Raw genomic sequence first — 243,793 nt, forward strand, 5'->3', positions numbered from 1 at the left:
CAGATTCCTCCACATCTCCTGTCCCACGTCACAAAATGAGACAAAATTCCAGGGGGAATGCATTTCCCATATTGAAATCATCACAGGTGTTCTTTCTCCAGAGTGCGTGAGTTAGACCTTGATGTGACATAGGAATAAGTACATACTTGTAATAGGCTCCTTGAGTCCTGCCTTGGTATGCAATGTTTTTGAAAACTTTTATCTCCTGAATCGACCAGTAGCAGTGTATAGTAATTTAAAAAGGAAGGCATCTTTGGTTGTCTGGTGTCCTGGGGTACAGCTGATCCTGGGCAGTAGACCTCTGCTGTGGTCAGAAATTTGGATATATGATTAGTTAGGGGTTTCCCTTTGTATTTCGATTGTTGTTGATTAGTCCCTAAGTCGTGTCGCATTCTTTTGTGATCCCATGGACTGTACCCACCAGGTTTCTCTGTCCATGGGATTTCCAAGGCCAGAATACTGGAGTGGGTTGCCATTTCCTTTTCCATGGGCTCTTCATGACCCAGGGATCAAACCCCAGTCTCCTGCATTAGCAGGTGGATTCTTTACCACTGAGCCACCAGGGAAGCCCTTATATTTCCAATACTATTGCCTTATATTTGACACACCTCTATTGGGTGTATTACATACGTCTATGCGCCTGTGTGTTAGGGTTGCTTTGCTTGTTTGTTTTGTCAGAAACAGAAAAGTGAAGTGGCATTGCTTGCTTAAGTCTCTCAGGGAACCAGCAACAGTAAAAATATTAAAAAAAAAAAAAAAAAAGTATTTCCATGTCTTAAGGAAATGAATTTCCACAACTCCCTGTGAAAGGGGCTTAGTCTCCTGCCTAGAATGTACTGATATTGAATGAACTCTTTTCATGAGTGGTCATTTTAGGAAGGAAGTGGTTCTGCTGTTTTTAATTGAATATTGGCTACATTTAAAATTATGCTTGAGATTGTGTGAAATAGGTAAGTAAAACTACAGATCCCAGTGATCCATTTTCTTTACCCTGCATGTGGGTGCAGTAGAAACTCAGTGTAAACCATCAGTTTCGGTAGAGCCAACATGCCCTGCACGGACATTTTGTTTATAAAGTGGACAGACTGGATGTGCTAACAGGAAATCTATACTTTGTTCAGGAGATTATTTATCTAATAAAGGAGGACCTAGAGTCAAGGGAATGTGTAACGTGGTGATTGTGAGCTAAAATAGGTGACAACATTGAGAGGGTGGCATTATCAACAGTGCAGAAACCTTCACATTTGAACCCACACAGATGAAAAATGGTCAGGACCACTACCAAGCAGTGTGACCTTGAGTAAGATGCTCACCCTCTCTGATCCTCGGTTCCCAGGTCTGCAAGTGGGGACAATAATATTCTATGTTATCCCACCCCCAGGAGAAGCCCATTCCTGACCCTCTGATCCCAGCCTCTGCTGGCTCCTGAGGCCAAGGCTCTCATCACACTTGTTTCACCATTGTCTTCAGTCTGGCTCCCTGCCCACCCCATGGTGAGCTCCTTGAGGACCCTCTTGCTGCCTGCAACGCTCTTGTGCCCACAAAATCTGGAAAGCACCGGTCTGGGAGTCTGGTGCCCCACAGGTGCTCAGAACACGTTCACCGTCTTATGAATGATGTTAAGGTGAGGTACACAGAGCAGTGCAGCTGTTGATACGTTGTCAATTTGTTCGCTGCAAACCACATACGCGAAAAAAGTGGCTAGAGCAAACCTCTTGGCTCAGTTTTTATAGGTCCAGGGCTGTGTCTGTCTTTTAATCCCACATTGTCCAGAACCTTATTGTACCAGAGTAGCACTCGCCTTTCTTCTTCCTACTGCATCACCATTATAGCAGCTGTTTCTCAACTGAATTGCCAGTGAGTGAACCCTGAAAATTCTAGGCTCACATTTCTGTTCCTTTGAGCGGGTGATGGGCATCCTGTCTTCGATCCCCACTCAGACAGGAGTGTCTAGTGTTCGTCCCTTCCCACTTGGCTTCCCATTTATTCTATATCTTGGACAATCTGTTACCTCCTGAGACTGAGTTCTGTCCTAGGCTATGGCTGCTTTCGGCACTGTGCTGAGGGCATCGATGACCAGGTGGGTGCTGGGGGGATACTTGTTGGATGAATACAGCTCGGAGAGCCGGGCTACTTTATTTCAGGGATGAGAGTTGTAACTTCCACGCAGACTGCCATCAGCAGGATGGAAGGTTTGAACCTGCTGATCAGTGTCCTGGGCAAATCCACAGGAGCCCTGTCACTCTGCTGTCCTCAGCTTCCTCTTGCTCCCATGGCTCCTTCTACTCTTACCCTCCCCCGTGCCCTCCATTCTTCTCCCACTGCTCTCCGTGTACATGGACACTGTGCTTGAGCCCATCCATTCCCCTGATTTCATGTTGTGTGATTGTCAGTTACCTTTCTGATTAGGTTCTTTGAGGAGTTTTCTCTTTACTCACAGTCCAACATGGATGCCGCAATACAGTAAGCATCATGGGTCTCCTTTTATTCTTTTTCCTTCATTTTCTCCTTTTTTTCTTCCTTTTTCCCCTTTTATGAGGAAACAATACAGTGTGTGGGTACGGACACTAGCTCTGATTCTAGACAGCCTTCCTTGCACCCAGTTCTCCCACTTGTTATCATCACATCTTGAGAAATTAAATTGGCTCACTGTGCCATAGCAGCCCACCTGAAAATGGGTGAATTATTCTGAATAATGCCATGGACTGAGCAGGTGGTTTTTGTGAGTATGGAATGAGGTTCGTAGGAATGTGTTGGCACGTTCCCTGTTGTAACAAATACTGAGCTGCAGCGGGGCAGGTTTCAGGTCAGGCCTTACCCTCAAGCTTCATGAAGCACTTCAAGGTCACGTTAGACATCTGTGTCCAGCCCTAGAGGCTCCTTCCTTCTCAGCCACAGTTCTCGAGCTTTTCCCTCACAGCTAGACGAACCCTCACCAGGAGGCTGGCTTTTCTGTTACACCTCTCCCACCTGGGCACCACTCACAGACTTCATCTTCTGTTGCATGCATGATGTTGTTCCTGGTAATTTTGGCTTCAGATGGATTGGGGCTGCTCCTATTGCAAGGGGATACCCAGGACTGATAACAAGGGTGTGATGTTTCCTGGCGCCCCCATGGCACGGAAACTCTCTGGGACGTGTGCCCAAACTCGTCTCCCCATGTCATCTCCCTCCATCCCACAGTTCACAGTCTACACTCAAGCTGGGTTCCAGTGCAGGCCCTACCAGCCCAGGCACTCTGCTTCAGCCTCAAATTCCTTATCTGTAAAGTGGCAATAACTCTACCTGTTGGTGAGGTTTATTGGGAGACCTAGTGGGGATAACAGATGTAAAACACCTAGCGCCCATGTCCTGGCAGGTGGAAGGCACTAAATAAATGGCTGTGTCCTCTATCAGCTCCTGTAATGCACAGCATCTGGTGTGGGATAATACAGTGACTCAGTTAATGTCTTTGGATTGGATTGAGAAAGATGTGACATATTGAGTGTGTATTAGGCTTCTCTGGAGAAACACAGCCAATAGTGAGAGTTACTTTAGGGAATTGGATCATGGGTTCATGTGTGCTGACAGTTCTGATATTCTTAGGCAGGTCAGCTGGCTGGAAATCCAGGTGGTAGTCCAGAGGCCCAAATGTGCAGAGCAGCCCAGCAACTTTGAGTCTCATGCAAGTTTCTCAGGCTGTAGTCTTGAGGCTAAACTGTTTCATGCTCAGGAAGGCTCAGTCCCTGCTCTTAAGCTTTTTCAACTGATTGGATGAAGAAACTGCCCCACCCCCACCTCCGTTATGCCAGGTAATACAATTCCCTTAAAGTCTACTGGGAGAAAAGTTACGACCAACCTAGATAGCATATTAAAAAGCAGAGACATTACTTTTCCAACAAAGGCCTGTGAAGTCAAAGCTATGTTTTTTCCAGTAGTCAAGTACAGACATGATAAAGAAAGCTGAGCGCCGAAGTATTGATGCTTTAGGATCGTGGTGTTGGAGAAGACTCTTGAGAGTCCCTTGGACAGTAAGGAGATCGAACTAGTCCATCCTAAAGGAATTCAGCCCTGAATATTCATTGGAAGGACTGATGCTGAAACTGAAACTGCAATACTTTGAACGTCTGATGTGAAGAACTGACTCATTGGAAAAGACCCCTTGCTGGGAAAGATTGAAGGTGGGAGGAGAAGGGGACAACAGAGGATGAGATGGTTGGGTGGTATCACCGACTCAATGGACATGAGTTTGAGTAAGCTCCGGGAGGTGGTGATGCACAGGGCGGCCTGGCGTGCTGCAGTCCATGGGGTCACAAAGAGTTGGACACGACTGAGCAACTGAACTGAACTGAAAGTCTACTGATTACAATGTGAATCAAGTATCCAAGTACCTTTCTAGCCCGCCATCTAGTGGCTACCATCTGAAAAACCGGGCACCACAGCCAAGCCAAGATGACTTTTACTTTATTCATTCATCACATTGGGCAGGCAGTACACTGAGAGACATCACCTCCCAAACAGAATTTCTAGCCAATGGACTGTCTGTCTAGCTTTACTCATCTCAAGTAAAATCTGTTTCCTGGCCTCAGAAGCCACGTGAAATAACGTAGAAAACTTGAGGCAGTGGTGATTTAAGGAGAGATTTGGTGCAAAATCTTTATTCATTTGGGCCAAGTGACAGCAGGGGATGAAATGGGGTGGGGTGGTGAAGGAAAGGAGATGTTGAATGTATTGCCCCAGCCACCTCCTTGCCCCCAGGTAGCCGACTTCAATAGGTCTGACTGGTATTAATGCCTTTGTGTGTAGGCTCACTATTAACACCACGTGTGTGGTACGAGAAACTTGGTGGGCAAAGCAGACAGCATGGCCAAATATTCAGTTCTCAGAGTGGATGGAGGGGAAAGAAGAAGAGTCAAGAATGATGAACCACAGGTTAGTTGTGAGTCAGTTTCTAAAATCTCAGTACTTCTTCACAAGGTGTGTGTGTGAATTCTTTTCTTTATCTGAGAATTGGCTTTCTCTCTGAAGAAACATCATTGTGAGAGACTCCTTGTGACATGTGAAAAGTGGTTGGGAGTGAATTGGGTTAAGGTCATTTTCCAAATGTTTCACACCAAGTGTTTGTTTAAGGGGACAGCAGTGGCCCTAAAGAACTGAACTAAGTGGTTGAAATACAGGATCAGTTACTGAAATGTGAAGAGACTCTTTCTGGGATGTGTGTTAATCCTAGCCTGCTGTCACAGGATTTGAACCGTCTTCCTAATGTCATTTGTTTCCTGCCCTTCAATGCGCTGGAGGCCGCAGTTCTGGTTACTAAAGTTTCGAAGTAAGTTCTCTGAGAAAAGTAGCTCTCTAGAAAAGAGCAGTGCCTGGGAAGCCGATCTAAAGTTTTAACATAGCCTAGACTGAGCGACTTCATTTTCACTTTTCACTTTCATGCGTTGGAGAAGGAAATGGCAACCCACTCCAGTGTTCTTGCCTGGAGAATCCCAGGGACGGGGGAGCCTGGTGGGCTGCCGTCTATGGGGACACACAGACTCGGACACGACTGAAGCGATGCAGCAGCAGCAGCAGCTAAAGTTTTAACATAGCCTAGTTTTAACAATACATATATGTAAATTTTGTTAGCTTCACCCAAGATATGATTATTCAAAGAATATAGAGATGCACCTACTTTAGTATCTACCACTGGATTTTTCAAATGAACATACAGTAAGATTGGCCTGGTTTTCTTATTTATTTCTTTATTGTGGCTGCACTGAGTCTTTGTTGCTGCATGAGGGCTTTCTCTAGCTGTGGAGAAGGAGCACTACTCTCTAGCGGTGGTGCGCGGGCTTCTCATTGCAGAGACTGCTCTTGTTGCAGAGCATGAGCTCTAGGCTCGTGGCTCCAGTAGTTGGAGAAGGCAGGTTCAGGAGTTGTGACACACAGTCTTAGCTGCTCTGTGGCACGTGGAAACTGCCTGGACCAGGGACTGAACACCTGTCCATTTCATTGGCAGGTGGATTCTTCTTCTTTTTTTTTAATCATTAATTTATTTTAATTGGAGAATAATTCTTTACAATATTCTGACGGTTGTTTTTTTTTTTTTTTTTTTTTTACCATATATCAACATGAATTGGCCACAGTTATATATGTGTCCCCCCATTCCTGAACTGGGGGTCCCACCTCCCTCCCCACCCTATCCCTCAGGGTTGTCCCAGAGCACCAGCTTTGGGTGCCCTGCTTCATGCATTGAACTTGTGCTGGTCATCTGTTTTACATATGGTAATGTATATGTTTCAATGCTATTCACTCAAATCACCCCACCCTCCTCTTTCCCCACCGAGTTGAAAAGTCTGTTGTATAGGTCTCTGTCTTCTTTGCTACCCTGCATGTAGAATCGTTGCTACTGCCTTTCTAAATTCCATATATGTGCATTCCATATATATTTGTCTTTCTGTTTCTGACTTACTTCTCTCTGTATAACAGGATCCAGGTTCATCCACCTCATTTGCACTGATTCAAATGTATTCCTTTTTAATAGCAGAGTAATATTCCATTGTGTATATGTACCACTACGTCTTTATCCATTCATCTGCTCATAGACATCTAGGTTGCTTCAATGTCCTGACTATTGTAAATAGTGCTGCGGTGAACATAGGGGTATATGTGTGTCTTTCAAATCTGGTTTCCTCGAGGTGTATGCCCAGCAGTGGGTCGTAGAGCAGTTCTATTCCCATTTTTTAAAGGAATCTGCACACGGTTTTCCATAGTGGCTATACCAGTTTGCATTCCCACCAACTGTGGAAGAAGGTTCCCTTTTCTCCCTACCCTCTCCAGCATTATGGTTTGTAGACATTTTGATGATGGCCATTCTGACCTGTGTGAGATGATACCTCATTGTGGTTTTGATTTGCATTTTTCTAATAATCTGTGATACTGAGCATCTTTTCATGTGTTTATTAGCCATCTGTTTGTCTTTGGAGAAATGTCTGCTTAGGTCACTTGCCTACTTTTTATTGGGTTGTTCATTTTTTTGGTATTGAGCCACATGAGCTGCTTGTAAATTTTGGAGATTCCTTCTTTGTCAGTTGTTTCATTTGCTCTTATTTTCTCCTGCTCTGAGCGCTGTCTTTTCACCTTGTGTATAGTTTCCTTCGTTGTTCAAAAGCTTTTAAGTTTAATTAGGTCCCATTTGTTTATTTTTGTTTTTATTTCCATTACTCTGGGAGGTGGATCCTAGAGGATTTTGCTGTGATTTATGTCACAGAGTGTTTTCCTGTTTTCCTCTTAAGAGTTTTGTGGTTTCTGGTCTTACACTTAGGTCTTTAATCCATTTTGAGTTTATTTTTGCATATGGTGTTGGAAAGTGTTCCAGTTTCATTCTGTTATACGTAGTTGAGCAGTTTTCCCAGCACCACGGGTTGAAGAGACTGTGTTTTGTCTATTGTATATTTGTGCCTCCTTTGTCAAAGATAAGGTGTTCATAGGTGCAGGGATTTATCATTGAACTTTCTGTTTTGTTTCATTGATCTAGATTTCTGTCTTTGTGCCAGTACCATACCATCTTGATGACTCTGGCTTTGTAGTATAATCTGAGTCAAGAAGGTTGATTCCTGCAGTTTCATTCTTCTCCCTCAAAATTGCTTTGGGAATTTGGGGTCTTTGGTATTTCCATACAAACTGTGAAATTATTTCTTCTACTTCTTTGAAAAATACCATTGGTTGTTCGGGATTGTGACGAATCTATAGACTGCTTTTGGTAGTAGAGTCATTTTCACTGTATTGATTCTTTAATCCAAGAATATTGTACATTTCTTCATCTATTTGTGTTATCTTTGATTTCTTTCATCAGTTTTTTTTTAAACAGATTTCTGTATACAGGACTTTTGTTTCTTCAGGTAAATTTAGTCCTAAGTATTTTATTATTTTTTTTGCAATGGTAAATGGGATTGTTTCCTTAATTTCTCTGATTTTTCATTGTTAGTGTATAGGAATGCAAGGGATTTCTGTGTATTAATTTTATATGGCAGGGTGATTCTTAACCACTGGACCACCAGGAAAGTCCTGGCTTGCTTGTCTTTGGGTCTGAAGCTCTCTGAGCTCTGACACATGGCAAATTCCAGTGATCACCAGCATGACCAGGAACAGGCCAAGTCCATCACCCTGAAAATGCCCAGGTGCTGCCTCCTTCTGGTTTCTCCTTCCACATCTGAATCCCTGGCACAAGCATCTGTCCTCCTTCACTCCGTTTTGTCCTTTGCAATTTTAAAATTTCTTATGTATTCTGAATATAAAACCTTTGCCATAGCTATGATTCACAAACATCTTTCCACTAATAACAAATAGCTTCCCTTTTCATTACAGGAGACATGAGTGATGAAATCTACTTTTCCTCCCCACACTTAGAGCCCAATGTTGTATACCAAGCAAGTGCCCATGAGATTCTTCAGAAGTGAAAATGAATTCTGCTGTCTGTCTATCTGTGCTCTCAGGTAGTCCCCAGAGCTATATTTCTCATCTCTGATCCCCTACCTGAATGGGAAATATAATAGAACTGTCTAAGGACAGGTGCTGTATCTTTTGCTGTGTTTTTCCTCACACTAGTATTTGCATTATCAACCAAGAAATGACCAGCAGTCTATTCTCAATATAAATCTGGTCACATGTAGACCAAATGAAAAGTACCTGGTTGTCCCCGGTGCTTTGCTTTATAATTGTGTTGTGTCATGATATTGAGGGAGAAGGCAATGGCACCCCACTCCAGTACTCTTGCCTGGAAAATCCCATGGACTGAGGAGCCTGGTAGGCTGCAGTCCATGGGGTCGCTAAGAGTCGGACACGACTGAGCGACGTTACTTTCACTTTTCACGCATAGGAGAAGGAAATGGCAACCCAGTCCAGTGTTCTTGCCTGGAGAATCCCAGGGACAGGGGAGCCTGGTGGGCTGCCCTCTATGGGGTCGCATAGAGTCGGACAGGACTGAAGCAACTTAGCAGCAGGAGGAGCATGATACTGATACAGTGGATGAATCGTTTTCTATGCGGCACCCTCCCTTTTCATTTAGCATCTTATTCTTATAACTATGTTATTATACATTTTTAAAAGTTTCGCAGGCTATTTTGCATTCATTTGGACTTCCCTGGAGGCTCAAATGGTAAAGAATCTGCCAGCAATGCGGGAGACCACAGTGCAATCCCTGTAAGACCCAGGGTCAATCCCTGGGTCGGGAAGATCCGCTGGAGAAGGGAATGGCAACCAACTCCAATATTCTCTCTTGGAGAATCCCCATGGACAGAGGAGCCTGGTGGGCTACAGTTCAGGGGATCTCAAAGAGTCAGATAGGGCTGAACGACCAACACTTTCACTTTACCCTCATTCCCATTATTTTATTTCATTCTTCTACTGGGGATAGGAAAGCATCCTGCAAACCAGTGTGCAAACTACAATCTGACAGACTTGAGACCTGAACGGAGGGACACTCTTGGAGGAACCCGGGGAACCTGGACAGCTGATTCTTCCTCTGTGTGCCACAGTTCTCAAAGGCAAAAATGAGGGCAGTAACACCACCTGCTTCCTGGGTGGTGTCCAGCATCTAGCCAGCAGGATCTTAGCTTGGCCCTTGTCCCTGTCATGTCATTATTGTAGGTGGCTCGGATGGTAAGGAGTCAGCCTGCAATGCAGGAGGCCCAGGTTCGGTCCCTGGGTGAGGAAGATCCGCTGCAGAAGGAAATGGCAACCCACTCCAATATTCTTGAATGGAGAATCCCATGCGCAGAGGAGCCTGGCAGCCTACACAGTCCAAGGGATCTTAAAGAATCTGACAGGACTGAGCAACTTTCATTTCCTTTCACATAAACATTTTCAAGTCAAAACTCACTGTCATAATAAAGTTCTCTTTAAATACAGCATTTCCTCCAGGATCGGAAGCAAGACAAGGGAGCTCATTCCCTCCATTATTCAATATATCAGCTTATATTATTTTATTGTAATTTTAAGTGTCAATGGGTTTGTTCAAAGTTTTCACAAAGGGCTCTCTGAAGGGCTCAGATGCAGTTTGAACCAGCCAAGGGGCACAAGCAGAGAAAACTATCTTCCACTTCTTGTGGCAAAAGGCTTCGTCGCTTTTTTTCCAACGGCAAAGGGCGGGGGAGAAACGGAATGGCGATACTTGGAGCAACACTGCCACCTGCAGACCACAGAAACTAAAACGCCACAAGCCCGGAAGAAAATCTATCGTTTCTGTTGGGTTTTCGCGCAGAGGATTCGACAGCGTGGATGCGGAAGTTAAGGAGAATGCCCATGAGTACCAGAGAAAGGAAGGGATCCTCTCGAAGGGGCCCGGGCAAACCACCCGTGGATCCCGCGTTCCTCTGCGGCGGCCCGCGGAACCAAGGCAACACGGGCAGGAAGTAATGGAATCCGGGAAATCCGGAACTTGGAGGGCGGGGCTGCGCTCCGATTGGCTGGTTCTGGGCCTGCGCGCAGGAACCCAGTGAGACCCGCGCCAGTCTCCTGGCCTGGGTCGGTTGGGAGTTTTATCCTGGACCCTGTTTCAAAGTCTTCATTCACTGAGGAACTTGACCGGGTATGTCCGGGTCCTGTCGCCCTCTGCCGAAGCCCCCATAGTGCGGGACCGGTACAAGTCCCCTGTATTTCTCCTCCCGCCCACCCCAGGCCTGTGAACGCGTTCCTCCCGTGGTACACTCACCGTTCTCTCAGCCCTCACTATTCTGATCCGTCCTCAGTGCCCACGAGGCTCACCCGGTCATCCTGGAGACTCTCCGTCCTCTTCGATGTTCCCCTCCTCCCCACCCGAGCATCCCCCTGCCCATGGTCCCGCCCCGGGCATCAGGAAAGACCGCGCCCCTCATGGTGTCCTTTTTCTAGCCTTCCTCCCTCTCATCACCCTCAACATGATGTCCTGTCCTCCAGCTCCCTCGCTCTAGTGCCAATGCACTGATACCAGAACCTCCTGGAAACCTCCACCTCACCTACCACACGTCCTTCAACACTACCCTCCAGGCCCCTCCTGGATCGGCTGAGCCAGGGCTGGAAGCTATCCCCGCAAACACGCCTATTGTGCTCCTTGCACCCTCCTGCCTACCCACGCCCTGCCTGTGTCTGAGCACCGGAGCGTTGAGGAGCAAACTAAACAACTTTACAGAAGTGTTTTATCTTAAATCCGTGGCCAGAGTAGAACTGCTGTTCATTTCCACTCTCACCTACCTACACTACTACACTACACAGTAGTAACGTTCCTCCATCCTATGACCACCAGCCCCACCCGGCAATAATTCCTGGAGAAGAAACCTTCCTCCATCCTAATGACCACCAACCCCACAGGCCAATAATTCGTGGAGAAGGAAGAAGCAATCTCGTGGATTTCTCAAGTTTCCCAATCCCAAACTCCATGTTTCTGCCCTGGCAGTCAGCTGCCCCTCTGCATGTGTGCTCCTGACTACACCAGCCCCTCACCTCTGCTCGGGATCCCATGCCTTGCACCTTCCCAGGGACTTTGCACCTGCAGTTATCACTCCTCTGTCCTGAACCAGAACCCCTCTTCATCGCAGCATTCCACAGCACAGGGGGAAACCCACCGTCTTCCACCACCCTATTCTGCAGCTATTGGCACATTACCAGCTGCCCTTCAAAGCAAAACTGCTTCAAATTCTGCTGAGATATTGTCTCCTCAGCCCCCTTCCGTGGAGCTTTTGTCCCAGTCACTCCCCTGTAACTGGTCTGGTCATGGCCATCGTTAATATCCATACTTCCTGATCCCACAGACACTCTTCAGTGCTCATCTAAACCAACATCCCAGGAATCTTTGGCATATTTGACTCTTGTGTTCTTTATCCCTCTGTTTTCATATTTCAGGGGTGTGGGACTTATGTGACACCAAATATCCTAACTGTACTCCACAAGGTACACATTCTACACTATGCCCCCTTTGACCTGGATATTGTATGGGAAGTCTTGGGTCAAGTGAAAGACAAGCCAAAGAAAAGAGCATCCCAGTCACAGTGGGGAATGGCCCACAGAGGCAGTAGCAGGCAGAGGTGAGAGAGCTCAGACAAGGGAGGTGTGACAAGAAATGAACACCAGGGACAGGCAGATTCCACCCTATTCACACTTGGGACTCCAGGGGCACACTGTACAATGACCCAATGGAGTCTTTGGCAGAAGGGTGGTTGCAGTTTAGGAATTTTGTTTTCAGGAGCTGATCTTGGTTCCTGCTTTGCTGCAGGTGAGGTCCAAGGGAAGGATCTGCATCACTTTAGGGCGAAATGTGGAAAGGAACTAAATCCAGATGAAGACAAAGCAGGCAATGGGCTAGGAGACCTTGAGGCTGAAGCTGAGGAGTGGACATCCCTGCCTGGGGATCAGCTGGATGATCAGTCCCAGATTCAGAGGGGTCTGCAGATGCCAGCAGGGTGGCTGAGGCTCAGTCAGCCAGGGAGCACTGGGTCCACAGCAAGAGGAGGGAGACAAAAATGCAAGTTTCACCACCCCCACCCATGGGCGGTACAGGTCAGCATCAACAGCTGGAGCCAGGAGAGGACAGTCATTTTTCCCTCAGGGAACACTGAGGCCTCTGTGAGGAACAAACGTATGCCATGTTATAGACTCCCTCTCCCACATGACTGCGAGCCTTGTAAGTGACGTATACCCCTGCTCCATCGCTGAAAGAAGTAGAGAGCATTTTCACCAGAATAGACTGAGCATTTGTATCTGTGGATATTCAGTTGGTTGCATGCAACCACATTTTCCAAGTCAGAAGCAACCTCAGTGGGGGTCTTCCTGTTACTAACCAGTATGAAGGGTGAACACTCATGAGGAAGATCAGGTCATCCAGGGAGAACAAATACACTAAAGTGTCCGTGGAGTCTGAGGAGCATACATTGAGACTGTGATCTCAGCAACCCAAGTCCCCCACCACCATCCTGGCTCTTCCTGTGACCATGGATTGCAGAGGCAGAGTGGGGCCCAGAGGGAGAGGAAGGAGGTCTTCCTGGAACTCCACTGCTGCTTTGAAAATACCACACTCCCTTCTCCTCAACATGAATACTCACCTGTGAAGATCATTCCAATTTTCCACTCTGTCTTCTAGTCAACAGTCCTGACGATTCTTTTCGAACTGGCATCCTGGTCCCTTTGGTTTGGGGAATAGAAAATAGCATACCCTGCAAGCACACAGGACTCTACTTCCAATACCCTGAGTCTTTGATTCCCTTCCAGCCATACTTCTTGAAGGCATAGACTCCAGGAGCATCCTTATCTGGTTACCTCTTGATTCCTCCTCTGAGTGCATATCCACAGAACATCCCCTTGCTAACGTATCCCAAGAGCTCCATGGGCCAAAGTGTAGTACCCAGTGCTGTATTGGCCACAGACACATTCCGTCTTCAAAAACACTTTCCTTGGTCAGAGTCTGTGACAGCAGCCCATCCGGGCTTTCCTCCTCCCTCTCAGTTCATTACTTCTTAGATTCCTTGCCTGTCCATTTACTTTGATCCCCTCCTAAATCTTGATTTTGCTTTCCTCTGGTTTCCAACCTGTGCCCTGTGCTCTTCCATTCTATACATGATCCTTGGGTGACCATGTCACCCCCCAGAGCTTTTACCCATATGACTTGTTTTCATTAGTATCCCTCTATGCTGATGGCTTTTCCTATCACCAGGTCTACCTAAGATGACTCAACTGGCCCCCACTTCCCCCACAGGCTGAGACATATGGGCCATCTGCACTCAGATGTCCCATAAGCACTGCAGACCTGCTAGTAGCCCCAGGCCAACATTCCCTGGGGTGTCTCATGGATGGGCACCACCATCCACCCAGTTCCTTAAACCACAATCCAGGGCATGCTGCTGGATATGATCTTCACCCAGCCATGACTCCCCTGGAGCTGCTCTGGAAAAGGCTGACCCGAGATCTTCCTGTTGCCGCAGGTGGGGATCCGTTCCTCTCAGAGGCCCTGTTCCTACAGACACACTCTGAAGGTGTCCTGAGCACAGGTCATCACCCTCTTTTGGATGTCTGAGGGAACCTGGCCACTGTAATACACCTGAGAGGTTGAAAGCCTTGTCTTTAACAGGACAGTGAGTCAGGATACAGCAGGGTAAGCCTGTCATTGGGGAACATGCCAAAGAATATCCAGAAGAGATCCCTAAAGTAGAACGTTTCAAGAGGTGAGTCTTCATGGGTGTGCAACAAACAAGGGATTCCTTAACTGTTTTTTTCCCAGTAAACATCCTGTTCTTATTTGGTCTTCATCTGAGCATGGGAGTTAATTTGATAACACAGGAAACAGTTTAAAACGGCAGCTGAGCACAGGCAGGAGATACATTGACAGCCGATTCTTCTACATCAACATCAACACCTACAATTCTCAGCCATCTTTGATCTTTAAAGCACTATTCTGATCTGTCGAATGAAGTTATCTCCACAGTGTTTTAGAAATGTATTCAACTAGGCACAAGGGGTCCTGACAAGAACTAAAACGTACTGAGTTTCACTGACAACAGCAGGGTTTTAACTGTAAAACTTCGGATTCAGGAACACGCAGCAGAGCAAGCAAGCACAAGGTCAGTTTTCAAACTAGTATTAATTTGGGCAAGTCGTCCCTTTCCTCAGCCTAAGATAGCTGTAACGTAAGTATGATGGGTCATAATGAATGCCTGCTTTGCTTGTAGTGAGGAGTCGCAAGTTTTTGATGTTGGATTTCTTCCTGTAAGAATGGATTTTGTTTCCACAGCTGCAAGCTCGGCTTTCATAAGAGAACTTTTTCAGATAATGCTGAGGCCAGGGCCGCATTCCAGACCTACTACTTCAGAATCTCTAGGGCTGTCCTGCCAGCCTCAGCTCTCCTAAATCCTCTCCAGGGGAGATTTGATGCACAGTTAAGATTGAGAGGCACAATCGCATGATGCTTCAATCGTCCTGGTTTTAAACGGATTCCTGAAGTGAAGAGCCATGTTTGCTACTAATGAAATTTCAAAAAATTTGTAATTATGTGTCTTCCTTCTCAGAGGAATTTTGACATATTTATTCACAGCCATATTTAGAACAATTTCAATGACTCCGTGCTGTGTTATGCCCCTAAGTTCCTTTCCTTACCATACAGTCAGGCAGATGGAAGGGAGGGAACACACCTCAGTCCTGTCAGCAGAGGAGGATGGATGGAGTTCCGTTGTCCTGGTTACTGCTCTGCTGAGCATCCCTCCTGGGTTGCTGAACTCAGGCAGTGGTCCTCACACCAGGGTACAGGTATTTCTGTGACCAGAGGTTGGAGCTAAGGGCTGAGATCCATTATTGAATCTGGGAAACTGAAGCTGGGTCCACGTGATTTGAGAAGAATGGGAAAACAACTAAGTAGAATTTCAGATGCAGGGTGGCTTCTAGGAGCCTGTCCAGAGCCACTGACTTGTGGTCACACAATGGGCGCCTGTGCGTAAACACAGAGACACACTAGACGTGTGCTCACTGGGGACTCTGTCCTGACGTGCACAGCGACTGTCTCTGGAGGGAGCATCTAGCACATGTGGAGGAGGCCGGACCCAGGAAGTGGAAGGAGCAGGGGCAGTCCTCGTTGTTACAAAAGCAATGGCATATCTTTTCCCACATGTCTCACTTGGACATCTGCATTACCTTCCTAAACTGCTTCACTGAGGTATAGTTACACACCACAAATCACAGCAATTCAATGCATCCAGTGCAGTGTCTTTTAGTAACTTCACACAGTGGTGCAGCCACCACCACAGTGCAGTTGTGGAACACTGCCAGCACCACTAAAAGGTTCCGTGTACCCATCAGCAGTCGATCCCCAACAGGACCTGCAGGCCCAGGCATCCTCTCATCTAATTTCTGTCTCTGTAGATTTGCCGTTTGTGGGCATTTCATATCAACGGACTCCTTCAGGAAGTGGCCTTTTGTGTCTGGGTTCTTTCACTGAGCATAATGCTTTGGAGGCTCACCCATGTGACAGCAGAAAGCAAAAGTTCATCACTTTTCATCCATCTATGATATTCCACTGAATGGCTACAGATTACTCTTTACCACTCTGCTCTGACAGACTTTTAGGCTGCTCCACTATTTGGAGAATACAGACGGTGCTGCTGTGAAAGACATGTAAGGACAAGTATTTGTGTGGACATAGGTTTCATTTCTTTCTTTCTTATTATTCCACAATTTCATTTTTGTTTTGCCCCTTGCACAGGCTAGACCCTTCAGTCCAAAGACATCGACTGAGTCACAGTATTATCCCACACCAGATGCTGTGCATTACAGGAGCTGATAGAGGACACAGCCGTTTATTTAGTGCCTTCCACCTGCCAGGTCATGGGCGCTAGGTGTTTTACATCTGTTATCCCCACTAGGTCTCCCAATAAACCTCACCAACAGATAGAGTTATTGCCATTTTACAGATAAGGAATTTAAGGCTGAAGCAGAGAGCCTGGGCTGGTAAGGCCTGCACTAGAACCCAGCTTGAGTGTAAACTGTGAACTCTGGTATGGAGGGAGACGACATGGAAAGATGAGTTTGGGTACAGGTCATGGGGCATAAATAGTCAGACACGACTGAGCAACTGAACAACCACCACCACCTCCCCCTTACCTTTGAGCTTCCCTAAGCTGCCAGAGCCCCACTCTCAGCAGGGCGAAGAAGCTTTCTGTGTCTCTCAGTGGTAAAGGCTGAGACTTCTGTCTTCACACACTCAGTGCCCCCTGCTTAGGTGATGATGGGTCCTTAGAATGCTCATCACTCCCTCCCAGAGCTCAGACCAGGGAGCCTTCTCATGACAGTAATGGAGCACCTACCCTGGTACAGAAATGGGAGTTGGAGCTGTTTACCCCCTCTCAATGTGTTTTCTCCCTTTATATTCATTTGCACATTTCTTCTTGAGTCACCGAATCCAACTCCGCTCATCCCCATCTGGTAACTGTAACAAGCTGCACCTGCATCTCTATCAGGGCGGGTGCACGTACCCCCTGCATTCTCTATTTTCTTTCTCTCCCTTCAGAATCTCTAGACTCCCAGACACCACCCTCAAAAGGGGCAGTGATGCAGGGGAGGTTGTGACTCTCATCCACAGCCTGGGTCAAAGCACAGCTGTGTTATATATAACCTCTTTCACTCTTAGAATGAACCTTATCTTCTAGCTTTCCTCCTGTTTCTTGGCCACCCTGCTCACCGTTTTGCTTTGCTTTTCCCTTAGGTCCATTCCCTGTGTTTCTCCTTTGCACTTCTTTTCTGTTTATGTGTCTGTCTGGTCCACCAGTGTGATATTCCCATCATCCACCACACATCACTGGTCTTGTTATTTCAAGCACTGCAGACACGTCCTGAGACATGCTAGTAATCAATATGTGTGTACCTAATGAAGGAATATTTTTGATGACTGACAGGAAAAGCATCTCCTCCATATAGGAGTCAGTATATAGGTATCATATTTGTTGCACCATACCTAGTCTTGTGTCTTGTTCCAGACACTGTAGGAGTGTGACTCTGTCTTGGTGCCCTGGTGCCCTTGCATGTCCCCACTTAGGCTACGTAGGCAAGGCTAAACTGCAGGCTGACTTGAATCTTGTCAGAGAACCCCCTGATTGCTCTTGCAGCAAGGGGAGATAAGCAGCCTGATGAAGAGCTGCTGTGAGGCCATTTCTCACCTGCCTCCTCATCCAGCTGGAGGTGACACAAAGTTGCTACTCATCCACCTCTCGTTTCAGTTGAACATAGGATGGTCTCCCTAGCCCCAGCTGAGATAGAGCTGTGGACTACAGAGCTGCTCAGTGCCATAGGGCACAACTGCAGGCTCCTTCCTGGCAGAGACCCACCACCTGTAGTGCCTGTTACTGAGGCCTTCCAATTCAGTATCAAACCGCAGGACTAGGGCAAGGTAACTGACACCAGGGTCATATTGCTTCTGCACTGTCTGTAAGGTAGAATCTGAATCCATTCGGGTTCATTGTCTCTTTACTGGCCAAGCCCGTAGAAGGTGACAAGCCAAACTAACAACTGCAGTGGTGCCCTGAGGCCCTGTAGCTCCTGCGCTGTGACTTAGGGACTGGCTGCCTGACTACGTGACACAGTCTGGTGTTGAGTTTGTGATGTTGCGTGACCAGAATACTGGCTTATTTTCTTTGTCATCACACACAGCAAGGAGCACAGTTTTCACTACATATTATGACTTAGGGTAGCCTTGTCAATCCTCATTAACAAACCAACCTTAGAATGGATGCCATGTCTGATACCAGCTATTGAATCTGCTATTGAATCAATATATTTATTTAGACAAAATATGTTTCTGAAGTCAAATTCATTTTAAAAGTTAACCTTATAGTCTACTTGAAATTCAAAATCTGTATCACTTGAGAAAATTCTAATTGTAAAGGTAAATGAAATTAAAAATTTTGGAAGTTTAAATGAAAAATTGGAGTAGAATAAGCCAAATCCATTTGCAATGTAATGCCTACTTCACATGTTATCTTGTTTATTCTTCATAACAAATATTTAGTGTAAACCTGGAATTTCCATTTCAGAAATGGGGAAACAGATCCAAAGGATGTAAATACCTTTCTCACCTTCACACAGTATGTGGCAGAGCCAGTACTGATACTCTAAGTTATGTCACGTGCTGTGCTTAGTCACTCAGTCATGTCTGACTCTTTGCAACCCCATGGACTGTAGTCCGTCAGGCACCTCTATCCATGGGGATTCTTCAGGCAAGAATACTGGAGTGGGTTGCCCTGGCCTCCTCCAGGAGATCTTCCCAACACAGGGATCGAACTCAGGTCTCCAGCACTGCAGGCGGATTCTTTACCGACTGAGCCACCAGGGAAGCCCAGTTATGTCATGTCATAGCCAATAAGGAGACAGAGCAGATAAGACTCAAGTCATTTTGGCTCATGAAGTTCCCTTCATTCCTTTCCCTTTTCTTCTAGCTAGGATCTATTCTTGTCAGGCAGCTCCATGACCTAGGGGCTTTTTCACACAGTTTTTGGTAAGATGGGACACTCTAACTTAAGTCTCGTGGTAGATTTGAACCTCCCATTTTCAGTCCTTTTGGACCTGGGTTTTCATACCTCTGTAAGGGCACAACAGCTGCTGTTTATAATCCCCTGTTATTCCCTAAGCAGAGTTCATTCTGAATAGATCCTTTGTTGCAGAAATATTTTTTTTGGTGCATGAGGATGCAGTTGGGGGCTCAGAGATGTAAGCGTTTTGTTACTATGTAATAATAAGGATATAAGGGAGGAATCAGACAGCTGGAGGACTTCCCTGTAGCTCGAACGGTAAAGAATCTGCCTGTGATGCAGGAGACCAGGGTTCGATCCCTGGGTTGGGAAGATCCTCTAGAGAAGGGAATGACAATCCACTCCAGTATTCTTGCCTGAAGAATTCCATGGACAGAGAAGCCTGGCAGGCTACAGTTTGTGGGGTCGCAAAGAGTCGGACATGACTGCGTGACTAACACACACACACGCACAGCTGGAGGGCTTCTGAGATCTGGTGATTATCAAGCCAATGGAGGATGTCACGGAGAAGAAAAGATGTTTGTGGCTGCTCTCTCCCTGTACCCAAAAAACTTGGAAGGCAAGTCAGAAGTGTGTGAAAGATACCCTGTGGCATTTGCCATGGAATTTGACAGCAGTTTTTTCCTCTGTCTCTCTAGAACCTTTAACAATGACTTTGGCATTTCATTTCTCTATAGGACAATACAAATATATTAAGTTTTAAAAAATGTTTCCCTGTCAATGATTTCATCAGGGACCATATGAGACTTGGGTGGCACATTTTGTAAACCCACATATTCAAGAGAAGACCAAAGGCTTTTATGACTTTTTATGTGTGGGTATATATATGTACATATATGTATTAACATTTGATTACACATAAAGAATATGTTATGACCAAATTTTTAACCCTAGAAGTGCAAGGGTGGTTTACATGTATAAGGTTACCAATGCAATTCACCACATTAATAGAAAAATGGAGGGAAAACAATTCTATCACCATCACAATTGATGCAGTATAAGTGTTTGATGAAAATTAATCTATATTTAAGACAGCAAACTAGGAATAGAATGGAACTTACTCTGATAAAGTATATCTACAAAAAAAAAAAAAAACTTAAACAGGTTGAAATGGAGTAGATTTTTCATTTCCTATCGGGAAAAAATGCTGATTATCACCTGTTTTAGTCAAGACTGTTCTGGCTAGGTTTGTTCAATGCTGCAAAATGAGGAAAGGTTTAAGATTTAAGCCAGTAGAAACTGTTGATATTCAAATATAATAGTATATTTTGAAAAGCAAAAACAATCTAGATCTAAAGTTTTGGAATTAATATGTATATTTAAAGGAACTGTTGGACAGAAAGTCTATATACAAACATTCTATCTCTACATACATCCTCAACTAGACGATAAAAATCGCAAACCATGAATTTTCAATAAATACCCAGGGATAAATTTAACAAAACATGTGCAAGTAGAAAATGAAACTTTACTGACAGAACTTTAACAGTCAAATATACAGCATAAGAACAGCAGAGATGGCTTCAGTTTATCTTCTTTCAAGCAAATGGTTGCCCTTCACCTGTAATATAAACATTAAAACATTGAAGTTACTTAGCAGAACTTTATTTCGATGACAGGAGAGGTATACAAAGTTCACTGCAGTTGTAGTTTTATAAAATGGACTAAAGCAGGAACACTAAGGGCGACCCTTTGGCTTACCTTCAGTTAATCCTCTATATTTTATAGACTTTTCAGGCACATTACCAGTATTTTTAAAAACACACTACTCTTCCTAGTTATACAAGAAAACAAGGACACTGAGTTCAGAACAAATGAAATCAATGGAACCTATCAGAAGGTAGTTTTCAGTAGAAGGCAAAACTGTGTACACATTCAGTAAAATATCTAACAACAAAAAGCACCCTAAGAAAAAGAAAATGCACAAAAAAATGAAACAAAAAATCCCAAAAAAGTATCATTTAAATGTATTGATTTGAAATAATATTCTGAATATAGGATAGCTAAACAGTTGTTCTCTCTGTTACTGCTTAAGTGAAGTAAATAAAAAGGCTGGTATTACATTTGTTTCTTCTCTACTGTGGAAAAGTGTAGAAGTTTTCATTTGTTTTAGTTTATCCCTGATACGGTTGTTTTACGTTGGTTCAGCATTTGTCCCCTTTTTACTTGTGGCCCTCATGTAATTCTAAACGTTTCTTTTCACCCTGGAAAGCATTCCAGTTGGTATAATACATTATATGGTGACACTAATTTTAAGTCATTACTATCACTGGCGACATCAACATGTGAAGAAGAAATAGGACTGTTTCTCACAGCCACACCAAAAAAAAAATAAAGAAAAAAAGGAGAGAAAAGAAGAAAAGGGAGAGCAAGAGGGCATATAAGTGAGACAGAAAAGCAAGTAGGAAGACAGAAAGAAAGTCTGGAAAAGCAGATATTTTCTTTGCTTCTAAATGATAATGGCTTTTGAGAGACAACTCTGACTAATTTCAAAAGTTCATCCACGGTATCTGTGATGTTTAGTTATTTAGTTACCGTGGGGTATGTTAAACAGTATTTGTTTTTCTATCCTATTAGCCATTTCATCAATATTCTGAAAATATCTGAGTTCCAGATTATACTGTTTTAATTCTGTAATATACTAACTGTTAGTGTCTTGTTCTGGAGAAGGAAATGGCAACCCACTCCAGTGTTCGTGCCTTGAGAATCCCAGGGACGGGGGAGCCTGGTGGGCTGCCGTCCATGGGGTCGCACAGAGTCGGACACGACTGAAGCGACTTAGCAGCAGCAGCAGCAACAGTGTCTTGTTCATATTTCCTATTATGTGTACTTGGGCTTTGTCCATTTTCTTCACAATTATGTAAACTGAGAGGAATGGACTGGGAATTTGGGGTTGACAGATACAAACTATTACACTCAGAGTGGATAAACAACAAGGTCCTACTATGCCGCACAGGGAACTAGGTCCAATGTCCTGTGAAAAATCACAGTGGAAAAGAATATTTAAAAAATGTATATATGTGTGTTAAAAAATTATGTAAACTAGTGCATTGTCTTTATTTATTAGTTGAATTTATTTTCCTCTTCCTAACAATTCATACCTGTCTTTTATTAAGTATCTTTTTCTCTTTCCCGTAGGTTTATTCTGTTGCTCTTTTTCTTACCTTTTATATTGTATGTAGGATTTTATATTTATGTGCTTTGTAATTTATGTATTGTTCTTTTTAGGTACCACACATATTTAGGGCTAAGAGTTTTCTATGAGAACCTTTTAATCATGTTCTGTAGTTACTTGAAAGTAGACTGGAAGTGGTATTTTCGTCTAAATGTTCTAATGGAATGGAACAAAAACGTAAAGTGAAAATATTTAGAAGGCTAATAAACAGTAAATTCTTCCCTAACCATGAAGTTCTTCCTTTAAAATCAGAACCATGCAATTCATTGTCAGCAATTTGGAAAACACCTATGTGAAAGATACTAATTTGATTACGCAGGAAGAACTAGAGTTACAGGCTTTGACCTTCAAAACTTTTTAAACTGATGTATCAAAGAGGAAAAATAACATATTTGATATGGTTAGAGACGATTATATCATGAGGCTCAGATTTTTATTAGTTCTTTAAGAGTGACAGTTCTTTACGAGTGGGATGTATGGCAAAAACCACCATCAAAAACCATCATAGTATTGCAAAGTAATTATCCTCCAATTAAAATAAGCAAAAATCCCCCCAAAACTCAGACCAAACGTGGGGGCAGGTAGTGTGCATAGCATGTGTATCTTACTCACACCTGCCTTGAACATCACTGACTACATGCACTCTCTCAACTTCATCAGCCACAGACACAGGAAACTAGACTATCTTTTGCCATTTCATTGTTCAGTCATTTCATGCTTCATTGGGGAAAGGATTTAAAATGCAACTTTTTAAGAGCTAGAGAATTCAGAATTTGAGAGAATTTAACAAACATCAAGCAGAATGTTGGCTCATTTTTTTAAAGTTTATATATTTATTTAAATTGGAGGCTAATTACTTTACAATACTGTGGTGGTTTTTGCCATACATCGACATGAATCAGCCACAGGTGTACATGTGTTCCCCATCAGAAAATGAAATCTCAATTCCCCTGTTATAATTTGACTCAAGATGCTATTTTATGATAAATAAATCACAAAAAAACAGAGAATTCTTGTATGCATTCCATCGAAGAGAACCAGAGAATGCAAAAATTAGCATTGGAAAATTAGCATTTTAGTATACCTGTTCTGAATTCACAACTTATATGAGTAAAGTTGAGTTTAGAAGTTAAGGGATTTTGCAGAATCACACACATTATGTTAAAGCTGGTACTAGAACCAGTTGAATGCCTGAGCATATTTCATATAAACTGATATTTATTACAAATGCATTACATATTTGTTACAAGCACAAATTATAAGAGAACCTGAAAATTATTAGCTGTTGCTTAAAGTACTTATACTCAAGAGAAGAAAACGGTTTCATATTTTCAATTCGATATGGCATTGATGCTGTCTGTTTCTTTATTTGAAAGTCTGTAAGTCAGGCACTCAGGCATCTAGGGTCTGAACTATCTTTCAAAAAATATGTGAACTCTGTTATTAAAGTAATAGTAATGTTCCCTCCCCAATCAGTAATACTGAAGAAGCTGAAGTTGAACGGTTCTATGAAGACCTACAAGACCTTTTAGAACTAACACCCAAAAAAGATGTCCTTTTCATTATAGGGGACTGGAATGCAAAAGTAGGAAGTCAAGAAACACCTGGAGTAACAGGCAAATTTGGCCTTGGAATACAGAATGAAGCAGGGCAAAGGCTAATACAGTTTTGCAAGAAAATGCACTGGTCATAGCAAACACCCTCTTCCAAAAACACAAGAGAAGACTCTACACATGGACATCACCAGATGGTCAACACCAAAATCAGATTGATTGTATTCTTTGCAGCCAAAGATGGAGAAGCTCTATACAGTCAACAAAAACAAGACCAGGAGCTGACTGTGGCTCAGACCATGAACTCCTTATTGCCAAATTCAGATTGAAATTGAAGAAAGTAGGGAAAACCACTAGACCATTTGGGTATGACCTAAATCAAATCCCTTATGATTATACAGTGGAAGTGAGGAATAGGTTTAAGTGACTAGATCTGATAGATAGAGTGCCTGATGAACTACGGAGTGAGGTTCGTGACATTGTACAGGAGACAGGGATCAAGACCATCCCCATGGAAAAGAAATGCAAAAAAGCAAAATGGCTGTCTGCAGAAGGCTTACAAATAGCTGTGAAAAGAAGAGAAGCAGAAAGCAAAGGAGAAAAGGAAAGATATAAACATCTGAATGCAGAGTTCCAAAGAATAGCAAGAAGAGAGAAGAAAGCCTTCCTCAGCGATCAATGCAAAGAAATAGAGGAAAACAACAGAATCGGAAAGACTAGAGATCTCTTCAAGAAAATTAGAGATATCAGGGGAACATTTCATGCAAAGATGGGCTCGATAAAGGACTGAAATGGTATGGACCTAACAGAAGCAGAAGATATTAAGAAGAGGTGGCAAGAATACACAGAAGAACTCTACAAAAAAGATCTTCATGACCCAAATAATCACGATGGTGTGATCACTCACCTAGAGCCAGATATCCTGGAATGTGAAGTCAAGTGGGCCTTAGAAAGCATCACTACGAACAAAGCTAGTGGAGGTGATGGAATTCCAATTGAGCTATTTCAAATCCTGAAAGATGATGCTGTGAAAGTGCTGCACTCAATATGCCAGCAAATTTGGAAAACTCAGCAGTGGCCACAGGACTGGAAAAGGTCAGTTTTCATTCCAATCCCAAAGAAAGGCAATGCCAAAGACTGCTCAAACTACTGCACAATTGCACTCATCTCACACGCTAGTAAAGTAATGCTCAAAATTCTCCAAGCCAGGCTTCAGAAATACGTGAACCACAAACATCCAGATTGTTAAGCAGGGTTTACAAAAGGCAGAGGAACCAGAGATCAAATTGTCAACATCTGCTGGATCATGGAAAAAGCAAGATAGTTCCAGAAAAACATCTATTTCTGCTTTATTGACTATGCCAAAGCCTTTGACTGTGTGGATCACAATAAACCACGGAAAATTCTGAAAGAGATGGGAATACCAGACCACCTGACATGCCTCTTGAGAAATCTGTATGCAGGTCAGGAAGCAACAGTTAGAACTGGACATGGAACAACAGATTGGTTCCAAATAGGAAAAGGAGTATGTCAAGGCTGTATATTGTTACCCTACTTATTTAACTTATTAGCAGAGTACATCATGAGAAATGCTGGGCTGGATGAAGCACAAGCTGGAATCAGGATTGTTGGGAGAAATATCAGTAACCTCAGATATGCAAATGACACCACCCTTGTGGCAGAAAGTGAAGAACTAAAGAGCCTCTTAATGAAAGTGAAAGAGGAGAGTGAAAATATTGGCTTAAAGCTCAACATTCAGAAAACAAAGATCATGGAATCTGGGCGAATCACTTCATGGCAAATAGATGGGGAAACAGTGGAAACAGTGGTTGACACTATTTTTCTTGGCTCCAAAATCACTGCAGATGGTGATTGCAGCCATGAAATTAAAAGATGCTTACTCCTTGGAAGAAAAGTTATGACCAACCTAGACAGCATATTAAAAAGCAGAGACATTACTTTGCCAACAGAGGTCTGCCTAGTCAAGGGATAGTTTTTCCAGTGGTCATGTATGGATGTGAGAGTTGGACTATAAAGAAAGCTGAGCACTGAAGAATTGATGCTTTTGAACTGTGGTGTTGGAGCAGACTCTTGAGAGTCCCTTGGACAGCAAGGAGATCCGACCAGTCCATCCTAAAGGAGATCAGTCCTGGGTGTTCATTGGAAGGACTGATGCTGAAGCTGAAACTCCAATACTTTGGCCACCTGTTGCGAAGAGCTGACTCATTGGAAAAGACCCTGATGCTGGGAAAGACTGAAGGCAGGAGGAGAAGGGACGACAAAGGATGAGATGGTTGGATGACATCACAGACTCAATGGACATGTGTTTGGGTGGACTCTGGGAGTTTGGTAATGGATAGCAAGCCCTGGTGTGGTGCAGTTCATGGGATATCAAAGTGTCAGACATGACTGAGCAACTGGACTGAAGCACTTCTAGGGTGCCATCTCACTTCTTCCTCACTAGGCCCCTTGAAGAAAACCCTGTCACCCCTGTGTGTCCTTCAGTCAAGCTCTTTCTCTCACAGACCCTCTCCCTTTCCCCCTAGCCCTGAGGGACGTGCCCTGGACTCCTGGTCTGGGTCTGGATTTTCTCTGGATCCTGGAGAGATTTTCAGTTTGGCTCTTTCAGGGACTTTATGACAGATCCCTGTGTGTGGGCAGGAAAGAGGTGTCCTGCAGAATGTAGGGAGTAGGCAGGGTCCTGAGGGGATCCTCTGAGGCAGCACCGGTCCTGGGTGAGGCCACAAAAGGGCTGAGGGTGTAAATGAGGCCTGGGAGTAGGGCTGGGGGAAGGGCTAAAGAGGCCCCTGGGTGGGAGGGGAGGCCTGGTGGAAGATGAGGGGAGAGGTGGGGATTTGGGGAGAGAGAGGACTTGTGGCAGCTGTTATCAGGAGAGGGCCTTTGGAAAACGACAGATGATTAGAGGGATGTAAGGGAGTTGTCATAGCCACAGTGAGGGGAAGACTTCTCCTAGCTCCAGAATTCAGGATCCCACAGTGGATGCTGAGAGATGACAGAGAGGACAAGGTCCTCAGGGCTTGTTCTGTGGATCTGGTATTCACTCTAAACCTCCCATTGGGCAGGGTACAAAGTCACCACGACAAGAGGTTACTAGAGTGTGTTAGGTCCATTCTCAGGACCCAGACATGGGAAATCAATTTCAGAACCCCTCAGCTCTAAGGCAATCCCCACCCCTGGAATGAACTTGCATTCCTCAGGATGACATGCCGGTGAATGCAGATTGCAGGGACTTCAAGAGGGGACGCCTCACTCTCTTGGGGTTGACTGAACAGAAACCCACTGCCACTGCCCACACAGAAGCCCAGCGGCGAAGATTTGGGGCTCTGTGTCCCAGGGTGCAGCCTGTGGATGGTGGGGGAGAAGTGTGAAGCCTCAGAGCTAATGGGGTGCTGTTAGCTAGAGTAATGTCCACTTAAAGAAAAGCATACAACAGAAGAGTTGTGAGTTTGAGTTGAATTCAGGGTCTTCTGGGGACTATAGCCTGGGACAAAATTACTCTGTTAGCTCTGAGGAAACTGCTCTGAGGAGGTAGCAGAGAAGTCGATATGATTTTTGGCTATGAAATACATGCAGTCAAGCATGGATATTGGTAAAAAATTACTATGAAACACAGAGATCGGATATCACACGTAAATCATTTTCATGCTTTTCTGTGTGTGGGAAGATGCAAGAATCTGGGGTCACTGAACCTTTTCCTGAGGTAGGCGTGTAACTAAATAAAGGCCAGCTTGTCCAAAGCACAGAGTGCCTCATCCTGTTTTTCGTCCTGAATCCCTCAGGATGCACTGTCATTCAGCAACCACAGAGCTTACAATTTAACCCTGTAGAACTGGCTGTGAGCAACGCTGTTTGTCTTAGGGATCCTAATTTTTCTGAGTCTACAGTTGGAATTTCTGAGCTGGCTGGGTTCTGTGTCCTCAGGTGTGATCTATTAAAGCTGTTTTGAGTGGGAGTCTAGGATGAGCAGTCTCTGAAGTGATTCCAGATATCTGTCCCAGGGCATGAAGTCTCTGAACTATTTAGGGGGTCTTTGTCAAGAGGGTTGGGCCTCTGAGCTGTTCATGCATCTGCATATGACAATGGTCTTAAGATCCTCTTAAAACTTAAGGCTGGATGGACCCCACTGTCACGGGTCTTAGAAGTAGACCTGTGATTTCACATTTGCTATGATTTCTACCATGCCTCCCTACAGAGATAAAAGCTTGGGGTGCCATCCTCAGAAAGGGTAAGTCATGTGCAGTTCACAGGAGCCCATGGTAATAATCCTGTTAAGAACAATACCTGCTGACATAAGTACCACCCATGATAGGGGTCCTGTGACAAAAACTGTGTACACACACCCACTCAGTGAATCTGCCCAACTCACAACAAGGAGGGCAGCATTTGCAGAAGGGAGCTCAAGGCCTGGTGCAGATGGAAGGTCTCAGTTCATGATGATGGGAGGAACCAGATGTAAGCTTGGGCTCCTTGGCAGAGCCAGGGAAGACTCAGCATGACCCTGGCCACGTAGAGGGTAGGGGGGCATTTGCACAGGGCCATAAGGACCCTGTGACTGACTCACTGTCAGGATATGTCTCTGTGTCTCCCCATCACATACACACAACTTCTTACCTGGTGTATGGAATGCAATCTTAATATTCCCCGGAGAGGTGGTGCTAAAAGTCACAGAGGTGAGCCTCCAAGTAGCTGGGGAGAAACCTCACATTCGCCAGTTTGCACAAGGCTTCCACCACAAATGCAGAGATCCCTGCCTCTCTTCCCCCATCAAAGCAGTAATTGGCACTGAGGTCAGCAGGAGGGAAGGCTGGGCTGGACAAACTGTGAGGGACCCTATATACAGATGAGCCTCGCTATGACTGGTACATGTCCTTATCATGATAGGCAGAGGCCCCGGATGTGTGTTAAGGGAGCATGATTAAAGCCCAGGCCATGGGCAACTGAGTCATTCCCTAGAGACAGTCCCTGGGGAGGGGCTTTTATTCTCCTATAGAGAAAATGTACTGTACATCATCCAGTAGCAGGGCTGGGGGCCTGTAGGTGGGTGCTAACTAAGTGGGGACAGGTTGCTGCCAGAAGTAGACTCTTCATCCCTGTCTAATGCTCTATATTTGTCTTTTTCTCTGCCATCTCTGTGCTTGTTATATCATCCCTCTTTGCCTTTGCAAGACTCAGTGTGACCTCCCTCACACCAAGAGGTTCCTTGGCTTTGTCTCTCCTGAGGGTATCTTCAATTGACACGGATGTTCACTGGGAGCAGTAGGGGGGATTCTCCTTGAGTGTAGGGGATTCCAGGAAAGGCGTGTTCAATTGCAGATGGCCTGTGGCTTTTCTGGGGTAAATCAAGAGCTCCTCAAAAATCATTGTGTGATATGGGTCTCTGAGAGAAGCCTAGGGGTTCCTCTGGTAAGAAACCTCCTGTGGCTCAAGTCAAAGTCCTCCCTATGGCCAGAAAGCCCTATGGGACCTGACCTTCATTACCCCTCTTATCAGATCTCCTGGCTCTCCCTCCATTATGCTGTGACAGTCACATAGGCCTCCTCACTCGTTTCATACACACTACACTGAGTTCCTGGAGAAGGAAATGGCAACCCACTCCGGTATTCTTGCCTAGAGAATCCCGTGGACAGAGGAGTCTGCTGGGCTGCTGTCCATGGGGTCGCACAGAGTCAGACATGACTAAAGTGACTTAGCATGCATGCATGCATCGGAGAAGGAAATGGCAACCCACTCCAGTATTCTTGCCTGGAGAATCCCAGGGACAGAGGAGCCTGGTAGGCTGCCATCTATGGGGTCACACAGAGTCAGACACGATTAAAGCGATTTTGCAGCAGCAGCAGCAGCACACTGAGTTCCACGCCCCACTTTCTCAACTGGCCTTATCTCTGTCTGGGATACTTTTCTCCCAGATAGGCATCTCCTCTAGGCTTTTACTCAAATGTCACAATCTTAGAAAGAACTTCCCTGACCACTCTTTCTAGGTATCATCCCCCCTATTTCACTATCCCGGTTTAATGTTAATCACAGCAGTTATGAACACCTGAAAATTACTTATCTTTTGGGGCTGTATGACCCCAACACAATATGTTTCATGAAGCCAAAGTTGATTTTCTCTTTCCTAACACACATAGTTGTGCTTGACACAAACTGTGGAGAGAATGAAAGAATGACGGAATGAATAAACAAATTTGAACTTGTTGAGAGAGGCATAGCTAGACAGGCTGAGGATTCTGCCAGGGAACATATTCAGGGATGACAAGATGGTGATAAAGCTGTGGTCTTTATTTTATCTGCACGGTATCCTTGTGTCCCCTTGGAGACGACCCCTTTCCTAACAGAATGGAATGTCCTGTTGTCTTTTTCAGTATTACTCGCAGTCAACGACAGAGGCCTTCCCCATGCCAGGCCTTCAGATCCCAGTCGGAAGCTTTCTCCGGACTGTGGCTGGCTTTCCCGATGAAACCGGTTCTGTACTAAACAGGAAAACACAAACAACCACAGAGAAAATGTTTTCAATGCTTCCTGTTACGATAGTGGCCCCTACAGAGAAGTAATCTTCAGTTTACGAAGACTTTTTTCTGGGTCCAAGATAGCAGCAATCGGTGGGGCTTTCATCCTAACTTTGCCTTTCCACCCTTGGAGGAGGATCGTCCTCTAATGGTCCACCGACATCTAGATCGGCTGTTCCTCAGTCTCACCACCAAGGGGCGCGCGAGATGAAACACTTTCGTCCTGGAATGTACCACTGAGGGGTAGCGGTAAGACCACCCACTCTGGAAGGTACCATCGGGAGAGGGCGTGTGACAGCGCAGAGAGCCCCTTTACACCGCGTCGGGGATCGGCCACACTTCCCAGCGGAGGCACTCGTGGCGCCATGGGTCCATACCCATTCGCTCCATTCCGTCTTCCCGTGGCATTCGAGTCTGAGTGGACACCGGTATTAAGCTGCAACTTTCTTCGTCTCTTTTCCATCTTCACCCCTTCGTTTCTACATGGTTACATCCAAGGGGGACGGCTGCGGAGCGAGATAGGCTGCCAGTTGGGTCTGTGGCGTCAGGAAGCGCTCTGGGCATTGATTGGTCACCGCGTGCTTGCCGGAATTAGCTCTTATGGGGCGCGAATAGGCGCCGGAAATCCCGCGACTCCCGCTTTCCTTGATCGGCCCTCTTCGATTTGGCTGGCTGGCTGGTACAGGCACTGGGATCGCAGAGCTGGAACTGAGGGCCACAGGCCTGTGTGTACGCGTGCGCCTGCGTTGCCGTGCGCGGCTTTTGAGAGCATACAATTTTTCTCTGAGTTTTATTGCTTTTCCCGAAGGGGTCGAATAGCTGCCCTGGTTAGTGGCGGGGTTTGGCGCTGTCGCTAGAGGAGCATGCTGACGGCGTTTCAGTCTTGTTTAGCTCTCGTTCAGTCTGTATCGTGTGGACACGCACGGCCATTTGCTCAAATGAATGCAATTCTTGTCCAGGGAGAGGTCTCTGAGTTTGGTGTCTCTCCCTGGAGAGTAAACTGTATCTGGCAGCTTGGGATTGTGTATTGCTACGTGTGACAACACAGGTGCTGTTTGGGTACATTTGATCTCCTTGACCCTTTGGGCGGGATTGTGAGTGATGGAATATTTGATCTGAGTGGATTTTGTGGGCCATAGTACAAAGCCTCTAGGATGTGTGTGCCTGTATTCCGGGGTGTGCATTTTTGGAGCTTTCTGGCATTTCAGTCCCTGGGTGTGAAATCTCTGTGTAGGCGTGTGCACCCCAGATTGTGAGATCTCTGAGTTTTTGATTCAGGGTCCCAAGTTGTGATGTCTCTGAGCTGCTTTAAGGATGGGTTTGTCTAAAGGTGTAAACTATGAGCTGCTTGGGGATCTGGGCACAGGGTGCAGGTTCTCCATCTGGGGACTTTATCTAAAGGTTATATGATATTCTTGAGATATTAAAAGTTCTGTCTTTCTGTTTAGGGTTTTTGTATTAGATTGCTAAGTGTCGAGTGGTTTGGGAGTCAGTCTCCATGATGTGAGGTATCTGTGCAGTTTTCATTTGTTTCCGTCTTGAAGACTTTGGTCTGTTTGGAGGGTCTTTGTCACAGTGTGTATGGTTATGGTCTCAGTTGTGTTTGAAGGTCTGAGACGAGTTATGTGCTCTCTGTGCAGAGATTCAGTGAGCTCTTTTTGGTGTCTCTGGGTATCTATCTGAGCTGCTTGGAGTCTTTGTGTCAGAAATAAAACTCTTATGTTCTTCGCTGTGAGGTCTCTATCCAGGAACTGAGGGTTTGGAAGCTGGTAGACAAGATTCCGAGGCCTTGAACCTCACATGGTGACTGTGTGTTGTTGAGCGTATCATTTGTCTCCTGGAATCTCAGTATGTATCATACTAATACAGTGCGGCCAGTGCACGTCTTGCAGGGTACCTGTGCATGTTCGCAGTGTGTGTTGCCTGGCTCCAGACTGTCCTTCCGCAAATGTTTCTGAGCACCTGCCATATACCTGAGCACTATTGGAGGAGTTTGTGACAGGACAGAACTGACCAAGTCTCTCCTTTCATAGACTTGGTGGTCAGTAAATAAATCAAGGGTCCAGGCGCTATGAAGAAAGATAATGCTAGATCAGGGGAAAGGGTATATGTAGGTATGATGTTGTTATTTTATTCAAGGTAATGAGGGAAAGTCTCCCTGAAAGATGGCAATTAAGCAGAGATCTGGAGGAAGTGAGGGAGCAGGCCATGGGGTTATCTAAGGGAAGAGCATTCCAGGCAGAAGGAGTAACAAATGCAACTGTCCTGGCATGGAAATCTACTTGGCGTGCTCCTGAATATCAAGGAGTCCTGTGATGCACGGGGTTTGGCATGTAGCACTCATTGAAAGGGGTCTGGTTGCTGCTGTCTCTGTTTCTCCCACAATTTGTGATCATCTGCATTTCACAGGTGAAGGACTGAAGGCTCCAACATGTGCCCTGCACCTTCTCTCCTACCTATCCCTGAAATTAGGAGTGAAGCCTTCTGGTCCATCATGAGAGAGAGTTTGAGTGTCCTAGCTGAAGGGATGTCACGCTGAATGTCAGCCAAGCAGCAGAGATCAGTTATAATGTGGGAATCATGCCTCATAACATTGGTACTCTCGATGGGGGGCAGGACTTAAGAAGAAAAAGGAACTGGGGCAAAGGACAGAGGCAGGAAGGGAAGATGGAGGACAATGAGGGGAAAAAAAAAAACACGGCTGGCTTCATCACATTGCTTGGGTTTGGCCCAGTTCACGTTGATTGGCTGACTGTATTAGGACATATTCACCTTTTCCTGTCCCTACCCTTTCTTTCCCTTCCCTTTTTTGTGCCTGAGCAAGTCAGTCCTAAAGCCATGAGGTGTTGCCAGGCAAGGCATGTGTGTGTGTAAAGGGGCATCCCTGCCTGGAGAGTCAGAGCCCAAGGTGGAAAGAAGGATATCCCTGGGGGTTGGGTGGGAAGGAGGCTAACTGCTTCATGGATTCAAGCTTGAGTGAGGTGTGGAAGTCAAGGGCCAGGGATGGTTCTGCATAGATTGTGAGGAGGACCTTTTTGTGGAGGAAGGATCACTTACATGCACTGGCATTCATCAACTTGGCAAATACATAAGAATGCTGAGAGCCACGTCTGTCAATTTTGGAAAAGGGAATTTCCAGTATGGAAAGGAAGTAAACTAGAACAAATTGTGAGGAATTCTACTGGAATTAAAGGTCTCCGTGCAAACTTCTTGTGTTCGATAGGTATGTATATGTGGCTAGACTGATATATAACTATAGATGTGTGTGTTTGTGTGTGTGATTGTGTACACACATGTATTCCCAAGTTACTGGAAACAGCAACATTCCAATGGCAATAATTACACCAGTCCCCAGATCCTAGCTTCTGAACACCTTTCTCCACTAAATGATGGGTTCCTAGGCTGAGGAAGGAAAGGTTAAATGAGCCTGGTTCACCTTGTCAGTAATAAGGGAAAGTTCAAGAATGATGGGGAGATGGCAGAGGGCTACAGAATATACCTTGAGGGCTCTCCCGCCAGAAACACTCAGGACTCTCTTATTTTTTCCACCCTTCTTGAGGTATAATTGACATATATCCTGTAAGTTTAAGATGCCAATGTGATGATTTGAAACACACATATTTGGCAAAACGATTACCATGGCAGGGTTGGCACTCTATCGCCTCACATAATCCTTTTTAAAAATTGTTGAGGAAATAACATCTCAGAGCTACCCTCTTAGCTTTCACTGTATTACACAGTTTTGTTAATTATACTCACCACGCTATACATTGGATCCGCGTAACTTATTCATCTCATACCTGTAAGTTTGTACCCTGTATTCAACATTTTCTCCAGGCCCTTGAAACCTTAGAAATTTCTGTAAGTTTGACTTTTTTAGATTCTGCATATAAGTGAGAAGATACAATATATGTCTTTCTCTTTCACCTTTTTCACTTAGCATAAAGCCTTTGAAGTCCATTCATGTTGTTGCAAAAGGCAGAATTTTCTTCTTTGTGACTGAATAATAAATATTCCATTGTATATATCGCCACATTTCCTCCTTTTTATTTATTTTAATTGGAGGGTAATTACTTTACAATATTGTGATGTTTTTGTTATACATCAACATGAATCGGCCATAGGGATTCGCGTGTCCCCCCATCCTGAACCCTGCTCCCACCTCCCTCCCTACCCTATCCCTCGGGGTTGTCCCAGAGTACCGGCTTTGGGTGCCCTGCGTCATGCATGGAACTTAACACTGGTCATCTATTTTACATATGGTGATGTACATGTTTCAGTGCTATTCTCTCAAATCATCCCACCCTCTCCTCCCACTGAGTCCCAGAGTCTTTGCTTTATGTCTGTGTCTCCTTTGCTGCCCTGCATGTACAGTCGTTGGTACTGTCTTTCTAAATTCCATATATATGCGTTAATATACAGTATTTCTCTTTTTCTGACTTACTTCACTCTGTATAACAGGCTCCAGGTTCATCCACCTCATTGGAACTGACTCAAGTGCGTTCCTTTTAATACTTGAGTAATATTCCATTGTATATGTACCACAACTTCCTTATCTGTTCGTCTGCCAATGGACATCCAGCTTGCTTCCATGTCCTAGCTATTGTAAACAGTGCTGCAGTGAACGTTGGGGTACATGTGTCTGTTTCACTTCTGGTTTCCTCGGGGTGTCTGCCCAGCAGTGGGATTGCTGGGCCACATGGCAGTTCTAGTCCCAGTTTTTAAAGGAATCCCACACTGTTCTCCACAGTGGCTATAGTGGTTTGCGTTCCCATCAACTGAGTGAGAGCGTTCCCCTTCCTCCACACCCTATCCAGCATTTGTCGTTTGTAGACTTTTTGATGGTGGCCGTTCTGACCGGTGTCACCACGTTTTCTATATCCATTCATCCCTTCATAGACACTTAGTTGCTTACAACTTTTGGTTGAAGGTACAAAGTAAATTTCAGGTTAGTGTTAATCCTCAAACGTTGTTTTTCAGAATAATTTGGCTATTCTAGTTCGTTTGCCTTAGCACAGAAATTTTATCATCAGTTAGTCTATATGTACAAAAAAGTCCTGCTGAAATTTCTGACAGGAATTGTATGAAACTGATGGATCTGTATGCGGACTACTGACATCCTAATTATATTGAATTTCTCATCCCGTGAACACACCGTGTGCCCCCATTGTGTTAGGTCTTATTTAAGGAACCACGTTGCATTACCTTTTCTGCCATTGTTTTATCAAGTCTAATTCTCGTATATCAAAAGCTGAAGATCTGAATCTGATGAAGATATGAAAATATTAGTAGTCAGACTTTCATCAGTAATGCCTTATTTCTTGTGTAGTTTTAACATTGCCCGTTTATTGTGTTTCTTATCTTTTCTGCTAATATTCATGATTGTTTAATCCAAGGATGATGGTATGGGTATTTTCTGGGGTAAATCGTGAGGAGATGTTCAGCTGTGTTTTGGGATGGAGAGTCTGAGGACAGGGGCACAGGGGAGAGAGAGCAGAGTGGGGGTGGGGGAGGTGAAAGTGTGGCGGCAGGGACAGGGGGCTACTAGTACAAGCGGAAACAGAAGTGAAGAGACACAAGAAGAAGAGCTCCCCTCTGGACCGTGCTTAGCTCTCTGTACGTATACACATAATGAAGTCTTTGAGTACTCATAGCAACACTGTGACGTAAGCATTTTTAATGCTATCCTCCCTTTCGGCAGCTGAGGAGCAGAGACACAGAGACGTTAATGGGTGAATGAATCTGCACAAAGTCACCTAGCTGGTGACTAGATTGTGAGTCAGATTGGTGCCCAGGCCAGAGAGAAACAGCCAGGTGTGGTATCTCACCCCCAATCTGGAATACAGTGCAGTGTCTGGTGTACTCTGGATCAAAAGGCAGATCAACCTCTCTATCCGCATGAAACATTACTATGGTCGGTGTATAGATTGAACGCAGTGTCTCCTAGGTGTGTGAAAGGCCATGGGGTGTCATGTCAACGTGCACACATCACAGAGAACAGTTCCTGGTCCATACCGAGGTCTAAACAGTGTTTCCTCTCACCGATGTTAGTGGAGCACGCTCATCATTATGGAAAGTAGCATAACCATAGTGATAAACAGAGAGAACCACAGATACAATATGATGAAGAAATTACCTCCCCCATCTCGTAATTTTCTTAAATGCAGAGAACAAAACCTGGAAAGCAATAGACCACATATTAAGTTTTTTTCTCTTAAGGGTGACATTCTAGATAATTTCCAAGTAACATTTTATTAGTATTTTAATGTGTTGTATCTTCATTATTACACAGGCCGTTTTTCAATTATAATTGAAAAATGGACTTTCTGAAGACTCATTCTCCTCAGGTATCTTGAGGTTTCAGCATAAAAAAGTTGTGTTGGTATCCCTGCCAGGTGAAAACCCAATCAGCGCACTGAAGTCAGAAGTAATATCTTTGGTACAGTAGGTGGGGGGGCTGTGGGGAGTAGAGAGTTCCTGATGGAAGGCTGGCTAAACCTGCAAGCGTTGTGAAAAAGGTCACTGACGGTATAGGCCCAAACCAAACAACAGCTCACAGGTCCCAGGGAAGACACTGGTGTTCTATGCACGGAAATGTCTGTGTTAGGACTTTCAGACCTTTGCTCTTTTGGCTCCCATGATGCAGTGGGGCAGCTTGTGGCGCTTATAACACAGTCCTGCTTTGACCCAGGCTGTGGATGAGAGTCACAGCCTCCCCTGCAGCACTGCCCCCTTTGTGGGCGATCTGGAGCCCTTTTTGTGATGTCTGGGAGTCAACAGATTCCGAAGAGAAAGGAGAAAGAAGATACATAGCGCAGGGGGTACATGCACCCACCCTGTGCATGTGGTGCTAGAGATGGGCTAGAGATGCAGGTGCAGCTTGTTACAGGAACCCGTTGGGGATGAGTGGAGTTGGATTCAGTGACTCAAGGAAGAAATGTGGAAGTGAATGTAAAGGGAGAAAACACATTGAGAGGGTAAACAGCTCCAACTCCCAATTCTGTACCAGGGTAGGGTGCTCCATTACTGTTGTGAGAAGGCTCCCTGGTCTGAGCTTGGGGAGGGAGTGATGAGCGTTCTAAGGACCCGCCATCAACCCTAAGCAGGGGTGCTGAGAGTGTGAAGACATTGAGTCTCAGCCTTTAACACTGACAGACACAGAAAGCTTCTTAGCCCTGCTGAGAGTGGGACTGTGGCACCTTAGGGAAGCTCAAAGGTAGGGTGGTGGTGGTGGTGGTTCAGTCACTCAGTCGTGTCCGACTATTAACGAGCCCATGGACTGCAACACGCCAGGTTCCTCTGTCCTACACTATCTCCCTGAGTTTGATCAAATTAATGTCCATTGTGTTGGTGATGCTATCTAACCATCTCACCCTCTGTCGCCCCCTTCTCCTCCTGCCTTCAATCTTTTCCAGCATTAGGGTGTTTTCCAATGAGTCAGCTATTTGCATCAGGTGGCCAAAGTATTGCAGCTTCAGCATCAGTCCTTCCAGTCAGTATTCAGAGTATTCAGTATTCATTTCCTTTAGGATTGGCCGGGTTGTTCTCCTTACAGTCTGAGGGATTCTAAAGGGTCATCTCTAGCACCACAATTCGAAAGCATCACTCAGCCTTCTTAATGATCCAACTCACACATCTGTACACGACTATTGGAAAAACCATAGTTTTGACTCTGCAGACCTTTGTCAGCAAAGTGATGTCTCTGCTTTTTAATATGCTATCTAGGTTCATCATGGGTTTCCCGGGGGCTCAGCGGTAGATAATCTGTCTGCAGTGCAGGGGAATTAGGACACCTGGGTTCAATCCCTGGGTCAGGAAGGTTCCCTCGAGGAGGACATGGCAGCCCACTCCAGTATTCTTGCCTGGAGAATCCCCTGGACAGAGGAGCCTTGGTCCATGGGGTCGAAAAGAGTACACTGAGAGACGTCACCTCCCAAACAGAGTCTCTGGCCAATGGGTTGTCTCTCTAGCTTTACTCTTCTCAAGTAAAATCTGTTCCCTGGCCTCAGAAGCCATGTGAGATAACAAAGGAAACTTGAGGCGGTGGTGCTTTAAGCACTGATTTGGTGCGAGATCGTTATTCGTTTGGGCCAAGTGACTGCAGGGAATGAAATGGGGTAGGGTGATGAAAGAAATGAGATGATGAATTTATTGCCCCGGCCACCTCCCTGCCCCCAGGTAGCCGACTTCAGTAGGGCTGGCTGGTGTCAATGCCTTGTGTGTAGGCTCACTTGAAACAACATCCTGTGTGTGGTATGAGCAGTTAACTTGGTGGGCAAATCAGACAGCATGGCCAAATATTCCTTTCTCAGAGTGGATGGAGGGAGAAGAGAGAAAAGAGTGATGAACCATGGGCTAGTTGGGAGTCACTTTCTAAAATCTCAGTATTTCTTCACAAGGTGTGTGTGTGAATTCTTTTCTTTATCTGAGAATTGGCTTTCTAGGTGAGGAAATATCGTGAGAGACTCCTTGTGACATGTGAAAAGAGGTTGGGAGTGAATTGGATTAAGGTCATTTTCCAAGTGTTTCACACCAAGTGTTTGTTTAAGGGCACAGCAGTGGCCTGAAGGAACTGAACTGAGTGGCTGAAATACAGGTTTCAGTTACTGAAATGTGAAGAGACTCTTTCTGGGATGTGTGGTCATCCTAGGCTGTGGTCACAGGCAACTCATAAACTCATAGGATTTGAACCGTGTCTTCCTAATGTCTTTTTGCTTTCTGCCCTGGAATGTGGTGGAGGCCTCAGTTCCGGTGACTAAAGTTCCTAGGTAACAGTTCTCTGAGAAAAGTAGCTCTCTAGAAAAGAGCAGTGCCTGGGAAGCTGATCTAAAGTTTTAACATAGCCTGTGATGTAATTTTTGTTAGCTTCACCCAACATATGATCATTCAAAGGATATAGAGAGATGCACCTGCTTCGGTATCTACCATTGGATTTTTCAAAGAAACATACAGTAAGATTGGCCTGGTTTTCTTTCTTCTTATTTATTTATTCATTGTTGGCTGCACTGCGTCTTTGTTGCTGCACGAGGGCTTTCTCTAGTTGTGGAGGAGGAGGAGTCCTCTCTAGTGGCGGTGCATGCGCTTCTCATTTCCACGACTTCTCTTGTTGCGGAGCATGGCCTCTAGGCTCGGGGGCTTCCGTAGTCGGAGCAGGTGGGTTCAGTGGTTGTGACACACAGTCTTAGTTGCCCTGCGGCACGTGGAGTCTTCCTGGTCTAGGGATTGAACGCCTGCCTCTTGCATTGGCAGGTGGATTCTTTTTTTTTTTTTAATCATCAATTCATTTTAATTGGAGAATAGTTACTATACGATATTGTGATAGGTTTTGCCATATATCAACACGAATCGGCCGCAGGTATACGTGTGTCCTCACCTCCTGAACCCCCATCCCACCTCCCTCCCCACCCTATCCCTCTGGCTTATCCTGGAGCACCGGCTTTGGGTGCCCTGCTTCATGCATCGAACTTGCACTGGTCATCTGTTTTACATATGGTAATGTATATGTTTCACTGCTATTCTCTCAAATCATCCTTCCCTCACCTTCTTTCACTGAGTTGAAAAGTATGTTCTGTACATCTCTGTCTCCTTTGCTTCCTTGCATGTAGAATCGTTGCTACCTGCTTTCTAAATTCCATATATAGGCATTAATATAAGTATTTGTCTTTCTCTTTCTGACTTACTTCTCTCTGTATAACAGGCTCCAGGTTCATCCACCTCATTAGCACTGATTCAAATGCATTCCTTTTTATAGCTGAGTAATATTCCATTGTGTATATGCACCACAACTTCCTTATCCATTCATCTGCTGATGGACATCTAAGTTCCTTCCCTGTCCTAGCTATTGTAAATAGTGGTGCTGTGAACATTGAGGGGACATGTGTCTATTTCGCTTCTGGTTTCCTCGAGGTGTATGCCCAGCAGTGGGATTGCTGGGTCTTGTGGCAGTTCTATTCCCAGTTTTTTAAGGAATCTCTACTCTCTTCTCCATAGTGGCTGTACCAGTTTGCATTCCCACCAACGGTGGAAGAAGGTTCCCTTTTCTCCACACCATCTCCAGCATTTATTGTTTGTAGACTTTTTGATGATGGCCATTCTGACCTGTGTGAGATGATACCTCATTGTGGTGTTGATTTGCAGTTTTCTAATAATGAATGATGTTGAGCATCTCTTCATGTGTTTGGTAGCCATCTGTATGTCTTTGGAGAAATGTCTGTTCAGGTCTCTTGTCCACTTTTTATGGGGTTGTTAATTTTTCTGGTATTGAGCCGCATGAGCTGCTTGTATATTTTGGAGATTCATTCTTTGACAGTTGTTTCATTTGCTATTATTTCCTCCCGTTCTGAGGGCTGTCTTTTCACCTTGCTTATAGTTTCCTTCATTGTGCAATAGCATTTAAGTTAAATTTGGTCCCTTTTGTTTATTTGTGTTTTTATTTCCATTACTCTGGGAGGTGAGTCATAGAGGATCTTGCTGTGATTTATGTCAGAGAGTGTTCTGCCTATGGTTTCCTCTTAAGAGTTTTATAGTTTTTGGTCTTACATTTAGATCTTTAATCCATTTTGAGTTTATTTTTGTGTTTGATGTTAGAAAGTGTTCCAGTTTCATTCTCTTACACATAGTTGAGCATTTTCCCCAGCATCACGTGTTGAAGAGATTTTGTTTACGCCATTGTATATTTGTGCCTCCTTTGTCAAAGATAACGTGTGCATAGGTGTGTGGATTTATCTCTGGGTTCTCTATTTTGTTCCATTGATCTGTATTTCTGTCTTTGTGCCAGTACCATTACTGTCTTGATGACTGTAACTTTGTAGTATAGTCTGAAGTCAGGAAGGTTGATTCCTTCAGTTCCATTCTTCTTTCTCAAGATTGCTTTGGGTATTCGGACTCTTTAGTGTTTCCATACAAACTGTGAAATTATTTGTTCTAGTTCTGTGAAAAATACCTTTGGTAGTTTAATTGGGATTGTGAGGAATCTACAGATTGCTTTGGGTAGTAGAGTCATTTTCACTATACTGATTCTTCCAATCCAAGAATGTGGTACATTTCTCCATCTATTTGTGTCATTGTTGATTTCTTTTGTCAGTTTTTTTTTTATAGCTTTCTGTATACAGGTCTTTTGTTTCTTTATGTAAATTTATTCCTAAGTATTTTATTCTTTTCATTGCAGTGGTGAATGGGATTGTTTCCTTAATTACTCTTTCTGATTTTTCCTTATTAGTATATAGGAATGCAAGGGATTTCTGTGTATTAATTTTATATGGCAGGCACATTCTGAACCACTGGACCACCAGGGAATTCCTGGCCAGCTTGTCCTTGGGTGTGCAGCTCTCTGAGCTCTGACACACGGAGAGATTCCAGTGATCACCACCACGACCAGGACACAGGCCACGTCCATCACCCTAAAAACGCCCAGGTGCTGCCCCTTTCTGGTTTCCCCTCCCACACCCCAATCCCTGGCACAAGGATCTGTCCTCTTTTGCTACATTTTGTCCTTTGCAATTTTAAAATTCCTTATGTATTCTGAATAGAAGACCTTTCTCAGATCTGTGCTTCACAAACATCTTTGCCCTAATAACAAATAGCTTCCCTTTTCATTACAGGAGACATGAGTGATGAAATGTACTTTTCCTCCCCACACTCAGAGCCCAGTGTTGTGTAGCCAGCAAGTGCCTGTGAGATTCTTCAGAAGTGAAAATGAATTCTGCTGTGTGTCAGTCTGTGCTCTCAGCTAGTCCCCAGAGCTGTATTTCTGCAGAAATCCACGAGTCTTCTGCAGACAGAGGCGCTTGAGAACAGGTATATTTACTGGAGTATGAACTTGTGATCTCATCAGAGAGCTTCAGAGCTCAGCCCATCTTGCAGGACTTGTCTCCCAAGGGAGCTTTTCTTCTTGAAACTCAGAGGCATGCGTTTAGTCTGTGTGGGCACGTTTAGCAGGGCTAACATGGCATTTCAAGGTTGTTCATCCTTTACCAGGTATCAGACCACATTCAAATATTTCTTTCTGTCACCTTAGTTACTCCTCCTTCAAAGACCCATCAGTTTGGAAGATTTCAATCCTAATTGATGAGGTGAGAAACCAGAGGACAGAGAAGTTAGGGGAATTGCTCAGAGTCACATAGGCCACCAGAGGAAAAGTGACCCACAAACTTCGGCATCCTCCATTCAGAGCCCCCGCTCTTTATTTCTTCAGTAAAGTTGTCATGTGTGTGTGCATGCTAAGTCACATCAGCCATGTCCAACTCTTTGTGACCACGTGACTGTAGCCCGCCAGGCTCCTCTGTCCATGGGATTCTCCAGGCAAGAGTACTGGAGTGGGTTGCCATGCCCTCCTCCAACCCACGCCTCCTGCAGCTCCAGCATTGCAGGAGGATGCTTTACCGCTGAGCCACTGCGGAGGCCCAAATTTCACATATGATATTATATTTGTTTCAAGTGCACAACAGAGTGATTCCATAGTTTTAAACATTATGAAATGAATTGCTAGGATAAGTTTGGTTACCATGTGTCACCACAGAGATTTCTTACAAGATTATTGACTATATTCCCTGTATGTACATTCCATTCTCATGACTTATTTTATAACTGGAAGTTTGTAGCTCCTAATCCCTTCCCTGTTTTACACATCTCCCTACTCCCTCCTCCTCTGGTAACCACCAGTTTGTTCTCTGTGTCTCTGAGTCTATTTCTGTCTTGTTTCCCGTGTTCTCTTATTTTATTTCTGAGGTTCCACATGTAAATAAAACTGTGTGGTATTTGTCCTTCTCTGTGTGCCTAGTTTTTCTTGGCATAACACCCTCTAGGTCCATCCATGTTGTCGACAATGACAAGATTTCATTTTTTTTTTATTGCTGAGTAATATTCCACTGTGTGTGTGTGTGTGTGTGTGTGTACCATTTCTTCCTTTTTGACTCATCTATTGATGGGCACTTCCATATCTTGGCTCCCCTTGGCTGTAAATAACGCTGCAGTGAACAGAGGAGCACGTATATCTTTTGTGACTAGTGTTTCTTCTATTCTTGAGAAAAATACCGAGAAGTGGAACTGCTGGATCATATGGTAGTTCTTGTTTTCAGTTTTTGAGGAAACCCTCATTGTCTCCATAGTGGCTGCACCGATATACATTTCCACCAACACCTGAGGAGGGTTTCCTTTTCTCTACATCCTCCCCAACATTTCTTACTTGACAGGTATGAGGAAGTACTTCAACTGTGGTCTTGATTTTCTAATCCCTGATGAGGAGAAGTTCAGCATCTTTTCATATGTCTATTAGACATCTGTATCTCTTCTTTGCAGAAATGTCTATTCAGTGCTTTGCCCCATTTTAAAATCAGAGTTTGGGTGTTTTTCCCAATACATTCTATGAGTCCTTTAGCTATTTTGGATGTGTACCACTTTTGGGATGTGTATCACTTGCTCATATCTTCTCCCACTCAGCAGGTTGCCTTTTTCTTTTGTTGACGGTTTCCCTTGATGTGTAAAAGCTTTTTAGTTTGATGAACTCCCATTTGTTTATTTTTGCTTTTGTTGCTGTTGCCTAAGGAGACGTGTCAAAAAAACTAATGCTAAGACCTATGTCAAAGAGCATATTGCCTATGTCTTCTTCTAGGAGCTTTATGGTTTAAGGTCTAACAATTTCGCCTTTAATCTTCTCTTGTTGTTGTTTATTTTTGAATGTTGTGTAAGAAAGGGGTCCAGTTTTCCATAACCATTTATTGAAGAGACAGCATTTTCCGTGATGGATGTTCTTGGCTCCTTTGTCATAGACTAATAGGCCATATGAGCACAGGTCTATTTCTGACAGAGCATCCCCAACTGTACCCTCCGTAAAGGCTGGGGTGAAGTAAGAAGACCCGGTGACTCCAGTGTCCGTCCACAGCTGGTGGCACACCAAGTCTGGATAAGGTACGTCACTGATGCTAGCCACAGTGCACTGGGGCAGGGATGGTCATCCCCGCCTGGCACAAGTTCCCCAGGGTGGGATGCGATGGGCTCACTCCAGCAGCCAACCCAGGTCAATCCTGGCATCCCCAGTCCCTCATTTAGCCAATCATGAAGGTTTTCACTGTATATGTTACATCCCCTCCATGCTGTGTCACACTGGCTGTTGAGACGGGGAGGTGAGGAGGAATTGCATGGCCAGTCCCTGCCCTCGAGAGTTGACTCATTGAGCAGAGAGGAGATCTGACACCCTTAGATGTGGTGGCGAGTGTGTCACTGATCCCCTGTGAGGCTGCGTTGCTAGGAGATGAGAGGACTGACAAGGATCAGGGTAGATGAAGTGGACGTGGCCGGGGAGGGGACAGGGTATTCTGGGTCCTTGCTGTGCCAGTCCCAACTGCAGAATTACCTACAGCCTGCACGAGGTCGCCCGGAGGATGGATGGGTGGCTGTAAATGAGGATATCAGCAGTGGAACCCCCTCCCCACCTCAAAGTCTGTATCCCCAACCTGCGTATTGGGTGTTGGTGATCTGGGGGTCACTTCTGAGACAGCATACTCTCCCCAGTTACAGACTAGGAGCCAGAATCCTGTGATGTGTAGAGATGACCAGCACGTCAAATTCTAGACCAGAGACCGAGTCATAGGAACCAACAGGCCAGAGAACACTGGTTGGGAGTTGGGTTAAAGGCAGTGGCCAAATAACAAATCTGAATGTACCTATAGCAAGCAACGATATTGAACCATTCATTTAAAGACCTTCCCACAGAGGGAAATCCTGGGCCTCCTGGTTTCACCAGTGAAATCTATCAAAGGTTTAAAGAAGAAATAGCACCCATCCTTCACAGACTCTTCCTGAATAGACAGGAGGGAGGAGGGAACATTTCCTAATTCATCCTATAAGCACAGTATTACCCCAGTACCAAAGCCAGACTTGCCATCACCAGAAAGCTACAGACCCATATCTATCATGAATAGCGATGCATACACCCTCAACACAGTACCTGCAAACCAAATCGAGAAACATTTCGCAAAGGGCTGTGCGAGATCTTTCCCAGGACGGCAGTATTGGACCAACACTCAACTTCAGTTACGGGAAACAGCGTATTGATGTAATGAAGGACGGAAACCACCTGCCATCTTGACAGACAAAGAAAAAGCATTTGACACAGTTCAAGACCCGTTCATGACAAATAAGTAAATAACTATATCAATAAACACGGTCAACTGCCGGGAGCAGGAGCTCTGCCCCTGGCAAAGGTCATGAGGAAGGAGGCTCGGCATACACAAAGGCAGGATCGAGCCGCAGGAGTCCCTCTGGAAATTCTCGAGCATCTACCCCCAAAACCAGAGTCTGCCTACTTTCTGCTTTGTGCTCTCACCTACACCTCTGATTTTACGGGGGGCTGTCCCCCACTACATCTCTCTGGAAAAAAAAAAAAGAGTTAACTTACAGCTCCAGTTAATAAAGTTCCTGGGTATGGTAGTGTTTCAACCTGCAAACTCCTTTGGAAGTCCTTTAGCCTGCCCCTGAATAGGTTTTTCTGGCCACATGTGATTGCTCAGAGCCTCCCAACTGTGAGAGGCATGAGATGTTTTAAACTGTCTAAATACAGATTCCTTTGAGCAGTTAAAAGATTGATTAGAAATTGTATTGGTGAAGGGTTTTTCACTTGTTGGGCCAATGTTTGCTGCTAAGTCTCCATGTCCCTTACCTGCTGTGTCCCTGGCAGTGTATTGATTAATATAATTGGTGTAATTAGTAGCTTTAATGTTTGTAACCTTGGACCCTTGAGTTAATTCTTTTTCTTGTTATAGCCCACCACACCTTTGCCCTATAGGAATGCAACTTTAATGCTTTTGGAGGGTGGCGCCTGACTAATGACCTTTAGAGAAAAATAAGTTTTCTGAAGAAAGGGTCTTAAAATGTTAACAGGCCTCCGGGCCAGAAGATGATGCAAATCACCTAAACTTTTGCATATGATAGGTCTGCAGGAAGAAAGCCTGGCTTACTGCATGAGTCTACCCCTTCCCCCATTATCCTCTATGCATAATTTAAGGTATAAAAACTACTTTAGAAAATAAAGTGTGGGCCTTGTTCTCTGAAACTTGGTCTCCCCATGTCATTCTTTCTTTCTCCTTCTGGCTGAATTTTTCCTCTGAGGTGGGGAAGCTCGTCAAGCCTACTAATTTTGCCTGGGCTTCTAAGACGTGACCGGGGAGGCCTTAGTGTCTCCTCTCCTTCGGGAGAACTGGAGGACACCTGCGGCCTTCGTAGGTGACGTAAATTCCCTGCTTTGGAACTTTATTCAGCCTCTTTTCTTCACTGAATTTCTTCGCTGAGCTATCCTTATTTCACCATGCTTTATATCCTTAATTAACGTTTTATTAAGCAGTTGTTTCCTGATCCTCGCTGACGCCGTCCCCGCTTCGAATTCCCTGGATCCACCAGGGCTGGACCCCGGCAGTCAACCATCTCTGGATAGAAGGGATCGTCGTTGCCGTGCTGAAGAACATCCCTGAGAAACATCCAGCTCTCGTCACTTCACATCTAGTAGAGTCTGAGTGAATGCTTGCCTCCTGAGATCCAGACCAGGACAGGAGGTCTGCTTCAACCACCTCTATTCCACACTGACTGAAGGGTCTAGCCTGTGCACCGTGCAAAGAAGAAATGAAATCATGGAGAAATGAGAAATGAAACCCATGTCCACACAAATACTTGTCCTTCGATGTCTTTCAGAGCAGCACTGTCTGTAATCTCCAAATAGTGGAGCAGCCTAAAAGTCTGTCAGCTGCAGAGTGGTAAACAGAGTATTTATTCTGTAGCCATGCAGTGGAACAGCACAGATGGATGAAAAGTGATGAACTTCTGCTTTCTGCTGCCACATGGGTCAGCCTCCAAAGCACTTCGCTAAGTGAAAGAACCCAGACAAAAAAGGCCACTTCCTGCAGGAGTCCGTTGATGTGAATGCACACAAAGGGCAAATCTAGAGAGACAGAAATTAGATGAGAGGATGCCTGGGCCTGCAGGTCCTGTTGGGGATCGACTGCTGATGGGTACACGGAACCTTTTAGTGGTGCTGGCAGTGTTCCACAACTGCACTGTGGAGGTGATTGCACCACTGTGTGAAGTTACTAAAAGTCAGTGCCCTGGAAGTGATGGCTGTGATTTGTGGTGTGTAACTATACCTCAGTACAGCAGTTTAGGAAGGTACTGCAGATGTCCAAGTGAGACATGTGGGAAAAGATATGCCATTGCTTTTTTTGTCAATGAGGAGCCCCTGCTCCTTCCACGTTCTGGGTCCGGCCTCCTCCACATGTGCTAGATGCTCCCTCTAGAGACAGTCGCTGTGCACGTCAGGATGGAATCCCCAGTGAGCACACACGTCTAGTGTGTCTCTGTGTTTACGCACAGACGCCCATTGTGTGCCCACAAGTCAATGGCTCTGGACAGGCTCCCAGAACCCACCCTGCATCTAAAATTCTACTTAGTTGTTCTCCCAGTCTTCTCAAATCACGTGGACCCAACTTCCGTTTCCCAGATTCAGTAACGGATCTTGGCCCTTAGCTCCAACCTCTGGTCACAGGAATACCTGTTAACCTGGTGCGAGGGCCCCTGCCTGACTTCAGCAACCCAGGAGGGATGCTCAGCAGAGCAGTAAGCAAGACAATGGAACTCCATCCATCCTCCTTCTGCCTCCAGGACTGAGGTGCGTTTCCCTCCCCTCCATCTGCCTGAGTGTCTGGTAAGGAACGGGACTTGGGGGCATAACACACCACTGAGTCATTGAAATTGTTCTACATATGGCTGTGAATAAATATGTAAAAATACCGTTCAGAAGGGAAGATACATAATTAAAAAAATATTTTAACGTCTTTAGTAGCAAACATGGCTCTTCAGTTCAGTATTCTATTTAAAAGCAGGACGAGTGAAGCATCATGAGATTGTGTTTCTCAACCTAAACTGTGCATCAAATCTCCCCTGGAGAGGCTTTAGAAGAGCTGATGCTGGCAGGACATCCCCAGAGAGTCTGAAGTAGTAGGTGTGTTGCCCTGGCGTGAGCATTATCTCAAAAAGTTCTCTTATGAAAGCCGAGCTTGCAGCTGTGGAAACAGAACCCATTCTTCCAGGAGGAAATGGAAGATCGAAAATTGGCAACTCCTCTCTACAGCGAAAGCATGGTTCCATCATGACCCGCTAGGCTAGACAGATATCTTAGGCTGAGGAAAGGGACAACTTGCCCAAATTAATACTACTTTGAAAACTGACCTTGTGCTTGCTCTGCTGCATGTTCCTGAATCCAAAGTTTTACAGTTGAAACCCTGCTGTTGTTAGTGAAACTTACTACATTTTAGTTCTTGTCAGGATCCCTTGTGCCTAGTTAGTTGAATACATTTCTAAAACACTGTGGAGATAACTTCATTCGACAGATCAGAATAGTGCATCAAAGATTAAAGATGGCTGAGAATTGTAGCTGCTGATGTTGATGTAGCAGGATTGGCTGTCAGCATATCTGCTGCCTGTGCTCAGTTGCCGTTTTAACCTGTTTCCTGTGTTATCAAATTAACTCCCGTGCTCAGATGAAGACCAAATTGGAACGGAATGCTTATTGGGAAAAATACAGTTAAGCAATCCCTTGTTTGGTGCACACCCATGAAGACCCACCTCCCTAAACGTTCTTTAGGGATCTCTTCCGGATATTCTTTGGCACATTCCCCAGCGATGGACTTGCACTGCTGTGTCCTGACTCATCGTCTTGTTAAAGACAGGGCTTTCAACCTCTCAGGTGCATTACAGCACCCGGGTTCTCTCAGAGATCCAAAAGAGGGTGAAGGCCCGAGCTCAGGACACCTTCAGAGCGTGTCTGCAGGAACAGGGCCTCTCAGAGGAACCCATCCCCACCTGTGGCAATAGGAAGATCTCGGGTGAGCCTTTTCCAGAGCAGCTCCAGGGGAGTCATGGCACAGTGAAGATCACAGCCAGCAGCATGCCTGGGATTGTGGTTTAAGGAACTGGGTGGATGGCAGTGCCCATCCATGAGACAGGAAACGTTGGCCTGGGGCTACTAGCAGGCCTGCAGGGCTTATGGGACATCTGAGTGCAGATGCCCCATACGTCTCGGCCTGTGGGGAAAATGGGGCCCAGCTGAGATCTCCTAGGTAGATTTAGTGATAGGAAAAGCCAACAGCATACAGGGGGATACTGATGAAAACAAGTCAGATGGGTAAAAGCTCTGGGGGGTGACATGGTCACCCAAGTATCATGTGTGGAGTGGAAGAGCACAGGGCAGAGGTTGGAAACCAGAGGAAAACAAAGCCCAAGATTTAGGAGGGGATCAAAGTAAGTGGACAGACAAGGATACTTAGAAGTAATGGACTGAGAGGTAGGGGGAAAGCCAGGGTGGGCTGCTGTCACATCACAGACTCTGACCAAGGAAAAGTGGTGTTGAAAACGGAATGTGTCTGTGGCCAATACAGCACTGGGTACTATGGTTTGGCCCACGGAGCTCTTGGGAGAAGTTAGCAAGGGGATGTTCTGTGGATGGGCACATGGCGGAGGAATCGAGAGGTAACCAGATAAGGATGATCCTGGTGTCTGTACTTTCAAGAAGCATGGCTTGAAAGGAACCAAAGACGCATGGTATTGGAAGTAGCAGGCTGTGTGTTTGCAGGGTGTGATCTCCTCTCCTGGCTCCCCCTGGTGATGCTGACCTGCACCGCCCGTGGGTGGGATGGTGAAACTTGCATTTTTGTCTCCCTCCTCTTGCTGTGGGCCCGGTCCTCCCCGGCTGACTGAGCCTCAGCCACCCTGCTGGCATGTGCAGACCCCTCTGAATCTGGGTCTGATCGTCCAGCCCATCCCCCGGCAGGGACGTCCACTCCTCAGTCTCAGCCGCAAGGTCCCCTAGCCCATTGCCTGCTTAGGCTTCATCTAGATTCAGTCCCTTTCTACATTTCTCCCTCAGGTGATGCAGAGCCCTCCCTTGGATTTCACCTGCACCGCAGCAGGAACCAAGATCAGCTCCAGAAAATGAAATTCCTAAACTGCAGCCACCCTTCTGCCCAAAGACTCCATTGGGTCATTGTACAGTGTGCCCCCTGTGAGTCCCAAGTGTGAATGGGGTGCAACCCTCCTTTCCCTGGTGTTCCTCTTCATTTCATGTCACACCTCCCTTGTCTGAGCTCTCTCACCTCTGCCTGCCACTGCCTCTGTGGGCCGTTCCCCCGCAGTGACTGGGACGCTCTTTTCTTTGGCTTGTCTTTCATTTGACCCAAGACTTCCCAAACAATATCCAGGTGTAGAATGTGTACCTTGTCGAGTACATCTAGGAGACACTGTTGTCACATAAGCCCCACGCCCCTGAACTATATTAAAAAACAGAGGGATAAAGAACACAAGAGTCAAATATGCCAAAGATGCCTGGGATGTTGGTTTAGATGAGCACTGAAGAGTGTCTGTGGGATCAGGAAGTATGGATATTAATGATGGCCATGACGAGACCAGTTACAGCGGAGTGACTGGGACAAAAGCTCCACGGAAGGGGGCTGAGGAGACAATATCTCAGCAGAATTTGAAGCAGTTTTGCTTTGAAGGGCAATCGGTAATGTGCCAGGAGCTGCAGAATAGGGTGGAAGACGGTGGGTTTCCCCCTGTGCTGTGGAATGCTGGGATGAAGAGGGAGCAAGTGCTGGTTCAGGAGAGAGGAATGATAACTGCAGGTGCAAAGTCCCTGAGAAGGTTCAAGGCATGGGATCCTGGGCAGAGGTGAGGGGCTGGGTGCAGTCAGGAGCAGGCGTGGAGCGGGGCAGCAGAGTGCCAGGGCAAAAGCATGCAGATCGGGACTGGGAAACTTGAGAAATCGCACGGGGTTGCTTCGGTATTCTCCACGAATTATTAGTGGGTGGGGCTGGTGGTCATTAGCATGGAAGAAGGTTACTAGTGTGTAGTCTAGGAGTGTAGCTAGGTGACCATGAAACTGAACAGCGGTCTACTCCCGCCATGGATTCAAGATAAAACACTTCTGTAAAGTTTTCTCCTCGATGCTCAGGTACTCAGACACAGGCAGGGAGTGGGCAGGCAGGAGGGTGCAAGGAGCCCAACAGGTGTGTTTGTCGGGGAGAGGTGTGTTTGCGGGGGAAAGCTTCCAGCCCTGGCTCAGCCGATCCAGGAGGGGCCTGGTGCATGCTGGGAAAGGACGCGTGGCCGGTGAGCTGGAGGTGTCCAGGAGGTTGTGGTATCAGTGCACTGGCAGTAGTGCGAAGGAGCTGGAGGACAGGACGTCATGTTGAGGGTGATGCCAGGGAGGAAGGCTGGAAACAGGACAGCATGAGGGGCGCGGTCTTTCTTGATGCCCGGGGCGGGACGGTGGGCAGAGGGATGCTCGGGTAGGGAGGAAGGGAACATCGCTAAGGACAAAAAGTCTCCCGGGGTGACCGGGTGTGCCTCGTGGGCACTGAGGAGGGATCAGAAGAGTGAGGCCTGAGAGAACAGCGAGTGTACCACGGGAGGAACGCGTTCACAGGCCGGGGGTGGGAGGGAGGAGAATGGACAGGGGACTTGTAACGTCCCCGCACGTGGGGGGCTTCGGCAGTGGGCGACAGGACCCGGACGTCACGACCGGTCAGGTTCTTCAGTGGAGAGTTCCAAACAAGTTCCCAGACAAAACTCCCAGCCGACCAGGGCCAAGAGACTGGCACGGGCCTCACTGGGTGGCTGCGCGCATGCCCAGAGCCAGCCAATCGGAGTGCAGCCCCGCCCACCAAGCTCCGGATCTTCCCGGACACCCTAACTTCCTGCCCGTGTTGCTATGGTTCCGCGGACTGCTCGCTGTCCAGGGGTGGTTTGGCCGGACCCCGTCGAGAGATTCTCTTCCTTTCTCTGGTCCTTACGGGCATCCCCCTTAACTTTCGCGTCCACGCTGTCCAGTCCTCTGCGGGAAAACCCAGCAGAAACGATGAATTTTCTTCCGGGCTTGCGGCGTTTTGGTTTCTGTAGCCTGCAGGTGGCAGTGTTGCTCCACAGTGTCGCCGGGCCGGTTTTTTCCTCCGCCCTCGCGCTTTAATAAAATAACAGGAAGCTTTTGGCCACAAGAAACAGCTGGTTTGGTTTTATTTTGTTTTCCTCCGCTTGTGCCGGTTGGCTGATTCAGACTGCGTCTGAGCCCTTCAGAGAGCCCGTTGTGAGAACTTTCGCCGGACGCACTGACACTTAAAAATCCAACAACATAATATAAGCTGACATAGTGAATGTAGTGGAAGGAGTGGTTACCCTTGTCTTGCTTCCCATCGTTGAGGAATTCCTGTATGTTTAAAGAGAACTTTATTATGACAGTGAGTTTTGACTTCAAAATCATTACGTGAAGTGGAAGTGAAAGTGGCTCAGAAGTGTCTGATTCTTTAAGACCCCTTGGACTGTAGCCTGCCAGGCTCCTCTGCCCATGGGATTCTCCAGGCAAGAATAATGGAGTGGGTTGCCATTTCCTTCTCCAGAGGATCTTCCCAACCCAGCCATTGAATCTGGCTATCCTGCACTGCAGGCTGACTCCTTACCATCTGAGCCACCTACAATAATAACATGATGGGGACAAGTGCCAAGCTAAGATCCTGCTGGGTAGTTGATGCTGGACACCACCCAAGAAGCAGATGCTATTACTGCCCTCATATGCCTTTGGGACCTTGGGCACACAGAGGAAGAGTCAGCTCTCCGGGTTCTCAGGGTTCCTCAGAGAGTGTCCCTATGTTCAGGTCTCAAGGCTGTCAGATTGTAGCTTGCACACTGGTTTGCAGGATACATTCTCCTCCCCAGTGGAAGAGTGAAAGAAAATGCTCACTGGGATCGAGAGTAAGACAGCCTGCCATGCTGCGGAAGACTGACTGCAGGAGAAGGGGATGACAGAGGACAAGATGGTTGGATGGCATCACTGACTCAATGGGCAGGAGTCTGAGCAAGCTCTGGGAGATGGTGAAGGACAGGGAAACCTCCTGACGTGCTGCATGCAGTCCATGGGGTCGCAAAGAGTCGGACACGGCCAACGGACTGAAAAGCAACAATAACGTATTTATTACAATGAGATACTAAATGAAAGGGGGCGGGGAGGGAAACTATATAGAAAATGACTCATCCACGCCATCAAGATTATGACATGATAACACATTTATAATGCAAAGCACCTGGAAGTAATCAGCTGTTAAGGAGTACAAGTTGCTCATCTCACTGCAAGGTGGGTACGGAAGGGACTTTAATCCAGAGTCGACTGACAGAGAAGAGGGCAGAGTCGACTGACAGAGAAGAGGTCAGGGTAGTGACCCAAAATAACCATCTTGTTGGGGCCAGGTTGGACAGGACCCGAACATCACGAATCAGGTCCCGCAGTGGAGAGTTCTAAGCAGTTTCGGGGAGAAATCTCCCAGCGGACGCAGGCTGGGAAACTGGCACTGACCTCAATGCTCCCCAGGGCAGGCCCAGAACCAGCCCTCAGCAACTCCGGATCTTCCTGGACGTCCTGACTTCTTGCCCGCCTCGCTGTGGTTCTGTGGGCGGGTCGAGCGGAACTCGCGCGGTCCAGGGGCGGTTGGCCCGGGCCCCTTCGAGATGTTCCCTTTCTTTCTTTGGTCCTCAAGGGCATTCCCCATAAGTCCTTTGCCCGAAAACCCAGCGGGAAGGATCGATTTTCTTCCGGGCTTGCTGGCATTTTGGTTTCTGTGGTCTGCAGGGGGCAGTGTTGCTCCGCGGAGCCGCTTGCCCGTTTCTCCCCCGCCCGTCCAGGTTGAAGTAAAGGTCTCAAAGCCTTTTGTGGTAATCAGCGGCGGATTTTCTTTCTGTGCTTGTGCCGGTTGGCTGGCTGGAAGTGCTGAGGAAAATGCTGAGACATATATTAAGCAAACTGAAAAATGAACAACAGAGAGAAAATATTAAGCAGGTCAAGGGAAAAGTAGCAAATAACATAGGAGGGAATCCTCATAAGATTATGAGCTGATTTCTCAGCAGAAACTCTGCAGGCCAGAAAGGAGTGGCATGATAGATTTAAAGTGGTGAAAGGGAAAAATCTAGAACCAAACATACTCTACCAAGCAAGGCTCTTTCAGATTCAACAGAGTAATCAAAAGACAGGCAAAGGCTCATGAAATTAGAATACTTCCTAACACCACGGGGGGGGGAAAAACTCAAAATCAATTAAAGACCAAATGTAAGGCCAGATACTATAAAATTCTTAGAGGAACACATAGGAAAATATAGGAAAGGCTCAGAGAATTCAGTTTGGTGTGGTACTGTGTAAAAGAGTTAGACTCGACTAACCGACTGAACTGAACTTGCTGTGTAAAATACATGAAAAGAGGATATTGCTAATTTTTTTGTTAGAGTGTTCTGCCCATTTGTTCCCCTAAGAGTTTTATAGTATCTGGCCTTACATTTGGTCTTTAATTGATTTTGAGTCCCACCCCCCCCAGCCCCCACCGTGGTGTTAGGAAGTATTCTAATTTCACTCTTAGGGGAACAAATGGGCAGAACACTCTAACAAAAAATTTAGCAATATCCTCTTTCCATTAATTGAAATAAAATAAAAATAAAGAAATGGGACCTAATTATACTTACACTATTCACACAAGTTACTAATTTTCACAGCACCACTTATTGAAGATGCTGTCTTTTCTCCATTGTACATTCTTACCTCCTTGGGTATAGATGAAGTTCCCCATAGGTGCATGGGTCTATTTCTGGGCTTCCTATTGTGTTCCATTGGTCTTTCTTTTTGTTCTTGCCTAGAGATGTTACATGAGTCTTTGTTGTAAAGCTGGTGTGGTACTGTTGAATTCTCTGAGCCTTTGCCTGTCTTTTGATTACTCTGTTGAATCTGAAACAAGAGCCTTGCTTGGTAGAATATTTTTGGTTGTAGGTTTTCCCTTTCACCACTTTAAATATATCATGCCACTCCCTTCTGGCCTGCAGAGTTTCTGCTGAGAAATCAGCTGATAATCTTATGGGGTTTCCCTCTTATGTTATTAGCTACTTTTCCCTTGACCTGCTTAATATTTTCTCTTTGTTGTTAATTTTTCAGTTTCTTAATATGTGTCTCAGCATTTTCCTCAGCACTTGGAACCAGCCAACCGGCGCAAGCACAGGAAAAATATCCGTCGCTGATTACCGCAAAAAGCTTTGAAATATTTTTTCAACCCGGACGGGTACAGGAGGAACGGGCAAGCGGCTCCGCGGAGCAACACTGCCCCCTGCAGACCACAGAAACCAAAATGCCAGCAAGCCCGGAAGAAAATCGATCCTTCCTGCTCGGTTTCCAGCAGAGGACTTAATGGGGGATGCCCTTGCGGACCAGACAAAGAAAGGGAACATCTCGAAGGGGCCTGGGCCAACCACCCCTGAACCGCGCGAGTTCCGCTCGACCCACCCACAGAACCACAGCGAGGCGGGCAAGAAGTCAGGACGTCCAGGAAGATCCGGAGTTGCTGAGGGCTGGTTCTGGGCCTGCCCTGGGGAGCACTGAGGTCAGTGCCAGTTTCGCAGCCTGCCTATGCTGGGAGATTTCTCCCCGAAACTGCTTAGAACTCTCCACTGCGGGACCTGATTCGTGATGTTCGGGTCCTGTCCAACCTGGCCCCCACAAGATGGTTATTTTGGGTCACTACCCTGCCCTCTTCTCTATCGACTCTGGATTAAAGTCCCTTCCTGATTCACCTCGCAGTGAGCTGAGCAACTTGTACTCCTTAACAGCTGATTACTTCCAGGTGCTTTGCATTATAAATGTGTTATGTCATAATCTTGATGGCGTGGATGAGTCGTTTTCTATATAGTTTCCCTCCCCGCCCCCTTTCATTTAGTATCTCATTGTAATAAATACGTTATTGTTGGTTTTCAGTCCGTTGGTCGTGTCCGACTCTTTGCGACCCCATGGACTGCATGCAGCACGTCAGGAGGTTTCCCTGTCCTTCACCATCTCCCAGAGCTTGCTCAGACTCCTGCCCATTGAGTCAGTGATGCCATCCAACCATCTTGTCCTCTGTCATCCCCTTCTCCTGTAGTCAGTCTTCCGCAGCATTGCAGGCTGTCTTACCCTCGATCCCAGTGAGCATTTTCTTTCACTCTTCCACTGGGGAGGAGAATGTATCCTGCAAACCAGTGTGCAAGCTACAATCTGACAGCCTTGAGACCTGAACATAGGGACACTCTCTGAGGAACCCTGAGAACCCGGAGAGCTGACTCTTCCTCTGTGTGCCCAAGGTCCCAAAGGCATATGAGGGCAGTAATAGCATCTGCTTCTTGGGTGGTGTCCAGCATCAACTACCCAGCAGGATCTTAGCTTGGCACTTGTCCCCATCATGTTATTATTGTAGGTGGCTCAGATGGTAAGGAGTCAGCCTGCAGTGCAGGATAGCCAGATTCAATGGCTGGGTTGGGAAGATCCTCTGGAGAAGGAAATGGCAACCCACTCCATTATTCTTGCCTGGAGAATCCCATGGGCAGAGGAGCCTGGCAGGCTACAGTCCAAGGGGTCTTAAAGAATCAGACACGTCTGAGCCACTTTCACTTCCACTTCACGTAATGATTTTGAAGTCAAAACTCACTGTCATAATAAAGTTCTCTTTAAACATACAGGAATTCCTCAACGATGGGAAGCAAGACAAGGGTAACCACTCCCTCCACTACATTCACTATGTCAGCTTATATTATGTTGTTGGATTTTTAAGTGTCAGTGCGTCCGGCGAAAGTTCTCACAACGGGCTCTCTGAAGGGCTCAGATGCAGTTTGAATCAGCCAACCGGCACTAGCGGAGGAAAAGAAAACAAAACCAAACCAGCTGCTTCTTGAGGCAAAAGGCTCCCTGTTATTTTATTAAAGCGCCATAGCGGAGGAAAAACCGGCCCGGCGACACTGTGGAGCAACACTGCCACCTGCAGGCTACAGAAACCCAAACGCCGCAAGCCCGGAAGAAAATTCATCGTTTCTGCTGGGTTTCCGCGCAGAGGACTGGACAGCGTGGATACGAAAGTTAAGTAGAAAGCCCGTAAGGACCAGAGAAAGGAAGGGAATCTCTCGACGGGGTCCGGCCAAACCACCCCTGGACAGCGAGCAGTCCGCGGAACCATAGCAACACGGGCAGGAAGTCAGCGAGTCCAGGAAGATCCGGAGCTTGGTGGGCGGGGCTGCACTCCGATTGGCTGGCTCTGGGCCTGCGCGCAGCCACCCAGTGAGGCCCGTGCCAGTCTCTTGGCCCTGGTCGGCTGGGAGTTTTGTTCGGGACCTTCTTTGGAACTCTAGAGACAAACTAGATGTGTGTGCTCACTGGGGATTTTGTCCTAACGTGCACAGCGACTGTCTCTGGAGGGAGCATCTAGCACATGTGGAGGAGGCCGGACCCAGAACGTGGAAGGAGCAGGGGCACTCCTTGTTGTTACAAAAGCAATGGCATATCTTTTCCCACATGTCTCACTTGGACATCTGCAGTACCTTCCTAAACTGCTTTACTGAGGTACAGTTACACACCACAAATCACACCCATCACTTCCAGGGCAGTAACTTTTAGTAACTTCACACAGTGGTGCAGCCACCACCACAGTGCAGTTGTGGAACACTGCCAGCACCACTAAAAGGTTCCGTGTACCCATCAGCAGTCGATCCGCAACAGTATCTGCAGGTCCCGGCATCCTCTCATCTAATTTCTGTCTCTGTTGATTTGCCCTTTGTGGGCATTCACATCAACGGACTCCTGCAGGAAGTGGCCTTTTGTGTCTGGGTTCTTTCACTTAGCACAGTTCTTCAGAGGCTGACCCATGTGGCAGCAGAAAGCAGAAGTTCACCACTTTTCATCCATCTGTGCTGTTTCACTGCATGGCTACAGAATAAATACTCTGTTTACCACTCTCCAGCTGACAGACTTTTAGGCTGCTCCACTACTTGGAGATTACAGACAGTGCTGCTGTGAAAGACATCGAAGGACAAGTATTTGTGTGGATATGGGTTTCATTTCTCATTTCTCCAAGATTTCATTTCTTCTTTTGCATGGTGCACAGGCTAGACCCTTCAGTCAGTGTGGAATAGAGGTGGTTGAAGCAGACCTCCTATCTTGGTCTGGATCTCAAGAGGCAAGCATTCACTCAGACTCTACTAGATGTGATGTGACGAGAGCTGGATGTTTCTCAGGGATGTTCTTCAGCACGGCAATGACGATCCCTTCTATCCTGAGATGGTTGACCGTGTTTATTGATTTAGTTATTTACTTATTTGTCATGAATGGGTCTTGAACTGTGTCAAATGCTTTTTATTTGTCTGTCAAGATGGCAGGTGGTTTCCGTCCTTCATTATATCAATACGCTGTTTCCCATAACTGAAGTTGAGTGTTGGTCCAATACTGCAATCCTGGGAAAGATCTCACACAGATCAGATCATTCGCTCAGTCGTGTCCGACTCTTTGCAACCCCATGAATCGCAGCACGCCAGGCCTCCCTGTCCACCACCAACTCCTGGAGTTCACCCAGACTCATGTCCATCGAGTCAGTGATGCCATCCAGCCATCTCATCCTCTGTCGTCCCCCTCTCCTCTTGCCCCCAATCCCTCCCAGCATCAGAGTCTATTCCAATGAGTCAACTCTTCGCATGAGGTGGCCAAAGTACTGGAATTTCAGCTTTAGCATCATTCCTTCCAAAGAAATCCCAGGGCTGATCTCCTTCAGAATGGACAAAGTAGGGAAAACCACTAGAACATTCAGGTATGACCTAAATCAAATCCCTTATGATTATACAGTGGAAGTGAGAAATAGATTTAAGGGCCTAGATCTGATAGATAGAGTGCCTGATGAAATATGGAATGAGGTTCATGACTTTGTACAGGGGACAGGGATCAAGACCATCCCCATGGAAAAGAAATGCAAAAAAGCAAAATGGCTGTCTGGGGAGGCCTTACAAATAGCTGTGAAAAGAAGAGAAGTGAAAAGCAAAGGGGAAAAGGAAAGATATAAACATCTGAATGCAGAGTTCCAAAGAATAGCAAGAAGAGAGAAGACAGCATTCTTCAGTGATCAATGCAAAGAAATTGAGGAAAACAACAGAATGGGAAAAACTAGGGATCTCTTCAAGAAAATCAGAGATACCAAAGGAACATTTCATGCAAAGATGGGCTCGATAAAGGACACAAATGGTATGGACCTAAGAAAAGCAGAAGATATTAAGAAGAGATGGCAAGAATACACAGAAGAATTGTACAAAAAAGATCTTCATGACCCAGATAATCACTATGGTGTCATCATTGACCTAGAGCCAGACATCCTGGAATGTGAAGTCAAGTGGGCCTTAGAAAGCATCACTACGAACAAAGCTAGTGGAGGCGATAGAATTCCAGTTGAGCTATTCCAAATCCTGAAAGATGATGCTGTGAAAGTGCTGCACTCAATATGACACAAAATTTGGCAAACTCAACAGTGGCCACAGGACTGGAAAAGGTCAGTTTTCATTCCAATCCCAAAGAAAGATCTCGCAGAGCCCTTGGCAAAATGTTTCTCGATTTGGTTTGCTGATACTGTGTTGAGGGTGTATGCATGACTATTCATGATAGATATGGATCTGTAGCTTTCTGGTGATGTCAAGTCTGGCTTTGGTAATTGGGTAATACTGTGCTTATACGATGAATTAGGAAATGTTTCCTCCTCCCTCCTGTCTATTCAGGAAGAATCTGTGAAGGATGGGTGCTATTTCTTCTTTAAACCTTTGATAGAATTCACTGATGAAACCAGGAGGCCCAGGACTTCCCTCTTTGGGAAGGTCTTTAAATGAATGGTTCAATATCATTGCTTGCTACAGGTACATTCAGATTTGTTATTTGGCCACTGCCTTTAAGCCAACTCCCATCCAGTATTCTCTGGCCTGTTGGTTCCTATGGCTTGGTCTCTGGTCTAGGATTTGATGTGCTGGTCATCTCTGTACATCACAGGATTCTGGCTCCTAGTCTGTAACTGGGGAGAGTATGCTGTCTCAGAAGTGACCCCCAGATCACCAACACCCAATACGCAGGTTGGGGATACAGACTTTGAGGTGGGGAGGGGGTTCCACTGCTGATATCCTCATTTACAGCCACCCATCCATCCTCCGGGCGCCCTCATGCAGGCTGTGGGTAATTCTGCAGTTGGGACTGGCACAGCAAGGACCCAGAGTACCCTGTCCCCTCCCCGGCCACGTCCACTTCATCTACCCTGATCCTTGTCAGTCCTCTCATCTCCTAGCAACGCAGCCTCACAGGGGATCAGTGACACACTCGCCACCACATCTAAGGGTGTCAGATCTCCTCTCTGCTCAATGAGTCAACTCTCGAGGGCAGGGACTGGCCACGCATGTCCTCCTCACCTCCCCGTCTCAACAGCCAGCCTGGCACGGCATGGAGGGGATGTAACATATACAGTGAAAACCTTCATGATTGGCTAAATGAGGGACTGGGGATGCCAGGATCGACCTGGGTTGGCTGCTGGAGTGAGCCCATCGCATCCCACCCTGGGGAACTTGTGCCAGGAGGGGATGACCATCCCTGCCCCAGTGCACTGTGGCTAGCATCAGTGACGTACCTTATCCAGACTTGGTGTGCCACCAGCTGTGGACAGACACTGGAGTCACCGGGTCTTCTTACTTCACCCCAGCCTTTACGGAGGGTACAGTTGGGGATGCTCTGTCAGCAATAAACCTGCACTCATATGGCCTATTAGTCTATGACAAAGGAGCCAAGAACATCCATCACGGAAAATGCTGTCTCTTCAATAAATGGTTATGGAAACCTGGACCCCTTTCTTACACAACATTCAAAAATAAACCACAACAACAGAAGATTAAAGATGAAATTGTTAGACCTTAAACCATAAAGCTCCTAGAAGAAGACGTAGGCAGTATGCTCTTTGACATAGGTCTTAGAATTAGTTTTTTTGACATGTCTCCTCAGGCAAGAGCAACAAAAGCAAAAATAAACAAATGGGAGTTCATCAAACTAAAAAGCTTTTACACATCAAGGGAAACCGTCAACAAAAGAAAAAGGCAACCTGCTGAGTGGGAGAAGATATGAGCAAGTGATACACATCCCAAAAGTGGTACACATCCAAAATAGCTAAAGGACTCATAGAATGTATTGGGAAAAACACCCAAAACCCGATTTTAAAATGGGGTAAAGCACTGAATGGACATTTCTGCAAAGAAGAGATACAGATGGCTAATAGACATATGAAAAGATGCTCAACATCTTCTCCTCAGGGATTAGAAAATCAAGACCACAGTTGAAGTACTTCCTCATACCTGTCAAGTAAGAAATGTTGGGGAGGATGTAGAGAAAAGGAAACCCTCCTCAGGTGTTGGTGGAAACGTATATCGGTGCAGCCACTATGGAGACAATGAGGGTTTCCTCAAAAACTGAAAACAAGAACTACCATATGATCCAGCAGTTCCACTTCTCGGTATTTTTCTCAAGAATAGAAGAAACACTAGTCACAAAAGATATACGTGCTCCTCTGTTCACCGCAGCGTTATTTACAGCCAAGGGGAGCCAAGATATGGAAGTGCCCATCAATAGATGAGTCAAAAAGGAAGAAATGGTACACACACACACACACACACACACACACACACACACACAGTGGAATATTACTCAGCAATAAAAAAAAAACAATGAAATCTTGTCATTGTCGACAACGTGGATGGACCTAGAGGGTGTTATGCCAAGTAAAACTAGGCACACAGAGAAAGACAAATAACACACAGTTTTATTTACGTGTGTAACCTCAGAAATAAAATAAGAGAACACGGGAAACAAGACAGAAATAGATTCAGAGACATAGAGAACAAACATGGTTACCAGAGGAGGAGGGAGTAGGGAGATGTGTAAAACAGGGAAGGCATTAGGAGATACAAACTTCCAGTTATAAAATAAGTCATGGGAATGGAATGTACATACAGGAAATATAGTCAATAATCTTGTAAGAAATCTCTGTGGTGACACATAGTAACCAAACTTATCCTAGCAATTCATTTCATAATGTTTAAAAATATGGAATCACTCTGTTGTGCACTTGAAAGAAATATAATATCATACATCAACTTTGGGCCTCCGCAGTGGCTCAGCGGTAAAGCATCCTCCTGCAATGCTGGAGCTGCAGGAGGCGTGGGCTGGACTCCTGGGTCGGGAAGATGACCTGGAGGAAGGCATGGCAACCCACTCCAGTACTCTTGCCTGGAGAATCCCATGGACAGAGGACCCTGGTGGGCTACCATCATGTGGTCGAAAAGAGTTGGACATGACTGATGTGACTTAGCATGCATGCACGCATGGCAACTTTACTGAAGAAATAAAGACTGGGGGCTCTGAATGGAGGATGCTGAAGTTTGTGGGTCACTTTTCCTCTGGCGGCCTATGTGACTCTGAGCAATCCCCCTAACTTCTCTGTCCTCTGGTTTCTCACCTCATCAATTAGGATTGAAATCTTCCAAAATGATGGGTCTTTGAAGGAGGAGTAACTAAAGTGACAGAAAGAAATATATTGAATGTGGTCTGATACCTGGTAAAGGATGAACAACCTTGAAATGCCATGTTAGCCCTGCTAAACGTGCTCACACGGACTAAATTCATGCCTCTGAGTTTCAAGAAGAAAAGCTCCCTTGGGAGACAAGTCCTGCAAGATGGGCTGAGCTCTGAAGCTCTCTGATGAGATCACAAGTTCATACTCCAGTAAATATACCTGTTCTCAAGCACCCCTTTCTGCAGAAGACTCATGGATTTCTGCAGAAATACAGCTCTGGGGACTAGCTGAGAGCACAGACTGACACACAGCAGAATTCATTTTCACTTCTGAAGAATCTCACAGGCACTTGCTGGCTAAACAACACTGGGCTCTGAGTGTGGGGAGGAAAAGTACATTTCATCACTCATGTCTCCTGTAATGAAAAGGGAAGCTAGTTGTTATTAGGGGAAAGATGTTTGTGAAGCACAGATCTGAGAAAGGTCTTCTATTCAGAATACATAAGGAATTTTAAAATTGCAAAGGACAAAATGTAGCGAAAGAGAACAGATTCTTGTGCCAGGGATTGGGGTGTGGGAGGGGAAACTAGAAACGGGCAGCACCTGGGCGTTTTTAGGGTGATGGATGTGGCCTGTGTCCTGGTCGTGGTGGTGATCACAGGAATCTCTCCGTGTGTCAGAGCTCAGAGAGCTGCACACCCAAGGACAAGCAGGCCAGGAGTTCCCTGCTGGTCCAGTGCTTCAGAATATGCCTGCCATATAAAATTAATACACAGAAATCCCTTGCATTCCTATATACTAATAAGGAAAAATCAGAAAGAGTAATTAAGGAAACAATCACATACACCACTGCAATGAAAAGAATAAAATACTTAAGAATAAATTTACATAAAGAAACAAAAGACCTGTATACAGAAAGCTAAAAAAAAAAAAAAAAACCTGACGAAAGAAATCAACAATGACACAAATGGATGGAGAAATGTACCACGTTCTTGGATTGGAAAAATCAGTATAGTGAAAATGACTCTACTACCCAAAGCAATCTGTAGATTTATCACAATCCCGATCAAACTACCAAAGGTATTTTTTACAGAACTAGAACAAATAATTTCACAGTTTGTATGGAAACACTAAAGACTCTGAATACCCAAAGCAATCTTGAGAAAGAAGAATGGAACTGAAGGAATCAACCTTCCTGACTTCAGACTATACTACAAAGCTACAGTCATCAAGACAGTATGGTAGTGGCACAAAGCCAGAAGTAAGAAGAGATTGGGAGGAGAGGGTGGGATGATTTGAGAGAATAGCACTGAAACATGTACATCACGTATGTAAATAGATGACGCAGTGTTAAGTTCCATGCATGACGCAGGGCACCCAAAGCGGTACTCTGGGACAACCCCGAGGGATAGGGTAGGGAGGGAGGTGGGAGCAGGGTTCAGGATGGGGGGACACGCGAATCCCTATGGCCGATTCATGTTGATGTATAACAAAAACATCACAATATTGTAAAGTAATTACCCTCCAATTAAAATAAATAAAAAGGAGGAAATGTGGCGATATATACAATGGAATATTTATTATTCAGTCACAAAGAAGAAAATTCTGCCTTTTGCAACAACATGAATGGACTTCAAAGGCTTTATGCTAAGTGAAAAAGGTGAAAGAGAAAGACATATATTGTATCTTCTCACTTATATGCAGAATCTAAAAAAGTCAAACTTACAGAAATTTCTAAGGTTTCAAGGGCCTGGAGAAAATGTTGAATACAGGGTACAAACTTACAGGTATGAGATGAATAAGTTACGCGGATCCAATGTATAGCGTGGTGAGTATAATTAACAAAACTGTGTAATACAGTGAAAGCTAAGAGGGTAGCTCTGAGATGTTATTTCCTCAACAATTTTTAAAAAGGATTATGTGAGGCGATAGAGTGCCAACCCTGCCATGGTAATCGTTTTGCCAAATATGTGTGTTTCAAATCATCACATTGGCATCTTAAACTTACAGGATATATGTCAATTATACCTCAAGAAGGGTGGAAAAAATAAGAGAGTCCTGAGTGTTTCTGGCGGGAGAGCCCTCAAGGTATATTCTGTAGCCCTCTGCCATCTCCCCATCATTCTTGAACTTTCCCTTATTACTGACAAGGTGAACCAGGCTCATTTAACCTTTCCTTCCTCAGCCTAGGAACCCATCATTTAGTGGAGAAAGGTGTTCAGAAGCTAGGATCTGGGGACTGGTGTAATTATTGCCATTGGAATGTTGCTGTTTCCAGTAACTTGGGAATACATGTGTGTACACAATCACACACACAAACACACACATCTATAGTTATATATCAGTCTAGCCACATATACATACCTATCGAACACAAGAAGTTTGCACGGAGACCTTTAATTCCAGTAGAATTCCTCACAATTTGTTCTAGTTTACTTCCTTTCCATACTGGAAATTCCCTTTTCCAAAATTGACAGACGTGGCTCTCAGCATTCTTATGTATTTGCCAAGTTGATGAATGCCAGTGCATGTAAGTGATCCTTCCTCCACAAAAAGGTCCTCCTCACAATCTATGCAGAACCATCCCTGGCCCTTGACTTCCACACCTCACTCAAGCTTGAATCCATGAAGCAGTTAGCCTCCTTCCCACCCAACCCCCAGGGATATCCTTCTTTCCACCTTGGGCTCTGACTCTCCAGGCAGGGATGCCCCTTTACACACACACATGCCTTGCCTGGCAACACCTCATGGCTTTAGGACTGACTTGCTCAGGCACAAAAAAGGGAAGGGAAAGAAAGGGTAGGGACAGGAAAAGGTGAATATGTCCTAATACAGTCAGCCAATCAACGTGAACTGGGCCAAACCCAAGCAATGTGATGAAGCCAGCCGTGTTTTTTTTTTCCCTCACTGTCCTCCAGCTCCCCTTCCTGCCTCTGTCCTTTGCCCCAGTTCCTTTTTCTTCTTAAGTCCTGCCCCTCATCGAGAGTACCAATGTTATGAGGCATGATTCCCACATTATAACTGATCTCTGCTGCTTGGCTGACATTCAGCGTGACATCCCTGCAGCTAGGACACTCAAAGTCCCTCTCTCTCTCTCATGATGGACCAGAAGGCTTCACTCCTAATTTCAGGGATAGGTAGGAGAGAAGGTGCAGGGCACATGTTGGAGCCTTCAGTCCTTCACCTGTGAAATGCAGATGATCACAAATTGTGGGAGAAACAGAGACAGCAGCAACCAGACCCCCTTTCAATGAGTGCTACATGCCAAACACCGTGCATCACAGGACTGCTTGACATTCAGGAGCACGCCAAGTAGATTTCCATGCCAGGACAGTTGCATTTGTTACTCCTTCTGCCTGGAATGCTCTTCCCTTAGATAACCCCATGGCCTGCTCCCTCACTTCCTCCAGATCTCTGCTTAATTGCCATCTTTCAGGGAGACTTTCCCTCATTGCCTTGTATAAAATAATAACATCATACCTACATATATCCTTTCCCCCGATCTAGCATTATCTTTCTTCATAGTGCCTGCCACCCTTGATTTATTTACTGACCACCAAGTCTACGAAAGGAGAGACTTGGTCAGTTCTGTCCTGTCACAAACTCCTCCAATAGTGCTCAGGTATATGGCAGGTGCTCAGAAACATTTGCGGAAGGACAGTCTGGAGCCAGGCAACACACACTGCGAACATGCACAGGTACCCTGCAAGACGTGCACTGGCCGCACTGTATTAATTATGATATATACTGAGATTCCAGGAGACAAATGATACGCTCAACAACACACAGTCAGCATGTGAGGTTCAAGGCCTCGGAATCATGTCTACCAGCTTCCAAACCCTCAGTTCCCGGACAGAGACCTCACAGCCAAGAACATAAGAGGTTTTATTTCTGACACAAAGACTCCAAGCAGCTCAGATAGATACCCAGAGACACCAAAAAGAGCTCACTGAATCTCTGCACAGAGAGCACATAACTCGTCTCAGGCCCTCAAACACAACTGAGACCATAACCATACACACTGTGACAAAGACCCTCCAAACAGACCAAAGTCTTCAAGACGGAAACAAATGAAAACTGCACAGATACTTCACATCATGGAGACTGACTCCCAAACCACTCGACACTTACCGATCTAATACAAAAACCCTAAACAGAAAGACAGAACTTTTAATATCTCAAGAATATCATATAACCTTTAGATAAAGTCCCCAGACAAATGGAGAACCTGCACCCTGTGCACAGGTCCCCAAGCAGCTCATAGTTTACACCTTTAGACAAACCCATCCTTAAAGCAGCTCAGAGACATCACAACTTGGGACCCTGAATCAAAAACTCAGAGATCTCACAATCTGGGGTGCACACGCCTACACAGAGATTTCACACCCAGGGACTGAAATGCCAGAAAGCTCCAAAAATGCACACCCCGGAATACAGGCACACACATCCTAGAGGCTTTGTACTATGGCCCACAAAATCCACTCAGATCAAATATTCCATCACTCACAATTCCGCCCAAAGGGTCAAGGAGATCAAATGTACCCAAACAGCACCTGTGTTGTCACACGTAGCAATACACAATCCCAAGCTGCCAGATACAGTTTACTCTCCAGGGAGAGACACCAAACTCAGAGACCTCTCCCTGGACAAGAATTGCATTCATTTGAGCAAATGGCCGTGCGTGTCCACACGATACAGACTGAGCGAGAGCTAAACAAGACTGAAACGCCGTCAGCATGCTCCTCTAGCGACAGCGCCAAACCCCGCCACTAACCAGGGCAGCTATTCGACCCCTTCGGGAAAAGCAATAAAACTCAGAGAAAAATTGTATGCTCTCAAAAGCCGCGCACGGCAACGCAGGCGCACGCGTACACACAGGCCTGTGGCCCTCAGTTCCAGCTCTGCGATCCCAGTGCCTGTACCAGCCAGCCAGCCAAATCGAAGAGGGCCGATCAAGGAAAGCGGGAGTCGCGGGATTTCCGGCGCCTATTCGCGCCCCATAAGAGCTAATTCCGGCAAGCACGCGGTGACCAATCAATGCCCAGAGCGCTTCCTGACGCCACAGACCCAACTGGCAGCCTATCTCGCTCCGCAGCCGTCCCCCTTGGATGTAACCATGTAGAAACGAAGGGGTGAAGATGGAAAAGAGACGAAGAAAGTTGCAGCTTAATACCGGTGTCCACTCAGACTCGAATGCCACGGGAAGACGGAATGGAGCGAATGGGTATGGACCCATGGCGCCACGAGTGCCTCCGCTGGGAGGTGTGGCCGATCCCCGACGCGGTGTAAAGGGGCCCTCTCCCGATGGTACCTTCCAGAGTGGGTGGTCTTACCGCTACCCCTCAGTGGTACATTCCAGGACGAAAGTGTTTCATCTCGCGCGCCCCTTGGTGGTGAGACTGAGGAACAGCCGATCTAGATGCCGGTGGACCATTAGAGGACGATCCTCCTCCAAGGGTGGAAAGGCAAAGTTAGGATGAAAGCCCCACCGATTGCTGCTATCTTGGACCCAGAAAAAAGTCTTCGTAAACTGAAGATTACTTCTCTGTAGGGGCCACTATCGTAACAGGAAGCATTGAAAACATTTTCTCTGTGGTTGTTTGTGTTTTCCTGTTTAGTACAGAACCGGTTTCATCCGGAAAGCCAGCCACAGTCGGGAGAAAGCTTCCGACTGGGATCTGAAGGCCTGGCATGGGGAAGGCCTCTGTCGTTGACTGCGAGTAATACTGAAAAAGACAACAGGACATTCCATTCTGTTAGGAAAGGGGTCGTCTCCAAGGGGACACAAGGATACCGTGCAGATAAAATAAAGACCACAGCTTTATCACCATCTTGTCATCCCTGAATATGTTCCCTGGCAGAATCCTCAGCCTGTCTAGCTATGCCTCTCTCAACAAGTTCAAATTTGTTTATTCATTCCGTCATTCTTTCATTCTCTCCACAGTTTGTGTCAAGCACAACTATGTGTGTTAGGAAAGAGAAAATCAACTTTGGCTTCATGAAACATATTGTGTTGGGGTCATACAGCCCCAAAAGATAAGTAATTTTCAGGTGTTCATAACTGCTGTGATTAACATTAAACCGGGATAGTGAAATAGGGGGGATGATACCTAGAAAGAGTGGTCAGGGAAGTTCTTTCTAAGATTGTGACATTTGAGTAAAAGCCTAGAGGAGATGCCTGTCTGGGAGAAAAGTATCCCAGACAGAGATAAGGCCAGTTGAGAAAGTGGGGCGTGGAACTCAGTGTGCTGCTGCTGCTGCTGCAAAATCGCTTTAATCGTGTCTGACTCTGTGCGACCCCACAGATGGCAGCCTACCAGGCTCCTCTGTCCCTGGGATTCTCCAGGCAAGAATACTGGAGTGGGTTGCCATTTCCTTCTCCAATGCATGCATGCATGCTAAGTCACTTCAGTCATGTCCGACTCTGTGCGACCCCCATGGACAGCAGCCCAGCAGACTCCTCTGTCCACGGGATTCTCTAGGCAAGAATACCGGAGTGGGTTGCCATTTCCTTCTCCAGGAACTCAGTGTAGTGTGTATGAAATGAATGAGGAGGCCTATGTGACTGTCACAGCATAATGGAGGGAGAGCCAGGAGATCTGATGAGAGGGGTAATGAGGGTCAGGTCCCATAGGGCTTTCTGGCCATAGGGAGGACTTTGACTTGAGCCACAGGAGGTTTCTTACCAGAGGAACCCCTAGGCTTCTCTCAGAGACCCATATCACACAATGATTTTTGAGGAGCTCTTGATTTACCCCAGAAAAGCCACAGGCCATCTGCAATTGAACACGCCTTTCCTGGAATCCCCTACACTCAAGGAGAATCCCCCCTACTGCTCCCAGTGAACATCCGTGTCAATTGAAGATACCCTCAGGAGAGACAAAGCCAAGGAACCTCTTGGTGTGAGGGAGGTCACACTGAGTCTTGCAAAGGCAAAGAGGGATGATATAACAAGCACAGAGATGGCAGAGAAAAAGACAAATATAGAGCATTAGACAGGGATGAAGAGTCTACTTCTGGCAGCAACCTGTCCCCACTTAGTTAGCACCCACCTACAGGCCCCCAGCCCTGCTACTGGATGATGTACAGTACATTTTCTCTATAGGAGAATAAAAGCCCCTCCCCAGGGACTGTCTCTAGGGAATGACTCAGTTGCCCATGGCCTGGGCTTTAATCATGCTCCCTTAACACACATCCGGGGCCTCTGCCTATCATGATAAGGACATGTACCAGTCATAGCGAGGCTCATCTGTATATAGGGTCCCTCACAGTTTGTCCAGCCCAGCCTTCCCTCCTGCTGACCTCAGTGCCAATTACTGCTTTGATGGGGGAAGAGAGGCAGGGATCTCTGCATTTGTGGTGGAAGCCTTGTGCAAACTGGCGAATGTGAGGTTTCTCCCCAGCTACTTGGAGGCTCACCTCTGTGACTTTTAGCACCACCTCTCCGGGGAATATTAAGATTGCATTCCATACACCAGGTAAGAAGTTGTGTGTATGTGATGGGGAGACACAGAGACATATCCTGACAGTGAGTCAGTCACAGGGTCCTTATGGCCCTGTGCAAATGCCCCCCTACCCTCTACGTGGCCAGGGTCATGCTGAGTCTTCCCTGGCTCTGCCAAGGAGCCCAAGCTTACATCTGGTTCCTCCCATCATCATGAACTGAGACCTTCCATCTGCACCAGGCCTTGAGCTCCCTTCTGCAAATGCTGCCCTCCTTGTTGTGAGTTGGGCAGATTCACTGAGTGGGTGTGTGTACACAGTTTTTGTCACAGGACCCCTATCATGGGTGGTACTTATGTCAGCAGGTATTGTTCTTAACAGGATTATTACCATGGGCTCCTGTGAACTGCACATGATTTACCCTTTCTGAGGATGGCACCCCAAGCTTTTATCTCTGTAGGGAGGCATGGTAGAAATCATAGCAAATGTGAAATCACAGGTCTACTTCTAAGACCCGTGACAGTGGGGTCCATCCAGCCTTAAGTTTTAAGAGGATCTTAAGACCATTGTCATATGCAGATGCATGAACAGCTCAGAGGCCCAACCCTCTTGACAAAGACCCCCTAAATAGTTCAGAGACTTCATGCCCTGGGACAGATATCTGGAATCACTTCAGAGACTGCTCATCCTAGACTCCCACTCAAAACAGCTTTAATAGATCACACCTGAGGACACAGAACCCAGCCAGCTCAGAAATTCCAACTGTAGACTCAGAAAAATTAGGATCCCTAAGACAAACAGCGTTGCTCACAGCCAGTTCTACAGGGTTAAATTGTAAGCTCTGTGGTTGCTGAATGACAGTGCATCCTGAGGGATTCAGGACGAAAAACAGGATGAGGCACTCTGTGCTTTGGACAAGCTGGCCTTTATTTAGTTACACGCCTACCTCAGGAAAAGGTTCAGTGACCCCAGATTCTTGCATCTTCCCACACACAGAAAAGCATGAAAATGATTTACGTGTGATAACTGATCTCTGTGTTTCATAGTAATTTTTTTACCAATATCCATGCTTGACTGCATGTATTTCATAGCCAAAAATCATATCGACTTCTCTGCTACCTCCTCAGAGCAGTTTCCTCAGAGCTAACAGAGTAATTTTGTCCCAGGCTATAGTCCCCAGAAGACCCTGAATTCAACTCAAACTCACAACTCTTCTGTTGTATGCTTTTCTTTAAGTGGACATTACTCTAGCTAACAGCACCCCATTAGCTCTGAGGCTTCACACTTCTCCCCCACCATCCACAGGCTGCACCCTGGGACACAGAGCCCCAAATCTTCGCCGCTGGGCTTCTGTGTGGGCAGTGGCAGTGGGTTTCTGTTCAGTCAACCCCAAGAGAGTGAGGCGTCCCGTCTTGAAGTCCCTGCAATCTGCATTCACCGGCATGTCATCCTGAGGAATGCAAGTTCATTCCAGGGGTGGGGATTGCCTTAGAGCTGAGGGGTTCTGAAATTGATTTTCCATGTCTGGGTCCTGAGAATGGACCTAACACACTCTAGTAACCTCTCGTCATTGTGACTTTGTACCCTGCCCAATGGGAGGTTTAGAGTGAATACCAGATCCACAGAACAAGCCCTGAGGACCTTGTCCTCTCTGTCATCTCTCAGCATCCACTGTGGGATCCTGAATTCTGGAGCTAGGAGAAGTCTTCCCCTCACTGTGGCTATGACAACTCCCTTACATCCCTCTAATCATCTGTCGTTTTCCAAAGGCCCTCTCCTGGTAACAGCTGCCACAAGTCCTCTCTCTCCCCAAATCCCCACCTCTCCCCTCATCTTCCACCAGGCCTCCCCTCCCACCCAGGGGCCTCTTTAGCCCTTCCCCCAGCCCTACTCCCAGGCCTCATTTACACCCTCAGCCCTTTTGTGGCCTCTTACCCAGGACCAGTGCTGCCTCAGAGGAGCCCCTCAGGGCCCTGCCTACTCCCTACATTCTGCAGGACACCTCTTTCCTGCCCACACACAGGGGTCTGTCATAAAGTCCCCAAAAGAGCCAAACTGAAAATCACTCCAGGATCCAGAGAAAATCCAGACCCAGACCAGGAGTCCAGGGCACGTCCCTCAGGGCTAGGGGGAAAGGGAGAGGGTCTGTGAGAGAAAGAGCTCGACTGAAGGTCACACAGGGGTGACAGGGTTTTCTTCAAGGGGCCTAGTGAGGAAGAAGTGAGATGGCACCCTAGAAGTGCTTCAGTCCAGTTGCTCAGTCATGTCCAACACATTCTTACCCCATGAACTGCAGCATGCCAGGGCTCACTGTCCATCACCAACTCCCAGAGTCCACCCAAACACATGTCTATTGAGTCCGTGATGCCATCCAACCATCTCAACCTTTGTCGTCCCTTCTCCTCCTGCCTTCAATCTTTCCCAGCATCAGGGTCTTTTCCAATGAGTCAGCTCTTCGCATCAGGTGACCAAGGTATTGGAGTTTCAGTTTCAGCATCAGTCCTTCCAAAGAACACGCAGGACTGATCTCCTTTAGGATGGACTGGTTGGATCTCCTTGCAGTACAAGGGACTCTCAAGACTCTGCTCCAACACCACAGTTCGAAAGCATCAATTCTTCAGCGCTCAGCTTTCTTTATAGTCCAACTCTCACATTCGTACATGACCACTGGAAAAACCATAGCCTTGACTAGGTGGACCTCTGTTGGCAAAGTAACATCTCTGCTTTTTAATATGCTGTCTGGGTTGGGCATAACTTTCCTTCCAAGGAGTAAGCATCTTTTAATTTCATGGCTGCAATCACCATCTGCAGTGATTTTTGAGCCCAGTAAAATAAAGTCAGCCACTGTTTCCACTATTTCCCCATCTATTTGCCATGAAGTGATGGGACCAGATGCCATGATCTTAGTTTTCTGAATGTTGAGCTTTAAGCCAACTTTTTCACTCTCCTCTTTCACTTTCATCAAGAGGCTCTTTAGTTCCTCACTTTCTGCCATAGGGTGGTGTCATCTGCATATCTGAGGTTATTGATATTTCTCCCAGAAATCTTGATTCCAGCTTGTGCTTCATCCAGCCCAGCATTTCTTATGATGTACTCTGCATAGAAGTTAAATAAGCAGGGTGACAAGATACAGCCTTGACATACTCTTTTTCCTATATGGAACCAGTCTGTTGTTCCATGTCCAGTTATAACTGTTGCTTCCTGACCTACATACAAATTTCTCAAGAGGTAGGTCAGGTGGTCTGGTATTCCCATCTCTTTCAGAATTTTCCACAGTTTATTGTGATCCACACAGTCAAGGGCTTTGGCATAGTCAGTAAAGCAGAAATAGATGTTTTTCTGGAACTCTCTTGCTTTTTCAATGATCCAGCAGATGTTGGCAATTTGATCTCTGGTTCCTCTGCCTTTTGTAAACCCAGCTTGAACATCTGGATGTTCGTGGTTCACGTATTTCTGAAGCCTGGCCTGGAGAATTTTAAGCATTACTCTACTAGCATGTGAGATGAGTGCAATTGTGCGGTAGTTTGAGCATTCTTTGGCATTGCCTTTCTTTGGGATTGGAATGAAACTGACCTTTTCCAGTCCTGTGGCCACTGCTGAGTTTTCCAAATTTGCTGGCATACGGAGTTCAGCACTTTAACAGCACTTTCACCAATCTGACTCAGCTCTTGCCAGCTAGGTGACTTTGTGCAGATTCATTCACCCATTAACATCTGTGTGTCTCTGCTCCTCAGCTGCCAAAAGGGATGATAGCATTAAAAATGCTTACCTCACAGTGTTGCTATGAGTTCTCAAAGACTTCATTATGTGTATATGTACAGAGAGCTAAGCACGGTCCAGAAGGGGAGCTCTTCTTCTTGTGTCTCTTCACTTCTGTTTCCACTTATACTAGTATTCCCCTGTCCCTGTCTTAAGACAGAACCAGTAAGAGGAGGAAAGGAAACGTTAGAAAAGGACTTCAGACAGTTCCTAAAAAACTGAGCATAGTTTGCAGGTTAGTGTGGTCGCTCAAATTTTCCCTTGTTTTCAAGACAAAGAGAAGGGGGCAACTAAGATGTCTGAGGACAATCCTGGGAAAGGCAAATGGTAATTGCATTCAGAAAATTCTGCTTTCCTTTTTCTCCAGCAATACGTTCCTGAAATAATGCTCCTGAGGTTCTTATTCATCACATTTTAGCATACTGGCCTAAAGCTTTTAATTCATAATACTGAAGGAATCAATATTATCATTCCCTTGTTTATCTTGTATGCTTTACAGCTGAATTGATACATTTTTTTAAAGATTCTGACCTGGAAAATGATCTCCAGAAATTGGCTGAGGCAAAGACTGGGGGTAAAGTGGAGATGGTCCTGCTGTCAAGGAGGAGCTTGCATCAAATACAGAGCCTGTTGAAATGCCAGAAGCAGGTATGTCATCCATTCAGAAAGTAATTTATGTGGTTTCTGTTTTTCAGAATATTATATCTTTAACAATATAGACGGAACATTGAATTCAGTTCAGTTCAGTCGCTCAGTCGCATCCGACTCTTTGCGACCCCATGAATCGCAGCACGCCAGGCCTGCCTGTCCATCACCAACTCCCAGAGTTCACTGAGACTCACGTCCATTGAGTCAGTGATGCCATCCAGCCATCTCATCCTCTGTCGTCCCCTTCTGTCCTCCTGCCCCTAATCCCACCCAGCATCAGAGTCTTTTCCAATGAGTCAACTCTTCACATGAGGTGGCCAAAGTACTGGAGTTTCTGCTTTATCATCATTCCTTCCAAAGAAATCCCAGGGCTGATCTCCTTCAGAATGGACTGGTTGGATCTCCTTGCAGTCCAAGGGACTCTCAAGAGTCTGCTCCAACACCACAGTTCAAAAGCATCAATTCTTCGGCACTCAGCTTTTTTCACAGTCCAGCTCTCACATCCATACATTACCACTGGAAAAACCATAGCCTTGACTAGATGGACCTTTGTTGGCAAAGTAATGTCTCTGCTTTTCAATACGCTATCTAGGTTGGTCATAACTTTTCTTCCAAGGAGTAAGCGTCTTTTAATTTCATGGCTGCAGTCACCATCTGCAGTGATTTTGGAGCCCCCAAAAATAAAATCTGACACTGTTTCCCCGTGTATTTGCCATGAAGTGGTGGGACCAGATGCCATGATCTTCGTTTTCTGAATGTTGAGCTTTAAGTCCACGTTTGCACTCTCCTCTTTCACCTTCATCAGGAGGCTTTTTAGTTCCTCTTCACTTTCTGCCATAAGGGTGGTGTCATCTGCATATCTGAGGTTATTGATATTTCTCCCAGAAATCTTGATTCTAGCTTGTGCTTCATCCAGCCCAGCATTTCTCATGATGTACTCTGCATAGAAGTTAAATAATAGGGTGACAATATACAGCCTTGAGTTACCCCTTTTCCTATTTGGAACCAGTCTGTTGTTCCATGTCCAGTTCTAACTGTTGCTTCCTGACCTACATACAAATTTCTCAAGAGGTAGGTCAGGTGGTCTGGTATTCCCATCTCTTTCAGAATTTTCCTCAGTTTATTGTGATCCACACAGTCAAGGGCTTTGGCATAGTCAGTAAAGCAGAAATAGATGTTTTTCTGGAACTCTCTTGCTTTTTCGATGATCCAGCAGATGTTGGCAATTTGATATCTGGTTCCTCTGCCTTTTGTAAACCCAGGTTGAACATCTGGATATTCGTGGTTCACGTATTTTCTGAAGCCTGGCTTGAAGAATTTTAAGCATTACTTTACTAGCATGTGAGATGAGTGCAATTGTGTGGTAGTTTGAACATTCTTTGGCATTGCCTTTCTTTGCGATTGGAATGAAAACTGACCTTTTCCAGTCCTGTGGCCACTGCTGAGTTTTCCAAATTTGCTGGCATATTTAGTGCAGCACTTTCACAGCATCATCTTTCGGGATTTGAAATAGCTTAACTGGAATGCCATCACCTCCACTAGATTTGTTTGTAGTGATGCTTCCTAAGGCCCACTTGGCTTCACATTCCAGGATGTCTGGCTCTAGGTGAGTGATCACACCATCGTGATTATCCGGGTCGTGAAGATCTTTTTTGTACAGTTCTTCTGTGTATTCTTGCCACCTCTTCTTAATATCTTCTGTTTCTATTATGTCCCTACCATTTCTGTCCTTTATTGATCCCATCTTTCCATAAAATGTTCCCTTGGTATCTCTAATTTTCTTGAAGAAATCTCTAGTCTTTCCCATTCTATTGTTTTCCTCTGTTTCTTTGCATTGATCACTGAGGAAAGCTTTCTTATCTCTCCTTGCTATTCTTTCGAACTCTGCATTCAAATGGGTATATCTTTCCTTTTTTCCTTTGCAACTAGCCAATCTGATCACGTGGACCACAGCCTTGTCTAACTCAATGAAACTAAGCCATGCCGTGTGGGGCCACCCAGGATAGATGGGTCATGGTGGAGAGGTCTGACAGAATGTGGCCCACTCGACAAGGGAATGGCACACCACTTCAGTATTCTTGCCTTGAGAACCCCACAAACAGTATGAAAAGGCAAAAAGATAGGGCACTGAAAGAGGAACTCCTCAGGTCAGTAGGTGCCCAATATGCTACTGGAGATCAATGGAGAAATAACTCTAGAAAGAATGAAGGGAGGGAGCCAAAGCAAAAACAACACCCAGTTGTGGATGGGACTGGTGGTAGAAGCAAGGTTCAATGCTGTAAAGAGCAATATTGCATAGGAACCTGGAATGTTAGGTCCATGAATCAAGGCAAATTGGAAGTGGTCAAACAGGAGATGACAAGAGTGAACATCGACATTCTAGGAATCAGCGAACTAAGATGGACTGGAATGGGTGAATTTAACTCAGATGACCATTATATCCACTACTGTGTGCAGGAATCCCTTAGAAGAAATGGAGTAGCCATCATAGTCAACAAAAGAGTCTGAAATGCAGTACTTGGATGCAATCTCAAAACCCACAGAATAATCTCTGTTCATTTCCAAGGCAAACCATTCAATATCACGGTAATCCAAATCTATGCCCCGAGCAGTAACGCTGAAGAAGCTGAAGTTGAACAGTTCTATGAAGACCTACAAGACCTTCTAGAACTAACACCCAAAAGAGATGTCCTTTTCATTATAGGGGACTGGAATGCAAAAGGAGGAAGTCAGGAAACACCTGGGGTAACAGGCAAATTTGGCCCTGGAGTACAGAATGAAGCAGGGCAAAGGCTAATAGAGTTCTGCCAAGAGAACGCACTGGTCATAGCAAACACCCTCTTCCAACAACACAAGAGAAAACTCTACACATGGACATCACCAGATGGTTGACACCGAAATCAGATTGATTATATTGTTTGCAGCCAAAGATGGAGAAGCTCTATACAGTCAGCAAAAACAAGACCGGGAGCTGACTGTGGCTCAGATCCTGAACTCCTTATTGCCAAATTCAGACTGAAATTGAAGAAAGTGGAGGAAACCACTAGACCATTCAGATATGACCTAAATCAAATCCCTTATGATGATACAGTGGAAGTGAGAAATAGATTTAAGGGACTAGATCTGAAAGAGTGCCTGATGAACTATGGACGGAGGTTCGTGATATTGTACAGGAGACAGGCATCAAGACCATCCCCAAGAAAAAGAAATGCAGAAAAGCAAAATGGCTGTCTGAGGAGGCCTTACAAATAGCTGTGAAAAGAAGGGAAGTGCAAAGCAAAGGAGAAAAGGAAAGATATACCCATTTGAATGCAGAGTTCCAAAGAATAGAAGTGCCTAGGACACTGCAACTCAGAAGGCTGATTACCTAAAACTCAGAGATGCGCCCACAGATGCCAGCTGACTCCTAGAGTGACCTCACTAAAGCAGCCACTGCCTGGGGAAGCGTGTTGACGAAGCGTCTTGTTTTTGCTGACTGTATAGAGCTTCTCCATCTTTGGCTGCAAACAATATAATCAATCTGATTTCGGTGTCAACCATCTGGTGATGTCCATGTGTATGTGTAGAGTCTTCTCTTGTGTTGTTGGAAGAGGGTGTTTGCTATGACCAGTGCGTTCTCTTGACAGAACTCAACACTGCCCTATTGACTGGGCAGCAAACACTCCTGGAGACTGGGTTCCACTGGTCCTCCAGTGTTCAGGCCCGGGGCCCCTACTGCGAGATCCTGTCCATCAACTTCATTGCCTGACTGTGTGAGCCCAGGACTAATCTGTGGGCTCTGTCCCTGTAACCCGCGAGAGCTCGAGCCTGCATTTTCTACGTGGGCTGCCCAGAGTGGTCTAGGATTCCTTGCCTCCCAAGCCCCACAACCAATCACTGCTGCTGGTGTGTTCAAATCTGCAGGGGATGGGCGTGGGCAAAATGGGGTGGGGTGGCCTCATGGACACCTGTAAAAGGGGATGCCCCTCAGTCTGTCCCAAGAATGATGTGAGGAGATAGTAAAAAAAAGCTTGACTTCTGAACCACAGATGGTCAGCATTGTGGCAACATCTATTAAAGTGAAAACTCCTTACAAAATCCTTGTCCTGTCCTTGAGGGAAGGACATTTTTGTCTAGTAACCCCAGTGCATGACACGTAATAGGTGCTCATTGGGTGACTGGCGACTGAGTTTTGTCCCAGCAGCTCCACTTTAAAATGTATAATCAACACACCCACATTTGGAGAGCTGTGTGTAGAATGAAGGTGGTAGCAAACAATTGTGTAAAACCTCTTTATGTCCACTAATAATCAATGGTCTTTGGATTGTAAACGAATGGTGAGGCATTCATGTTATACCATGCAGCACACACTTTCCATGGAACAGAATGAGGGGACCAGTGTGTACTGATCAGATGGAACTGCTTCAGGACATGCTGTTAATAGTTGTGGAGAGGGGAAGCAAATAGGAGATGCTCATAGTGGGACCTGCTCTGTGTGTGTGTGCTATGCTGTGCTCTGCTTAGTCACTCAGTTGTATCTGACTCTTTGTAACCCCATGGAGTGTAACCCTCCAGGCACCTCTGTCCATGGAGATTCTCCAGGAAAGAACACTGGAGTGGGTTGCCATGCCCTCCTCCAGGGGATCTTCCCAACCCTGGGATCAAACTCAGGTCTCCCACATTGCAGGCAAATTCTTTACCATCTGAGCCACTAGGGAAACCCCATGTATGTGTGTGTGCTTTAAATATAGAGAAATGTGTTTAAAGGAACAAGGAGGCACTGAAAACTAACCCCAGTGGTAGGCCCTGGAAGCAGAGAATGTGGAAGTACGTGGTTACCTGTGTAGTCCATGTACTGATATACTAGTGGAATCTTTCACCAGCCCCGTACTCAGGTAATATTTGAGTAACTATTAATATACAAAGCAATGTCATATGATGAAAACAATACCTGTACCACAGAGCATTTGTATGTGAGGGCATCTGGAAGATGTCCAGGAACAGGGTTCTCAAACTTATATGGTCCAGGGCCAGGCAGTTAATGTGCATAAGGGAACCCAGCTCATGTGAGGGTAGGGAAGAGCAGCACATGGCCATGGTAAATGTTCCCTGCTGATCTGCTTCTGGTGTAGGAATAAGAGAGAAAATGGGGCTGGTGCAGACCCCAGACCCTCCTGACAACTTCCTCAGCATCATAAATAGTGGTAATTGTCAGGACTGCATCAGTTGTTACATCTTTACACTGCTCTGAACTCCTTGGGAGTTTCCCTGAACATCTTCATACCAGGACACACACATGTCATAAGAGAAAGATAACCGATCCTCTGAACTCAGCATTCAATAATTAAGACTGACTTGGGGGGACTTCCCTGGTCATCCTGTGGTTAATAATTCACTTTGCAATTCAGGGCACGCGTGCTTGCTGCAGCTACTGAGCCTGCGCCACAACTAGAGAAAGGAAAGGTCCACAACGTAGTGCCGCAACGAAGACCCAATGCAGTCAAGTAAATAAACAAGCATTTTAAAGACAAGACTGGCTTAGAAAGTGGTTCTGCCCATGAGGAATGAAGAGGTAGGATTTATCTTCCCCCTTTAAGTAACTAAAAGTTTGTACATGACGGTTTTCATGTGTAGTACAACATTCAGGATTCTGATACCTGAGAGAAGGGGAAAAATGAGGTGAGAATTATAATTTCTCCCAGTTTACGTCCCCAAGAGGCTTTCCAGGCATCAGAGCAGGGATAGGGAACCCAGACAGAGGCCAGCACTCTCCCAGATCTGAGGAAACAGAGTACAGCATTCAGGGAGGCCAAAGCAGCCCGAATTCCTGGAATACAGGACCAGAGAAAGGGGAGCTGCATGGACAGGGGAGGACTGCAGAGAGAGAGCACTCTGGAGATTTGCAGAGAGTTCCGTTTGGAGTCTCCTGCTCTATTCTGGATGGAAAAATAACCACCAAAAAGTAGTGGGTAGAGAACTTCAGAGCTCTCAGAGGGATGGAAATAGTCTGTCTTCTCACCTGCCAGAGGTGACAAAACCTCAAATATTCAGGGTATCGGGTAGATTTCTCAGCTAGGTATTTTCCCAGTGGTCAGCAAAATTCACCCTAGACTAAAAACTGTTCTGGTCTCATCTTAATAATGCTTGAGAGTAAGCCTCAAAAGGATAAACCTATTTCCAAGTAATTCAAATGTGTCCCAGGATGAAGCTCAAAATTACTTCAAGGAATTATTACTATTGCTATTATAAAAAATCAGAACCCAAGATGATAAAATTCATAATCTGGCTACAATAAAGTTATTAGGCATGCACAGAAGCAGAATATGTAATCAATAATGAAAAGAAAAATCAATCAATAAAATACAGACTCAGAAATAACACAGGTGATAAAGTTACCTGATAAGGAGATTAAAACAGCTATTATAAAATTATTCTACATATTGAAGAAGATAGAGTGAAATCAAGTATGCCAATAGGGGACATGAAATAATCTTTAAAAGACCCAAATTGAACTTCTAGAGATGAATAACACATGCCCTGAGAAAAATTACACTGGATGAAATTAATAGCAAAGTAGACATTTTGGAAGAAAAGCCTAGTGAACCTGAAACATAGTGAATAAACTGGACTTCATCAAAATGAAAAGCCTTTATGCTGCAAGTGACATTATTAGAAAATAAAAAACAAAAAACAACTCATAGAATGGGAGACCTTTACTTGTAAATTACATACCTGATATCTAGATTGTAGAGAGAATCCTTACAGTTCAATAAATAAAAGGCAAATAACCTAATTTTTAAATGGGCATACATATGAATAGATCTTTCTCCAAAGAAAATATATAATGACCAGTAAGCACATGGCCCCATGGACAGAGGAGCCTAGTGGGCTACAGTCCATGGGGTCACCAAAAAGTTGAACAAAACAGCAACTAGACAACAACAACAAGCCCACGAAAGGATGCTCCACGTCATTAGTCATCAGGGAAATACAATCAAAATCACATGCATGATCACTTCACACCCAGTAAAATGGCTTAACTACAAAAGACAGATAATAATATGTGTTGATGAAGATGTGGAGGGTGGGACACACTGCTGAAAATGTAAAATAGTACAGGTGCTTTAGGAAACAATCTGACAATTCCTCAAAGATTATCTTATATACAGTTACCATATGACCCTGCAATTCTGCTCCTAAGTATACACCCAAGAGAATTGAAAACAAATGTCTACACAAAAATTTTTACAATCACACTTCTGTATTTAAAATGGATAACCAACAAGGACCTACTGTACAGCACAGGGAATGCTGTTCAATGTTATGTGGCAGCCTGGAAGGAGAGTTTGGGGGAGAATGGATACGTGTATATGTATGACTCAGTCCCTTTGCTGTCCACTGGAAACTATCACAATATTGTTAACTGTCTATGCTGCTGTGTCGCTTCAGTCGTGTCCGACTCTGTGTGACCCCATAGACGGCAGCCCACCAGGCTCCCCCGTCCCTGGGATTCTCCAGGCAAGAACACTGGAGTGGGTTGCCACTTCCTTCTCCAATGCATGAAAGTGAAAAGTGAAAGTGAAGTCGTTCAGTCGTGCCCGACTTTTAGCGACCCCATGGACTGTAGCCTACCAGGCTTCTCTGTCCATGGGATTTTCCAGGCAAGAGTACTGGAGTGGGGTGCCATTGCCTCCTATACTCCAATATAAAATAAAAAGTATTTAAAAATTTGTAAACAAATATTCAAAGGAGCATTATTCATAATAATCCCAAAGTGGCAACAACTGTAATGTCTATCAACTGATGAATGAGAATGTGTGGTATATGTATACAATGGAAAATTATTCAGCAATAAAAAGAGATGAGGTATTGATATATGCTACAACATGGATGAGTCTGAAAACATTATCCTAAGTGAAAGAGGGCAGTGACAAAAGATCACATATTGTACAGTCTAATTTATATGAATCCTGAAACAGGCCAATAGATACAGATGGAAAGTAGATTAGTGATTGCTTAAGGGTGGGATAGAGGGGAGAGGGGAGTGATTGCTAATATGCATAAAGTTTTTCCCCTTTGGAGGGGTGATGAAAATGTTCAAAAAGTGTGGTGATTATTGCATTAATTCTATGAATATAGTTTTAAATTTTAATTGTATCTTTAAAAGGATAAATTGTATGGCATGTGAATTAAATCTCAATAAAGCTGTTATTTTTCAAAGGACATGGTAAGATTTTGGGGAGTGACAGAAATGTTTTATATCTTGTGATGATTGTTATATGAGTATATATACTGATCAAAATGCATCAAAATGTACACCTAAAATGAGCGCGTATTATGGAATGTAAATTGTACCTCAATGAAGTGGTTTTTTAAAGAAAAAAGATGAGAAAAGATATCCCATGTAAATATTAATATAAAGAAAGCTGAGTGGCTATATTAATACCAGAAAAGGCAGAAAAATATTTCAGAGCAAAGGGTGTTACCAGGGATGAAAAGGGCCATTTTATAATAATAAAAGGTCAATTCATTAGCAGGATGTAGCAATTCTGAACATTTATGCACCTAATAACAGAGTTTCAATATACATGTACTAAAAACAGATAGAAATAAAAGGCAAAATAGAAAAATTCATAATTACAGTTGAAGAATTCATAACATCCCTCTTGTAATGTATAGAAAAAGTAGACAAAAAATAATCAGAATGTGATTGAAAAACACTATCAACCAAATTTACCTAACTGATATTTATAGGACATACCATCCAACAGGGCTTCCCTTGTGGTTCAGCTGGTAAAGAATCTGCCTGCAGTGCAGGAGGCCTGGGTTTGATCCCTGGGTTGGGAAGATCCCCTGGAGAAAGGAAAGGTAGGTTACCCACTCCAGTAAGAGTTGGACATGACTGAGTGACTTTCACTTTCACTCTCACCATCCAACAACAGAATATTCTTTTCAAAAGCACACAGAACAGTTATCAAGATAGGCCGCTGCACTAGTCAGAATGGCTGCGATCCAAAAGTCTACAAGCAATAATGCTGGAGAGGGTGTGGAGAAAAGGGAACCCTCTTACACTGTTGGTGGGAATGCAAGCTAGTACAGCCACTATGGAGAACAGTGTGGAGATTCCTTAAAAAACTGGAAATAGAACTAACTACCTTATGACCCAGCAATCCCACTGCTGGGCATACACACTGAGGAAACCAGAACTGAAAGAGACACGTGTACCCCAATGTTCATCGCAGCACTGTTTATAATAGCCAGGACATGGAAGCAACCTAGATGTCCATCAGCAGATGAATGGATAAGAAAGCTGTGGTACATATACACAATGGAGTATTACTCAGCCATTGAAAAGAATACATTTGAATCAGTTCTAATGAGGTGGATGAAACTGGAGCCTATTATACAGAGTGAAGTAAGCCAGAAAGAAAAACACCAATACAGTATACTAACACATATATATGGAATTTAGAAAGATGGTAATGATAACCCTGTATGCGAGACAGCAAAAGAGACAAAGATGTATAGAACAGTCTTTTGGACTCTGGGAGAGGGAGAGGGTGGGATGATTTGGGAGAATGGCATTGAAACATGTATACTATCATATAAGAAATGAATCGCCAGTCCAGGTTTGATGCAGGATATAGGATGCTTGGGGCTGGTGCACTGGGATGACCCAGAGGAATGGTACGGGGAGGGAGATTGGGGGGGTGGTGGTTCAGGATGGGGAACACGTGTACACCCATGGCAGATTCATGCTGATGTATGGCAAAACCAATACAATATTGTAAAGTAATTAGCCTCCAATTAAAATAAATAAATTTAAATTTTAAAAAATAGTGAAAAAACTGAAAATGTTACTCACTCAGTCATGCCCAACTCTTTTGGGACCCCTGGACTGTAGCCCACCAGGCTCTTCTGTCCATGGAATTTTCCAGGCAAGAATACTGGAGTGGGTAGCCATTTCATTCTCGAGGGGCTCTTCCTGACCCAGGGATTGAACCCGGGTCTCCAGCATTGCAGGCAGATTCTTTACTGTCTGAGCCACCAAGGAAGCCCCATTAGGTTTAATAATGGCCTCCCAAAAGATATGTGCAAGTCCTAACCTCCAAAATGCATGAATGTGACCTTATTTGAAAAGAGAAATTTTGAAGATGTAGTTAAGTTAAAGATCTCAAGATGCTGCTGCTGCTGCTGAGTCGCTTCAGTCGTGTCCGACTCTGTGTGACTCCATAGACGGCAGCCCACCAGGCTCCCCCGTCCCTGGGATTCTCCCGGCAAGAACACTGGAGTGGGTTGCCATTTCTTTCTCCAATACATGAAAGTGAAAAGTGAAAGTGAAGTCGCTCAGTCGTGTCCGACTCCTAGCGACCCATGGACTGCAGCCTACCAGGCTCCTCCGTCCATGGGATTTTCCAGGCAAGAGTACTGGAGTGGGGTGCCATTGCCTTCTCCCATCTCAAGATGAGATCATGCTAAATTCATGGTAAACCTTAAATCCAACCTCAGGCATCCTTGTAAAAGAAAAGCAGAGGGAGATTTGCAGCACAGAGAAGAAGACAATGTGAACACAGAGGCAGAGATTAGTGATGCATCTACCTGCCAAGGATGGCCAGCAGCTAGCAGAAGCTGGTGAGGGAAGGCATGGAACATATTCTCCCTCAAAGTCTACAAAAGAAACCAAACCTGCCTACACCTTGATTTCAGACCTCTGCCCTCCAGAATGTGAGAGAATAAATTTCTGTTGTTTTAAGCCATCAAGTTTGTGGTGATTCATTATGGCAGCCTCAGGAAACTAATACAACCATATTCTCTGGACCATAAAACAAATCTCCATAAACTTGAGATTCAAATCGGACAAAGCATTTTCTCTTAACACAATGGAATTAAATTAGGGATAAAATTATAAAGGTATTTGAAAAATATGCAAATATTTTGAAACATAATAACACTTTTAAATGTTGTGTCAAAGAAGAAATCAAAAGGGGGGAACAGAAAAATTTTCAGCTTTATTGAGGTATAATTAACAAATGAAATTGTGACATATTTAAAGTGTAGAACATGATAATTTAATACATGTACATTATGAAAGTATTCCCACCATTACATCCATGATTCACATATTAACTTGTTTCGTTTGGGTTGTTTGTTTGTTTGTTTGTTTTCTTGTGGTGAGAACATTTAAGTTCAACTCTCAGCAAATTTAAAGTATATAATACGGTATTATCAACTATAGTCACCATGCTATACATTAGATCCTCAGACCTTAGTCATCTTATAACTGAACGTTTATACCCTTTTATCAGCCTTTCCCTATTTTTCCCACCCTGTAACCCCAGGAAATCACCATTCTACTTTCTTTCTGAGTTCAACTTTTTTTTTAGATCCCACATGTAAGTGATACATGCATAATGCCTTCCAAGTTCACCTATGTTGTCAAAAAATGGCAGAATTTCCTTCTTTTTTAAGGCTGAATAGTATTTCATTGTGTATGTGCACACACACACCACTTTCTTTGTCCATCTATCTGTTGATAGACGCTTAGGTTATTTCCATACCTTGGCTATTGTGAACAATGCTGCAATGAACATGGGCATACAGATTAACTCTTTGAGAAAGTGATTTCATTTCCTTTGGGTACATACCCAAAAGTAGGATTGCTAGATCATATAGTAGTTCTATTTTTAATTTCTTGAGGAACGTCCATACTCTTCCGCAGTGGCTGCACCAGTTTACATTCCCATCAGCAGTGTACAAGTGTTCCCCTTTTTCCACAACCTCACCTCTTGTATTTTTTAAATAATTGATGTCCTAACAGGTGTGAGGTGATAGCTTCTTGTGGTTTTGATTTGCATTTCCCTTATAATTAATGATGTTGTGCATCTTCAGGAAACCTACAGCTAACATCATACTGTGCAGAAGAAAGACTTCATGCTTTCTCATTGAGATCAGCATGAAGGCAAGAATATCTGACCTCACTTCTATTCAACATTGTAATAGAGGTTCTAGCCCTGGCAGCGTGGTAAGAAAAAAATAAAATATACCCACATTGTAAAGAAATAAATAAATCTACCCTTTCGCATATAACATTATCGTCTATAGAAAATCCTAAGAAATATACTAAAAGACTACAAAATAGTTTAGCAAGTTGCAGGATAAAAGGTCAGTATTCAAAATCAAGTGCATTTCTATATGCTAACAATTAATGATTGGAATTTGAAATTAAAATACCATTTATAATAGCATCACAATATATAAGATACTAAGGAGTAAATTTGACAAAAGAAGTACAAGGCCTGTACACTGAAAATTACAAAATATTACTAAGAGCAATAAAAGATCTAAATAAACAGAAAAATACCCTGTGTTCATAGACTAGATGATTCAACATTCCTAAGATGTGTAAATTGACAAGCCAATTCTAAAATTTATATGGAAGTACAAAGGACCTAGAATAGCCAAAAAAATTTTTAAAAGAATAAAGTTAGAGGACTTACACTACCTGATTTCAAGTTTTAATAATCAAAGCCAGTGTGGTACTGGAGTAAAGAGCAGTGAAAAAGAAGAGAGTCAAGAACTAGGCTCATACATATATGTTGTTGATTTTCAACAAAGGTATAAATTCAATTCAGTGAGAGAAAGAATAATATTTTCAATATCTGAATAGCCATATGCAAAAAATTGAACTTTGACCATTACCTCACAACATATACAAAACGAATGCAAGTTGGATCATAGACCTAAATGTAAAACTGAAACCTACAAAAATACATTAAAGAAAGCTTAAAAGGAAATCTTAGTCACCTTTGGGTTGGCAATATTTCCTAACTAGGACTCAAAAACCATGGATATAAAAACATTGATAACTTGGACTTTATCAAAACTAGACATTTTTATTCAAAAGAGAGACTATTGTGAAAATAAAAAGGCAAGCCACAGACTGAAAGGAAGATTTTTGCAAAGTATGTATCTAATAAAGGACTTGTACCCTGAATATGTAAAGAACTCTGTAAACTCAATAATAATCACTCAAACAAACCAGTTTTTTAAATGGGCAAAAGATCTGAGCAGATACTTCATTAAAGAAAAATGGAATGCTACGGCTACTTTGGAACAGTTTAGCAGTTTCTTACAAAGTTAAACATACACTTTCTATACAATCTAAACTTCCAATTCCTATATATTTACCCAAGGTAAAAGAAAGCATTCAGTTCAGTTCAGTCGCTCAGTCGTGTCCGACTCTTTGCAACCCCATGAATCGCAGCACACCAGGCCTCCCTGTCCATCACCAACTCCCGGAGTTTACCAAACTCACGTCCATCAAGTTGGTGATGCCATCCAGCCATCTCATCCTCTGTCGTCCCCTTCTCCTCCTGCCCCCAGTCCCTCCCAGCATCAGGGTCTTTTCCAATGAGTCAACTCTTCTCATGAGGTGGCCAAAGTATTGGAGTTTCAGCTTCAGCATCAGTCCTTCCAATGAACACCCAGGACTGATCTCCTTTAGGATGGACTGGTTGGATCTCCTTGCAGTCCAAGGGACTCTCAAGAGTCTGCTCCAACACCACAGTTCAAAAGCATCAGTTCTTCGGCACTCAGCTTTCTTCACAGTCCAACTCTCACATCCATACATGACTACTGGAAAAACCATAGCCTTGACTAGACGGACCTTTATTGGCAAAGTAATGTCTCTGCTTTTTACTATGCTATCTAGGTTGGTCATAACTTTCCTTCCAAGGAGTAAGCGTCTTTTAATTTCATGGCTGCAATCACCATCTGCAGTGATTTTGGAGCCCCCAAAAATAAAGTCTGACACTGTTTCCACTATTTCCCCATCTATTTCCCATGAAATGATGGGACCAGATGCCATGATCTTCGTTTTCTGAATGTTGAGCTTTAAGCCCACGTTTTCACTCTCCTCTTTCACTTTCATCAAGAGGCTTTTTAGTTCCTCTTCACTTTCTGCCATAAGGGTGGTGTCATCTGCATATCTGAGGTTATTGATATTTCTCCCAGAAACCTTGATTCCAGCTTGTACTTCTTCCAGCCCAGCGTTTCTCATGATGTACTCTGCATTTAAGTTAAATAAGCAGAGTGACAATATACAGCCTTGATGTACTCCTTATCCTATTTGGAACCAGTCTGTTGTTCCATGTCCAGTTCTAACTGTTGCTTCCTGACCTGCATACAGGTTTCTCAAGAGGCAGGTCAGGTGGTCTGGTATTCCCATCTCTTTCAGAATTTTCCACAGTTTACTGTGATCCACACAGTCATATGTCCATACAAAGACATGTGCACAAATATTCATAGCAGCTTTATTTATAATAGACAAAAACTGGAAACAAATCAAATATCCGTCACTGGGTGAATGGATAAAGAAATTGTGGTATATAAATACAATAGAATACTACTCAGCACTAAAAGGAATGATCTATCGACACACACACAACTGCAAGGAGGAATCCAAAACTAATTATGCTGAGTGAAAGAAGCCAGACCAAAAACAAAAAATAAAAGGAATACATATTGTATGATTCCATTTATATGAAATCTAGGAAGTACAAATAGTAGACTTTAGGATGTGGAATGTGAAAGAGAGGGAGCAGTGAAGAAAAACTCTAAGAATGAGGTCTGAGGAACCAGAAGGATGAAATTGCCAACATAAGAGAAAGATTGCAGGAAGAGCTAGTTTTAGAGGTAAGGTCAGGAATTCAGTTTTGGTTGTGTTGAGTTGGAGAGTGCCTATTAGACGTCTAAGTGGGGATGTTGTGTAGAAAGTTGGATGTAAGAGACTGGAGATAAGAGAGAACTGGTTTGGAGAAAATTTGGAAGCCTGACTCAAGGGCTTTCAAGGATAACCACCAGTGTGTATCACTCCATGAATGTTGCTGTGACTTCCTCACAGGTCTCCCTGTTTCCTGTCCTTAACCCTCCAATCCATCTTTCCTGCCCACGGCTGGCAGAATCCTTCTAAAGTGCAAAAATTGACCATGTAACGCCCCTGCTTAAAAAATAAAGGAGGAAACTAAGGAGGAGAAGAGAAAAACATTTTCAGTAGCAGCATCCCAGTCCCCTGAGAGATAAAATCTCATCTTAATCCAGCACCCTAGGATTTTTGTGACATGTTCTTTGCCTCACCAACCTACCTATTACCTCATTTCTCCCCTCCACCTTTAATGCAGTGCCGTCTGACCCAGCCTTCCCAAAATGGTACGAGCTCCTAGATCCTTCCTGCCTGGAATCTCTCTCTCCCTCCCTGCTCCCCCCATTTCCTCTTAAGCTCATTATATCTTCTCATCATTCAAAACGTTCCTCAACATATCAAAGTCCATCTATCCATAACCCCACATGTATAACTCTTGTGGAAAGCTTATGTCTCACCCTCAGGGCTATGATCTTCACGTTATTTCCCCTGCTCTTTTATAATCTATATGTGTACAACTCAAGTTTCCAACAATACCAGTGAAATATATTTCTGAAAATTTGACATATTCATATAGTGGGATGCCATTCACTCATAGAAAATGAACTCTTGTTCAGTCAACAGAATGGAGAAATTGCCCAAGCATAATTAAATAAAAGAAGCATATACTGTATTATTTTTCAATTTATATAAAGAGAAAAACCAAACCATGCCCTTAGAAATCAAAATAGTCACTATTCTGAGGTAGAAGTGACTAGGAGGGGGCACAGATGCACCTCCTGGGGTGCTAGTCATGATCTGTTTCTTGACTCAGGCATGTTTGTGAAAACTCATCAAGTTGTCCATCATTTTTGTGCACTTTGGTATATTGTTATACTTGAATAAAAACAAAACTAAACTAAGATGATTAACCATAATGAAAAGCAAGGAAGTAAATTGCATAAGATTCAGGGTGAGGGGGGGGGAGCTATGATTGGTAAAAGTCACCCAGTGAACTTCTAGGGTGTACAATGTTCTGTTTCTTAACCTGTGTGGTGTTTACACTGGTGTTTGAATTATAAATATTCTTAAAAAGTGGACATATGTTTTCTGAACTTTTCTGTTTGGGTAATATACTTTATCATTAAAATAGTTCTGTAAGTGCATACATTTTCAGGATATATTTTGTAAAGCAAATAGCACAAAATAAAAACAAAGTGCAATGGAGTATCTATAGAAATGCTAGCTTTTATGTAAGAAAGAAGCAGAAATGAAAAAAATACACTGTTCATTTGTGCAAAAAAGAAACATAGTAAGTGTAAATCAGAAGCTAGTGGGATTTATTACCTACATGGGATGAACAGGAATAGGATGAAAAGGATGGGAGGATGGAATGGGGTACACGAGATAGGAGAGTGACACCTCTGGGCATAAGTTGTTTATGGCTTTGACTTTAAAAACTACGTTACCTTTCTACACTGTTGATGGGTCTGTAAACTGTTGCAGCTACTATAGAGAATAGTATGGAGGCTCCTTAAAAAACTAAAAATATAACTATAATACCATATAATTCTGCAATCCCATTCCTGGGCATATATCTAGAAGAAATGAAAAATCTAATTCAAAAATGCACCCCAATGTTCATAGCAGCACAATTTGCAATAGTTCAGAAATGGAAGCAACTTAAATGTCCATAGACAGATGAATGGACAAATAAGAAGTGGTAAACATATAAAACAGAATAGTACTCAGTCATAAAAAAGAATTAAAAATGCCATTTGCAGCAACACTGATGAACCTAGAGATAATCATACTAAGTAGAGTAAGTCAGCCATGCATGTGAGCTCAGTCATTCAGTTGTGTTCGGCTCTTTGCAACCCCATGGACTGTAGCCTGCCAGCCTCCTCTGTCCACAGGATTCTCCAGGCAAGAATACTGGAGTGGGTTGCCACTTCCTCCTCGAGGGGATCTTCCTGAACCAAGAATCGAACTCATGTGTCCTGCGTATCCTGCATTGGGAGTACATTCTTTACCACTGAGCCACCTGGGTAGCCCAAAGTAAGTCAGACACAGAAAGACAAATATCATGTGATATCACTTATACGTATAATTTTTTAAATGACACAAATGAACTTATTTACAAAAAATAGATACACAGTATTATATAGAAAATAGATAAACAACAATGACCTACCATATAGTACAGGGAATTGTATTCAATATGTTGCTGTTGTTCAGCCACTAAGTTGTGTCTGACTCAGAGCGACCCCATGGACTGCAGCACACCAGGCTTCCCTGTCCTTTACCATCTCCTGGGGTTTGCTCAAACTCATAGCCATTGAGTCGGTGACATCCAACCATCTCATCCTCTGTTGCCCCCTTCTCCTCCTGCCCTCAATCTTTCCCAGCATTAGAGTCTTTTCCAATGAGTCAGCTCTTCACATCAGGTGGCCAAAGTATTAGACCTTCAGCTTCAGCATCAGCCCTTCCAATGAATACTCAGGGTTGATTTCCTTAAGGATTGAGTGATTTGATTTCCTTGCTGTCCAAGGGACTCTCAAGAGTCTTCTCCAGTACCACAATTTGAAAGCATCAATTCTTTGGCACTCAGCCTTGTTTATGGTCCAACTCTTACATCTGTACATGGCTACTGGAAAAACCATAGCTTTGACTAGACTGATCTTTGTTGGCAAAGCGATGTCTCTGATTTTTAACATGATGTCTAGGTTTGTCATAGCTTTCCTTCCAAGGGCAAGTGTCTTTTAATCTCATGGCTGCAGTCACCATCCACAGTGATTCTGGAGCCCAAAAAAATAAAATCTGTCACTGTTTCCACTATTTCCCCATTTATTTGCCATGAAGTGATGAGACCAGATGTCATGATCTTAGTTTTTTTGAATATTGAGTTTTAAGCCAGCTTTTTCATTCTCCTCTTTCTCTCTCATCAAGAGACCCTTTAATAGAAAAGAATCTGAAAAATAACAGGTATATGTACATATGTATAACTGAATCACTTTGCATACACCTGAACTAATACATTATAAATTGACTGTACTTCAATTTTTAAAAATTATGTTGATGTTCTACTTAATCAACAAAGAAAAGGGAGAAACAAAATGAAATACAAACAGAAACAAATAAGTCTATTTCAAATGAATAACAAAACTCCACCAAAGGGGGGAAATAAAAAAAAATGTAAACATATATTAAGCACTAGTTAGCAGCTTTATTTTTCACAGTAGTGACTTGGCAGTTCTAAAACAATTATATGCATATCCTAGGATTGAACAAATAAGTAAAAATATTGTGGATATTGAGAACCAGATTTCTCACTGTACAAGAAAGGAGTTAGAAATATGGAAAGGGGGTACAACTAGAATGAATCTTGTGGTTTGAGATTAGAATTGGAGTGCCAGTATGAATTAATGATTTTAAGATGATACAGAGATTTCATAGATAGATAGATATAGATATATGGTTGATACATAGATGGTAGATAATGTGTGTATGTGTGTTTAGGAATATATACATACACACCAGCTCTGTCCACTGAGATGGACTGTAAGCAATGACTCTTAGTTACAACAATGGGCACACGTCATGCCCATATTTTGAAATCTCTTCCAAAAGGAACCAAAACTAGTTTATTGAGGAAATGGCTGATTCCAGAGCTGGGGCAGAACAAGTATAAGATGAGCCTGGAATGTTCAAAGGATAATGGACATATCAAAAGGACACAAAAGCAAGCTTGAAAGAACTCTCCTTGTCAAATTCTGGGACAATTTGGGCATCAAAATAAATAATGAATGTAGCAGTTTATAACGCACTGAATAAAATAAGAATTCACAAATCCAAATGACAGCACTAAATGAATGAACAAAGAAGGAATAAAGGAAGGAAAAGAGAGAGAGCTCTTCCTTATTGTAGAATATGAACTAACAAATGTAAAAGGAATAATAATAGAATTAGAAAATCACCATTTGGCAGCCACCATAGGAATAATTGTTTCAGCCAAGTACAGTGGGATGTGAGTGTGAGGGAAAACCATGGCTTGTTATTCCATATACTTCTGTGTTGTCTGTTTCACAGTGTGCATGTTCCCATGCATCACTTGTATAATTAAAAATATGTTTATTCTTTTGACATGCTGAGGGACATGAGTTTGTCACTGTCAGTGCTTGCTGCAAGATACTGGGACATAAATAAGTAGCACTGAGACAGCACCCAGGAGCACTGTCTCTTGAGAGACAGAGATAAGAGCAGCAGGTCTAATTAACTGTAATACTGAAAAAAACACACTAGAACATGGTGGGATCACTCTTGCCTGAGTACCTCAGCACTGTGCTGAGACTATAATAAGCACCCAGCAGAAACTTGCATAAGGTGTAAAACAGCATATCCAATCACTATCTTTGCATAAGAAAGTGGGGAATGCAAAGTATTATATATAAGTATATGTAAATATACATATATAAGCATATAGGTAGATATTAATACTTATATTTTCAAAGAGAAACACTGCAAGGATAAACCAAAAACTCATTTTTAAAAAGTGACCTATGATGGGCATGGCATAACAAGGTGCAGAGACAGGATGGAAGTTATATAGTTTAGACTATATATTGAAAACATAAAAATGTTTTACATATTCAAAAATTGAAATTTGATTAAAATTTAATCCCTAAAAATTGAAAACAAATGGAACTGAAAAAATCTCACTATATCACATTCCTGACATAGCTTCCAAAGACAATATATTATTTCCAACAACTTTGGAACACCATGTTTTGAATGCATGCCCTTAATGGAATACATTCCAAGGACATATAGAGCTGCTAAGAAAGTTTAGACTTCTTTCAGGAGTCTAATTGCTGGTAGAAATACTGGTTTTGTTACTTTACTGCAAAGAAGCCATTATATAAATGTTGTTGCTGCTGCTGCTGCTAAGTCGCGTCAGTCGTGTCCGACTCTGTGCAACCCCAGAGACGTCAGCCCACCAGGATTCCTCGTCCCTGGGATTCTCCAGGCAAGAACACTGGAGTAGGTTGCCATTTCCTTCTCCAAAGCATGAAAGTGAAAAGTGAAAGTGAAGTCGCTCAGTTGTGTCCGACTCTAGCGACCTCATGGACCGCAGCCTACCAGCCTCCTCCGTCCACGGGATTTTCTAGGCAAGAGTACTGGAGTGGGGTGCCATCGCCTAATGTTGTTAGGAACCAAGATCTTCCATATAAAAGTGCCACTTTTGAAGTGCAAGTTTTTAAAATTGCATAAACACCTTGGAATATTCATTCTGAATTGGAAATATCAGTGTGATCCAATAGGGCATTAACTCCTTGCTCTAAAATTAGTATTCCTTAATGACAGAATTACATCTTTATGTTATCTTTCCTGTATTAGCTGTATTTTGTGCAATCCAATAGCCTGAGTTAATAAAGGATACTTTTCACTTATATAAAAATGCCAGTTAATAAATATAGAAAAGTGATAGAATTTTAGAAAAATGGCCACTCTGAAAATCTTAATAAAATAACTGAACCAGGCAACTATCATCAATGTGTGTGCTCAGTCATGTCCGACCCTTTTCACCCCCATGGACTGTAGCCCTCCAGGCTCCTCTGTCCATGGGATTCTCCAGACAAGAATACTGGAGTGAATTGCCATTTCCTACTCCAGGGGATCTTCCTGACCCAGGGAATGAACCCATATCTCTTGCGTCTCTTGCATCTCCTGCATGGTGGATTCTTAACCACTGCATCACCTGGGAAGAGCAATAGATGTAATATAAAATAGATGAAATCATTAAATGAAAGGTTGATGGGGAAATTTCCTAGGGAGGTATCAGGCTATTACCACCTTAACTCACTGATGAATCTTAACATCATTAAAAGCAAAACCACCATATATTATATGCCTCTTGGTATGGAATAGGAATCTCACAGCACCACCTATGAAGTGTTCTTAATAACCTGAATGCAATAGAGTCCTCAGAGCTAAGACCATCTCCAGGAATAATGGGAAGTAGATAACATGTTAAATGATGCCACAAGGGAGCAAAAAGACAAATTCAGAAGATGAGTCCTTCTACAGGAGTGATTCCCAACCTCCAGGCTGTGGCTCGTACCTCCTGTCAGATTAGCAGCAACATTAGATTAGAAATAAAGTGCACAATAAATGTAATGCATTTAAATCATCCTAAAACCTCCACCCCCTTGCAGTCCATGAAAAAATTGTCTTCCACAAAACTGGTCTCTGGTGCCAAAAAGCCTGGGGATCCTTTTGTTGTGCTACAGCACAACTGCATTAAGTCAAGGGCATGACACAAAAAGTGCAAAGAGAGATTAAGGGGCAAAGTGCTCCAGATTAAGGGACACTAAAGAGCCATATGAAACAGTGCACTGTGCTCTGAATAGAACAAGTCTACTGTAAAAAGACATTTGATTATAAAGACAATTGGATAATTGTGGGCTTGCTTATTGTTAGACAGTCCAAGGAATTATTGCTATGCTTAAGTGTAATAATGGAATAGTGGTTTATTAAATGATCTCCTTTTTTAGAAATGCATACTGAAGTATATATGGGTACAATTCAGTGTCTGAGATTTGCTTTTAAATACTCCAACAAAAGAAAAAAATGGAATAGATTAAACATATATGGTAGAATATTATTCATTATCCAATCATGATCGCATGTGTGTTTATGCTACTACTCTCTGTGTTTGAAATGTTCATAACCAAAAAGATAAAGTTTGTTGAGAAAATGAAAGTGGGCCCTAAGAAAAATTCTAGAATAAGTTGGAAAGAAGTATTTTTATTCAAGCCAGGGGTAAAAGACTTGTTTAGGTTCAGTGACTAGGAGAGTTAAACATGGGTGCGAAATGTACCAAATCATTCCCAATTGTTTAGACACCAAGTAGAACATTCTTTATGACAAGTATGTGATTTATTATTTTTTTAAAAGGCTGTGGAAAATTCTTAGAGAAATGGGAATACCAGACTACCTTGCCTGTTTCCTAAGAAACCTGTATGCCAGTCAAGAAGCAACAGTTAGAACCAGACATGGAACAACGGACTGGTTCAAAATTGGGAAAGGAGTAGGCTGCTGATTCAAGATGGCGGAGCAGAAGGACGTGTGCTTATCTCATCCTATGAGACCACCAAAATCACAATTAGCTGCTGAACAACCATCAACAGGAGAATGCTGGAACCCACCAAAAAAGATACCACACATCCAAAGACAAAGAAGAAGCTGCAGTGAGACAGTAGGAGGGACACAATCATGATAAAATCAAATCCCATACCCACCGGGTAGGTGACCCACAAACTAGAGAACAGTAATACCAAAGTTCTCCCACTGTTGTGAAGATTCTGAATGCCACATCAGGCTTCCCAGCCTGGGGATTCGACAAAGAGACTGGGACTCTTCAGGGACTCTGACCTTGAAGGCCAGCAGGATTTGATTATAGGACTTCCACAGGACTGGGGGAACAAGATAATGAAGGACTCCACTCTTGCAGGGCACAAACAAAATCTTGCATGCACCAAGACCCAGAGAAAAGGAGCAGTGACCACACAGAAGACTGAACCAAAACTCCGTGCTAGTGTTGGAGGGTCTCCTGTGGGCGTGGGTTGGCAAAGGCTCACCACAGGGAGAGGGGCGCTGGCAGCAGCAGTCCTGGAAGGTCCCCCCTGGCATAAGCCCTCTTGGAGGTCACCATTAACCCTGGGATTAGTTCAGTTCAGTCACTCAGTCATGTCTGACTCTTTGCGACCCCATGGACTGCAGCACGCCAGGCTTCCCTGTCCATGACCAACTCCCAGAGCTTGCTCAAACTCATGTCCATCGAGTCAATCCTAAGGAAAATCAACCCAAAATTTATTGGAAGGACTGATGCTGAAGCTGAAGCTCCAATACTTGGGACACTTGAAGAGCTGACTCATTGCAAAAGACCCTGGTGCTGGGAAAGATTGAGGGCAGGAGGAGAAGGGGGTGACAGAGGATGAAATGGTTGGATGGCATCACCTACTCATTGGACAGGAGTTTGAACAAACTCTGGGAGATAATGAAGGACAGAATGCCTGGCATACTACAGTCCACAGGGTCACAAAGAGTCAGACACAACTTAGTGACTAAACAACAACAACAGGAGCTTTCAGATATTGTTAATGTTCTATTTCTTGAGCTGAGCAGTGATAAGTTCATGAGTGTTCACTTTATAACTATTTGTTAATACATCTAATGCACATTTCTATCTGTATATTACATTTCACACTTTAAAATGTTAAATTTTAAAAATCACAACTGAATGGTAAAACATAGCACTCTTTCTCCCAATTCAAGGTAACCTGGACTTGTTAAGCAGGCCACAGCAACCCACTAAGGTGCTTTTGCCCACCTGGAAGTGGAGTACTGTTATTCCAGAGAAAGGAATGGGAGGAAATGAGGAACTTTTAAAATCCTCGAAAATGTGCTTATTTCCTCCCCTGCTCAGGGAGTATAAACAGAAGGGCACAGGCAGAAGGCAGCCAGGGTTCTCCCATTCCTGGAATGCTGGAGTTGATTAAAAATGGAGGACTGTGGCTAGAAGTATATGACACAGTTTCTCCTGCCTTCTCCCACTGCAGCTCTGCCTGTTGGATGTTGGTGCTTATCTCATAGGGGACATGCCTTTTTTGGAGAGCTTTTTCTCCCCATTGCTAAGGGAGGAAAGTTACTTCAGGGTCGAGTGTAGGGTGTCAGACTTAAGTCCAGCTGACCTCTCCCACCCTCCTTTACAAACCCTTCTTTCCTCATCATGGTTCCTTGCCATCTCCCATGACCTCAATAGAACAATCCTTTCTCCTGAGAGCCTTAGAAGGTATGACTTGGAGGTCAACGATGGCAAATCAACATAGCAGGAGCCCAGGTCAATATCTCTGTGTTCAAAAAAGTCTAAGAGCCTTAGTCTGGCATTCAGGATCTGGCCTGTGCTGGAGGACCATCCTTCACCTAGGCCACAACAAATTGCTTCTGCCATGCTTCAAATGCATCTTGCCTTCTGGAACCCTCAAGCCTTTGTACAGGCTTTTTCACTCACCTGGGCACCATTTTTATTTAATCAAGATGTGCATGGTACTATTAATGATTTTATGTCTTGACTTTATTATGAACACTCTACAAATAGTATCTCATTTATCTTCACAACCCTATTTTGTAAGCACTATTACTACCTCATTCAACAGATAAGGAACTTGAGGTGCAAGGAAGGTAAGAGGCACAGATTCAAACCCCAGCAGCCTGGAACCAGAGTCAGTGCTCTTAGCCACCACACTGTGTTGGCTCTCAAACTTCTTCCAATTCACTTCTACTTCTTCCACACTCATTCTGGGTATCAACCACTCCTCCCCACACTGCCCCTCTCCCACAGCTCCCAATTCCCACCTTTGCCTCCCATTATGATGAAACATCCTGACTGCTAGTTTTAGTTATATAACACACATAAAGAAAAGTACTAGAGGCATAAATATACAGCTCTCAATGAATTGTTACTAAGTAACCATCCATGTAATCAACAGGGAAATCAAGAAATAGAATCTTCTCAGTACCTACAAGTCTCCTTGGGCTTCCTACTCAGAGCCCAAAGGCAATCAAGATTCTGACTTCTATCACCATAGATGAGTTTCACCTGTTTTAGAACTTTGCTGCTGCTGCTGCTGCTGCTAAGTCACTTCAGTTGTGTCCGACTCTGTACGACCCCATAGACGGCAGCCCACCAGGCTCCCCCATCCCTGGGATTCTCCTGGCAAGAACACTGGAGTGGGTTGCCATTTCCTTCTCCAATGCATGAAAGTGAAAAGTGAAAGGGAAGTTGCTCAGTTGCGTCCGACTCTTCGCAACCCCATGGACTGCAGCCCACCAGGCTCCTCCGTCCATGGGATTTTCCAGGCAACAGTACTGGAGTGGGGTGCCATCGCCTTCTCCGAGAACTTTATATAAATAGGACCAAAAGAGCATGTGCTCTTTGTGTCTGGTTTATTCTCCTCAGTATAATGTTTGCAGAATCTATCCATATTGTTGTGGGCTTCCCAGGTGGCTCAGTGGTAAAGAATCTTCCTGCCAATACAGGAGACACAAGAGATGCGGGTTCAATCCCTGGGTTAGGAAGATCCCCTGGAGTAGGAAATGGCAACTCACTCCAGTATTCTAGCCTGGAAAATTCCATGAACAGAGGAGCCTGGCAGATTACAATCCAAGAGTTGGACATGACTGAGCGTGAGCACTCACACATACACACACCATCCATATTGGTATGTGGTTGTGGGGCATTTCTTCCCATCAATGTGTAGTATTGAATTGTGTGAACATAAGACAATTTATTTATCATTCTTAATGACATTTAGGTTGTTTCGAATTTGAACTATTAAAAATAGTGCCTTTATGAAATGCACATTATGGTATATGCCTTTTGGTAAACATACCATGAGATGGATTTTCAGCCTTTTAAAGTATATATATGTTTAAGGCTATAAATTTCTCTCTAAGCATAGCCTTAGCAGCATCCCACAGAATTTCAGATATAATATTTTCATTATCAGTCAGTTCAAAATATTTTCTAATTTCCATTGTGACTTTATATTTGACTCATAGGTTTTCTTCCCTCCCCAAAACATGATGCCCAAACATAACAATAACCACCTGAGGGCCATGTCAAAATACAGATGTTGGAGCTTCATTTCAAACCTCCTAAATTAGTATTTTGGGGAGGTATAGCTGAGGGTCCACATTTCACAAACTCTTTGAGGTTTTAGTGGAGAAGGAAATGGCAACCCACTCCAATGTTCTTGCCTGGAGAATCCCAGGGACGGGGGAGCCTGGTGGGCTGCCGTCTATGGGGTCACATAGAGTCGGACACGACTGAAGCGACTTAGCAGCAGCAGCAGCAGCAGCAGATGAGGTTTTAGATGCAGGTGGATTGCAGGACCACAACTTGGTAATGGAGCAGGGATTTCCTAAGGGCAGAGAGTAAATCTGATTCACCTGAACCCATTCTGATATTCTTGCCTGGAGAGTGCCATGGACAGAGGAGACTGGCGGATTACAGTCCATGGGGTTGCAAAGAGTTGGACACAACTGAGCACACACAAGCACCCTGAACCTAGCATACAGCCATGTTTAATAACCGAGTGAACCAGTGAATGAGGGAAGAAGAGAAATAGAAGAAAATTGCGTATATGAAGAGAACTTGAATTCTTAAATGCTATAAATTAGGGGAACCACTATAGCATCATGTGGTCTCAATTTAATCTATTCAGGACAGAAATATTTTTTTCCTTGCCTTCGAACCTCTGCCTATAAGGCTTCCTCCTCACCCGTCCCATTCTGCTGTCATGGGTTCGTGTCTGTCTACTGACCCAGAGAAAGTAGGGGTGGCACAGGAGATGATGTCCTGAGAAGGACTGCTCAGAGATGGGCAGCGGTCCCAGCCCCGCCCCCCCCCACACCTGCCCACCTGCAGGCCTTCTTGGGAAAATGCCCATAGAACCCATTCATAAAATGCCCATTCTAAATGAGATTGTCTGTCCTACCTCTCAGAGCTTTAAGCATCCCTCCCATATGAAAGCTTTTGAGAAACTTCCACAGACCTTTCTGCCCTGACCCCAACCACAGATCCCTCCTACCCCTGCTTCCCCTGAACTTTGTAGCCCGTGTGAGTTGCTCTCTGAGCGGCCTCTTAGGTACCTCTCCACACCTCCATGCGTGCCTCTCTTCAGCATCTCAGAAAAACTAGAGTCTGAATTCCCCAGCCAGCTATTGTCCTGGCAGCACAGCCACCTCGCCAGCCATCCCCACCCAGTCGGCCAGCCAGCCAGCCGGCTGCTCCCCGGACTCGCCAGCCCTCCCTCCCTGCCCCACCCCAGGGAGGACCAGGCTGGCGGCTGGGAGTCTCCCTGCCTGTTCTGCCTCCCTCCTTCCCTCCCTCTCCCTCCCTGCCTCCCTCCCTCCTCCGCCCGCCCCTGAGGCAGGGACCGTGCAAATCGAGGAGAGGGGGGACGGACAGGCCGGATGGGGTCCAGCTTAGTGCCCTGAGCTCCCCGCCAATGCCCTATCCACGTTGGGAGTCCCCAGCATCTTGGGACCTACATTTGTGTGAACTGGGGTGGTTCCCAAGCCTGGAGGGTCCCTCCGGCAGGCTCATAGTGCCCCTGTTTTGCATCAGGACCCCCCTCGGATGCTCTGAGCCACCCTCCTCAACCCGGATCTAAAACCCAGGACACAGCTATCAGGCCAGCCTCTCTCTCCACCCCACCCCCTCTTTCTGGCGTCCATCCCCTTCTCAACTCCACCTCTGCTGCTGCCTCTGGCTGTGGACCTGCACCTCTTCCCCATCCCTGAAGGCCTGGGGAGCGGGCTGAGCCTGGATGAGAGCTCCCCCAACCTGGGGCTCTCCCAGGCCATGGCCCGGGTGCTTCCAGGGAGGAGCCCAGGACCCTGAGCATCTGCTAGAGGCTTGGCAGAGGCCCCGCAGGGACCGTGTCTTCTGAGGACAAAAGGCGCGGCCAGCAAGCAGACAGGAAGGGGGAAGGGGGAGACCAGCAGCCAGGCGGGCAGACAGGCAGACAGGTAGCAGGGGCCAGTGTTGGCCCCCCTCGCAGCTTGGCGGAGGCATGAAGATGGGGGAGGGAGTGTGTAGTTGGGGAAACACCTGCCGGGACCCCCACCTGCCAGCTAGCTGGGCACCTCAAGGCTCTGTGCTGCCCACCTGGTGTTCCCCATCACCCCCAGCCCTGCCCAGTGCACTCCTCCAGTGCCTGCTTCCCCTAATGTCTTCGATTTAGACCAGCCCGGCTGTATCCACGGCAACAGAAGCAGGAGTGTCACTGGCTGCCAGATCACTGAGGGTCCCACAATGTGGCCTGGGCTGTGATTTATCCTGAGTGAGACAGCTTGAGCATCCTCCCTGGATTTCAAGACAGTCCTGCTGAGAGAGCCTAGGTAAGTAGTCAGCATCCCTCCATCGAGGATGGGGGGCTGGGACTTATGTCCCCCCACACATATTCCAGAGTCTCTATCACTGCCATGCTCTCTTTCTCTGACTCTGTCTGTCTCTCTTTCTGCTCCATCACAAGGACTACTTGGGCACCCAAGCCTGGAGAGTCCTCTAGCCCTCCCTATCTTCCTCGATCCCAAATGTCCCGTGAGGAAGGGAACCACCACCTGTTTCCCTGTACAGGGTCTATTTTTATAATTATGGGTGCGTTTGAGCACGAGGCTGTGTTAGTATTTCCTTGTGTGCTATCTGTGGAAGGCATGTCTGGAGCCTGACTGTGCTCCCCTCACAATGCCTGCACCCTGGGCAGGCTCAGCCTCCTGCAGCTTCCTCCTCTCCCTTCTCCACTCTCAGCCAGGTTCCTTGGCTGGCATGCAGCATGTGTCTGTGTATGTGTGTCTGCCCATGTGTATGAGCTGGCAGGTGGGTAGAGAAGCTGCTCCCAACCCAGACCACCCCCCACTCCTTGCTTTCTTCTTTCCTTCCTTCCCCTGTCTCTCCCCACAGGTAGCAAAGACTTTTGCTCACTCACTACGGAGGATACTGCTGTGATTTCCAGCTAGGGGTTGGAAGCCACTGTAGGGCTAAAAGGAAGGTGAGGTGGGGGTGAGAAGCACTTCCAGGCCCTAGACTGCCTGATGCCATGAGAGGGGGGAGGCAAGGACCATGCCACGCAACACCCTGCAGGGGCAGGCACAACATGGTTGCCTCCACAGTGTGAGCCCTAGCCTTAATCCAAGGCTCTCAGTCTGTTTCAGACATCCACATTGTGTCTGGGACTCCCCAGATATTGTGGCCTTGCATGCTGTTGGCCAGTCATCCCTCTGCCTGAAGAGGCAAGAAAGCCTGGTACAGGGAGAACATGGATTCTCCAGGGAGACCTCCCTCAACTACTGGCTCTGCAACTTATAGTGAAAGTGAAACTTACTGAACCTCAGTTTTCTCATCTGTCAAAGAGACTGGTAACCCTTCCTTCATGGGTGTGTGTAGTGACAAAATGAGTTGGTGCATGTAAGTAAAGGATGTTTGTAGAAGTGACCCTGAAGCAATGTCAGCAAAGCTCATGGTCAATATTGTTGGTGATTGTTCATGGTTAATATTGTCATTACTTATTTGGAGGAAGGACTGGCCCCTCTTCTCCAGGGTCTTTGCTGAGATCTAGGGGGTGGGCAGCAGGTAGGTAAATGGGGGAGGGGCATGGAAGGGAGGGAGACAGGAGCAATTCTGTGTTGTGACTGTTGGTCTAAGGAGGAATACGTGGTGGCTGTAGGCAGAGCCTCCTGCCCCCACCCTCCTCCAGGATCCTTCCCTACATTTGCCCCTGTCTGTGCACACACATATAGAGGCTTGAGCCCCCATGAGCTAGCAGAGGTCTGGCTTGTAGCCTGCAGCATTGCTGACCCTGGTGATGTATGCATCTCCCTGTTGAGGGGAAACTTGGCAAGAGTTTGGCTTGGTGGCTGGCAGGGCTTGGTGACAAGGCTGAAGCTTCTGAGATCACAGGGCTTCGGGTGTGGCCCATGTAGCAGCCAGAGCTCTGGGGGACAGGTCCCAGGGAGTTCCCAACATAGAGCTTGGGCTGGAAGGACAGTTGGGTCCACTGTTGGTTTCTGAATGTGGAGATGTGGTGGACCACTGCTTGAGGGGTCAGTTGCTGGAGGACAGTTGTCAAAGCCAGGGGAGGAGTAGAGGGAGGGGAAACACTGAGGCCCAGAAGACCTCATCCGTGGGGGCAGGGAGGGGTGGCATTCTGGGGTACAGAGTAGACTTTTCTAAAGAAGCATTTGGTACAGAAGGGAGAGACTCCCACACGTGGTCCAGAGGCATCTAGGCCTAAACATGGGTATATATGTGCACCTGGAAACATATGGCTCTGTGTGTGCACCTGCTCATGGGCACTATGAATGTGTAGTCACATGATGGTGTGCAAGTGTGCTGGTGTCTGAGTAGGATCATATTTGTACAAGGGAGTGGGTATGACTTTGCATATCTGTCTGGGTGAGCAAATGGGCATATTTGATCCTAAGCCTGAGTGAGGGTGTTGTTTCTCTGAGCCAATAGGCCTGTTGAATATCTGGCTTTGTTATATGTGTGTGGTATCCATTTGTCTTTGAATGTACATGTCTGATTGTATGTGTATGAGTATGAGGGTTTCAGAATGCCTAGGTGTGCATATCCTATTAGGTGATTTCCTGGGTATATCTGACTGTGTACATTTGTGTGTACCCATGTGTGCATATGAGTATAGGTGCATCTAAATGGTGTATTTCTAAGTGAACGGGCTTGTGTGTGTGTGTGTCCATGCATGTATGGGAGGGTATGTGTGTGTGAACACGCTTCTGCATAGGTGTGCCTGTCATGTATTTGTATGAGTAGGCCTGTATGTGAATGTCTTTATGGATTCTCCAACATTTTGAATTATGTCTATGTCTGTGTGTACATGTTTGAAAACATATTGTCTGTAGACAGACCGTTGGGTCCACATCTGATTAGGAAAATGTTAGTGTAGATGGTCACACTAGTATAAAAAGAATTAATTGTGTGGGAAGGGGAGAGTATGTGAGTGCACATGTTTTGTGCATGAAAGTATATCTTTTGGGTTTGCCTATGTGTGCACATTTGAATGTATGGCTGAGGGCTGTACACCTTTAAATATATGCACAAAAGGCTGTGTGCATAGGTAAATGGCTACATTCATGTATACGTCTACTTGTGTTTGTGGGTACACTTGTGTGTAAGTGCATTTCTGAGTGTGGTTTGCATGAGCAACTACTCATAATTATTGGATGCACACGTCTCATTATGTATTTTGTTTGAATTTCTGAGTGAGTTTGAATGTGTGAGTGTGGAAATGCCTGTGAGTGACTGAATGTATGTGTGTATTCTAGTATGTGTGAATATTAGCTGTGTGTGCACTTGAGTGAACATGTCTATATATTTGCCTGTGTATTCACACACATCTAAGTGTATGTGTGTGTAAATATGCCCATGTGTGTGTCTGTCTGAATGTACAGGTGTCCAAACTGTACCAGTTTGTACAGTTCTTAATTATTTGTATATGTGTATTTGTGTTTACCATTGTTTGTTTTGGAGTGTATGTTGTAGAACAGTATAAGTGAGTATATATACACACCCCTCTTGACCTGTAAGTGCATTTGAGTGTGTGTGTGTGTGAGGATGTCTTTGCATGAGCGTGTCTGTGATGGGTGTTAGCAATTCTTCTTGTGCAGGTGTACAAGTTTGTGAGAATATGTGACTATTCTTCCACATGTGCATGACTCTTGTTTGCATAGTTTCTCATGTGGGTGTATGAACATGTGTCAACATACATACATGGTGTGTATAATTGTGAGTGAGCGTGTTTTGTAAGTAATTTGTGTCTTCATGTCTGATTTCTTGCATGGAGGAATGATGTACAAGCCTAAGTTCATGTGAATATGCTTATAGGTGTACATGCCCAGTTGTGTGTATGTCTGTGTGTGTTAGAATGCCATGTATGAGTACACCATCTAAATTATAAGCATGTGCACATCTGGGTGTTTGTGTGTGTGAGTACATCTTTGTGTGAGTATGTGTAACTATGCTTATGTGGTAATGTCTGGGACTGTACATGTATATATTTGGGAGCTCACTTCTGTGTATCATGTTTGTTCATTGTCTTATTGGGTATGATAAAGAGTCTTTGCCTGTCTGTGGACATATGCATAAATTTGCCTGTGTATACACCTGTGTTTGTGAGTGAATGTATGTCCTTCGTGGGCATTATGTCATGTGAATGTATGCTATGCCTATATGTCTGTGTTTGAGGATAAGTGGATGTGCATATGCGGGACCAAGTGCAGCATGAGTGTTCACTGTCATGGGAGTACCTATGTGTAGGGATGAGTGTAGGTATTTGTTCACGTGCATGTCTCAGGGAAAGAGATTTGGCCTTGGGCTTGTGCAGACAGGTCTGATCATTGAAGGGGAAGACAAGGGAGGATACTTGTGAGTCTGCATTATGCTCTGTGTACCCCAACATGTATTTATGTGCATGTCTGAAGGTCAGTGGTACCCTGCTAGATCATGTCTGGCTTTAATTGTGTAGAAATCCTAGAGAATAGAAGCCATAACACTTCAGCAATCCATGACCACCTTCTGGGGTTTCTCTGGCCTTGACCATGTGTGGGGCTTTTGTATGGATCTCGGGATAATTCCTGTTATCATTCACACTCAGAAAGTGAAACCAATAATGACTGATGTCCTACTAGGGAACGGGGCCTGTGACCCCTTTAGAAAAGGATTTCTTGAAACACAAAGACCTCTTTTCCCATTCTTCCTGCCACCACCAAAGGCACAGAACAAAATGGCATTGTGTGGTATCAAAGGTTGGCAAATGGTTTTTACACACAGCACCCAAATTGTGCTATCCAGGGAGAATTCTAGATCTAAATGTGTATGTATAAGTGAAAAAGGAAGGCACATTCAGGTAGAGTGAGTGTGTGTGGAAGAGGTTCTATATTTGATGAGAGAGAGAGAAGGATCTAGTTTGTGTGTATGTAAGAGAGACCCTGGGTGTTTCTGGGTAGGGTTTGTATGTGAGACATTTGAGTGTATTTGAGAGTGATGAGTGTGGATGTGGGTATATGTGAATGATGCATTTGTGAGGCACTATGAGACCATTGGCCTATTGGGTGGAGGATGATATGAGTGACACTCTGGGTGTAGCTATGTGGGAAGATACATGAGAATGTATATATTTTAGGGATATGTGGGTATGAGTGTATCTGGGTGGTGCAAGAGAGAGTGAGGGGCTATCTAGATGTATGTTTTACATTATGGACCTATCTATGTTATGTGTATAAGAGGGAGTGTGAGTGTTTCTGAGTAGAGTAAGTGTATGAGGGAGTATGGGTGTATTGGACTAGGGCATTCAAGTGTGGGTAAATTTGGATGGTGTGTAGGTGGGTGAGAGCGCAAGTGTATCTAGGCACTGGAAGTGTGTATGGAGTATATCAATATGGTGTGTATGTGTGTGTGTGTGTGTGTGTGTGTGTGTGTGTGTGTGTAAGAGAGAACTTGGGCACATCTGGGTGAGGGTGAAGTGTGAGTGTGTACATAATTGGGAGTATCTATGGATGCTGTGAGGGGTATATGTGAGTGAGATGTGTGTGGTGTATGTGAGAGAGCATGGGTTTATTCTCATGGTGTGTGTGGCAGGTAGGTATTCTTGATGATGGTGATTAAGAGAGGGGGAGCTAGATTATGTGTGTGTGTGTGTGTGTGTGTGTGTATGTAAGAGAGTGTGTAGGTGTTTCTGAGTGTGATGGGAGTGTGAGAGCATGAATGTATCCAGTAGAAGGAGTGGGTAGGTGTATCTGGATGGGGTAGAAGTGTTTGGGTTTGATTGGGTCAGGGAGTGAATGTAAGTGTGTCAGTGGGTATATCTGGATGATGTGTGAGAGAGTGTGGTACATATGGGCTGTTGGTGAAACTGTGTGGATGGAGTGTGTTTGAATGTGAATGTATCTGGATGGTGGGTGGGTGAGAGCAGAGGTGTATTTGGGTAGTGTATTAAGGTATATCTGGATGGTGTGTTGTTACAGCTTTGATTGTGTATCTGGGTGTATATATACTTGAGTATGTATGTTAGTATGTGTATAATCGGATGAGGTATGTAGAAGAGTGTTTGGGGGACACTGTTGGGTAGGAAGTGTGAGTTTGGAATGTGGGTGCATCTGGGTGGTGTGGAGAGGATAAGAACATTGGGTGTATCTGGTCAGTAGAGTGTCTGGGGAAGTGCACCTGGACAGTATGTGTGAAAGTTGGATATACTTGGGTGGCTGTGTGTGTGTGAATTTGCAGATGTTTCTAGATGGTAGTGGAGCATACCTAGATGATGCATGTGGGTGTGAATGTGTCTTAGTGGTCCACAGGGGATGAATCTGGATATTGTGTATACGTATGAGAGGATGTATCTAGCTGGGGCTGTATGAGTGGGGCTCTGTGTGTTTATGTGTGTGAGAGAGAGACAGAGAAGTGTGGATGTATATGGATAGGATTTGTGTGTGAGTGGGTGTCTCTGGATTATGTGTAGGGTGTCTCTGGATTATGTGCATTTGGATGTATTTGAGTTAGGTGAGTGTATCTGGGTGAGATGTGTGTAAGTATAGTATTTTTGAATGGTGTGTGTATCATTGTGGGTGTGTCTTAATACCACATATGAAAGAGACTGTAGGCGTGCCTGGGTTGGGTATCGGGGCTCTAAATTGGAAATGTGAGTTTGGGTGTATCTGAATGTTGTATGTGAGAGTGTGGGTATACTGAGTTGGGAATTTGTGTAAGTGTGGCTGTATCTAGGTGGAGTGCCTCTGAATGTAGGTGTATTTGAGATATATATGTATGAGGTGTATCTAGATGATGTGTGTGTGAGATAGTGTGTTAGTATTGTGTGTGTGTGAGACTGGGTGCATCTAAATAGTGTGTGAGAAAAAGAATAGTGTACCCACTTGGGGTGGGGCATGTGGGAGTGGGTATATCTAAGTAGGATGTATGAGGTTTTCTCTGGATGGCGTATGGGAGAGAGATAAAATATATCTGAGTGATGTGTGTGCATGTGAATATATGTGGATAGTGTGTGAGAGTGTTTGGGTTCAGTTCAGTTCAGTCACTCAGTTGTGTCCGACTCTTTGCAACCCCACGGACTGCAGCACGCCAGGCCTCCCTGTCCATCACCAACTCCCAGTTTACTCAAACTCATGCCCATTGAGTTGGTGATGCCATCCAGCCATCTCATCCTCTGTCATCCCCTTTTCTCTCACCTTCAATCTTTCCCAGCATCAGGGTCTTTTCAAATAAGTCAGCTCTTCACATCAGGTGGCCAAAGTATTGGAGTTTCAGCTTCAACATCAGTCCTTCCAATGAATATTCAGGACTGATTTCCTTTAGGATGGACTGGTTGGATCTCTTTGCAGTCCAAGGGACTCACAAGAGTCTTCTCCAACACCACAGTTTGAAAGCATCAATTCTTCAGCACTCAGCTTTGTTTATAGTCCAACTCTCACATCCATACATGACTACTGGAAAAACTATAGCCTTGACTAGACGGACCTTTATTGGCAAAGTAACATCTCTGCTTTTTAATATGCTGTCTAGGTTGGTCATAACTTTCCTTCCAAGCAGTAAGCATCTTTTAATTTCATGCCTGCAGTCACCATTTGCAGTGATTTTGGAGCCCAAAAAAATAAAGTCTGCCACTGTTTCCACTGTTTTTCCATCTATTTGCCATGAAGTGATGGGACTGGATGCCATGATTTTTGCTTTCTGAATATTGCATTTTAAGCCAACTTTTTCACTCTCTTCTTTCACTTTCATCAAGAGGCTCTTTAGTTCTTCTTCACTTTCTGCCATAAGGGTGGTATCATCTGCATATCTGAGGTTATTGATATTTCTCCCTGCAATCTTGATTCCAGCTTGTGCTTCATCCAGCCCAGCGTTTCTCATGATGTACTCTGCATGTAAGTTAAATAAGCATGGTGACAATATACAGCCTTGACATACTCCTTTTCCTATTTGGAACCAGTCTGTTGTTCCATGTCCAGTTCTAACTGTTGCTTCCTGACCTGCATACAGATTTCTCAGGAGGCAGATCAGGTGGTCTGGTGTTCCCATCTCTTTCAGAATTTTCCACAGTTTATTATATCTGGGTAGGGAGTGTATCTATGGATGTGGGTACATCTGTATGTGATGTGGATTTATCTAGACAGTGTGTTGGTGGTATATGTGTGTGTTTGATAGTGTGGGCGTGTCTTGGTGGGGTGCATGATTTGGGGAATGTATATGAATGTGTATGTATTTCCTGGGGCAAAATACACCTCTGCTGGATTGTCTGTATATGTGTATACAGACATATATATGTTTGTGTATATGTATGGAGTGTTTATGTATGTGTATGTATATGACTGTTCCTGAGCCTGAGTAGACGGCTTGTGTGTACATGTGCTTGTGATAGAGTAGTGTGTATATGTATATGTGTATGAGGTGAGTGTGTTTCTACATGTGAGTAAGTTGAATCTGTAAGGTTTCAAGCCAGGCTCTGAGTTTGCATCCTAGTTCTGCCTTTATTAGCTGTGTGGCTTTGGGAAAGTCACCTAACCTCAACTATGCCCTAATTTCTTATCTGTAAAGTAGGGTAATAATACTACCTATTTCATAGGATGAGAATTGGATGAGTTACTATTCAAAAACTGCTTTGGACTGTGTTTGGCACCTTATATGGTGTTACCCAGTACTAAAATTGTCACATGTGCCCATCTGCAAGTGTGAACGGGGTAGTTTCTGTGTGCATATTGGCCATTATCAGTATCCACATGTATTGCTCATCCTGGCTGTATGTGAGAGTGTGTTTGTACATAAAAGTGGGTTTGTACTTATATGTGTCCCAGTGTGTGTATAAAACCATGAGTGTATGAGAATGGAAGCATGGTTCTGGGAGGTTGATGGAGGGGGTTTGGCCCTGTGTGTATGTTTCCTAGCATACACACATCTGAGTGTGTGAGTGCATATACCTGTATCTGTGGTAGTACACAGTGCATTTTTATCTGTAAATGGGATTTTTAGTGGTCAGAGTGTAAATGTATGCATGTTGTGAGTGTCTGTAAATGTAAGAAGGTTGGTATTCAGGTTTATATGTGATGATGTGGGTCGATGTGAATGTGTGAAGAGGATTTATGCCTTATGGTCATGTACTAAGATATGTGTTCTGCCTCATGTGAATGCATGTGTAGGTGTGAATCAGTGTGTCTGTTTATGTTTATAAGCAGCAGTGGCTATGTGTGTGTGTATACATGAGTCTGCATTGCTCCACATGCCTACCTGCCTCTATGTATGTAGCAATGAGCCTGAGCCATCTGTCTGTGTGTGTGAGCAAGTCTGTACTGTGTATATATGTATGTGTACCGGGGTAGGATTTATATAAGATAGTAGATTCAAATCTCTTAGTGTAAGAGCCTGGGGTGGGGAAGGGCTTGGATCTGTAGGATGTGAGCAGGATGTACCCTGTGTGTGAATGTCAGATCTTACATCCGTGCATGTATGACTGTGTCTGAAAGCATATAAGTCCATACGATTTGGTCTGTAGGTGTGTGTGTCTGCACGTGCCCATATGAATGGCAAATGTATCAGTGCCTAAGGCTGTATTTCTATAGAAGGGTGATTATATGTGTGTTATATAAATCTTTGCATGATTTGCTGGTAGGTGGGCACCTACACACATGCCTAACTCTTTCTGTGTAGGAAAAGAGGTACGTGTGTGAGCATCTGATTGCACTTATCAGATGCAGTAAGTCTGGATGTGAGTGCATATTTGAATCTCCATGTACACCTGTGCCTGTGTGCTGTGTATCTGTTTGCGTATGCAAGTATCTATGCAATATGACTAGCTGTGAATGTGTCAAGCACACAGAGGTGAAATATTTGTATGGCACACTGTAGTAAACTTTAAGAGGATTTCGGGGTACTGGGATTTGGGGAAAAGAAATTCCTTACATTTTATTTATGTTATGAAAATTGTGATAAGGAAATTAAAATGCCAAGTTTTAGAAGTTATTTAGTATTGGATTTGTATGCAGTTTTTAAAATTATTTATTTATTCATTTTTGTCTGCACTGGGTCTTTGTCGCTGTGCGTGGGCTTTCTCTAGTCGCACTGAGTGGGGCTACTCTTCATCGCGATGCGTGGGTTTCTCTTGTGGTGTCTTCTCTCATTGTGGAGCACAGGCTCTAGGGCATGTGGGCCTCAGTAGTTGTGGAGCGTGGGCTCAGTAGTTTTGGCACACAGGCTTAGTTGCCCCATGGCACATGGAATCTTCCCAGACAAGAGATCAAACCTGTGTCCTCTGCATTGGCAGTCAAATTCTCAACCACTGTACCTCCGAGGAAGTCCCTGTATGCAACTTTCCAATGAAATCTTTTCCAATTGTTTTCATGGCACACTTGAGCTCACTTCTGTAAACATAACTTTTTAATTCACTCGTGCAAATCTGTAATGGTCAACATTCATGCCCACTTCTGCATCTTCAGTCAGGACTGTCTTGATTTATTTTATGGTCATTTTCATCATGATTTGGTAAATCACTTAGTGCTGAGCATAGATAATTTATATCATTATTGTATTTCTTGGTAAAAACCCAAACAAAACAAATGAAGCAACTAACCATTGGTACTTTTGACACGGATATAAATTTCCATTGTGGCCTGCCTCTTCTTGATGTCAAAAGGTGAGACCCATTCCGTGGAGGTTGTTTAGGCATAGTTTGCCCTAATGCCCTCGTAATTAGCTTGAATGTATGAAATGTAGCAGCATGGTTCGGAAAGCTCACTTAAAAGCATGAGTTTTGGGGTCATCAGGTATCATTTTGGTTTCTCTGAAGCATCAGGCGCAGTTTATGTTGAATATGTCTGGTGCTTTCACACCATACCAACCTTTCTTAAAAAATGGAACAACTGCTTGGGCACGCTTCCCTTTTTAACCTCCCCTTTATAACTCACTCATTCTTGCCATGGCTAGGCAGACCCAGGTTTTATGTTGGGAATAGCTACACAACCTCTTCTGTCTCTTAGTAATCACTGTCAAGAGGAAACCATTTGCATAAGTAAGTGGTAGCAAATAGAGGGTATTTTTTAATTGATTAAAACTTTTCTCATCAATAATCAATAATTCTTAGCCTTTGAATTTTGTGCTTCAGAGGTGAGATCCTTCTTGAAATCTAACCCCTCTTTGTTTTCTTTCAATCAAATGTGATGTTGAAATTTCTTGTAACAAATAGTCATGAATTTTGAATCCAACAGAAAATTTTCATTTTGAGTATTTAAAAATAATGAAGTTTTCCCCTAAGTAGACCTTGTTCTATTCATAATAAGTTTTCTTTAGTATTACCTTAGAACCATAGTTACATCTAATGAAGGAGATCAGCCCTGGGATTTCTTTGGAAGGAATGATGCTAAAGCTGAAACTCCAGTACTTTGGCCACCTCATGCGAAGAGTTGACTCATTGGAAAAGACTCTGATGCTGGGTTGGATTAGGGGCAGGAGGAGAGAAGGGGACGACAGAGGATGAGATGGCTGGATGGCATCACTGACTCGATGGACGTGCATTTCAGTGAACTCCAGGAGTTGATGATGGACAGGGAGGCCTGGCGTGCTGCGATTCATGGGGTCGCAAAGAGTCGGACATGACTGAGTGACTGAACTGAACTGAACTGAACTGAATGTAACCTTACATCTAAGCATTAGTTAGATGTAACGTTAGTTACATGTAACTAAGATGTAACGTTAGTTACATCTAAGCATTAGTTACATCTAACAGAAAATTTTCATTTTGAGTATTTAAAAATAATGAAGTTTTCCCCTAAGTAGACCTTGTTCTATTCATAATAAGTTTTCTTTAGTATTACCTTAGAATCTTAGTTACATCTAAGCATTAGTTACATCTAGGAACCATACTTCATTTGACTTCTTCCAAGGTGAAGTTTGGCTTCAAATACATAAACCTTGTCAATATACTTTCATGTATCTTTGAGTGTTGAAAATTTTTGATATATTTTATTCACGTGCTCGAAGAGCCATGTGTTGAAGCCAGTAAGCATCAAATCTGCAAAGGGAGAATCATTCACAAATGAATGCTGAAATTTTTCTTTTAGCTAATAGCTCCTTTATAATATCCTACACACTTAGGTTTAAAACAATAGAGAAACGTATACTGATTCCAGTGCTTCAGAGAAAGCTTGATAAGTGGGTGGGTAATGCCTTGGATCTAATTAAATTCACCTGGCATCATTTACAGTAGAAGTTAGACCTTTGGGCAAACTTTTATAGGTTAAGGCTCCTCCATGGATGACTCTCGGAGAAGGCAGTGGCACCCCACTCCAGTACTCTTGCCTGAAAAATCCCATGGATGGAGGAGCCTGGTAGGCTGCAGTCCATGGGGTCGCTAAGAGTCGGACACGACTGAGCAACTTCCCTTTCACTTTTCACTTTCATGCATTGGAGAAAGAAATGGCAACCCACTCCAGTGTTCTTGCCTGGAGAATCCCAGGGATGGGGGAGCCTGGTGGGCTGCCGTCTCTGGGGTCACACAGAGTCGGACATGACTGAAGTGACTTAGCAGCAGCAGCAGCAGCATGGATGACTCTCAGCATTTTCAGAACAAATTCCAGCTGTAAACTTCCTGCCATCACAACAGCAGCATCAGTCCACAGACTTGTGCAGAGTTTCCACAATATTTCAAAATATTTATCTATCACTTTGAATACTTCAACCTTAGTTTTTTTGGTTCTTCTGGCATTTCTCTTAAGGCTTTCTGACCAGTACTATAAACCAAGCACAGTTAATCAACATCCTAAGATACATCAATATAAAATGAAAACTCCTTTGATTCAGTGATCTTCTGAGTTAGTGTTATCTTGATATCCCTTGACCTGTCATCAGTGTGTCTCCTGCAGAAATCATTCAAAGTGTCCCCTTTTCTATTTGGTCTCAAATGTGTGGACAATTTCCCAGCAGTCTGCTAACATATAAGATTCTACTGGGCAGGCATCTTAGCTTTACTGGTTAATTGCATAACCTTGTTACTAGCTGGTTGAGCTCCATCTAAGAATGTTCTAACTCATCTCAAAAAAGAGCCCAGTTTCTTAATTTGCTCTTCTAGATGCTTCAACAGGTCCATATCTTTCTCTGTGTGATAGATTGTTTTGTGGTCTGTTGATCAACATAGCCTACTGGGAAAGTTTCTTTTGATAACTTTTCCATGCTTAGGCTGAGGAAGAGAGGGCTAATTGGGCAGCTGAACTCAAGTCTGAGACAATCCTCATTAAATTGTTTAAATTAGGAATATCCTGGATTATTTTGGAGGGAAGACTACTGCGTTTGTCTCATGAGTCTCCTGATTTTCCAGATTTGATCAAAAAATCCAATTTGATGAGGAAAGAAATATCTTAAAAATTAAATCTACTTGAATATGAAGTATTGAAGGGGTCAGCAGACCTTTGTGACTTCTGAAAATTGATTTTTCCCCCCAAAAATCAAGTTCTAGGTCTTCTATATATTTTTTTTGGTGGAATTTGTTTCTCTCTCTCTTTTTTTAAATTAATTTATTTTAATTAGAGGCCAATTACTCAGAAAGGCTTAGAGTTCTCTTTAATGAATCAATTCAACTGTCGTCAGGCTGCACTTGTTTATTGACAAATTTTTTACCTAATAAAAGATAAAAATTAATTGTGAAATCAGTTATGAAATCCTGCCAAGAATCAGATTTGCCAAATTTTAAATATTAAAAGCCAGTAGCAAATAAATCAATAAATAAGCAAAGAAATAATAAAAATGTTCTAATACTTTTTAAAGAGTTCTTATCTTTTAGAAATAATTACTGAAATTCTTATGGATGAAATGGCATAATATACAAGCTTCAGAATACTCTGAAAGTGGGAGAACTGGATGAGGTTATAGGTGAAACAAGACCCTATGAGTTGACTGTTCGTGAAGCTGGGCACTGGGTGCACAGAGGTTCGTTACAGGATTCTTCTACATTTCTGTTTGAAATGTTCTAGAAGAGAACATTTTTTTAAAATAAAGAAGCAATAATCAAGGAAATTAACAAAATAGGTATATTCTCTTTAGGAACACCTAATACTATATATGGAGAAGGAAACGGCAACCTACTCTAGTACTCTTGCCTAGAAAATCCCATGGACAGAGGAGCCTGGTGCAAGCTACTGTCCATGGGGTCGCAAAGAGTTGGACACGACTGAGTGACTTCACTTCACTAATACTATATAGGGCTTCCCAGGTGGCACAGTGGTAAAGAATCCACCTGCCAATGCAGGAGACGCAAGAGACGCAGTTTCAATCCCTGGGTCAGGAAGATTCCCTGAAAGCGGAAATGGCAACCTTCTCCAGTATTCTGGCCTGGAAAATCCCATGGACAGAGGAGCCTGGTGGGCTACAGTCCATGGGGTTGCAAAGAGTCGGACACAATTGAGCAACTGAGCACATGATACTATGTAATAGTAATAACAGCTACAATCATATAGCCCTTCTATATTTGTAGGAAAAAAAATGCCCCAAAATAAGAATGAGATAAAATTAAAAGAAAAACAAACATTGTACACGTATGGGCAAAAGCAAAAAGTCTTACTGATTATGAACAAAAAGTGGCAATCAAAGTAATAATCCAACTATCTGGGATGTTCCTACAGGAAGCAGTCCAGACATTTACAACCTCCCTTCTCACAGGGTCCCCTTGAGCCCCATCTTGCTCCAGCCCAGGGCAGCTCTGCTAATGTTTCTGCCTGTATGTTCCAGAGTTGGCTGCTCTGTGCACTTGCACAGGTTTGTCTCTTGATATATACCTGTTGCAGGATGTATATGTCAAGTAAGTGTATCTGAGTTGTGAGCAAGATTGTGTGTGTATAGACATCTGTGTGTGAGAGTGTATCTGTATATACTATATCTGGCTTTTCTCTTTGTGTTTGCTTGTGCTTGCATTTTGCTAAGGGGTGTGTATGTGTGTGTGTGTGTGTTCATTGGAGCTGGTCTACTTCTCTGCATAATGTACATGAATGGGCAACTGTGTGTACCTGTGCTAGGGTATACACATCTGTGTTGGTGAGTGTAACTAATCTGTGTGAGACATCTTGGATCAGTTGGTCTCTGTGTGTTAGAGTATGTACATGTGTGTATATGTGAGTAGTTTTTAACTAGTCTATTTTTCTGTTGGTATCTGAGGGGCAGTCTGTCTGTATACACATACATATGTGCGTTTGTGTGTATATATATATGTGTGTGTGTGTCAGGGTTCAAGTGCATGTGAGCATGCTGGTGTATGTCACTGAGTGTTAACGTGTGTAACCATGATTGTATATGTGATAATACAGATATGCCACTGTTTTCATACCTGTGTTGCGAGAGTTTGAATACATGAGAGGATTTGAATAATCAGGTACACTGGGACAAAGGGTATATATGAGCCTGAGTGTGAGTGACAATGAGTAGGTCTACGTGTGTGTATCTCTCAGGATTTAAGAGTTTGTGTGTGTGTTAGGGGAGTTGTAATTAATGGGTTTGTGGGCCACTGCACATGTATGTGTATATGCGTGTGTGTCTGAGTGTGTCTGTGCACATGAGCAATTCTTAGCCCTCCTGTACACAACACCCTCTTTTATGTAAGATATTTTGTAACACCCCTTTACCATCTGGACAGTAAGTTCTTAGATAATATAACCTCTCTGCATATATAATTTCAAAAGAAGACATATAGTATATTATACCATATCCACATTGTATTAACGCTAATAAATAAGAAATAAAAGTGATTTATAAGAAAATAATTTGTATTTCAATACAGAAATGCTTGGACATGACACTCCCTAAGAGATTCAGTGAATTAAAGGCTTGTAACATAACAGGTAAACATGGATTTAGAGAAGGGGAAGAATCAGAAGCTGCCCTTTGTACAAAGTGCAGGAAAATGACAGGCAAAGGCCTAGGAATGAGAGTTTCCTAAATAGTGAACTATGCAAGGAAAGTGCTCCACAAAACAAAGCATAGTCTCTAGACTTAACGTGATAGCCACATTCCTGGATAATTCAGGATGCATTAAATCAAAGAAACAACTGTGTTTATCAGTGAAATAGAGTTAGTGTCTAGGTTCAGTTCACGCCAAGTCCAAAATTCTGTGGGATGTGAGACATATGTTGACTGTGTAGAATTGCCCTACAGGTCTCTGGACAGCCAACATCCTCACGAAGGACTCCAAAAATGTTAGAAGGACACACCCAGCGCTGTGGCAACCAAAAAATGCACCTATAAATTTCCAAAATTTCCCCTAGGGGGCAGTAATACCTTTACTGAGAACAAAGCGCGGGTGTTTAAGCAGGGGTACACTGTGCCATGTGAATGAGGCAGCATACACAATATACTGTGTGTGTATGTGTGTGTGTGTGTGTGTGTGTGTATGCACACCTCGCATGCACACCAGTGCCCCTATATGTGAGCTGGTTGCTGTCCATTGGTCTCTATAGAAGTAGCCTATGTGATTCTGGATGTGTGTTGGTGTCTGTGTATCTCTGTCTAAGGGCATCTGGGCACAAGCAGGTGTGTATGTGTTACGCATATGCACATGCATCCTTAGTGTCGGATGGTCCCAGGCCGTGGCTGCCCGTGCTCAGAACCCTCTCCTCACTTTTTATATTATCACCCCAGCTTTCCAGGCAACACCAGGGTTTTGTTTGTTTGCTGGTATTGTTTTATGGTTTTTTGTTTTGTTTGTTCGTTTTAGTGTTTGTTTTTGTTTTCACTGAGACTCTGAGCTACACATTATCCACTTTCTTGGTCTTAGTTTGTCTCTGTGTCTCCCTCTGTCTGTATCCATCTTTATTTCTGCCTCTCTCTATCTCCATCACCTTTCTATATCTGCCTCTCACTCCCCATTCCTGTCCCTTTATTTCTCTACATCTTTCTCCCTTTCCTGGCATTATCCCTGTCCTTACTCTTTGTCTCTGTCTCCTCCCTCCCTCCCTCTCTGTCTCTATTTTTTCTCTCTGTCTCTCTCTCCCACTCTCATCTCTTTATTTTCCTCTTTCTGTCTCTATATTTCTCCCGTGTTGGTCTCTTGCATTGTCTCTGTTTCTCTGTGTGTGTCTGTCTGGTTTTTTTTTTACTTCCTCTCTTCTTCCTCTTTTTGTCTCCTCTTCTCTATGTAAACCTCTCTCCTTTCTCTGTTTATTTCTCCCACCCCTCCCTGCCACATTCCTATGTCTCCATCTCTCTCCTTCTGCTCCTCTCTTTCTCTGTCACTTGTGTGTCTCTCTGACTCTCTTACATTCAATCTCTGTCTCTATCACTTCCCCCTGCCACTCCTCAAGGCTAAGGAGTGTGTGTGTGTGTGTGTGTGTGTGTGCATGTTTACACACATCCAGCTATCAGCTGGTCCACAGATGTGTGGGAGCTGTGAGGCCTTGAGGGGCTGAAGGGGCCCACCAACTCCACTTCTCTCAAGCCTCTGCCCTAGCACCTTCTCTCAGTACACTGGCACTGGCTCTGAGACTTTGGGGTACCATGAGAAAAGCTTGGCCCCAGGTGGCTGTGACAGGCTCAGTTGGATTGAACTGAGAAACAGTGCAAAGGGGAGCCATTTTCCATGGAGGGAGGGGGTAGAAAGACATCCACTCAAGCCCCACCTCTTCCAACCTTAATCCCATCCCAGCCCCAGCAGGAGTTCTGAGCTTCTCTGGCTTCTGCTTTACTGCCTTTCCTGGGAAACCTGCCCTGCTATCCTATCACACCCTACATCCCCCACCCAGCCCTCATATACCAGGAGTTCTCCTATTTACCCCCAAGCTTTCCTGTGCCCTCCCATTCATACACTGCCCAGACTGCTTTCTCAGCAAATCCTACATGGATGCCTCCAGGTGGCCCTCCCTGAGCCACTAGCCCCCCACTAGTCCCTCAACCAATTGATTTGACAGCTTTTGACTGAGAGCCTACGGTGGGCTCTGCACTGCTCTTCTAGAATTTGTGAATTGATAATCCCTACCCTGGAGCTTTCCTTCTAATAGGGAAGGGCAGGCAATAAATCAAAATTTTAAAGTGAATATTTTATAATAACCATAAATGAAGTATAATCTTTAAAACTGTGAATCACTGTCTGTAACTTATATAATACTTATATCAACTATATGACAATATAAATAAATAAATTAAAACAACTATAAAAAAAGGTAAATTATGTAGTGCATCAAAAGAGAGAAATTCCAGGAAGAGAAATAAAGCAGGGCAGGGGGGCACAAGGGTGCTGTTTTCTTACCTAGATTACTACAGGAGCCTCCTAAGTAGTATCCCTACTTCAACCTTCGCCTCACATGGTCTATGCTCCTCACCACAGCAAGCAGGATCCCATTCAATCCTGAGTCATATCACATCTTATCTCTGTGCAAAACTCTCCCAGGGCACCCATCTCACTCAGATTAAAAGTCAGAGTCCTCAGTGTGACCTATATGATCTGACCTTACCACCTTGCTGAGCTCTCCTCCTACCACTTTCCCCTTGCTCATTCCATTCCACCTACCTCCTTACTCTTCCTCAAATGTACTGCGTGCAGTCTCACCTCAGAGCCTTTGTTCTGGCTATTCCCTCTGCCTAGAATTCTCTTCTCCCAGATATCCACATGGCTCACTCACCTCCCCCATTTTTTTTGCTCAGATGACACCTCTTCCATGAAGCTTTCCCTGTCCACCTCATTTAAAACTGTACTTCCAAAAATAAATAAACAAAACTGTACTTCCTCCACCCCTGGCACTTCCTATCCCCCTTCCCTCCTTAAATTTAGGAACTTATCATCATCTGACCTACTATATTTCACCTGTGTATCTTCTTTATTATTTAGAATGTCAACTTCACAAGAGCAGAGACCTTTGTCTGTTTATTTCACATCTGTGTCACCAGTGCCTGGCACACAGTAGATGCTCAATAAATAGTTTTTCAAGAAATGAGTACATACAAGCATACCTATATCTTTATGTTCACACATACTTTCCACTTCATTTAAAGTAAAAACCTAAGTCTTTGTCGTGGCTCACAGCCCTGCACAATCTGGCCCCAGACCCCTCTGTGAATTCACTTTCTACTGTCTTACTTGCCTGCCCTTTTCCAACCACACTGATCTTCCCTCTGTTCCATGAGTGTGCTAAACACATTCATTATGAATAAAGAAACCTATTTAATGAGTGGCTACTAATGTTAACCAAAAAGAAAAAAAACAGTGTGAAATAGAATAAAAGCTAATGAGGTACATTACATATATAATCTGTACTGTTTTGTGAAACTTTGTATTCAGCTCTATGTACACGTGTATATGTGTATCAGGTTGTGATGTAAAATGTATTTCTTATGGGTGGCAGTTTTAAAAGTTTGAAGAACACAACCTTTGGGCTTTACAAAGGGAGAGAAGAGCTGCACCCACATCCCCATCCCACAGACCCACCAATGGAGGAAAGAGGTAACCGAGGACATCCAGAGAGATGAAGCACCCCTCACGCAGCAAGGAGGGAGGAGGAGCAGCAGTGGGCCAGGGGCAGGGCCTGACACCAGCTGGGAGTAAGAGGGGAGGCCGCATAGACACACTAACACTGCCCTTTCTCTTTCTTCCTCACCTTTCCTTTTCATCTGTTTCTCACTGTTTCTTTTTCTTGTATTTCTCTCTCTCCCTCCCTACTCTCTCCTTCTTTCCCCCTCTTCTTGTCTCTCTGGTTCTGTCTGTCTCCCTATCTTTTCTAACTCTTTCTCATCCCCTCCATTTCTGTCTCAATTGGTGTCCATTTTCTCTTTGTTCTGTCCTTCCTCACTCTCTCTGCCCCTGTGTGTGTGTTTTCACACTCTCTCCTGCCCTCATACCTCTATCTGTGTCTGTGTCTCCCCCATTATCCTCATTTGCAGGTGCAGCCCAGCAGAACAACTGATGGAGTCCCCTGGGGCCCATCGAGTACTGGACTGGCTGACCCCATAGGGTTGGGAGCAGCCCCTGCCCCTCAGTATGGCCAACACCACTGGAGAGCCCGAGGAGGTGAGCGGTGCACTGTCTCCACCATCAGCAGTGGCTTACGTGAAGCTGGTGCTGCTGGGACTGATCATGTGCGTGAGCCTGGCGGGCAACGCCATCTTGTCCCTGCTGGTGCTCAAGGACCGTGCCCTGCACAAGGCTCCTTACTACTTTCTGCTGGACCTGTGCCTGGCTGACGGCATACGCTCTGCCGTCTGCTTCCCCTTTGTGCTGGCTTCTGTGCGCCACGGCTCCTCATGGACCTTCAGTGCGCTCAGCTGCAAGATTGTGGCCTTTATGGCTGTGCTCTTTTGCTTCCATGCGGCCTTCATGCTGTTCTGCATCAGCGTCACACGCTACATGGCCATCGCCCACCACCGCTTCTATGCCAAGCGCATGACGCTCTGGACATGCGCAGCTGTCATCTGCATGGCCTGGACCCTGTCTGTGGCCATGGCCTTCCCACCTGTCTTCGACGTGGGCACCTACAAGTTCATCCGTGAGGAGGACCAGTGTATCTTTGAGCATCGCTATTTCAAGGCCAATGACACGCTGGGCTTCATGCTTATGTTGGCTGTGCTCATGGCAGCCACACATGCTGTCTATGGCAAGCTGCTCCTCTTCGAGTATCGTCACCGCAAGATGAAGCCTGTGCAGATGGTGCCAGCCATCAGTCAGAACTGGACATTCCATGGCCCTGGGGCCACTGGCCAGGCTGCTGCCAATTGGATCGCTGGCTTTGGCCGAGGGCCCATGCCACCAACCCTACTGGGTATCCGGCAGAATGGGCATGCAGCCAGCCGGCGGCTGCTGGGCATGGACGAGGTCAAGGGTGAAAAGCAGCTGGGCCGTATGTTCTACGCGATCACACTGCTCTTCCTGCTCCTCTGGTCACCCTACATCGTGGCCTGCTACTGGCGAGTGTTTGTGAAAGCCTGCGCGGTGCCGCACCGTTACCTGGCCACTGCTGTTTGGATGAGCTTCGCCCAGGCTGCCGTCAACCCAATCGTCTGCTTCCTGCTCAACAAGGACCTCAAGAAGTGCCTGAGGACTCACGCCCCCTGCTGGGGCACAGGAGGTGCCCCAGCTCCTAGAGAACCCTACTGTGTGATGTGAAGCAGGCTGGTAGGCAGACAGGCAGGGAGAAGGTCGTGGCCACCACGATGGAGCCAACAGAAGGGAAGAGGTAGGGCTCCATACGGGAGCCTTTCTTTCTGAGCTCCAGCCCCAGACCCTGGAACAACCTGGAATCTAGGCACCTTTGCCAACACCTCCCCAGGGCTAGGGACTGGGTGGGGACTGGGAAAGATGCATTTCTAGTCCTATGGGGCCTGTCTCCACCTCCTCCTCCTCCACTTCTACAGTGTCTCTCCTCTCAGAAGTGACAATTCAGAAAAAAAAAAAAAACTGAAAATGCAGGTTTTCCTACTCATAGCTGAGGAGACAGGCTTTCTTGCTCTAATGTCTCTCCTCTGACATTGTCCAGAAGGGGGAAATTTGTCCTGTAAAATAGACTTCTAGAGCTCTTATTGTCCCCTCTGCTCCCACGCACCCTCTCCTTCCAAGTCCTTTAGCAAGGTCTGGATGAAATTGATCTGCTGACGAGAGGGACCAAAGTGGGTGTTCGGTCCCCAGGGAGCAAGGTTTAATTGCTATGTTGTGTGCAATGTTGTTTTAGGCTAACCCTGGTCCCAAGGCCAGTCTTTTATCCATCCCTACCGTGTCCAGACTTCCCAATTGTTTCTTGAGCATCTGTTTGAGAAACAAGGAGGGGAGGGAGAAGGGCCTCTGGGATGGGCCCAGGTTAGGTGAAGAGCAGGATGCTAGCAATATGCCTCAAGCTGAAGAGACCTCAGCTTGGCTGCATTCTCTCAAGCTGCCTCCAGGATCACCATCCTTCAGCTCTTCCTGAGGATGGAAATCCACTCCAACTCCACTGAAGTCGATGTGGGTGCCATAAAGGCAGGAGCAGCACCCCTCCAGGGAAGTGTAGGGAGAAAGTCAAACTCCCCAGAATGGCTGAATCCCAAAGCCTGGGGACAGAGCAGAGTTGAACCCCAGAATTGTCTCCTGAGTTCATGCTACTCTCCTTGGTAAGTCATAGTGGTATAAGCTCCAAGGCACTGTGGACTTGAGTCCATTCCTCTCTGGCCTCTTTTTGTCCCTTAAAGCCTCAGGGGCCTCAAGTCCCTCTGTGGTAACCCTTGGCCTTCTGGGCCCTTAGCCCCCGACTTACTTGCTCTGAACAGCCCTTCCCCTCTTCTTCCCTCCACCATTACTTCCACCCCAAGTGGAGCAGAATGCAGCCAGATTCCCCAGGTGGGAGATCCAAAGCCTCCTTCCCAGAGCAGAGCCCACTCTGGGTTCACATCAAGTCTTATGGACTGGTGAGCCAAACTGGCATTCTTTGCCTGGTCTTTCCCAAGTTCTCTGTCCCCTTCTCATCTCCTGGGAGAGGGGGAGATCTGTATTTTTTCACCCCCTTTCTCTCCCCTATAGAAGCCCTTGTCCTACACTCCCTCCCTACCCTAAGACAGCTCCGGAACTGGGCAAGCCTTGACTTAAGCAAGAGGAATGGAGAAGGCACTCTAGGCAGGAGAGACATTAATGAGCCTGGTTATGCAGTGGCCCTGGAAAGGCAGGCCAGAGTGGCTGAGAGACTGGTATACAGGGGGGGTACCTGTTCTCTCAGTGATAGTGATGGGGGTGCCTTTCCCAGGGAGTGGGGTGGGGGTAGATAGGGTACATTCAGGAGGATTTTCCTCTATTTCTTTTTTCTAACTGCCTGGATTCACCATTGGATTTTGTAAATGGAAAACTGAAATGAACAATGCTATATTGGATGTTTTCTCTTTCTGTCTCTGTGTGTGGGTGGGTGTGTGCCCTATCTGCAATGACCATATGTAGGGGGGTATGGTCAAGTGAGACAGTGTGTCTGTGTGACTTTGTTGGGGCGCACTCTGGCCTGGGGCACACATGTGAGCAAATGCCTGTATGTGGAGACATATACAGTGCATGTGAGCACACATGTGCACATATGCACCTAATTGAGAGAAGAAAAAACAGTATGTGCCTGCAGCAGGAAGTAGAGTGGTCAGAGAGATGGAATTTGAAAATGATATGTATGGATGTAGCAAGAGCGTAGACTCCCATCTCAAAAGATCTTCCTCCCCTGGCCCAGGCTCTGAACATGGAGGACAGGATACTTGAGAATCCCATCTCTTCCAAAAGTCTGGAGCCCCCAGGTACCACTCCCAACTCCTGTATGAGTCTCCTCTCAAAAACCCAGATAAGGTGTTCCTGAAACTGGACCACCATGGAGAATGGGGACTGGTAATTGGGGATCAAACTTGGGGGAACTGTTGGGTTAGGTAATGCCCCCCACACATATACACAAAGTAATAGCTTATGGAGGGACTGCTCGGTCTGGGATAGGAGCCCTTCAGAAGGATCCACTGTATACAGCTGGGATTTTGGTAAGCTTTGATTAAATTCAGAGGGATGGATGTCATGGGGAAAAAAACAAACAAACAAGCCTGGGAGTCTCCCCAGCCAGCCTGTTCCCTGGACGCTCAATTACTTTACTCTATGAGATGCACAGAATTGAGTTGACCATATTCCTCAGTTCTTGGCACACTGTGTCATCATTGGTCCATATGAAGCCCTTATATTCTTTTTTGTTTTGTTTTGTCCACTTCATCACCCATCCCTAATACCATCCCCCCTCCCACATAGGCACCCCACTCTTGTGTATTTAACGTGTGTTTTTCCAATCCACCATTCATATGTTTTATTTACATATATGTGTATATGTGGAAAATGTATGGTATTGTTATGTTTTAATTTACATAAACAGTATTGTACTATAAATCTTGTTCCGTTTCTTTCTTCACTCAACATTCTGTTTTTTGAGATATCCAGCCATGTTGCCGTGTGTACACCTAATTCATTCTAGTAGTCCATCTTATACATATGTTACATTTTTCTTATTCATTCTCCTGGATGATGTGTCTGTAGGTGTCTCCAATTCTCTGCTACCACAAGACTGCAATGGGCAGTTTTCTAAATGTCTTTTTAGTGACACCTGATTTAGAGGAGAGGAAACAAGTTCAGAAAAAGGCAGTGATTTTGTCAGGGTTTCAAAGTGGGAAGCAGACCTGTGACACGAATCCCAGACGGAAGTCAGAACCCCACCACTGTGCCTCATGAGAGACCATCCACTTGCCCCTCCTCCCGCCCAAAATCTAAAATACAATCAAAAGCAGCATACACTGAGGAAATTGAGAGGAAAGGGTGGAAAGAAGTATGGAGTTGATGAAGAAATAGAAAGTCCTAGAAAGAATCACAATAATTTTCATGACGCAGAGGAAGTTAGTTTTTTGGTGTGATTATTATTGCTAGAGCCATTTTGCAGAAATGGGAAACGCCACGTCAAAACCTGGCCCCAAAAGACCTTCGATTTCTAAACCCCAAGCTCCTTCAGGGCCACCCGAGCCCCGAGTTTGCCGCCTCCGATTTCGCCGCTGCAGTGGCGAAAGCAGGGCTGAGGGGAAGGGGCAGATTTAAGAAGTGCGTAGTTGCTGACGGGGAGGGGGGAGGAGGGAGAGAATGACAGCGAGGCTCTCCAGTCTATCTGAGCACATCCTGCTCACTGCTTGCGCTTGTTTTTTGTTTTGCGTTTGGGTCTTCAGAACCACTGGTACTTTTCCCATTGGATAAAACATTGGAGGCTGAGGGAGAGGGGCTTCTTCCCCTCAGATCTCCCCGCGGCCAATCGCCCTGCACAGTCCGGACGGTCGCTGAGGGAGTCAGCCGGGTGATTGGCGGGCCTGAGGGAAGCCAATGGGAAAGTGATGAGGTGCGGTGTTGGCAAGCAGATTGCGCGCGAGCAGGCGGGGGGCTAGGGGGCGCAAGGGCTGCCGCGACGGCCGGCAGCCAATGGCGAGGCGGGACGGCCCCTGGCGTCATGAGGGGGCGGGGCCTGACGATTGGCGCGGAGGGAGTACGGCAGGAGCTGTGGGAGGGAGCGCCACAGCGAGGCTGAGAGCGGAGCTGGTCGCTTGAAGCTCGGCATTTTCGCTTCAGGTGTGACGAGCAGCGGCGGCCCGGCCGAGCGCGAAGGGCCGAGCTGTGCGAACGCGGTCACCATGGACCGCGCAGATGAAGGGCCTCCGGCCAAGGCCCGCCGCCTTAGTGGCTCTGAGCCCCCTCAGAGCGAGCTGCTGCTGCCGCCGCCGCCGCCACCTCCTCCTCCTCCTCCTCCTCTCCTGCGCCTGCCCCTGCCTCCACCTCAGCAGCGCCCGAGGCTCCAGGAGGAAACCGAGGCGGCACAGGTGCTGGCTGACATGAGGGGGGTGGGACTGGGCCCCGCTCTGCCCCCGCCTCCGCCTTATGTCATTCTCGAGGAGGGGGGTATCCGCGCGTACTTCACCCTGGGGGCTGGGGGTCCCGGCTGGGAGCCCGCAGTCGAGTCAGGGTACGGGGAGTCGCCCCCTCTCGCGGAGAGCCTAGAAACGCTCTCTCCCTCAGAGGTTTCTGGGGAAAGCCTGGAGATTGACTTCCAGGTGACGGAGCCCAGCAGCTTTGCAGGAGAGAAGGCCCTAGAAACCTGTAGCGCAGGGGGGCGGGGGTACCAGAGGTTAGCCGGTCCAAGAGGGAGAGAAGAGACCGTCATCATCGTGGAAGATGACGACGAGGATGAAAAGGAAAGCGTGAGGAAGAGGAGGAGGAGGAGGAAGAGGAAGCCCAGGAAGGTGAAGAGGGAAAGCCCAGAGAAGAATGCTGAGAAGATAGAGTGCATCCTGCAGGCTCTGGAAAACATTCAGCTAGACCTGGAGGCGGTGAATATCAAGGCTGGCAAGGCCTTCCTCCGTCTCAAGCGCAAGTTCATCCAGATGCGGAGACCCTTCCTGGAGCGCAGAGATCTTATCATCCAGAATATCCCAGGCTTCTGGGTCAAAGCAGTATCCTTGTCATCTATACTCATGGGCCAGGAGCCCATGACCAGAATTGGGTGGGGGGCGGTGGGAGGAGGGACAGACTGGGTGAAAGGGTGTGGGGGCGGGCCCCTGTTGGAAGAATGAGGAAGTCTGGTGGAGAAGGGATGGAAGGAGTGTGGCAAAACATCAGAGAAGCTGAACTGGGGATGGTGAAGGGGGAGGGGGGGCCATTAAAACTGGACCACATATGGGAAAAGGAAAGAGAAGGAGCATAGCATTAAAAGAAAATGGATCACAGACAGTGAAAGGGGGAGGACAGAGACACACAGCAGAAAAATTGGATCAGAGATGGTAAAAGGAGGAGTGGGGAGAGGGGGACATGGAAGATAAACTGACTCAGAGACAGTGAAGAGGGAGGGGAAGGGCATACAGCAGAGAATTGGCCCAGAAAGGGTACCCAAGTCACACATGGCTGTGCATGCCTAGGTTTCTACTTAGATTCTAGTGAGACCCCAATCCTGGCTGGAGAGGAGGGGGCCAGAGCCCTGAAGAATCAGGAAAAGGGGTATCTAGGAATAGAGATTAAGAAGTTAAATGAAGGAAATAATAATAATTCACTGTTGGTGATAAGCTGATCTCTGGGGAACCATGTAACATATTAGAAACACATGGGTTTAACATCCTAATAGAATTACATGGACACAGACACTTGACACTGTCATACATACATATCACATGATCACAGGCCCCCAGTACCCAGGCACAGTATTATGTGGCCACAGGTCCCCAGTACCCAGACCACACCATCACCTGGACATGAGCTCTCAGACAGACACACAACATTATGTGGACACATACCCATAACACCCAAATATATAACATCATGTGACAACAGGCCATCAGCAACCAGATATAGTATCATTTGGATGTGGGCCTTTAACCCCCAGACACACAATGTCTTTTGTGAACACTCAGAGACACAACATCACTTGGGTATAGACTCCCAGCACCCAAACACACAGCAGATATGAACCATGGCAGGGCCACCTAATATAGAGGTTTGATATTTTTAAACACAGGCTCTCACCACATGGTATCATGGGAATAAAAGTATGGGTCTTGTTGCATGACCTACTTGCTCCACATACATCACATGAGCACAAAAGGAATTCTGCTCCAGCCTCTCTTTTGTTCTGCCCTGCATAGCCCTGCCTGGCCTTCCTTCCCTCCTTCTCATTGAACAGTCACTCCTTGACCTAAACTGCTCCCTCCATCAGTTCCTCAACCACCCCAAAATTTCAATCTTGATCAACCAACGCGATGAAGACATTTTCCGCTACTTGACCAACCTGCAGGTCAGGCCAAAGAGATCTTTTCTGCTAGGACTGGGCAAGGGATCTGGTCCTTGGAGGTGAGGGGGGATTGGGTGGGAGGGGCCACAGTGTGGTGGGAATTCCACCATTACCCCCACCCTGAGCAGGTACAGGATCTCAGACATATCTCCATGGGCTACAAAATGAAGCTATACTTCCAGACAAACCCCTACTTCACAAATATGGTGATTGTCAAGGAGTTCCAGCGCAACCGCTCAGGTAAGAGGTAGCCCCAGAGCAAATTCATCCCTCCATCTAACCTTGTCCAGTGCCCTCTCTATAGCCTCCTTTTTCCCCAGGCCGACTGGTGTCTCACTCCACCCCAATTCGCTGGCACCGGGGCCAGGAACCTCGGGCCCACAGGCACGGGAACCAGGACGCCAACCACAGCTTCTTCAGCTGGTTCTCAAACCATAGCCTCCCAGAGGCTGACAGGATTGCTGAGGTGGGGCCCCTCCTGGCATTACCAGGGAAAACCTTGCTAGGCTTACCCTTAGGTGCCTGGGGGATTGGGAGTAGCCTCTGGGACTTGTGCTCATAGCTTTCTTCCCCTGTCTCTTTCAACAGATTATCAAGAATGACCTGTGGGTTAACCCTGTGCGTTACTACATGATGGGAGAAGGGGGCTACAGAACAAGCAGAAAGAAGCAAGAAAAAGAAGAAAGGTGATGGCAGAGGGTTGATGGCTGAGAGGTGGTTTGTTAAGGGTGGGGCAAAGACTAAGCTAGTGTCACACAGTATTCATAGAGCCAACAGGGACCTTTGAGATGATCCAATCCAATATGTTTTACAAGTGGGTAAAACATATTGCCTAGAAATGGGGTGTGATTGGCTGAGGTTATGCTCTCAGGGGCAGAAATGGGACTCTCCCCACCTAGCCTCATCCCTGGGAACCCTTGTAGCCTATTGCCTCCCCTGTTACCACCTTTCAGTGTTTGTCTGCTCTGGGTACATCACCTCCCACCAACCCTATACTCAACCCCAGACTTCCCCACAGTAAAAACAAGGATGAATATGAAGTGGTGATCATGGATGACTCTGATGACTATCACATCATGGAAGACATTATTGGAGAGACCTCAGACAGTGATGGTATCACCGACAATGAGACCATTCATGACGTCAAGATCTCTGACTTCATGGAGACTACTGACTGCTTCGAGACCACTGACAACGAGATAACTGACATCAGTGAGAGCCTCTGTGACAGCGAGTGCCCTGGCCACAATGAGACCACCGACAACAACGAAAGCCCCAATGACAACGAAACCACTGATAACAATGAGAGTGCTGATGACAAGGAGAGTACCAATGACAATAGTGAGAACCCTGAAGATGACAACACTGATGAGAACGAAGAGAACCCTGATGACAACGATGAGAATGCTGATGAGAACCCCAATGGTGATGAGAACCCCAAAGATGGCAACCAAAGGAGCAATGGCAACAACCAGGACAGCAGTGACAGTGACAATGAAGGAGACAATGATGGCAGTGATATTGAAGATAATGATGGCAATGAAGGTGACAACGAAGGTAGTGATGATGATGGCAACGAAGGTGACAATGAAGGCAGTGATGATGACGACCGAGACATTGAAGACTACGAGAATTACCTTGAAGACCCTGACAAGGATCACCATAACAATACCAACCAGGATGACTATGAGGACGAAGTAGAGAACATCTCTGAAGAAGAATCGTCAGTGGAGGAAGAGGAGGAGGGCAGTGAGGAAGGTGAGCGGGACCCTTACCTTTTATGTTTTGTTTTTTTCTTTGAACCCTCATCTTTTGTCTTACCTCCTTTCTCTTCTGTCAGAGAAAATCCAGCCAGGGTCAGAGTATCAAGGCATGAGCACAATCTGCTCTTGTGGAGAAAAGAAAAAAACATTCTCAGTAAGTTTTTAAATTAAGCAAGGCCAGGAAACATTTAATTTACAAACATAACAAAACCAAAGAAACAAATTTCAGTTCTTGGTGATAGGCAGATAGGTTGTAACAGAGCACAAGACAAATGAAGCAGAGAGAAAAGATAGGAGGTAGTGGGTGGTAAATTAAGACAGGTTCACACACAGAGGGAAACAAGTGGCAAACACATTGTAATTCAGCACACTCTGTACCCAGCCCTGGCCTTCTGGGAACTCCCAGGCTTGCTTGGGGAGCTGGGGGTGAAGTGAACAGTGTGCTCAGTGATCCCAGAGGAGGGAGGAGCTAATCGTATCTCCAAGAATTAGGAAGGGGAGAACTAGAGAAAGAAAGTAACATTTGAATTGGAGGCTGCCTTCACATTAAGGAGCATTATGGGGCATTCTTGGTGGAAGGGATCACATGAAAAAGAACCTAGAAGGCTGAAAATGCATAGTCTGTTTGTCAGGGTTTACCAAGTTGTCTTCTAAAGACCCTTCACCAAAAGGTTCTCACAAAAGGTTCAGAGGTCAAATATATTGGGGAAATACTGCATACAATAATGTCCTTATGTAGAGTCACATGTACATTGGCACCTGAAAGGCTCTGATAAATCCTACTCTAAGAAACCTATTTAAACATTGTGGAAGTCAGCATTTCCCAAACATTGATCACAGAAGCCATTGTTCACTGTCCACCAAAAAAAGCATTTTGGGAAATGCTGAGGAAGGGTTGCACATGGAGGGTTGAGGGAGAAAGCAGTATTTAAGGTAACTGCCATGTTTGGTTCTGGCCTGGATGACTGGCCAAAGGAAGCACCATTTCATGAGATGGGGAATGGCATGGCAGTATGATTGGTGGGATGCAGAGAAGAACATGGAGTTGGAAGGGCTTGTTGGACACAGGTACAGGTGTCTGAGAGGCAGGTGGTTAGTGGTATGTCTGGGAAGTCAGAAATTGTAAAGAAAGGAGGTAGGTAACAAGCCAGGGCAGAATCCTATATCTGGATTCTGGGGCCAGTTAATGTTAATTGGGTCCAATTAACATTAATGAAGTGTTTACTATGTGCCAGACACTGTACTAAGGGTTTTCTTGCTTTAAGTAATTTAATTCTCACAGCAACTCTTAAGAAGTAGGTACTATTATCCTCCTTTTATAGATGGGGAAACTGAGACTCTGAGAGGGTAGAGTTAGGAGGAGAACTAGGTCATGGAACATTCTGAGAAGGAAGGAATTGTCAGCAGTGTCCAGTGGTCCTGAAAGGACAAGTAAAATGAGGGCCGGGATGTGTTCGTTGTATTAGCAGCTGAATAGATCATCTGTGACCTTGGGAAGAGTAGTTTCAGTGGCTAGGTAGGGGTAGAACCAGACCACAATAGGAAGGGGAAGGGATGAGCAGGGGTTAAGGTAATAAAATCAAACCTTGGCTAAGAAGTAGATGGCAGAAGGCAGACAAGGGGTATGTTTGAGCTTGACTGTAGGCAGGCAAATAGAGGAGAGGCAGCCCCGTGGGGGAGGTAGAAGGAGCAGGAGGGCCAGCCACTCCTGGGAGTTTTGGCCATGGTATCCCTGGCAAACTTCCATTGAGGGCACCAAGAAAGGAGGAGTTGAATGAGTGAGTAGATTTAATCTAGACATATTTTTAGGTAGGGAAACTGAGGGAATTGCCGGCCTCATCCCCTCCTACTCAGTGGCATCTCCTTTCAGAAAAGGGGAGGCAGAGTTATCTGCACAACCCTAGTGTGGGAGCAGGGGTGGGGAATTGGGCCAAAGAAGACAGGCCTATTTGAATCACACCAGGGAAAAAGAGGGAGCAGCCTCTGGATGAATAGAAGGTTTATTCAGCTGAAGTCAGAGCTCAGGAAGAGACACACACATTGCATACACTGGGAGAAAAAGCTACTTTCAGAGATGTGTCAATTAGGACAGGGGCAGCCCACCCTGCCTTCCTGCTTTCCTCCCACTGCCCCTTACTCTCACACACATACTTGGCTGCTTGTTCCAAGCAGAGGTGCTTGATGAGTGATCCCAGGCCCCCCAAAACCTGACTGTGGGCTCTGTTCCCTGTGAAGAGTGATATCTACCCGTCCATCTAACCACCCTCTTCCATTTTCCCTTCCTTGATTCTCTGTCCTGTGCAGGCAGTGAGCAAGGTGAGAACAGCAATGAGGAAGGAATCGAAGACGACTCAGGAGAAGACTCAGAAGACTCCGACATGGAGAAGGTGCTTCAGGTCCAAAACCCTTGGGCCATCCCTGGAAAGAGGGGCCAAATGGGATAAACGTCTTACCCCTTCAGGGGCTACTTCTCTATATCCTTCTCCCCCTGCCCCATTTGCCCTCCCTATCAGCTAGGGCCGAGCGGCCCCGTATTGCACTTCTGGGGGGTGATTGACTTCGTACACGGGTTTAAAGTTTATTTTTATGGTTTAGTAATTGAGAAATTCTTATTTTGGGAGGAGGGAATGGGGGCTTCCCCCTTCCTTTTAGCCCTCCTCCCCCGCAGGCTTCTGTGTGCTGCTAAATGTATTATTGTGATGCTTTGGTCAGGGCCCCTCTATCCCCCTCCTCGTGCTGTGTGGAGTGGACACCCTTAATCCCGAAGCGGGGAGGGCTGCTGTGGCCTTGGGGGGCTCTGCTGCCACCCTGTTCTCCCAAGTCTCTCTCTTTTCCTCCACCCCTCGCCTTCCCAGCTGCGCCCGCTAGCCCGCCTCGGTGTCTATGCAAGGCCGCTTCGCCATTGCGGTATTCCTGTCCCCCTCCCCCCAGAAGTCCCGCCTCGTTCCCTCTGGACCCTGGTAATCCTAATAAAAGTGTGAGCAAATTCAAAGTGCTGTTTCGAGTCTTTTGTCCCACTCGGTGCGCGGTCCCCAGCAGCCAGTCTCCGTTCCCACAGGCCCGCAAGTAGGCGCCTCGTCTATGCAGGGGCCAGGAAGATGGTAGTTGCTGGGGGTGGGGGTGCCTGGCTAGGGGCGAGCTCCTCCCAACCGCAGAGATGTTGCGTCAGGTCAATGCGGACCATCCTGACCAATGGCAGGGCGAGGCTGAGGGAGCCCCTCCCTCTCCCGGAGGCCGCAGTAGACCCAGGCAGGTAGCTAACAGCTTCCCACGCCTTCCCCTCCGCGCATGCGCACAGAAACGCCCTGCGCTCTGGAACATTTTATTCAGTGATCTTTTTATTTATCGTGCGTCAAACCTTTCCTCGGGCCTAGTATGAGCTGGGAGAGGGGGAGCTAGAGGAATCCATTTTTTTCATTCGCATGTAGTGAAATAAAAATGATATCAGTTAGGATTTAATCCAGTAATGCATAAGTGCTCTCTCAGGAAGAAGGTGCATGATCTCTGGGGCTGTACCTGGGAGAGAAGGCAAGAAAAGAGAGCCCTGGCTGGGGAGTTTGCATAGAGAGAAAAGCAGGGCTTTCTGGTGGCTCAGTCGGTAAAAAATCTGCCTGCTATGCGGGAGACCAGGTTGGATCCCTGGGTGGGGAAGATCCCCTGGAGAAGGGAATGGCTACCCACTCCAATATTCTTACTTGGAGAATTCCATGGACAGAGGATCCTGGCGGGCTACAGTCCATGGAGTCGGAAAAGGTCGGACACGACTGAGCGACTAACACTTTAACTACTTTTCAAAGGAAGAGAAAAGGAAAATTACTATGTAGCTATGTTCTTGCCTGGAGAATCCCAGAGACGGGGGAGCCTTGTGGGCTGCCGTCTCTGGGGTCGCGCAGAGTCGGACACAACTGATGCGACTTAACAGCAGCAGCAGTGGGGGCAGGGCGGGAACGGTCAGGAGTCGGACGTCTGAAAGACAGACTTTATCTGGGAGATATCTAAGGAAAGGCCCAATGGCTTTACGTTTTGGATACAGAAAATTTATTCCCACGAACACCACAGAAACCTCCCAGATTCTTTATGAATCATAATAACTTACGCAGAGATCCCAGACATCTGGGTATGTCTTCTGCCATATACCTCCCGAACTTATGGCACCCCACTCCAGTACTTTGTCTGGAAAATCCCATGGATGGGAGGAGCCTAGTAGGCTGCAGTCCATGGGGTCGCTAAGAGTCGGACACGACTGAGAGACTTCACTTTAACTTTTCACTTTCATGCGTTGGAGAAGGAAATGGAAATCCACTCCAGTATTCTTGCCTGGAGAATCCCAGGGACGGGGGAGCCTGGTGGCTGCCGTCTATGGGGTCACACAGAGTTGGACACTACTGAAGTGACTTAGCAGCAACAGCAGCTCTTATTTTGGGGAAGGCTTCAGAAGGTTTGATTTGTGTTTTACATCATGCCCTCTGCTGGCTAGCAGGAGCATTGATTTGAGGGAGGGAGAGCAGTGAGGAAGTTGATGCTATACCTAAGGTGAGAATGGCGTGATGGGGAAGGATACGGGAGATTTTTAAAATATTATCTTTTGGAAGTTTTAGATTTACAAAATCATTGCAAAGATAATACATAGAGTGTCCCTATACCCTACCAGTATACCTTACCAGTTCCCCCTATTGTTAACATCTTACATTTGTACGATATGTCTGTCACAATTAATGAACAAATATCAAAACATTATTAACAAAAGTCCATATTTCCTTAGTTTTCACTAAATTTTCTTTTTCTGTTCCAGGATGCCATCTAGGACACATTACATTTAGTCATCATGTCTCCATAGGCTCCTCTTGGCTGTGACAGTTTCTCAGATTTTTCTCATTTTTGATGACTTGGAGTCATCAACATTTGAGGAATACTAGTCAGGTATTTTGCAGGATATCCCTCAATTGGGATTTGTCTAGTATTTTCCTCATGATTAGACAGGAGTTATGGGTTTGGGAAAGGAGGATCATAGAAATAAAGTACCAGTCTCTTTGTATCATATCAAAGGTACATGCTATCAATATGTGTTATCACTGTTGATGTTAACTTGACCACCTGGCTGAGGTAGTGTATGTCAGGTTTTTCCACTGTAAAGTCATTCCATTCCCCCACCTTCCATACTGTATTCTCTGGAAGGAAGCCACTAAGCATAGCCCGTGCTTAGGGAGTGGGGAGTTATCCTCCAACTTCTTGATGGGGAAGTATCTACATAAATTAATTGGAATTCTCCTGCACAAAAAATGTGTGTATTCTATGAGTGCTAGAATCAACAGGCTCTAAGTATAGAAAAAGAGGGATTGAGAGAAGTCAGAGATGACTGCCAGGTTGCTGTGGGACCTCCTGTGAAATGGTTAGAATACTAGATCTTGGATATACTCCAGATTGTGATAAATGTTTTGGGGAAAGCATGGAAGCTTGGATGCCTCTGGTTCTAACCTGGGACCACACTATCAGAAGTGGGTAGAGGAGACTCTGGCCCAGAAAGGGGAACATCTTGCCCCAGGGCCAAAGCTGAGAGTACAGGATGCTGAGTCAAGGCATCTTGGGCAAAGGAAAGAAACACCTATGTGCAGTATCTGGAGTCAGTCCTAATGAGCATGTGATGAAGTGGAGGGGAGGGGAAAGCAGCAGGGGCAAAGGACCTGGAGAAAGATAGCCTGGGTATCCTTGCCTGAGTCTACTCTGGCACACAATGTGACTCCCTCACCCTCTCTAGAGGGTCTCAGTTTTCCCATCTACAGACAGACTAATTGTGCTGGGGGATCAGCCCAGGAGAAGCAACCAGCCTAAGATCCCAAATGGAGTCTAGTCTTAAAGCAAACCTCTGAAGTTTGCTAAATTAAATTCCTAGCCTCTCATCCTGGCTCCTCTTTACTCACCCTGTCAGAAATGGCCTCTGACTTCAGAGACACTGTTAGGACCCAATTATTGGTCCTAATTATGTTAATTAGTATATTAATTCTAATAGTATATTAATATACTGTAGTATATTAGTATTACTATAATATATTAATTCTATTAATATACTATTAATTATTAATATATTAGTATATTAATTCTAATATACTTGGCCAGGATGCTCATGTCCTGGACTGAGGCATGGGAGAAGAAAATGTTCTTTGTCTAGGGTGACATCTTTTCCCTATGCCCTCACTCCTCAGTGTGTGGTGTGGCTTCAGTTCTGCCCTGTCTGGTCCTCCAAAAGGGAGGACTGTTCTAGAAGCCCTTAAGGTCACATCCAACTCCAGAATATAGTCTTTGCTGAAGACCAATGAAGACAGGTCCATCTGCTGGGACCCCAAACAGAAACCAGGAGGAGAGTGAGGAACTGTAGATCCAATGTGCCCCAGGGCTTGTTCCCATGCTGAAGCTACTTGTCTTTATATCCATCACAACTCACCCTACTCCCCTGAAGCCTGGAGCAACTTCCTGAGGGTGAGGTTCCCAGGACTTCCTAGGACCAGACCTTTAAAGTGCCACCCACTTCTGTGACTAAAAGTAGATTGGCAGGGACAAAACTAAATTCAGGAAACTAGATCCCTCCTTCTTTGGTGACCAAAAAGGCCATCAGTGGCTCCCGTGGTTGGGAATGTGGAGGATAGTTAGGGAAGCATCCTATTTTTCATTCCATAAACATTTATTGAGCACATGCTGTGTGCCTGATAGAAACTCAGTGATAAGAATACAGCAAGGGAACATGAATAGACCAAGTTTTTGTCCCCCTGGAGCACAAAGTTGAAACAAGTGTTCATAACCATTTTTGGGTGCTATGGATCTGCTTGGTGATCTGGTGAAGCCTATGCATCTTTTCTCAGAAAACAATATCTTTTGAATGCATAAAATAAAATAATTAGAGCCATAAAATATTGAGTATATTTAAATATTGTTATTAAAATATGGAAAAACAAATATGTGTTTTTGCTCATTAACCCATTCAATCACAAGATCTAATGGACAGTCTAATGACAAATATGCTTTTGAGATAGAGATGAGATTATATACTTCAAGAAATGTGCAACATCTATAATATGACATGAAAATCTCTGTGATTTCTATTAGTGATGGAGTCACAGGTACTATTACTACTATGGTGAGTTACATTCTTTGCTGAAAAGATGCTAAATTTCAATTACAGGAGAGTGGAAAAAAAAATTTTCCCCCATCCAAATTTAGGAACCACTCTAAACCCTGTCCCAGCTGGACTGGAGTGAGGTTTGTGAACCCAAATTAAGAAACCCTAATAATAGGAAGGGCCTTCCTGTATCTCCTTCCTTCTTAAACCCTTTTCGTCTGGAGGACAGAAGCCGGGGGTTTTACTCTGGGTCGTACTGCTGTGTGACCTTAAGTCAATCAGTTTGCCTCTGTGAGCCAAAGTTCCCTAAATTTGAAACAATGGCAAAGGCAAGAATTGGGACGGGAGACCTTAATTATTTATGCTCCAGGCAACTAATTTATGTTCTCTCATTGAATCGCCTATTGAATGGATGGCATTTTCAGGTAAGATTTTAAAAATTATCTTCCCATTTCACAGATGGTTAAGCTGAGGCTCTGAATGAGGTTGTCTCTTGACCAATGTCTTAATCAGCAAGCAGCGGGGGCTGGTGGATGACTGGCCAGACGCCTATAACCACCTTATCCTCCAGGGATAAAACTGGGAACTACTTTCACTTTGAGCGAGAAAAACCTGGCTCAGAAATGCCTGCAGGTTAGCGGAGCGGTGGTTTACGGAGAATAAAACGTCAAGAAGCTGCGTATCTCAGATTTCCAGTGACTCGCGCCAGGCCTCACTTTGGGCTTCGCGCCTGCGTGCTCCCAACCAACCGCCCAAAGATGTGTCGAACCGACTGGCAAAGAGCGATGACGATCGTACTCCTGGCCAATCCTATTAAAGAATGGGCTTGTCTCATAAACCAATCAAAGACCCCCAGAGGGGCGGGTTTTCTTAGGCTTGGATCCTAGCTGGGGGTGGGGGGCGGTAAAAATAAAGTGTTTCCACCTCCAGCCAATCCCAGGGAAGACAGGACGGCACTCCTCCAATAGGATCCTGGAGCCGTCGGTAGCAGTGGCGGCCTGAGACCACCCCTAGCGCTCTGGCAGGCGGGAGGGACGCATCCGGTGCATTCTCGAGATCCAGTTGCCGGCACCTGGAATCTGCTTGCGCGAGGCAGTGGCGGCACCGACGGCCCGAGGTTCCCGGTGAGACTCTGTAAAGACTGGGGGTAGGGGACGCGGGGGGAAAGATGCCCAGCCGGAGCGCGTGAGAGGTTGGACCTGGGCGAGCTTTTATCCCGGCGGCCTCTCAACCCTAGGTCACCAGGTTGCGGAGGATCGTGCGGGTAGCAAAAGGAAGGCGAGTGCTCCTGCGGCCCCAGACAGCAACCAGGTGAGTACCCTGCGGAGCCCACCCCCATGCCCGCCCTCCGTGCTCCCCTCATTTCTGTCTCTTGGTAAACGGTGTACTTTGCAGGTCTGCAGCTCACGTGATTGTCTGCTTGCTTGTCTGAAAGTCTCCGTCTCTCTCTGCCCACTCCACTCCCCCTTCCTCTGTGTCTATCCCCACCTTTCTGTCTGCCTTTACCTTTCTGTCTGGCTCCCTCTCTGAGACATAGGAGACCACTCAGACCTACAAGGCTGAATCCTGATCCAGCCAGTAAAAACTAGCTGTAAAACCTCGAGCCCCATCCAGCTGGGCCTCAGTTTTCTCATCTGTCAAATGGGAGTCTAATATTCTCCTGAGACAATACATGTGCCTCACTTTGCCCTGCTACTGGCCCCTAGAAAAGTGTCAATAAATAATAACTGTTATGATTGAAAAGAATATAGTCTCTCTTGGCCTTTGCCTTTATTTTTTCCTGTCTCTGACCCTCCCCCCACCCCAATTGGTTCTTCTTTGTGAATGTTTCTTTCTCTGTTATTGCTTTTCCTCTTTCTGCCTCTTTCCCATCCCGAAGCAGGTTAGAGGTACATTGTTTATAGCAATGAGCTTGGCCTAAGAGTGCCTATCAGCTTAGTCTGGGGCACTTGTCTGTTCTGTGGGTAAAAAAAACGGAGCCTGGCCTTAGGCTGCTTCTGGCCTCATTGAGGAGACAACCCTCTTTGTTCCCCAGCTACTGTGTTAAACACGTGAGACCTACCCCCGTAGGGTGGGGAGCAGCTTAGATGAAAAAGTGAATCAGGTTCCTATCCTGTATCATGTTAGTTACTACAAGAAAACCAGAGACCAGGGGTCTTCTCATTACAGCCCCAGAGTTGACCAGGTGTCTGGAACTCACCTTCTGTCATCAGCAAAATCCCCTTCACTCTCACCCTAGTGTCTGAATAGTCCTGTTGGTTTTTTTGCCTTGCCTTAGTGGTTCGCATACCTTTTGGACATAGCACTCCATTTTTATAATGTACATTTTGAAATATCTCCTTCACTGTTCTGAACTGAAGTGCATAGATAATAGAATCTGTCTACACACATAATTCCCCTCAAAACCAATATAGTGTCCTAATTGGATATAAGGGAGAAGTAAAGGAAAAATAATTTATAATAAAGCAATATATATTTCGTTATCTTTTTTTTCTTTTAAAATATATATTTCAATATGTAAAGGCTGGGATATAATTCCACCAGAAGACATAATGGAGTGGTCTTGAACATATAATCCTTGTACCTGGGAGTGTGACAGCTACACTGTGACTCAGAAACCATGGATAGGGTGATGTGATTTTCCTAGATGATGAGTAGTTCTTCATAAGGTTCTAAACAAAACAAAGTGCAATCTTCCCTCAATTTATATGGTTGTTGAATTACTGGAAAAGTCATTATATATTAAAATCCATGATCTGGCTCCCACAAGCTCTCTGATCTTATCTCCTATGACTCTCCCCACTTACTCCCTCTCTTTCACCCATCCTGACCTCCTCTAGGCTACTTGAACATATTAGGCACACATCCACCTCAGGAGGTTGAACTGGGCCATCCCTTGTACTTAGAATGCGCCCCCCTCCAATATCCACAAAGCTCATGCCCTCACCTCCTTCAGGCCTCTACTCAGATGTCACTTTCTCAATGAGGCCTACCCTGACCTTCATATTTAAAATTGTAGCACTCCCCTAGCACGTACCCTGCTCTGTTTTTTCCATAGTGCTTCTCACCCTCTTACATAACATAATTTACATCTTTATTATGTTTGTTGTTTATTGTCTGACTCTCCCACTCAATTGTAAACTCCAGAAGGGCAGACATGGTTGGTTTGTTTTGTGTCCTGATGTATCCCTATTACCTGAAACAATGCTTGGACATAGTAGTCTCTCAATAAATGTTTATTGAATGAATGAATGAACGAACAGGTTTTTCACCTATGTGATTGTCTGATGGAACATTCTAAAGTTGTATGGGATGCGTTATGATTGTTAGCCATGTGGAGCTGTTTTGTGCATTGCAGAATGCTGAGCATCCCTGGTCAGTGCCCACTGAATGTCACAAGTAATCTCCAATTATTGTGACAGTCAAAAATGCTCCCAAAACACCCCTTGCCTGTTTGTTCAGTCCCTCACTGAGAACAACTACTTGAACAGAAATTTGGCTTTTCCCTGAGCACTCTGTTCCCCCAGCAGCGCCCTCATACCCCTCTTGCCAGGAGATTAGGACATGAGAGTAGGTGTCCTCACTCTATATGTCCTTTCCAGACATTTTTTCTCCCTCCTCCTTAAGCATTCTATTTTTTTTAGAATTAAAACCTTCTTATTTTTAAATAATTTCAGACTTTTTAAAAGTTATAAAAACAATACAAAGAATCCCCATATATCCTTCACTTAGATTCCCCAAATGTTAAGAAATTATATAACTACATTTCAATTATCAAAATTAGGAAATGAACAATGGTACAATACTCTTAATGAAAGTATAGAACCTATTTGAATTTCATCATTTTTTCCACTACTATAATTTTTCTATTCTAGGGTCAGATTCAGGATTCCACATTGTGTTTAGCTGTCATATCACCTTAGGCACTTTTTTTTAGATAAGCAACAAAAATTTATTGTATAACATGGGATTATACCCAATATCTTCTCATAACCTATAGCGGAATATAATTTGCAAAAAAAAAATACATAAAACAAAAACAGAAAATCGAATCCCTATGCTATACACCTTAAACTAACACAATATTGTAAATCAACTATACATTTTTTTAAAATTTCAGTTTACAAACCTGTAGAGAAGGAAAGCCCAACATATATATTGCACATTTCTATGAATATAGTTTGTCCATGAGAATACATGAAAATTTTTATTATATAGCATGTGTCAATGTAATTATTTCTTCAAGCAAACATGTACTTATTTAGGTTATCTCCAATAATACATCATTATGTACTTTTTTCTTTTTTAAATTATGAAAGTATGATAACACATTTACAGGAGACTTGAAAAATACAGAGCAAATTTACATATAGTTCCACTATATAGTAAGTACAATTACTTTAAGTAGATAAATTAATATTTTTAGTTGGAGTTTCAATATCAAACTCTCAAAAATTAATGGAATGAATAAACAGAAAAGTATAAGGATATAGTAGACCTGAAAAGTACTATGAACCAATTCAACATAATTAAGATTTATACAATTTTCACACAACAGCAGGATACAAATTCTACTCAAGTTCCCATAGACTAAACCAGGAGACACTGGAACATATACAACCTGGGGATTGAACCTGGGTCTCCTGCATTGCAGGCAGATTCTTTACCAACTAAGTGACACTGGAACATATCCAGGGACAGAAAACAAGGTGCAAAAACTTCATGGTCTGAAAGTATTGAAATCATGTAAAGTCTGTTCTCTTATCACTGTGGAATTATGTTAGAAATCAATATCAAAAGATATTCAAAAATAACCCACATATTTTCAAGTGCAATGTGACATTTACCAAGAGAGACCTTTGACTTAGCTGTTGGAAACCTCAGTAAAGTTAAAACACTGAAAAAACAGAGGGTGATTGCAGAGAAGAAAGTATTTAAATGAGAAGCTAATATCAAAGATTCTTTAAAAAAACATATATTTGGAAATTAAATGTCTACTTTTAAATTATGAGTGTATCTAATAAGCCATAACAAGAAAAATGAGAAAATATAAAAATAAAAATGAAAAGAGAATTTATCAGAATTTGTTGTATGCAGCTGAAGCTGCTCAATGCAACTAAATACTATATAGAATCTTGACTAAGGTATGAAAACAAATAATAGACACTAACATAAAATTTTGTGAAATTTGAATAAAATCTATAATACTGTATCATATGTTAATTTACTGGATTTTTTTTTACAACATAGTATTTTTTTATATTCTCAGAATTGGATTAGAAATTTCAGGCCTCATTCAACTTTTTTTAAAAAAAAAATCACTAAGGTAATAAGCTTTCTAGACTTTTAGCAGTAATACTAGATGCCAGAATAAATGGAACAATATCAAAGTTTTGAGTGAATATAAATTAAAAATCTAGCATTCTATTCATACTTAGTCAAACAAGTGGAATCAAAATGTCATGATTTCTTTGGCTATGCAAAAAGTTGTAAGTTTTCTAAAATATATATATTACACATACTACATTGTATTATACATACTATATATGTATACAAAAGCTTTTCTACACTTATAAAGGCTTGAGAAAGAACAACAAAAAACGAGACTGAGAAACTGGAAAAACAAACTAAATGAAATGCGAGCACTGGATATGAAATAGAAAAAGTGAAACAAGCTAGATAAAAGTAAAGATCATCATATAGTCCAATAGTTTGCAAACATGTTTGCTTATTAGAAACACATCTGGAGTTAAGCTTTGGAGAAAAAAGCAAAACCTCAGCATTTGTGTTTTTCATACAATTCCAGGATAATTCTGATATGCATTTGGATTTTAAAAATTGATTGCAGGTTTTTCTATTAAATGGTAGTTTTATGATATAGAATTCTATTATTTCTGTTGACCAATCATGATACAATGGTTTTGAATGAATAATAGTTACAGCTTCCCTGGTGGCTCAGACGGTAAAGCGTCTGCCTGCAATGCGGGAGACCTGGGTTCGATTCCTGGGTCGGGAAGATCCCCTGGAGAAGGAAATGGCAATCCACTCCAGCACTTTTGCCTGGAAAATCCCATGGACAGAGGAGCCTGATAGGCTACAGTCCATGGGGTCGCAAACAGTCGGACACAACTGAGTGACTTCACTTTCATGATACAATGGTTTTAAATGAATAATAGTTATATAATCACAATAGTAAAAGATGTTTATCAGTTTTCACAATCAATGGACAAAAAGTAAAAGATAATTACAATTGCTAGCCATAATGGGAACATGATAAACCTAACAATATAAAATATCACATACAATTTGGGGGATTAAGTAGAAGGATGTGGTAAGTGGAAGTGCATATGTGCACATGTGTTTTCATCCACCCAGCCAGCCTGTGTCTTTTGTTTGGTGCATTTATTCTTTTCTTCTTTTTTTTTTTGTTTGGTGCATTTAATCCATTTACATTTAAGGAAATTGTTGATATGTATGATCCTATTACCATTTTCATAATTGTTTTGAGTTTGTTTTTTGTGGGTCTTTTCCTTCTCTTGTGTTTCCTGCCTAGAGAAGTTCCTTTAGCGTGTGTTATAAAGCTGGTTTGGTGGTGCTGGATTCTCTTAACTTTTACTTATCTGGAAAGCATTTAATTTCTCCATTAAATCTGAACAAAGAGTCTTGCGGGTAGAGTGTTCTTGGTTGTAGTTTCTTCCCTTTTATCACTTTAAATATATCATGCCATTCCATTCTGGCTGGTAGAGTTTCTGTTGAGAAATCAGCTGATAACCTTGAGAGTTCCCTTTTATGTTATTTATTCTTTTTCCCTTGTTGCTTTTAAAATTTTATCTTTGTCTTTAATTTTTGTCCGTTTATTGTGTGTCTCGGTGTTTTCCTCCTTGGGTTTATCCTGCTTGGGACTCTGTGCTTCCTGGACTTGGTTGACTATTTCCTTTCCCGTGTTAGGGACATTTTCAGCTATTATCTCTTCAAATATTTTCCCAGATCCTTTCTATCTTTTCCTTCTGGACCCCTATAATGAGAATGTTGGTGTATTTAATGTTGTCCTGGAGGTCTCTTAGGCTGTCTTCATTTCTTTTCCTTCTTTTTTCTAGATTGTGTTCTGTGGCCATGACTTCCAGTATTTTGTCCTCCAGGTCATTTATCCATTCTTCTGCCTCAGTTATTCTGCTATTGATTCCTTCTAGTGTATTATTCATCTGTGTTTGTTCTTTAGTTCCTGTAGATCTTTGGTAAACATTTCTTGCATCTTTTCCATCATTATTCTGAATTCTTTATCTGGAAGGTGCCTATCTCCAATTCATTTAGTTTTTCTGGGGTTTTATCTCATCCCTTTGACATAAATTTCTGCTTTTTCATCCTGATTAACTTTCTGTGATGTGGTTGGTTTTTGTTCCAGCAGCTGTGGGATTATAGTTCTTGCTTCTTCTGTCTGCCTTCTGGTGGATAAGGCTAAGAGGCTTGTATAAGCTTCCTGATGGGAGGGACTGGCAGTGGGAAAACCTGAATCTTGCTCTGGTGGGCAGGGCCATGCTCAGTAAAACTTTAATCCAGTTGTCTACTGATGGGTGGGGCTACGCTTCCTCCCTGTTAGTTGTTTGGCTTGAGGTAACCCAGCCCTGGAGTCTACAAGCTCCATGGGTCTAGGCCAAGGTGCAGGACTACTGCTGCCAGGGCCCGCATCTCTGTGATGAGCCACTGCTGACCCATGCCTCTGCAGGAGACCCTCCCATACGAGCAGGTAGGTCTGGTTCAGTTTCCTGTGGGGTCACTGCTTTTCTTCTTGTGGGTCCTGGTACATGCAAGATTTTGTTTTTGCCCTCCAAGAGTGGAGTCTCTGTTTCTCCCAGTCCTGTGGAAGTCTTATAATCAAATCCTGCTGGCCTTAAAAGTCAGATTCCCTGGAGATTCCTAGTTCCTATGCTGGCTCCCCAGGCTGGGAAGTCTGACCTGGGGCTCAAAACCTCCACAACAGTGGGAGAACATCTTTGGTATTATTTTTCTCTAGTTTGTGGGAGAAATAGATGTGGGCTTTGATTTTATCATGATTGCAACCCTCCTACTGTCTTGTTGCAGCTTCTCCTTTGTCTTTGGAAATGGGGTAACTTTTTTGGTGTGTTCCAGAATCCTTCTTGGGTTTCCCTGGTGGCTCAGTGGTAAAGAATCTGCCTGCAATGCAGGAGACCCAAGTTCAATCCCTGGGTCAAGAAGATCCCCTGGAGAAGTAAATAGAAACCCACTCTAGTATTCTTGCCTGGGAAATCCTATGGACAGACGAGCCTAGTGGACTATAGTCCATGGGGTCGCAAAAAGTAGGATATGACTTAGTGACTGACTAAACAACAGCAAGCATCCTCCTATTGATGTTTGTTCAACTGATTTTGGTGCTCTCAGGAGAAAATGAGCGCACATCCTTCTACTTCTCCATCTTGAATGGTACTCTCTCCTTAGACACTTTTAATCTGGTACAGTTCTTTAGTCTTTCTTGGTCTTTCATGCCTTTGATACTTTTGGAGAGTCCTAGGCAGTGATTTTATAAAATTTGGGTTTGTCTGATATTTCCTTGTGATTATATATAATTTTGGCAAGGATGCCACAGAAGAGATGTGCCTTCAGTGCTTTGTATCAGGAGGCACATGATGTCAGTTTATCAATACTGGTTTTGTTCACATTGACTTTGTTAAAGTTGATGTCTCCAGGTTTCTCCATTGTACTCTTTTTTTCCTTTGTAATTAATGAGTAATTTATGGAGAGTTACATTAAGATTATATGAGTATCAACCACTTTGTTTTAAATCTCAGGTCATCAAACTATACCATCACCTGTCTGTCTGTTATAGTCAGGTACAGACATACACACGTATCTGCCTCATGCCTCATGCCCCATTCCTAGAAAAATTTAGCTACACTGTTACTGTCTGTAACACTACTCCAGTCCTACTTCTTGGTGACTTTAATATCCTCACAGATGACCCTTCCAATGTTCTTGTCTCAGTTCTGTAGTCTGTTTTTCTATGGTATTCTTGCCTTCAGCCACACCTCAGGCATGCACCCTGATAGTCTTCCCCGTCTTATCAGTTACCTGTGACTGCATCACCTCCATAATCTGTTTCAGGTATCCTGCTCTCCAACCAGTAATTATCGTTCTAGCTCACTCCTTCCGGCACCCCAATTCCAACAGCCCTTCAATGCCACTGGGATTGAATGTTTTCTCTGCCCTTTACTTTCTCCAGGTTCCCATGTCCTTCCTTTAATCAGCTTAGATTCCGTGGTCCGTCAAAATAATCACCCCCTTGCATACACTGTCACTCTCCTTGCTGCCTGTCACTATAGCATACTTATCAGGCAAAACACCAGCCCTGCTTAAATCCAACTCTGCCAGCTCCACTGTACTTCCCTAGACCATTCACTGTCCTACCCTTCTAGATGACTATTTCATGCCTTCTCTCTCCTCAAATCTCCAACACCTCCTCTCCCATCCTAGGCTCAGGCTGCCCACTTGATTGAAAATTTTAAACCATCAGAAGAAAACCTCCACAGATTCCCATTACTACAGCCAAATACCAAACAGCATCTGTACTCACATACTCTGCCTTGTTTTTGTTATGGAAAAATTGTCCATACTGTCATCAAAATCCTGTTCTTCCAGTTTGGCACTAGATCCTATCCTCTTACCTACATGAGGATATTGCTTCAGCAATTTCTCCCTCTCTCCTGCCTCAATTTCCCCCTCTCTACAAGATTATTCCCACTAGCACACAGACATCCTGTTATTGCTTCCATCTCTTTGTTACAGCTTTATTGAGATATATTTCACATACCATAAAACTCACCCTTTTAAAGGGTACTATTCGGTGGTCTTTAGTATATTCACAGCATTGTTTAGCCATCACCGCAATCAATTTTAGAACATTTTTATTCCCTCCAAAAAGAAGCTTCATACTCATTAGCAGTTACTCCCCACGACTCCCCCTCCCCCCAACCCTAGGCAGCCACTAATCTACTTTCTGTTTCTATTGATTTGTCTCGTCTAGACATCTCATATAAATGGGATCATACAGTATATTGGCCCTTGTGAGTGGCTTCTTTCACTTAGAATATGTTTTCTTTTCTCGGGTAGATACCCAGGAGTGGGACTGCTTGGTCATATGGCAGCTCTGTGTTTAACTTTTTGAGAGACTGTCAAAACTGTTCACAAAAGTGGCTGCACTAGACTTCCCTGGTAGTCCAGTGGTCAAAACGCTGTTATTCCACTGAAAGGGGCATGAGTTCTGTCCCTGGTCAGGAAACTAAGATCCTACATGCCTTGAGGCAATGTTTAAGGGTTTAAGGGTTCAATTTCTTCATATCCTCAACACTTTTTATTTTATTGTCTGTCTTTTTTATTATAGCCATCCTAATGAGTATGATGGAGAAGGCAATGGCACCCCACTCCAGTACTCTTGCCTGGAAAATCCCATGGATGGAGGAGCCTGGTAGGCTGCAGTCCATGGTGTCGCTAAGAGTCGGACACGACTGAGCGACTTTACTTTCACTTTTCACTTTCATGCATTGGAGAAGGAAATGGCAACCCACTCCAGTGTTCTTGCCTGGAGAATCCCAGGGACGGGGGAGCCTGGTGGGCTGCTGTCTCTGGGGTCGCACAGAGTCGGACACGACTGAAGTGACTTAGTAGCTTAGCAGCAATGAGTATGAAGTGGTGTCTCATTGTGGTTTTTATTTACATTTCCCTAATAATTAATGCTGTTGAACATCTTTTCGTGTGTTTATTGACTATTTGTAAATTGACTATTTGTACATCGTTTTTGGAGAAATGTCTACTTAAATCATTAGCCCTTTTAAAATTAGATTATTTATCTTTTTATTGTTGGATTGTAAGACTTCTTTATATATTTTAAATATGTCTCTTGTCAGATACATGAATTGCAAATCTTTCCTCCCATTCTGTGGGCTATTTTTTCACTTTCTTGGTGGTGTCCTTTGATTCACAAAAGCTTTTAATTTTGATGAAGTTCAGTTTATCTGGTTTTTTCTTTTCTTACTTGAGCTTTTTGTGTTGTATACAAGAAATCATTCCTTAAACCAAGGTCACAAAGATTTATTCCTTTGTTTTCTTCTAGGAATTGCATGGTTTTAGCTCTTAAATTTAAGCCAGTGATCCATTTTGAATTAAGTTTTGTGCTTGCTGTGAGGTAGGAGTCCAAATGTCGTTCTTCTACTTGTGGACATCTAGTTGTCCCAGCACCTGTTGTTGAAAAGAGTATTCTTTCCCTCATTGGATTGTCTTGACGACCTTGGGAAAAATCAGTTGCCCATAAATCATAAATGCAAAGGTTCATTTTTGAACTCTCAATTCTATTCCATTGAATTACATGTTTGTCACTATGCCGGACCACACTGTTTTGATTAAATTAGCTATGTAGTCAATTTTGAAATCAGGAAATGGGAGTCCTCCAACTTTGTTCTTCTTTTTCAAGATTGTTTTGGTGAAGTCCTTTGCATTTCCATATGAATTTTAGAATCATCTTGTCAATTCCTGGAGAGAATCAGCTAAAATTTTTATAGAGATTGTGTTGAATCTGTATATTAATTGGGGAAGTATTGCCATTTAACAATATTAAGTCATCCAGTCCATGCCTTCTTTCTTTCAAAAGTGTTTTGTATTTTCAGTGTGCAAGTCTTGCACTTATTTTGTTAAACTTATCCTAGATATTTTATTCTTTTTGCTACTATTATAAATGGGGTTGTTTTCTTACTTTCACTTGCTGATTGTTTAGTGCTAGTGTGTAAAATACAATTGATTTGTTTATTGATTTCTATCTAGTCACATTTCTGAACTTGTTTATTAGTTCAAATAGTTTTTTTTTTTTTTTTTACTGGATTCCTTAGGAGTTTCTGTGTATAAGATCATGTCATCTACAAATAGAGGTAGTTTTACTTTTATTTTCCCATCTGGTTGCCTTGTATTTATTTTTTCTTGACCAATTACCCTGGCTAGAGTTATAGTATTGACTAGAAACAACAAGAGCAGACATCCTTATCTTATTCCTGATCTTAGGGGGAAAGTACTGAGTATTTCTCCAATAAGCGTGTTGTTAGCAGTTGAGGAAATTCTCTTCTACTCCTAGTTCCCTAAGTTTTTTTTTTTTTTTTTTTTGCCAGAAATGGATGTTCAGTTCAGTTCAGTCGCTCAGTCGTGTCTGACTCTTTGTGACCCCATGAACCACAATACACCAGGCCTCCCTGTCCAACACCAACTCCCAGAGCCTACCTGAACTCATGTCCATTGAGTTGGTGATGCCATCCAACCGTCTCATCCTCTGTCATCCCTTTCTCCTCCTGCCCTCAATCTTTCCCAGCAACAGGGTCTTTTCAAATGAGTCAGCTCTTCGCATCAGGTGGCCAAAGTATTGGAGTTTCAGCTTCAACATCAAACCTTCCAATGAACACCCAGGACTGATCTCCTTTAGAATGGACTGGTTGGATCTCCTTGCAGTCCAAGGGACTCTCAAGAGTCTTCTCCAACACCACAGTTCAAAAGCATCAATTCTTCGGTGTTCAGCTTTCTTTATAGTCCAACTCTCACATCCATACATGACCACTAGAAGAACCATAGCCTTGACTAGATGGACCTTTGTTGACAAAGTAATGTCTCTGCTTTTTAATATGCTGTCTAGGTTGGTCATAACTTTCCTTCCAAGGAGTAAGTGTCTTTTAATTTCATGGCTGAAATCACCATCTGCAGTGATTTTGGAGCCCCCAAAAATAAAGTCTGACACTGTTTCCACTGTTTCCCCATCTATTTCCCATGAAGTGATGGCACCGGATGCCATGATCTTAGTTTTCTGAATGTTGAGCTTTAAGCCAACTTTTTCACTCTCCTCTTTCACTTTCATCAAGAGGCTCTTTAATTCTTCTTCACTTTCTGCCATAAGGGTGGTGTCATCTGCATATCTGAGCTTATTGATATTTCTCCTGGCAGTCTTGATTCCAGCTTGTGCTTCCTCCAGCCCAGCGTTTCTCATGATGTATTCTGCATAGAAGTTAAATAAGCAGGGTGACGATATACAGCCTTGACGTACTCCTTTTCCTATTTGGAACCAGTCTGTTGTTCCATGTCCAGTTCTAACTGTTGCTTCCTGACCTGAATACAAGTTTCTCAAGAGGCAGGTCAGGTGGTCTGGTATTCCCATCTCTTCCAGAATTTTCCACATTTTATTGTGATCCACACAGTCAAAGGCTTTGGCATAGTCAATAAAGCAGAAATAGATGTTTTTCTGGAACTCTCTTGCTTTTTCGAATATCCATCGGATGTTGGCAATTTGATCTCTGGTTCCTTTGCCTTTTCTAAAACCAGCTTGAACATCTGGAAGTTCACGGTTCATGTATTGCTGAAGCCTGGCTTGGAGAACTTTGAGCATTACTTTACTAGCATGTGAGATGAGTGCAATTGTGTGGCAGTTTGAGCATTCTTTGGCATTGCGTTTCTTTGGGATTGGAATGAAAACTGACCTTTTCCAGTCCTGTGGCCACTGCTGAGTCTTCCAAATTTGCTGGCACATTGAGTGCAGCACTTTCACAGCATCATCTTTTAGGATTTGAAATAGCTCAACTGGAATTCCATCACCTCCACTAGCTTTGTTCGTAGTGATGCTTCCTAAGGCCCGCTTGACTTCACATTCCAGGATGTCTGGCTCTAGGTGAGTGATCACACCATCGCAATTAACTGGGTCATGAAGATCTTTTTTGTACAGTTCTTCTGTATTCTTGCCTACTCTTCTTAATATCTTCTGCTTCTGTTAGGTCCATACCATTTCTGTCCTTTATCGAGCCCATCTTTGCATGAAATGTTCCCTTGGTATCTCTAATTTTCTTGAAGAGATCTCTAGTCTTTCCCATTCTATTGTTTTCCTCTATTTCTTTGCATTGATAGCTGAGAAAGGCTTTCTTATTTCTCCTTGCTATTCTTTGGAACTCTGCATTAAAATGGGTATATCTTTCCTTTTCTCCTTTGCTTTTTGCTTCTCTTTTTTTCACAGCTATTTGTAAGGCCTCCTCAGACAGCCATTTTGCTTTTTTGCATTCCTTTTCCCTGGGGATGGTCTTGATCCCTGTCTCCTGTACAATGTCACAAACCTCCATCCATAGTTCATCAGGCACTCTATCTATCAGATCTAGGCCCTTAAATCTATTTGTCACATCCACTGTATAATCATAAGGGATTTGATTTAGATCATACCTGAATGGTCTAGTGGTTTTCCCCACTTTCTTCAAGTCTGAATTTGGCAATAAAGGAGTTCATGATCTGAGCCACAGTCAGCTCCTGGTCTTGTTTTTGCTGACTGTATAGATTTTCTCCATCTTTGGCTGCAAAGAATATAATCAGTCTGATTTCAGTGTGCCCATCTGGTGATGTCCATGTGTAGAGTCTTCTCTTGTGTTGTTGGAACAGGGTGTTTGCTATGACCAGTGCGTTCTCTTGGCAGAACTCTATTAGTCTTTGCCCTGCTTCATTCCGTACTCCAAGGCCAAATTTGCCTGTTACTCCAGGTGTTTCCTGACTTCCTCCTTTTGCATTCCAGTCCCCTATAACGAAAAGGACATCTTTTTTTGGGTGTTAGTTCTAAAAGGTCTTGTATGTCTTCATACAACCGTTCAACTTCAGCTTCTTCAGCATTATTGGTCGGAGCATAGACTTGGATTGCCGTGATATTGAATGGTTTGCCTAGGAAATGAACAGAGATCATTCTGTAAATGATCCAAATGGATGTTGGATTTTGTCAAATGCTTTTTCAGCATCTACTGAGATGTTCCTGTGGAGTTTATGTTTGTCCTACTAATATGTTACATTACATTGATTAATTTTCAGGTAGTAAACTTAACTTTGCATTCCTGAAATAAATCCTAATTGGTCATTTTATTTAACACTTTTTATATGTAACTGAACTTGGTTTGCTAGTGTTTGGTTGAGGATTTTTACATCTGTATTCATAAGGGATATTGGTCTGTAATTTTCTTGTTTTTGTTTGATTTTGGTGTCAGGATAATACAGGTTGTATAAAATGAATTGGGAAGTGTTTCCTCCTGTTTTTTAGAAGAGTTTGTGAAGGATTGATACTTGCTTTGTGTATGTCTTATGTCTTTTCTGTTCCCTTGTTCTTCAGTGCCTCTCTTCTTATGTATCTAGTAGATATTTTCTATTATAAATTTTTAATTTCCTTGTTAACTATTTATTTTTGAGTTAAGTTCTTAGTTGTTGCCCTGAGGATTACGTCTTAACTTGAAACAATCTACTTTGGGTTAATTCTAACTTAATTTCATTAGTATGTAAAAGCTTTGCTCTAGTTTACCTCTCGGAGAAGGCAATGGCATCCCACTCCAGTACTCTTGCCTGGAAAATCCCATGGACAGAGAGCCTGGTAGAGTCGGACACGACTGAGTGACTTCACTTTCACTTTTCACTTTCATGCATTGGAGAAGGAAATGGCAACCCACTCCAGTGTTCCTGCCTGGAGAATCCCAGGGACGGGGGAGCCTGGTGGGCTGCTGTCTATGGGGTCACACAGAGTCGGACACGACTGAAGTGACTTAGCAGCAGCAGCAGTATACCTCTGTTTCCTCTTCCCTCCTTCATAGTATCATTATCGTACAAATTACCTCTTTATACACTATAAGCCTGCCAACACAGTTTTATTATTATTGGTCTATGTAGTTGTCTTTGTCTTTTGTAGTTGTCTTTTAAAACAGATAGGAAAATAAAAGTGTTACAAACAAAAATACTTTCTGTCATAATACCTGTGTAGTTACCTTCAAATTAACATTTAGTGTGCTTTCATTTCAGCTTTAAATTAGTATTTCTTGTAGGATAAGTCTACTAGTAACAAATTCTTTCAGTTTTTGCTTATAACTTTTTTTCATGTTTGATGGACAGTTTAGCTAGATAAAGAATTCTCCATCTGTTTCTTTCAACATTTTGAAGATGTCATTATACTGTCTTCTGGCCTCCATGGTTGCTAATGATAAATCAGCTATTAATCTTATTGAGTATCCCTTATATACATTAAGTCATTTTTCTCTTGCTACATTCAAGATTCTCTTGTCTTTGACTTTCATCAGTTTCTGTATGTGTCTAAGTGTGGATCTCTTCTAGTTTATTCTACTTGAGCTTCTTGAACATATAGATTGGTATCTTTCAAATTTGTGATGTTTTGGCCCCTTTCTCATCCTCTTTTCCTTCCAAGACTCCCACTATGTGTATGCTGGTACACTTGATGGTGTCCCACAGGTGTGTGACGTTGTTTCTTTTTTTTCCATTCTTTTTTCTTTCTGCTTTTCAAAAATGGATAATCTCTATTTGACCTATCAGTTATCCTTTCCCTCTTCTGCCAGCTCAATGTATTGTTGAGCCCCTCTAAGTGAAATTTTTATTTCAGTTACTATACCTTTCAACTCCAGACTTTTTTTCTTTTAAAAAAAATTATTTATGTATATTTTTTTTTTGGCTGTGCTGGATCTTCGTTGCTGTGTGTGGGTGTTCTCTAGCAGCAAGTGGGGGCTACGCTTTGCTTTCTCTAGTTGCAGTACACGGGCTTCTCGTTGCAGTGGTTTTTCTTGTTTCAGGGAACTGGCTCTAGAGCACAGGCTCAGCAGTTGTAGCAAATGGGCCTAGTTGCCACGTGGCATGTGGGATCTTCCCGGACTAGGGATCTAACTGTGTCTCATGAATTGGCAGGAAGATTCTTTACACTGAAGTCACCAGGGAAGCTCCTCAAGTCCAGATTTTCTATTTGATTTTTTAAATGATTTCTATCTCTTTATTGATATTCTCTATTTGGTGAGACAGTCTTCTCACACTTTCCTTCTTTAGATATGGTTTCCTTTAGTTCTTCAAAAAATATTTATAATAGTTTGTTTAAAGTCTTTGTCTATTTAGTCCCAAACATTGGCCCCCTCAGGGACATGTTCTTTTGGCTGCATTTTTCCCTGTATATATAACATACTGTGCTGTTTCTTTGTATGTCTCCTAATTTCTTGTCAACAATTGGACATTTTAGATATTCTACTCTAAAAATTCTAGTATCAAACTCTTCCACCCTCAAGGTTTATTGTTCCGGTGTGTGTGTGCGCGTGTGTGCACATGTGTTGTGTGGTTGTTGTTATTTTTCTTGTTGTCATTCATTTGGCAACTTTTCTTGACTAATTCTGTGGATTGTATATTCCCTGCATTATGTGGCCTCTGAGTTCTCTGCTAGCTTTTTTTAAATGATTATTGTTTTTATTTTTAAACCTGGATTCCTAGGGGTCACACCTGGTAAGTATAATTTGGTGGTCAGCCAGTGATTGGTCAGATTTCCTTAAATGTCTTGTCTGTATTCCTAGGGGTCACACCTGGTAAGTATAATTTGGTGGTCAGCCAGTGATTGGTCAGATTTCCTTAAATGTCTTGTCTATATATCTTCCACCCTCTGCCAAGGAGATCTGTGTGAGAAGGCATGCCTTCAAATTTCAGCCAGATTGCAAGGTAACCTGAGTTCTCACTTTCTGTTTACACAGAGCCTCACAGTCAGCCAGAAGTCATGACTTCAGCCCTCTCCTTTCCTGGCTTTCTTGTGGACAGTTCTTTAGATTCCCTGGCATATGTCAGAGCTTTTCAAAGTTCTCTATAGTTGTCTCATTCTCCATGATTTCCTTTTAAATTCCCGCCCAAGGCATCTATGTTTTCTGAAATTTATTCACCTTTGGGTACTGAACCACTTAGCTGGAGAGGGAGGGGGCATAGAAATAGTCACAAATTAAAGTGTCACACACACAAAAATGTTACACAGAACCTGCTATCTTGCCATGATTTAGTTGTTTCTTTTGGATCAATTATTTTCACTTCATTTTATGCCCTTGTTAATTGCCAGAGTTTTGAACTGATTGGTTTGCCCATATTTTCATTGTTTAAGAGGAATAGCTGGCTTATCAGTGTCCTCACTGCCATTACATCGATCTCCTGTTGCTCCCATCTTTAAAAAATGTAAAACTCTCTTTGTCCCACATCCCCTTGTAAATATGAATTTATTTTTCTATTTCTCTAACAACAAAACTCTTCAAAAGAGAAATCATTCTTCCTACTCATTTCTTCCTACTCTTTTCCCATTCTGTGTTTGTTCTTATAAAATATCTTAGACATATAATAAAAGAATATATACATTATGTACATGAATTAGAAAGATAACAATAATAATGAAAACCCAGGAACTCCACCTCCACCCAAGAACAACATTAATGATAGCATTTATCCCTTTGTCATTTTCTGTCCCATTTTCCACCCTCTGCCAGAAATTACCATTCTCCTAAGTCTTATATTTAACATTCCCTTGCTCTTTATTTTTTTTAATTTATTTTTTATTGAAGGATAATTGTTTTACAGAATTTTATTGTTTTCTGTCAAACCTCAACATGAATCAGCCATAGGTATACATATATCCCCTTCCTTTTGAACCTCCCTACCATCTCCCTCTTTTTTATTTTTTATTCATATTTTTGGAGATGTGTAACCAATATGTTGTTTATTTGGCTTGGCTGTGAGATCCATAAAAAACTAGTATCATACTATGTGTGGTCTTCTGTGACTTACTTTTTTCCCTCACTATTGCATTTCCAAGATTCACCTGTTTTGCATGTAGCTGTAACTTGTTCATTCTCAATGCTGTATAATATTTCATTGGGTAACCCCAAAACAAACTATTCATCCATTTACATGTTGAGGGGCATTTGGATCATTTCTAGCTTTTGCTCTTATAGAAAGTGCTAGTATGAACATTCTTGTACATGTCTCCTGGTACACTTGCACACTCACTTTTCCAAGACATATACCTATGTATGGAATTTCTGGTTAATAAGACCTATAAACATTCATCTTGACAAGATTATGCCAAAATGTATTTTAAACTGTTATTACCAATTTACACACCTTTCAGCAATTTATAAGAGGTCCCATTCATTCACACACACCCTATCAATACTTGATATTGTCCCACTTTTAAATTTTTGTCATTATAGTGAGTCTTTGTGGACATAATTAGCATTTTTCAAATTACTAATGTGGTAGAGCACTTTTTCATGTTTATTGGTCATACATGTTTCATCTGTGCAACGACTGTTAATATCTTTTGCCCATTTTAAAAATGGATATTTTTATCATTTTTATTGAATAACAGAAAAGTCTTAGCTATTTAGCTTCCCTCATAGCTCAGCTGGTAAAGAATCCACCTGCAATGCAGGAGATCCCGGTTAGATCCGTGGGTTGGGAAGATCCACTGGAGAAGGGATAGGCTACCCACTCCAGTATTCTTGGGCTTCCCTTGTGGCTCAGCTGGTAAAGAATCCACCTGCAATGCAGGAGACCTGGGTTCAATCCCTGGGTTGGGAAGATCCCCTGGAGAAGGGAAAGGCTACCCACTCCAGTATTCTGGCCTGGAGAATTCCATGGATACTACTCATCATTTGTCAGTTACATGTTTTGAATATCTTCTCTCAGTTTGTGGCCTTGTTTTTTTTCTTTATGGTGTCTTTGCATGAGTAGAAATTCCTAATTTTAAGTGAGTTAAACAATTCAACTTTTTCTCTGTAGCCAGTTCTTTTTGTGTATTGTCTTCCCTAACCTGTGGTCATAAAGATATTCTTTATTTTCTTCTAATAAAAAGTTAAAGGTTTACCTTTCACTTTTAAGTCCTCAATCTAACTGGAATCGATTTTTGTGTGATACGAGTCATAGGGCAGAAAGCCAGTTGTGTTATTGCCCCCATGGATATGATCTGAAGTGCCACTTCTGTCATGCATCCAAGTTTCATATTTGTGTAGGTCTGTTTCTGGGATCCCTGATATTGGCCGACTTTTTGCCCCTGAATCAGTACTACACTATCTTTAATTATTTAGCTTCATAAAGAGTCTTGGTATTTAATAGAACAAAATTTTCCCATCCTATTTTTCTTTAGTAGTAGTATATATTCTTGGCCCTTTGTTATTTCAAACACATTTCAGAATGAGCTTGTCATGTTCTACAAAAACATTGGAATTGGAGTAAATCTATAGATCAGTTTGAAGAAAATTGCTGTGTTTATCATGGTGACTCTTCCTGGCTCTACACATGATATATCCTTTCATTTTAAATAAATTGTTGAATGTCTTAGTAGAGCTTTATAATTTTCTACATAGGTTTTTGCATATTTTGTATTAGTTTTTTTCCTTGTTATTTATGACTTTTATAGATGAGATCTGTTTATAAATCTCATTTCTAATCTGCTGCTATAAATGAGATTGTGTTATTTAATATGTTTTATCTCTTTTGCAGGTGTATAGAAATGAAGTTGATTTTTTATATTGTTGTTATAGCCATTCATCTTGCTAAACTTTCATTACCTTTAGCAAACTTTTAATTTTGGAAGAATTTTATTTATAGAAAAGTAAATAAAGAAACAGTATGGAGAGTTCCTGTATACTCTTCACCGTGATATGCTTATCAAAACTAAGAAAACAACATTGGTATATGACTATTAACTAAACTTCAGACTTTATATAGTCTTCTCACTATTGTCCTTTTTCTGTTCTAGGATCCAATTCCAAATACCACAATGCATTTAAGTTGTCATGTCTCTTTTGTGTCTTCTGGTCTATGATAGTTTCTTAGTCTCCTTGTTTTTTATAACCTTAACAGTTTTGAGATGTACTATAGAATGTCCCTCAATTTGGATTTGTCTGAAGTTTTCCTCATAATTAGACTGGGGTTGGTCTTGGAAAGAATACCACGGAGTTCAAGTGCCATTTCCATCGCATCATATCAGGAGTATGTGATATCCCTATGACATCCCTGATGAGGTTGACTTTCACCACTTAGTTAAGGTAGTGTTTGCCAGATTTCTCCACTATAAAGCTGCTATTTTTTTCCCTTTTCACTGTCTTTTCTTTGAAAGAATTTAGCTCACCATCAAGGAGAAGGGAATAAAGCTCCACCTCTGGAAGGGGGTGTAATTACATATAGTATCTGGAATTCTTCTATAAAAAAGATTGATTTCTTCTCCTTTATTTGTTTGCTTACTTATTTATTCAGTTGCTTGCTTATGTCAGTATGAACTGATATATATTTGTTTAATAATTTGAGTTATAAATCCAATACTGTTATTTGTCCTGTGGCTCATATTGTTCCAGCTTTAGCTACTGGAGGCTCTTAGTTTGGCTTCTGTGTTCCTTTGACATGGCCCCCATCCTTTTGTTTTTAAGTACTTCCTTATTTGCCAGCTCTACAAAATACTCTCTACTTGTCTTTTATCTTCCTGCCCCAACCCCAACCCCAGAATTGACCATTTCTCAAAGAGCCCTGCTTCCTTTTGAGATGTCTATATATTCTTTTGTGTTTTCTATGTTGACTGCCATATCAGCTATTAATAATGACAGTTTTGTTTTTTCCTTTCCAATCTTCATGCTTTTATTTTTTGTGTGTTACTGAGATGCCCAGGACCGCCAGTACAATGGCAAATAGAAAAGATGGTCGTGGGCTTTCTTAACTTGTTGGATATTTTAGAGGAAACAACACTGACTTTTCCATAGTAAGAATGATATTTGCTGTAGATTCCTACAGGTTTTATCAGATTAAACAAGTTCTATACTGTTCATCTCGGAGAAGGCAATGGCACCCCACTCCAGTACTCTTGCTTGGAAAATCCCATGGACGGAGGAGCCTGGTAGGCTGCAGTCCATGGGGTCGCGAAGAGTCGTACATGACTGTGCGACTTCACTTCCACTTTTCACTTTCATGCATTGGAGAAGGAAATGGCACCCCACTCCAGTACTCTTGCTTGGAAAATCCCAGGGACGGGGGAGCCTGGTGGTCTGCCGTCTATGGGGTCGCACAGAGTTGAACACGACTGAAGCGACTTAGCAGCAGCAGCAGCAGCATACTATTCATCTATGATAAGAAGTTTTTCTTATTGTTTTTAAATCATGAAAGGGTATTGTATTCTTTGTCTAATACATTTTCTGTTTCTTAGGATGATTATATTTTTTCCCTCCAATAATCTGATGATGTGATAAATGACATTTATAGATTTTCCACATGTTAGACTACATTTGCATTTCTGGTGTAAATACAACTTGGTTATGATCTTTTCCTTTTTATATGATACTAGATTCAGTTTGTTAATATTTTGTTTAGGATTTCTGTATCTGTGTTCATGAGTTAAACCAGTCTTTGATTTTCCTTTCTCAGGCTGTTTTTATTTGCTTTTGGCATCAAGTCCTGCTTGCATCATAGAATGAGTCAGTGTTCCCTCGTTTACAATATTCTGGAAGATGCTATTGGAATGATCTGTTTGGTAGAATTCTCCTGTGAAACCACCTTGGTCTGATGTTTTCATTTTTAATATTGAGTGAATATTAAACTTTAAATATTTTCAAAATTTTTAATTTAAAACTTGAAATTTGCTTCCTTAACATGTTTATTTTATATCAAGTTTTATGCTTGAAATGGCTACACACAAATCCTGATCAAGACTTTTTAATAAAGTATTCTTCAAATTCTTAACAGTCACCATCAGTAAAAATCTTTTTTTGTACAATTAGGTGATAAAGTATTTAAAACCAACTTCTAAGTTGTTTAAAAATGTTTAACAAGTGAAATGATATCTAACAGCTTTTGTTTCACTGACAAATATATTTTTAAAAATTTCTTGTGATAATGTGATTAGATTTCAGATCCAATTGAACTCTTTTGTATTAACTGTTTCAAAATAATGATGAAGCTCTTATTTGCAGAACATGCATCATTGTTAGAACCATCACCCTGCAGCTAGCTTGGACACCATTAAAAGGGCTCATCAGCTGCAAACGGATAGAAGTATCTGATATCGTGAAGACAGTTTCAGGGCTTCTCCTTGGAGCTACATTCTCCAGAAGCCTCTGCTTGGCCTCCCTGCACCCAGCCCCACCCCATCCAGTCACAACTTGGGTCGTGTGTGGTATTTCTTGGCAACTGGAACACAGACTTCTCCAGCAGCTCCACGGGCCCCTTGTCCTCAGTGAGCAGAAGACTACAGAAGCTGGCTACTGAAGAGGCTGTCCAAGTCTTAGAGCTCCTCATTGGCCCCGCTTAGCGCAGTGCTATAACTGAGTGCTGGATGTTAGTCATTCATGCTCACCACCTTTAGGGACTGCAAAGGGATTTGTCAGACCCCATTTCACTAAGGGCCACCCTCTAAGGATCTCAACAGGAGGCTGCCCATAGAGAGAAGTGGCCTGCCTAGGGTCTCCACTGCCTTAGGTCCTGTGTGGACACTCCAGGTCTAAGGGGATTAGTATTTTTTCACCTACCTGTCATCCACTTATCAACTGGGAAATTGTCTCCTGTTATTTTTTGTTCTTGTGTTTGTTTTTTAGTAGAAAAAGTTGTATCTATTGCTTCATTTAATACAGGACTAGTCAGGATTTCTTTTTTGTCTTGAATCAATTCTGCTAAGTTATAGTTTTCTGGGAATTGGTCCATTTTGTCTGCCTTCTCAAGTTTACTGGCATAAAGTTTCCTTATTTTTTTATTTTCTGCTGTATACAATCTGTAGTTATGTCTCCTTTTTCATTGCTAATATTGGTAATTTGTGCCTTCTCACTTTTTTTCTTGATCAATCTCACCAGAGGTTTGTCTATTTTATTAGTCTTTTCAAAGAACCAGCTTTTGGCTTTGTTGCTTCTCTCTATTTTGTCTTTGTTTTCTATTTCTTTAATTTCTGCTCTTATCTTTTTTGATCTCCTTCCTTCCACATTTTTTGGATTTATTTTGTTGTTATTTTTCTAATTTCTTAAATTTGACACTGAGCTCATTAATTTTCAGCCTTTCTTGTTTTCTTATTTGCACATTTAAGGACATAACTTTCCTTCTAACTACTGCTTTTCTACAGGTTCAAACATGTCATATTTTGTTACTGTTTGGTTCCAAGTACTTCAGCATTTCCATCATGGTTACTTCTTTGACTTGCGAGTTATATAGAAGTGTGTTTCTAAATATTTGGAGATTTTAAAATTTATCTCTGTGTTACTGAAGTCTGTCTTAATTGCATTATAGTCAGAGGATGTGATCTGTGTGATTAAAAACTGATATTTATTGAGACTTGTTTTATGGCTTATTAGTGATCAATATTTTTGAATGTCTCCTATGTGCTTTATAAGACTGTATGTTCTCTAATTGTTGAATACAGAGTTCTATATAAGTCTGTTATCAAATTTGTTCATTGTATTGTTCACATTTTCTATATATAAACTGAATTTTGGATAATAATATACCAATAATTGTAAGGTATATTAATATGCAGTTATGATGGTGATTTGTTTATTTCTCCTTGTAGTTCTTTTTCCTTTATTTTTGAGAGTATTTTATTAGGAATATTCAAATTAAGAATTGTTATATATTCCTGGTAAGCATGTAATGACCCTCTCTATTCCTGATGATGCATTCTTCCTGTCTGTTTTATCTTGCATTAATATAGCAACACAAATTTTTCTTCTTGTTAGGATTTGTGTGTTATATAATTTTCCATCCTTTTACTCTTCAACATTTTCATGCCTTTATACTGTAATTATATCTCTTGGGAATAGCATATAGTTGGACCTTTTAAAAAGTCTAATCTAATGATCTCTTTTTTAATGATGATTTTAGTCTGTTTATATTTATTGTGATATATTTTGACTTGTTTCTACCACCATACTTTTTAACCTCTATTTCCTACTACCAGCCTTTTGATGCTTCATTTTTCTCTTTTTTTTTTGCCTGCTTTTATAGTTTTGAAATTTGTTTGTTTGCTTTTTTGATTAATTTTTTCCTTCCTACTCTTTGGAATTTGCCAATTTTTTTCCCATTCTTTCTGTGGTTATCCTTGAAATTTTACCATACATGTTTAACTTACAAGGTTTAAAGTTGAACAGTATTTTAACCTCCCTCTTGAAGAATTCAGGAACCTTTGAAGCCTTCAACTCTAGTTATTCCTGTCGTAACTACATGTTATTTTTTTGAGTATGTTTGTTTGTTCCTTTTTCTCCCCTAACCTCACTAATATAACATCATTAGTATATTTTACCTAGATAGTATGTGTTTGGATTTACATGCGTACATTCTTGCATCTCAGACATCATTCTGGGATCATTTTCCTTCATTATGATTACAGTGTTTAACTGCTCTTACAGTACATGTCTGTTGGTGTTAAATTCTCCTAGTCTTTATTATATGTGAATTTGTTTATTCTCATTCTTAAAACATAGTTTGTTATAGGTAATATTAGAAGTCCACTATCTGTCTAATTGCTATTTTTTCTCTTTTCTTGGGGGGTGGTTATTCAGGGGATTCTGCAGTTTCATTCTATCAGTGTTTACATATGTATTTCTTTTTTAGTATTATACTTTGGAGATGTTCTTCATGCCTCTGGGTTTATGTTTTTCATAATTTCTGGGAAATTCTCAGCCATTGTCTCTTCAAATATTGCCTGTCTTCCATTCTTTCTATATTTTCTTTCTCAGAATTCAGTTGGTCATATTTTGGACCTCCTCATTCTATCTTCCATATCTCATAATGTCTCATTGATGTTTTCTATTATCTTGTCTTCCTGAACTTCATTCTAGGCAATTTCTTCAGCTATGTCTTTCAGCTTATTGATTCTCTCTTCAACTGTGTCTGATCTGCTGTTTAATCTGTCCACTGAGTTTTTTATTTCAAGAATTATGTTTTTTCACTTATACAAACTTCATGTATTTCACTTTCTAATCTTCCCAGTCATCCCTAATCTCTTGTTGCTTGCTCATGTTTGTGATTGCATTTATTATTTCTTTAAACATTTTATACAATTATTATTCAACCAGTAATCATTGTCTCTCTAAGTATGGTGTTATAAATATTGTTCACATCCAACTACATAGTACAGTTGGATTACATATCCTCTGTTGTATGCCTTTTTGTTTTCTTAGTAACTGGATTTTTTTTTTTCTTTTGCCCAGTGTTCTAATACCATTACTAGTTCTTCTCTGATATTCTTTTAAATTTCATATCAGATCATGTCCCTCCTTTGCTCAAATTTCTCCCATAGCTCCCAGCTCCCTTAGAATAAAAGCCAAAGCCCTCACCATGGCCCAAAAGTCTTTACACAACCTGGTCCCCATCACCTCTCTGATCTTCCACTCTCCCCGTTACTCACTGTTCTCCAACCACATTGTGTTCCTTAAGCATGTCAGATACCCCCGCCCTCCCAACTTCAGAGCCTTTATACTTGCTAGTCTCACATCTAGAATATGCTTCTTCCCAGATAATCTGATGACTTACCCAGTCACTTCCAGTATGCTCAAATGTCACCTCCCTAGAGAAGCATTCCCTGACTGACATATCTAAAATAGCCCCATTCACCAGCACTTTCTATACCCTTATCCTTCTTTATGTTATATTTTTCTACAAATCACTGATGACCACCTGATACATTGTATTTATTTACTGTGATCAGTGTTTGTCTCTCCATAATAGACTGTAAACTTCACAAAGCAAGGACTCTTGTTTTGTCCATAGTTGTCTCTCTAGTGCTAAGAACAGTGCATAGTCATATTTAATAGACACTCAATAAATATTTTTGGAATAAACTGAGTGAATTAATGAATGAGTTAATGTAGAGGATAGAGGGAGAAACGCATTGAGAACTCAACTAGGCATGAAGGCCTTTCGTGCCATGCAGAGGAGCTCGAGTGTCATTGTTCAGAAGGATAGGGGCTGTAAAAAAGCAGTGAGGATAGCTTCTGGATTCTTTTGAGAAGCAGGTTCAGAGTTGATAGGGTAGTAACAAGACCCCATCTTTATGACTGGCTCTGTACCCTGGGCTCTTGAAGGTGAACCAGCCTCTTTCTCAAACAGCCCTCAGACTGCTGTGTTGTCATGCCTACCTGTTTACTTGGTGAAAACCAAAGCCGCTGCTCTCATTAGGCCTTTTGGTCCCAGCTAGGATCCTCCTTTCTCCAGCCTGTGAGAAACTGTTTCTTGGTCCCCAGGCCAAGCAGATCACCCCCATTAGACTTTTTCTGTAGTATTTAGGTTGGGGGTGGTGGTACAGCAGCTGGTATAAAGCCTGGAACATAGTAAGTGCTGTCATAATGGTGGACACTTCAGGGAGGTAAGTTTCAGTTCAGAAAATTTTTTTCCATTGTAAAGGCTACAACAGGTTGTGAGGTTTTAATCCTGGCTTTTCCCCTAACCCCCTTGTGGGCCAGCATGGCTCCAGTGTTTCTGTCTACCCATGACTGTTTAGATACTAATTCTGTTTAATGTGTGGCCTACTCCCCTGGCTTTTTGTAACCCACTGATTTCATCAGAATGCTGTCAATACACACAGGTCCCTGTGGCATGCCCCTAGAGACACCCTCTCTGGGCCAACATCAGTTCATTAATCATTGTCACACTGGTTTTAACCAGCCAACTAGTTATAAGTTCACTGCAGCAAAGTTGACTGGACACCTAGTATGTATCAGGCCTCCTGTCCCGCACTGAGGACACAGAGATGAACAGGCGTGTTCTCAGACACAGAACCGTCAACTCAGAGCAGTGGTCAGTGCAGTAATTGTGACGATACAAGAGACTGTGAGAGCCCCTATCGAACACACAACCCAGCTCAGGGTACCAAGGAAGGCTTCTTGGAAGAGGTGGTACGTGAACTGACTCTAAAAAAGATGAGTAGGAATCTTCTAGATGACTAGCAAGAGGAGAGGAAGGCAGTCCAGGCAAAAGGTACAGCATGCAAAGGCCCAAAGATGGGAAACAATGTGCTGTACACCAGTCTAATTGCATTCAGTGTTCACCTTTTTTTCTGTGAGATCATTCTAGGAGACCAAAATTCTGACATGAGGAGTTTGTGACCTCCTCTGACATGCTAATCTGTAAACTCCAGAAAAGTAATGAAAAGTTGGTTGGACACGACTGTCCTCAAACTTGTCCATACCAGCTTCCAACGTTCCTGTATTCCTTAAATAGATGATAGTGTTTATATTACCTGCTTCCTTTGTACCTCCCCTGGGGTTGGGGTCATTCCCACTGTCCTGGAGGTTATGGAGTCTCCCTCAACAACTTGTATAGAGATCTCGTGGAGAGGAGTTTTTCTGACTCCTGATATCAACCATGACATAAAGACTATTCATCTTTTAGGGAATGGACAGGGCCTGCCTATCTTGTTCTCGGACGTTAGGGTTAACCTCCTCTAGGATTAATTCATACCTCTAATAATCTAGAACAAGTTAGTTGTAGAGTCTGGCAAGCCCAGTTTCAAGTATGGAGCCCCCATATCTTGGTTGTGTGACCTTAGCCATGTCACCTGTCCTCTCTTTAAGTGTCAGTTTACTCATCAGTAAAATGAGTTGGATACCCACCTTGAATAGTTGTGGGTATTAAAGCATATGTGAGGTACTTGGCACCTGACCACCATTTACTGAACACCAGTATTAAAGGGAGAATGGCCTAGTGGTTAAGAACATGAGCTGAAGATCCAGACCAACCTGGATTTGGATTATAGCTCAACTACTTACAAACACTGGGACCTTGGTCAAGTTTCCTAACCTTTTTAAAAGCCTTAGTAAAATGAAGTTACTGCACCTACCTCAGAGTATGTTCTTGTAACAGGGTATATATGCGAGGTGGGAGCCTTCACAAGCCTCGGACCCCTCCCCAGCCTGCCCTCTCAAGAGACTCCCCCCTCCCCAGGGGACCTACCTTTAGCTTCCCCCTCTTTCTGAGGCTAACAAAGAGGACCGAGCTGGACCCTCAGAGCCACAGGGCTGCCTTGTTACAGGAGCTTTCTAATGTTAATTGGCTCTTGCATTTCTGGAATGAACCCAACATTTTCATCTTATGTTAAATCTTTTTTTACTCATCCTTAGATTTGTTTTGCTAATAAATTCTTTAGGATTTTTGCACCTTTGGTCATCTACCATATTTGTCTGGTCAGAGTTATTAGAGGGCTCATCCAGTAAATAAATTAGTTGGTCCAGTTCATCTAAGTTCTCAAATTAATTGTATCCTCTTGTTGTATAATTTCTGCTTTATCTTTTATGTTGTTCATATTATTTATTTTGTGCCTTTTCTCTCTTTCTTGATTAGTCCCTCCAGAGATTTTCTAGTGGTTAGTCTAGAAAATTTACCATAAATATTCAGTGTAAAGTCTAAATAGTATCATAATCCCCCACCCCAAACAATACGAGGATTTTATCAAATACTAATGTCTCCCAATTTACATGTTATGTTTGTCTACTATTTTAGTTCTTTCTTTTCTAAGGAAGATATTAACATGTATACTAGATGGACATTAACAATATTATTTTGTGCAGTCAGTGTTTAAATAATTATTTACTATTTTATTTGCTCACCCTCCTTCTTAAACCTCAGACCTCCTTTTTGGGGATAAGTTTCCTTCTTGAAATAAATACTTTAGATCCTTGAGTGCAGATCTCTTAACAGGAAGCTGTCTGAATCTGTATTTATCTGTAAATGCCTTTATTATATTTTATTCTTCTTGAAAGATAGGTTTTGCTGGGTCCCCAATTCTGAATTACCTCTTTTTCTCTTAACACTTATAAAATACTGTGGCACTGTCTTCTGGTTTCCACTGTTGCTGTTGAGAAGTCTGCTGTCAGTTTGCCTTTTTTTTTCAGGTGTTCTTTTTCTCTGGCTGTTTTGAAGATCTTTCTTTGATTGTTGCTTAACTCTAAGGGCTTTTCATCGTTGTTGTTCTTTGAATGTTTCTTTGTATAGCTTCTTGATCTTGCTTCATGAATGCAGTATTTTTTTCTTGTCACTCTGAGGACATTAAATAATAGTGTCTTTCAAAAAAAGTGTTCTTTTCCTTGCATAGTTTTTGTTTCTAAGTATGTGTATTTGGGTATCAGGGAGAAACTTACTGGCTACCAGATGTGGCCAGAGGCATCACAGATACCAAAAACAACATATTCTGAAGACTTGGAGTTTATATGATATTGAGGGAGGGGCTCCATTACTGTGAAGCATGCGTCAGTGCCACATTTGTCACTTGATAGCATGGTGGTGCAGTATTCCAGACTGCCTGGCTTCAAATCCTAGATCTGCCATTTCATAGCTGGACAAGTCATTTAACCTCTATATTCTTTAGTTTTATCTTCTATAAAAATGTGGATACTAATAGTACTTACTTCACATAGTTATTGAGGGTATTAAATGAGTAAATGTATCTAATGTGTTTAGAGACTGGCAGGTAGTAAGCGTTCTTAGAAATGAAAACCATTCTCAAAAAACACAAATTTGGGAATTTAGAGGGGTTATTTGGGTACTTTAGGCTGTGGGATATCAAGTTCATTAGGCAGTCAGAATGGTTTAGGATTCTTCAGTGGGAAAACAGGAAGGGTAAACCCCTCTTGAGAGATGACCCACATTGGCTATTTCCTCATTGGACCAGAACAATACCAAATGGGGGATCACTGATAGTGAGGCTTAATCTAGGATAAGTAAGTAAGTGTTAGTCGCTCAGTTGTGTCTGACTCTTTGCGACCCCATAGTCTATAGCCCGCCAGATTCCTCTGTCCATGGAATTCTCCAGGCAAGAATATTGGAGTACGTTGCCATTCTGTTCTCCAGGGGATCTTCCTGACCTAGGTATCTAGCCCGGGTCTCCTGCATTGCAGGCAGCTTCCTTACTGTTTGAGCCACCAGGGGAGGCAATCTAGGGTAAGGGATTTCCTAAGCACTTAATAATTCTCTTTTGGAACTAAGCTGTCAGGTACTGAGAGGCTTTTTAAAGGGTGTGATGGCTCTTCAGGTTGAGGACATGAGTCTGTTGGAAAGCAAGTTTACTGTCAGGAGTTGAATCACACTCTCAGAGGTAGGACTGACCACATCAGAAATGCTTTCAGTCTTTGTTCTAAATTCTTCTGGGCCCCCTCTGAGTTTAGGGAAATTCCCAGCCTTAGTAACTATCTCAGACAGAATCTAGAGGATATGAACAGGAGGAGTGAGTCATACTGAAAGTAAGTGCTTAGTGGGGAGGCATATTTTAGGAAAGTGTCAAAAGTGAAAGTTCAAGAAATGCAAAAATTGTAAACAAGATTTTATCCAATCAAATCCAACAATATATTTTGAAAGATAACCAAGTGGAGTTTGTCTCAGGAATGCAGGACTGACTTAACATTAGAAAATCAGTCATTGCAATTCATCATGTTAACAATCCCCCTCCAAATCCCGTATGATTATTGCAATAAATGCAGAAAAACATTTGACAAAATCCAATATCCATTCCTGATTTAAAAAGAAAAAACTAGGAATGTAAGGGAACCTCTCAACCTGACATGGAGCATTTACAAAAAATCCACAGCTGACACTACGTTTAGTGGTGAAAGACTGAAAGTTTTACCCTCCAACATCAGAGACAACACAAGGATGTCTGGTTTCATCGCTTCTGTTCAGCATTGTACTGGAGGTTCTTGCCAGTGCAATCAGATAAGAAAAGAAAAGAGAGAGGAAAAAAAGGCAAGACATTCAGATGGGAAAGGAGTTAAACTATATTTTTATAGTTATATAAAACTTTATTTTTTATAGAAGATGTAACTCTTTGTAGAAAATCCAATTGAATCTACCAAACAACAAACTACTAGAACTAATAATTCCCCAAGTTGCAAGATACAAGATCAATATACACAAAACAATTATATATACCAACTGTATATAGCAATGAACAATTGGACATAGAAATTTTTAAAATTTCAGCATAATAACATCTAGAAGTGTGAATTAGGAATGTATCTGACAGAAAGACCTGTACACCTATATTGCTGAAAGAAGACCAAATTAAATGGAAAGATACACCTTGTTCATGGGTCAGAAAACTAAGAATTGTTAAGATGTCTATTCTTCCCAAACCAATTTGTACATTCAACATAATCCCTATAAAAGTCTTAGCAGGCTTTTTTTTTTTTTTTTTTTGCAGAATTGGACAAGGTGATCTTAAAATTCGTATGGAGGGACTTCCCTGGTGGCCCATGATTAAGACTTCCCACTGCAGGGGGCACAGATTTGATCCCTGGTAAGGGAACTAAGATCTTGCATACCATGCAGCCAATAAAATTAAAAAAATTTTTTTTTAATTAAATTCATATAGAAATATAAAGGCACTGCAGAACCTGAAACAGAGTACAGAAGCTTTGGTTAGGGTCCAGCCTTCCTACAGGATCAGTCCTGTCGATAGAGCCACCATAGGAAAAACAGTAGAGGGGCCTCCACAGGATACAAACAAGCGATTTGCTGAAGTAGAAAACTGAAAAAACTAACAGGCATAAGAAAAGATATGCAAATGCATTGGTTATAAAAAAACTACAAAATGAAATTAGGAGATTTCACTTTAGATCTCATGCTACTACTACTACTAAGTCACTTCAGTCGTGTCTGACTCTGTGCGACCCCATAGATGGCAGCCCAACAGGCTTCCCCATCCCTGGGGTTCTCCAGGCAAGAACACTGGAGTGGGTTGCATTTCCTTCTCCAGTGCATGAAAGTGAAAAGTGAAAGAGCAGTCGCTCAGTCGTGTCCGACCCTCAGCGACCCCATGGACTGCAGCCTTCCAGGCTCCTCCATCCATGGGATTTTCCAGGCAAGAGTACTGGAGTGGGGTGCCATTGCCTTCTCCGTTAGATCTCATAGATGGCCAAATTTTAGAAAGCTCAGTCATGCCAACTGTGGTGCTAGAGAAGACTCTTGAGAGTCCCTTGGACAGCAAGAAGATCAAACCAGTCAATCCTAAAGGAAATCAACCCTAGATATTCATTGGAAGGACTGATGCTGAAGCTGAAGCTCCAGTATTTTGGCCACCTGATGTGAAGAGCTGATTCACTGGAAAAGACCCTAATGCTGGGAAAGATTGAGGGCAAGAGGAGAAGGGGGCAACAGAGGGTAAGGTGGTTGGATGGCATCACTGACTCAATGGACACGAGCTTGAGCAAACTCAGGGAGATAGTGAAGGACAGGGAAGCCTGGCACATTGCAGTCCATGGGGTCGCATAGTCAGACACAACTTGGCAACTGAACAACAATCATGCCGTGTCCTGTAATAGGGATGTGAGGTTAAGGACCCTCATGCACTTCTAATGATAGAAGGGACTTGGGCAGCCATCCCAGAGATGAATGTGGCAATACATAATCCAGTCAATATCTTCATGTGCCACCTGAAGAAATTCTCACACAGATCCATAACAGGTCAGGCAGGAGAATGTTTGTTATAGTGTGATTTGCAACAGTGGGGAGTTGGGGTCGTTCTGGCTGTCACCAGGGGATACACTCCATAGTTGGCCTTTTAGCAGTTAGATCGGTGAGTTAGACATACACAGAGCAATACGGGTGATCTACAGTAGCACTGGATGAAAAATAAGCTGTAAAACAAAACACTATTCTCATAAGTTACAAATACATGCACATATATACCAAATATACATCTTAAAAGAACTCAAAAGGGTATATATATGTATGTGGTATGTGTTAATCGCTCAGTCATGTCCAATTCTTTGCGACCCCATGGACTGTGCCCCGATAGGCTCCTCTATCCTTAGAATTCTCCAGGCAAGAATACTGGAGTGAGTTGCCATTCCCTTCTCCAGGGGATCTTCCCAATCCCAGGATCGAACCTCGGTCTCCTGCATTGCAAGCAGATTCTTATCATCTCAGCCACCAGGGAAGCCCCTTAAAAGGATATAAGTTAAACACATTCAAAGAGATGCCTGTGAGGCAGGATTTGGCATGGAACGGGGGTGTGGATAATAGGGAATAAATAAGCAAGGGAAAAAGGAAGAAATAAACAGAAAGCACATATTCCTTTGTCTTAGTTTACCTACTCTCTGTGGTGTTCATCCTTTAGCATCTGCTCTTCACTAAGGAGGAAACAGCCCCACCTGTCCTCTGTTAACCTGGGGACAGAATGCCTAGGGGAACCTGCCTCAGAGTATCTGTAGTTTTTCTGTGCTAATTTGACCACATGCTGCTGAAGCTCCTGCACATCCTCCCTCCAAGCACTGCACAGCCTCAATCAGATGTGGACATACATTCCACCGAACAGAAATTATCTGCTGTCTCCTACTCTTGCCCATGCTGGGAAGTTGGGGCAGGTCACGGGGAGATGAGAAGTAGAAAAGTTAGAGGGGCCCACTTCCTGTCAAACATATTGTTACCAGACAATATGTTTTACCAAATTGTTACCAAACTAATTTTTCTGGTCTGCACAGCAGCCTGCTGGTGCCCTGACTGTGGTGAGCCATGTGTGTTTCCCTGAACTCACATGTGACCTTACCCTCTGACCTTCCCAGACTTAGCTCTCATAAACTCTTAGGGAAGCTGAAGCCAGACTATGACCAAGAGACTGTTCAGCTTACCCGCTTTCGGGCATCTTCACCCAACAGCAGCTTTAGTAACCAGCTAGGTGTGTGCTGGCCACACCCATTTTCAAAACAAAACAATATTATTGTCTAGGGCAAAACTTTCAAGGAAAGCAAGAGAATGAGAACATAAAGGTCAAAATAATGGTTTCCTTGGGGGAAGGAAGATACAAAGCAGCTTCTAAAATACTGTAAAGTTCCAGTTCTGAATCTTGGATATTTTATTACTCTTTCTTAAACTGTACAATGGCTTCCCTGGTGGCTCAGTGGTAAAGGATACACCTGCCAGTGCAGGAGACACAGGTTTGATCCCTGAGTCAGGAATATCACCTGGAAGGGGAAATGGCAACCCACTCCAGAACACTTGCCTGGAAAACCTTATGGACAGAGGAGCCTGGCGGACTACAGTCCATGGGGTTGCAAAGAGTCAGACATGACTTAGCAACTAAACAACACAACAAACAGTATAAATAAGTTTTAGAAACTTTTCTATATGTTGAATGCAGTTAAAATTTTTGAAGAAGCACAGTTTTCAACCCCAATAACATTTACACCTGACAGAACACATAGAATCAAAGAGAATCACAATAAACAAATTAGAATATCTGCCTATGGAGGCAGAGGGTGAGAAACGTAAATGGAGAATGAAGAGAAAATGGGATGCATGAATAAGTAAATAAAAAGACATCCAGTCTAGTGGTCAAAGATAATGACAGTTTCCTTTACCTTCTGCCCCTTAATATTGAATATGATAAAGCAGCTGGGCCTTACATATCTTTTCAAAATCAACAGGTGCAAAGTCAAATCACATGAAGATTATTATAATAAAGGGTTGCTACAGGTTTCCCAAGGCAGAAGATTTTGAAGGCCCCTCTGAGTGGCCATCTCTCCAAGGTTTGATTTGTGGACTCCTGCCCAGTGTTCCTGAAGGATTCCAATGCAACACTTGGTGCATCAGCCCATTTCACAATAAAACAAAAAAAAACAGTGGAGAAAGCAAGAGATTATAGTCATGTTCTTATAAGAGCAAAAGAGAGAAAAGAAATTGCCTCTATAGTTTTAAAAACAAGAAACAAAACCCGGCAGTTGGGAAAATGAGTGCTTGTGTAAACCTCAGACATCCTCAGCCTGGAGAAGAATCATGAGGGTAACACCGAGTCTACTCAGCTCACTTCTGGCCACAATATCTCGTTTTGGCTCCCAATCCTAGCATCCCCATCTCCACTGATGGGCAAATACGCATTTCCCCCTCAATATTAAGGCCACCTGTTCCACCTAATCTCCCCATGCTCAGTTTGCTCGTTAAACTTGTTTACTGGAACTGAAATTGAGATAAAGCCAATTATCCCGAATCTTATGAAATGGCTCCCTATTACTGTGTTATGTGCCTTCCTGCCTTAACCTGTGTGTCTACTAACATATCAACTGGAAATATTCCTTGCAGACTTCTCTAGTGGTACAGTGGATAAGAATCCACCTGCCAGTGCAGGGAACACGAGTGTAATCCCTGGTCTGGGAAAATTCCACATGCCAGGGACCAACTAAGCCCGCGAGCTGCAGCTACTGGGCCTGCCAACCACAACTAGAGAGTGCGTGCACCCCACAGAAGGCCTTGCATGCTGCAAGTAAGACTCAATGCGGTCAAATATTTTTTTTTGTAAAAATTACACAGCGTATAGTTACCTTTCTGTCCCAAAGAGCCTGTCATCAATGTTCTCCTCAAACATGGCATCTTATTTTTTTTTTTTTGAACTTTTTATTTTGTATTGGGGTATAGCCAGTTAACAATGTTGTGGTAGTTCCAGGTGAACAGCGAAGGGACTCAGCCATAGATATACATGTATCCATTCTCCCCAAGCCCACCCTCACCAATCCAGGCTCATGGCATCTTTAAAAATTATAGGTGACTTTCAGTGTTGTGTTATTTCTGCTGTACAACAAAGTGATTCAGATACATATATGTATGTTGTTCAGCCACCAGGTGTGTCCAACTCCTCAAGACCCCATGGACTGCAGCACACCAGGCTTCCCTGTCCCTCACCCTCACCATCTCCTGGAGTTTGCCCAAGTTCATGTCCATTGAATCAGTGATGCTATCCAACCATCTCATCTATCTATCTATCTATCTATATATATATATATTCTTTTAAAAATATTCTTTTCCATTATGGTTTATCATAGGATAATGAGTGTAGTTGCCTGTGCTGTACAGTGAGTGAGTGAGTGAAGTCGCTCAGTTGTGTCCGACTCTTTGTGACCCCATGGACTGTAGCCTACCAGGCTCCTCAGTCCACAGAATTTTCCAGGCAAGAGTACTGGAGTGGGTTACCATTTCCTTCTCCAGGGGATCTTCCCAACCCAGGGATCGAACCCGGGTCTCCTGCACTGCAGGCAGATGCTTTACCGTCTGAGCCACCATTTTACTCTCCACTCAAACATGGCATCTTAATACCAACTCAGAATGTATGCAATAGCTTTGTCCTCCCGGTAAGAAAGGCAGTTTATTCCTAAGAGCCAACAGGTCTGCCACCACGTTCTGAACCCATACCACTTTAATGAATATGTCACCCCTTTCATCTCAGAGTTCTGAACCCACCTCATTTTCTCCATGAATCTATCTCAGACTCATTTGAGATTGAGCATCTCTTTGTTTCTCTTGTTTCAGAACACTCCAGTTCCCCAAAACTGCCTTCACCCACCATCAACAACTAATAACGTAGACTGTCCCTTCCCAGGCCCCAGCATCTGTAAGGAAACTAGACTGTTCCGTTAGTCCTCAATATGCCTCAATGTCATCTGAGAGCAGAAAGTCTCAACTCATCAGACCCAATGTACCTTCTACTTTCCTGAAATGAAATTTGCTACTAATGGAACCCATCTACACAGTTCTTAAAAATCAAGATAATGCACTAACTACAACATAAAAGGAATATATCAAATGATTTTCTGCATCAATTGAACTAATCTTATGGTTAATTCAATTGATGCAGAAAAATCTAAAGGCTTTTGTCCTTTAGACCATTTATATGGTAATGTTTGATGTTCCTGGGATAAACTCTATCTGGTAATAATCTATATTTTTGAATACACTGTTAATGTCTGTTAGCTAACATTTTGTTGGGGATTTTCATTTCATAAATGAAACAGCCCTAGAATTTTCTTTTCATGGATTCTTACCTAGTTTTTCAATCTAGGTTGCACTAAGCTCAAAAAATTAAATGGATAAGTTTCACTCTTTTGTTATTGTGCATAAGATCAGAAACTTGAAAGTTTGCTACAATTTACCCACGAAATCAAGTAGTGGTGAAGGAGAGTTCATTGACTACCACTTTGGTTTCCTTTATACTCACTGGCCTATTCAAGACCTCACTTTTGTGTCTATTTTAACATGTTACATTTTTCTTGGAATGTATCCTTTTCATCCAGGTTTTCAAATTCATTGCAATATCATTCATCATTCTTCTTTTAAAAGAATTTCATTCTACATCTTGTTTTTGTAATTTTCTTCCCCCACTCCCTTTTTTTTTATTACTCTTTGTCAGAGATTTGTCTCCCTTATGAATCTTTTCAAAGACATTGTCTGTTGTTCTCTATGGCATTTATTTCTGCCTTACCATTGTTTCTTTCTTGTTTCTTTGAATTCAGTAATATAAACTGTGGCATTAGCACAAAAATGGAAAAGTAGACCAATAGAACAGTATAAATGCAGACCTGTGGATATAAAGGAACCTAGCGTATAACAGATCAATGGAGAAAGGACAGTTTCTTTTTTGAAGGTGTTTAAAAACCTGGCTCATGACTTGGAGAAAAATAAAAACAGACCCCTACCTCATGCCACATACAAAAAATGGACTCTAGATAGAGGACCTAAATGTGAAAGATAAAACTCTAATGTTAATAAGAAGAATTATAGGAGGATATCTTTGTGACCTAGGGGCTTGGAATGACTTATTAGATAAAAGTGCAAGACTATAATTCATATGGTAAAGAGTTGATTGATTTGATTACATCAAATTAAAGGATTTGTGCTTGATGAAAGACACGGGAAAAAGGTAAAAGATAATCTACAGATTGGGAGAAGATATTTGCAATGTTTAAATCAACAAAGGATTTAATATCTAGAACATCCAAGGACTTTCTGTGAATCAACAAAAAAAAAAACACCACCACTAGTTGAGCAAAGCACAGAATAGACAGTTTACCGAAGAAGAAATTTGAAAAGCCAAGAGCGTATATGACAAGGTATTCAAGATATTGGAAATCTGAGAAGTTAACATAACAGTGAGATCTGACTTTACATTTATGAGACTGACAAAATTAGAAAACAGGATAATGCCCAGTGCTGATGAAGCTGTAAGGACCTACAAACCCACCTGCATGGCTCCTGGGAGTGTAGATTTCGGCAGCCATGCTGAAGGGCTGTCTGGCAGTACTTTGCCAAATGAAATATGCATTTAACAGTGAACCATATGCTGATTTTTTATGGAATTTTATGCTGAGTTATCTTCTACTTTTAGAAAAATATGAAAACGTAATAATGGTATCATATAATTAAGTCAGAATGGGCTGATTATAGGCCTTTGCCACTTTAAAGGGCTTCCCAGGTGGTGCTAATGGTAAAGAACCCACCTGCCAAGAGACAGAAGAGATGCAGGTTCGATCCCTGGTTTGGGAAGATCCCCTCGAGGAGGAAATGGCAACCCACTCCAGTATTCTTGCCTGGAGAATCCCATGGGCAGAGGAGCCTGACGGGCTACAGTCCATGGGGTCGCCAATAGTCGGACATGACTGAAGCAACTTAGCACGCACACCACTTTAAAAACACTGTTATTCAGAATATATTCATTATGTGAGTATACTATTTATTTTGAATATTTAGAATTTTTAGAATTTTCGTTATCAAATTAACCAGAAATTAATATTTCATTTACCATATGTAGATTTTTAAGTGTTCATGAAGTTCATTTTAAGTATTCTTAATGCATCCTAATATTAAATATCAAATTTGAGAACCTTACATATAAATAGATTTAATTTATAAAAAAATATTTGTTTCCAAATCTGTGTTAGGGTTCTCTAGAGAAACAAAAGCAATAGACCTAAGGAATTAGGTCACATAGTTATGGAGGCTGACAAGCCCCAAGATCTGTAGGGTGAGTGGGCAAGCAGGAAGAGCCAGTGTTTCATTTTAAATTGAAAAGCAGAAAAAAGCTTGATGTTCCAGTTCAAAGACAATCAGGCATAAAGAATTCTCCCTTATTCTGGGGAAAGTCTGACTTTTTGTTCTATTCAGGCCTTCAGCAGATTGGATGGGGCCCACACGCATTGGGGAGGGCAATCTGCTTTACTCAGTTTACCAATTCACATGTTACTCTCATCCCAAAGGACCCTCACAGGAACACCCAAGATAATGTTTGGCCAAATAGCTGGCAGTCTGTAACCCAGTCAAGTTGACATATAGAATTAACCATCACAAGTTTACCCCCTGTCAACTTGACACTCATAGTCATCTCCTTAATGGCACCCCACTCCAGTACTCTTGCCTGGAAAATCCCATGGATGGAGGAGCCTGGAGGGCTGCAGTCCATGGGGTCGCTGAGGGTCAGACACGACTGAGCGACTTCCCTTTCACTTTTCACTTTCATGCATTGGAGAAGGAAATGGCAACCCACTCCAGTGTTCTTGCCTGGAGAATCCCAGGGACGGGGGAGCCTGTTGGGCTGTCGTCTGTGGGGTCGCACAGAGTCGGACACGACTGAAATGACTTAGCATATTCCAAATGAAGATAATACAAAGGTTATCCTTCTACTTAACATGATACAGCCGTCCTGTGTACAGCAAAAATGAATTAACCCCTTCCCCAGAAGAGGAGGTAAAGTCCTCTTCTCTTTGCAATCCCATGACTTAAATATTATGATTTGCTATGTGAATAACTGCATATCAGGAACCAGGGGATATGTTAATTTGCTCAAACAATGAAACCACATTGGTACAGCAGCTACAACCCAAGTTACCACCTGGTTAAGCTTGCAAGGAAATGGCAGCCCACTCCAGTTTTCTTGCCTGGAGAATTCCATGGACGGAGGAGCCTGGCAGGCTACAGTCCATAGCGTCACAAAGAGTCAGACACAGCTGAGCGACTACCGCTCACTCAAGCTTGCAACAATCTGCTGTCATTCTCCAAGATCCATCTGTCTTCTGCACAGGCCAAATAGGAAAGCTGAATGTGGATGGGATGGGAATCACTACCCCTTCATCTTTTAAAGCCTTGATGGTGACACTAATCTCTGCAATCCCTCAGGAATGCAGTACTGCATTTAGTTTATTATTTTCCCAGGTAGAGGCAGTTCTAGTGGCTTCCTCTTGGCATTTCCCACCAGCATCACCCTCACTTCACAGATCAGGGAAACAACGGAGAGATTCTGGCAGCTGCTGAGTAGATCTACTGCAAGTATGCATTCTGTGACTGGGGAAAGAACCATAAGATGGGTTTGGGAACCCATGCAGCCCACTGTGAGACAGATCTGAGCTAAAACTACATTGATCCCCTGACCTCCATAAGCCCATACTCTGACTGGTGGGCCACAGTGGTCTTCTAGAAATAATGTCCGTTCAGAGTCAGTGTCCGGTAGTCCCCCCAGAGATCTGATTATTCCCTGTTACTCAATGCACAGTTACCCTAGTAAAAGCTCTAGGTCCTTTTGTGGAGGCTGAGAGAAAGATTAACAGTATGAACTCTTGGCAGTGTTCCTGTAAGAGACCTGGCCTCACCATTCCAACTTTCAGGATCTTATTCCTTACCAATCAGTTCTCTCTCACTTTAATAGGGGACACCTTGTAAGACCAGGAGTTCAACTTGTGTTGAAATTCAACCAGCTGCAGGGTGAGAATCTGGGTTTGATTTTCAGCAATCTCAGTCCTGGAACTACAGGAGATGAGGACCTCCAGGGTACACCTAGAGCCTGCCAGGTCATTTATGTGCCTCTTGTGCTGGAATTTCAAATTCTTGAGCTCCTTCTTTACTTTCCCCACTTTGTAGATCAGCCTTAGAAGCAACCAGACAATCTCATTATATTCATTAATTTAAGAAAAATGTTCAAAAATATATAGATCCTTGCTTCTTATGAGTAGTTGATTAGGAGTATCCACTGGTAATAGTTTGTGTGTCTCTATGAGCAGTTCATGGACTATCAGTGCTTTCTTTACTACTGGGATGGTCATTGTGTGTGTTAGTCACTCAGTCGTGTCCAAGTCTTTGCAGCCCCATGGACTGTAGCCCACCAAGCTCCTCTGTCCATGGGATTCTCCAGGCAAGAATACTGGAGTGTGTTGCCATTTCCTTCTCCAGGGGATCTTCCTGATCAAAGGATTGAACCCCAGTCTCCCGCATTGCAGGCAGATTCTTTACCATCTGAGACACCAGGGAAGTAGCCACCAGTCTCAAAACGCTAATCAGATTACAAAGCCAATTCAAGAAACCCCAGAACCAATTCAGAAATTCATTCTTAAAATTCTGTTCCTTTAGACTGCTTTCATGATCAAAATCAGGATTAGGGCTCTGCAGAGAAACAGAAGCAGTAGGATGTGTATATATAGATAAAGAGATTTTTTTAGAAAGAATTGGCTCATAAAACTATGGAGGCTAACAAGCCCCAAGATCTGCAGGATGAGTTGGCAAGTAGGAGACTCAGGCGAATCAATGGTGTAGTTCCAGCCCAAATGCCAACTGACCCAGGAAGAGCCATTGTTTTCTTTGAGTCTAAAGGCAGGGAACAGCTGCTGTCCCAGTTAGAAGACAGTTAGGGAGGAAGGATTCTTTTTTATCTGGGGGGGGGGAGGGTCAGCCTTTTTGTTCTATTCAGGCCTTCTACAGATTGGATGAGGCCCACTCAATCAGAGAGTGCAGCCCACTCAATCAGAGAGTGCAATCTGCTTTTTTCAGTCTGCTAATTTAAATGTTAATCTCATCCAGAAACACTCTCACATACACACCTGGAACAATGTACAAATATCTAGGCACCCTATGGCCCAGTAAGATTTACACATAAAATTAACCATCACAAGGTAATACTCTGGAGGTCCAGTGATTAGAACTGGGCACTTTCACTGATGAGGGGAATTAAGATCCTGCAAGCCATGCAGCACAGCCAAAAATAAATAAATAGAAAAAAAAAGTAACCATCACAATATCATAATGGACTTTTGGGGTAAAGATGCAATGTCATCATATCTCCAAAACCAGCTCCACGTCCATGAATGGTGTTTACATCATGAGTGTTAGTCGTTCAGTCATGTCCAAGTCTTTGTGACCTGTTGGATTGTAGCCCACCAGGCTCCTCTCTCCTCGGAATTTTCCAGGCAAGAATACTGGAGTGGTTTGCCATTTCCTTCTCCAAGGGATCTTCCTGACCCAGGGATCGAACCCAGGTCTCCTGCATTGTAGGCGGATTCTTAACCACTGAGCCAGCAGGGAAGCCTTACTTCATGAGGATCATCTCACATTTGGATTTGAATGCCCAAGAAGCCCTCATTCCTCAGCTTAAATGTCTGATTTGTATACAAAATGTTTGAGAGAAGCAACAATACAAAACAGATGATTCTGTGTTAAACTATTCCAACAAATATTTCATGAATTACTTTTTATTTTGGAGCAATCACAAAGACAAGTTGCAAGAACAGTACAGAGAATTTTTTTCCCGAACCATTTGAGAGCAAGTTGCAGACCTAGTGACCCATCACTTCTGAATATTTCAATGTGCTTTTCTACAAACAAGGATATTTTCCTACATAACCACAATTCACCCATCAATGTCATGAAATTAATGTCGATCCATCACTATCACCTAATTCTCAGATCCCATCCAGATTTCACCAGTTATCTTAATAATAGCCTAAAATTTATAGCAAAAGGACTCAATCCAGGATCATGCATTGCATTTTTATGAACATTTTGAAACAAGTCTGTGTAGTGAGTGAGGCCATGGTGACAGGAAGATGTCCTGAAAAGCTGAGATTTAAGTAATATATTGTTTTGTACAGAGGAGCCTTCATCTGTAAGAGTTTGCCTTTTGATCTGATTTCCATGGGAAATGGTACTATCAGTATGGTGAAATGAAATACAAGGTACTAACCTCTTTCCTGTTTTCAACTTTGTATAAAGACAAGGGCTCAGAACATTCTTCTCTGTTGTTTCATAAGTGTGTGTGAGCTGAGTCAGAAGAAGAATATTTTCAAAAGTTTGTGAGCCACAATAAAAATTGAAAGTTTTTTTCCATGGTCAATTGGTACCTGACAGATTTGTGGAGAGATTAGCTGAATTTTTTGGTCCCTGAATATAGTTTATAGAAATTTGTAAGGATCATGTGAAAAGAGGTTAATGTGAACTGGCAGAGTTTGGGGGGTTCAAGCAAAAACTCTGGAAAGTTTTTGGAGCTTTGGAAAAGTGAGGTTAAAAGTTATTCCCTTGGTAATGTAATTTGAATCATAAAGACAAAAATTTTAATGGAGTAGAATAATGTGAATAACTTCAGGAAAGAATCATCATTTAAAAACCATTAAAATGTTCAACTGGATTTAAATGATTTCAAGAATGAAATAGAAATTCTGGCTAATGGTGAGAAAAACTCATAAATTTTTCCTTTCCATTTACCACCGCCTACTTGAGAAAAAAAAAGTTCTCATTAATAGCCACAATCAGATTTTGAAGAGATTTTGAGAAGTCCTGATCAGGAATTGTGTGTAGCCATTTCCAGCATAAAACCTTATGTAAAATGTATATTCCAAAAAAGATGATCGAATGTGTCATTAAAATGTGAAAATAGTTTATTTATACAAATGAAAGATTTACTATCTCCTCTAATACTGTATAGTTTATTTTTGTCACAACTATATAAAATAAATAGAGGGACCTCCCTGGCGGTCCAGAGGTTAAGACCCAGCGTTTCCGCTGCACAGAGGTCGGGGGAGGAACCAATTTGATCCCTTCTATCTCTGGTCGGGGAACTAAGACCACACATGACGTGCAGCACAACCAAAAAAAAAAACAAAACAAAAAACCAAAGTAGCACATGTTTTCACCAAGCCCTCTTCCCACCCCTTTCTCCACACCCCCATACCTCCTCCGAATCGGAGCCACAGCCAAGGTGATGTTTCCTCTGAGCTATAGTCTTGCTCCAGCTCTGGGAGCCCAAGCACCAAGACTGAGAACATCTAATGATAATAATGGCAGCTAACAGTTACTGAGGACTTGATTTATGCCGAACACTAAATACAGGAAAAGAAGTGAAAGTCATTCAGTCATGTCTTACTCTTTGTGGCCCGCCAGCTTCCTCTGCCCATGGAATTCTCCAGGCAAGAATGCTGGAGTGGGTAGCCATTCCCTTCTCCAGGGGATCTTCCCGACCCAGAGATGGAACACCAGTCTCCTGCATTGCAGGCAGATTCTTTACTGAGCCACCAGGGAAGCCATACTAAATACATAATCTTATTTTAATTATCTTATTTAACTACTAAATACATATAATCTTTTTAGTTCTCACAATAACCCTCTGTGGTAGGTATTATTATTCTACTGTTCTCCTTCATTAGAAAGATATGGGATCTAGACTATAAGAGATTAAGTTATTTGCCAAAATTTACACAGCCAGTAATCCATGGAGGCAGGATTTGCACCCAAGCAGTTCAGTAGCCTCTGGGTGGGTGGTTCCTCCCCTCTGAGTACCCAATGTACCTGCTCCTTCTGGGCCCCTTTCTGCTCCCTGCGTGTAGGGTAAGGGAGTTAGAGAACGCCAGGTTTGGAAGAAGAATGAGACCGGCACTTTACAGAACAGATCACCTTTAATGAGGCAAGACAGGGCAGCAGTCAGATTAGTGAGCTGCTGCCCTAACCCAAGAAAAGAGTAAGTATATATAGGCATATATGTGGAAATCTACTGTCTTAAGGGGGCCTGTTCTTCTCCAAGGTTGTCCGGATTAGTTATCTCTTAAACGGCTGGGGCCAGGGAAGGCAATGGCACCCCACTCCAATACTCTTGCCTGGAAAATCCCATGGACGGAGGAACCTGGTGGGCTGCAGTCCATAGGGTCACTAAGAGTCGGACATGACTGAGCGACTTCACTTTCACTTTTCACTTTCATGCATTGGAGAAGGAAATGGCAACCCACTCCAGTGTTCTTGCTTGGAGAATCCCAGGGACGGGGGAGCCTGATGGGCTGCCGTCTATGGGGTTGCACAGAGTCGGACACGACTGCAGCAGCAGCAAACAGCTGGGGCAAGGAATTCTAGAGATCGGCCAGAGGCTGGGACTCTCTGGGAGCTGGGCATAATCAACCTTAACCTCCATTTTTTTCTTCAGGTGGAAGAGTTGGTTTTTTTTTTTTTGCATAGAATGGTGGGGAGGACCCGGAGGGGAGATTTAACTCCAGGCTATTTTGAGCTGTGTAATTCTCCTTCACTACTCGGCCTCAGCTATTCATCTGCAGTGGTTGGTTGTATAGAGGGGTCGATGTCAGGGCTATCCCAGGTCAAGATACAGGCTGAACAGGTGACCATACAGTAGGACAGGCCCAGCTGGGACCACTGAGGTCTACAGTTAGGGGGAATCAGGAAGTAATGGAGGCACCAGCCCCTGATCAAGCCTGTCACTAAGCCCCAGTCTGGGGAAAAGGCCTGGACTTTCACCTACACTCCAGTCTGGACCTGATCATGAGGCAACACAGTGTATGCCAACATCCTGAGGACAGAGATATGCTAGCAAGGAGATCTTTAGAAGAGAATGAGGCCTGAATACCAGGTAAAGGGCAGGAAAGGGCTCAATCCCTGTGGCACGTCCTGGCAGTAGTTGAGGGGATGAAATGGCCAGAGAGGAGGCTGGCCCTCAAGGCATCTCCAGAGCTTGAGTCCCTCTAGCCAGCTGCAACTCCCAGCCCCTTTGGACTATGCCCTTTCGCTCAAAGCAGGCCTCCAAATCCCATCTAGCTCTGTCTTCCACATTTTGCCACTATCACGGTTTCTGACCACCCCTTACCTCTCCCAAGTCTCTCCATCCATCCTGCAAGGTCTAAATCCAATCCCGCCCCCTCCAGAAAAACTTCTAGGGTCCAAGTTAAGTTCCCTTTCCTGATGAATTGGTTGATTTCTTTTTCTTTTCGTAGTCACCATTCTCAGGGAATCAAGCTAATATTTAATGTTATATAGCCTTTTGTTCGGAGAGGGCAATGGCAACCACTCCAGTGCTCTTGCCTGGAGGATCCCATGGGCAGAGGAGCCTGGTGGGCTGCAGTCCATGGGGTTGCGGAGAGTCGGACACGACTGAAGCGACTTAGCAGCAGCAGCAGCAGCAGCAGCAGCAGCCTTTTATGCATTGGAGAAGGAAATGGCAACCCACTCCAGTGTTCTTGCCTGGAGAATCCCAGGGACGGGGAGCCTGGTTGGCTGCCATCTATGGGGTCGCACAGAGTCGGACACCACTGAATCGACTTAGCAGCAGCAGCAGCAGCAGCCTTTTGTTTGTCCTGGTAAAATATATTGTTGTGTGTGCATGTATTTGTAATATATCTAAGGGTGTTATGTTGTATGTTTCATTCTGTTTCCTGTTCACACAGCAATATGTGCTTTTAATTTTTTAAACTTTGTTTTATAATTTCAGACTTATAAATGTTACAGACCCAATACAAATAATTCTCATATACTCTTCACCCACCTTCCCCATTGTTATCATTTTACATGATCACAGTACAACTATCAAAACCTGGAAATCAACACTGATAAAATACTATTAATCTATTCAAATTTCACCTTGAACTTTATTCAGATTTTACCAGTTTTTCACCTAATATCCTTTTTCTGTTCTCGGATCCCTCAATACAATTAGTTATCATTATTATGTCTCTCTGGTCTCCTCTAAATTACCATAGTTCCTCGATCTGTCCCAATCTTTCATGACATTGACACTTTTGAAGAGTACTGGTCAGTTTATAGAATGTCCCTCAGTTGGGTTTTCCTGATGTTCTTGCATGATTAGATTTAGGATTAGATTAGATTAGATTAAATGTATGCATTTTTGGTAAGGACCTCAGAAGTGATGCAGCCTTCCCAGTCCATCATGACAGGGGGTATGGGATGTTCGTATATCATATTATTGGTGATATTAACTTTTATCACTTGATTAAGGTAGTGTCTTCCACTGTAAGATTGCTATTTTCACCTTTGTAATTAATAACTAACTTGTGACGAGACACTCAAAATATCTTCACAGATATTCTGTGTTTCACCAAGGTTTCACTCACTAATTTTAGCATCCATTAATTATTCATGCCTGATATAGTTGTTACTGTAGTGTTTCCAGATAGTGATTTTTTCTATTTCAACTGTTCCTTCAACACTTTTTAAACGTTATTAGACTTCTCTTGTATTAAAGATTTTGCTTTCTCCCCTATTTATTGGGCTTCCCAGGTGGCTCTAGTGGTAAAGAATTCACCTGCAATGCAGGGACACAGGAGACTCAGGCTTGATCCCTGTGTGGGGAAGATCCCCTGGAGGAGGAAATGGCAACCCACTCTAGTATTCTTGCCTAGAGAAACCCATGGACAGAGGCTAGTTCATTCATTCATTCATTTGTTTACATCTGTAGGGACTCATGAGTTCTTATTTTATTTTGTGGATTATGATTCATTACACTCTTTATTTATTTTGTTGATCAAATTGTCCCAGATTTGGACATTGGGAGATCCTTTAAGTTGGCTTTTGTGTGCTTTTGACATGTTCCTTTCATTTTAAGCCCATCTTAACTCTCTGGTTCCAGCCCTGAAATCATCCATGTCTCTAATATGTTTAGATAGATTATAGATAGATAAATATATAGATGTGTGCATGTTCAGTTGCTCAGTCATGTCCAGTTCTTTGCGACCCTATGGACTGTAGCCCCCAGGTTCCTCTGTCCATGGGATTTTCCTGGCAGGTTACTAGAGTGGGTTGCCATTTCCTTCTCCAGGGGATCTTCCCGACCCAAGATTGAACCCACGTCTCCTGCACTGCAGGCCGATTCTTTACCACTGCGCCACCGGGGAAGTCCAAATAAATAGATAGATGCTTTATATATCAGCAATATATCTATATATCAGCTTTATTGAGATATAATTGTCTAAAATATACATACTAAGTATAACACCATTATTGAAATACAATTCACATATCACACAATTCACCCATTTAACTGTACAATTCAGTGTCTTTTAGCATATTCAGAGTTGTTAGACCATCATTACCATTTAAGCTTTTGATATTTTCATCACCCGCAAAAGCAAAATCTGTACCTGTTAGCTGTCATTTCCCATTTCCCTTCAACCTCCATCTGCCACCTCCCTAGGCAATAGCTAGGGCTTTCCCGGTGGCCCTAGTGGTAAAGAATCCACCTGCCAATTCAGGAGACCTAAGAGAGGTGGGTTCGATCCCTGGGTCGGGAAGATCCCCTGGAGGAGGAAATGGCGACCCACTTCAGTATTCTTGCCTGGAGAATCCCATGGACAGAGGAGCCTGGAGGGCTACAATTCATAGGGTCATAAAAAGTCGGACACGATTGAAGCAACTTAGCATGTAGGCAACGGCTAATCTACTTTCTGTTTCTATAGACTTCCTAGTCTGGACATTTCACATAAATGGAATCGTACAATATGTATCTTTTGTTTCTGGTTCCTCTCATTTAGCATAATGTTTTCAAGGTTTGTCCATGTTTTAGCATGGGTCTGTACATCACCTATTTCTATTGCAAACAATATTCCATTGTATGGATATACCACATTTTATTTATCCATTCATCTGTTGTAGACATTTGGGTTTGTTCCACTCTGGTCTATAATAAGTAATGGCAGCAATGTATTGTAAGACATATTCTTACATGTAAGACATAAAGCAACCTCAGCTGCTTTACAGCACTGTGGTGTACAAAATCCTTATTTTTCCTGTCTACTCAGCAAGAGTGGACACCCAGATTGCTTCTGATTCTTTGCCATCACAGATTTTGAGGTGATGAGCACCCTTCAATATGTTTACTCATGCACATTTGAGAGAATTTCTTTGAGATGTATGTCAAGGCATGGAATTGCATAGTGTTTGTTCTTGACTGGAGTCCTCCAAAAGGGCTGCTCCATCTTCACTCCTATCAGCCATTTACAAGGATCATCAAAAAAGCAAGAGAGTTCCAGAAAAACATCTATTTCTGCTTTATTGACTATGCCAAAGCCTTTGACTGTGTGGATCACAATAAACTGTGGAAAATTCTCAAAGAGATGGGAATACCAGACCACCTGACCTGCCTCTTGAGAAACCTATATGCAGGTCAGGAAGCAACAGTTAGAACTGGACATGGAACAACAGACTGGTTCCAAATAGGAAAAGGAGTATGTCAAGACTGGATATTGTCACCCTGCTTATTTAACTTCTATGCAGAGTACATCATGAGAAACGCTGAGCTGGAGGAAGCACAAGCTGGCATCAAGATTGCCAGGAGAAATATCAATAAGCTCAGATATGCAGATGACACCACCCTTATGGCAGAAAGTGAAGAAGAATTAAAGAGCCTCTTGATGAAAGTGAAAGAGGAGAGTGAAAAAGTTGGCTTAAAGCTCAACATTCAGAAAACTAAGATCATGGCATCCGGTGCCATCACTTCATGGCAAATAGATGGAGAAACGGTGGCTGACTTTGTTTTTCTGGGTTCCAAAATCACTGCAGATGGTGATTTCAGCCATGAAATTAAAAGACGCTTACTGCTTGGAAGGAAAGTTATGACCAACCTAAAACAGCATATTAAAAAGCCGAGACATTACTTTGTCAACAAAGGTCCGTCTGGTCAAGGCTATGGTTTTTCTAGTGGTCATGTATGGATGGGAGAGTTGGACTATAAAGAAAGCTGAGCACTGAAGAATTGATGCTTTTGAACTGTGGTGTTGGAGAAGACTCTTGAGAGTCCCTTGGACTGCAAGGAGATCCAACCAGTCCATCCTAAAGGAGATCAGTCCTGGGTGTTCATTGGAAGGTTTGATGTTGAAGCTGAAATACTTTGGCCACCTGATGCAAAGAACTGACTCATTTGAAAAGACCCTGATGCTGGGAAAGATTGAGGGCAGGAGGAGAAGGGGACGACAGAGGATAAGATGGTTGGATGGCATCACCAACTCAATGGACATGGGTTTGGTTTGGTGATGAACAGGGAGGCCTGGCGTGCTGCAGTTCATGGGGTTGCAAAGAGTCAGACACGACTGAGCGACTGAACTGAACTGAACTTATAGCTTCACACACACACACCAACACTTGGTCTTATTCAGCTTTAAAATTTTTTTCATCAGTCTAATAGGTGTAACAATATATCTGCATTAGTCTTTGTTGTTGTTTTGGGCCATGCAGCATGTAGGATCTTAGTTCCCCAACCAGGGATCGAACCTGAGCCCCCTGCAGTGGAAGCACAGAGCTCCACTGGACCTCCAGGGAAGCCCCTTTAGTTTTGTTTTAATTTCTAATTATCTGATGGCTGCTTAGTTTGAGCATTTGTTCATGAGCCTGTTAGCCTTATGGCTTGCTTTCCTTTTCATATTCTTTGTAGACCTGTTTGCATCTGAAGTCCTCTCCAAAGGTTTCCCTTCTGTGTGGTCTATACAAGTGATCCCAATCCTGCAGGAAACCTGGATGTCAACCAGGGATTCTATACTCTGTACCATGGGGCACTCACAGATGCCTCTCTCTCTGATTTCTTGACCTGTCTGAACAGACTTCCCTAACTCTGGTCCTCAGCACCCTCTTCTTTTCAAAATCTCCCTGTGGATCAAGGCCATGGTGGTGGAGTCACATTCATGTCTCCCTACTGACCCTTAGGATGCAACTCCTGTGCTTTCCACACACTTACACTCATCCCTGTTATGTGTCCACAAGCTATCTTTCCCTCCCCAAAGCTATATAACCTTTTATCAGAAAACTCCAGGGACACTCCACTGTCCAAAATCTCCTGAAAGGATTCTATGTGGGGCCCTCTCAGGGGAAGGAGGCACCATAGAAGCTATCATCCAGGAGGTTTCACTCTTGTCAAGGCCCTGCACTACCTATCTGGAGCAGATCATGAGGATAAAACATGGGGTACCCTCTCCTCAAAGAAGCATGGAAGAACTTGAGAAGAGCCTGAGACCTGAGTGCCAGGAACCACTAGGAAGGAGGCACTGGGGCAGCCAGGCCAGGGAGAGAGATATGTATGACCTCCAGTGACTTTGGAGAAATGATGGCCATGGCCTTTGGGCACCTCCAAGCCCAGGCCCCTCCCTCACTAGCCTTAGCTCGTAAATCCTTCCAGATTATGCCCTGTTCCAAAGTAGACTCTTGGCACCTCCCCCACCATCTTTTTCTCACCCACAGACTCCCGCCTTTATTGTGGCTGCCTCCCTCTACTCCTATCCTTATTTGGACCACTTCCCTCTCTCTACCTTCAACCCCAACATCCCACAAAATCCAGATATAATCATAGGTTCTCTAGGGTGCCTTTTCCGGGTCCATTCTCTGGTCAAGGGAACCAGAGCTGGCAGGTGCTGGAACCAGAGCATGAAGTGGAGAGGACTCTCTTCACCTCAAAAGTTTGTGTGTCCTCCAACCCTGTCTTGAAGCTGCCATCTTTCTGGAGGTCGCCATAGGCTGCAGGGCTCACAAGTGAAGGCTCTCAGTGACCAAGGCCCTGTGAAGTTAAAGCCCTGCAGTTTCCCACATCATCTCCCTCCCACCCTACTCCAAACTCATTGTTCCAGCCATTCCCAGCAGGACAGCAGGGCCCTGCTGTCTGGTCTCTAGGCTTAGCTACTGCTGCACCCTCAGGTTGATTCTCCTCTCTCTGTTTATAATCAGGCACCTCCTAACTCATCACTCCAGACAGCTAATCACCACCTTCTCTGGGATCTTCCCTTACCTTTTCTCTCAGGCTACAGAAAAGTGGAAATATTAAGCTATGAAGAATATATAAAGTTGAAATAGAGAACACAATAGAGGAGTAAAATAGGTTGAATACAGATGAAGAATGAATAAGGGAATTGGGAGATTAGATTGAAGAATTCTTTCAGAAAGCAGAATAAAAATGTAGAAAATATTAAGTTAAAAAACTAAGAGAAATGGAAAATAGAAAAGCCTTGATAGTGGTCTCAGAAAAAGAGTAAAAATAAAAAAACGAGAGGAGAAAATACTTAAAGAATGGAGGTAAATATCCCAGGATTAAAGTTTACTGAATATCAAATCAGTTTACAAACATCAATTGTACTTCTGCATATAAGCAGATGCAGTTAGAAAATAAAATGTTTTAATTAACACTTAAATGCCATTTAAAAATCAAATATTTAGAAATATGTCTTAAAAGGACATGTAAATGCTTTGTGGGTTGCAACCCACTCCAGTGTTACTGCCTGGAGAATCCCGGGGACGGCAGAGCCTGGTGGGCTGCCATCTCTGGGGTTGCACAGAGTAGGACACGACTGAAGCAACTTAGCAGCAGCAGCAGCAGCAAGTGCTTTGTGGAGAAAACTGTAACTTTTTAAAGAGAGATTAAAGAAGATGTAAACAAATGAAGTGATATACCGTATTCACAGGCTGATGAACTCAATATTACAAGGATGTTGGTTCTCTTCAAATTGATTTACAGATGCAATATAAATCCAAATAAAGCCTTAATGGGTAGTCATTGTTTTGTGGAATTTGACTACTTCCAAAATGTATATAGAAATGAAAAAGGCCAAAAATATACATTACTCCTGAAGAACAATAGAGAAGTTTTATTCTATCAGATGACCAGATTTTTAAAATAAAGTTACAGTAATTCCGACCATAGTATTGCCGTGCATGTATGCTAAGTAGCTTCAGTCATGTCCAACTCTTGTGACCCCATGGATGGTAACCCAGCAAACTCTTCTGTCCATGCTATTTCCCAGACAAGAATACTGAAGTGGGCTGCCATTTCCTCCTCCAGGAGATTTTCTTGATCCAGGGATCGAAACTGCATTTCCTGCATCTCCCGCATTGGCAGGTGGATTCTTTACCACTGACCACTGGGGAAGCCCCATAGTTCCACTAGCCTAGTGGAACAAACCGCTCAGAAAAAGACCCAGGTATGTGATTTAACAAAATGTAGCACTGGAGAACAGAAGTACCAGGGCAATTTTATGTTGAACCAATTGGGTGTCCAAATAGGAAAACAAGCAAACAAACAAAAACACCTAAATTGGAATGTTTACCTCACATATCTAAAACATCAATAATTCACAAATAGTTATAAACCTAAATGTGAAAAGCAAAGAAGATAACATAGGAGAATATATTTTTGACTTTGGGATAGTAAAACATTTCTTAAAACAAGACACCAAAATTACTAATGATGAAGGGATTGATAAAATGGACTACATTAAAAATAATAACTTATTTTCACCTAGGCTTCCCTTGTGGCTCAGCTGGTAAAGAATCTGCCTGCAATGCTGGAGACCTGGGTTCGATGCCTGGGTTGGGAAGATCCCCTGGAGAAGGGAAAGGCTACCCACTCCAATATTCTGACCTGGAGAAGTCCATGGACTGTATAGCCCATGGGGTTGCAAAGAGTCGGATACAATTGAACGACTTTCACTTATTTTCACCTAGAAATACCATAAACTGTGCAAAGGTAAATTACAGAATGGGAAAAGATATATTTTCATCATTTAAAACCATCAAAGATTTCATATCCAGATTACAAAATGAAATCTTACAGTTCAACAAAAGATCTATAATCAATAGAAAAATATTCGACAGGGAATTCCCTGGCAGTCCAGTTGACAGGACTCCATACTTTCACTGCCAAGGGCCCAGATCCGATCCCTGGTTGGGAAACTTAACATCCCACAAGCCATGACCAATAAATTTTTTTAATTAAAAAATATTTGAAAGATTTGAATGAACACTTCACAGGAGAATATCCAATAGCCAGTAAGTGGCCACGAAAAGGTGCTCAATTTCATTAGTTTTCAGGGAAATGCCAATTTAAACCATATGAGATACTATGCTTCTCAGATTGGCAAAAATTGAAAAGTGACAGTACGGGTGGTACTGACATGGGACAGACAACAGGGCCTGAACCTAAAAGTTTCTCTGAAAAATAGAGCCTATATTAGAAAACAAACAAGAAACCTCTGTATCTCTTCTAGTCACCAGACTGATGTAGCCTGAAATCAGTCATAAAGCCAAATACCGCAGGTTGTTGAATTACACCGCAGGCTGAATTCACCAGATCTCCAGGTCTCTTATGTGAAACCTAAAGACTTCTGGTTGCCAGAAGAAAGGGACCTTGGGAATTGAAATTGGTGCATCAAAGTTGATTTGTATTAACCTGAGCGATACCTAAACACCAGCTTCCACTGAGTCTCCCTTGGTGGCAGAAGCAGCCCTTCCTCCACAGTCTAATGGGACTGGACCTGAGTGACTTGGGGATCCTCCAACGATTTGGCTCATCTTTCTCAAGATCCATTCATATCACCTTTTGGCGCCTCCAGCCCCATTACTGGATTCAGACTCCTGTATGTCAGACCTGTGAGAAGAAAGCCTAATTTATGTTTGCAGAAACCCCAGTAATATATGTGAGAACTGATTCTATGCATGATAGATCATAGGGAAATAAATACAATTTTAGATTGGGCCAAACATTTTTAATTGTGGTAAAATACATATAACATAAAATTTGCCATTTTATGGGCCAAAGAACTAAACAGACCTTTCTCCAAAGAAATATACAAATGGCTAACAAACACATGAAAAGATGCTCAACATCACTCATTATCAGAGAAATGCAAATCAAAACCACAATGAGGTACCATCTCACGCCAGTCGGAATGGCTGCTGTCAAAAAGTCTACAAACAATAAATGCTGGAGAGGGTGTGGAGAAAAGGGAACCCTCTTACACTGTTGGTGGGAATGCAAACTAGTACGGCCACTGTGGAGAACAGTGTGCTGCTGCTGCTGCTGCCGCCAAATCGCTTCAGTCGTGTCCGACTCTGTTGGACCCCATAGACGGCAGCCCACCAGGCTCCCACGTCCCTGGGATTCTCCAGGCAAGAACACTGGAGTGGGTTGCCATTTCCTTCTCCAATGCATGGAAGTGAAAAGTGAAAGGGAAGTTGCTTAGTTGTGTCCGACTCTTCGTGACCCCATGGACTGCAGCCTACCAGGCTCCTCCATCCATGGGATTTTCCAGGCAAGAGTACTGGAGTGGGGTGCCATCGCCTTCTCTGGAGAACAGTGTGGAGATTCCTTAAAAAACTGGAAATAGAACTGCCATACGACCCAGTAATCCCACTGCTAGGCAGACACACTGAGGAAACCAGAATTGAAGAGACATGTGTACCCCAATGTTCATCGCAGCACTGTTTACAATAGCCAGGACATGGAAGCAACCTAGATGTCCATTGGCAGACGAATGGATAAGAAAGCTGTGGTACATATACACAATGGAATATTACTCAGCTATTAAAAAAAATGCATTTGAATCAGTTCTAATGAGGTGGATGAAACTGGAGCCTATTATACAGAGTGAAGTAAGACAGAAAGAAAAAGACCAATATAGTATATTAATGCATATATATGGAATTTAGAAAGATGGTAACGATGATCCTATATGCGAGACAGCAAAAGAGACACAGATGTAAAGAACAGACTTTTGGACTCTGTGGGAGAAGGCGAGGGTGAGATGATTTGAGAGAATAGCATCATTGAAACATGTGTATTATCATATGTGAAACAGATCGCCAGTCCAGGTTTGATGCATGAGGCAGGGTGCTCAGGGCTGGTGCACTGGGATGACCCTGAGAGATGGGATGGGAAGGGAGGTGGGAGGGAGGGTCTGGATGGGGAACACCTGTACACCCATGGCTGATTCATGTGAATGTATGGCAAAAACCACCACAATATTGTAAAGTAATTAGCCTCCAATTAAAATAAAAAATTTTTTTAATTTGCCATTTTAACCACTTTCTAGTATACAGTTCGGTGGTGTTAATTACATTCAAAATGTTGTGTGACCATCACCATTATTGAATTCCAAAACTTTTTTTATTTAACCGTCCCAAACAGAAGTTCTGCACCCATTAAGCAATAACGCCCATTCCACTCTGCCCCTAGTTCCTGGTAACCTTTAACCTACTTTTTGTCCCTATACATTTGCCAGTTCTAGATATTTCATATAAGTGGAATCTTAACAATATTTGTCCTTTTATGTTTGGATTATTTCCCTTAGAATAATATTTTCAGGGCTCATGCTCTGTGATGACCTAGAGAGGTAGGACTGGGGGGAGGGGGAGGTTCAAGAGGGAGGGGATATATGTATACTTACGACTGATTCACATTGTACAGCAGAAACCGACACAACATTGTAAAGCAATTAGCCTCCAACTAAAAATAAATTTTAAAAAAGAACCTGTTGCCAAATCCAAGGTCATGAAGATTTACCCCTGTGTTTTCTTCTAAGAGTTTTGTGGTTTTAGCTCTTGTATTTAGGTTGTTGATCCATTTTGAATTAATAGTATAGGTATGAGGTAGGGGCCCAACATCATTCTTTTGCATATAAAAATCCAGTTGCATCAGCACCCTTTGTTGAAGAGACTATCCTTACTCCACTGAATGGACTTGGCACTCTCGTCAAAAACCACTTGGCCATTTGATTTGTCTTTTTCAAGATTGTTTTGACTATTCAAGGCCCCTTGAAATTCCATATGAATTTGAGGATTGGCATCTCCACATTTCTGCAAAAAGGCTGTTGGAATTTTGATAGGGATTTTGTTGAATCTGTAGGTTGCTTTGTGTATTAGTAACATGTTAATATAAAATCTTCCGATCTGGGGACTTCCCTGACAGTCAAGTGGTTAAGACTCCAAGCTTCTAATGCAGGGGGTTTGAGTTCAATTCCTGGTCAGGGAACTAAGATCCCGCATTCTATGCAGCAAAAAAAAAAAAAAATCAACCTTCATTGTGGCATGTGGCATCTCTAGTTGTGGCATGTGGGATCTAGTTCCCTGACCAGGCCTCCAGCATTGAGAGTGCAGTCTTAGCCACTGCACCACCAAGAAAGTCCCCTACAGATATCTTTTAGATGGTATTGTAAATGAAATTGCTCTTAATTTCAAAACACAACTGATTTTTATGTGTTGATCTTGTTCCTTAAAGCTTTGCTGAATTTATTAGATCTAGGCCTTTTCTGCATCTGAAATGCCCTTTCTGCATCAGTTGAGATGATCATGTAGGTTATTTTTTCCTTGTTGTATTAATGTGATGTATCTATAACCCTGATTGATTTTCTGATGTTGAACCACTCTTGCATTCCTGGAACAAATCCCACTAGATCATTCTGTATAATCCTTTCAATATGCTGTTGGATTCTGTTTGCTAGTATTTTGTTGAGGATTTTTGCATCTGTATTTATAGGGATATTGGTCTGTAATTTTCTTGTGATATCTTTGGTTTTGGTAGGGCCAGACTTTTCAGTATGGGTGCACTTAGCATTCCTGGATGTATGTACTGTGTTAGCTAAAGCAGCTAGCAGTATTTCTAAGATTAGTCCTACTGACTGAAACCTGGACTCAAATGTGTTAGTCGCTCAGTCGTGTCTGACTCTTTTTGACCCTGTGGACTGGGGCCCGCCAGGCTTCTCTGCCTATGGAATTCTCCAGGCAAGAATACTGGAGTGGGTCGCCATTCCCTTCTCCAGAGAATCTTCCTGACCCAGGGATTGAACCTGGGTCTCCTGCATTGCGGGCAGCTTCTTTACCATCTGAGCCACCACACCAGGGAAAGCCTGGACTCAACAGTGAAGTGAAGTCGCTCAGTCGTGTCCGACTCTTTGCGACCCCATGGACTGTAACCCACCAGGCTCCTCAGCCCATGGAATTTTCCAGGCAAGAGTACTGGAGTGGGTTGCTATTTCCTTCGCCAGGGGATCTTCCCAACCCAGGGATCGAACTCGGGTCTCCCGCACTGCAGGCAGACACTTTACCATCTGAGCCACCAGGGAAGCCCAACAGTAGCCTATGTTAATTGTACAACTGTACAGTGTAGAGGGAGGAATCCAAATGTTAGTGACATCGATGGTAACTGGTGAGCATAACTGACTTCCAAAGGTTTAGGTCAGTAAGAATGGTGGGCGGCGCCGGCTCCTGCAGCCGCCGCCACCCCACTGAGGGGCGCTTGATGGGCGCGCCGCCTCGCGTCCGGCCGAATCCCGGAAGCTGCGGCGCCTCCTGCCGGGGAGCCATCGCCGCAGCCTGAGGTCGGGTCACCGGTCGGGGGCTGCCTGAGGAGCGACGACGGTGGCGGCAACGGGAGCCCCACCAGGAGTCTGGGACTGAGGAACTGACTGGGGCTTCACAAGGCCAGTATGGACAGAATAGCTTAGGATGTTTATCCCCGCCCTCCGCTTCTGAGACTTTGAGCGGAAACCAGAGTGCTTCCAGTCAGAGAAGTGCGTCCCACCTTCTCACCCCTATCCGACGGGCGCCATGTGGTTCATCCGCGATGGCTGTGGCATTGTCTTTGCCATTGTCACCTGGTTTCTGGTCTTATATGCGGAGTTCGTGGTCCTCTTCGTCATGCTGATTCCATCTGGGGACTACATGTACAGCGCCATCAACGGAATCGTGTTCAGCGTGCTGGTCTTCTTGGCCCTGGCTTCCCACTGCCGGGCCATGTTGACCGACCCTGGGGCTGTGCCCAAAGGAAATGCCACTAAAGAATTCATCGAGAGTTTACAGCTGACGTCTGGGCAGGTGCTGTACAGCTGTCCCAAATGCTGCAGCATCAAGCCCGACCGAGCCCACCACTGCAGGATTTGTAAGCGGTGCATTCGGAAGATGGACCACCATTGTCCCTGGATCAACAACTGTGTCGGCGAGAAGAACCAGAAATACTTCGTCCTGTTTACAATGTACGTAGCTCTCATTTCTTTGCACGCCCTCATCTTGGTGGGATTCCACTTCCTGCATTGCTTTGAAGAAGACTGCAGCTCCTTCTCGCCCACCACGATGACCCTCCTCATCTTCCTCGGCTTGGAGGCGCTGCTCTTCCTCATTTTCACATCGGCCATGTTCCGGATCCAGATGCTCTCCATCTGCACAGATGAGACGGGAATAGAACAACTGAAAAAGGAAGACAGAAAATGGGCCAAGAAAACAACATGGGTGAACCTGAAAGCCGTTTTTGGCCACCGCTTCTCTCTAGGCTGGGCCAGCCCCTTTGTCATGCCAAACCAAGGGAAGACAGACGGGTACCAGCATGTGATCTGAAAGACCCTGACCAGCATTGCCACTCAGACACAAACCACATCCCAGCACTACCCTTGGATTGGGTCTTAAGAATGTCCAAACCAAAAAACCAACACAACAACTCTAAATAAGACATTTTTTGTTTAATGTCTCAAGTAAAATGGCAGAACATTGCAGAAAAAAAAAAGTCTCTGTGTTTTGTTTTTAAAAGATCATCCTTTCTGCTTTTCTTTTTCCTTTTAAAAAATATAATAGTTTTATTTATTTTTGGCTGGGCTGGGCTGGGTCTTCATTGCTGCATGCAGGCTTTTCTCTAGTTGCTGTGAGCGGGGCTACTCTGTAGTTGTACTGCAGCTTCTCGTTGCAGTGGCTTCTGTTGTTGCAGACCACGGGCTCTAGGGCATGCCGGCCTAGTTTCGGCTAACTGGCTCCAGAGCAGAGACTCAACAGTTGTGGCACATGGGCTTAGTTGCTTCATGGCATGTGGGATCTTCCCGTACTAGGGATCGGACCCTTGTCTCCTGCATTGGCAGGTGGAGTCTTTACCACTGAGTCACCAGGGGAGCCCTCTTTTTTACTTTTTAAAATCATTTGTTACCCATTCATCTGCTGGTGGACATCCAGGTTGCTTCTGTGTCCTAGCTATTGTAAATATTGCTGCAATGAACATTGGGGTACAGGTGTCTTTTTCAATTCTGGTTTCCTCGGGGTATATGCCCAGTAGTGGGATTGCTGGGTCATATGGTAGTTTTATTCCTAGTTTTAAAGGAATCTCCATACTCTTCTCCATAGTGGTTGTATCCATTTGCATTCCCACCAACAAAGTAAGAGGGTTCCCTATTTTCCACATCCTTTCCAGCATTTATTGTTTGTATACTTTTTGATGATGGCCATTCTGACTGGTGTGAGATGATGATACCTCATTGTGATTTTGATTTGCATTTCTGTAGTAATGGGCTCGGAGACGGCAATGGCAATTCATTCCAGTACTCTTGCTTGGAAAATCCCATGGACGGAGGAGCCTGGTGGCGACTGAGTGACTTCACTTTCACTTTTCACTTTCCTGCATTGGGGAAGGAAATGGCAATCCACTCCAGTGTTCTTGCCTGGAGAATCCCAGGGTTGAAAGAGCCTGGTGGGCTTCCGTCTATGGGGTTGCACAGAGTTGGACACGACTGAAGCAACTTAGCAGCAGCAGTAATGAGCTATATTGAGCATCTTTTCATTTGTTTATTAGCCATCTCTATGTCTTCTTTGGAGAAATGTTTGTTTAGATCTTCTGCCCACTTTTTGATTGGGTTGTTTGTTTTTCTGGTATTGAACTACTTGAGCTGCTTATGTATTTTGGAAATTAATTCTTTGTCAGTTGTTTCATTTGCTATTAGTTTCCCCCATTGTGAAGGTTGTTTCTTCACCTTGCTTATAGTTTCCTTACATACACACAATGGAATATTACTCAGCTATAAAAAGGAAGCCATTTGAGTCAGTTCTAATGAGGTAGATGAACCTATTATAGCCTATTATACAGTGTAATATTGTAGAGAGTAAGGCAAAGAAAAAGACAGGTACTGTATATTAACACATATATGTGGAATCTAGAAAGATGGTACTGACAATCTTACATGCAGGGCAGCAAAGGAGACACAGACATAAAGAACAGACTTTTGGGATCAGTCAGAGAAGGAGAGGGTGGGATGATTTGAGAGAATAGCATTGAAATATATACATTACCATATCTAGAATAGATAGCCAGTGAGAGTTTGATGTATGATGCAGGGCACCCAAAGCCGGTGCTCTGTGACAACCTGGAGAGATAGACTGGAGAAGGAGATGGGAGGGGGCTTCAGAGGGAGCGGACACATGTATGCCTATGGCTGATTCATACTGATGTATGGCAAAAAGCATCACAATATTGTAAAGTAGTTATCCTCTAATTTAAATAAATAGTTTTTAATAGGAGATTTTTAAAATTTATTTATTAAGTGAAGGATAATTGTTTTACAGAATTTTGTTGTTTTCTGTCAAACCTCAACATGAATCAGCCATAGGTATGCATATGTCCCCTCCCTCTTGAACCTCCCTCCCATCTCTCTCCCCATCCCACCCCTCTAGGTTGATACAGAGCCCCTGTTTGAGTTCCCAGAGACATACAGCAAATTCACATTGGCTATCTATTTTACATTTGGTAATGTAAGTTTCCATCTTACCCTCTCCATACATGTCACTCTCTCCTCCCCTCTCCCCGTGTCCATAAGTCTGTTCTCTATGTCTGTTTCTCCACTGCTGCCCTGAAAATAAATTCTCCCATACCATCTTTCTAGATTCCATATATATGCGTTAGTATATGATATTTATCTTTCTGTTTCTGACTTACTTCACTCTGTATAATAGGCTCTAGGTTCATCTGCCTCATTAGAACTGACTGAAATGTGTTTCTTTTTATGGCTGAGTAATATTACTCAGAAGTACCACAACTTCTTTATCCATTCATCTGTTGATGGACATCTAGGTTGCTTCCATGTTCTAGCTATTGTAAATAGTGCTGTAGTGAACATTGGGGTACAAGTGTCTTTTTCAATTTTGGTTTCTTCAGGGTATATGTCTAGGAGTCACATAGTGCTGGGTCATATGGTGGTTTTATTCCTGCTTTTTTAAGAAATCTAAGTACCATCATACATAGTGGCTGTATGAATTTACATTCCCACCAACAGTGTAAGAGCATTCCCTTTTTTCCACACCCTCTCCAGCATTTATTTTTTGTAGACTTTTTGATGATGGCCATTCTGACCAGTGTGAGGTGATATCTCATTGTAGTTTTGATTTGCATTTCTCTAATAATGAACGATGTTGAGCATCTTTTCATGTGTTTGTTAGCCATCTGTATGTCTTCTTTGGAGAAACGTCTGTTTAGATCTTCTGCCCACTTTTTGATTGGGTTGTTTGTTTTTCTCGAATTTTGTATGAGTTGCTTGTATATTTTGGAAATTAATCCTTTGTCAGTTGTTTCATTTGCTATTATTTTCTCCCATTCTGAGGGTTGTCTTTTCACCTTGTTTATAGTTTCCTTTGCAAAAGCTTTTAAGTTTAATTAGGTCCCACTTATTTACTTTTGTTTTTATTTCCATTACTTTAGAAGGTGGGTCATACAGGATCTTGCTTTGATTCATGTCATCAAGTGTTCTGCCTATGTTTTCCTCTAAGAGTTTTATAGTTTTTGATCTTACATTTAGGTCTTTAATCCATTTTGAGTTTATTTTTGTGTACGGTGTTAGTAAGTGTTCTAATTTCATTCTTTTACATGTAGCTGTCCAGTTTTCCCAGCACCATTGAAGAGGCTGTCTTTGCCCCATTGTATATTCTTGCCTCCTTTGTCAAAAATAAGGTACCCATAGGTGCATGAGTTTATTTCTGGGCCTTCTATCTTGTTCCATTGGTCTATATTTCTGTTTTTGTGCCAGTAGCTTAGTGTCTTGATGACTGTAGCTTTGTAGTATAATCTGAAGTCAGGAAGTTTGATTCCTTCAGCTCCATTTTTCTTTCTCAGGACTGGTTTGGGTATTCTAGGTCTTTTGTGTTTCCATATGAATTGTGATTTATTTTGTTCTAGTTCTGTGAAAAATGCCATTGGTAATTTGATAGGAATCTCATTGAATCTGTAGATCGCATTTGGTAGTATAGTCATTTTCACAATATTGATTCTTCCTACCCAGGAACATGGAATATCTCTCCATCTGTTATGTCATCTTTGATATCTTTCATCAGTGTCTTATGATTTTCTGTATACAGGTCTTTTATCTCCTTAGGTAGGTTTATTCCTAGATATTTTATTCTTTTTGTTGCAATGGTGAATTCAGGATTTATTCCTTAATTTATTTTTCTGATTTTTCATTATTAGTATATAGGAATGCAAGTGATTTCTGTGTATTGATTTTGTATCTTGCAACTTTGCTAAATAAGCTCTAATAATTTTCTGATAGTACCTTTAGGGTTTTCTATGTATAGTATCATGTCATCTGCAAACAGTGAGAGCTTGACTTCTTCTTTTCCTATCTGGATTCCTTTTATTTTTCTTCTCTGATTGCTGTAGCTAGGACTTCCAAAACTATGTTGAATGATAGTCGTGAGAGTGGACACCCTTGTCTTGTTCCTGATCTTAGGGGGAATGCTTGCAGTTTTTCATCATTGAGCATAATGTTTGCTCTAGGCTCATCATATATGGCCTTTACTATGTTGAGGTAGGTTCCTTCTGTGCCCATTTTTTGAAGAGTTTTAATCATAAATGGGTGCTGAATTTTTGTCAAAGGCTTTTTCTGCATCTATTGAGATGATCATATGGTTTTTATCTTTCAATTTGTTAATATGGTGTACCACATTGATTGATTTGTGTATATTGAAGAATCCTTGCATCCCTGAAATAAACCCAACTTGATCATGGTGTATGAGCTTTTTAATGCTTTATTGAATTCTGTTTGCTAGAATTCTGTTCAGGATTTTTGCATCTATGTTCATCAGTGATATTGGCCTGTAGTTTTCTTTTTGTGTGTTGTCTTTGTCTGGCTTTGGTATCAGGGTGATGGTGGCCTCATAGAATGAGTTAGGAAGGGTTCCTTCCTCTGCAATTTTTTGAAAGAGTTTTAGATGGATAGACATTAGCTCTTCTCTAAATGTTAGATAGAATTCACCTGTGAAGCCATCTGGACCTGGGCTTTTGTTTTTGGGGAGGAGATTTTTTTAATCACAGTTCCTATTTCAGTGCTTGTAATTGGGTTGTTCATAATTTCTATTTCTTCCTGGTTCAGTCTTGGAAGATTGAACTTTTCTAAGGATCTGGGACTTAAATCCTCACTGAAGATGGATTCTTACCCTTGTACTCTGAGAGGGCCGGGATCAGGGTTGAAGCCCTAAAAAGTGTCCTTGACACAGTGGCCTCATGCCCCATGTGAGCATAATGCCTCCTGATTCGTGAAATCAATCGCCTGCCTTGTACTCTATGGGCCCTGGGTGTGTAGAATGATTTTGGAGGTGGGGGCTGGAGATGAAAGGGGTCTTATTTGTATTCTGAATCACAAGTTATATTCCAAATGATTATTTGGAAGAATGCGAAGGAAAGAAGTTTTTCCCGTTTAAAATGCCTTACACAATCACAAGAAGAAAATGACGTAGCTTCAGGCAAGCTCTGTTTCCTTTGTTTCTTCTGCTTACTGACTGAGCACCCAACCTCCCTCCCTCTCCTAGCACAGTGTCCATTCAGCAGTGTTACTGCCTAAGTGAAACAGCCACAGCTGCCCCCAACCCGTCGACCCCCCTCTTCCTCATTTTGTAAATTTTCGCAGTGGGTTTACTTTCTGATATTTTAGACCCATAAATGTGTACGTACCCATATCTTGTCTGTATTTCAACCTGAGAGACAGTGGACCTGCGTTAGCTGACCGTGACGCAAGGGCAACATTACAAAGTTGAGAGATGACCGTCCATCCGCTGGAATTGGCAGACATCTAAGCCTGTAGTACTGAGACTGAGTAGTGTTTCCACTTGCACACTTGTGTGTTGAGTCTTAGTTGAAGGAGGAAGGGCCTGAAGATGGGGAGGGGGGAGTGCGGGGGGTTGGACGCAGGTGAGAGGAAGAGGAGCACACATCAAATGTAGGTCACAGAAATCCAGATGCTGACCATCTCACACGTGGTATTGTTTTTTAAATGATCACCACAAACCTTTGTTTTAATCTTTTGCTTGGGGTGGGTTTGGGGTGAGGTTTATTAAATCAGCCCTGGGTGGGGAGAGATTTCATCTAGCTATGTGATCTTTCAGAAAAGTAAGTGGAACATGCTGCCTCTTTTCAGTTCTGCCAGTGCTTCCACATGGAAACCAAACGCAGTAAAAATTTTCAAAATAAAAAGAAATCAGAGTGCTGGAATCAATTCATTCTGTATAACCCACTTAACTCACCCCCTAACTATGTGGACACTCCTTTCACAAAGGCTTCAAGACATGCATTATTAGATGGCAGAGACTAGCTAGGTGGTCACTAGGCATGTTTTTATTCTTCCTTTTTGGGACAAATTCAGATTATATCTTCCAGCATCCCTTGCAGTTGAATGTGACCGCTATCTGAGTTCTAGCTAATGGAATGTGAGCAGAAGTGCTGTACACTACAGTCTAGGCCTAGCTCATTAAAACCTCCCACATGGTCTCACCTTCTTTTATTTGGCTGCGATGGAGATGACAATAGTACAATGGTGACCACATTTGAAGGTGGCAGATCATCTTCACAGAAGATGCCTAGGACCCTGAATCACCACTTAGAAAAAGTCAGTCCAGCTATTAATGGTTGTTTTGGAAGATTGCAGAAGCAAGAAGTGAATGTTATTGTCTTAAATTTCACAGATTTTTTTTTCTGTCTCAGAAGCTAACTTTACTTTAACTAAAACAAGTAAGCACCAGCCTCCTTAAAAACATTGTAGTGTTTTTTTCCCTGTAATTTGGGTTCATGATAAGAGATGGGCCCCCTGATTTCAATGGGGTTGATAGGATCACCTTTAGAAACAAGTCTGTTCTGATCCCTATAATGGACAGCGGAACCATAGCAGAAATCAGAATGGTGATTTGACCTGTGGGGATGTGTAATTGTGGCTAATTAAACGTGGTTACCCTGGGGCCAAATAGATGGACAGCCTAATAAGGTCCTACTTGATTCACGCAACAAAAAAAAATCTAGTCTAGCAAATGGAGGCTTGATCTAGTCCCCAAAATGTAGAGTCCCAGCCTCTCCCCGTAGTTCATAGACTGGAGCCCTTTGAATGAAGGGGAGGGTCTACTTGAAGTAATACTTGCTACACTTTTCACAAGGGTGTATTGTGAACTCTCCCTCCTTGCTTTTCCCACAGGAACCTGTAGCCAACATAATTGTGCCTTGGGGACAGGGAAATACCCAGACCTTTTGAAATATAATAGATACTGGTTCTGAATTAATCCCCATGACCTAGACTATCATGATGGTCCACCAGTCATTAATCTCAAAAATATACGATCAAAAAATAAAAAATAAATAAATAAAAACATTAAAAAATATATATACAAGCAAGATACAATTAATCTCAAAAATATACAAGCAACTCCTGCAGCTCAATTCCAGAAAAATAAGCGACCCAATCAAAAAATGGGCCAAAGAACTAAACAGACATTTCTCCAAAGAAGACATACAGATGGCTAACAAACACATGAAAAGATGCTCAACATCACTCATTATCAGAGAAATGCAAATCAAAACCACAATGAGGTACCATCTCACGCCAGTCAGAATGGCTGCTATCAAAAAGTCTACAAATAATAAATTCTGGAGAGGGTGAGAAGAAAAGGGAACCCTCTTACACTGTTGGTGGGAATGCAAACTAGAACGGCCACTATGGAGAACAGTGTGGAGATTCCATAAAAAACTGGAAATAGAACTGCCATATGACTCAGCAATCCCACTGCTGGGCATATACACCAAGGAAACCAGAATTGAAAGAGACACGTGCACCCCAATGTTCATCGCAGCACTGTTTATAATAGCCAGGACATGGAAGCAACCTAGATGTCCATTGGCAGATGAATGGATAAGAAAGCTGTGGTACATATACACAATGGAGTATTACTCAGCTATTAAAAAGAATGCATTTTAATCAGTTCTAACGAGGTGAATGAAACTGGAGCCTATTATACACAGCAAAGTAAGCCAGAAAGAAATACACCAATACAGTATACTAACACATATATATGGAATTTAGAAAGATGGTAACAATGACGTTATATGCGAGACAGCATAAGAGACACAGATGTAAAGAACAGACTTTTGGACTCTGTGGGAGAGGGCAAGGGTGAGATGATTTGAGAGAATAGCATTGAAACATGTATATTATCATATGTGAAATAGATCACCAGTCCAGGTTTGATGCATGGGACAGGGTGCACTGGGATGACCCTGAGGGATGGGATACGGAGGGAGGTGGGAAGCGGATTCAGGATGGGGAGCACATGTACACCCATGGATGATTCATGTGAATGTATAAAGTAATTAGCTTCCAATTAAAAGGAAAAAAAAAGTAAGCTGTCTGAGCAGGTGGCTCATACTCCCACTGGCTGCACTGCCATCCCTTTCTCACACCTGAGTCTCATGGGGTGTTCCCTGTGACCAGGTGACTCAGAGGCACAATAGTTAAGCTTGGTTCACAGATTGTTTTGCATAGTATTTTGGCACCAGCTGGACATGGCTAGCTGCAGTGTTATAGCTCCACTTAGGGTTGATCCTGGGGACAACGGGAAGGGAACTTTTCAGTGACTGGTCACACAAATGGTCAGAGGTTTAGATATCCACTGATTCGTGAGTAGTTAGTAATGACTTGGCTAGGTGGTCCAGGACTTAGAACAAGATTGAAATATTGTTCAAGGGGGAGGTCTGGGGAAGAGGCATATGGATGTCCCTTTTGGAATGGGTGTGAAGGTATTCATATTCCCACATAAATGAGCAGCAGAGAGAATCAACTGTTGAGGAAGATCTCAATCAGATGGCTAAGATGTCCTGTCCTGTGGATGCCAGCCAACCTCAGTTTCTTATCCAATGAACTCCTGAACAAAATGGCCATGGTGGCATGCATGGAATTTAGACACAAGCTCTACAATATAGACTTTCACCAAGGCCAGTCTGGCTATAGCAACTGTTGAGCACCCAACCTACTGACAGCAAGGTACACCAAGCCCCACTATTGGAATCATTTCTCAGTGGCAACTGATTACAGGCACAATACAAAATGAAAAGAAACCATTTGGACCCCCAACATTTTACTGGCAGGAAGCAGACTGGGGAAACTACTCACCTGCGAATATGTGCTACCTTTCGTGAAAAAGGAAGGAAGGCACAGAGGGTGGGACCAAGAGCCCAGAAAGCAGAGCCAAGCAGAGCCCAGAAACCCTAGATAATTATCTCCAGGCCTTGAAACCTAATCCAGGAACTTCCATGTGCCCAGTGGGATTTCACAGTTGCTATAGACCAGTGACTCCTTTGTGTCTCCCATTTCCCCTTTTTGAAATGGAATGTCTGTAGCCAATATCCTGTGTCTGTTCCACCATTGTATGTTGGGGTGTGTTGGAGACAGATATAACTTGTCTCTAAATTTCACAGATCTACCGGTAGTGGGGGTGGGGGGAATAGTACTTAAGGAGCCATACTTAAGGAATACACCAAAGGAACCCTTCACACTTGGACCTGATTTAGATGAGATTCTGGACTTTCAGACAATGTTCTAATGAAATGAGACTTTTACAGACCTTGGGAGGGGGTAAATGTATTTTGCATGTGGAAGGGACATATATCATTGGGGCCTGAGGACAAACAGTAGAAGTCTCCAAGGTGGCTGCCAATGATCCCCACCTCCTGGTATTTATATCCTTGTATAACCCCCTCCCTGAGAGTGTGGCCTGGACCTAATGACTTACTTCTAGTGAGTGGAATATTGTAAAAGTGGTAGGATGTCACTTCTGAGACTAGGTTGTAAAGACTGTGACTTCTATCTTGCGTGTGCAATTTTCTCCCCATGTCCCCTCACGCTCCTGTCTAATCTCACTTGATCACCCTGTTGAAATAAGCAGCCATGTTGTGAGTTGGTCTGTGGGAAAGTCCATACAGCAAGGAATTTGAGGATGGCTTCCACCAACAGTCGGCAAGAAACTGAAGCACTTAGTCTAATAGCCCACAAGGAACTAAGTCCTGCCAACAGCCATACATTGAGCTTGGAAGCAGATCCTTCCCCAGTCAAGCCTTGGGATGACTGCAGCCCCATCTGACACCTTGATTGTAGCCTGTGAGAGATTCTGAAATAAAAACCCAGCTAAGTTGTGCCCAGATTTCTGATCTACAGGAACTGAGATAAATGTCATTGTTTTATTTAGGTTTTCTCTTCAGCATTTTTTTAAAATTTATTTTTTACAATGTTGTGTTGGTTTCTACCATGCAGCAATGTGAATCAGCCATAATTATACATATATCCCCTCCCTCTTGAGCCTCCCTCCCCTCCCCTCCCCCTGTCCCACACCTCTAGGTCATCACAGAGCTCCAGGCTGGGTTCCCCATGTTATATAGCAACTTCTCACCAGCTATCTAAATTACACATGGTAGTGTATGTATGTTGATACTAACATGTTGTTTTAAGCCACTGTTTTTGAAGTAATTTGCAGTAATGCTGCTGCATAGGGGTTTCCCTGGTGGATCAGTGGTAAAGAACCCGCCTGCCAATGCAGGAGACATAAAAGACACGGGTTCGATCCCTGGGTTGGGAAGATACCCTGGAGAAGGGCATGGCAACCCATGCCAGTATTCTTGCCTGAAGAATCCCATGGACAGAGGAGCCTGGAGGGCTACAGACCATGGGGTCACAAAGAGACACAACTGAAGTGACTTAGCACACATATGCAGTAATACGTAACCAATACGGGAAGGCATGCAGGTTATGTACAAGTTCAGCATGTGGACTTCTACCTACCAAAGACAATCTGGCTATAGCACTGCTGAAGTCCCACCTGCCAACAGTAGACAGCAACACTGAACCCCAGCTATGAACTGTTTCCCAGGGGCAGGCTGATTACTTTGGATCCCTGCTCTCATGTAACACAAGCTGTAGGTTCAGAGATTTAGTGGGAATCCCAGCTGATACTACCTGAGCTAGATACACTCTTTGTGGGGTCTGTTTCCTGTGTATATGACAAAGACTTCGTGAAATATCTCACATGTAGCTTGGCACCCAGAAAGGAGTTCACAAGAGGCTCTTCCCTTCCCTTTCCTGGAAGGTGGGTGCCCCAGAGGCAGGGAATGCATTTCTGTCTCCAAATCCCTCTTTTCCCATCATCACAATTTCAGGGCTTCTGGGACGCATGGTCAGTGTCTATCCCTTCAGAGTCTCAGTGATCATGGACCTCAGACCCCAGGCCCCACTCCTGTCGAGTAACACCCTTACCAAGGAGCTTTATGCACTGCAGAGAACAGAATGAGACTCCAAACGCTGTTCCTGTCTCCCTCTTCTTCTGAGCCCTGACTGAAAGTGGGAGCAGAGGCCTTAGGCTTGGGCCTTGCCTTCCCTCTAGGAACTCCCAGTACAGGGGACTTGGGGGTGGGAAGAGTGTTTCAAGCACCACCTAAAGCACAGTGGGGGCACTACGGAGGGGGAAGGGGTTGGAAAGTCCTTAGTAGAAGTGATGTCTCTTCCCATCCCTGTTACTGTGGACTCAAGAGCCATTCTGAGGGATTTGGCAGCCCCTAGGAACCTGCATCTGTCTCCAAAATGATGTCTCTTCAGAAGAAAATGACTTCGAGGTGAAGATATTGTGCTTCCCCAGTGCTCTTTCTCCCCATCTGCCACTCATCTGGAATTCCCCAGGGCAGTCACTCCTTTATAGGTGAGTCTGAAAAAGGAGACACATCTGCACCCAGAGCAAGCTCTCTGGAAGAGGTCATATTTGAGCTGGGTCTCACAGGATGGGGGCTAGCACCTCTCCCGCAGAGCTCACGGGATGCATATCACTGAGGGATGAGGCAGGGCAGTGCCAAGATGGGAAAGGCTGTCTAGAAACTGGTGAGCCCCTTCCTTTGGAGGGCCTGAGCCTGGGCCAAGTTCTCAAGCAGGGGAGCTGCTACAGATTGTAGGCACACTCTTCCTCTCCTGTTAGACCAGGGTCCTGTTCTGGGGTCTGCCTCCAGGTGAGAGTGGTAGTGAAGTGCTGAGAGACAGCCCTTTCCTGTCCCTGTCCCAGCTTTCACATCCCAGTCTCCTCTCAGGTGGTCTCCTCCAACCACTTTTCATGCTCAATTCCATGTAAGTGGGCAAACAAAAGACCAGGCTTTCCCAGTGGACTGGGATCAAAATGAGCCCAAGTTGAGGTGTCCACTGGCCCATGCCTCCCATTACTTGCACAGCCCACCATCTCCTGGCTGGAAGACTGGAGGCAGGGCTGAGGCAGATATCAAGTCAAAGCCCCAACAAATCAAAGCTGCTAGAAGTGGGTGGGCTTTCTCATCACTAGGTTACTATCAACTGGATAGTAACAAAATGAACCCACTGAGCATTCACATGAGAAAGGGCAGAGTGGCAGTGTTCTGGGTTCCCGGGGTAGGCACCAAAGCCTGCCCATTAGCCTTTAAGCCCTCTGTGCAAGCACATTGAAAGAAAAGCCCTTGAAGAACCAGGCATGATGGGAAGCTGGTGGGCTGGCTTAGTTGGGATGGTGCTCTTGCTTCCTCCCCCATATCCTCCCATCATGCGCAGATCTGAACACAGTATTAAGGACTACGAAGAGCGGTTCTTAGCCTTTGGAGGGACTAGGATCCCTTTATGAATCTGACGCAATGTGGTTTGTCTTCTTGCCAGTGTAACAGATGCATGCAAACCCCCATTAAAAACATGTTAACTAACTCCAGTGATGGTCTCTGATTTTAGAGCCTTAGTCACCCTCATTTTAAAGACTTTGGGGCCCAGGAGGGGGAAAAAAATCTATCCAATATAAAGTCACCATTAATAATCTGTATTTTAAAGTGAACTCACCTTGAAACCATTATGCTAAGTCAAAGAACAGTCACAAGGAATCACATATTATATGATCCCACTTATGTATGTCCAAAATAGACAAACCCTTATAGATTAAGGGGTAGTCTAGGAGTGGGGGACCAGGGGTGAGAAGTGATGCCTAACGAGTGTAGAGTTTCTTTCTGGAATGACAAAAATGTTCTAAAACCTTCTGCAGTGATGATTATACAACTAGAATATACTGAAAGCCACTGAATTGTATACTTTAGTGAGTGAAACCTGTGTAGTATGTAAAATCTAGTATAGTAATGCTGTTTTTTAAAAAGTGAATTTGGTGACTGTAAATGACCTAACTGGGGGAGGTCCTTTTTCCTACCTCCTCACTCAGAGGTAGGAAAAACCCTTGAGGGTAGAGAAAAACCAGGGAAGGGCCCCTGAAAGACCCAGCATATGGGTCTGACAAGAAAGCATTCCAAAATGAGATTACATGGATGTGTGTGTACGTGTGTGTGTTAGGGTAGAAAATCTGCATGTCACTTTAAAGCCAGTCTTCCATATCATCTGTGGATTTGACACATGGTGTATAGTACAGTAGTGTCAATACGTATTTATTGGAAAGAACCTGAGTTTAAGTGGACCCTCATAGTTCAAACCCATTGTTTAAGGCTCAACCCTGTGTCCATGTGTATCTTAAGGGCAATGACGCATCATGGGTGGTTTTAAGCAGAATAGAAACATCCCTTTGAATCACTGAACTGTACATTTAAAAGAGGTACACCAGTTTTGTGTGTAAATTATACCTCAGTAAAGCCCTGCCCACAAACCATACCTCTAGGGGCTCGAAGAGGGTGGACAGGAGGGCATAAAGTTGGAGGCAGCTGTGGTAGGAGTTACGTGCCAGGGCCTATCTCTTGGGAGATGGCTAAAACTAGCTTAGGGTGGAGTGGGGGGAGAACTGGGATGTCTTGCCCATGGTTAAGGAGAACCTGGCAGAACTCGTTTCAGAACTCAGCTCCCTGGCTTCAGCCCTTGTGCTCCACCAGCACCGCAGCTCCTCCACTGACAGGTGATGGAGACCTTCCGAAGAGAAATGCACTTCAGAAACATGTTTCAAAAAAATGTTGCTAAGGGTTTTATTTCTAACAAGAGGAAAATAATAAAATAAAATTAAAATAGGCTTCAGTTGGAACCAAGTTTCTTGTTTTGCCTTTTTTTCCTTTTGAACAAATTAATTACACACCAACAATCATCTTTTATTACAACATGAACCCAGGAGGAGGAAAGGAGACAGGGCAGGACATGGAGGGAAGGTCAAGGTGGTAATGAGGACAAGCACCAAAAGCTTTCTTCAGATCTCAGGGAGCCCTCCTCAGCTCCCCAACCAAATTTATTTAAAATAATAAACTGTGAGCACAGCTATGTGAAGTTTCCTCCTCCTGGGTGGAAGTCAGGGGAAGGAAGAAGAAGGTGAGGGGAGGGATGGAGGCAGGAGAAGGGGGGAAGGAGGAGGAAGAGTGAAGGGGGGAGGTGAGGTTAGTGTAGCATGGCCTGGCCAGGGCCACAACTGGGGAGAGAAGGGAGAGGAGATTCCCCCAGTTTGCATATGCACTGGCTGTCTCTCTGGAATGGTGCTGGCCCAGCCCCAGCCACCCCCCTGCCACCTGCCCATCCGTCTATCTGCCTCAGGTGTCTAGGAATGCTGGTTAGAGGCTACCAGGGAGGGGGACTCCAGGGGCCAGCCCCCAGGAGCTGAGGTCTGAACAATACCTTGGAGTCAGAATATAAAAGTCAAGGGACTCAGGGGTGGGCTGGGGTGGTCATCCCCCCTACTCGCCCACCTCCCAAGAAGCAGGCTTGATGGTCAGAAAGAGGATCCTTGAGGCCAAGGGGTCTCTGTTGGGGTCTGTGCTAGGCTCAGCCACTGTCACAACTGTTGCTGAGACGGCTGCTGTGGGCAGGGCACATGCAGCCGGGGAGTCAAAGTGGGGAAAGGGCCCGAGGAGCCTGAACTGGCCCCTAGTGCAGGCTCCAAGCCATTCTCCTGGGTGCTGGGGCTGTCAGTGGTGGGCAGGGGTGGGGGTGGACCCTCACCCCCAGTCTCCTCCTCCAGCTCCTCCTCCTCCTGGGCCTCCTCGGCCTCTGGCCCTGAGCTCCGTACCCTCTTTGGCTCTAGCTCCTCTCGGGCTGGGTCATCACCCTCCCCACCCCGATCTGCTTTCCGCCGCCGCCGCCTCTCCAGTGCCCGGCCCCGTGCTCGGCTCCCATGGCGCTCAGCCTTCTCCAGCTGTGATCACAACAGGCAAAAAGAGGTGCAGCACAAGTGGTCAGGCCTGAGCTCCTTGACTGCTCCGCCTGACCTCCTAGCTCTGCACATGATCTGTCCTCTCCTCACCTCCAGAAGTGTGCGGATCCGCTCCACATCTGGAGGCTGCCCAGCCTGCAGCAGCTGCCAGATGCTCTGGTTCTCATCCAGGGTCACCTCAAGCAAGTCCCCCTCCAACATGAGCTCCTCTAGGGGGGTCCGGGTTGCCTCAGGCAGCTCCAACACAGGGCCAGTCAACCGTGGCAACAGCGAGGACAGCAGCTCCAGGTCTGGGGGGTTGCGGGGACAGGTTGTGTTAGAGGCTACTCCTGGTTATACCCCTGCCCCCTACCACGACAGAGCTAAGGACCACAGGGATCACTCTGGTGAGATCCACTAACAGCCTACCCACACTTAGACCTACCTCTCTTACCTGAGCCCTCCCCCGGGGCTACCTTCTCAGGACTGGTCATGCTGTCTCCATTCTCTAGCAACCCCTGCACCTGCCAAAGAGATCAAGAAAAGGTAGTGATAACTGAAGAACCAGGTCCTACTGCTGCCCCCCAACTTCAGACTTGGGACCCTCCACCTCCTGGAGAAGGGCAGACACAGGCTGCCAGCATTGAGCATTACAGGGATCTGGAGAGGAGGCAGAATGGGGCAAGAAGGCCAGGCCAAAGGAGACCAAAAGTCAGAGAGCAGGGGTAGTAGGGCTGGAGCCTAAGTAAGGGCAAGGGCTAGGAGACAGGAATTTGAGGGTCAAAGAGCTGGGCTGCACAGCTCACCTTAGGCATATCCTTGCCACTGCCTTCTCTGAGAGGGTCAGAGGCGGGGGCTGAAGGGTAGGTAGGGGGCTCCTCGGGCCTGGGTTCAGCCTGCAGCCGCTGGCGAAGCTCAGCCAGCCGTCCCAACAGAGCAGTCACATCCTCAGAGGCCAGAGCCTGCCTTGCACGGCCTTGCCAGCTGATGGCCCTCTCTGTGAGGCACTGTAGGGCCTCACCCTCAGGCAGCCGCACAGGCAGTCTCTGCAGCGCTACCAGCAGTGCCAAGATGGTCTCCAGGCGTGGGCGCCGTGAGCGCATGCACAGCGGACACAAGAATTTGGTGTCCCACTCCCACCAGGCCAGCAGTGGGGATGGGGTGGGACTGGGCCTTGGGGAACTGAGGAGGCGGGGTACCGACACACATCGCCCATGGAACCAGTCCTGACACAGGTCACACTGCAGAGCTCCCACCCCGGCTGGCACCTGCCCACACACACAGATGGAGGTTGCAGAGGAAGCTGTGGTCGATGATGCCAGTGGACTGGGTTTGGTGGAGTTGGTGCGGCGTAGCTGCAGGATTCCCTCCTTCTCTTTCTGTTCCCCCTCCTTGAAGGCCACGATCTGCCGTGCCCAGGACAGGGGAGGAGAGGTCAGCACCCCAACCCTCCTTCTCTGGCACCATGAACACCCCACTCCCAAACCAAGAGTACTGACGCACAGGGAGCAAGCGGTCTGCCCATGGTCACCAGGCTCAGATACTATCATTGCCAGACTCTTCTCCCCATCTGGGCCTAAGCTCCTTACCACAGAGCCTGGGTCCCTGAGGTCCTGCGCAGATAGCCCCAGCAGCTCTGTGTCAGATTTGTACAACCCCAGCTCCTTCTCCATCCAACGGCTGCGCTTGGTGCTGTCTGAGCCGGCGTCTGCACACGGGCAGAGCACCTGAGGCAGGCAGGCAGAAAGGGAATGTCTGGGGTTCCCCTCCTTCCCATACCCAAAGCCCCCAAACCCACATTCTCACATGAGCTGTCTCATCTGGGTCAGAGGCAGGAGAGGCTGTGGGTCAGGTCCCAGGCCTCACCTCCAGCAGAGTGTAGCAAGAATTCTTCTTGAGGAAGGTCTTGGAGGCCTTCTCCCTCCAGGAGTGCGCTGTCAGTACCTGCAGCTCTAGCTGTCTCAGTTCCTCCAACCCCACAGGTAGGTCCCGGCCCACAGCCACCAGACCCTCCAAGTCATCCAGGCAGGGGTAGTGATCACCATTCTGGGACAGGGCAAGAGAAAGCTCAATTCAACTCGCCAGCATCTACTGATGCTACTCTGTCCCTGGCCCTGAATTGGGAAGATGGACTGGACTCACAGTCTTGAGCCAGAAGAAAAGACTCATCCTAAGGAAGGTATGCCTACTTGGCTCTCTCCTCCAACTCCTACATCCACTGGATCAGCCTCCAGATATCCAGGCAGTCCCCAGGACCACCAGACCAGTTACGCTGTTGTGGTTGGCCTCTTTTAGCCTCCCTGCCCCCTACCATTCTCATCTTAACCAGCATCCTATCTTCCCTCAGGCCAGCCTCGCAACCGTTCTTCACACTGCTCACCAAGCACGTTCTGCCTCCTCACAATGTGCTATGCCCCCTTCCTCGCTCTAGCCAACCGAACTCAACCCAGAACAACGCAGTGTATGACATCTCTCCCATCTGGACTGAAGATCTGGGGTGAAGGGTGGGTGGGGCAACAGGGTCCTCACTTGGATCTCGTCCACATCAGCAATCCAAGCCCGGGCCTTAGCAAGAGCCTCCTTGAGAGCCTGGATGTTGGGCAGGTGAACAGGGATGTTTTCTGCCTCATGAATTATGGCCTCAAGCGTGGCTGGTGGATGCTTCTGCCTAAAGGTAGGGAAAAAAGAGGCCTCAGTCTGGGATGGTCTCTGTGACCAGAAGCCCAGCCTGACTTTTGGGTATAGCAGTATGAGCCCCTGTGGCTGCCACTTGGGCCTACTTGCTTGCATTCTGCCTACAAGCGGCTGTCAGTCTCTGCTTGTTCCATATTGCACGCACCAAAACTTCTGCCGTATCCCCATGCTGTTTGTCCACCAGTCTGTCCACCTGCTGGCAGTGCCTACACACACAACCTGTAGTATTAATCTGGGAACTGCAGTTTGTCAGACTGTCCCATGTGTGGGGCTTTCTACTGACAGGTGTTCATCTGCTCGTTGGTACTTCTCATGACTGTGTGCACACGTCAGCCTGTGGAGCTAGTCCTCTATATAGCTCTGCATTTGTCCATCTCTGTTTCTCCATAAGACTACCTCTGACTCTACGTGTAACACAGAGTTAAACAAAAAAGGGGAGGATAGGATAGTCAATACACCAATACAGGAGTCTGGTGCTCAAGGCCACCCATGGGAATCATCTTCAGCTTCTCTGCTAAACTCTGAAGGATGCAGTAGAGCAGGGAGGAGAAGAAGCTAGACCTACCTGGCCTCCAGGCAGAGGTGGGCCTTCTCCTCCCAGCGTTCGGCAATGGTCAGTAGCTCCTGCAGTTCGGCTTGGGCCTTGTCCACAGCAGGGCTAGGGGCCACACTGGCACCTGCTACCAACAGTCCCCGCATGACAGCCAGGGTGCCTCTTCGGGCTGACGGGGCCAGTGTGCGTTTAACCTCATCCAGCCATTGTGCCTGTTCCACCTGCCGCTGGAGCTGCTGGGCTTCAGGTACCTCCACTCCAAGCTGCTGCCCTCTCTCCAGCAGGGACTGCAGGAGCCCTGGACTGGACGGCAATGAGGCCAGAGCCTCACAGGCCTCAGCTTGGTAGGCTTCCACCTGTTCCAGAATACCCTACCAGGACACAAACAAAAAAACAAACTCCTCAGCAGAGCCCACACAGAGATCCCACCACCACGTACCTCTGCCCTATTTACCTTCTTACCCTTCAGTATTTGGGAAGAGAACCTAGCATGGTCTAGGCACTCTTCCTTCGCCAGGCCCTAAGCAGTGGTTCCTAATACTCACTGCCCACTAAATACCCTGGGACATTTTAAAACACAGATCTCTGGGTCCACTCCTTGAGATTCTTAATAGGGATCGGTCAGGAGTCTAAAGGGCTTCCCTGGTGGCTCAGTGGTAAAGAATCTGCCTGTAATGCAGGAGACCCGGGTTTGATCCCTGGGTTGGGAAGATCCCCTGGAGGAGGGCATGGCAACCACAACCCACTCCAGTACTTTTGACTGGAAAAGTCTGTGGACAGAGGAGCCTGGCGGGCTACAGTCCATAGGGTCGCACAAAGTCAGACAGGACTGAAGTGACTAAGCAGCAGCAGGAGTCTATGCTTTATTTAAGCGCCCAGAGGATTCTGATGTATATCATCAGGAGACCCTCTGTCCTAAAAATGTTGTTATGCTTGGCCTTCTCACAATCTCTACACTCACACTGGTGTCCATTGCTCTTTCCACCCTATTTCTGTACTTTCTTGAACTTTACTCCGCTTTCCAGGCACAGAAACACCCTTGTTACTTCCTTTCACCTCTTCTACCTTGAAGAGGAAACCTTTCCTTGACTACGCATCCTGTATCTGTACCCTTGCCACTTGGCCCTCAAATCCCATTTCTAACAGGCAGTTTGCAAACCCTTTGTCTCCTACCTCTATTACTCACAGGTGTATCCTGTCGTGCCCAAATACTTGCCACTTTTGAAAGAAGTCAAGAGTGGCCTGCTGCTCAGGTCCCCCTCCCCTCCCCCAAACCCTCAGCAGCACCCCAAGTTCACCCCTCCTCACCTTGACATCCCCAATCTGGTGCATGGCACAAGGCAAGTTGTTCATCTGGTCCAGAAAGGCCCGGAGCTCAGCAAGGGTCATCTGCAGACCAGCCATCCTGTGGGGGCTATGGAGTTTCACATGTAGTTTCAAGTCCAGCCCAGTCCCCTCCCTCCATCTCTGTACTAAGGCCCAACACCTTTCCTCATACATGCCCACCTTGACTTCTCATACTTCACAGTTCTCTGCAAATGCCCAGGTTAGAGGGAGAGTTTTAAGATACATGCATGTTCATATGATGAGGGAAAAGAATTAGAAGAGAGGAATATAGGATTTATTTGGTGGGGAAAGCTTAGAAATTGATGGCAACAGAAGCTGGACAATTATAATCCATATTCTACTGTGAACTCAGATTAAGTGTATGCTTCTGTGTCCTTTTCTTATCCCTAAACCTCCAACAACTCCCTGACCTCAGCCTGTCTGAAATCAGTACCTTCAGGTACTGATAAAAAGAAACAATCCTAACTTTCTTAGCACTGAGGTACTCCCCTCCGTTCTAGCTGCCTGGCCTCCTTGCCTCCCCAGTTCTTCCAATGACAGTGCTTGTCAGCTTCCTGTTGATGTCACTTGCTAATGGTACTCAGAGTTCACCACCACCCCCTGCCAACAGTCCTTTCCTAAGGTGCTCATTCCTCAGCAGGCTATCTGTGCCCAATGCCTCACGCTGCCATACCCAGCTTCCTGGCCGCTGACCAGCCCCAGAGCCCGGGACACGCAAGCCTCTGCCTCACTCAGGCAGTTCTTTAGTCGCTGCAGCAGCTCACTGTTAGGAAACCTCCGCTCACGGGCCTCTGACTCTAGTGCCCTCAGCTCTTCAAGGCCTGGAGAGAGAATAAGAGCAGCAAGGAGTAGGCAGTATTGAGTAAAGGCAGAGGAAGGGGGTGGAGGGTACAGAAGAAAAGGGAATAGAACTTGCCTGTGGAGTCCCTCCGTCCCCCCATCACTCACTGCGCTTCCGCCCATCCTCCACCTCCAGGGCCACTCGCACTTTGTTGGCCCACGTGTCAAAGGACTCAGCCCGGACCTTCAGCTTATGGAGCATGGCAGGGAGCTCATCCAAGGTGTACCGATACCTACAGGAAGAGGACAGGGAAGAGCACATCTGGCCCAGTTCTACATCCCCCTCCTCAGCCCACTTCCCCCAGGTAGGCCCCCTGCTCACCTCAAGTACTGCCGGCTACTGGAGCACTTGCAGAGATCATTGATGTGGGAGAGGCAGACAAGGCCATCAGGGCAGTCATAGCAGGCTAGGGCTGATAGAAAGCACGTGGTCTTGCACTTGATGCACTGGCGTTCATCATCCGGGAGCAGCTCAAAAGCTTCTCGCTCAGCTTCAGTGATGCCCTGGGGGTGTTCATTATATAGAACCAGAACAGGGCTGCAGAAACCCCTAACTCAGCCACCACTGAGCTCCACATAAAAGACTCAAATCTGTGCTAGGAGCTATGAAGGAGACAAAACTCCACAGATCACACTGCCTCTGTGAAGTCCAGACTCTCAAAGCTGGGTAATCATATGAAGCAGGGTAAGATCAATGTAGGTTGAGAGGAAGAAAAATCAGGGAAGTTTCAGATTAGCAGAAAGGGCCTTAGGGGTGAAGAAGGTGAGGAAAATGTGGACCAAGGCACCAGAGAGATGGCAATATGTGGAAGTGGCCAAGACAAGTGTCGTGTACTGGGGAATAATGCTAGCTTCCAGGCACTCAGTGCCCACTGTGCTCTAGGCACTGTGCTGGCTGCTTTAGCAGCATACTACATGCACATCTACAACTTAAGAGAAATAAACTCTATGTGCTTGTATCCAGTGTTTAAAGTTCCCAACCTAAGCCAATGACTTTACTGTTGATTAGATGAAGAAAAAGCAATCCACTCCAAAAATGGAGGAAAAGCCAGCTATCTTGGAGTAACTGAAAGACAAGATAATGCTATACATTATGAGCAATTTTGGGGATTTTAGAGAGAAATTTTGATTCTAACAGTTTTTGTCTTCTGTACTGACCTAACTTCTGTGTAAGTCCATTGCACATTACAAATCCCACCCTGCCACAGATGTGCTCTGCACATTACAAACCCTGCTCATATGAGTCCATTGCACATTACAAATCCAGCTGTGTTGATATAGAGTAAATTATTTAAACCTCTCTGGGTTTCAGTTTCCCTATTTTGTAAAATGGAGACTATGGTACTATCCTCATTGGGTTGGGATTAACAAAGGTAAAGTCACTAAGGACTTAGAAAAGTATCTTAGCACTTAGAATAGTGGAACCACAACAGGCCCTCAAAAGTCAAAGTAACCTTGAGAAAGAAAAACAAAGCTGGAGGTATCAAGTTTCTTGATTTCAAACTATATTACAAAGCTGCAGTAATCAAAACAGTATGGTAATGACATAAAAATAGACACATAAACCAATGGTAAGCCCAAAAATAAACTCTCATACATACACTCAACTAATATTTGACAAGGGAGTCAAGAATACTCAGTGGGGAAAAGATAGTCTCTTCAATAAATGGTGCTGGGAAAACTGGATAATCACAGGTAGAAAAATGAAACTGGACCTTTATCTTATATCACTCATGAAAATTAACTTGAAATAGATTAAAAACTTAAATGTAAGAACTGAAACCATAAAACTCCTAGAAGAAAATATAGGGAAAATGTTCCTGGACATTGGTGTGGGCAATGATTTCTTATACATGGTATATTTAAAAAGCACAAGCAACAAAAGCAAAAATAAATAAGTGGAACTATATCAAACTAAAAAGCATCTGCACAGCAGAAGAAATCATCAACAAAATGAAAATGCAACCCATGGAATGGGAGAAAATATTTGCAAACTGTCTATCTGATAAATGGTTAACATCCAAAGTATATAAAGGACTCATACAATTCAACAGCAAAACCCCAAACACCCAAATAAGAACTGGGCAGAGGACCTGAAAAGATGTTTTTCCAAAGAAGACATATAAATGGCTAATAGGTACATGAAAAAATGTACAACATTACTAACCACCAGGAAAATGCAAATCAAAACCATTAATATCCCCTCCCACCAGTCAGAATGGGTTATCATCAGAAAGAAAAGAGATAACGTGTTGGAGAGAAGGTGGAGACAAGGGAAACTGTGCACTGTGGTAGGAATGCAAACTGGTACAGCCACTTTGGAAAACAGTATGAAGGTTTCTCAAAAAATTAAAATAGAATTAACCATATGATCTAGCAATCCCTCTTCTGGGTATACTCCAAAGGAAATGAAACTAGGATCTCAAAAAGATATCTGCACTCTCATGTTCACTACAGCATTATTCACAATAGCCAAGATACGGAAATAACCTAAGAGTCCATAAATGGATGAATGGATTAAGATGATGTGGTGTATGTATGTGTATATGTACATATACATATAATGGAATATGTATTACTCAGCCATGTGGAAGACAGCAATCTTGCCATTTGTGACAACACAGATGGACCTTGAGGGCATTATATAAGTTAAATCAGACAAAAAAGACAAATATCACAGAGTATAACTTATATATGGAATCCAAAAAAGCCAAACTCCTAAAAACAGAGTAGTAGGAGTTCCCTGGTGGCCTAGTGGTTAGAATCCCAGGTTTTCACTGCCATGCCCTGGGTTCAGCCCCTGGAGGGGGGACTGCGATCCTGCAAGCTGGCTTGCAGCACGGCCAAACAAAACAAACAAGAAACAGAGTAGAATGGTGGTGGCCAAGGGCTAGGGAGGTAGGAAAAAAGGAAGATGCTGGTCAAAGGACAAACTTCCAGTTAGAAAATAAATAGATTTGGGGGAGTCTAATCTATAACATGATGACTATAGGAGGGGGGAAAATGGGCATTCAACAAATATTTACTGATATTAGCTAATTTTCAGATAAAGACACATATTTCACGGGGCTATCTCAAAGTCTTAGAGAGAGTAACTTGCACAAAGTGAGAATGTGACTACAGCCTATTTTGAATCTGAAGCTAGAGAATGCTGCTCTTAGGGTGAACCCCCTAGGTATTCCTGGATCATGAACTCCTTAGAGAACTGGATGTAAGCTATGAGCCCTCTTGCTAGAAAAGGACTCAAACATATATACAAACATATACAAACACACACACACACAATCACACACAATCTTTTACAGAATTCGAGCCCTCTCGCTAGAAAAGGACTCTCTCTCTCACACACACACACACACACACACACACACACACACACACAATCTTTTACAGAATTTTGAGACTGGGGGTTCCAGAATTCTTCTCTTAGGTAAGGGCCAAATTCTGAGATTTTGAGAATAGAGAATTCTGAGTGTTAGTATGGGAACATCTACTTTTCCCACCTTACTTTGGCTCCTTCCTATAGCCTAGCACAGCCCCAAAGTCATCACTTAATAACAGCACTGAACAGAGAGAAAAAATTATGCCTAGAAAAGCCCATCAACTAATACCACAGACTGATAGGCCCCAGACCTCCAACACTTACCAAAGCTGCAATTCTTACAGCCCATGCTCATAGGGAAGTTATAAATGAGCTTTAAAATAAGAAAATATTAGCCTAAATTTCCTTATTTTAAGAAAAGGGATCCAGCATGGGATTCCTCAAGACCAGCATTCTTTTGTGCATCCTATGGAGCACTCTCACTAAATCAATTCCCTAACTGAGCAAGTTTGGAGCTTTAAGGCAGCTAAACTACATGAACAGCAGTCCCACTCACCTTCAAATAAAACTGATAAGTTATGAGGAATCTATCTGCCTTCTACTCAGTAACACGAACCCAATCTGAACTGCTAAACCATTTGAACTGCAATAAAATGGCATTTAATATCCCATATTTCAATTATTTTGTTCATGTATTAATATTATCAATAACAGCAGCTGCTACACTGAAAGTGCAGTAATAGATGCTTTGACATAAATCATCTTACTCAAGCTTTACAACCACCTCACAAGAGGTATTTATTCCCATTTTATAGAGTGGGAGAGTAAGACTATGAAAGGTTAGGTAACCTAAAAAGGTTGTCCAAGCTTACCAGCAAATGGGGGTTTTGTTATGTCAGTTGGTCTTATTGGGTTATTTAAATAATCATGAATAGCAGCTATACCAGCACCTGCTATGGGTCACTTACTTAACATCTTGAAAGAAAAGAAAGTGAAAGTAAAGTCACTCAGTCATGTCCAGCTCTTTGCGACCCCATAGACTGTAACCTACCAGGCTCCTCCATCCATGGAATTTTCCAGGCAAGAGTACTAGAGTGGGTTGCCATTTCCTTCTCCAGGGAATCTTCCTGACCCAAGGGATCGAACCTGGGTCTCCCTCAATGCAGGCAGACACTACACCATCTGAGCCACCTGGGAAGCCCACTTAACAACTTAAATCCACTCAACTATCCAAAAAGATAAGCACTATTATAATTCCATTTTTTTTCAGATGGGGATGCTGAGGCTCAGTCAAGTAAATTAACTTGCCAACAGTTATTAGTAAATGGTAGAGAATGGAATGTAGTTTTCAACTTAGATGTGTCTAGTTCTTTTCAGTACTTCCCAAGAGTAGAGCCTACTACTACTTCCTCCTCTCCTATCTCTGCCAGACTAGGGTACCCAATCCTGTATACTCTCCCCACCACTCACCTTCTCCAACAGGGCCTTTCGTAGACGCCGCTCCTCCTGCACCATGATGAACATCTCTTTATGCACAGCTGCTGCTAGATTCAGGTCCAGCTTCTCTGGACAAGCAGCCATCTTGCAGATGAGCTCCTCATGGGAGAAGACACAATATCTTCGGAGTCGGCGGTAGTGCTCAATGCACTGGCGCCCAGCTGGCAGCTGTGGTCAGGTTCAAGGTTGAGCATAGCCAAGTCTGGAGGCCATGGTGCCTCAGCTTCCCTACCACCCTCCTGCTTCTCCTTGCCACCCCTCATCACACTCCAGACTCACCCAGTCAGCAGTGCAAAAGTTGACAGCCTCAGCAAAGTTGTAGCCTTGGTTAAAGCCACTGTGGTAAGCACGAGGGAAGGTAATGACGAATTCTCCTGCACACTGGTTTGTGCGGACAACCTGAGGAAGAAAAGCCAAGATCGCTGAGATAGAAGTTTTCCATAGTCTACAGAAACCTCATCTAAGTGCAGAGTCCTCAAGGAGAGGAAGGAAAGTCTCAGGGAATGGTCTGACAACAGATTCCCAGATCCTCCAACTCCAACAGAGAGGACCACTGGTCTCTGTTCTCAAGGTTTTGATTTGTGACGACAGGAAATATTGTAAAGTAATTAGCCTCCAATTAAAATAAATAAATTAATTTTAAAAAAAGAGAATTTGAGTCAAAAGCAGGAAATATACCAAAATATTTCAACTTCCTTAATAATTTTTATAAAAATTCAAAATATAACTTTCCATTAAGCTGGCCATTCCTTTCTCAGTAACAATTTTTGTTACCAGTCATGTAAGCAGTTTCACACCAAGTGGTTCTACAAAATCTGTTATAAAATCAGCAGGCCCTGCCATTCTCCATTTCCTACAGCCATTGGTTTTCACCTCTTCTGATTATTTTGGCATTCACCTTAACAATTCTAAATATCATGCCTCAAGACTATATTAAAAACAGCCTTCTATTTATCAATTTGCTTAGTTTTCTATGCATGCATTAGTAAGTTAATCCCAACCTTTTTGACAAATGTAAAACTCTATCACTTTTCACCTTTCTGTAGCAATCTCTGATAGAGCCTTATGATCTGTTACAATTTGGACCAGCTGCCCTCCCTGGATTGTCACTCTCCCATGACAGATTTCCTGTTTCCTAGATCCCATGTCTTCCTCTTTCTTGGTTTGTTCCTTTGCTGTGGTTAATTAAGCACATCATCCAACAGCTTCCTGAGAAACAGTGGGAAGAATTTAGAAAAATATCTCTATTCTACTCTCACATTTGATAATTTGACGGCACATATAAAATTCTAAGTTGAAAATCATTTTGAAGGCATGGTTCTAGTGTTCTGGATTCCAATGTTGCTTTTGAAAGTTTGAAGCCATTCTGATCTGTAATGCTTTGAATGAAACCAGTTTTCTCTCAGAAAGCTTGTACGAGTTTTCTGGTCCCAGTGTTTGTGAAAATTCACCAGATATACCTTGGTATGGATCTATTCTCATTCATGTACTGGGTAGGCCCTTTGATTCTGGAGACTCTCGTAGTTGAGGGCAATTTTCTTAAACAATTTCATTAATAATTTGATCCTTTCAGTTTTCATTTATTCTCTTTTCAGAGAGAATTATTGAATATTGAACTACCAGAAAAAGTTCTCTGATTTTCTCTAGCTTTTTCTGCCTTTAACTTTTTATTCTATCTTCTGGGAGATATCCTTAACTGTTTATCTTCTATGCTTTTTATTTAGTTTTCCACTTTTGTTATCATTAATTTTAATTTCCAAGAGCTCTTTTTTGTTCTTAGCATGTTCTTTTAAAATAGCATCTTGTTCTTATTTTATGTTTGCAACATATGCTCATCTCTGAAAGTTTTAATGAGGTTTCTTTTCCTTTTCTTTTTGAAGTTTATTTCTCCCAGCCTACCCTCTGTTCAAACTGCTTTTTTACCATTTGGTTCTACTTTGTTCTAGAGTTTTCTCGGTTATCTACTTATATTCAAAAGTAAGAAAGGAAAAGACTGAATAGAAGTTCTGAGTACTGAGATGAAGTTTGTCAACTGTAAGCTTCACTGTAGGGTAAAGCCACTTAGTTTGGGAAACTCTAGGTCTTTCCTTCTGAGCCAGTTAAGAGTCCCCAGAGAAAACTCACCCATTTTCTGTGCCCGAAGAAAAAAGGTTTGGCTACCAGTGTTCTAAGAGTCAAGTGGAGGAAGATGGCTGGGAACCTCAACATTCAGTAAGTATACAATGAATTCTAGTATTTTCACTATACCTCAATTGTACCTAAAAGACCTCAATCCAGAGATCAATTTCAAAAGTACACCTCACAATCTTTTGCTAGTGAGGGAGGGTCACATTTCCCGCTACCTAGTGTGGGTGAGGTTCCCACGGCTTTCAGATTGATTCGCAGATGTTCCAGGTACTGATTTAAGTTTCAGTTTTCCTGTTTCCTAGTTTCAAGAATTTTTTCATTGTCTCTTGTTTTCCCCATCATTGTGATTTTTTTTACCTTAAAAAAAAATCCCTTTGTGTCATTTAAGTGAAGTTTCAATAAGGAATGGAAGTAGCCATGTGTATGTTTAGTTTGCCACCATTACCAAGAAGTCTTACAAAGTTTTTTAAGACAAACATTTAACGCTGATGAAGACACACTGAAATAAGTACAGTGCAGGTATGGGGACCAATAACTTCTCTCTAGAAAGCAAAATTGCTAATATATACTAAGAACCTAAAAGGTTTATAGCCTTCAACACAATTCCTCTGCTAGGATTCTAGATTAATGTGGAGAGAATCAGCATCCTAACAATATTGAATCTCCAAATTTATTCAGGTCATGTATCAGCTCCTACCTCCAATACATTTTCTTCTCAAATCTACGCCTACTTAAGAGACAATATCAGTATTTACTACTTGTACTGCCGCACTGGCCCCCATTATCAACCAGAATTGTCTTCCCCAACCAAAATGCAAATCTGATCATGTAATGTCCCTGTTGAGAACCTCTCACTCAAATCCTCATATCTACATGATAAAGCCATAGCCCCAACAGACAAACTCTTACTCTTCCTTCAAGTGTCGCCACTTCTACAAATACTTTCCTGACCCCTCCCTCCCTCAACTTCCTAATGACCCAGTCTGTTTTTCTTCTGTAACACCCCTAATAATATTTTATTCCAGTTGTTTACTCATCTCTGTCCTCTACTCAACTACACACGACCAAAGGCAGGGATTGGTTTATTTACTTTCAGGGTGTTGACCAGAGGCCTTGCACACAGGGAGTTCCAGCAATATCTGTTGAATGATCTAGTCCCAGCCTTGATTTTATAGATGTGAAAACTGAGTCCTAGAAAAGCCTCAAGTAGCAGAGCCAGAAATAAAACCTAATGCTCCTGTACCCTCATTTTGGCAATGTCACTTTACTATTTTCTTCCTATACAGTTTTTTTTAAAAAACTTTCCTCACATTCTGCAGCTATTAAAAAAATGACCCCAAAGTCCATCAACTGGTGAATAGACAAACAAAATTTAGTATATCCATACAATATAATATTAGTCCACCTTAAAAAGGTAGTTCTGAAACAAGCTCTAACACAGATGAACCTCAAAAACATTATGTTAAATGAAAAGCCGGATATACAAAGACCACATATTATTCCATTTATATGAACTGTCTAGAAAAAGCAAATTTTTAGAGTCAGTCAATTAGTGGTTGCTTGAGACTAGGGGTTGGAATGGAGAGTGACTGCAAAAGGGTACACAGGATCCTTTTGAGGTGATGGAAATGTTTTAAAACTGGAATAAAGTAATGGTAGCACAACTTTGTAGATTCACTGAATCGTGCATTTAAAATGCATGATTTTTATGGTATGTAAATTATACTGCAATAAAGTTGTATTTCAAAAAAGATGGTATGAATAGTTCATGGTGAGGAAGCAAAAATCATTCTAAACCAGCACTGTCCAACAGAAATATGCCAGCCACACAAATACTTTTCAAATTCTCTAATAGCCACGTTAAAAAAGTAAAATTAACTTCAATATATTTTATTTACTATATCTACAATATCATTTTAATGTGTAACTGGTATACAGAAGTATTAGTGAGATATTTTAAACTGTTTCATATTACACCTTGAAATCCAACATGTGCTTTATACTTTAAATACATTTCAGTTATGACTACTCATGTTTCAAGTGCTCAACAGCCACATGTGGCTAGTGGCTATCAAGCTGGACAAAGCCATTCTAGATGATCAAACTTAACAAAAGAGATTATAAAAATCCATACACTGATTACTGTTATGTCAAAATTTACATAAAAAACAGGTGGAAACAACAAAATGTGGAGGAAAATAGAGGTGACCTTTGTATTTCCTTTTTTTTTTTTTGAAAGGGGGGTGCTGTTTCTTTTATAATAAAAATACGTATACTATATATCTTTTATCTATAAAAAGAAATAGCCTTCTCTCACCAAAGGGGAAGATGGGTAAGATGGTAGCGGGTAGGGTGGGGGCAACCAAAGATGGCTGAGGGAGCTTCAGCTAGCTAAATTCTAGTTTGCCAACATGTGAATATGAAAAATCAGATGTCTTGATGGAGGGGATACTGCCAAGTCCAAAGAGCCTGGAGATGCTGGGAACTACCTATAGGAGTGGCAGGGCAGACAGAGGGTGAGGTGGTGAAACAGCAGTTGGCCAGAGAAGCTGGGGGGCTATGAGCAGAAGAAATGCTATGGAGGTGGATGCAAAGAGCACATGTTAAGAGTCTGTGATAAGACTTTTTTAAACAAGAGGCAAGGATTGAATAGCTATATATATTATATATATTTATATATATTATATATATATATATATATATATACACACACACACATATATATGCATCTTAGCTGTCTGAATCCTTAAGGAGAATCCTCTCCTACTCGTACAATTCTTGACATTGTGGGAAAGAAAGGATGCTGTGAATCAGGAAGTAGTCTGAGGAAAGGTCAGACTCAATGTCTAACTTGCAAAGAGCATAACTTGAAATGCCCTTGATCATTTCCATACCTTGAGCCCAGTCATTTTCAAACGGGGTGAGGCAGAGAGGGAAAATGTAACCCCCCCCGACCTCCCCCAAGTGGAGGAAGGTGACCTGAACTGTTGCAGAATTCATTTCCTCTAATTTCCTAGGTATCTCAATCCTTAGCTAAGTACCACTAAAATGTGTAAAAGTATCACTTGCAGATTATATAGTATAGTAAAACAAGCTGAAGGCAAGAAATTCTGGTGAGAACCACTGACCTAGTCCAAAGACCTGCTGTTCAGGTGACCAGGAATTTCAAGGAGATTAATTCAGTATGTACTGACTGTCTACCATGTCCCATACATCAGAGTAAGTGGCAGGGTAGCTAAGGCTGGGGTGTGGGGGTGTGTGTGTAGGGGAAGTGGTGAGGTGAAGGGAGTGGGGAGAAGTATAACCACAGAATGAGTAAGACTGAAGCAGAGGTGGAAGATGTATTCAATCCTATTCCTACAGGACTACTGATCAGGTTATTTTAAGACCCATACCAGAAAACTGGCTGATGCTAATCAACATTAGAAATTCCCAGGAATATAAAGCCCCTTAGAGGTAAGCCAGGATGTGTACCCAGAGTGGGAGAGAAGACTACAGAGGAGGAGAATAGGACAAGCCAGGACTCTGAGTTCAGCTTTTTTTTTTTTAAATGCTGAAAGATATTGGCATTTTTTTTTTTAGCTTAATTCCCCCCACTCCCCACCAACTTTACTGAGATACGGCTGACATATAACCTGTTGGTGCACAACATTTTGATGTGATACACTTATGTATTTGCAAAGTAATTACCACCACAGAACTCTGACCTGTTAAATAAGTAAACAGACCTACTCACTTCTCCAAGATGGGTCACAATATGGAAAGTATAGCAGTGACTGCTAGTTGTCCCCCTATATCCATTCTCACCCTCTTCCATAATAACATGACCTCCAATTTGTAGCTGGTACATGACCATCCTTAATAAAAATCAGATTTTCCAGTTTTTCTCACAACTATATGTGGCCATGTGACTAAGTTATGATCAATAGGAGGTGAATGACAATGATGTGTGCCCTTAACAGTAAGGAGACTTGTCTTGCCCAGTCCTTCCTTCATTTCCCTCTTCTACTGGTGGAATCCACCCCTAAGGCGTTGCCCTGAAACATCTGGCCGAGGTGGCTCACCATCACACTGTATCTCTAAGCACTATTATTTCCATCAAACCTACAGTCTGATTAAGAGAGAGTAAGAATGAGAAAGGCATGGGGGTATATTCTAGACAATGACCACCACCACCACCATACAGGACATCACTAACTCATTCCTATTCTTTGCCCATTTCCTAGGCACTCACCGGCACACCATGGGACATGAGGGTGTTGGGATTCATGAGGGTAACAAGTTGGTGCAGAAGGTCAGGCTGGCTATCAAAGAGCTCAGGTGTCAGCTTCTTCATCACCTCTTCCAAATGTTCTGCTGCAAGGGAGGGTACCCCATACCAGGTCTTCGGCTCACCCCTGGCCAAAAAGAAAGGGGACACGTAGAGTGGGCACTCAAAGAGCCCACCCTGAATGCTTCCTTGGCTGCCCAGGACCCCACTCACCAGTGGAGGTAGTTAATGGAGTAACTCCAGTGATCCTCAATATGCCAACAAAAGGCCGAGAAGACCATGCCCACATAGAGCCAGGGCACCTTCATGCCAGAGATATCTGCATTGATGTGGCACAGTACAGACTGTTCCAACACTGGCATCACATTCAGGTTCCAACCACTCGTAGCATACTCCTGATAGGTCAGGTATTTGTGGAAAAGAGAGTTTTGCTAAGGTGCTGAGTTCTTTATTCCAAGGAACCTTAATTTTGAGGTCACAGACCTTTCTGAAACGTCTAAAAAATATTACAGATGTTCTTCCCCCTGCCTCCCTCAAATGCATAGACAAAATTTCGATTCACTTCACTTTACTTCAATTTTAGGAAAATTTATAGATGTGCCCACTCACAAAAGTATCTGCAAGTTAAAAGCCCCTGCTCTGGACCAAAATGTACCCTCCTTGTGATACAGGCCTAGGGCCTCTTTATTTCCTTCACTTACAATCCCAGTCCCTGAACACTTCTTATGAATGAGCCAGGTACTCTGACAGGTACTTCAAATACCTTCTCATTTAATTCTTATAAAATTTGTGAAATGGATACTACTCCCATTCTACAGACAAAAAATAGCCAATCTCATGACTGGAGATGCCACGCAAGATACTAGGCTGTGCTCTTTACACACATCATCCCATCTAAATCTCATAGCAACACATAAGGCAGGGATAACAGTCCCCTTCCTACAGAGATACTGGGTCTTTCAGATACTGAAGGACTTGCCTAAGTCACACAGCTGAATATAACCATGAATCATCTACTCACCTCCTCCTCAGGGGTTAGGTGCCGCTTACTGTCACTGACGGGGAACCCGCTACCAAATTCTTTGGAATGGATGTCAGCCCCATACTCAACAGTTACATCTTCCTCAATGCTATTCACCAGCCGCCAGAATTCCTTCTCCACAAGTTCTGTGGGTACCATCTAAAGGAACAGGGGTAGCTGATGACTGTGGCTCATCATATCCTGGCCCCATTGACCCAGGAGAGCTATAGACCATCAGACACCTATGAACCTAGCCCTGACACTACCCCAGCCCTCCATCACCTACGTGTACGGGCATGTTGAAGTAATCGGCTTTAAAGGAGTCAGCCATCTCGCCAAAGCTCTGCAGAGTGTACTCCCGGGTAGCCTGCTCAAAGCCAAAGGCTTCAGGGGGGCGCTTACACTCCTGAAACCCAAAGGAGAACATGTCACCAAGGTAGAGGCAAAGAGGTGGAGAATCCCCAAAAGCTGAGCTGGAATATGGGGTAGGAATCAGGAGGGAGAACAGCCCTAGGTTTGTACTTAAGGCCCCTGAGGCAGGTCTCACATCATAGCTCTATGTTTTTCTCCTAGTACTTCAGTGCAGTTAGTCTCTTCACTCCTCACATGCACTTCTACCATGCTTTTATCTTCTCTTCCTTCAGGACTTGACTATCTAAACCATGGGCTCTGATTTAATATGCTACCCCCTTCTCTTCTGTCACTATCTTTCTTTCAAGACAAAATGTGAGTTTATACAGGATGCTTAGAGAAATTTTTATGCCGAGACTGGAACTACAGGCCTGGGAAAACAACACCGAATATTCCAGTAGCTCGGAGGATGGGAAACAAAGGCACCAACCCTTAGTGTCAAACTCCACACTTTCTGCTCTTTAGACTGTCTCATAAAACAGCACATATGTCTAACTCATTTTATACTTATATTCATGGTTTTAGATGAGAGTTGTATGTACCCGAGGCAGACGCACCTTCTGCTCATGTCTGAAATCTAAATGTCAACCTGGTTCACCGGCCCAAGACCACTTAAAGAAGAGAGCTAAGTAGACCTGACAATCTTTGTTGTCTATGATACTGTTGGCATTCAAACTCCTCCCTAAAGGAATCCCCACCACTACCAAGGCGTTACACTGCCCCAGTCTCTTTCCTCGTGTGAGTGTGTGTGTGTGTCCACGTGCACATGCATACCTGGACACTATGACCACAGCTGACAGGGTGAGAGACTATCAACATCTACTCTCCCAGAAAGCCAGGGAAAGATGTAGACGAGCAACCCAGAATTTGGATCAAGGTAAAAGGCTCATGAAATGAAACTGGCAGACTTACCAGGCCTCTTAGCCCTCACTGCTGCTTCAGGTGCTCTCCTCACTGCCTCTCTTGCACTAGGTACGTTATCCCCACATAGCCTTACTCCTGAACTCCTCCATCCCCCAGTCTAGAAAGTCTGCCCAACGCTTGTAACTGAAGTCTACAACAGTGTAAACCAATTTAATTATCACAACAGAAAGAAAATAACTAATAAATATTATACCCACATGATGAACCCTTTACAAGAAATCATACTCATGAATAATACAGAAAAATGATTATAAAGTAACAAATGAAAGTACACAGTATGATCCCAAACCTGTTAAAGATAGTTATATATACGCAACAATGAAAAGATGAGAAGAAAATACACCAGACTATTACAATAGAGCTTTCGAAAAGAAATAAAAAATAAAAAACTTGAAAATCAAAAGGACATTTTTTTATTCATATTCCTGTCCTCCAAATCTAATTGCTGACACCTTCCCTGATTACTACTCTTAGTCACTTTCCTCTCCTCTGAACTTCTACATCTGAATTTCTAACACACAATTTAACATTTGATTATATGTCATCATATACAATCTAATTATGAATCTCACCTCCCCAGGTGGTCTGAGAGCTTCCAGAGAACACAGGCTGAATGTCCTCCTCTTCTTTCTCCCAAAGCTCTGCCCAACCTAGCCCAACCTCAGGGACCCAAAACATAAGACTGTGGCTGAGCTAGGAGGCTGCTTTCAATAAGACCAGATGAAGGAAGGCAAGGACAGCCTATGAGGCAGACACAGATTGGGGCTGGGAAGTCCTTACCGCCATGACACACTTTGGACACCGCCAGACACCCTTGGGAATCTCAGGCAAAGGAGGCAACAAGCAGAAGATGTGGTAGTTGTCATCACAGCCATCACACAGCAGGAGCTTGTCATCCTCATCCCCTCGCGAACACATTCGGCACACATATGACTCAATCTGCCAGGGGAGGGAGGCAACAGTTCATCAACCCAAGCCCCGTCCAGCCTTTCAAACATAATACTCCTCCAGACAGTATCTTAGTCCACAGAGATCTCTGTTAGAAACCCACCGTGCTTGATGGCTGGATCATTCATAGCCTTGTACAGGTTAGTCATGCTAGCTCAGGAGTTAAACTGCAAGCAAGAATCTCCCCAAATAAACTAACTGGTAGAGATGTGAGAGCAGAGTCTTTATGATTCAGGGCTGAATTCCCCATTTTTATCCATTCAATAAACATTTACTGAACACTTAGGTGTTCAACACTATGCCAGACTCTATGGTACAGAGATAAGTAAGACACGGTATCCTCCTTCTAAAGGCATACAATAGTCCAGAAGCACAAGTTCATAAAAATTAAAAGGCAGTGTAGAAACTGCCAATAGCTCCCCATAAAAGGGTACTATGGAAACCTAGAGGAGGAAGCACACAAATCAGCTGGAGATGAGGAACAGCCTTGAGGAAGAACTTCACTGAAAAGGTAACACTTGAAACTAACTGAAATCTGAAGGCAAACTAAGATTTGGCAATGGTGCAGAGAACAGGGGGAAACTTCCAGGCAGAAGAAACAGCATGTGCAAAGGATGGGGCAAGAAAGCATGGCACGTCTCAGGGAAAAAACAAACATACCTACAAGCAGTTCAGTGTGGCTATAGCAGAGAAGTAAGGTGGGCAGTGCTGGGGAATGAGGCTAGAGGTCTGCTGCGACTGGATCATGCATGGTAATGAGGAGCTTAGCCTTTATCCTGAAACAATGGAGAGGGAGTCTCCTTCTCTGCACCCTTCCAGCACTTCATGTTAACAGCACTTGATCACCCTTTCCTGTTCTTTGTTCCATGTGAGCTGGCCTTGTTTCCCCAATTAAGTGAGCTACCTGAGGACAGGGCCTACCAGGCCCACTTTTCTGTTTAATGCAACCTGGTCCAGTGCCATGCTGGGGAAATGCTCATTGAAGGGATGAGAAGCAGAGCATTAGGAAGTCAGGGCTGGGTCCTTACAAACTGGGCATTGCTGTGGTTCCTCCTGAGCCTCATGGTCATCTTGGTGCAGGGTTCTGGGCTGTGACTCAGCTCCTCCTTGCTCTCCAGGAAGGTCTTGGGTGAGGTTGACTCCACCTTCATGTCCCCGCCTGACTCCTCCTTCACCACTACAGTAGGGGGACACTCAGGCCCTTCCTTATCTGGGAGAGAGAATAGCTCTAAAGTACAAGTCTGAACAGTTAGGGCCCCGCCTCCTCTCCCCAGGTGAGGCCATTCTTCACACTTCCCCAGCCTGTCAGGCCTCACCTTTCTTCCGCAGAGTCTTATCCTTGGCCATGAGGCCTAGGCCCATCATCTTGGGGCCTGCCCCATAGATCTGCAGCTTCTTTAGCTCAGGATTCTTTTCAATGTCTTCTTCTGTGGGTTCCGGCTAGGAGGAAAGAAGGAAATGAATCAAGATTGCAGGTTGCCCCATTCTAAAAGAACAGCCTGGACTGTATCATAGTCCTGACTAGTTCATATCAGGCCTGAAGCACAGGTGGGCCACGGCAAGAATTTAGATTGCTTTTTGGAGACTGAGGGTAAGTGAGCTCCCTCCTCATCCCTCTCCTGGAATGGAATTAAGATGGATCTCAGTTTTTCCAACTGTAAAATGAGAATATTAACTCCTATCTCACAGTTACAAGGGGCTTGAGAAAGATATACATAAAGAAATCTAAGTATCTGACACTACCAATAAATGGCAGAGACTAACATGGTCTGGTAAATTACATGCTTTGGTGAGCCCAGGGACAGTGTCCATCTTCTTTCCTGTTGTAGCCCCAATGCCCAGAAGAATGCTGACATATAAGCTTCTTTCTGAGGCTAGAATATAGGTGTAAGGAGAAAGAGAGTTCTTCTCCTATAAGCAGAGTGAGTGAGTCAGGAAAGGAACAAGGCAGGCAAAAACCGCAGACACAGGGAAGATATTATGCAAAGAGATCAAAACCCAGCTCAGAAGCTCAGTTGAGAGTAGAGGAAGAGCAAGAGTGAAGCCAGAAAGAGGCACACTACTTTTCAGAACTCAGAGAACCAAGAGAAGGGAGAGTGGAACAGGGAAGTGTCTTGGTCAGAGGGAAAGAACTCTCTTCACCCCTCAAGTTCTGTTAAAAGTAGGGAAGCACTCACATCAGGCTGCAGTCTCTTGGCTCGCCGGCCATAGCTGTTGAACTTGGAGGGCTGCACAGACTGTCGAAGGGGGATACTGTGAGGTTTATATTCCTTGTCCTTCTCCTCATTATCAAATGGACGTGTGTTGCACTGCTGGGGATAGGTGAAGGGTAAAGGTCAGGGCATGGGGCCCCAGCCCCCAATAGCAAGGACTTCCCTCTACCCTCCCCCCAATGGCAACCAAAGTTGTGGTTTCATCCCCGCTCCCCTGCCAACAGGCCCTGCCTAACTGGTCTTTACCACTGACACCAGCACACACTCTGAGAATTCTCATGCTTTTGCTTATATCATCCCTCCTTCCAAACATCTCCCCAACAACCAGACTTCATCTCTTTCGGACCTCTCCAGATGTCCAGTCCACTCCACTGAACCAGTTCCATTAAGAGCAAGTGTGGAAATCTGCATCTGGCAGAAGAAAGCCTACTCCCACCCTGGCTTGGCATTCTTACCACCAGGTTGGCTCCAGACTGGTACATCTCATAGGGGTAAACGATGCGTTCATAGTGGGAGCGCAGCAGGGAGCCAATGTTTTTGCCTGGTGGGTAGTTGAGGCGCTGGGCCACCCGAGCCCATCGACGGTCCTTGCAGATGGCTTCATAGCCACCTTCCTCCACCACTATCTGTAAGGACAAGCAGGAAGGGACGTGATTTGCTGTGTGTGGGTACAGAAAGAACGAGGACAACTCCATCCCCTTACTTCACTGGAGGCTACCCCCTCCTACCTCCACCACTCAGACTCAAATTGCAGCCAAGGGATGCCAAGAAGTTCTGATGACAGCTTGTGTGCTACCAGGCTGTGCCCCTTCCACTGTAGCCTAGAGATCCAATATCCAAACCAAGGTGGCCCCCAGAATACCAAGGATATTAAGGCGTGGGGTGGGGAGGTTTTTTGAGAAAAACCTGTTCTTACTTTGCTGAGGCTGTAGAGGTCCAAGATCCGCCGTTCTACATTGGGAATCTTTAAGGAAGAGCCCTGGATTTCCCAGAATTTGGCAATCTGATCCAAGTAGTTCAGTTTCACTCTCGTCTGGGCCTGGAGAAGAAATGGCTCAGAGAGGCTGGCCTCCCCCTGTACCTGACCATCTTCTGGCCTAATCTTAGGGCAGGAGAAGGGATACAGAGCAGCCCACTTCATCTACAGAGCAGCAGGCCTCTCCCAGTGAACTGGATCCTCAACTCTAGGTAGTACCTCACCCACCTCTGTTATCTTTGCCATCTTCCAGTCAACAGGAGAAGCCCAAGGTCCCAAAACAGAGCAGGCTGAGTCACAACAGCCAAAGCTTTACATATATTCTTTCTCAGTCTCCTTGACAGGGCTGTGTGAGTATCATCATCTCTTACAGAGCCTCTGCTTCCTCAAGTCACACAGCAGGTACCAAGAAACCTGAGTGTCAAATAAGTTTTTGCTCTTCCTCTGCTAATAATCTGCTATATAGTCTTGAGTAAATTAGTTCTACTCTCTGGACCCCTGTTTTCTGATTAGGAGGGAAATAAAACAACTGCCCAGTCCACTCACCCCAGAAGAGTAGACTTATGACAGGAACAGTGAATGCCCTCTGGAAACTACAGAATTATATCTAAGCTCTAGGCATGTTTCAGAGAATGAAGGCTCCGAAAAAGAACATTCACCTCTTCACATGCACCATGAAATTTGTTCCATGATGGCCAAAGGGTGAGAGTGCATGCTAAAGAGAAAATGGCCTAAAGAATTGAGATGGTGTACCACAGCAGCACTGGTACCTGACCTACCCAGGACCCAATGTGGGCAAAAGATCCTAGGAACAAGGCATGTGCCATGTGTTCCTGAAATCTGTGACCCAAGAAGGGCTCCCCAAGTCTATAACCACCTCACCCTAGCCAGAGGGCCTAGTTTTAGGGAGAACTAGGTTAAGTCTTTACCATTCATTGCTTTGCTCTGATCCCATTAGGGGGATACAGGGACAGTTCTTTCATAGATGAGGAAAAGTAAGGTCTAGCCATAGAAAGGAATATCCTATGGCTCCTTTGCTATGAGAATCCCTAAGGGGCCAGGAACCCTAATCCTTCCACTTCAACCCTTTAGCTTTCCAACCTTGGCCTCATGCCTGCCCCTCGCCCCTTCATTAGCCAGCACTCTCACTCTAGAAAACCTGCCCCTGTCCTATGGTAGGCTACACCTTGCCCTACCTATACCCCAAGAGACCTGGTCAGATCCATCTCTCTAAGGAACTTGTATCCCATACAAAAGATGATTTTTGCCCTGACCGGAACAGTACCTAGACTGACTCTAGAAGAGTGATTCTCAATAAGTGGCAATTTTGCCTTCCAGAGGACATTTAAGTAATGTCTAGAGACATTTTTTGGTTGCCATAACTGGGAGAGGGTAATATGTTCTAGTATCTAATGGGCTGACAGACATCCTAAAGGGATGACAGACATCCTACAATGCACAGGACAGCCCTCCATGACAATAAATTACCTGGCCCAAAATGTCAATAGTGCCAAGGCTGAGGATCTGCAGTCTAAAAGACAAGTAACCTTTTAAGTTATGGGTATTTGGTTGGGCCTAATAGTCAGCCCCATACCCATAGACATCTATTAAGGCTTGAAGATACATAAAAGTGAGGGAGAGGAGTATGTAGCATACTTCTAATCTACATCTTCCAAGGGAAACTCCAGGATTTTACTTGGAACTGGCTTAAGAGCATCTACTCTCATTGCTCTGGGGCATTCTCAAGTCTTTCATGGAGAACCTCACCTTACCCATGCAAAGGGCCTATATTTCCTGTACAGAACATAAGGGAGAGGGAAAAGCCTACTTGCCTGACCTTCTGTCCAAGTTTGTAACCATTCCAGCTTCCACAGAGACCAGTTCTTTTGTTGTTCCTGCCCATCCACCTCACCTTCCACCTTACCAAGCACCATGGAAGGAAGGTAGGAAGCACAGGGCTGTAGATGAATTGGATAGATGAGGACATATTCAGCTGGCCAAGCAAGAAAGGGTCTCAGTTAGCCTCATATTTCTCTTTTGCTGACCTAAGTAGGGTGGGTTAGTTGACAGGGGAGTTTCAGAAGTACCAAATGTTTGTGGGAAAAGCACAATCCCCAGCCTTGGGACTATCAGATCTGGGAGACTAAAAGCCCTTGCTCTGGTTTATATTCAGAGCTCTAAAGCTTCTCCGTGCCCTCCAGGCAACTTAACAAGACAGAATAAAGGCCTAGTTAGGTAAAGTACCTCAGCCAGAGAAGGTAGGAGGGAAAGAGGATCAGAGCTCAGGTATCCATTCTCCCAACCCCACCACCAGCTGCTAGTCTTCTTACCTCTAGTTCGTTCAGCCTCTGGATTCGGGGAGTAAACCTGAAGTTGTCCACTTCAACAGCAAAGGGTGGCTGCCAGTCCTGAGTGGGTAAGAAGGGGAAAGGGAGTTGGGTTATTCCAGCATAGTGCAAGACCAGGCTGGGCACCAAAAGCAACTCAGCACCCCATACATGGCTTCCCAGACCTCTAGCCACCCCAGACCTTTTAACCTGGCAAACACCCAACCCATACAAACACAACTCACAACAGAGCTTTAGAAGTACCTCGAGTCCATACTCAACATCCCATGCACATACCCTGGGAAATGTCTCCTGATTCCCTTCCAACAGTACAGTGGTACAACTTTAAGAAATAGAAAAATGAGGTCCAAAACAGCTGACTTCAAACTTTCCCTATGCACACATCCCTTAGGCATGTGCTGTACTGGAAAGCATACAGGATCTGAAGTCAGAAGACGTGGGTTCACATTTTAGCTCTACTTCTTACTAGTTATGGGATTTTTACCTTTCTGAATCTGTTTCCTTAACTGTAAGGTGGCAATATGAACTCTTGCCCTGGTTTCCTCATAAGACTGATACGAAAAATTAAACTGGTTTTCAAATGAAAATGTTATTCAAAGGAATCACCATTAATACTTGACATCTAAGGCTGACCTCACTACCCAATATATCTGCAGAGTAGCTCAGCTCCAATTTGGGCTATTTAAAGTTTGGGCCTTTAATGTTCGTTCTCTCAGTGAGATAGACACTGCAGGGAAGAGCAAGGGACAAGGAGCAAGAATTTGCAATACTCACCTGGTCAGAAAGGCTTCCTATGTGTCCTCTCTCAAACACCTGCCCAGTACCAGGAAGAGGCAGGGGAAGAAGTAGGAAGGAGGGAGGGGTGTTCTAAGCGCTGGAATGCACCACTGACTGTGGTAGCAAAAATTGGGAGGATTTGGGGAGGAGGAGAGAAGTTAGGAAAGATAACAAAAGTAGAGGAGACTGATCTGCCAAGTTGGAGCTTGTTGTGTCCTGCCCAAAAGGCAGCTGTAAAGAGCCTCCTCCCCAATGCTCCTTCCTCCCTCCACCCTCCCAGCAGTCCTTCTTAGAACCCTGGCTCCTGCTGGGATGGTGAAAAGAACCTGGAGTAACCTAGACCGGTGCCTTCATTTAATGAATGGGGGAAATGAGGCCCAGAAAAGAATTGTAATTTCTCCAAAATAACATGCTGAGTTACTGGTAGAGCCAAGACCAGAACCCCTGTCTTCTGACCACTGGTCCAAGGCTCTTTACACTACACCAGGATACCAGTATTCACTCACACATGCATTCACATGGAAAAGGGGAGGGGCAGTTAAAGAGCATAAAAAGCTGCTGGCCTCTTCTGTACACACACTTTTAGAAAAGGGACCAAAGGACTCATACTTACATGCATACATAATCCCCACCCCCACCCCTGCAAAGCAGGTAGCAAACACATGGGACTCCGTGAAGTAGGGGCAAAAACAAACAAAACTAACAACAAAAAAACTCAAACTAAAAAGATATGGCTCAAGTCCAGACAGGCTCCCCATGCTCCCTTGCCTCCCATCAGTAGGGCATTGCCCTCAGCGCAGGTAACCCAGGTAGGAAGGTGCTCAAACCCAGAACTCCAGGCACCCTTCTTTCCTCCTAAATCAAGTTCGAGATAAGAATAAGTGCAACATCAAGCAACCTGACAGTGGCAGAACTGAAATCCTAGAGCAGGAGCTGTACATACAACAGATAGATAGCTGAGGAAGGTTCAGTGGTCTCCCTGCCTGGCTCTCCCTGGGACCTACAAGCTCCCTCATCCTGGCTTCAGTCCCATATTCTCATGTGTCAAATACTCAGGATGTCAGTATTGGCAGGATGGTGATAAAATGGTTGGCCACCTGATGCAGGAAGCAAGGCCCTTCCAAGCTCCCCTGGGTCTACTCCAGAATACCAACACTCTCCTTGCACTCATCTTCCCCAAGAGTGGCAGCCACTCGCCTAGCAATTCAGAATCCAAATTACCCTTCCCCTGCCCTTCCTTAGGCAAACCTCCAATTTCCAAGCACCCACCCCTACAAACGTTCCAACTCTGGGCCCAAGCACCACTTGGGTGAGTGCTTTAAATTCCAGCCAGAAGTCCCGCTAGGAGGGACTTCTAAAGGAGGCCTAGGAGCAGCTCTACAGGAGGGGAAAACCGAACAAAACCAAAAAGAGCCAGATCTCCTGGGTTAGAGGGAAGTACAGTGTTGAGGTAGAGAAGAGAAGCGTAACAAAGGAAGGCCCCCTGCAGGAGACACAGACAGACACACACAGACACACACACGTCACATTTCCTACTCCTGGTCTCCCAAGGAAGGGTAACAACACGTGCACAACGCCAGTCTGCCCTGAGAAGTCCAAGACAGAAAAATGGGATACAAAATTCAAGGCTCAACTACCCCTTATGTCAGATATGCCTCTTTCCCACAGGCCTGCCAAGTCACTTCAGGGAATGCCTCCCTGAGGCTGCCCAAGACTCCAGCTTCTCCTTTCTGCTAGCCTTTCCACCATGGACAAGGATACCTCAGAGATATGTGGCCAGGCTCCAATAAGGAAGAAATCAGCTTACCCAACACCTCCCAAAGGATCCATTTGAAACCAGCCTAGATCTATGGCTGAGCACCAGAAAGCACCAAGTTAAATAAGGAGGCCTGTTATGCCCTCCTCAGGTGGCAGCGAGGTTTCTCATTTGGTTTCAGCCAGGAGACACCCGCTCAAAAACACCCAAACTCAATTCCTGCCCTTTGAATCCCAAGTGGTGACTGAACAACATATATCATCATTTCCCTTTGATGCTAGCAGGGTGGCAGTGTATCCTAGTGCTTGGGGGACTTCTCCTGGCCTGAAGCCAGGTCTAGGAGTACAGATACACCGCCCTTTGTCGCTGACCTCTGGGAATCAAGGGTTCCAAAGGAGGCATACTTCATCCATCCAACCATTCTGTTTCTGAGGGTTCAAGAATATCCTATCATCTGGCACCTCCTACATCCTGGGACAGATCAGAGTAGAAATCTTCTGAGAAGGACTCATACCCCACCCCAAGCTGACTGATCCAAGACTCAAGCCTGGGTAGTGATGGGCAGGAAAGGCCCAGATATTGCCTTCAACTAGGAAAAAAGGACAATTCGCTGAACCCATCTCAAGGAAGCCAGACAGCATTCCCTGTGAGACTGATTTCCTGACTGGTCTACCAGCCCAGAATATTATCATAAATGTATTGGCCTGGCAGGCTATGAGTAAATATGAGTCAACCCACATAGAAGCAAACCAATGACCACATCAAACACCTTCGCAGTCACAATAATTACCACTTACCTAGTGCCTACTACACATAGACGCTACCTAGTTTAATCCAGTTCTCGAAATAACCATTCATGGAACCCATTTCACAGGCTCAGAGAAATTACATTACTTGACCAAGGTCACACAGCTGGTAAACTGCAGAGTGGAGTTCTGAAGGTCTATCTCCCTTCAGAGCTGTGATCTTTTCATTACACCACACTGCGTGCATTAAGAGAAGTGATGCCAGTAAATGGGAGAAAAGACCTTTAGAGCAGCCTTGACCTAGGTGGTTCGGGGTAACCAAGAGATGTTTGGGGTACCTCTCTGTGAACTCTCCCCGGGGCCACTAGGCATCCGTTTCTTGAATCTTACTAAGAGTGATCCTGAAGGATGGAGTGGGAGTGGGTCTCTGACTTAGGGCCACCACGAAAGACCCCTTGCCCCCAGCACCATTTCTCCGACCCGCGCCGCATCCACAACGGTGCTAGCCACCCCATCTCCCCACACCTCGAGCTGCCCTCTGATCTGGACCTCTCCGCCCGCTACCCTAGTTCTTCATCTCCGGCGACCACCGGCCCAAGGCCTTACCGCGGGTGGGCGGATCTTGCAAATGCCCGACTTCTCGGCGATGGGCCTGATTTTCGCAATGTAGCCAAGAGGGTCTCGGAACTCCGCCCAGCTAGGCTCGAACACCGGGCACTCCGGCGGCGGTAGAAAGTCGTCAGACCCCGGCTCCATGGTGCGCCCTAGGACTGGAGGGCTCGGACCGCCCTTAAGGACTCATGGCGGACGCCGCTGTACGAAGCCGAGGCACTGCTCGGAGACTAGGCCCTAAGCGGGGCGGCCGCCGCCCGCCGAGGGCCCAGGGGACGTGTAGCTGCCGCGCTCTGAGAGGCTCAGACTGACGCTACTCTATCGCCTCTTCGTCCCGCTCCGTTCGTTCCAAACTCTGCCGCTGTCTCCCAACTACCACAGCCTTCACCACCACAGTTAACTCCCAACCGCCGCGGCCTTTAGTGCCGCCGCCGCCATCTTGGTTTCTCACCGTCTCCCCCCCCCTCCCTTCACCACAACAAACCGGATCCCTCCGCGGGATGTCCCTCCGAGCCTCGTATGCCTTGCGAGAGGCCAAGCCCTAGGAAGCCATCACCCCGTGGGGACTGAGCTGAATCGGCAGGCGTGGATCCCCTATCAGGAAGCGGGAACTTAAAACTGCTTCCCAGACTGAGAGTAAATAGTCCGCCTTAGCGGCGGAGGAACAAAGTTGAAATTAGCAAATCGGTCCCTCTTTCCGGACGGACCGGCGGTGCACGTTTAAAGGCCAGTGCTGCGCATGCGCGTTACGGAGGGAGACCGGAAGAGGAGTTGGCGTTGGTGGGTGGTGGGTCCAAACTGGCACCCACTCGATGACCTCAACACTGGCGCGAGCCCCGCCCCAACATGCTCTCCTCCCGGGTCTTTCCGGTGTGGGCCACAGAAGGTGGCTTCGAGTCCGTGATTGCAAGGGACCCTTCTGCAGGCCCGCAGGTTACGAGAGACATACATAGCTCCCAGGTCTAGGCTCTGACACCTCTGGGGCTTTGAAAAAAGGAAGCCGAGATGCTGCTCCCTTCTCGGGGATTGCGGATTTTTAGAATCCTGGGCCCCAAGGAGAGGAAGGAAATATTTATTTGTCCAAGTTTGCGTGTAGAGGCTTCTCAGAGATGGGGCTTCCATCCTTAGCTCCAAAGAGTCATTGTCAGTCAGCATTTTAATGAACACTTTTATCGTGTCCTTATTTGTGGCATGTGGGCCTCCCTTCTGGCTCAATTGGTAAAGAATCCGCCTACAATGCGGGAGACTTGGGTTTGATCTCTGGGTTGGGAAGATCCTCTGGAGAAGGGAAAGGCTACCCACTCCAGTATTCTGGCTTAGAGAATTCCATGGACTGGAGTGGCCGAGTCGGACACGACTGAGCAACTTTCATTTGTGGCATGTACCCCTACAAAAATAAGCCTGAGAGTATATATATTTTAACTATTGGATTTTAACAACAGCATATGTATTGCCTACCAGTGCCCACCATTTGAAGTACCTACTCTGTGCCCACTTGTGAGCCTACAGTGTACTTATTATGTATTTGTGTGCATGGATTTTATTTATTGTGTATAGCCCCCTCCTTATATTTGAGTATCTACTATGTGTACCTCTGCTCCCATTGTGTGCATGTTTGTGAGCAGTTTCTGAATAGGTTTATTGCAACTGTTTTGACTATCAAACCAATACTTTGCCCATAGATCAGGCATCTACTGGGGAA

At 44.0% G+C, this 243,793-nt stretch overlaps 6 protein-coding genes and 2 long non-coding RNA genes across 27 annotated transcripts in view; 5 read left to right on the top strand and 3 right to left on the bottom strand.

Moving 5' to 3' along the window:
• The window catches only part of LOC112445092 (uncharacterized), an 11,549-nt gene extending 10,961 nt beyond the window's left edge, over nucleotides 1-588 (bottom strand). The window contains exon 1 of the long non-coding RNA XR_003033489.2: nucleotides 1-588. This exon is cut by the window's left edge and continues 1,619 nt beyond it. This is a non-coding gene — a long non-coding RNA (uncharacterized lncRNA).
• Nucleotides 589-39,544: 38,956 nt separating this feature from the next.
• Nucleotides 39,545-59,593, top strand: LOC101909003 (uncharacterized). 3 transcript variants are annotated; one of them, XR_009493569.1, is made up of 2 exons: nucleotides 39,545-44,155; nucleotides 44,759-48,066. XR_009493569.1 is itself a non-coding variant. In XM_059883782.1 (2 exons), the coding sequence occupies exon 2, from the start codon at nucleotides 58,682-58,684 to the stop codon at nucleotides 59,591-59,593; it is 912 nt and encodes a 303-aa protein (XP_059739765.1). In that variant the 5' UTR covers nucleotides 39,545-44,155; nucleotides 50,157-58,681. The 3 variants fall into 3 exon arrangements, 1 of the variants encoding a protein (XP_059739765.1); XR_003033434.2 differs by having other exon boundaries at nucleotides 46,587-48,066; XM_059883782.1 differs by lacking the exon at nucleotides 44,759-48,066 and adding an exon at nucleotides 50,157-59,593.
• On the bottom strand, nucleotides 50,598-53,882 carry LOC112445040 (uncharacterized). The gene is made up of 2 exons (XM_024988518.2): nucleotides 53,631-53,882; nucleotides 50,598-52,490 (listed from the first exon to the last, which is right to left on the bottom strand). Exons 1-2 carry the CDS (start codon nucleotides 53,880-53,882, stop codon nucleotides 52,092-52,094), a joined length of 651 nt encoding a protein of 216 aa, XP_024844286.1. The 3' UTR covers nucleotides 50,598-52,091.
• Nucleotides 59,594-101,619: 42,026 nt separating the features above from the next.
• GPR173 (G protein-coupled receptor 173) lies at nucleotides 101,620-125,873 on the top strand. Of its 4 annotated transcripts, XM_024987951.2 has the most exons (4): nucleotides 101,620-102,006; nucleotides 102,222-102,378; nucleotides 102,941-103,028; nucleotides 121,366-125,873. In XM_024987951.2, the coding sequence occupies exon 4, from the start codon at nucleotides 121,998-122,000 to the stop codon at nucleotides 123,117-123,119; it is 1,122 nt and encodes a 373-aa protein (XP_024843719.1). In that variant the 5' UTR covers nucleotides 101,620-102,006; nucleotides 102,222-102,378; nucleotides 102,941-103,028; nucleotides 121,366-121,997; the 3' UTR covers nucleotides 123,120-125,873.
• A 1,161-nt stretch (nucleotides 125,874-127,034) lies between these two features.
• Nucleotides 127,035-134,049, top strand: TSPYL2 (TSPY like 2). The gene is made up of 7 exons (XM_002700120.6): nucleotides 127,035-127,966; nucleotides 129,220-129,297; nucleotides 129,423-129,534; nucleotides 129,615-129,760; nucleotides 129,883-129,980; nucleotides 130,313-131,052; nucleotides 133,362-134,049. The coding sequence occupies exons 1-7, from the start codon at nucleotides 127,151-127,153 to the stop codon at nucleotides 133,499-133,501; spliced, it is 2,130 nt and encodes a 709-aa protein (XP_002700166.1). The 5' UTR covers nucleotides 127,035-127,150; the 3' UTR covers nucleotides 133,502-134,049.
• A 5,146-nt stretch (nucleotides 134,050-139,195) lies between these two features.
• Nucleotides 139,196-181,351, top strand: KANTR (KANTR integral membrane protein). 2 transcript variants are annotated; one of them, NR_132123.1, is made up of 4 exons: nucleotides 139,196-139,292; nucleotides 139,406-139,479; nucleotides 170,162-170,257; nucleotides 180,951-181,351. It is a non-coding gene; the product is annotated as a KANTR integral membrane protein (long non-coding RNA). The 2 variants fall into 2 exon arrangements; NR_132122.1 differs by lacking the exons at nucleotides 170,162-170,257; nucleotides 180,951-181,351 and adding an exon at nucleotides 160,965-162,531.
• LOC132344320 (palmitoyltransferase ZDHHC3) lies at nucleotides 139,207-212,010 on the top strand. Its single transcript, XM_059883784.1, has 3 exons — nucleotides 139,207-139,292; nucleotides 139,406-139,479; nucleotides 170,162-212,010. The coding sequence occupies exon 3, from the start codon at nucleotides 197,119-197,121 to the stop codon at nucleotides 197,899-197,901; it is 783 nt and encodes a 260-aa protein (XP_059739767.1). The 5' UTR covers nucleotides 139,207-139,292; nucleotides 139,406-139,479; nucleotides 170,162-197,118; the 3' UTR covers nucleotides 197,902-212,010.
• Nucleotides 211,537-242,550, bottom strand: KDM5C (lysine demethylase 5C). 14 transcript variants are annotated; one of them, XM_024987755.2, is made up of 27 exons: nucleotides 242,086-242,550; nucleotides 238,183-238,260; nucleotides 237,690-237,845; nucleotides 235,793-235,915; nucleotides 235,332-235,502; nucleotides 234,841-234,972; nucleotides 233,980-234,103; nucleotides 233,692-233,873; nucleotides 232,496-232,654; nucleotides 230,667-230,786; nucleotides 230,381-230,539; nucleotides 229,573-229,754; nucleotides 229,324-229,486; nucleotides 223,242-223,361; nucleotides 222,936-223,130; nucleotides 218,466-218,647; nucleotides 218,252-218,376; nucleotides 217,977-218,124; nucleotides 217,265-217,370; nucleotides 215,969-216,327; nucleotides 215,239-215,377; nucleotides 214,576-214,755; nucleotides 214,299-214,436; nucleotides 213,516-214,115; nucleotides 213,155-213,233; nucleotides 212,821-213,020; nucleotides 211,537-212,712 (listed from the first exon to the last, which is right to left on the bottom strand). In XM_024987755.2, exons 1-27 carry the CDS (start codon nucleotides 242,233-242,235, stop codon nucleotides 212,353-212,355), a joined length of 4,830 nt encoding a protein of 1,609 aa, XP_024843523.1. In that variant the 5' UTR covers nucleotides 242,236-242,550; the 3' UTR covers nucleotides 211,537-212,352. The 14 variants fall into 14 exon arrangements, with proteins under 14 accessions (XP_024843523.1, XP_024843526.1, XP_024843524.1 ...); XM_024987758.2 differs by having other exon boundaries at nucleotides 213,164-213,227; nucleotides 234,841-234,975; XM_024987756.2 differs by having other exon boundaries at nucleotides 213,155-213,227; nucleotides 234,841-234,975.
• Between the last annotated feature and the right edge of the window lie 1,243 nt (nucleotides 242,551-243,793).

This window comes from Bos taurus, chromosome X (genome assembly GCF_002263795.3).
Source record: "Bos taurus isolate L1 Dominette 01449 registration number 42190680 breed Hereford chromosome X, ARS-UCD2.0, whole genome shotgun sequence".
NCBI classification, from domain to species: Eukaryota; Metazoa; Chordata; class Mammalia; order Artiodactyla; family Bovidae; genus Bos; species Bos taurus.

Coding starts and splice junctions, on each gene's coding strand:
- LOC132344320 (XM_059883784.1), top strand. CDS start 197,119: ATGTGGTTCATCCGCGATGGCTGTGGCATTGTCTTTGCCATTGTCACC.
- LOC112445040 (XM_024988518.2), bottom strand. CDS start 53,882: ATGCCAGCAAGCCCGGAAGAAAATCGATCCTTCCCGCTGGGTTTTCGG. Junction 52,491..53,630: donor CTGCCCTGGGGAGCATTGAG/GTCAGTGCCAGT, acceptor TTAAACATACAG/GAATTCCTCAACGATGGGAA.
- KDM5C (XM_024987754.2), bottom strand. CDS start 242,235: ATGGAGCCGGGGTCTGACGACTTTCTACCGCCGCCGGAGTGCCCGGTG. Junction 235,503..235,792: donor ACCTCTACAGCCTCAGCAAA/GTAAGAACAGGT, acceptor TTGTCCTTACAG/ATAGTGGTGGAGGAAGGTGG. Junction 218,125..218,251: donor GGAGGATGGGCGGAAGCGCA/GTGAGTGATGGG, acceptor TTCTCTCTCCAG/GCCTTGAAGAGCTGAGGGCA.
- TSPYL2 (XM_002700120.6), top strand. CDS start 127,151: ATGGACCGCGCAGATGAAGGGCCTCCGGCCAAGGCCCGCCGCCTTAGT. Junction 127,967..129,219: donor CAGGCTTCTGGGTCAAAGCA/GTATCCTTGTCA, acceptor TCCCTCCATCAG/TTCCTCAACCACCCCAAAAT. Junction 129,298..129,422: donor GCTACTTGACCAACCTGCAG/GTCAGGCCAAAG, acceptor CACCCTGAGCAG/GTACAGGATCTCAGACATAT.
- GPR173 (XM_024987950.2), top strand. CDS start 121,998: ATGGCCAACACCACTGGAGAGCCCGAGGAGGTGAGCGGTGCACTGTCT.
- LOC101909003 (XM_059883782.1), top strand. CDS start 58,682: ATGTCCATCGAGTCAGTGATGCCATCCAGCCATCTCATCCTCTGTCGT.